Source organism: Podarcis cretensis, assembly GCF_951804945.1.
Source record: "Podarcis cretensis genome assembly, chromosome: 3".
NCBI lineage: Eukaryota > Metazoa > Chordata > Lepidosauria > Squamata > Lacertidae > Podarcis > Podarcis cretensis.
In genome coordinates this window covers 115,995,734-116,284,091 of record NC_137172.1, presented here as the reverse complement: position 1 = coordinate 116,284,091, position 288,358 = coordinate 115,995,734, and the positions used below count along the sequence as shown (strand labels likewise).

Below are 288,358 nucleotides of genomic sequence, written 5' to 3'. Positions count from 1 at the left end.
CTATACCTTAGGGGAAATGGCCAGGCTGCAATTGAGGGCGGGCTATGCGCTTACAGTGGCAGCCTAGAAGAGGAGGGTTCTATGGACTGCTTTTGGGGGGGGGGGGGGTCAGTCCTAACACTGCAGTTTCAGGCCATGCAGGATGGCACCCGGTTTGTTATTTGCCATCCAGTATCTAGTAATTCAGAAGCATAAAATGCATGTCCGCCTGCTCAGTGCTTTTAGAGAAATAACAAGTTGCAGCATCGCAAATTATAGAGGACAAACAACCAGAGATGGGCGAGAAAGTGTTTGGCAGAACATTGAAAGCTTGGCATTTGACAGAGAATAAATCACAGTTCCTTCTCAAGGGGAAGGAAACTTCAGATTCCCAAACTTCCATGCTGGCTTTCAGTGGGTGGCATTGTAATTAGTGGAACATATTAACAAATACACACACATATGCAGACATATATCTGCCAAAAAAATAAATAAATCACCATTAAGATGTCCGCAAAACAACAACCAAGTTCATTTCTTTGTGATTCTGCTGTTTAAAAAATGAGTCAAGATTACCCACTGCCTTGTGGGACATCTTCAGGAGAAGAAAAGGCCAATGAGTAAACCCTACATAAGTCTGGAGTGGAGTTCCTAAGATGGTTGGATGGCGTCTTGTACACCTCCTTCCGGCAACTCCTGCAGCCAAGCTGGTGCCAAATGTATTGCTCTGCTTCCCTTTGGACCGCATTAGTGAGACCAAGAGGAGGGTCTTGTCTTCTGGGCAGGGCAGGACCGCCATACACACTGCCCAGACTTGTGCCCCAGAGAGGTCACTTTGGGGCTGCTAACACAGCAAAAACAATGCAGGAGGCAATCGTTATGAGTTATGGACCTCTGCTGCCACAGCAGGTGCTGTGATTCTTCAGCAGTTTGACTTCACCCCCTGAAGCACATTCCATTGTCTCTCGAGGCAGATGGATGCTGCCACAGAATAGAGGGGTGTTGGGAGGCATCATAGAATCATAGAGCTGGAAGAGACCACAAGGGCCATCGAGTCCAACCCCCTGCCAAGCAGGAAACACCATCACAGCACTCCTGACATATGGTTGTCAAGCCTCTGCTTAAAGACCTCCAAAGAAGGAGACTCCACCACACTCCTTGGCAGTAAATTCCACTGTCGAACAGCTCTTACTGTCAGGAAGTTCTTCCTAATGTTTAGGTGGAATCTTCTTTCTTGTAGTTTGGAACCATTGCTCCGTGTCCGCTTCTCTGGAGCAGCAGAAAACAACCTTTCTCCCTCTTCTATGTGACATCCTTTTATATATTTGAACATGGCTATCATATCCCCCCTTAACCTCCTCTTCTCCAGGCTAAACATGCCCAGCTCCCTTAGCCGTTCCTCATAAGGCATCGTTTCCAGGCCTTGAGGGTTCAGCTGGCGAACCCTCAAGGGAAAGAGGTTCAGAGCCAGGGGATTGGTGGTGCAATGACAATGAGTGGTCAAAGGGAGAAGAGGAAGCAGACTGGAAGGAGAAGGTGTAAGAAGTTGAAGAAGTAACAGGGTTTATTGAGCAGGAAGAGGCTGTGGCAGAGAGCAGCCCAGAATCAGAGACAGCAGTGGAGGCTGGAGAGGAGTGGGGCCAAGAGGCAGAGATGAGGCAGGCTGCTGAAGAATCCAGGGAGTCTTCCTGTGCTCCGGGGGGGGGGGGGGTTACCGTGAGGCGTGGTCAAAGTCCGGTCCTGGGCCGAGGGTCTGGAGACTGTCCACCAAGGGGGAAGCGGGGTCCAAAGCAAGAAGCCGGGCGTGGTCAGGAACTCCAGAAAAACAGGTCTGGGTGCTGGCAGAAACAGGTTTCCAACGTCGTTGCTCCCGCAACCTGGGACTGGGCTGACTGGCCTTTATCTCCTCTGGGGCCTAGGGCGGTCCTGGCCCACAGGTGACTCGCCTCTCCTGGCTTGGAGGTGAGCACTCCTCCTGCGGGCACTTAGTTCCCTCCACCTCTCTGCCCTGAGCCTCTGCAGCTTAGGAGAGGATGGAGGGTTACTGGACCCAGAGGCAGCCTCACCTCCTGACAGAGCTGGGAGAGGAGCACCTGCAGGCAATGGGTCCTCAATCACCTCTGGAGCCAGAGTGGATTCATCTGGTGTCTGCTCCTGAGGATCCAGCCCTTCAGATTCAAGACCCTGCCCCGGCTCAGCCGGCCCTGGAGGCTGGGATTCCTGTGCAGGCTGGGACTCCTCTGGTTCAGCCTCTGAATCGGATTCCCAGGCCATTACACTTCCTCTCCTGCGGTGACCAGCCCCCACTCCAGTCTCCCAGAACCCACAGAGGTATGAAGAGGGTGGAGCAAAGACAGACAAGGTGACAAAATCTCAGGTTGCTTTGGAAGGACCAGTGGGATGAGAAGACTTACAGAGCCATGGACCTTTAGTCCTCACAGCTGTTTCATTGGGGAAGAGTTGCTGTGCTCACTAGGCCGGAGTTATTTTGTTCCTCTGCATAAAGAGTTAATTTCACCAACACCTTGTTAGTTATTGCTGAGCAGCATTCAACTCCCGCCTTGACAGATGCCAACAACAGAGGGGAAAGGTGCAGAGCAGTGTGTGACTTTTAAGTAAAAGGTAAAGGTACCCCTGACCATTAGGTCCAGTCGCGGACGACTCTGGGATTGCGCATTCATCTCACTCTATAGGCTGGGGGAGCCGCCGTTTGTCCCCAGACAGCTTCTGGGTCATGTGGCCAGCATGACTAAGCCGCTTCTGGTGAACCAGAGCAGCGCACGGAAACACCGAGAGCAGCGCACGGAAACACCGTTTACCTTCCCGCCGGAGCGGTACCTATTTATCTACTTGCACTTTGACGTGCTTTTGAACTGCTAGGTGGGCAGGAGCTGGGACCGAACAATGGGAGCTCACCCCATCGCGGGGATTCAAACCGCCGATCTTCTGATTGGCAAGCCCTAGGCTCTGTGGTTTAGACCACAGCGCCACCCGCGTCCCTGACTTTTAAGTAGGAGTGGGGATAACTCCAGTCTGAAATGCAGTAGATGTTGATAGTAAAGAGCTGTATGGACCAATGCACTGACTCAGTATGAGTCAACTTCATGTTGTGGCGCTGACGAGTCTGATATTCCTTGAGATACATGGAGAAAGATGTGGTTTTTGTCTTAGCTCTATAACATCACAGATCTAGCAGCATAAATCCCTAGCTCCATATAGCAGCCATATAAAGTGGAGATGAGGAACCTGTTGCCCTCCAGTTGTTGACGGACTACAACTCCTATCATCCCGGATCACTAGTCATGCTAGCTGTGATGGACTGGAATTGTTGCTCAACAACATCTGAAAGGCAACGGGTTCCCCCAACCATAGCATTAGGCAATGTTGTAGGTCACCTGTGTGCCTGATGTGTCTGATGCCTAACAAATTATACATTTGTTAGATAGACAGCAGAAGGATAGGGATGGAGCTTGTGTATCTGACATGGGTTCACATTGCAGACAGATGCATGGATTTGCTGTATCGATGGTTTTAGAGAATGAGAATTCAGTCTGTGGAACATATAGTCAATTCAGCATAAAGTCTGTACACAATGGGATTAATTACAGCTCTTGCTGATGAGGAAGAACAGGGGAAATGGCATTCAAACAATCACAATGCAGCTTTATTTTCTTTCTTTTTAAAACCTTTCTTCCTCCCCCCCCCCCCCCCGTCCCACAGTTTATAAATATTTTGAAATCTTTCCAGAAAACAAAAAAGGAAACAGCAAGATACGTCTTGGTAATTCAAGCCTGTGTTATTCTGTTTGGTAATAAAGAAGGAAATCAAATAATTACTGGCATTAATAAAGAATAATCCCTTCGCTGATTAGAGTGGAGGGAAGGAAAGAGATACAAATATTCCACTTTAAACAAATTGGATATAATAACATTGCTGCTGGTAGCCAGCCACGCTGAGATGTGTCAGAAAGTCTTAATTATAAGCAGCTCAGAAAAACCCAAGGAGAAGAAGAATTTACAACACAAAAGAAATAAATTATATCTTGGCTGCCATATACATATTTAATCACTGGGCTTCAGCTAAAGAAGAATGCTTGATGTCATCTGCCGACAATAAAGCCTCATTTGCACAAAGCTTTCTATTCGGATTGCGTGCCCAGACACTTTGTGGGACTTGAAACTATAGTTAAGAACTGAGTGATGAACTAGGACATTGGTTTGTGTGTGAGGAGCAGGTCTAAAGGAGAGGCAAGGCTGCAGCGAAGTCAGTGGATATGGGCACTCCTTTGAAGCAACTGATAAGTAGAATATTCAGCTGCTAGATCCAGGGTGCCATGCTGCTAGATCTGTCGCGCTATAGATCTAAGGCAGCAACCATATTTTTCTATGGATAATGAAAGGAATGTCAGACTCATCACCTCTATCACATGATGACCCCGGGGCATTTGAGGTGCCAGTTTTCAAAGCGTGTACTTGTAGCTGCTGTTGTGAGCTGCTTTAAGGGCCCCAAGAACTAAAGTGTTGAGAACAGAAGAAAAAATCAATGGCATCCCTCAGACCACCTTGTTGACTTCACAGGTTCCTCAAATGAGCTGCATTCTGATCACCACGTCAGTCGGAAGTTTGCAGATCAGGTATGTTCATTGAGGAGCTCTGACCCATAAATCCCACCAACTGCCAGTGGCGTATCATGGGTTGCCAGTGCCCGGGGCCTTGGGAAGGGGGGTGGGAGGGGGAAGGAAAGAAACTGATGGAGCACACATGCACATTCAACTGTCTAATGGTGTCCACATCACCCAGGAGTTCACAGCCACAGAGATAAGTAAAGAAGAGTTGTTCCATTGTTTGGAAAGGTCATTTCCTGGTTCACAAGGAGAAGCCGTTTTCAGTGAAGTCCAACAATGGAAGCATGCAGCTGTATTAAGGCAGCACTGGGTGTTGAAATTTTGTGCCCCTAACAATTTTGCACCCAGGGCAACCGCCCCGGTGCCCTCCCAACGCTACGCCACTGCCACCACCACCCCTACTGAGTGACACCATTGCAACGCTACTTCGGTGTTCCAGCAGCTTCAGAAACAATAGACTCCTCTCCCGGTTGAGTAGCATTCAGTCCCCAGCTAGCAGGACAGAAATCAGTGGCTGTCTGGAGCTGCTAGCACTTGACTGGGAAAGCCACTTCCAAGCTAGGGAGGAGGTGGGGTTGTGGGCTTCACGCCCCTCCCCACTCTCACGGGGGCTGGCTTCAGCCCCTGCGATACCAGGGAATCCTCGGACACGTCATACCCCGAGCCAGCCAATTGGCTGGCTCGGGGGGTGTGGCCTCACCTACTTAGGTCTGGCACGGCCAAGGGTCTCCCTCTTCCCAGCGCCGCAGCTGACCTGGTTTTCCCTTCCCTCCCTCCGACCCGCTAGGCTAGGCTCTCTGACATTACTATGGACTTTGGTTGGTCGCCGTCAAGAGGCCTGGTAGGAATTTTCCCAATTGGCAGATTGGCACCAGCCACTTGGTTTTTGCCTACCTCGTAGCAAACCGTCACAACTCCACGGTTTTGGCGGTTAGGCATTGGTGGGGTACTGTAGTATTGTTATGCAGATGAAGGGGGGAGGTAGCGCCATCACCTTCCCCCAAAGCAAAGGGTAGTCCGTTAAAGGATTCCAGGGGGGGCGTGGCCTTGTCCTAAGCCTATGGAGCTGTGGGCCCACGGCACGCACCTGCGCAGTGACCCCAGGGGGAAGTCCTAGTTGACGTGCCTCAGCAGGATTCCACCTACAGGCTGAAGCCGGTTAGTTGTTAGGACCAATACCTAAGCCAATACTGCTCAATTCCTGTAATCAATAAAGTTGTGGCCTAATTTGACCCATTAACTTGAATTCTTGTGTCTCGTGTCTTTATTTCCAAGGGGGGAGGTGGGAACTCGCCACGCAAACTTTTGATGCTACATGCAGCCGACCCATGAGATGAGTTTTTGGAACGTCCTCCCTGGCAGTAAAGGCTATAGATGGGCCACACCTACCCAGGTTGCCTATTGGAACCAGCAGACAGGAAAGGCTGTAAAGGCTTTCTGATTGGACTGAGAAGCAAGGCTGTCCTGGCTTTCTCAAGTGAGTCTCTGTTTTTTTGTCATGTGACCAATACACATGGGTATCCTGTTGTAGCCCCCTTTGCTCCCGTTCCCACTAATCAGAGATAAGAACAGCTAGGGGAGGGGACCAGTTTCCACTGCAAGAATACCACGGGGGGGGGGGACATAGGTAATATCAAGGGGGGCAAGGTATCCCAATGCAAATAGCTTGTCTAAAACCCTACTCCCATGTTTAGGATGGAAAAAAATTATTCAGCAGCACTGCTCTGAGTCACTTGGAGACTCCACAACTCCTATCACATATTTTTTTTAATATGTCAGACGATCTGATCATGGATTTCCCATGCTTCCTTTCTGACATCTTTGCTTCAGGGGGTTCAAGGCAGCATCAATGCTTCTTCCCTTTGATCCTCACAACAACCTTCTGAGGTAGGTTAGGCTGATTTAAGGTCTGTGTGAGCTTCATGATAGAGTAGGGCTTTGAATCTGGTTTTCCTCTGTCCTATTCCAGCACCCTGGGACGCGGGTTGCACTGTGGGTTAAACCACAGAGCCTAGGACTTGCCGATCGGAAGGTCGGTGGTTCGAATCCCTGCAACAGGGTGAGCTCCCGTTGCTCAGTCCCTGCTCCTGCCAACCTAGCAGTTCGAAAGCACATCAAAGTGCAAGTAGATAAGTAGGTACCGCTCTGGCGGGAAGGTAAACGGCGTTTCCGTGTGCTGCTCTGGCTCGCGAGAAGCAGCTTAGTCATGCTGGCCACATGACCTGGAAGCTGTACGCCGGCTCCCTCGGCCACTAAAGCGAGATGAGCGCAGCAACCCCAGAGTCGGTCACAACTGGACCTAATGGTCAGGGGTCCCTTTACCTTTATTCCAGCACCCTAGCCCAGAGATGGGCAACCTGTAGCCCTCCAGATGTTGTTCAGTATCATCTTCCATCAGCACCAGCCGCAGTGGCCAAAGATCAGGTGTTCTGGAATCTGTCATCCAACAGCATGCGGAGCTCCACAGGTTCTCCTTCCCTGATCCAACCACTACACCACGATGGTGCTCCTTCCTTCTCTCATGGCTTACTACACCATATCCATTTCAGGTCCCATTCATTTGGGGCCTACCAATTAAGCCTTCACCAAGGTCACTTGAAAGGCAGTACATTTCCTTAATATGGATGGCTCTTTCAGGCGTGCGAACAGCTTGCGGATTGTCATGTGTAAGGCGTAGCAATCAGCACATACCTCTATTCCTCAGCTTGTACGTGCACCAGGAAACTGCAGTGCCAGCCGCTTCCCGGTGAGTGTTTTTTTCTAGCTTTCAAGGGCAATGACTCTCTCTCTCTCCCTCTCTCTCTCTCATGCTTGCCAAAGGAGGTTTTGTTTTCTGTAGCTGGAAATTTTGGAAAGCTCAGTAGAATGATAAAGAATGCTGGGGAAATGGCTGATTCATTGTTTTGTACAGGCTGCTCTCTTTGTCCCACCGTCACTCCCTTTCACGGGATCATGCTTGGTTTTTCACCTTCAGGTTTTTGTTGCTTAGTTCTTTGGGACTGTGGCCTCTTTCTTATTGAGGTGTCATGGTGTGTTTGGGTTGTACTACAGTCAAATCTTGGTTGTCGAACGTAATCCGTTCAAGTTCTGAAACATTCAACAACCAAAAACTGAAAGCGGAAGCCTCAATACAATAAGGAAACTCAAAATGGAAGCCGCGTAGCACATTCAGCTTCCAAAAATCATGCAAAAACCGGAGCAGTTACTTCTGGTTTTTTTGGCGTTTGGGAGCCAAAACGTTCCAAAACAGAGGCGTTCGGAAACTGAGGTTTGACTGTACTTCATACTGCAGGTAGGGCCTAGCAAGATGGAGTTTTCCTCTAGGCCATGAAAGAAAGAAAGAAAGAAAGAAAGAAAGAAAGAAAGAAAGAAAGAAAGAAAGAAAGAAAGAAAGAAAGAAAAGAAATGACTCCTGTATGTGGAAAACTGGATTGCAGGGAGAAAAATTCTTCCTTTTTTATTTTTTTTATTCAAAATTATAACAAGACATATTATCCAAAGACATATCATCCTTGTCCCCCCCCCCCCATTTTTCCTCCCTCCCACACAAAACTCACCCACCCCCCCCGACTTCCCTCAGTTCCAGTCTTTGGTTTCTCTAAGAATGCTGTTTTCTGCATGTTACAAAGTTGTATAGATCCTCAAACTATTTAGCTGATTATTTTAAAATAAAAAGTTTGTGAATGTTTATTCAAAACCTGCCAAGGAGTCCAGTTTGCTTTTTTGCGTCTCCAGATACTTTGTAAAGGGTTCCCATTCACCCTTAAAGTCACAGTTATCCTTCTCCCGTAGCTTATATGTCAGTTTTGCCAGTTCTGCATAGTCCATCAATTTTTCTTGCTGTGATTCTTTAGTTGGGGTTTCTTCAGTCTTCCATCCTTGTGCTACCAGAACTCTCACGGCCGTTGTCACATACATGAAGATGTTTTTCAACTTTTTTGGCAGGCCTTTCCCTACAATCCCAGGCAGGGAGAAAAATTCTAACCTAGAAACGTTCCCCCTGATATGTTAGTTTTCTATGTTAGGGGACTTGTTTTCCTCTTATTTTACAGTCAGTTACCCAAACCACAGGTGGGCAAGCATTGGCACAGCCCCTTTAAGGATTCTGCCTGCAGGCGAGGGAGAAGTTCAGCATCTGGACTGGGCAGCTGCAGCTGGGCACTGAACTCTAGATACTTGTAGGAGCAACATTTGAACCTGATGTATGCTTGGAGTCAGCTGGGGGCTTTGCCAAGGTCCTGCTCCCTTAGTGAAATTCCTTCTTTGGGTCCATGGTCCTACCGCTTGGTTTGTATTCCCGTCTTGTTCTTCCAGACCTTTCCACAATCTCCCCCTGGAAAAGGATACCTATTGGGGAATTTGAGGGGAGGGGGAGAAACAGAGGGGTAAAAACACTGTCTTAATAGATTGCCAGTTTCATTACTCCAGGAAATAAGGCCCAAGCTGCATCTTAAGGACTTCTGCTGCTGCTGCTGCTGCCCAGGAATTCCAGCTGAGAGCCTGAAGGGCCCTGCTCTCGCCTCTGTCCACCTGGCTTGGGGCCTGACAGGCTTCACAAGGACTGTGGCTGCTGCTCAGCAGAGAGGGCCCCTCTTTTAAATTGTCATCAATTGTCTGTTGTTTTAAATGAGACCATCTTGGCTGTGAGCCCTGGAAGACCTGCACCCTGCCTCACTGGCCTTTTCCCATCTGGCCTGGGAGAGTGGAGTGCGGACTGACTCCAGCTACAAAAGCTCAGGCTGTTGAACAGATCCTTAGCTGGAGTATTTTTTACAGGGGTGTTGGGAGAGGTTGTTGCTGTTATCAATATTATTATTGTTATCTTTAGTTTTAGATCTTATTATTTACGTGGGAATTGTTTCCCTTTGGTTGCGCACTTTTTGATGTGTTTTATTTATTGTTTATGACTTTTGCTATGCCTGTGATTGTGTAAATCTTGTCGTGTTATAAGCCACCTTGAGAAACCAGAGGCCTTTCTCCTGGACATGGTCGGCCAATTGGTGCCAAAGAAGGACAGAACTTTCTTTATGTATGCAACAACAGCAGCAAGAATACTCATCGCGAAGTATTGGAAGACACAAGATTTACCCACCCGGGAAGAATGGCAGATGAAGTTGATGGACTATATGGAATTGGCGGAAATGACTGGTAGAATCCGAGACCAGGGAGAAGAGTCGGTGGAAGAAGATTGGAAAAAATTTAAAGATTATTTACAGAAATATTGTAAAATTAATGAGCTATAGAAAAATGGTAGAATGAAGTTATATGGCTTTGGCAGAAATGTTATAAGGAACTAGGTACAGATAGATTGTTAATGTATTAAAGGGAAAAAACAAGGTTAGAATATGTTAAGATTAATTACAGGACAGAAAATAGATGAAGATGGAAAGGAATTGCTGAAACAGTTAATTGAAGTGGAATACAAAAAGGGAGGCGTGAGGAAGTCAATGAAACAAGTGAATGAAAGTTAAGATTGAAAATATTGGAAGTGTTTTTAATTGTTTTTGTTTTGTTTATTCAATGTTTTATGTAGTGTTTTTGTTTCTGTTTTTGTATTTTATTATATTGATTTGTTTAATCCTTTTTCTTTCTTTTTGTAATCTTTAAACTCTTAATAAATAATACTTTTTTTAAAAAAATAAGCCACCTTGAGCATGGTTTCAGCTATGGAAAGGCGGCATACAAATGATGATGATGATGTTACACTCAAATTTGTGTAACAACAGTAGTAGAAGAAGAAGAGTTTGGATTTGATATCCTGCTTTATCACTACCCGAAGGAGTCTCACAGCGGCTAACAATCTCCTTTCCCTTCCTCCCCCACAACAAACACTCTGTGAGGTGAGTGGGGCTGAGAGACTTCAGAGAAGTGTGACTGGCCCAAGGTCACCCAGCAGCTGCATGTAGAGGAGCGGGGAATCGAACCCGGTTCACCAGATTACGAGTCTACCTCTCCTAACCACTACACCACACTGGCTGTACACCACAGTGCCATTAAATGTTGGCACGTTGCTTCTCATTGTGGGGTAGGGGTGACTGATACATAGTACAGTCATACCTCGAGTTACAGACGCTTGAGGTTGTGTTTTTTCAGGTTATGGACTGCCGAAACCCGGAAGTACCGGAACGGGTTACTTCCGGGTTTCGGTGGTCGCACATGCACAGAAGCGTTGAATCGCTTCTGTGCATCATATACTAGTTTTAATGGAAAATAAGATTAAAAATATGTTAAGACATTTATATGACAGAAAATAGAGAAAGAGGGAAAGGAATTGCTGAAACAACTAATAGAAATGGAATACAAAAAGGGAGGTGAGAGGAGGTCGAGGAAACAGGGGAATGAAAGATAGAATATGGAAAAGGTATGATGTATGCTTTTAAATTGTTTTTGTATTGTTTTGTTTAGTTTATTGTGTTTAGTTTAATGTGTTAAGGTTGTGTTTTGTATAGTTTATATATTGTATTGTATTGTTTTTTCTCTTTTTTGTTCTTTTTTCTCTCTTTTGTCTTCTTTCTTCTTTTTCTTTATTGTAAGTTTTAAAAGTAATAAATATTATTTAAAAAAACAACAGAAGCGTTGAATCGCAACCCATGTGTCTGCAGACGCGCCGCTGTGGGTTGCGAACGCTGCGGGTTGCAAACGTGCACAGATCATGTTCGCAACCCGAGCATCCACTGTACAGAGGTGGCAAGCATGTGTGCTTAACCCTTTCCCTCTCCCAATCTCCACCACCACATGAAGGTGGCTTTTTCCCATTCAGGGTCTTCCTTCAAAACTTTTTCAAGGCAGAGAAACACATGTAGTTTGGACTTGATATATGTGATGTCAGGAGAACTACATGGTGGTTAGAGAAAGGGCCATACTCCATGGCCCACTAATACCCGTGGCTTGTGTTTTAGTATTCCTGGGATACTAAACAGGAGCCCTTGGCAAATGGTGCTCTGTGGGTTTTCTGAACTGTCGTACTGACTGATGTCAGCTTCCTCCCATAGATGCTGCCAGGCAGAGAATGCTGCCAAGCCATGAAAGTTATCTTTTGGCTGTAAGTGGAGCAGGAAGGGGAGAGAGAAAAAAAAAGCAATGAGCCAGCTATGAGGAAGCAACACTTCCAGAAGGCAGGGTGATGGATCAAAATGTGCATCAAATATCAATCAAATATTCTGTATTTCTGGAGAGCTGGTTACTCATTTCCGCTGCAGTTTTCATGAGGTATATTAGCCAGGGTGAAAAATTAATTGGCACAGCTGTGTGCAGATTCAACATCTCTTTTCCCTTCCTGTGTTCCTTCACACCCATCGGCAGGTCCATTGTAGAAGAGCGGCAGGAATTCAAGGTAGACTGGGAAAGGAAGGACATACAAGATGGAAGCAGGGATACAGGAGGACTTTGATTCAGTTCTCATTTAAAGTGGAAGCTATCTAATTCACACTTTCCGAAACCATGTGCAAACAGAATCACAGACATTCTTCAAAATGGGCACTTCCCTGAGTTTTGCAAAGAAGTTAACTGGGAAAGTACAGTGGTACCTCAGGTTAAGTACTTAATTCGTTCCAGAGGTCCGTTCTTAACCTGAAACTGTTCTTAACCTGAAGCACCACTTTAGCTAATGGGGCCTCCTGCTGCCACTGCGCCGCCAGAGCACGATTTCTGTTCTCAACCTGAAGCAGAGTTCTTAACCTGAGGTATTTCTGGGTTAGTGGCGTCTGTAACCTGAAGCGTATGTAATGTGAGGTACCACTGTAATGTGTACAAATAAGCATATCCTAGGACCACATGCATTGAAATGCATATGTTAGTGAAAAGAACATACAAAAAGGCATTAAATTGGGGGGCGTATTGCTTTGCAACACTGTGTCTATTAGGAGAAATTTGCGACCAAATTGTCAAAAGGACTTAAAAAAACCCACAACTGCAAACTAATATGGAAATGTGAATGACTGAACTTGGGAATAATGAGCATTTAAGAGAAGCTAGAGATCTGCCCATCTCTAGTTGGAAGGTGGTGGTCATTTAATCCACCACCACTTCTGGAGTGGCCTTTTCAGAGACATCAAGTTGGCTACTGTTAGTATTTTTTTTTAAAAAAATATTAAAGATTTCTTGGTTTGCAAAAGTACCGTATTTTTCGCCCTATAGGACGCACCGTCCCATAAGGCGCACCTAGTTTTTTGGGGGGGAAATAAAGGGGGGGGAATTATTTTTTCCCCCGGGCGTAGGGCTGGGGCGGGGGAGGCCCGCCCGAGCTTCCCCCGACCCCAGCCCCCAAACAGGCAGCTCTCTGCAAGCCGTGGGAGCCCAGCGCTGGCTCCCGCTGCTTGCTGAGAGGTCCACGAAGCCTGGACGCACTGAGCTCAGCGCGCGCAGGCTTCGGCATGCAGGCAACTCTCCGCAAGCAGCGGGAGCACTCCCGCTGCTTGCAGAGAGGTCCGCTAAGCCTGGAGAGCGAGAGGGGTTGGTGTGCACCGACCCCTCTCGCTCTCCAGGCTTCACTGAAAGCCTGCATTCGCCCCATAGGACGCACACACATTTCCCCTTCATTTTTGGAGGGGAAAAAGTGCGTCCTATAGGGCGAAAAATACGGTATGTGCAATGTCTCTTTTTTTCAAGTTACATTTTCTACAGATCACTTTCATTTGTTGAGACATTAGTGTTACATTAGGAAGAAAAGAGGGAAAGAGGTGGAAGTGGGAATGATGAGTGGGGTGGGGTCGGGTGGCAATGCTTCTATTCTACTTAGTGTATGTGTGGGGTTTTGTGTCAGCGTCAGTTGTGTGGGTTCTCTTTACTATTCGGTTGTATTTCTTTGGTGGTGAGAGAGGTTGGGGGTGGCCTAGGGTGTGGTTGGTTGTCTTTGATTGGGTGTGGTGAAATTTGTTTTCATGTGCGAGTGGTGTGTGTGTGTGTGTGTGTTTGGATCAGGTTAACTAGATTGATTCGTATGCTGGTGGTGGGTTCTTGTCATTGTTTTGTTGGGCTGTGTATGTGATAAAGGGTAACCATACTGGGGTGAAGGTGTCTTCTTCTATTTGTCCCCGTGTCTGTTTCAGTTAGCTGGTTAGTTTTTCTAATAAGGCTGTTTCCCATACTATTTGATACCATTGGTCCATGCTTACTCCTGACAGGTCTCTCCAGTGTCTGGCTATGATGCTTCTGGCTACTCAGAGTATGTGGGTTATGAGCTCTTTGTGTGGGCATTATTGTCTTGAAAGATGTTTAGTAATAATAATAATAATAATAATAATAATAATAATAATAATTTATTATTTATACCCTGCCCATCTGGCTGGGCTTCCCCAGCCACTCTGGGCAACTTCCCAAAAAATACTAAAACACTGCAATACGTCAAACATTAAAAGCTTCCCTAAACAGGGCTGCCTTCAGAAGTCTCTAAACTTCTGGTAGTTGTTGTTCTCTTTTGACATCTGATGGGAGGGCATTCCACAGGGAGGGGCGCCACTACCGAGAAGGCCCTCTGCCTGGTTCCCTGTAACTTGGCTTCTTGCAGTGAGGGAACAGCCAGAAGGCCCTCGGAGCTGGACCTCAGGGTCCGAGCAGAACGATGGGGGAGGAGACGCTCCTTCAGATATACTGGACTGAAGCCGTTTAGGGCTTTAAAGGTCAGCACCAACACTTTGAATTGTGTAGGTCTTTCAAGACCGGTGTTATATGGTCTCGGCGACCGCTTCCAGTCACCAGTCTGGCTGCTGCGTTCTGGATTAGTTGTAGTTTCCGGGTCACCTTCAAAGGTAGCCCCATGTAGAGCGCATTGCAGTAGTCCAAGCGGGAGATGCACCACTCTGGCAAGACAGTCCGCAGGCAGATAGGGTCTCAGCCTGTGTACCAGATGGAGCTGGTAAACAGCTGCCCTGGACACAGATTTGACCTGTGCCTCCATGGACAGCTGTGAGTCCAAAATGACTCCCAGGCTGCGCACCTGGTCCTTCAGGGGCACAGTTACCCCATTCAGGACCAGTAGAGCCAGGTCTGGGGTGATTTCTAATACTTGCTTAGTTATTTTGCATATTTCTTGTACAATTGATGTCCTGAAGAGTTGGATTTTAGGACATTCCCAGCACATGTGGAGGTGCATCCTTTCCAGCATTTTGGGGAGGTTCTGTCAGGAATGAGCCAGCTCAAAGAGAAGGTTTGCAGCCAACTGCAGATAGCAGCCAAGAACAGGGAGGCTTTGATGTTTGTCAGGTAGGAGAGAGCCAGCAGCTGGAGACTTTGGCTCTTCCTGACCTTGACGAGCAGGATGATAAGGCAATAGGTGAGATCAGGCTGGAACACAGCCAAAAATTGCCAGAAGCGCAATCAGGCACAAACAAACCCCTTCCATGGGCGAATGGGGGTGTTGTTAGATCGGAAGCAAAACAAGAGACGTCAGGGTCGTAAGTTCAATATCTGCTGGAGACGCCAGAAGGAGTCTTCAGAAGGGTCATCTTGAGTAATGGTGCCAGAGGCTTCATTAGAGCTGTCCAGAGCTATCTGTTTGTTTTTGCAATAAATCCTCCTTTTTAATTATCTACACTTACTGTGTTATCAAGCTGGAAACCCAGAAACCTGACAGGTTTGCTACTGTTAGTATTTGAATGGTATTTATATTGTAATTGTATTTCACAAAGAATAAATGGCATTGCGGAAAGGAGTTGACAGTTGGTTATTCCTGTCTTCGATTCATTCTGACTGGGAACATGGGAGTGTGAAGATTTCAAGCAGTCGCTGTCCAGTGACGCTTGTGAGGACAGGCAAGTTATGGACTAATTACTTAAGTACTACTACAAAGGAGTTTTGAAAGGAAAAGGACTAAACCCTCTCTTGGGCTCAAGGGAGAGAAGCACATTGCATTGGACTTAATATATATGAATGCAATGAGTTGAAAAAAAATGTTAAAAATAAAATTTTCTAAGAAACCAGAAGCTTTTCTTTTAGGAATTCTAGGTGCCAAAATTCTAACTGACCAGAAGAGACTATTTATGTACAGCTGCCCAGACTTCGTTAGCCCAGAGATGGAAAGAAAACACAGTCCTTACCAAGGAAGAATGGCAGATAAAACTGATGGATTATGCTGAAATGATAAAACTGACCAGAAGAATTAGGAACCAGGAAGATTTAAATTTTAATAAGGACCGGGGAAAGTATATATTGTATCAAAAAAAACCTATTGTAAACAATTAAAATCATTAGTAGGATTGATATAACTAACACCTGTAGGTGAAAGTTTAATTATGGATTATTTAAAGATTTGAAAAAATTGGAGAAATAGAAGATATGCAGGAGAAAATGCTAGCACAAGGATCCACAAAAGGGGGGGGGGGAGGAAGTCAAAGAGGATTCAGTGATTATATTTAAATTGTTTTCTTTATTGTTTGTAAACCTGAAAATGCAAAAACAAATTAATAATAAAGAAATACTACTACTACTAATATATGAATAATATATGTTAAACTATTGCCAACCTCATAAGTAAAGATTCATCTTCAAGTCTTGTGTCTACTTTATCACAAAGGTTTGAGGGTGAAACTGATGTATCCCTCTGAATAACTCATAATAAATAGCTAACAACTGCATTGGATGGGCCTTTGTTCTGATCCAGCAGGTGGTTTTCATGTTCTTATGAGTCATTTCTCTTCAAAAGATCTCACATGTACCATTTCCGTTGGGCCTCACCCTCACTATTTGTGTGTAAACATGAAAGGCAGCAGTGCAGCTTTAAATGCATTTGTGGCATCAGATTTTTAAATCAAATGATGACCATACAGGACAGTGGATTGGCAAGCTCGTTCCAGTCTTCCAACATCGTTTTGGGTCTCCTTTGAACAGATATGAAGCCTACATTGACATCAATGTGCACTCTTTTGTCCATAGAATGTCCATATGCTAAAGTAAACTGTGGTTTGCCATTACGTCCAAAGTGAGCTTGCATATGTCACGTGATTGTAGCAAGTGTTCTCCGATGGGTGGCCCAGTTTCATCCCGTGTTATATAAGCATGTGAAACTTTCATCTATCAGTTAAATGGCAATCTCTTAGGGTAGGGGACACAGGTGGCGCTGTGGGTTAAACCACAGAGCCTAGGACTTGCTGATCAGAAGGTCGGTGGTTCGAATCCCAGCAACGGGGTGAGCTCCCGTTGCTCAGTCCCTGCTCCTGCCAACCTAGCAGTTCGAAAGCACGTCAAAATGCAACTAGATAAATAGGTACCGCTCCGGCGGGAAGGTAAACGGCGTTTCCGTGCGCTGCTCTGGTTCGCCAGAAGTGGCTTAGTCATGCTGGCCACATGACCCGGAAGCTGTCTGCGGACAAACGCTGGCTCCCTCAGCCAATAAAGCGAGATGAGCGCCGCAACCCCAGAGTCGGCCACGACTGGACCAAATGGTCAGGGGTCCCTTTACCTTTACCTTTACCTTTATATATAGGGTGCTTACATTCTGCTATTTGTAATTATTAGTAGTTTGCATCATATATTTACACCTATTATTCGCCGAAGAATTGATGCTTTTGAATTATGGTGCTGGAGGAGACTCTTGAGAGTCCCATGGACTGCAAGAAGATCAAACCTCTCCATTCTGAAGGAAATCAGCCCTGAGTGCTCACTGGAAGGACAGATTGTGAAGCTGAGGCTCCAGTACTTTGGCCACCTCATGAGAAGCGAAGACTCCCTGGAGAAGACCCTGATGTTGGGAAAGATGGAGGGCACAAGGAGAAGGGGGCGACAGAGGACGAGATGGTTGGATAGTGTTTTCGAGGTTACCAGCATGAGTCTGACCAAGCTGCGGGGGGCAGTGGAGGACAGGAGTGCCTGGCGTTCTCTGGTCCATGGGGTCACGAAGAGTCGGACACGACTAAACGACTAAACAACAAAAGCAGCATTTGACAAGTTGGAGTGTTATTGTCACAGAGATTTAGGTCTTACAAATTCTTACCTAATAGCACTGCAGCTTGTTTTCATATTAATGTCATAAGAACTTTTGAAAGGCTTGTTGTATGCTTTAATCAGATTTAAATGGTGGCCTTATTAGTAATGTGTTTGGGGTTTTTTCTAATGTAGACATATTGTTGAATTTTAACTGATCTGTCTGCTGCTATATTTGGCTAAATGGAGAGGGTATTCTTGCGAGAACAGGAACATCTATTGTTATAGGGATCAGGTGTACAAACTGCTCTGGTGCATCATGAATAAGATATTTTTTACATGGGCTAAGTGAATTAGTTATCTTTAGAGCTATTTTGTACTGTGACTCAGCTTTGTTTTCTAACACCCAGACCTTTAATGTTTTTGACCCATTTAGATCTGTTCTTCAGGGCTGATGAGTGACTTTCTAGTTTTGCTATTCTGTCATCTCATTTGTGTTCCTGAACCATACTTTTAAATTTTAGCATTTATAAGCTTGTCACAGACCCTCTAAGTGTCCCTATTTTCCAGAGACAGTCCCAGATTCATAGAAACCATCCCAGTTTCTGATTTGACCCTGGAATCTCCTAGGGACATCCCTATTTTCATCAGAGAAATGTGGGAGGGTATGGAATTATGCAACCCCCGAGCCAAGGAGATAAGTAACTATACAATCTTTAGAAGACATCTGAAGGCAGCCTTGTATAGGGAAGTTCTTTTAAATGTTTAAAAGTTTTATATATGCTGGAAGCCAACCAGAGTGGCTGCGGTGACTCAGTCAGATCGGTGGGATATAAATAATAAAATGATTATTATTCTTATGGAATAGGACATCCCTATTTTAATTGGAAGGGACGCGGGTGGTGCTGTGGGTTAAACCATAGAGCCTAGGACTTGCCGATCAGAAGGTCAGGGGTTCGAATCCCTGCAACGGGGTGAGCTCCTGTTGCTCAGACCCTGCTCCTGCCAACCTAGCAGTTCGAAAGCACGTCAAAGTGAAAGTAGATAAATAAGTACTGCTCCGGCGGGAAGGTAAACGGCGTTTCCGTGCACTGCTCTGGTTCGCCAGAAGTGTCTTAGTCATGCTGGCCACATGACCCGGAAGCTGTATGCCAGCTCCCTCGGCCAATAAAGCAAGATGAGCGCCGCAACCCCAGAGTTGGTCACGACTGGACCTAATGGTCAGGGGTCCCTTTACCTTTACCTATTTTAATTGGAGAAATGTTGGGGGGGGGTTAAATACAGCGCTTGTCTTGCCTTTGCATTTCTCCTTTACAACATTATTTTGCTAATTTTTAACTTTGGGGGACATTTCCTTCTTCAGCAACAATAGCATTTTATTATACATTGTATCACTTATTCTATGGGTCTTTCCTGTTTCTGTTAGATGACCATCCAGACTTGCAAGAAATCCCATTGATATCAATAGACTGCGATGAAGCTTGGGTTCCCTAAATCTGGGGTTTGCAATAGTGTGCCTTATAATTTCAAATTGCCTCTGTGCCCTAGAAAGGTGAGAAAGCCCTGCTATAAAGGTTTCTGAATCACAGGACAATGCCAAACACGGTGTGACTCTATGGTGGGCCTTTGGATTATGCTATTAACACAGTTAAAGCTATGGTTTTCCCAGTAGTGATGTATGGAAGTGAGAGCTGGACCATAAAGAAGGCTGATCACCAAAGAATTGATGCTTTCGAATTATGGTGCTGGAGGAGACTCTTGAGAGTCCCATGGACTGCAAGAAGATCAAACCTATCCATTCTGAAGGAAATCAGCCCTGAGTGCTCACTGGAAGGACAGATCCTGAAGCTGAGGCTCCAATACTTTGGCCACCTCATGAGAAGAGAAGACTCCCTGGAAAAGACCCTGATGTTGGGAAAGATGGAGGGCACAAGGAGAAGCGGATGACAGAGGACGAGATGGTTGGACAGTGTTCTCGAAGCTACGAACATGAGTTTGACTAAACTGCGGGAGGCAGTGGAAGACAGGAGTGCCTGGCGTGCTCTGGTCCATGGGGTCACGAAGAGTCGGACACGACTAAACGACTAAACAACAACATTAACACAGAGGTCCTTAATGGTTAAAGTGTGGGAGATCAAGCCTGCCTAACGCTTGCCCTGGAGATTAGACACACAACGACTCGGTTCATAAGCCGTGTGAGGGCTGGAGTGTCTTTGCGTTAAATGGTCCAATGTTGTCAAAGCCTGTTTCTGAACAATCAGTAAATAGGAGAGCGGAGTCTGAAGTGGAATCAATTGCTTGCCACAAATAGCTCTTTTTAGGACCACGGGGGCCATCTGGAGATGGCAGTAATCTGTTCTCAGTCTTTGAGAACCTAGCAGAAGCGGCTGTCTGCCATTTCCCTAGGGCTGCATTCACTCCTGTGGCAATTTTGTTCAGCTCTTTCAGCTGCAGACAGATGCTGTTCTTGCTACGGCTCTGCTCCCATTCCAAGCTGTTTCCTGTAGTTCTTCCATCACCACTACCCCCCAAGTTTCGGGGCAGTCGCAAACTGCCTTAGCCCAATGTGAGCTAAAGGTGGTCAGTAAAGCTCATGACTGCTGCTACCTAATAAAAAGGTAAAGGACCCCGACAGTTAAGTCCAGTCACGAACGACTCTGGGGTTGCGGTGCTCATCTCGCTCTATACGCCGAGGGAGGCAACGTTTGTCCGCAGACAGTTTTTCCGGGTCATGTGGCCAGCATGACTAAGCCACTTCTGGCGAACCAGAGCAGCGCACGGAAACGCTGTTTACCTTCCCACTGGAGTGGTACCTATTTATCTACTTGCACTTTGACATGCTTTCGAACTGCTAGGTTGGCAGGAGCAGGGACTGAGCAACGGGAGCTCACCCCGTCACGGAGATTCGAACCTCCAACCTTCTGATCGGCAAGTCCTAGGCTCTGTGGTTTAGACCACAGCGCCACCCGCGTCCCTTGCTACCTAATAGGAGGGTTTAAAAAACGGACGTAAGTGCTTATGTATTAGAAATTCTCACACAGTCAGTACAATACTGTTGTCTACAGTAGGGAGCGGGAAGAAATTTCTTTGGCTGGCATTTTAACTTGAACCTGCCTGATCTGGAATTCCTGGACCAATACCCAGGAACTGAAATGCATTTATCCCTTGGAATTTGCACTTCTCCAAATCAGTTCTCCAGCCAAACAAAGGCATACTAAGCATGAATATATTAGGGGAAAGTACATGGCTCCCAAATGTGGATGACAGTGGAAATAATGTACAAAAATGCATTTTTATTAGGGGGAACCACTTGCAAAAAATGTATATGCATTAGCTAAAATTGCATATCAACTGCGGATATTGGGAGAAATGTGCCTGTAAATGCACATATTTTTTGCCATATATTGTTGTTGTTTAGTCGTTTAGTCATGTCCGACTCTTCGTGACCCCATGGACCAGAGCACGCCAGGTACTTCTGTCTTCCACTGCCTCCCACAGTTTGGTCAAACTCATGCTGGTAGCTTTGAGAACACTGTCCAGCCATCTCATCCTCTGTCGTCCCCTTCTCCTTGTGCCCTCCATCTATCCCAACATCAGGGTCTTTTCCAGGGAGTCTTCTCTTCTCATTAGGTGGCCAAAGTATTGGAGCCTCAGCTTCAGGATCTGTCCTTCCAGTGAGCACTCAGGGCTGATTTCCTTCAGAATGGATAGGTTTGATCTTCTTGCAGTCCATGGGACTCTCAAGAGTCTCCTCCAGCACCATAATTTGAAAGCATCAATTCTTCGGCAATCAGCCTTTTTTATGGTCCAGCTCTTACTTCCATACATCGCTACTGGGAAAACCATAGCTTTAACTATATAGACCTTTGTCGTGCCTGTTGTTTTGGTCCATGGAGTTTTCTTGGCAGGGATACTGGAGTGGCTTGCTGGTTCCTCCTCCAGGTGGATCATGTTTAGTCAAAACTCTCCACTATGACCTGTCCGTCTTGGGTGGCCCTGCACAACATAGCTCATAGCTTCTCTGAGTTACTCAGTCCTCTTCGCCATGACAAGGCAGTGATTCATGAAGGCTATATATTGCCAAATAAATGCAAAAGTGTTGGCTTTTAAGAAATGAAATCATGAAAGAATACAACATTGCGAACTTAAAACTTGAAAAATGTGGAACTGAGGAAAACCTCAAATCAACAGATTTGCCTATCACTAAACTGCAGGCAGTAAACACTTTGTGTTGAGAGTCTACTCTCAGTGGCTGCAGTAAAGCATCTGCCAAGGTGATTCAACAGCCAGGGCTAGGATGACAAAGGGTGGGTCTCCCTTCTCCTTAAGGCCAGGAACACATGCTCTGAAAGCATCAGACTCTATTTACTCTGGCAAAGGTGAAGGGGCAGAAGTAGGTCCCCTTTGGACTGTTTTACACAGTGATGGGGGACCTGTGACCCTCTAGATATTGCTGGACTACAACTCCCATCATTCTTGACCATTGGTCATGCTGACTGAGGCTGATGTGAGTTGGAGTGCAGTGACATCTGTAGAGCTATGGGTTCCTCCATCCCTGGTCAGGTTGCAGGGGAAGAGCTGTGTTTGTGAAAAATGTACAAGAACTCCTGATCTCTTGTTTGAGAGTAGTTGGGACAGGGTGCTTAAAAAGCAATCTCTCTCTCTCTCTCTGTCTCTCTCTCTCTCTCTCTCTCTCTTCCGCCCCTCAATCCATTGCACAAAACTAGCTTTTGAAAAATAAATAAGGGTGTCAAAAGAGATACTTATGAAGGAAAACCCTTCCTTTGTTCTACTTCACAGAATCATGTTCCTCTCCTCTCCTGCCCCATTTTTGCTTTGTCTTAAATGATAAATTGTCGGATTGTTTTCCCGCATGACTTGATACTGATCCATTTTGAGAGCTGGCAGGCCACAGTGGAATTGCTCTTCCCATTGCATGTAGCTCCACCACGAGATCTAGACGGAGCAAAGCTATGGGGATTGCAAGCTAAAAGAGAGGAAGAGGTTGGGGAAGTAGCAATTTGTGTGTGGCTGAGTTGCAGCTGTCAAACTACCAAACTACTAAAGCCCTTGCTAATATCACCCAGGAGAAGATATGCAACACTGACTGTTGACTAACATCCCAGGATGTGCTAAGTGGGTGATCTTGATGCCCTCGAAAGATGTATTTACCAGACTTTTCCTAACCCAAAATGCAACTGAAAGGTTGTCTTTGAGTTGTTTTTCCAGGTCAAGCCTTTAGGGACCTTAGGGAAAGAGCACAAGGTGTTGAGAGGATGGATGAAATGTTGTGAGTTGTGTGTATCCCCCAAAAAGCACCCACAGTGGAGAACAAGAAATGCAATTCTTTGACAACCAATATAATATTCTGCAGGACTGGAGAACCTTTACAGCCTGAGGGCTGCAATCTCTTATGCACAACCCTCTGGGAGTCTGGGACCATGTACCGGTAGTGAGTGGTGTGAGAGGCAAAAAGCAGGCAGAGCAATAGTTGTGGTTCTTACCTGTGTGCAATAGGCTGCATTCCAGCAGCATGAAAACCAGAGGTTTCTACATGCAAACCCCCCTCACAAACAGACCCCACTGCGGGCAAGCAAAAGGCCAATGCCAGGAGCAAGCCCAGCAGTAAATCACACCTAGTAGGTCAAGTTATTTCTTTATTAGAAAAAAACAGGATCTGCATAGGCATTTCAGGCCTAATGAGCACAGCGACTCTTCAGTAGGTCTTGACCCCTATGAGACAGTTGTGGAAACTGAAGGTCCCCACCTTCCCACAGCTGCCTAAGTCTCGTCCTCTCCAGGGATTTCCCCCAAGCAATCTGAGACTACGCCGGCGTGCCTGCCTTAACTCCTCCTGCTTCATGCCTCTCCTCGTCCTGGGAGACCAGAGAGGAGGGGAGCTTGCACATCAGGAGGGGGAGACACCCTTGTTTCATCACCAGCCTGCCTCATCTCTGTCTCTTGGCCTCCCTCATCCTACTCTCCTGCTTCTGCTTCTAGACTTCCCTCTGCCACAGGCTCTCCCTTCTCACCAAGCCCTGTGTCAGGAGTGTGTGCAGGAGCCAGGCCCTGTGACTGGTAGGGCCTCGCAGGACTGGGGCCTTCCTGAGTTTGACCTAGAAGGGCAAGGCATGGCTACACAGGTAAGGCTTGACAGAAGACTCGTAGCACCTGGTGGCAAGGGCTGGGAGGGGTATATAGGACCAGCATTTCCCTCTGGCTCTTTGCCACAACAACACACTGCCCACCTAGCTGTGCTTTGGCTTCCTGACTCCTGGTTTCCTGACTCTTGGGCCCTTGGCTTCCTGACTCCTGGTTTCCTGACCCTCAGACTCTTGGCTTCTGAGAATCCTCCGGAAAAACAATCTCTCAAAGGACCTGTTGATGGCATTTTACCATTGTACTGTGGAGAGCGTATTAACTTATGGTCTGTGTGTGTGGTTTGGGAGCTGCACGGCCAGGGAAAAAACAATGCTGTCCAGGGTTGTAAAGACTGCGGAGAGAATAATTAGGTGCACTCTTCCCACCTTGGATCAAATCTATGCTGCCAGGTGCCATAAGAAAGCGGCAGAGATAGCACAGGATAGTGCGCACCCCGGAAATGATCTCTTTCAGCTTCTGCCTTCTGGAAGAAGGTACAGGGTTATAAAGACTAGGACTAGCCGCCTGAGAAACAGTTTCTATCCAAATGCGATTTTGGTTTTAAATGCAGTGTAAGGAGTCTCTATGGGAGTATATTGTATGGGGTATCAGAGTTTTTAGGGGGCTAACCAGGTTGGGATAGCTGGGATAGCAGGCTTGTTGGTTTCTGAATGTCTGGTGTAGATTTTTTCAATTTTGTTTTTCTGTATGGGACAATGACAATAAAGATTATCTTATCGTATCATATCATTCCTGACTCTTGGCTTCCTGGCCCCTGGACTTCTGATTCCTGCTTCCCGACCTCTACCCCGGTCCCGACGTACCAAGCAGGGACTCCAACTGCCTGTAACCTGGACCGTAACACCCTGTGGCCTCTTCAGCTTCTGACACCTCCTCCTCCCCCCCCAGTCTCCTCGCTCTGACCACTCAGCATCGTCCCACCAGCAATCCCTGGGCTCTGAGCCTTCTTCCCTTAGGAGGTTCCCAAGCTGGTGCCTCCACCATTCTTCTGTGTCTGTGACACCCAAGAGCACATTTCAGCCAGGCAAGAGCACTCAAGGGAGACATGGAGCAGAGTCAATGAGAGGTGTGGCCTGGGGAGGGATGAGAGTCTTTAGTCTCAATCTCACCCTTGTAGAATGGAACATAGACGTGGATGGGGGGCAAATTGGTTGGCTCCACTTGTCGCTGCTGACCTCCCTACCTTCCACCCCACAAGTCCTAACGGACACCAGTCACCGAGGCTTGTTAAAGTGAAGTCACGCTTTCCCTTTATTTTTAATTTTTTTGAAAGTGCTTTTCCTCTGTAAAAGAAAACCTAAATGAGATCATGAGGCACAACATGGATTGGAAATGCAGCAGAGGCATTTTATAAAATCAGGGGCCAGGGCAGGACATAGTTCTGATGTTAATCATTCTGAAAGAGGTCGCCATGTCTGCCATGGTTGCGCCCTCTCAGAGCTTCCCGCTCCCACAGGGAATGCTCTTCAATAGTTTGGCCAGACAGAACGTTTATACCGAGAATCCCAATCGCCCTAATGCATTTTGGATGAAAACCACAACATAATCAGGAGATGGCAGAGAGCTGGAAACCTGATGGTCTCGCTATACTTTCTTGCAGTGCACCATGCCAGTTTAAGGGGAGAAGCTTTTATTTATGCAATGATGCAGCCTATGTATCTGAATGACAAACCTAGACAGCATCTTATAGAGACATCACCTTGCCAACAAAGGTCTGTATAGTTAAAGCTATGGTTTTCCCAGTAGTGATGTATGGAAGTGAGAGCTGGACCATAAAGAAGGCCGATTGCCAAAGAATTGATGCTTTTGAATTATGGTGCTGGAGGAGACTCTTGAGAGTCCCATGGACTGCAAGAAGATCAAACCTATCCATTCTGAAGGCAATCAGTCCTGAGTGCTCACTGGAAGGACAGATCCTGAAGCTGAGGCTCCAATACTTTGGCCACTTCATGAGAAGAGAAGACTCCCTGGAAAAGACCCTGATGTTGGGAAAGATGGAGGGCACAAGGAGAAGGGGATGACAGAGGACGAGATGGTTGGACAGTGTTCTCGAAGCTACCAGCATGAGTCTGACCAAACTGCAGGAGGCAGTGGAAGACAGGAGTGCCTGGCGTGCTCTGGTCCATTGTCATTGCTTTTCTCCCAAGAAGCAGGAGTCTTTTAATTTCCAGCTATACTTTTGAATAAATAAGGTATAATATTCATTGTGTCAAATTGTAGATTTCAACGGAAGTCTCATAAAGTTCAACGAAAAAAGCAGAAGACCCAGTGAGTCAGTTCATGCATAAGGTCCATACATGTATAAGTATCTATTCCACCTATCTGTTCATAGAGTCCAATAATCCACATGACAGGTTGTTACGGTTCCACAGAATCCTTTCACAGAGTCTAAGACAAGGATTTCCGGAATATTGGCCTTGTTTCGCCATCCTTTGAATGTCAAAGATGAGCAGCTTCTTTGCCAGCTCACTAGACCAAGTGAGGCATTCATCTTTCATCTTTCTTCTTTCTTTCTTTCTTTCCTTCTTTCTTTCTTTCTTTCTTTCCTTCTTTCTTCTTTCCCTGGCCTAGCCCACCTTTCCCTGCAGTACCTCATATTGCCTTCCCCATCAACAGTGAACCTGATACAATTACCTGAAGAAAACTGCCGAACAGAGGATGACAATTGTAGCAATCAGATCATAATACTTACCTTGTCAATACGTAAGTATTGTTGTTGGTGCTTTGATTATGAAGCTGGTAGAGGAACAACTAATATTATTTGGCTTTATTTCAAAGCCTCGCAATTGTTCCTTAGAAATGGCTACTCCTAGAAAAGCAACAGATCATGGCCTGGAATTGTCGTCATTCCTTTTTCGATTCCCCTACCCCACCTGGCCTCTTCCTCACACAGTTTTAGTAGGTTTGCTTTGCTGTGGTGAGTAGCTTACGGTCAGAAGAAAATTATATCATGAGGGAGAAAGCAAAAGCCTCTTTTGCAAGAGAATAAATCTTTTGAGAATTGGAGGACCAGTTTTGGCACAGCAAAGTTATATGTACAGTCAAACCTCAGATCCTGAACGCCAAAAACTAGGAAGTAAATGCTCCGGTTTTCAAACGTTCAGCTTCCGCTTGAGTGCAAGAAGCTCCTGCAACTAATCGGAAGCTGTGCCTCGGTTGTTGAACATTTTGGAAGCTAAATGGGCTTCCAGAACACATTATGTTTGACAACCAAGGTTTGACTGTATATAAAATAAGACCACTTGCAACAATAGTTTGTCACAGAACAAGTTCCCTATAAACTGAACACCTGTTGTGGGAGAGAACTCCCAAAAGACTAAAATGGCTGTCCCCCCCTAAAACAGGGTTTCCCAAACTTGAATCTCCAGCCGTTTTTGGACTACAACTCCCATCATTCCTAGCTAGCAGAACCATGATGGGTGTTGTAGTCCAAAAATAGCTGGATTTTGTTGGAAAGCATACATTGGATTCACCCTCGTTAAGTGTTTGCTCATAACAACACTGTAGGTGTACCTTTCAAGGGAATGCAATGTATGGTGTTCAGTTGCCTCAGAACTGAGCAAGAACTAAACCTCACCAAAGCATGACACGTATAATAATAATAATAATAATAATAATAATAATAATAATAATAATTTATTTATATCCCACCCTCCCCAGCCGAAGCTGGGCTCAGAGCGGCTAACAACAGTAAAATAATACAGCATTCTAAAATCAATTCAATATAAAATCAGTTCAAATCAAATTGATGGCAACCATTGGGCTAGAGTTCTGTGAAGAATTAACAAAAGCCTTGGCCAAAGGTGGAACAGCTCTGCCTTGTAGGCCCTGCAGAAAGATGTCAAGTCCCACAGGGACCTAGTCTCTTGTGACAGAGCATTCCACCAGATCAGAGCCACAGCCCAAAAAGCCCTAGCTCTGGTTGAGGCCAGCCTAACCTCTCTGTGGCCCGGGACCTCCAAGATGTTTTTGTTTGAAGATGCATCTCAAGTGAGATGCGGAAGTAATCCTGGGAGAGAACACGTTGAGGAAGAGTTTCTCTCTCTGAGAAGAAAGAGAACAGGAGAAGGGTGAGTGGAAAACAGAACTCCTAAGCCAAATTTTACCGTGTGTTTGAAGTGCTATGATGCCACATTAAACAGTCATGGCTTTCCCCAAAGAATTCTGGGAGCCATGAGTTCTTAAGGGTGCTGAGAGTTGTTGGGAAGCATGGATTCTCACAGAACTACAATTCCCAGAGTTCCCTGGGAGGAGGGATAGATTTTCCCTTGCAGGGAAGCCATGACTGTTTAAAGTAGTGCTTTAAATGCATGCTGTGAATGTGGTGGTCCTATTCATGTGGGAATGTTCAGGGATGCAGGAGAGGATATATTGTCTGATTATATCCTTTTCCAACTTGTGTTAACAAGTTCACAATGTAGCAGAGTAACATTCCCCTTTTTAAACTTGCAGCGGATGCGTTTGCTCAGGCTCACTAAACTCTCTATAATAACCGTCCTGGTATTTTCCCCTTATTCCCTTATAAAAGATAAGACACGACACAGTCTTCTATAAAAGTATAAAAAGGTTTACTCACGCATCATTCTGTTCACAATAGGATCCCAGAAGGCAGACTTAGCTTAGAAAAGTAACATACACCTAGAAACTATCTCATAAGAAGACAGTCCCTTTGTCCTCCCTTGGTTGGAGCCAAGAGAGCATCTTTGGCTAAGCAGATGTTGCTTCTTCAATGCATGTAGTCAAAAGAGAGAGATGGCTGCCCTGTCCTGTGCTTTTGTCATTACCTGCACAGGTGAGCCCACGCCCACTTCTAGTCACATGCAGAGGAAGTCTGTCCCAGCCCAGAAGGAAACAGGAAGTTTACCTGCTGGCTAGACAAACATTCCTCCCCATGTGTAAACATGTTCACTCTAGGAATGTTGTACTTGACTGGTCTTGTGTTTCACATCCCACAATTCAAGCGTTCAGGTTTGTGCTGTCTAGAATTTGCTGGGTTAACGCAACCCACTCAACAATGACATGCTTGCCAGTCATGCCCCCCCAGCCAACGCATGAGCTGTCTTAGATTGGAAAGGAACCAAAACGAGAGGATTGATTCCCTGACTCATAACCGGCTACTGGTAAATGTAGGAAGCCAATGTCTAGATGGGCACAGTGCATTTCTTTAATGTACCTACGCTGTACCATTTAGACTGTACCAAAATTAGATCTATTGCTTACAGCCAATAGAATATAGCACAATGGCTAAATGGTCTTATGCGGCTTTGCAGCATTTTAGTACACAGAGTGCGATTTCACATAAATTGGTTCTGAGCTCTAGCTGTGCTGGCTTAATATGTCTTTAAGCTCTTAGTTACCGCACAGCAATAGAATGTAAAGATGTTGTGGCCCAAAGCCTGGAAATCTAAGGTGAGAGCAATGGTTACAAAACCTGCATCCTAAATAGCTTGCCAAACACGTTTCAACTTTGAGAAGTCTTCATCAGTAGTATCTATTTCAACGGCTTCCCCCTGTGCATGGACAAAAAAAGTCAATGCTTCAAAAATGTGTGGGAGGGGAGATACTTTTTAATAACGTAAAACACGAATCTCCAGAATTCCAATTATACTTTAATAAAACCTCCATAAAAACTTGTATCATATAGGGCTGTTGCAGGTTCCAAAGTTTGAAAAGAATAATATAATTTATTCTGCAATGCAGCAATATGCAAGCTCCGGTGAAAATATTCACTCTACATTATTATAATCCAACTTATTAAAAAGCAAAAAAAAAGGGAAAGAATATCTGCTTATTCATAACATTTTACTCACTGACGAGCTCTCAGGCTTCACTCTTATCATGCGTATACACTCCTGCTGTTCTGAGTCCATGCTCCAAGACTCGCCTATTTATAACCCTTATAATAATTCTGCACCTGGCCTAAGAAATGATAACGTGCTTTGTCATTCAAATCTGATGCAGTAAAATGAAAAAGAAAGAAATTCATTTGCTGGTACTTTGTACCCAGTGATATAACTTGTGTGGCCCAACCACTGGGTCAGATTCTCCCACCTGCTCCTCATAAATCAATGTAGTTGACTTAGATTCCCAAGCACTCATGGTCACTGGTTTGAAGAACATAAATAAGGAGGCCAAAATGTTGCTGAACTACAGCTTTGGTCAACCCTGAAAATTGGCCATGCTAATTGGGGGTTGGAGTCCACGAATATCTGGAGGGCCATTGCTTCCCCATTCCTGATCTGAAGGAAAGCTACTGTAAATGAAGCACCCATGATCACTTGTGAAAACCCTCAAGTGTGGTTGGATAAAAGAACAGACTCCGAACGACCATATTTCTATGAGTACAGTATATAGGGAAGATTGATTCTGAGGTAGTCAACAGATATGTTGACTGCTGTTCAAAATGATAGTTGTGTTGGCCCTGAAGCACTATTGCTTCTTGTTGAGTATCTATTTTAACGGCTCACTCTTACACCTTCTTGAGTAGGATTACCAGCGTCTTTGTCCCTGAGACTTGGGTTGGGCAGTAGGTTTTCTGGACAGGAAGTTGAATATCAAGGCCCTCAAATTACCTCTGAATTTTCGGCTTGGGAGTTTTGCTTCAATGTCTTCTTCATTGTTTTCATCATAAAAATAGTCATGAAGGAGGACAACACAGCAGACCTGAAGCGTTGGGATCTCTCTGCCATAGTGACACAAGACCCTGAGATGAATTGTCTCATTGGCGGACAACCTTGCGGAAAGGGTGCTGGAGTTGGAAATTGAACTTTTTATGGGACGTAAGGTAAAGGGACCACTGACTGTTAGGTCCAGTCGCAGACGACTCTGGGGTTGCGGCGCTCATCTCGCTTTGTTGGCCGAGGGAGCTGGCGTACAGTTTCCGGGTCATGTGGCCAGCATGACTAAGCCACTTCTGGCGAACCAGAGCAGCGCATGGAAATGCTGTTTACCTTCCCGCCAGAGTGGTACCTATTTATCTACTTGCACTTTGACATGCTTTCGAACTGCTAGGTTGGCAGGAGCAGGGACCGAGCAACGGGAGCTCACCCCGTTGTGGAGATTCGAACTGCTGACCTTCTGATCGGCAAGCCCTAGGCTCTGTGGTTTAACCCACAGCGCCACCCGCATCCCTTTTTATGGGACGTATCCTATGTTAAATGTAAATCTGCTCACTTTTTCTGGTGGGCAGTGTTGCAGCCAGGCATCCAGGTCCCTGCAGTGATTCAGCAGGGGGTGAAAATTAATGCCCCCCTCATTACCATCCAGTCCATGTTACCGGCACTGAGTGGGGCCCTGCCCAGGGGTGGCCCCACTGTCCAATCAGTACCGGCGGGAGGTGTGGCTGTCGGGAACTGCGGGTCATGGGGCCTTCACACACAAATACAGTGGTGCCCCGCAAGACGAACGCCTCACAAGACGGAAAACCCGCTAGACGAAAGGGTTTTCCGTTTTGGAGGCGCTTCGCAAAACGAATTTCCCTATGGGCTTGCTTTGCAAGACGAAAATGTCTTGCGAGTTCCTGCGGGTTTTTTCCCCCCCTTTTCCTAAGCCGCTAAGCCGCTTATCAGCTGATCCGCTGATAAGCTGCTTAACAGCTGATCACTAAAAGCCGCTAAACTGCTAATAGCGCTAATCCACTAAGCTGTCAATGGGCTTGCTTCGCAAGACAAAAGAACTGCTATACGAAGAGCCTCACAGAACGGATTAATTTCGTCTTGCGAGGCACCACTGTATCAGAACCAGTGTCAACAGCCTTCACCAGGCAAATGCAGGTAATGGATGACTCCATAATGGTCACAGGTGCTGCTGCGGCATCTGAAATCCAAAAAGCCACGAAAGGGAAAGGTTGGGGGTGAGGAGTCCACTGATGCAAAATGGCTGCAAACGGTCTGTGCGCATCAGCCAAAAGCATTTGGGTGCTCTGGGAATGATGCCTGAAATTCAATGTTAGAAGTGTGCATGTACGTGTTTTAAAAATGATCATCCTGGCCATTAGTTGTTGCCCTGGGAGATGCCATACTGCTTAATGATAAACTGAACATGCTCCATAATAAAGTGTGGCAGGTTACAGGAATCTGATCGGCAAGTCCTAGGCTCTGTTGTTTTAACCCACAGCACCACTCGCGTCCCTAATAAAACCTGTAAAAGACAGGTCGGAGTCCTGCCTGGTTACTCACAAGCAACCACCATCAGCATCTGCCAGCCTGCTTTCCTGTGAACCACGTCACTGAGGCCGAGGGGGTGGGTCTTGTTATCTGGACAGCTCAGGACCTCCATACATACTCCCCAGGCTTGTGCCCCAAGTAGGTCACTTTAGTGCTGCTCACACAGGGGTTTGGCTTCTCCCCTAGAGGCACACTCCATTGTCTCTTGAGTCAGGCAGATGCCCACTAAAACAATACAAATCTTATAGGCTTGCAAGCAGATTCCAGGCTTGCAAACAGCTTTTTTTTCTGCATGCAAATAATGTGGAAATTGGTGCTAAAATATAATATGCAAATTAACAGCTAGGGAAACATCAGTAAATTGCTGTCTGAATGCAGTCCAGGTAACAGTGGTTAAAGGTTTTTTTTCCCCTCGCCATTTTACATCTAGTCAATTTTTAAAAGAATTTGTATTCAATTTGGCTAATGCACAAAGCAAAGGCAATCATTATTTGCACATTTGTCTGGTCCCTCTACAGCTTCACATTTGCCACAATAAACATTTTCCCCCCATCCTTTTCTAACATACCCTCTGGAATAAAGAACTGCTTTACTAACCATTCCACCAGAGTGCATATCAGATTGTTTCAACTTTTCTTAAAAGCAGAGTATTCTGCTACCTCTAGCAAAAAAGTAATAGTGCTATGACATGTTTGCTCATTCTTTGTTCTCTCTCCCCCACTCTCTAAAAACACTGCCTTTCCAATTAAAAACTGTTTCCAGTTTCATTTTATAGAAATGCTCTCCCCTACAAGATCAACCAAACGATTTTGTGCATCTCAGCCAGTTGACTGAACACACAGCTCTTCAGCAAAACAGACAGGGGTTCGTAAGTGATGCTGGCATGCATTTTGAAAACCAAAGTTTCTGGAGAAACAAGTCCATTTAAACAAGAAACGTTTGCTTGTCTGTTTTAGATTGCGAGCCCCTCGGGGTAAGTCCTGTCAAACCCGCTCTTTGTAAAAACCCATGTCCATGGTTGGGAGGAAGAACGGGAGGAGATGGGACCGGGGATGCTTTCTCTATGGAGCTAGCCAGTCTTTGTTAAGGTGAGCAGGAACACATGTGTTTTCTTTGTAAGGCAAATGCAGTTGTAGGGGAGAATTGGCAGGGAGGTCCGGTAGTATTTAAGGCTTCTTTCACCAGCTGAGTCTCCTCTGCAAATGCCTTCTAGTCTGCTGTTAATAGTTTCCCCTTCAGAAGCAGCAACTAAGCACAGCTGGGCAATGGGGGCATCCTGGGAATCACAGAGTTGGAAGGGACCCCAGGGGTCATCTAGTCCAACCCCCAGCATGCATGGATCTCAACACGCTTTCCCCCATCCAATTTGAAACCATACTGGATCCTGCTTAGCTTTGCAAATGTGATGGCCTGGGATTCGGACTCGGATTCTGAACCTGAGGCATCCCAGCCTACACAGGATTCCCCACCTCCAGAACCAGCTGAGCCGGGGCTGGGGCTTGAGCCTGAAGGGTCCTCACCTGTGCCGGATCCTCAGGTGCAGGCACCAGCTGAGTCTGCTCTGGCTCCTGAGGTGATGGAGGACCCATGGCCTGCAGGTGCTCCTCTCCCAGCCCTGTCAGGGGAAGCTGAGGTTGCCTCTGGGTCCAGTAACCCTCCAGCCTCTCCTGAGCTGCAGAGGCTCAGGGCAGAGAGGCGGAGGGAACTAAGTTCCCGCAGGAGGAGTGCTCGCCTCCATGCCAGGAGAGGCAAGACACCAGAGGATCAGGGCCGCCCTATGCCTCACGGCAGATAAAAGCCAGTCAGCCCCAGTCGCAAGTTGTGTATCTCCAGGCACTGCGATCGTCTGCAATTATCCAGGCACTATGGTTATCTGTTGTTATTTATACTTAATCCCTCCCACAAGGGCTGGTTTCCACAGCACATCCAATGGTAGAGCAATAAAACTGGTGCTGTCATGTTGTCAGGCTTCAGGGAACCCCATCCTTGCCCCGTTGGCAGCCAAGGAACAGATAAACACGAGGAGTTTTTACCAAGTAATTAATTCCATAATTCACAGAGACACATGAAGGAATGCAGTCTCCCTAAAATAATGGTTTGCTCCGAGTAAAGTCCAACCCACTCAATCTCTCTTATTCTACGTCACCCTTGCACCAGCTAATCTGGGCTTTCCGCCCCTGAGCCTTCTGTTCTTCTACCCTCTGGTCCTGGGAGAGGGGAGGTCAGGAATGCTTTCCAAGGACACTGAGTCTGTCAGCTGTCTCCCCCCCTGGTGTTTCTTCTTCCTGCTGTTTCTCTCCCAATATCTCCCAGCTTCTGCCCTCTGCAGCCTCTGAACTATGCCCTTCTGCAAACCACTGTTCTAAATCTATACTGTCCTCATGTTTCCAGGAAGGGGAGGGGGCACCATTCCTCCTCAGTCCAGCCACTGACACATGTTGCTGTGCTGGTCCGTGGGTTACCCGAGAGGCGAGGTCCAAGTCTGGTCCGTGATCAAAGGTGCAACATGGAGGCAGTCCGTAGTAGCCGAAGCTGGGTGCAGGGCAGGGAGTTGGGTGAAGTCAGGAAGAGGCTTGCAAGCAGGGAGCCAGGGCGGGTCAGGCAGAAAAGCAGGACAGGGTTCAGGCAGGAACTAGCAAACAACAATGTTGCTTCCACAACTTGGGACTGGGGCTGGCCGGCTTTTATCTGCCGCGAGGGGACGACGCTATAGATAAGTCTGACATTAAATCGTTATAACAAAAGGAAAAAACACTGTGGAAAATTGCAGCAACAAAAAATGCTCTCCAGTGCCATCTGGCGTTGCATGTTTATAACGCATTCAAAACGCTGGTTTTTTTTTACTAATGTAGCCAAGTCCTAAGTCCCACTGAGTTCAGTTGGCCTTGGTAAAGGTAAAGGTACTGCTGACCATTAGGTCCAGTCATGGACGACTCTGGGGTTGCGAGTTCATCTCGCTTTATAGGCCAAGGGAGCCGGCGTTTGTCCGCAGACAGCTTCCAGGTCATGTGGCCAGGAGGACTAAGCCGCTTCTGGCAAACCAGAGCAGCGTACGGAAATGCCGTTTACCTTCCCGCTGGAGTGGTACCTATTTATCTACTTGCACTTTGACGTGCTTTCAAAATGCTAGGTTGGCAGGAGCAGGGACCGAGCAACAGGAGCTCACCCCGTTGGGGGGATTTGAACCGCCGACCTTCTGATCGGCAAGCCCTAGGCTCTGTGGTTTAGGCCCGCGTCCCTTTCAGTTGGCCTTACTCCCAGGTAAATGGATCCAGGCTTGGACTTCACCACCCTTTATGTTTTGGTGGTTGGGGGCTGGGCTGAATAGGGGCATTCCTCTGCTCTCTCCTGCCAGTTAGCCAAACAGAAGCCAAGTTTGCAGGTAGGCAGGAGGGCTGCTTGTGGCATCACCTCCAGCCAAAAGCCCCCAAATAGATGGTTCCCCATCCTGTACTCAGCTCTCACCTGTGGCTCCTGGAAGCTGTCAGCATGCGGCAGCAGCCACACCCCAGAAACAGATTTGACTAAACCAGGTGAGGGTCACTGATGAGTCCCAAACCCTTGGTGAGTTAGGGACTTCCCTTGCATATGAAGACAGGCGCCGGCAGTTTGAGCAGAGGAGACCAATAGTGGGTTCAAAGGACAAGAAAGTGGTTTCTGCATGTGCTGGAGAGGGATGTGGGGGGCAGGTGGGGCTTGTCAACCTGGCAAGGTAGCCCGTCCAGGAGAAGGAAAACTGGTCCTTAAAAGGCTAAGGGGTAAATCCTACACAAATCCAGAATGGAGTCCTTAAGGTGGTTGGATGGCACCTTGTACTCCTCCTTCTGGCAACTCCTGAAGCCGAGTTGGTGCCAAACATATTGGTCTGTGTCAGGGGGCTGCCATTGGAACAGGGGAGGGGATACAGGAAGCCTCAGAAAATCCTGAGGAGCAGCTCCAGTGGAGAAGAGAGGGAAGGGGCCGGCCAAGCAAGTGAGGAAAGGGCTCAAGGACGCTGCTGAGAGCCCCAGCACCTCACCTCGCCAGGTTGCCCAGGAGGGACGCACGCCACTTTGTGCAGAGGTGTGAAACGCAAGGAGGGGAGGAGGCGGCTAGGGGTTGCCGAAGTTCTTATGTTGGGGGAGAAGCTGAAAGGGGCCACTCCCAGATTCTTTTTTTTTTTTAAGAATATTTATTAAGATTTTACAAAATCATAAGTAGAAAAATACACAGTAAAACAAAAAAAGGGAAAAAACTCTCAAACAAAAATACAAGGTACAAAAAACAATAGAAATAAAACAATAGAAAAGAAGAAAGTTAAAAACAAATCCATTTTTTATAACTTTAAACTCATTAGCTTATTTCTTTGACTTCCTCACACCTCCCCTTTTTGTATTCCCATTAAAGTATTCGAATCAGCAAATCCTTACCCTCTTTCATTTATCTTAACTCTAAATCTTAACATATTATAACTCTATATTTTCACCCATTTTCAATTCATTTTTACATACTCTTTTTAACTTTGTTGCTAATGCCATTTATATTCAATCCAACATCATTTTAACATTCACTATTTTCACAGTGTTTCTGCAAGTAATCTTTGAATTTCTTCCAATCTTCTTCCACCAACTCTTCTCCTAGGTCTCGGATTCTGCCAGTCATTTCCGCTAATTCCATATAGTCCATCACCTTCATCTGCCACTCTTCCAGGGTGGGTAGATCTTGTGTCTTCCAGTACTTTGCAATAAGTATTCTTGCTGCCGTTGTTGCATACATAAAAAGAGTTCTATCCTTTTTTGGCACCAATTGGCCGACCATGCCCAAGAGAAAGGCCTCTGGTTTCTTCAAGAAGGTATACTTAAATACATTTTTCATTTCATTATAAATCATCTCCCAGAAAGCCTTAATCTTTGGGCACGTCCACCAAAGGTGAAAGAATGTACCTCACTCCCAGATTCTTTAAGTGACTAAGACAGACATGAAACTTTTAGATCTGCACTGTAAATAGTTTACACAATAAATAGAACCTTCCAAGGGTGATGAGGGGGGCAGAGCTTAGCAGCATCCGCTGGATCCTAAGACCCATCTCACAGGCAGCACTGGCCAGCACTGGGTCGAATCTCCAGCCTCACCACCTGTGTCTGGGCTACAGATACAGCAGTGACTGTGAGAAGGTAGGGTGGCATCCTCGGTGTGTTTTATGCTAGCTGCCTTGAGCCTCGGGGGGGGGGGGGATGAGATTGAAATGTTTCCAAACAAATATCCACCTTGGCTCCAAGTTCACAGATCAATTATGTGCTTGTTGTTGACCATCTGCAAGTGCCTTTGCACATTATGAAAAATGGGTTCTGTTGCTTTTGGTGGGGGCCAACCTCTGCATTCTGGATGTAGGTACAACTCACTCTGTGCTCATGAGAGAAGACAGCGGTGAGCTTCAAGGAGTGTGTGGGCACTCTCATCCAGGCCAAAGCCCCAGGATCAGGGGTGCCAACTTGAATAAAACATTGGTGGGGCAGGAAAGCCCTGCCCCCACATAATCAATCACATGACATGGCAAAAACACACCATTTGAATGCCAATCCTCATCAACTTGGGGATGGGTCTCCTCGAATATTTTATTGGGGAGGCCAAAGGGACCTTGGCCCCTAGGAGTTGACTCCTGTGCCCCCGATGCAGGAGGAGGGTCCATGAAAAATGGAAAAGATTCTCGTTCCTTTCCATTAGGGCAAATGGGACCCTGCCCCACCAATCTCATTTTGCTCTCTGCCAGGCCCAGCCCGCCCAATTTCGTCCTTACAACAAGTCCAGGAAGCAGCCTCGGCCGTCACCTTCCTCCTCCTTAGTCTTGCCCCTTTTAGAACTTAGCAGGGAGGTGAATGGGGGACAAAACTGGAATTAGTTGTCTCTGCCTGTTATCGGCTCTGGCTCCATCTACTGTTGGCCGCCTGCTTTACATCCTATCAGCTCTAATGGATACCAGCCACCTCTCGGAAGGGAAGGGGTGGGTCCTAGTGGAAGCAGGAGCCTCCTAGTGCGAAGCCCTGCTGGAGTAGCCCAAGACATCACCTTTCATCTGGAGTGAGGTCCTAGTTGTGAGTAAGGCAAGGAAGGCAGGAATTGATCGTGGCTGGAGGGAAAGGTGGAGGCCCAGAAGAAAGGAATCTGGTGGCTCTTCATGGTCAGTGATGGAGCTTCAGAGAAGACAGAACTGGGTGACAATAGCCCCCTTCCTTTAATTTGACACCAAAGAGATATGCCCCTCTCCTTTCTTCAAACAGGAAATGGTTTCCTTCCATAGTAAAGGTAAAGGGACCCCTGACAATTAGGGCCAGTCGCAGACGACTCTGGGGTTGCGGCGCTCATCTCGCTTTATTGGCTGAGGGAGCCGGTGTACAGCTTCCAGGTCATGTGGTCAGCATGACTAAGCCGCTTCTGGCTAACCAGAGCTGCTCACGGAAACGCTGTTTACCTTCCCACTCGAGTGGTACCTCTTTATCTACTTGCATTTTGACGTGCTTTCAAACTGCTAGGTTGGCAGGAGCAGGGACCAAGCAACGGGAGCTCACCCCATTGCAGGGATTCGAACCGCCGACCTTCTGATCAGCAAGCCCTAGGCTCTGTGGTTTAACCCACAGCGCCACCCACGTCTTCCTTCCATAGGAGTGACATTCTAATTTTTTTTTTCTTCAAATCGCAAGGGACTTCAGTTCCATATATTTTGAATCAACGATTCTCTGCGACGTTTGCTGAAGCATCACCCGAGCTGCTGTTACACCATGCCTCCTGTGCTGACATCCACATCTCATTAAAAACAAAACAAAAGAGGCAGGCATGCAACTGATGTGTACAGCTTCTCTTGAATATGCCTGTCCTTGTGCCCATCTGTTCAGGTGGCACCATGCCCACTGGGGTACGATGCCAGCTTCTAACATCGCCTAGGTGCCAACAAATGGAAGCACCTAGGCTATGCGAGAGGGGAACAAACTGTACGACATAGAGGGATGGCATCGCTCTTGCCAGAAGATCCTCCTGTTTGCAAACAGAGCCAACTTCGGATGACATGCTTCGTTACGCAGGAATCCATCTGTAGCAACTTGCGAGCGAACAACAACACCCGGGCCTGTTCTCCCTTGGCCGCAAAACATCCGTCCTTTTCAAATTCAGCTTGCCAAATGGGGGCTGCAGGAGAACGGAGTTCATTTTCTTTTCCCGGTCCAAGGCCAATCTAGTAAATCATCTGCAGCAAAGTTCTTTGTTCTCTGAAAGTAGCTGGCAGGTTTTGCAGCACTGACCCCTTCTCCTTCATTTCCAGTTGTTCAGTGTAGACAGAAACAAGGCTGGACCTACCATTAGGTAAGCCGAAGCAAGTGCCTCAGGTGGCAGATACTGGGCAGAGGTGGCAGAAGCACTCTGGCTGTTGCTCTAAAGGACCACAGGCCATTCCCCTCTGCTGGAAGACAGTGTTGTGTGTGCTGCACAGCATGGGTTGGAGTGAAAAAATGGTGGTCATCAGGCCAGGAAGACCATTATCTGTTCTGTCTTCTAACAGATTCTTTTCTGTTTAAATGGAAATTGTTATACCATATTTTTCGCTCTATATTTTTCACACCAGACACCTAGTTTTTGGAGGAGGAAAACAAGAAAAAATATATTCTGAATTCCAGAAGCTAGAACAGCAAGAGGGATCGCTGCGCAGCGAAAGCAGCAATCCCTCTTGCTGTTCTGGCTTCTGGGATAGCTGCACAGAGTGCATTCGCTCCAGAAGATGCACACACATTTCCCCTTCTTTTTAGGAGGGAAAAAGTGAGTCTTATAGAGCCAAAAATACGGTATATTTTGCTTTTTCGCAACCCTGCTGAGGATTTTTTACAAAATTCAAGTTTTCACTTATCTGGATGATTTCTTCGCTCTTGATCTCATATTGCTTTTCATTATGGTAGTTCTAGAAGCAATCAGGCTAGACCTTGGTACAAAAGGGAATCTAACTGAAGAAGAGGCTCAGACTTGTGATCACTGCGGGCAGCATAATTGAGCCAGTGTGGTGTAGTGGTTAGGAGCGGTAGACTCGTAATCTGGGGAACCGGGTTCGCGTCTCCGCTCCTCCACATGCAGCTGCTGGGTGACCTTGGGCCAGTCACACTTCTTTGAAGTCTCTCAGCCCCACTCACCTCACAGAGTGTTTGTTGTGGGGGAGGAAGGGAAAGGAGAATGTTAGCCGCTTTGAGACTCCTTAAAGGGAGTGAAAGGCGGGATATCAAATCCAAACTCCTCTTCTTCTTCTTCTTCCTGTCCGTCCACTTCCTTGTGGGGCAAATTTACATCCTATGAGCAGAATGTTATTTTTAATGTTGTACTGCTTGTGACAGGTGGACTTGAAGGAATCCTGTAAATCATAGCCATTGCTGAATTCGTCAGCTAACTCATGAGGCTACCTGAAATATCAAAAAGATGTGTGAAAGGAGAAAGATCTTTTAAAGACCAAATCCAGTGACTTCAAGACAAATTCAATTCATACGACCTTTGGGAAGGTGAATACCAAGGTGAACGTCTGGGAACTGCAATATTTAATGGCTTGAGTTCTAATTAGCAGCCTCTGCAAATGGAAGAGCTCCTTCCATTTGTGGCCAACAGCATTTTTGACCAGTTGCCCCCTTCTCTTTGCACTGCTTCTCATGCTGCCCTGACCCTCCTGAGTGGACTTTCAAAGGCTCAGCATGTGGGAACTTGCCAGCAGAACCTTCTTTCAAATCTAAGAAAAGATATTTTTATTTAGTATAGCCCCTTTATGTATAAACATCCCATGTGGTTTCTCCCTCACCAGATCTATGTTCTTCAATGTATCTTAGAATTGTGTTTTCAACAAGATGGCATTTGGTAGTGTGTTAAATATTACAATATTTTTAAATTTGTATTTATAGACAGTATATATTTCTATTTCTCTATCAACGTGTTTAAGAATAAACAGACTGCAAGTCGAACATATTTAACAGATGCTAATTGAGCTGGTGGGTATGGCTATTCTGATGGACACTCCAAAGTTGTGTTTTTTGTTTTTGTTTTCACTAAGACACCCTCCAAAATATGGGGAACCAGGCAGAGGGCCTTCTTGGTAGTGGCGCCTGCCCTATGGAATGCCCTTCCATCAGATGTCAAGGAAATAATCAACTATCTGACTTTTAGAAGACATCTGAAGGCAGCCATGTTTAGAGAAGTTTTTAATGTTTGATGTTTTATCGCGTTTTTAATATTCTGTTGGGAGCCGCCCAGAGTGGCTGGGGAAACCCAGCCAGATGGGTGGAGTATAAATAAATTATTATTATTATTATTATTATTATTATTATTATTACTGTGGTGCCTCAGGTTACATTTGCTTCAGGTTGCATACGCTTCAGGTTACAGACTCCGCTAACCCAGAAATAGTACCTCGGGTTAAGAACTTTGCTTCAGGATGAGAACAGAAATTGTGCTCCGGCGGCGTGGCAGCAGCAGGAGGGCCCATTAGCTAAAGTGGTGCTTCAGGTTAAGAACGGACCTCTGGATCGAATTAAGTTCTTAACCAGAGGTACAACTGTTTAGCTTAGTCAGTAGAGCATGAGATGCTTAATCTCAGGGTTGTGGGTTCAAGATCCACATTGGACTATTAGAAGACCATCATGGTCCCTTCCAACTCTGCAAGTCTATGATTCTATGACCTAGATTCCAATTCAGGCTCAGGGGCATTGACAGGCAGGCATGTTTCCTTATCAGGAGTGGGTTTATGTGTGAGGAGCTTCTTGACACTCGCATATCTGGGTGTGCTGCATGCTGCTACAAGAAGAAGAATAGTTTGGACTTGATATCCCGCTTTATCACTACCCTAAGGAGTCTCAAAGCGGCTAACAATCTCCTTTCCCTTCCTCCCCCACAACAAACACCCTGTGAGGTGAGTGGGGCTGAGAGACTTCAGAGAAGTGTGACTGGCCCAAGGTCACCCAGCAGCTGCATGTGGAGGAGCGGGGAAGCGAACCCAGTTCACCAGATTACAAGACTACCGCTCTTAACCACTACACCACACTGGCTCTCACAAGGAGCTGCAACCTTGTATGGCTTGACACAGCACAGACCATATGGGAATTGTCCTGTACCAAAGCATCAACCTACACTGCCAATGAGCTCCACCAGCTATTGTCAACACAAAGCCCTTAGATTTCCTCTGTCATCTCCCTTCAGTTCCTCGAATCAAAAGCATGTCAAGCCCACAGCTCAGCACACACACAATCCTCAGCTCTCTGGCAGGCAACACGCTCCATGGACACATCAACACTCGGAGATCAATTAATTGCTTTGGGTGTCAAAAATTGCTTCCCTCGTTGTCACACCTGCCAGCCCCTCCAAAATCCCCGTGTTCTTTATAGTCCTTCGGCAGGAGCCGGTGCCTGTAATGGGGAAATCAATCCAGGCGAGAGATGAGATAAAAGCCGTGTTCTTTTTTTTTTTTTTTTAAGAGTCCCTCCTATAGTGGCAGGCACTGGTGGAATTTTAATGTGTTGATTTAACAGACCTGGCCATCTTAGCAGGAAGCTCAAGACGCGCTGTCTTGTGTTTGCTTGGAAATGTGGAGAGCATTCGGTCAAGCCGCTTCATGCAAAGCCAGGTGAGTTTCTGCAGGCAAAGGGGCTTCTTCAAAGCTTTGGGAAGGCTAATGCACAGCGCTGTTGCTAGTCATTTGCACTGGAAGGGGTGCATTCTGTTTAGAGCTGCTTAAGGCATTTGTTCCATAAAGAAGGCTGATCGCCGAAGAATTGATGCTTTCGAATTATGGTGCTGAAGGAGACTCTTCAGAGTCCCATGGACTGCAAGAAGATCAAACCTCTCCATTCTGAAGGAAATCAGCCCTGAGTGCTCACTGGAAGGACAGATCCTGAAGCTGAGGCTCCAATACTTTGGCCACCTCATGAGAAGAGAAGACTCCCTGGAAAAGACCCTGATGCTGGGAAAGATGGAGGGCACAAGGAGAAGGGGACGACAGAGGACGAGATGGTTGGACAGTGTTCTCGAAGCTACGAACATGAGCTTGACCAAACTGCGGGAGGCAGTGAAAGAAAGGAGTGCCTGGCGTGCTCTGGTCCATGGGGTCACAAAGAGTCGGACACTACTAAACGACTAAACAACAACAACAAGGCATTTGTTCTTTGCGAATTCCAAGATGAACTGACCTGATCCACAGCTCCAGGGCTGTCTAGAGCAGGCACAGGCAAACTCGGCCCTCTGGATGTTTTGGGACTACAGTTCCCATCTTCCCTGACCACTGGTCCTGTTAACTAGGGATGATGGGAGTTGTGGTTCCAAAACATACGGAGGACTGAGTTTGCCTATGCCTGCACTAGAGGATTTTGCCTTTCTTTGAATTTTGCAATGGAGTAATCGGCTTTTTAAAAGAAATTAAATACCAAAATGTGCTCACAAATGTGGATTTCTGGGTAAAATGTATTTTTAAATGAGAAATGTGTGCCCCACTCAAAAGTATTTCAAAACACATATTTAGATGTGAATTTAGATATGAATTTTCGTGCCAATTAAAAAAAATAAAGATTATGAAATGGGATGGAACAAACTCATGCAAAATACAAACCAGTAATGGACTGAGACATTTGTATCTATTTCTCTTTGTTTCTTTCCCATTTGTTCTCTTTCTACATTTATTTTAAATATATGTGTACAAGAGGGATCTGCAAAAAACATTGCGGTATGGAGTGTTTCTGCTCAGGATTCTAGCTGGTGAACCATATATTTCAGGATATTCTCTCCCCTCCTGCTACCTTCTTGGCTTTCCATTACCATCACCTCCCCCAATAGTCAGGTGAAATATACTCGGAATCGAGAGTGGATTTCATGCTCTTTATTCAGCTCATAGTGGTGAGGAGGAATGGAAGTTCCCCCGAAATGTCTGCTTTATATACATTATTTACACAATAGGCCCCACGTGACTGGCTAATTCTGTAAGCCAATCAGGTTGTGGATTCACTTCCACCTGGAGTTGGATTGGGTGGCTCCTGCGGACCAATCAGACTGCTGCATTCTGAATCCTATTGTTCTAGGACCAATCAGACTACTGCATTCTGAATCCTATTGTTCTAGGACCAATCAGACTGCTGCAATTTGGATCCTATTCAACTCAGTACATAACAGTCAGCTAGCATTCTGTGGCTACTGAGCATGCTCAGTTTTCAGACTCCCTTCCTGTGATATTCAGTTCAGGCATAGCTATCAGCTCTACCCACAGTTGAGGGCAGCCACACGGATTTCATTCAGCTTCTTTGCAATCTCCTTTTCCTCCTCCAGTATCATGGTATCCATGGTGTCTAATGGTCCTATCTCCATAGCCAGTAGCTGGTAGGAAACCCAACCTCAGAGTGCCAAGACTAATGCATTTCTCCACACAACATGAAAATTTGCTTCACAAAATGGATGGCATCAGTACACTGAACCTGATGAAAGAGCTCAAGGTAAAGAGGGATTTTTGAAACACTTGACATGAACTCACACACTCATACTTTTGCCAGGTCACCTTTTAAATTATTTCCTTGTGGCTTGTTTTCTTGATAACTCTCACATTAAGGCAGAGTTAGAGGAGGATGGAAGGCCGTGAATTCGGAGAATTCTACAGTTTATGATTTTATTTTATGTTTGAATGTAAATTTGAATTGTAAAACTAATAAAAAAAACCAAAAAAAAATACATTGAGAGAGGGGGGAAAACATACAATAAAGTGTTAGCAACAGATGAATTATGCCATTCTATACTCAACTTTTTTTATATACTCAACTTGCCACTTCATATGCTTCTGAGACTCATTCTGAACTGCTGATGACAGCTTGGAGAACAATTATATTTTTTCTAATATGCATTTATAGTGGTACCTCGGGTTAAGTACTTAATTCGTTCCGGAGGTCCGTACTTAACCTGAAACTGTTCTTAACCTGAAGCACCACTTTAGCTAATGGGGCCTCCTGCTGCCGCCGCACTGCAGCTGCGCAATTTCTGTTCTCATCCTGAAGCAAAGTTCTTAACCCGGGGTAATATTTCTGGTTTAGTGGAGTCTGTAACCTGAAGCGTATGTAACCCAAGATACCACTGTATATGAAACACTGCTGCAGCAGAGAGCAGAGAGAACACATCTGTCAGCATCAAGAGATGGGCTGGTGGGAGGCTTGGACAGTAATCCTTGGTATAAGAATTGGGGGATTATATGGGATATTCATCAGTGAAATGCAGGAGGGTATGGAGGTTGAGTGATACGACTGCAAGTGCTGAACAGCCCGGCCCAGAGTGATGGAGCTGGTTGCAAACAATGTGTCTTGGCAGCTTGAAAAACAAATTTCTCAACAATCATGGCCTTACCTTGGTTATTTGAAGGCTCATTTCCTGATGCTATGGATCATCTAGGGATCGATGCACCTGGAACTACCCAGATCCACCTGAAACGGGAGCAGAAGGCATGCTGCTTACAAAGGCAGGTGGGCCCCATATGGAACTAGATAATGAACTGGTGGCCCAGTCTAGATGGCGCTGGTCAGAGCTACTTCAGGATTAAAAAGTTCCTAGAAGAAGGAGATAAGTGGTGTAAGTGGTTAAGGCACCAGACTAGAATCTGGGACACCTGAACTGAAGTTCCCACTCAGTCATGGTCACCATCTCTCAGTGTAAATTCCCTCATGTGGCGTCAGGTGTGCGTGTAGGAGCCAGTCCCTGTGACCAGTAGGACTTTGCAGGGCTGTGGCCTTCCTAAGTTTGTTCTGAAGAGGCAAGGCGTGGCCACACAAGTGAGGCCGATCGGTAACTCACAGCACCTGGTGGCAAGAGCCAGGAAGGGATATAAGGTCAGCATTTCCCTTCAGCTCTTTGCCACAGCAATACACTTCCTGCCTTGCTGTGTTTGGCTTCTTGCTTCCTGATCCTTGAACCTCGAACCTCGGCTTCTTGACTCCCTGCTTCTTGATCCTCGGACCTTTGACTTCATGACTCCTCTTCTTGATTCTTGGACCCTTGACTTAGTCACTCCTTGCTTCCTGACCCTCAGACTCCTGACTTCTTGACTCCTTGCTTCTTGATCCTCCGCCCCTTGGCTTCTTGACTCCCAGCTCTCTGACCCTCGGACCCTTGGCTTCCTGACTCCTGGCTTCTGCCCCCCCCCCCCCCCGTTCCTGCTCCCACCCCACCGTCTTGCCCCCGGTCCTGACGTCCCCTGCCGGGACTTTGATCACCCGTGAACCAGACCGTGACATGTGGTGGTTGTGATGAAGGAACCATGAATGAGTTCCTTGTTAGGAAAGGGTGGCAATACAGATGAAATAATAAATAATGATGACAGTGAAGAATGTCAGAAGTCTCCTTCTGGATCTGACCATAAGCCCATCTAATCTGGCAACCAGTTCTCACCATCCACATACCAATGTGTCAGAGGCTGGACTGAGGAGGAATGGTGGGAGCTGTTGGTTTCTGTTTCCCTCACTGAGCAGCAAACGCAGTCACAAGGCTTTGTTTTGCATTCCACAGTCAGAGTACTGTTGGGTTCCCACGGGAATGGGATACTGGATGTGACGTTCACTGGTTTCCTGTTTTTCACTGTTTCTCTCGGTGTTCTTTGTTTCCGAGAGGAGTTGTTTCTCTGCTCTCGCAGAGGCAAGATGCATGTTTGTATTCTCTCAGCATAGAAGTGTAAATAAAGTTAAGAATGTGGCACATACTGCTCATCCTTCCGCTGTGTGGACTACCCTGTTTGGGCTCCAGATAAGGGGCCTGTATCAGCTTCAGATGGGCAGAAGCTTGTCAAAAAAACCTCACACACACCCCATTCTCCTGAACCTTCCCAAGGGCAGGAGAACAGTATTGATTTACAGCAGTAGTTTGCAGAGGGGCATCATCCAGAGGGGAGAAGCTGGGAAATACAGGGTGAGGAACAGCTGGAAGAGGGCATACCAGGAGAGAGGCAGCTGGCAGATTCGGTGTCCCTGGACAGCATTCCTGACTCCTCCTCGCCTAGGACTGGATGGGCTCTGAGAGTGATAGAACAGAAAGCACATAGGCAACAAGCTCAGATTACCCAGTTTAGGAGTGATGTAGATTAACGGGGATGGAGGGGGTAAATATTAACTGGGAGCAACATCATTTTTAGATGGTTGTGCATTCCTTTGTCTCTCACTGTGATTAATAACAATAACAATAACAATAACAATAATAATAATAATTTATTATTTGTACCCCGCCCATCTGGCTGGGTTTCCCCAGCCACTCTGGGCGGCTTCCAACAAAGATGAAAAATACACTAAAATGTCACATATTAAAAACTTCCCTGAACAGAGCTGCCTTCAGATGTCTTCTGAATGTCAGGTAGTTGTTTATCGCTTTGACATCTGATGGGAGGGCGTTCCACAGGGCGGGCGCCACTACTGAGAAGGCCCCCTGCCTGGTTCCCTGTAACTTGGCCTCTCGCAGTGAGGGAACCGCCAGAAGGCCCTCGGTGCTGGACCTCAGTGTCCGGGCAGAACGATGGGGGAGGAGACGCTCCTTCAGATATACTGGACCGAGGCCATTTAGGGCTTTAAAGAAACTCTGGTAAGAACGCTCCTTTTGTTTGATCTTCTTAATCCAGGCATAGGCAAACTCCAGCCCTCCAGGTGTTTGGGACTACAATTCCCATCATACCTAGCTAACAAGACCAGTGGTTAGGGATGATGGGAATTGTAGTCCCAAACGTCTGGAGGGCCGGAGCTTGCCTATGCCTGTCTTAATCACTGCCCCCGGGGGAGGGATCCGCTTCCTTGAAGCCTGACACAATGAGAGGTCCACAGGCAAGACCATCCTTTTTTCGTTCAGAACTAGCCAATGTGTGTTTCTAGAATTATTGATTTATATGCCGCTTAATACCAATGTAGGGGTCTAAGTGGTTTACAAATATAAAACCTAGTGTTGTGAACCGAGCCCACGTTCGGATCCCGAACCAAAATTTGGCTTGATTCAAAGGGGGATGTGGAAGCAGACCCCAGCGTGATAAGATGGTAAGTGGAAGTTTCAATCCTGCTGGCTGCAGGGGTCTGCTTCACCAGGTAACAGCACCCAGCAGGATTGACCCGACTGCTCTTGCAATGCAGTCGGGGTGAGTAGAGAGGCAGTGTCTCCTTCTCCATCCCCCTCCTGACCACACATTCAAATAGGATTTTAAAAACCCTGATTAAACCTTAGCCCCATCCCTCAACCAGGGGAGCTGCGCGCAGCCCTAATAGATACCAGTTACACAAAAATTAAAATATAAATATCCACCACTAAAATGTGCAATAAAACAATACCGTTAAAGCAACACAGCCATTAAAACAGGAGAGCTGGTTGGGTGATTGAGGGACTGCCTGCATTAACAGATGCCTAACCAAAAGCACATACGGTAGATGCATTATGCACACATGTGCATGAATTTATTTATGAAGGCTGATGCACTAGAGAACAAAGAGGAAGGGACGCTCTGACCTGCTGCCCCCAGATTACTCAGCTAGTAAATACTTCCACTCCAGAGATGCAACAGCCAAGAGAACGGAGGAGCAGAGAATGTATATTATGAGTCATGGACTAGTTGCCTGGGGGTGGCATTTTCCGTCAATCAGCCTCAGGTCAGTGTGTTGCCGTGGAAGACCAGCAAGAGCCAGTGGCGGGAATCAGCAACCCCAAGAACACCAAAGGCCCAGGGGTGCCAACCTGAACAAAATGTGCTGGTCCCGTGGCTTACCCGAGAGACAAGGCCCAAGTCATAGAATCATAGAATCATAGAGTTGGAAGAGACCACAAGGGCCATCGAGTCCAACCCCCTGCCAAGCAGGAAACACCATCAGAGCACTCCTGACATATGGTTGTCAAGCCTCTGCTTAAAGACCTCTAAAGAAGGAGACTCCACCACACTCCTTGGCAGCAAATTCCACTGTCAAACAGCTCTTACTGTCAGGAAGTTCTTCCTAATGTTTAGGTGGAATCTTCTTTCTTGTAGTTTGGATCCATTGCTCCGTGTCCGCTTCTCTGGAGCAGCAGAAAACAACCTTTCTCCCTCCTCTATGTGACATCCTTTTATATATTTGAACATGGCTATCATATCACCCCTTAACCTCCTCTTCTCCAGGCTAAACATGCCCAGCTCCCTTAGCCGTTCCTCATAAGGCATCGTTTCCAGGCCTTTGACCATTTTGGTTGCCCTCCTCTGGACACGTTCCAGTTTGTCAGTGTCCTTCTTGAACTGTGGTGCCCAGAACTGGACACAGTACTCCAGGTGAGGTCTGACCAGAGCAGAATACAGTGGCACTATTACTTCCCTTGATCTAGATGCAATACTCCTATTGATGCAGCCCAGAATTGCATTGGCTTTTTTAGCTGCCGCGTCACACTGTTGGCTCATGTCAAGTTTGTGGTCAACCAAGACTCCTAGATCCTTTTCACATGTACTGCTCTCAAGCCAGGTGTCACCCATCTTGTATTTGTGCCTCTCATTTTTTTTGTCCAAGTGCAATACTTTACATTTCTCCCTATTAAAATTCATCTTGTTTGTTTTGGCCCAGTTCTCTAATCTGTCAAGGTCGTTTTGAAGTGTGATCCTGTCCTCTGGGGTGTTAGCCACCCCTCCCAGTTTGGTGTCATCTGCAAATTTGATCAGGATGCCCTTGAGTCCATCATCCAAGTCGTTGATAAAGATGTTGAATAAGACCGGGCCCAAGACAGAACCCTGTGGCACCCCACTAGTCACTCTTCTCCAGGATGAAGAGGAACCATTGATGAGCACCCTTTGGGTTCGGTCAGTCAGCCAGTTACAAATCCACTGAGTGGTAGCATAGTCAAGACCTCATTTTACCAGCTTCTTTACAAGAATATCATGGGGCACCTTGTCAAATGCCTTGCTGAAATCAAGGTAGGCTACATCCACTGCGTTCCCTTCATCTACCAGGCTTGTAATTCTGTCAAAAAACGAGATCAGGTTAGTCTGACACGACTTATTTTTCAGAAATCCATGCTGACTATTGGTGATCACAGTATTCCTTTCTAGGTGTTCACAAACTGTTTGCTTAATGATCTGCTCCAGAATCTTCCCTGGTATTGATGTCAGACTGACTGTCCGGTCTGTGGTCAAAGGTGCAACGTGGAGGCAGTCTGTAGTAGCTGAAGCTGGGTGCAGGGCAGGGAGCTGGGTGAAGTCAGTAACAGGCTTGCAAGCAGGGAGCCAGGGCAGGTCAGGAGCTCAGGCAGGAAAGCAGGACAGGGTTCATGCAGGAACTAGCAACCAACAATGTTGCTCAACTTGGGACTGAGGCTGGCCGGCTTTTATCTGCCCCGAGACATAGGGCGGCCCCGATCCTCTGGTGACTCACCTCTCCTGGCCTGGAGGCGAGCACTCCTCCTGCGAGAACTTAGCTCCCTCCACCTCTCTGCCCTGAGCCTCTGCAGCTCAGGAGAGGCTGGAGGGTTACTGGACCCAGAGGCAACCTCAGCATCCTCTGACAGGGCTGAGAGTGGAGCACCTGCAGGCAATGGGCCCTCCATCACCTCAGGAGCCAGAGCAGACTCAGCTGGTGCCTGCACCTGAGGATCCAGCACAGGTGAGGACCCTTCAGGCTCATGCCCCAGCCCCGGCTCAGCTGGTTCTGGAGGCGGGGACTCCTGTGCAGGCTGGGATTCCTCAGGTTCAGCATCTGCGTCTGAATCCCAGGCCATCATACAAAATATTGTGGAGGCCTAGATAAGCCCTGCCCTGCATCACATGACGCAGTGCACACACACCATTTGAATGGGAATGCCCATCAACTTAGTGGGGGCCCGGCCCCCTCAAATGTTTTATGGTGGGGGCTGAAGCCCCCATGGCCCCTACAAGTTGGCTCCCATGCCAAGGCCCACCCTGAGATAACACAAATATCCAGGAACAGTGGTTTTTTTGTGGGTACCCTTTTGGGTTGGGTCAAGAGCAAGGGAAACACTTCTTTGTGTGAGAACCATGGTGGGCGAGGGTTGGGCACTGGGGTGGGCTCTGTTTCTTTGTCCTGAAATAGTGTGAAATATACTCAGAGTCGGGTGTGAATTTCATGCTCTTTATTCAGCTCATAGTAGCAATGAATGAATCTTTCCCCAAAATGTCTAGCTATACAGTGGTACCTCTGGTTACGTACTTAATTCATTCTGGAGGTCCGTTCTTAACCTGAAACTGTTCTTCACCTGAAGACCACTTTAGCTAATGGGGCCTCCTGCTGCTGCCGCGCTGCCAGAGCACGATTTCTGTTCTTTTTTATATATATAAGATATTTATTAAAGTTTTCAGAAATAATACATTGTAAAACAGAAAAAAACAGAAAAAACAGAAAATACAAAAATACAAAAATAACGAAATAAAAACAATTTAAAAACACAAAGAGTTTCCATTTACTTATTTTCTTTTAACTTATTTTCCAGACCTCCTCATACCTCCCTTTCTTATATTCTAATTCAATTTGTTTGTTTAGCAAATCCTCACCACTGATTCTTTTAATTATTTCACCTTGTTTTCCATCTCTTTTATACATTACAGCTGAAAACCACTTAATTTCTATCCAATATCATTCTAACATTCCTTAATTTTACAATATTTCTGCAAATGGTCTTTAAACTTCTTCCAGTCTTCTTCCGCCGACTCTTTTCCCTGGTCTCGGATTCTGCCAGTCATTTCTGCCAGTCCCATATAGTCGATCATCTTCATCTGCCATTCTTCCAGAGTGGGTAGATCTTGTGTCTTCCAATATTCACGATTTCTGTTCTTAACCCAAGGTACTATTTCTGGGTTAGCAGAGTCTGTAACCTGTGGAGTCTGTAACATGAAGTGTCCGTAACCCAAGGTACCACTGTATATACATTATTTAAACAATGGGCCCATGTGATTGGCTAATTCCAGGCTGCTCCTGCAGGCCAATCAGGTCGCTGATTCACTTCCACCTGGAGCTGGATTGGGTGGCTCCTGCAGACCAATCAGACTGCTGCATTCTGGATCCTATTGTTCTAGAATTCTAGAATTGTTGCAGGATTCAGCTCAGTACATAACATAGTGAGAAGTGAATGGTGACTATTAGGATAAGGCAACTGATTTATGTTATGCTGTAGTGCATGCTTTGAATATTTTGAAAGATTGTTATACATAGGCAATTGACAAAGAATCAGAAGCCCCTGTTTCATTCTTTTCTTTTCCTGTCTCTCTTACTTAGTCATGCTGCTTTTATTCTGTAGCTCTTAAAGGTAAAGGTAAAGGGACCCCTGACCATTAGGTCCAGTCGTGGCCGACTCTGGGGTTGCGGCGCTCATCTCGCTTTATTGGCTGAGGGAGCCGGCGTACAGCTTCCGAGTCATGTGGCCAGCATGACTAAGCCGCTTCTGGCAAACCAGAGCAGCGCACGGAAACGCCGTTTACCTTCCCGCCGGAGTGGTACCTATTTATCTACTTGCACTTTGACGTGCTTTCAAACTGCTAGGTTGGCAGGAGAAGGGACTGAGCAACGGGAGCTCACCCCGTCGTGGGGATTCGAACCGCCGACCTTCTGATCAGCAAGCCCTAGGCTCTGTGGTTTAACCCACAGCGCGATCGTAGATGAGGGGATCTGTCTGAGAGGCAGGGCAGAAAGCATCTCCCAGGGCAGGAGGCCGGGGCCCAGGTGAGAACTGGGAAGGTCTACTTTTCTGTGCACGGAAAAGGTGATTCGACATAATTCTGATAGAGGGCTTTTTTAATTTCATTTTTCACTTTTCTCATTTTCTCCTGCCTCTCTATTTTTTTAAAAAAAATGTTTTTCTTTGTTTTTCTTTTCTTTAGATTAGTTTGGCTTTTATTGTATTCTATGTTGAAAACTTTCAACAAAAACATTTAATACATTTTGAGAGGCACCTGATGCTTAACGCTATTGCTGATTGACAATCTGTCTTTTAAAATTCCTGCTCTCCCCCCCACCCCCACTGATGTGTACTTTTTTGCAATTTTATGTTGTGCTCTGTGAACAGAAGAGCAGACTATGATTGACTGAATAACCAATGAACTGGCACTGGATGTGAAAATGCTAATGTTTCCATCACAGTGCCATCCCGTGCAGGTCTACTCAGAAGTAAGCTTCAATGGGACTTGATTCCAGGTACGTGTGCACAGGACTGCAAGTTAAATCCATTCATCCCTTAATGAAACGTTTCAAAGGCTAAGAGCGACTTCGCTGAATGAGCCAAGGCATGTCACCGAAAATATTTAAAACACACAAACTCAGGCAAGATGGGGGCAAGAATCCACAGATGTCAGCGCCGATTCCAGCATGGTTCCATTCAAACCTACGAAAACAAAATAAAAAATCCCCCAAGAATTGTTGCCAGGAAGAATACAGCAAAACAGATCATTAGAAATCCACACGGAAGCAAACGCAGAGGAGGAAAAGAGCAAATAGAATAATAAGATGCCTCCAGCAAAAACAAGCGGTTGTCAGTTGTCAGAGGTAAATGGGCATCAAACCCTGTGGTGAAAGTCATAACGCAGGAAATAAGCGCGGGGGGGGGGGGGGGAATGAAATGATAAACATGGTTCTCTTTGAAGAGAAACTCAACACTAATGAGACCATGAATAAAACCATCTCAAGGATGCGAGATGCAAAGCATCAAGAATGAAATATAGTGATAATGGAAGGGGAAAGGGGGACATCGGGGTAGGAGGAGCAGTTCCAGTCTCTGTGGAATTGCTCTGCTGAATTTCACCCGTTTTATTGCCTCCTCCACCGCAGGGTTGCTCAGTCCCTGCCTGCCCCACACCTGAGGGGCTGTTTAGAGGAGCAGTCAGCTCCATTCCACCTCACTTTGCCTTAGGAGGAGCCCACAGAATCAGGCCAATGTAGGCCAGAATCCTGTTCTCACAGTGGCCAAGCAGGTGCCTATGGGACTCCCACAAGCAGAAGCTGAGCGAAACAGGTCTCTCTGCCCTCTTGCGATTCCCAGAAACTTGCATTCAGAGACATACTGCCTCTGTCCAGGGGAGATGGAACTCATTGATTGTGGGTTGTGGCTGCCGACAGCCTTAGCATCCACAAATTTGTCTCAATTTGTCTTTTACAGCGCTCAAAGTTGGTGGACATCATTATTCAGTGCTTTTTTTTTCTTCCTAAAAAAAGTTTAGGGGTACTCTCATTATGACTCATGAAAATCAACATTTTATAGTTCAAATCGGGGAAAACAAATACAGTAAATACAGCAAAATGGACCAATCAGTGTGCTAGATTCCAATTCCTACTTCACACATTAAACGCTCGCTTCCGTCTGAGACTCAGGAAACATGACAGGAAATAAGGCCACCATCAGGGGTAGCAGCGGAACTGACGATTTAGCATGCTAGAGAAGAAGCTACGATTTTAATTTTTTTTAGTTTCTTCTCCCGTTCACAAAATATTTAGGGGTATGCTTACCCCTGCATCCCCCCCAGAAAAAAGCACTGTCATTTATTGTAGGAGTGCATTCCATAGGTGCCATCTGGGGGAATTGGGGTGACCAAGGCTCCCCATCAAATTTTCAAGTGGGGGATAGGCCACAAATACAAAAATTCAGCAACCATGTGTGCACACCGCATGACGTGCTCACCTTAATCATGCAGCCCATGTGGCATGCCCATGTTACCTGTGCACACCCCGGAGCATGGCATGTAACATCAACGCATGGTGCAGGAGGTGTGTGCGTGACATTAAAGAGGTCTCAATGGGTGTCCCTGTCCAGAAGCCAGCATGGTGTCAGGAATGAGCCAGCTCCTAGTGGAACTTTACAGCCGGCTGCAGAACAGAGAGGGTTAGATCTGACGCAGGCTGAACAGTGGTCAGAGGAGGCTTCCCTGCCCCTGGGAATGCTGGTTGCCAAGGGAACAACTGAGAGCAGTCTGGAAGACAGCCAAAGCTCTCAGGCAGCTCAAAAAGACACAAGAGAGAATCTCTCAGAAAAGGAAGAGGCTGGAGATGATCCAATAAGGCCAAGGAGTTGGCGAATGGGAGGGCTGCTAGACAGGAAGCAATACAAGAAATGTAAGGGGCGTTGGTTCAATATATTCTGTAGACACTGGAAGGGGTCTTCAGAAGGGTCATCTTGAGTGATAATGCCAGCGGCTGCGTTAGAGCCATCCAGAGCTATCTGTTTGTTTTTGCAATAAATCCTCCCTTTTAATTACCTACGCTTACTGTGTTATCAAGCCGGGAACCTGGACTCCTGACAAATGAGGCAGATGGGCCATAGGGCTTCCTGCAGTGACTTTAGGATGGCCACCTCAGTAGATTAACGTCTTGAGGAGGCCATAATCCTCAGCACAACCCTGAAGCGGTTTTAGGCCTCTGGCGGATACAGAAGATGCTCTCACAGGCAGCCAACAAAAGATATAAGGGCAGTCCCCCAACCTCTTGGATGACAGCTGTAAAGAAGATGACTTTGAGAGAATGGCAGAGTAAGAAAGGAAGTTGAGAAACCTCAACTTCTATTTTTATGGGGTGCAAAGGCTTTGGGCCTTTATCGTGAAAGTTGTTGGCAAAGCATGGGCACAGAGGCTGGTTCCTCTCTCTCCTTCAAGTGAGCATCATTATCATGCGGTCACAGACGCCAGTGTCTCTCCCTCAGGCAGGCAGTATCATCATGGCCTCTCTCTCCTTCAGGTGGGTTGGTACATTGGCCAGTTTCTCTCTTCCTGGGAAGAACATCTGAATGGGGACACATGGATTAGTCAGTATCCTGGCACCAGCATGTGGTCACAATGGCCAATCTCCTTTTACAGGTGACATCAGCATGTGGTCACAGTGGCCAGTCCCTCTCCTTCAGGTGAACAGCATCAGCATGAAGTCACAATGGCTGGTGCCTTTTTCAAGCAAGCAGCATCAACAGGAGGTCACATTGGCCAGTTCTGTCTTGGAGGCCAGTGGTATCATCATGTGGGGAGTACATTGGTCAACCTTCATCGGAGCAAGTAAAGGTAAAGGTAAAGGTACCCCTGCCCGTATGGGCCATTCATGTCCAACTCGAAGTTTGTGCGCCCATCTCACTTAAGAGGCCGGGGGCCAGCACTGTCCGGAGACACTTCCGGGTCACGTGGCCAGCGTGACGAAGCTGCTCTGGCAAGCCAGCACCAGCGCAGCACACGGAAACACCGTTTACCTTCCCGCTATAAAGCGGTCCCTATTTATCTACTTGCACTTAGGGGTGCTTTCGAACTGCTAGTTGGGCAGGAGCAGGGACCGAAAGACGGGAGCTCACCCCGCCACGGGGATTCGAACCGCCGACCATGCGATCGGCAAATCCTAGGCGCTGAGGTTTTACCCACAGCGCCACCCGCGTCCCAGAGCAAGTAATAGGGGACAAATGGCGCTACTCATGAAGGCAGGCAGAAGCAGGACTGTATGGCTGCTGTATGTTATGGTTTTAGAGAAAATTATATGAAAATGATATATCGTTGGTATCTAACACTGAGTAAACTGGCAAAAGTGGCAGTGACTCACCTGGATTTCTTCCAGTTCAACCAGAAAATCGCATGATGTACCTTTTGCCTTTGGGAACAAACTTGGAGCAGTTCCAAGCTAGCCGATGCTCAGAGGAATTCCATGCTGCTGTTCTGTATGAATAGATCTCTAATCCCTGATGTGCTTGCTTGAGCCACCAGTCAGCTTCATGTGGCTGGATAAAGTGTGTGTGTGTCAATTCACTGCTGGCCTTTAGAGCAACTGTTGTCAAATTTTGAGCTCAAATACTGTAGTTTGATACATTGTCTGTTAAAAAGTAAAACTAGCAGATACTGAAGTTTTTAAATTGCATAACAGAAAACGAGGAAGGGATGCAAAAGGAGCAAATTAGAATCCTGGAATAGAAATGTACAGGGAAATACTTTATGCAAACACTATTTTTATTTTTACTGTTATTGTTATTAGAATTTATATACCAGGGATCTCAGGGTGGTTCACAGAGTAAAATCAAGATATAAAACCACAAAATACATTTAACAAATACACACATTTTAAAAGGGCATAGGATGTCAATCGGATCAACCAAAGGCCTTGTTAAAAAGGAACATTTTTGCCTGGCAGCTAAAAGTGAAGGTGCCAGGTGAACTTCCGTGGGGAGAGTACTTCACAGACAGGGAGTCACTACGGAGAAGGCCAGTTCTCGTGTTGCCATCCTCCAGACCTCTTGAGGAGAAGGCACACGAAGAAGGGCCTCAGAAGATTATCTCAAGGTCCAGGTAGGTTCATATGGAAAGAGGCAGTCCTTGAGGTAATATGGTCCTGGACCATTTAAAGCTTTATAGGTCAAAACCAGAACTTTCAATTGGGCCCAGAAGGGTCATCTTGAGTGATAATGCCAGCGGCTGCGTTAGAGCCATTCAGAGCTATCTGTTTGTTTTTGCAATAAATCCTCCCTTTTAATTACCTACACTTACTGTGTTATCAAGCTGGGAACCTGGACTACTGACACATGAGGCTGATGGGCCATAGGGCTTCCTGCGGTGGCTTTAGGATGGCCACATTGGTAGATTAACATCTTGGGGAGGCCATAATCCTCAGCACAACCCTGAAGCAGTTCCAGGCCTCCGACGGATTCAGAACAGAAGATGCTCTCACAGGCAGCCAACAAAAGATAGAAGGGCAGTCCCCCAACCTCTTGGATGACAGCTGTAAAGAAGATGACTCTTGCCTTTGAGGGAATGGCAGAGTAAGAAAGGAAGTTGAGAGACCTCAACTTCTACTTTTATCAAGTACAAGGGCTTTGGGCACCTTTATCGTGAAAGTTGTTGGCAAAGCATGGGCACAGAGGCTTGCCCTTCTCTCTCCTTCAAGTAGGCATAATTATCATGAGGCCACAGTCACCAGTTGTGGTGATCACACAGGGTCCCCGGACGTTTCACCATCTATTGATCCCTGTGCCACCTCTTTATTTCTCGCTGCCACCACCCAGGCCCTACTTGGTACAATACTGAGTCCAGTTAGGGTTAAATTGGAATATAAACTTCTGTTTATTTATTGCAATTTAACAAGCATGTGGTTTCATAAACGGTATCGGTCAATTACAGTCATGGGGTACCTATCCAGACCTATAACTTCCGCTACCTGCTCTCACTCACTAAACCAGCTCTCAGATATTTACTTGTCTTCCTAGCTGCTAACGGTTCCTGACTCGGCTTATTTCACTACACTAACTCAACCTACTCACAGACTCTATCCCAATTCACTCCCACTCCAACCAACCACCCAGCTCCCAACAAACTGCCCCTCCCAGAACTGGTTTTATAGTCCCTCTGACTCCACCCCCTGGGTTCTGATTGGGTAACCTGTTTAACTATTTCACCTCCAGCACTCTCATATGTTAACGTCACACCAGTGTCTCTCCCTCAGGCAGGCAGTATCATCATGGCCTCTCTCTCCTTCAGGTGGGTTGGTACATTGGCCAGTTTCTCTCTTCCTGGGAAGGACATCTGAATGGGGACACATGGATTAGTCAGTATCCTGGCACCAGCATGTGGTCACAATGACCAATATCCTTCAAGCAGGTGACATCAGCATGTGGTCACATTGGCCAGTCCCTCGCCTTCAGGTGAGCAGCATCAGCATGAAGTCACAATGGCTGGTGCCTTTTTCAAGCAAGCAGCATCAACATGAGGTCAGAGTGGCCAGTTTCTGTCTTAGGGGCCAGTGGTATCATCATGTGGGGAGTACATTGGTCAACCTTCATCGGAGCAGGTATAGTGGACACATTGCCCTACTCATGAAGGCAGGCAGAAGCAGGACTGTGTGGCTGGTGTAAATTTTATATCATGTTATGGTTTAAGAGAAGATTATATGAAAATGATATATCGTTGGTAACTAACAGCAAGTGAACTGGCAAAAATGTATTAATCTAAACCAAACAAGTGTTGGAAATGTAAAGAGAAAGAAGGTTCTTTTTATCATATGTGGTGGTCTTGTATAAGGTTAAAGCTTACAGGGAAATGATATACAATAAATTGAAAAGGATGGCCTCTCTCTCCTTCAGGTGGGTTGGTACATTGGCCAGTTTCTCTCTTCCTGGGAAGGACATCTGAATGGGGACACATGGATTAGTCATTATCCTGGCACCAGCATGTGGTCACAATGGCCAATCTCCTTCTACAGGTGACATCAGCATGTGGTCACAGGGGCCAGTCCCTCGCCTTCAGGTGAGCAGCATCAGCATGAAGTCACAATGGCCAGTCTCTGACTGTTAACTCCTATCAGCCAAAATATTCTGAAGTGCCTCAGTTCTATCATGGGTGTTCATTCTATGTGCTCTTAAAATTCCTTATGGTTTGCCTTATTTTTCTGTTCTTCTCCCTGCCTGGTCCCAGGTGGGAAGAAGGAGAAGCAGATAGTCTCTGCTTTGCAGGAATATTTCCCACAGAGCTAGACCCCAGCATGACTGCTCCTTCCCACCGAGTCTGCCCTTTAAAAAAGCATGGGATGTATGGATTGACAGACAAGTGTAATTGCAAATAAACCTTATATCACATAAATGCTATTAGCCTCCAGTAACCTTAATTCCAAGGCAATGGAACTTATGGTATATGCCAAGACTCCTGGAACTTCTCAGCACTCTGAGAGAAGTATTTTGTCATCAAAAGAGTGTGCACACAGTTCTTTGTTTTTTTCACAAAACTGGTGTCTGGCTTGAGGAATCCTCTCCCTTCCCCCAATGGCACCAAGAAGCAGGGAGGAAACAAGAAAGTTCATACGTATGATTTATTCAGTCATCACGGTAAATGACAAAGAATTCCGGTCATTCCTCCGTGATGGAGTTGCTCACACTGAGCTCCTCCCCCTTCCCTCTCTAGCAACAACGGCTTTTGCCTGGCACCTAAAGGTGTATAATGAAGGTGCCAAGTGAACTTCCCTGGAGAGTACCGTATTTTTTGCTCTATAAGACGCACCAGACCACAAGACGCACGTAGTTTTTGGAGGAGGAAAACAAGAAAAAAAATATTCTGAATCTCAGAAGCCAGAACAGCAAGAGGGATTGCTGCACAGTGAAAGCAGCAATCCCTCTTGCTGTTCTGGCTTCTGGGATAGCTGCGCAGCCTGCATTCGCTCCATAAGACGCACACACATTTCCCCTTACTTTTTACGAGGGAAAAAGGGAGTCTTATAGAGCAAAAAATACAGTATTTCACAGACAAGGAGTTACTGTGGAGAAGGCCAGTTGTGTGGCGAGTTCCCGCCCCCTCCCCCCAGTGGAAATAAAGACATGTGACACAATTCTTTAAGGTTAATGGGTTAAATAGGGCCACAACTTTTTTGTTTACAGGTGATGAGCAGTATTGGCTTAGGCATTGGTCCTAACTGACTATCCAGCTTCAGCCCTTCTGCTTGAAGTCTGGGAAGGGTTAACCACCAGTAGGGGGAGTCCTGCTGATGCACATCAACTAGGAACTCCCCTGGGGTCACCAATAGGGGGAGTGCCTTAGGCCCTCACCTCCCTAGACTTCGTACAGGGCCACGCCCCCCAGAATCCTTTATTGGACTACCCTTCAATATGCAGGGGACGTGATGGTCTCCTCCCCCCCCAACACATCTACATAACAATAACAATACCAATACCAATGCCTAACCGCCAATACCAAGGAGGTTGTGACGATTTGCTACGAGGTAGGTGAGAAACCAAGTGGCTGGTGCCAATTTGCCAAGTGGAAAAAATTCCTACCAGGCCCCTTAACAGTGACCAACTGATGTCCATAGCAAGGTCACAAACGAAACCTTAAAGAGTGGGTGGGTGGGTGGGAAACCGGAGCAGCTGGAGGCGGCAAAGAGGGAGATCCCCGGCTGCGTTAAATTGGACAGGCCACACACCCCGAGCCAGCCGATTGGCTGTCCGGGGGATGATGCGGCCGGGGATTCCCTCAATCATGCGGAGGCTGAGAGCCAGCCATCGCGCGCATGGTGGAAGCATGCAGCCCGCAAACCCACCTCCTCTGAAGTGGCTTTCTCGTGTTGCCACCCTCCAGACCTCTTGAGGAGGAGGCACATGAAGAAGGGCCTCAGAAGATGATCTCAGGGTCCAGGTAGGTTCATATGGAAAGAGGCAGTCCTTGAGGTATTGCGGCCCTGAGCCATTTAAGGCTTTATAGGTCAAAACCAACACTTGAATTGGTCCCAGAAACTAATTCATAGCCAGTGCAGTCGGACCAGGATAGGTGCCATTTGCTCAAACTGTCTTGCTCCAGTGAGCAACCTGGCCACTGAATTCTACACTAGCTGAAGTTTCCAAACTGTCTTCAGAGGGAGCCCTATGTATAACGCATTGCAGTAATCTAATCTGAGGTTACAATGCCCTTAATGTGTTCAAGGGTGCAGGCTGCATGTCAGAGAATCTGCTAAGGCTGCAATGTTGCGTAAATTTACATCAGAGTAAGCTCCATCGAAAACCTTGGGGTGTCCAAGTAAACAAGCACAGTGTTAGTCAAATTTGTATAGACAGTCTTCATAAATCAGTCCTTGGAAGTTATTTTTTTCCCTTCCAGAACCCAAAAGCTGCAAAACCAGAAGTAGGTATTCTGGTTTTCAAACTTTTTTTTGGAAGCCAAACGTGCTCTGTTTTGAATCCCCCTGTGTTTCCTGTTGCGCTCCTAATTTACATCACCCCGCCCCCATTGTAATTCAAGCATTCCGTTTCCGATTGCAGTGTTCTCAGGTGATATTTGGAGCTTATATTTGGTGCTTTTGTTTTTGCTATTTATTTTGAGTTTTTTGTTTTGAGGCTTTTTCAGTTAATTTGTTTTTGTGACTGTGTGGATCCCAGTTCAGCTCCTGATTGATTGATTGACTGCAGAAATGGATAAAAGCCCCCCATCCAAATAATGACTATCATCAGTGCAGGTAAGAAAAATATTTAATTTTAATCATCTATAATACTGTTTTATTTATTTCATAGTACAGTACATTAATTATTGCTTTCATTTTATGGGTCAATGGTCTCAAAAGATAGTAAAAATGCTATTTTTAGGGGTTGTTTTTAAAAGTCTGGACCAGATTAATCCATTTTGCATTACTTTCTATGGGAAAGCACACCTTGGTTTTGGAACGCTTTGGTTTTGGAACAGACTTCTGGAACGCATTAAGTTTGAGAACCAAGGTATCACTGTACTTTCATGCCATCTGTTCCAACTACAACAACAGAAATGACAGAGAGCTTGATGGATACCAACATTAGATGTCAACTAGCTTCCGTTGGAGATAGAATCACAGACCTGCCATTCTTCTTCAGCCTGCGGCCATTTCAGGCATGGTGGGTGGTTTGCTGGCATCTCAGCAGGCTTGCATCTGAGACAGCTAGTGCAATGCAGTTTACCAAATGGAATGCATCCCTTTCCTTCCAAAGGTTGCCCATTTGCATATGTATAATTAGGCCCATTTAGCAAAATAAGGAAGAACATCGAAAGGGAATTAACAATTAAGCCCTACGAGCTCTGCTTCGAGTCTCACAGCAGCCCGCTTTGGCTAGCGATTTGTTTTTGAGGAAATCAATCATACGTCCTCACCATGACGGAAAGCAACAAGACATTCCATTGTTTAGCCTCCCAATGACCGTGTCACTAAGCAACCTACAAGAAGGCTTTGTGGCAGCTTCATTCTTGAGCCTATCAAGAGCTGCTATTCACTCCCCGTAAATCATAGCAGAGCTGCCGGTTTCATGAAATTGGTAAGGAGTTCCCTCTCCCCATGGGGACGCGGGTGGCGCTGTGGTTTAAACCACAGAGCCTAGGACTTGCCGGTCAGAAGGTTGGCGGTTCGAATCCCCGTCACGGAGTCAGCTCCCGTTGTTTGGTCCCTGCTCCTGCCAACCTAGCAGTTCGAAAGCAAGTCAAAGTGCAAGTAGATAAATAGGTACCACTCTTGTGAGAAGGCAAATGGCGTTTCCGTGCACTGCTCTGGTTCGCCAGAAGTGGCTTAGTCATGCTGGCCACATGACCCAGGAGCTATATGCCGGCTCCCTCGGCCAATAAAGCAAGATGAGCGCTGCAACCCCAGAGTCGGCCATGACTGGACCTAATGGTCAGGGGTCCCTTTACCTTTACCTCCCCCACCCTATAACAATGGTGACAGATGGGATAAAGTGTGGTTCCCCCTGTTCACAGACCCTTCAAGTGTCCCTATTTTCCAGGAACAGTCCTGGATTTACAGAAGCCATCCCAGTTTCTGATTTGATCCCGAAATGTCCCACTTTTCTTTAGGATGTCCATATTTTCAACGGAGAAATGTTGATGGGTATGGTAGGACGTCCCATTTCCCTGGAGAAATGTGGGAGGGTATGGAGTTATACGATCCCCGAGGCAAGGAGATAAGCACTTACACAAGCTTTAGAATGCCTCTAAAGGCAGCCCTGTATGGGGATTTTTTTAAAAAATGTAATGTTATATTACAGGGATGTCCAACAGGTTGATCGCGATCTACTGGTAGATTCCTGGTAGGTTTTGGTAGATCACGGTTGATCTCTGGGTCCCTTTCCTTAATGTAGGTAAAATAGAATCCAGTTTCTCTAGAGATGTGTTGGTAAGTGGCAGTCACCCTTTCTTCCTCGAGGTTAGGCTTGAATTCTCAAAAATCGGAGCTTTCCTCCTCCCTAAAACTTTACAGGGCTTTCCTTCCTTAAAAAACAGGGGGTAGATCACTCCCAGTTTTTAATTCTGTGAGTAGATCGCAGTGTCTTGGGAGCTGGCCACCCCTGTTATATTATGTTTTTCTATATAAGTTGGAAGCCACCCATAGTGGTTGGGGAAACCTAGTCAGATGGGTGGGGAATAAATAATAAAATTATGATGATGTGATGGAATAGGATGTCCCTATTTTCATCAGAGAAATGTTGAGGGGTATGTGATTGTGACTTGAGGTGAGCTGCTAAACCGGAATATCCAGAGTAGCAACAGAATGTCAGAGCAACCCAAAGCCACTGAGTGGGGCACCTGTTGACAGAGACCATGCTGGTATTACAGGAGATAATCCACATTGTTGTCCCAAGTCAGAGCAAGGGAGGTGCATAGCAAGCCATATTCCAAAGGCATGTCAAAAACAGGGTCAGGCCAAGATATTTTGCTGCCCGAGGCAAAGGACAAGATGGCACCCACTCAGTTGAATCCTACTTCTACATGGCAACAAGATAGCATCCTCCAGTGCACATGGGGCAGGGTGATAATTTGGGGTGGCTAGGAGAAAGCACGGGGACGCGGGTGGCACTGTGGTGTAAACCATTGAGCCATGGGCTTGCCGACCAGAAGGTCAGCGGTTCGAATCCCCGCAATGGGGTGAGCTCCCGTTGTTCAGTCCCTGCTCCTGCCAACCTAGCAGTTCGAAAGCATGTCAAAGTGCAAGTAGATAAATAGGTACTGCTCCGGCAGGAAGGTAAATGGTGTTTCCGTGCACTGCTCTGGTTTCGCCAGAAGCGGCTTAGTCATGCTGGCCACATGACCCAGAAAAACTATCTGCAGACAAACGCCGGCTCCCTCAGCCAGTAAAGCGAGATGAGCACCGAAACCCCAGAGTCGTTCGTGACTGGACTTAACGGTCAGGGGTCCTTTACCTTTAGAAGCAAACACAACTCTGTCCTCCAATGAAGGGAAATGGCCAAGGGGCTTAGGAGACAAAGTCAGCCGCCCCATCACCCAGCATCTGCCATCTGAGGTGGTCGTCTTACTTTACCTAATGGTAGGACTGCCTCTGGGAGAAAAGCAATGACAAACCTAGACAACATCTTAAAAAGCAGAGCCATCACCTTGCCAACAAAGGTCCGTATAGTTAAAGCTATGGTTTTCCCAGTAGTGATGTATGGAAGTGAGAGCTGGACCATAAAGAAGGCTGATCGCTGAAGAACTGACGCTTTTGAATTACGGTGCTGGAGGAGACTGCAAGAAGATCAAACCTCTCCATTCTGAAGGAAATCAGCCCTGAGTGCTCCCTGGAAGGACAGATCCTGAAGCTGAGGCTCCAATACTTTGGCCACCTCATGAGAAGAGAAGACTCCCTGGAAAGGACCCTGATGCTGGGAAAGATTGAGGGCACAAGGAGGAGGGGACGACAGAGGACGAGATGGTTGGACAGTCTTCTCGAAGCTACGAACATGAGTTTGACCAGACTGCAGGAGGCAGTGGAAGACAGGAGTGCCTGGTGTGTTCTGGTCCATGGGGTCACGAAGAGTCGGACACGACTTAACGACTAAACAACAACAACAGGACTGGCTCTGACAGAAAAGCAGGACATGACATTAAGGTGAGAACATGTGTTATGGCTTGGAAGAGCCAGAATCCAGATATAAACCTCTTCTCTTTCTTCTTAACCAAACTAAACAACTGAGCAACCAAAACAGATGAAGGAGTAAAGCAGATGATTGGGCAAAATTGAACGAACATTTAAGAATGTTTAATGTTATCACATGGTCTATTTATTTATTTGAGGTATTTTCAGGACCAAGCAAGCACTCACCAATTGCCCTGCATCATATAAACATAAAATAAAAGTTCACAACATTTATTAAAAGACTGAATCACCATAAAACATTTTTTTAAAAAAAACCCGGCAGCGGGACTCAGCAGCAATGAAAACGACAGTAGATCAGCCATAACAATAAATTATAGCATTCATTCCAATGTAATATCATTAAAACAGATGAAATAATGCAGCCCTAGATAAAACAGCCGCAGAATATACTTTGGGGGTGCTGGGAAACTTTAATGCCTGTTTGAAGGCTTGTAATCATGGGGCCGGGACGCAGGTGGCGCTGTGGGTTAAAGCCTCAGCGCCTAGGGCTTGCCGATCGAAAGGTCGGCGGTTCGAATCCCTGCGGCGGGGTGCGCTCCCGCTGCTCGGTCCCAGCGCCTGCCAACCTAGCAGTTCGAAAGCACCTCTGGGTGCAAGTAGATAAATAGGGACCGCTTACCAGCGGGAAGGTAAACGGCGTTTCCGTGTGCGGCTCTGGCTCGCCAGAGCAGCGATGTCACGCTGGCCACGTGACCCGGAAGTGTCTCCGGACAGCGCTGGCCCCTGGCCTCTTAAGTGAGATGGGCGCACAACCCCAGAGTCTGTCAAGACTGGCCCGTACGGGCAGGGGTACCTTTACCTTTACCTTTACCTTTAATCATGGGGCCACCTGGCTTGCAAGTGTGGGGCTACTGCTGAGAAGGCCTTCTCACCACGGATGAGGGCGATATTTGACCCAGTTCGTATTTAATAGTGAACCTACCTAATTTACACAGCCACCCTTCAGGGTTAGAATGTCTCTGGATTTTACAGTGCAGTCCTCCAGCCCAATAATAATACTAATAATAATAATAATAATAATAATAATTTATTATTTATACCCCGCCCATCTGGCTGGGCTTCCCCAGCCACTCTGGGCGGCTTCCAAAAAAATATTAAAATACTGTAATACATCAAACATTAAAATCTTCCCTAAACAGGGCTGCCTTCAGATGTCTTCTAAAAGTCTGGTAGTTGTTGTTCTCTTTGACATCTGGTGGGAGGGCGTTCCACAGGGCGGGTGCCACTACCAAGAAGGCCCTCTGCCTGGTTCCCTGTAACTTGGCTTCTCGCAGTGAGGGAACCGCCAGAAGGCCCTTGGCGCTAGACCTCAGTGTCCGGGCAGAACGATGGGGGTGGAGATGCTCCTTCAGGTATACTGGACCGAGGCCGTTTAGGGCTTTAAAGGTCAGCACCAACACTTTGAATTGTGCTCGGAAACGTACTGGGAGCCAACGTACTGGTCTTTCAAGACTGGTGTTATATGGTCTCGGCGGCCGCTCCCAGTCACCAGTCTATTTTAGGGGCAGGGACACATTTGGAAACATAAGAAACTATTGGGGCCACCCAAAATACCTACTTCACAAGAGAAAAACCGATGGTTCCCATAGCAACCCCTCCAAAACAAACACAACACTCACACAGGCAGAAAATATTGGGAGGGGCAGAAGTTACCAAATTGGGGGCCCCAGATATATAGGATTGAATTCCAAATGGATGCATTATGGGAGTGAATGTTATAAACTAGCAGCTATATTTTAGCGACATGGGAAACTGAGCCTGTCAGTGTTTTGTTTTGTTGCTAACCATCAAAAAGCCTGTGACCCTGGTGAAGTCTGAACTGTTTCCTGCACCCAAATCTAAAAATCTGTCTTGTGGATCAAATATGTTCTCCTTGAAGCTCCACGCTGAGAATAATGAATGAAGAATTAAATAACATGGGAGAAATTTCAAAAGCTATTGAAGTGCCATATTAAAAGTTAAAGTGAATATGATCTTTTTGCTTTTCTCAACTCTTCATAAAAATCTCCCCCCTTTATAAAACCATTTTGTAGAAACTGCCAGAGGCTTCAGAATCACAGGAGATGCTGAACAGTCGTGGTGATCGGGCCATCGAAAACCAAACAAAAAGAAAATACCTTTAGGCCACAGTCAACTATCCATTGGGGAAAGATATAGGGCCGCTTTCTCTAACCTCTAGAACTACAACTCCCATCATTCCTCATCACTGGCCATACTGGCTGGGGCTAAGAGGCGTTGGAGACCAAAACACCTGGAGGGCACAGGTTCGGGAAGGCTGTACTACGCCGTTGCTTTTAGAACAGCTTTCTGGTAAAAGAAAGATGAAATGCTATAGCACCCATAATCTAGTCTTATTACATGCATGCATGAATACATGCATATATGAATATTGATTCATACCAGCCTGTTTTAATAGAAAGTAGTAGTATTATGCAGGTGGGACGCAGGTGGCGCTGTGGGTTAAAGCCTCAGCGCCTAGGGCTTGCCGATCGAAAGGTCGGCGGTTCGAATCCCTGCGGCGGGGTGCGCTCCCGCTGCTCGGTCCCAGCGCCTGCCAACCTAGCAGTTCGAAAGCACCTCCGGGTGCAAGTAGATAAATAGGGACCGCTTACCAGCGGGAAGGTAAATGGCGTTTCCGTGTGCGGCTCTGGCTCTGGCTCTGGCTCTGGCCAGAGCAGCGATGTCACGCTGGCCACGTGACCCGGAAGTGTCTCCGGACAGCGCTGGCCCCTGGCCTCTTAAGTGAGATGGGCGCACAACCCCAGAGTCTGTCAAGACTGGCCCGTACGGGCAGGGGTACCTTTACCTTTACCTTTACCTTTACCTTTAGTAGTATTATGCAGAACTGGGACAGGTACTGTGGCTAAAACGAAACTGAAATACTGGGCTATTCCAGATTTCCAAAGCTTGACAGATGCGTGTCAAAAGAGAGAGAAGAAACTGTAATGCCTTGTGGTTATATCATATGCATAGTCGTAAGTGCAGAGAGATGCTGTGCACATGCTCAAAACTAACATAACTATGTGCTGGTGGCGGGGCTGGTCAATATCTGGTTATCAACAGCTAAGCATCACGATATAGCAATATATCAGAATGTCTGAAAGAAGGATGGAGCTATGTAGATTCATTGGCTGGCTTTACAGTTTTCCCCACATTGTGATTTTTGCATAGCGTTCATGCACACGCAAACACACACACACACACACAAATCATGATTCACAATATATTGTCTGGTCAAGAATTATGAAACCAATACAGTGGTGCCTCGCAAGACGAAATTAATCCATTCCGTGAGGCTCTTCGTATAGCGGTTTTTTCGTCTTGCGAAGCAAGCCCATTGACAGTTTAGCAGATTAGCGCTATTAGCGGTTTAGCGGCTTTTAGCGGATCAGCTGATAAGCGGCTTATCAGCGGATCAGCTGATAAGTGGCTTAGGGCTTAGGAAAAGGGGGGGAAAGGGGGGGAAAACCCCACAGGAACTCGCAAGACATTTTCGTCTTGCGAAGCAAGCCCATAGGGAAATTCGTTTTGCGAAGCGCCTCCAAAACGGAAAACCCTTTCGTCTAGCGGGTTTTCCGTCTTGCGAGGCGTTCGTCTTGCGGTGCACCTCTGTATCATGATACAGACTTGAAACCGGTTTTGGATGATATATCGCCTAGCCCAAACTTGCATCATGATTTGTGATATATTGCTAGGTCAAGAACCATGAAACCAATATCACAAGATGGACTTCAAACTCGTTTTGGATGCTGGTGGCATCTGTAGCTTTTCATGTACATAGGAGAGTTCAGGCCACCTAAGATTCAGGCTAGGCACCCTGGCATAAGGACCAGCAACTAGAGGTCCCTGGCCATATCTGGCCTCTTGACAAGTATCAGCAGATAGTTCACCACCAATGACCCAAACAAATCACCAGTGCTTGGCAAACCCTTCCTTTTTAAACAATCAAACACAGGGCTAGCACTTTCCAGAAAACCACATGATCTATGGCTTGCAATGGCTGCTCCAACTGAGTCCCTCTGGTACCTGCTTCAATGGTGGTGGCTTGTAAAGTGGATACAGGAAACCTGTGGCCCTCCAAATTTTACTGAACTACAACTTCCATCACCTTTGACCCATGGCCATATGATGGCTAGGGTTGAACAGTATGGGAGTCCAGCAATGTACGGAAGACCATAGGTTGCCCTTCCCTGTTATAGAGGAATGTACCAGTTACCTAGGGACACGGGTGGTGCTGTGGGTTAAACCACAGAGCCTAGGACTTGCCGATCAGAAGGTCGGCGGTTCGAATCCCTGTGACGGGGTGAGCTCCCATTGCTCGGTCCCTGCTCCTGCCAACCTAGCAGTTCGAAAGCACATCAAAGTGCAAGTAGATAAATAGGTACTGCTCCAGCAGGAAGGTAAACGGCATTTCCGTGCGCTGCTCTGGTTCGCCAGAAGTGGCTTAGTCATGCTGGCCACATGACCCAGAAGCTGTACGCCAGCTACCTCAGCCAATAAAGCAAGATGAGCACCGCAACCCCAGAGTCAGCCACAACTCGACCTAATGGTCAGAGGTCCCATTTACCAGTTACCTAGGCAGGCCTGCTGAGCCTCATGAGTTCTCAAAATGAGCAGACAAGCAACAGCAGTCCTTGGTTCCCCTGCAGGTGTCTCAGTAGAGAATGGCTGCAGACTGAACTTCCAGTAGAAATGTGCAACTGGAGGAAAGGAGAAGACAACAGGGTGGTGGACTTCTTTACTTCAGCCTGTTCCTTCTGTTAAACATGTACAATAGCGTAAAAACAGGACCGTCACCAAAATGCTGGAGAGATTGCACCTCTACAGGCACATACATGTGGTGGGATTCCCCCCAAATTCAACCCTTTTAGACATCAGTCCTACACTGGAGGGACCTATCAGGAGTGAAAGCCACTTCCGACATAAGGAGGAGGTGGTGTTGCTGCGGGCTTCATGCCCCCAACACGCGCGCGGGGGCTGACTGTCAGCCCCGCGCGATTAAGGGAATCCTCGGGCCGTGTCATCCCCTGAGCCAGCCAATTGGCTGGCTCGGGGTGTGTGGCTTGCCTCATCTAAGGCAAGTGCGGCCCCGGGATCTCCTTCTTTGGTCCGTGCAGCTGATGTGGTTTCCCACCCACCCTCTAAGGTTCCCCTTCTGACCTTGCTATGGACTTTGGTTGGTCGCCGTTAAGGGGCCTGGTAGGAATTTTTTCCACTTGGCAAATTGGCGCTGGCCATTTGGTTTTCCGCCTACCTTGTAGCAAATCGTCACAACTCTTTTGGTTTTGGCGGTTAGGCATTGGTCGAGGTATTGTTATGTAGATGTGTTGGGGGGGAGGAGCGCCATCACCTCCCCAAAATTTTGAAGGGTAGTCCGGTAAAGGATTCCGGGGGGGCGTTGCCTCGTCCAAAGCCTATGGAGGCCAGGGCCTAAAGCGCCCCCCCAAGCGGTGACCCCGGGGGAGTCCCTAGTTGATGTGCATCAGCAGGGCTCCCCCTGCTGGTGTTAACCCTTCCCGGTTTTCAAGCAAACAGGCTGAAGCCGGATAGTTTGATAGGACCAATGCCTAAGCCAATACCGCCCTTACCTGTAACCAATAAAGTTGTGGCCAATTTTAGTCCATTAACCTAAAATATGGTGTCCTGTGCCTTTATTCCTACTGGGGGGAGGCGGGAACTTGCCACGCACCGTAGACCACTGGTACGAAACTGTATGGGAAATAGCCCTACTAGAAAAAGCAAACCAACAAACTGAACACAGAGACAAACAAAAGAGAATGTCTTCACTCCAGTGTGGCTCCCCTTTGTTACATACAAAGCCCAACAAGGCAGCAACAAAGACCCACAGACAGCATACAAATCGATATGGCTAACTTGACCCAACAACGTCTCTTCCACACACACGCAAACAAAAGTCACGGCAGTCAACTGAAGGCAACCAACCATGCCCTGCCCCATGTCTCTTACCACCAATGAAAACTAATAAATGAATAGAAAAAGAAAAAATACAAAAAGGCCTACCCACTAGTTGCTGGCACAAAAACCTTGCACACACACTATGTAAAAGAATGAAAATTTACTAATCTCCTCCTCTGCTCTCTCTTCTCCCCCATTATGCTGTCTATAACATTAGTCATTAGTGTCTCACGTCGAATATAACTGATCTGTAGAAAGAACTCCATGAGCCGAAAGCAGAGAGGCTGTGTGTACTTTTGTAACTCAAGAAAATCTTTAATAAATAAAACAACAAAAGAAGGTAAAAACTGGCAGTCCCTGTGAGCCATCTGTACCAATTGGCTGAGATGCTGTGATGTAATGCAATTCCAATGAATATTCATATGTATACCCCACCACCACTTCCCTAACCTCCAGGAGCATCACTGATCATACACTAAAAGCTATTCTTCCTTTCTTTCCACCACTCAATCAAGCGTTCTCTGCTGACATGTTTTCTCAATTGTAACAATGGAAAGCCGGAGAAGTTTATCTACTTACAATTTTTCATATGCTGCCTTTCAGTCATGTTCTCCCCAGGGCAGTTTACAACAAAAAACAAAACGATGTAACGTGTAGATATAAAAGAATAAAACTAAGCTAAAAGCAACAACAACAACAACAACAAAAGCTGCATTAAACAGTTCAGGAAGAATAAAACTGCATCTAAAAATCTGAGGAAAATATAAAAGGCATTTGCCTGGTGCTGAAAGAAGAATAAGGGGGGCGTTGTCAGCTCTCTGACGCAGCTGGGGTGCCACCACAGAGAAGTCTCTCTCTGCCACTCCACACCTCTCATCAACAACATGAAAGTTAATTTAGTGAAGGATTAAAGGTAAAGGGACCCCTGACCATTAGGTCCAGTCATGACCGACTCTGGGGTTGCGGCGCTCATCTCACTTTATTGGCCAAGGGAGCCGGCGTACAGCTTCCGAGTCATGTGGCCAGCATGACCAAGCCGCTTCTGGTGAACCAGAGCAGCGCACGGAAACGCCGTTTACCTTCCCGCCGGAGCGGTACCTATTTATCTACTTGCACTTTGACGTGCTTTCGAACTGCTAGGTTGGCAGGAGCAGGGACTGAGCAACCGGAGCTCACCCCGTTGCGGGGGATTTGAACCGCCGACCTTCTGATCGGCAAGTCCTAGGCTCTGTGGTTTAACCCACAGCACCACAATGCCATAATTGACCTTTATGAGGAAAGATCGGCTGCCAGAAAAACCCAGGTTGTAAAGGCAGGCAAGGTTCTCTCGAAAGCAGTGGCCGAAGCTCATTTTTGACAGGGTGTTTTGTCTCATTGCTCAGTGTTTTCTCTTCATCAGTATGGTGTTTATTGTGGTCAACGGACCAGAAATAAGCCATGCAGTATTCCACCACCTTATACACAAGGACAAAAGAGTTTGCATAGGTGCACCAGCTCAGTCATATAAAAAACAACAACGAACAATTTAGGTCACCTTACAACTTCAGGAGGTTCATTGCCTTCCCATCCTCACTGCCACCAACAGAAATTTGGCCGCTATCAATGACACCCGCTGAAATTGATCTCTCAGCAAAAGATTGACATAGAATTTCCTTCCGTAGCATTCATTGTTCAAGGTGAGATTGCATTTTGCATCCCTGGGTACAGCAGATGTTTCTTTGGCTACAGACGTGTTTCTAGTAACATGATCATGCCATGACATGCTTAAGGGCCAGTGTGGAGTAGTGGTTCAGAGCGGTGGGCTCGTAATCTGGTGAACCGGGTTCGATTCCCTGCTCCTCCACATGCAGCTGCTGGGTGACCTTGGGCCAGTCACACTTCTCTGAAGTCTCTCAGCCTCACTCACCTCATAGAGTGTTTGTTGTTGGGGAGGAAGGGAAAGGAAATTGTTAGCTGCTTTGGGACTCCTTCGGGTAGTGATAAAGCGGGATATCAAATCCAAAAAAAAGGGTAAACTGTTTATGAAGCAAAATAAGAGAAGATATACTCACATTTTTTAAAGGAGAACGCAGAAGGAGATGTGAGATGGCTCCTCAGTTTGGTAGCCTCTAGATTGCTACTGCATTCCAGCCCTTTTGAAAGGCCTGGAGGACCAAATATTGTCAAGCGGCTTATATACACGAGGAACGTCTTTCTTGGCTTTATGGAAATATTGTGTTATATTTGTCGGACTTGCGTTCGACCAAGCTACTCCTCCAGTCAAGTCCTCTGACAGTGATTAACGACCTGAGCCTTTGATGAAGCTCCAGGCACGTTCCCTCATCACACAGAGTATCCAAGCAGCAGCAAAGGACGAGAAATATGAGCTACATTGCTAAGAGTTTTATTTCTAACTACGCAGACAGAAAAGAAATATACATCTTCTCTCTGTGAAAGCAGAGAGGCAGAGAGGCAGAGAGGAACAGGAAACCAGTAATATCAACATCCGTCTCCCGTCTCCCGTGAGACTTCCAGCAGTCTGGAATCTCTGCAATGTAAACAGAGTCTTGTGACTCCAAGCACTGCACAGTGGCACAAACAGAAACCTAACAATATTATGTAGCTGGCATATTACTCCTGGATTAGCTTGCAGAAGTTACCGTATTTTTCGCCCTATAGGACGCACTTTTTCCCCTCCAAAAATGAAGGGGAAATGTGTGTGCGTCCTCTGGGGCGAATGCAGGCTTTCGCTGAAGCCTGGAGAGCGAGAGGGGTCGGTGCACACCGACCCCTCTCACTCTCCAGGCTTCAGGAAGCTATCCGCAAGCCTGCGGAGCCCGGCAGGAACTCCCGCAGGCTTCGAAGGCTTGTGGATAGCTGCCTGCAGCCCGAAGTCCAGGGAGCGTGGCACTGTGCACCCTGGAATTAGGGCAGCTATCCGCAAGACTGCGGCGCCTGGTGGGAGTTCCCCCGCCCCCAGCCCGGCAAGCTCCGGGAGCGATGGCGAGGTTGAGCGCAACCTCGCCATCGCTCCCTGACCCGTTCTGGGGGCTGGGGTCGGGGGAAGATCAGGCTTCCCCCGCCCCCAGCCCCGGGAGCGATGGCGAGGTTGCGCAACCTCGCCATCACTCCCGGACCCCCAGCCCTGAGGCTAAAAACGAAGCCAGGACAGCTAGCGGGATCCATCCCTCTCGCTGTCATGGCTTCTTTGCTCTTTTTTTTTTTTTTTTTATAATAATTTTTATTAATTTTCCACACATAAAATAAAGAACAATGTAACACATTATAACTTCATACTCATCGGTTCATAGCCTTTTTTCTTTGACTTCCCCATACCTCCCCATCTCTGCATCCTTGTTTAATAATTCTTTAGCAACCCTTAAGTCCATTGTCTTAGTTCCTTTTCATAAATATTTCTTAAGTTTTTTTTTTTGTTTACTGCTGCAATTCTTTACTTCTTATCCCCTGACATCTTAACATTCCTCAATTTTACAATTATTTTTAAGATATATTTTGAAATTCTTCCAGTCCTCTTCCACTGTCTCTTTCCCCTGGTCCCGGATTCTGCCCGTCATCTCAGCCAGTCCCATAAAGTCGATCACCTTTGTTTGCCATTCTTCCAGAGTAGGTAGTTCTTGCGTCTTCCAATACTTTGCCAGTAGAATTCTTGCTGCTGTAGTGGCATACATAAAGAAAGTCCTATCCTTCCTTAACACCACTTGGCCCACCATACCCAAGAGGAAAGCCTCTGGTTTCTTAGGAAAAGTCCACTTAAGGACCTTCTTAATTTCATTATAGATCATTTCCCAGAAAGCTTTAACCTTTGGGCAGGTCCACCAAAGATGGTAGAAAGTGCCTTCAGTCTCATTACATTTCCAACACTTATTATTAGGCAAATGATAAATTTTTGCTAGCTTGACTGGGGTCATGTACCACCGGTAGATCATTTTCATAATATTTTCTTTTAAAGCATTACATGCAGTAAATTTGATACCGGTGGTCCATAACTGTTCCCAGTCAGCAAACATAATATCATGACCTATATCTTGTGCCCATTTAATCATAACTGATTTCACCGTTTCATCCTGTGTATTCCATTTTAACAGCAAGTTATACATTCTTGATAAATTCTTAGTATTGGGTTCCAACAATTCTGTTTCTAATTTTGACTTCTCTTTCTGAAATCCTATTTTCCTGTCCTGTTTAAACGTCTCATTTATCTGATGGTAATGCAACCAATCTCGAACCTTAGGTTTTAGTTTCTCATAACTCTGAAGTTTCACCCTTTCACCATCGTAATCTATGATCTCATGATATTTTGGCCATTTAGAATCCATATTAAGCTTTTTTACTTCCCTAGCTTCCATTGGTGACACCCACCTAGGGGTTTTACTTTCCAACAAATCTTTGTATCTAATCCAAACGTTGTACAATGCTTTCCTTACAATATGGTTTTTAAAACTTTTATACACCTTTACCTTGTCATACCATAAATATGCATGCCAACCAAAACTATTGTCATACCCTTCCAGATCCAAAATGTCAGTATTCTCAAGAAGTAGCCAGTGTTTCAACCAGCAGAAAGCTGCTGATTCATAATAAAGTCTTAAGTCCGGCAGGGCAAACCCCCCTCTATCCTTTGCATCAGTTAAAATCTTAAATTTAATTCTGGGCTTTTTGCCCTGCCAGACAAATTTTGATATGTCTTTCTGCCACTTCTTGAAACAGTCCATCTTGTCCACAATCTGCAACGTCTGGAATAAAAACAGCATTCTAGGCAATACATTCATCTTAATAGTAGCGATTCGGCCTAACAAGGAAAGTTTCAGCCTTGACCATATTTCCAGATCCTTTTTAACTTCTGACCAACATTTTTCATAATTATCCTTAAATAAGTTCACATTCTTGGATGTTAAGTTTACCCCCAGGTATTTTACCCTTTTTGTAATTTCCAAACCTGTTTCATTCTGAAAACTCTCTCTTTCTTCCATTGTTAAATTTTTTTCCAACACTTTCGTTTTTTGTCTATTCAATTTAAAACCTGCTACTCGACCAAATGTTTCAATTAGTTCTAAAACTCTTTTAGTACTAGTGTCTGGCTGTTGCAAAGTCAATACTAGGTCATCTGCAAATGCTCTTAATTTATAATGTCTAACTCCGACCTGAACTCCTTTAACCAACTGGTCCTTTCTAATCATGTTTAACAAAACCTCCAGGACCGATATAAAAAGCAAAGGGGATATTGGGCAGCCCTGTCGTGTACCTTTTTCTATAGGTATTTCTTCTGTTACCACGTTATTTACAATTAATTTGGCCTTTTGTTGAGAGTATATTGCACCTATACCGTTTTCAAAACCTTGTCCTACCCCCATCCCTTGGAGATTCTTTTTCATAAAAGTCCAACAAATGTTGTCAAAGGCTTTCTCCGCGTCCACAAAAATCAGAACTGCTTTCCTATTAATGTCAACGTCCAGCAGCTCCAAAATGTCTATAATGTTCCTCACATTGTCTGACATATGTCTACCTGGGAGAAAGCCTGTTTGGTCCTTATGAATCTCATCTGCCAACACTCTTTTCAATCTTTTTGCCAAAATGTCTGCAAAAATTTTGTAATCCACATTGAGTAAAGATATAGGGCGGTAGTTTTTAACTTGGTTCTTCTCAGTCTCTGTTTTCGGTATAAGTGAGATGAAAGCCTCTTTCCACGATTCAGGTGCCTTTTTCCCCTTCAAAATTTCATTGCAAACTTCCTTCAATGGTTGTATCAGCCATTCTTTCAGCATTTTGTAGTATTTGGCCGTCAGGCCATCTGGTCCTGGTGATTTTCCCAATTTCATATTTTGAATGGCACCCTCTATTTCTTGTTCTGTTATTTCCTCGTTTAAGATCCTTTTACTTTGTTCTGAGATTTTTGGTAAACCGTATTTTCTGATGAATTCTTCTATTTCTTGCTCGTTGGTTGGCCCTTGTGCATACAATTTCTTAAAAAAGCTTTGAAAACAATTGTTGATCTCGTTGGGTTTGTGGATAATCTTTCCATCCATTTCTAAACTTGTTACCGTATTCATTTTCTGCCTTTTTTTCAATTGCCATGACAGAAGTTTCCCACATTTATCCGCTGATTCAAAAGTTTTTTGTCTCATTTGCTTTATCTTCCATTCTATTTGTTGGTTCATGAGTTCCATGTATTGCATCTGATGAAACTTTATTTCTCTCAAAATCTCATGAGACTTTGGTTTGGACCTCAACTTCTTCTCTCCTTCTTTTATTTTTTCTAAAAATTTTTCCTTCTTTTCATTTTGTTGCTTCTTCTTAATAGAATTTTGTTGAATTAGGAAACCTCGCATCACGGCTTTGCTTGCGTCCCAAATTATTCTTTTTTCCACATCTGTTTTCCTGTTGATCTCAAAATAATCTTTTAATGTTTTAAGGGCCTTCTTATGGATCTCTTCGTCCTTAAATAGGGTGTCATTCATTCTCCATCTAAAGGAACCAGTTGTTGTTAATTTCATCTCCATCTTGACCGCATTATGGTCGGAGCACGTTTTTGGGCAGATTTCTACTTTTTTTGTTCTTGACGCCAGACTACTAGAAATCCAAATTTGGTCTATTCTTGTCCATGTCATTTTTGCTTCAGAGAAGAAAGTTCCCTCCCTCTCTAGAGGATTCTTTGTTCTCCAAATATCAATCAAGTCCATTGTTTCAGTCATTTCGAAAAAGATCTTTGGTAGTCTCCCTTCTTTTGAAATCACTTGTCTCTGTGCTTTGTCCATGTTTGTTGAGACAACTCCATTCATATCTCCCATCATTAGGATTTTATAATCTAAAAAGTCAACTAATGTCTCATGCAACTTCCTAAAAAATTCAGCCTTCCCTTCATTTGGGGCATAAACTCCCACAATTAATATCTTTTCTCCTTGAATTTGTATTTCAATTGCCAGGTATCTTCCTTGTTCATCTTTAAATATTAATTTTGGAGCCAACTTTTCCTTTGCATAGATCACCACACCTCTTTTCTTTACTTTGTCTGATGAGATGAATTCTTGACCGAGTCTCTTATTTATTAATAATTTCCTGTGGATCCTGGCAATATGGGTTTCCATGGCTTCTTTGCTCTTTGGGGCTCGGGGAGGGGAAATATATATATTTTTCTTTATTCCCCCCCCCCAAAAAAAAAAAAAAAAAATTAGTGTGCAATATGGGCTGGTGCGCCCTATAGGGCGAAAAATACGGTATATGGTGTTTTATGTTTCATACTGGTGATGTTGCTGCTCTGGTATTGATGCTAACCTGTGATGGGTCCTTCTCGGCGGTGGCTTCCTGTCTGTGGAATGCCTTTCTAGGAGAAGTGCATCCATCTCTCTCATTATTAACATTCAGAAGGAATTATTAAGCGTTCCTGACATTTGATGGCTCTTGAAATTACTAGCTGGAAGGATATGTGACTGTCTTTCAATGTTTTCTGGTGTTCTTAATGTTTTTAAATGTTGCATTCATTTTTATTTTATTTCAAATCGTATCGTTTTGCTGCTTTGTTCTTCATCACCCTGGGCTCCTTTGAGGAGGAATGCCAGGAAATGGGATAGATAAATAAATAAATAAGGTTGTGTTTTGAATTCCTGTTATGTAAGCGGCCTTTAAAGGGTTGTACTCAGAGAAGCATCCTATCAATATTAATAGACCAACAAACAAACACAGGGATTATACAGGAGGCCTTCGGTTTGTCTGCTTTTCAATTGAAGTTTGAAGAAAAGGGGCAAACAAGGATGAGAGAGGTCACGTGTCCGTCGCAAAAAGGAAAAACAGGCCTCAGATTTAAAAGGCAAACTCATGCAATCATTCGTAAATAAATAAATTGCTGAAAATTATCAAGATTCAAACATGCTGCTCTGTGTTAGGCAAAATTCATAGAATCATATAATCATAGAATCATAGAGCTGGAAGAGACCACAAGGGCCATCGAGTCCAACCCCCTGCCAAGCAGGAAACACCATCAGAGCACTCCTGACATATGGTTGTCAAGCCTCTGCTTAAAGACCTCCAAAGAAGGAGACTCCACCACACTCCTTGGCAGCAAATTCCACTGTCGAACAGCTCTTACTGTCAGGAAGTTCTTCCTAATGTTTAGGTGGAATCTTTTTTCTTGTAGTTTGGAACCATTGCTCCGTGTCCGCTTCTCTGGAGCAGCAGAAAACAACCTTTCTCCCTCCTCTATGTGACATCCTTTTATATATTTGAACATGGCTATCATATCACCCCTTAACCTCCTCTTCTCCAGGCTAAACATGCCCAGCTCCCTTAGCCGTTCTTCATAAGGCATCGTTTCCAGGCCTTTGACCATTTTGGTTGCCCTCCTCTGGACACGTTCCAGTTTGTCAGTGTCCTTCTTGAACTGTGGTGCCCAGAACTGGACACAGTACTCCAGGTGAGGTCTGACCAGAGCAGAATGCAGTGGCACTATTACTTCCCTTGATCTAGATGCTATACTCCTATTGATGCAGCCCTATTGATGTAAGTTTGGGAACAGGAAGAACCACATGTCAGCAAGAAGACTGAACTTTTGGCAACTGGAGCAAAAGTTTCTACATCTACGAGTAAGTCATGGTCTGTTCTTATGGATAGACCCCTATGGCAGCAGTGTTAACCCCCAGCCTTATCCAGCCCTCAAAGAAAATGTTTCCGGCACTCCACACTAATTTTGTCGGCAGTCACAAAAAAGAATTAAAGCAAGACTTACAGAAGAACAGAATGAGTTTTGATCTGGGGCTATCCTTGCTCAGCCAGCACTCAGCTGGTTCCATGCTGTAGCAAGTGCCTATGCCAGCGCAGCCAGTAGAACTTAAATTGGCATGATTTATACAGAGCCTAGGACCTGCTGATCAGAAGATCAGCAGTTCGAATCCCCGCAATGGCGTGAGCTCCCGTTGCTCGGTCCCTGCTCCTGCCAACCTAACAGTCCGAAAGCACGTCAAAGTGCAAGTAGATAAATATGTACCGCTCCAGCGGGAAGGTAAACGGTGTTTCCATGCGCTGCTCTGGTTCACCAGAAGCGGCTTAGTCATGCTGGCCACATGACCCGGAAGCTATACGCCGGCTCCCTTGGCCAATAAAGCGAGATGAGCGCCGCAACCCCAGAGTCGGTCACGACTAGACCTAATGGTCAGGGGTCCCTTTACCTTTACCTTTAAGTCCTCCAAAAGGGGGTGAAACACACGTATTCCAACCACTTTTCACCTTGGTCATGTGACCGACGGTCCAGTCCTCAAAACCTGGGTCCATACTCACCTACCAGCCCAAATAGCAGTAGTCTGTTCTGAATGGAGTTTGGACTGTGGTAACTTGAACTGGCATTAGTTCTGCTGGCCTAAGTGATGCTGGCTTTGTATTGTTTGAATTGCTCTGTCAGTGTTCCGTTAAGAGTTTGGGTGTAATCCAAGGCGACATTTTTCCATCTTCTCCACATCAAACAGTTGGTCCCTTACCTTTACTGCCCCGACCTGGCCACAGTGATCCATGCGACGGTCATCTCCAGGCTTGACTACTGTAATTCGCTCTACGCAGGGCTGCCCTTGAAGCTGTCCCAGAAACTCCAGCGGGTGCAGAATGCTGCAGTGAGGCTCCTCACCGGGTCTCTGCCATGGGAGCATATTCACCCAGTGCTTTTCTAGCTGCACTGGCTCCCGGTGAAGTACAGGGTCAGATTTAAGGTGCTGCTTTTGACCTTTAAAGCCCTTCACGGCCTAGGACCCTCGTACCTACGGGACCGCCTCTCCCGGTATGCCTCACGGAGGATCTTAAGGTCCATAAATAGCAACACCCTAGAGGTCCCAAGCCTTAAGGAAGTTAGATTAGCCTCAACCAGAGCCAGGGCCTTTTCAACACTGGCCCCGGCCTGGTGGAACGCTTTGTCTCATGAGACCAGGGCCCTGCAGGATCTGATTTCTTTCCGCAGGGCCTGTAAGACAGAATTGTTCCACCTGGCCTTTGGCTTGGAGTCAATTTGATTCCCTCCCCCTCTTTCTTTTCTCCTTTCTCCTCCTGTGATGAGGCTGCATTTTAGTGTTTTAATGTTGTATTTAACCTTGTTTTTAAGTTGTATTTCAGTCAACTTGTTTTAGTTATTGGTTGTTAGCTGCCTTGAGCCCGGCCTTGGCTGGGGAGGGTGGGGTATAAATAAAATTTTATTATTATTATTATTATTAATCCAGCCTGAGTCCCTGATGGGGATGCAAATCACGCCTTTCTTCCAGGCATCAGATGAGTCATTGGTTGGGTACAGAGGGGTTGGTTGGGGGGTGGGAGTCTAGCTACCCCCAACGCTAGCAATGCAGGCCAGAAAAGGTTAGCCATCGCCAACTTACCGTATTTTTTGCTCTATGAGACTCACTTTTTCCCTCCTAGAAAGTAAGGGGAAATGTGTGTGCGTCTTATGGAGCGAATGCAGGCTGTGCAGCTATCCCAGAAGCCAGAACAGCAAGAGGGATCACTGCTTTCGCTGCACAGCAATCCCTCTTGCTGTTCTGGCTTCTGGGATTCAGAATATTTTTTTTTCTTGTTTTCCTCCTCTAAAAACTAGGTGCGTCTTATGGTCTGGTGCGTCTTATAGAGCGAAAAATACGGTAACTGAATTCATCACATTTTTATGCTGGAAAGTATTTGGGCAAGAGCATAATTAAGGCTTATTTGGACTCGATTAACTTTCCTGAACTGTCCAGAGAAGACATAGCAAGGATTAATGCTCCAACCCCCAGATATAAGAAGTTAGGTGATGTTATTATTAAACAGCTTAAAAATGGCAAATCTCCCAGAGCTGATGGCATGCTGGCTGTATTTTTATAAATCTTTTAGAGAGCAATTAACTCCTTGGCTGGTTATCTTGTTTAATGGAGAAGACAAATTCCACCATCCTGGGAAGAAACATCTGTTTTATAAAATAAAAAATTGAGGGGGCCAAAAGAGTGAGGAAATTCCTCTTGCATCTCTCCTGAAGGAAGCAAGTTATCCTACGTACCCACCTAGAAAATCTTCTGCAGTCCAGCACAGCAGGAGTTTGGGAAAGTGGCGACATTATTAATGCTTTCCTTTTTTATCTCACACCTGTAATTGACTCCTGGAAAAGAAGAGAAAGTGTTTCATTTGGGGGTTTAAAACACAAAATTGGTATGTTTAAAAATGCTATTTAACAACTATGAAAAGTTGCTACCTAAAATCAAGATGGAGAAATACCCTCCCCTTCTATTTCCTCATAATTGTGGCTTATTTGGGGGGCCCTTTCTACAGAGATCAGAGACACCCTATAGAATTAAATATCCAGCTGAGACCTGATGGAATTGGCTGGAATGACTGAACATCTGAAATGTCTCTTGCTGAGATCATCAAAGCACTGGACAAGTCATTGGAGAAAGATGTAGGTAAGGGCATTAGAAAGGTTCGGTTGGATCAGGTCAAAGGCCCAGCTAATTCAGCAAGATATAAGAGGATGGAGAACAGGGTAGAAGTTTGCCAAAAGATTGTTTATTACTCTGTGCCTTGTTCAAAGAAGATGCCTACAGAAGTGCAAGTGGCTGGACTGGCACCTTCATACAATGAGAGGATATGTGGAGCCAGACCCTCCAATTGTCCCTATTTCCCGGGGACAGAAGCTCTCCTGGTTTCTCATTTGATCCTGGAATGCCCCACTTTCCCTTAAGATGTCTCTATTTTCATTGGAGAAATGTTGGTGGGTATGGAGTTATGCCTGTTGTTTTTGTCCATGGAGTTTTCTTGGCAGGGATACTGGAGTGGCTTGCCGGTTCCTGCTCCAGGTGGATCATGTTTAGTCAAAACTCTCCACTATGACCTGTCCATCTTGGGTGGCCCTGCATGGCATAGCTCATAGCTTCTCTGAGTTATTCAAGCCCCTTGTGATCCGAAGAATTGATGCTTTTGAATTATGGTGCTGGAGGAGACTCTTGAGAGTCCCATGGACTGCAAGAAGATCAAACCTCTCCATTCTGAAGGAAATCAGCCCTGAGTGCTCACTGGAAGGACAGATCCTGAAGCTGAGGCTCCAATACTTTGGCCACCTAATGAGAAGAGAAGACTCCCTGGAAAAGACCCTGATGTTGGGATAGATGGAGGGCACAAGGAGAAGGGGACGACAGAGGATGAGATGGTTGGACAGTGTTCTTGAAGCTACCAGCATGAGTTTGACCAAACTGCGGGAGGCAGTGGAAGACAGGAGTGCCTGGCGTGCTCTGGTCCATGGGGTCACGAAGAGACAGACACGACTAAATGACCAAACAACAACAACATGGAGTTATGCATACCCCCAAACTAAGGAGACAAGTAACTACAAAACCTTTAGAAGACATCTGAAGACAGCCCTTTATAGGGAAGGTTTTTTCATTTAAAAATATTTAATGTTTTATTATATTTTTATATATGTTGGATGCCACCCAGGGTGGAGCTACACCCAGGGGGAAAAAACACTATAAATAAATCAGAAATTAATTCATTACAACAACAACAACAACAACAACAACAACAACTATGGGAAATTGCATAGATTTTATTTTATTTCTTTACTCTCCAGCACCATCTGGTGTTGCATGTTTATAACGCACAGTAGTATGGAATAGGATGTCCCTATTTCCATCGGAGAAATGTTGGAAGATATGTGGAGGTGAGATGGGATGTGTTGGTGAAAGGGGAATACTGGAGCATGTTTGGTGCTCCTGTCCTTTAGAGTTTGGAGAACCAATAAGAATCAGTAAATATCAGATGAGCTTTTCACTCAGCCCTGGCTGAGGGATCCCTGGGCGGTTAAGTCCAGTCAAAGGCAACTATGGGGTTGCGGCGCTCATCTCTCTTTCAGGCCGAGGGAGCCGGAGTTTGTCCACCGACAGCTTTCCAGGTCATGTGGCCAGCATGAGAATACCGCTTCGGGCACAACAGGACACTGTGACGGAAACCAGAGTGCACAGAAACACTGTTTACCTTCCTGCCACAGTGGTACCTATTTATCTACCGTATTTTTCCTTCTATAACACGCAGATTTTTTCTCCTAAAAAGGAAGGGGAAATGTCTGTGCGTGTTATTGAGCGAATGTGTGGTCCCTGGAGCCAAATAGTGCAAGGGGAGGCAAAAAAAAGCAGGCAAAAATCAAACCGCGTGTCTCCTAGAAGGGAAACTGCCGGCTGCTTTCCGGCATTCTGCCTCAGGGTCTTACTGCCCACCCACCTCTGTTTCCTTGCTGTGTTTGCTCAAACGAACAAAGAGCAGGGAAAGCCCCTCCCCTCCAGGCAAGCAGAGGGGAAAGCAGAGTGAAAACATGCAGGAGGGAGAGAGAGAGAGAGAGCGCGAGCTGGCTGGCTTGGGTGGGTAGGTGAGGGAAAGCTTTTGCCTTCCTTTCCTCCCTACCCCTCTCCTGCATTCTTAGCCAGCTGCTTCTCTGCACACCCCTCTCCTGCTCCTTGTCCCTTCTGTGTTTTTCCTTCCCTCCCCACTTAAAATGTGGTTAAAAAGCATGGATCCACATGGATCCTCAGGATCTTTGCATTGGGTCAGCCCAAATTCACCATCAGATCACATAGCATGTCCATGGCTACAGCCTGCCCCCCAAAAATCACGCACCCACTGTTGCCTGGGGCTGCAATGGTGCAAAAACGTGGTTAAAAAGCATGGATCTACATGGATCCTCAGGATCTTTGCATTGGGTCAGCCCAAATTCACCATCAGATCACATAACATGTCCATGGCTACAGCCTGCCCCCCAAAAACCACACACCCACTGTTGCCTGGGGCTGCAGTGGTGCAAAAACGTGGTTACAAAACATGGATCCACATGGATCCTCAAGATCTTTGCATTGGGTCAGCCCAAATTCACCATCAGAGCACATAGCATGTCCATGGCTACAGCCTGCCCCCCCAAAATCACGCACCCACTGTTGCCTGGGGCTGCAATGGTGCAAAAACGTGGTTACAAAACATGGATCCACATGGATCCTCAGGATCTTTGCATTGGGTCAGCCCAAATTCACCATCAGAGCACATAGCATGTCCATGGCTACAGCCTGCCCCCAAAAAATCACGCACCCACTGTTGCCTGGGGCTGCAATGGTGCAAAAACGTGGTTACAAAGCATGGATCCACAGGGATTCTCAGGATTTTTGCATTGGGTCACCCCAAATTCACCATCAGATCACATGTCTGTGGCCACAGCATGAAGCACAAAAATGATACATCCACTGTTTCATTCAGAATGTTTTTTCCCTTGTTTTCCTCCTCTAAAAACGATGTGCGTGTTATGGTCAGGTGCGTGTTATAGAGCGAAAAATACGGTACTTGCACTGGCATGCTTTTGAACTCCTAGGTTGGCAGGAGCTGGGACAGAGCAACGGGAGCTCACCCCATCGTGGGGATTCGAACCGCCAATCTTCTGATCGGCAAGCCCAAGAGGCTTAGTGGTATAGATTACAGCACCACCTGCGTCCTGGCTAATACTGCAATCTGGGCTCAATTGCTACATGAGCTGGAGGCTGCCTTAGGCTTCCGTCTCCCTCCCCTCCATCATAATGCACCAAATTGCTAAGATAGGGAACAGTCAAACCTGCCGCCACCCCCCCCCCACTACAGAACAGTGCTGTGCAAGAAAAGCTTCACCACTTGATTCTGCAAAATGTAGAGCCTGGTCTTCAGTGTTCTCCACACAGAGCTCTGAAGCACGCTGAGAAAGGGGCCGAAGTACATTATTTCTTTCAAAAGATAGCGCCATCATTCATTTCTCAGATGCAGGGATTATTTTACAGTAAGAATCGGGCCAATTGAGTCGATTGGCCGAAAGCTGCAAGGACACAAATGGTAAGACCACTGACCAGGCAATCTCTACAATTCTATGATTCTTTGAGAAACCTAGTGAGCGTTTTTTGTCTTTCTTACATGAGTCGGAAAAACCTAAGTCTGTGAAAGATCATGTTGACACTGCTCCCTCTGCTGGGCTGTTCCTAAAGGTTAGGTTCTGCAGATGTCTCTCATTTTGGCTTGCCAAAATTTATATCAGAGGAAAACAACCTAAGACAAGGGGGAAAGAAGGAGAATTTATTCACATCATAAAACAGTGACATGGCCAATGCGTGAGAGTTTATTGATCTTGCTTGCGTTATCCAGAGCCCGGACCATAAAGTAAAACAGAGGAATAAAGCAAGTTGGTTGGTTGTATACATTGTGAGAAATGTTGGTCTTTTACGAGCTACACTAGGCGCGTTCCATTTGATGCTGCTGGAATTATGCCTCTGTAGACAAGGTTATTCGGGGAGAGCAGGGAGGTGCTGGTCAATCAGGAGGGAATCAAATTTTCTTTTCATTTTATTTATCTTTAATTAACAATATGATAGACCTGGAGGTGAAAATTGCATTTGTTTTACTAGGAAAGCCCATTAAATGTTCCTCTTGTTTCGATTGTTAAGCACAGCGTTGCCAGAGCTCATAAACAGCTGAACTTCAGAGGAAGCGCAAAGTAAATCCCTTCCCATTCACCCTATCAGGCAGAAAGTAAATTGGGATCAACTGGGAAATCGTGGGGTGGTTTGCAGTAGATTGGCGAAGTTCTCTGATTCCTAACTGTTTAACAACAGCAGAGTCAAAATAACTTTGGTTTTCCTCTTTGGTTGGTCTGCTGAAATGAAGGAAACTAACTTGGAGTGGGCTTTTGTGTGAAAGGACTGTGAGCTCAGTTCACTTCTAGTACTGAAAACAAATCCCTAAGCTCAATCTTTAATTCTAACTGTATGTAAGTATCCCTGGGATAGCTCCTCAGTGTCACACCCCCACGATCCAGGGTTTAAGTTGTTCTCTTCTGTGTCCTACCTGGGGGGCTCTTGGACTTGCGACTCCCACCACTTTTCAACAAGTTTGGGTGACACCCCCATGGTGTTGAAAGAATTTGTTGTTGTTGTTTAGTCGTTTAGTCGTGTCCGACTCTTTGTGACCCCATGCACCAGAGCATGCCAGGCACTCCTGTCTTCCACTGCCTCCCGCAGTTTAGTCAAACTCATGCTGGTAGCTTCGAGAACACTGTCCAACCATCTCGTCCTTTGTCGTCCCCTTCTCCTTGTGCCCTCCATTTTCCCCAACATCAGGGTCTTTTCCAGGGAGTCTTCTCTTCTCATGAGGTGGCCAAAGTATTGGAGCCTCTGCTTCAGGATCATGTCCTTCCAGTGAGCACTCAGGGCTGATTTCCTTCAGAATGGATTGGTTTGATCTTCTTGCAGTCCATGGGACTCTCAAGAGTCTCCTCCAGCACCATAATTCAAAAGCATCAATTCTTCGGCAATCAGCCTTCTTTATGGTCCAGCTCTCACTTCCATACATCACTACTGGGAAAACCATAGCTTTAACTATAAGGACCTTTGTCGGCAAGGTGATGTCTCTGCTTTTTTGAAAGAATTAGGATTAAGCATATTTCACCAGTTTTCCTATCTATTTAACCTTTGGGTTTATTGTCTTGTGTACCCTGCTTTGAGAAGATTCTTCTTCTTGCTCTAGTGGTATAGAAATGTATGTATAAATAAATAATCTGTGTTTGGTTTCCAGGTGCCAGTTTAAAAGGTTTCTGTGTACACAAGTTTCCCCTGCCACGTGACCCAGTTTTATGTTCTCTGCATCTTTGCCTTTCTATGTGCTTATCTTTTATTTTATGTTGATTTTATGTGTACTGCTTTGAGAATACTGTATATATATATTTAGACCCCGACTGAACAGCAGACAAACATCTGTATCAATAAAGAAATAAATACCGCTTTAAAACATTATAATGGGATACTGTAATGTGTGTTGTATCCATTTTCCATATAATTTAAAACTATAATTGCGTATAATCTTTTATATGTAGAAATTAATAAAACATAGTTATCGCGGTCTTCATAATTTCCAAGGAAATGATTCGGTTTCCCTGCCCTTTCAGCTGCCTCGGTGGTGGAAACTGCTTGCTCCGCAAAACCACTGAGGTCCTCCAGATACGTTTCAATTAATTCATTTGCCATTTTTGTCAAATCATGTGTTGGAAACAGATGGGGTTGCTGTCTCTTATGCGACCAGCTCCAGCTGTTTAACTCTGTCTTCAAGGGCAGCTAATTTATCCTTGAAGGCTTTCCTCTGACTTGTAAAGCTGCTATAGTTCTGCCAGACTGGAGATCCCCTTTACACACTGATCACCAAGGCACTCTTTTTTAAATACCAGGCAATTAGCACAAAACGAACCATACCCAACTGCCGTCATGGACTGTTTGGGAGCAGAGGAGTGGTGAGAGGAACCAGCTGGGGAACCAACAAGGGAAGAAGGCTCAGAGCCTGGGGAATGGTGGTGGGACGACGATGAGTGGTCAGAAGGAGAAGATGGAGAAGAGGAAGTGTCAGAAGCTGAAAGGGTAACAGGGCTTAGTGAGCAGGGAGAGTCTGTGGCAGACAGAAGTTCAGAATCAGAGGCAGAAGCTGAAGCAGGAGAATGGGAAGAGGAAAGGCAGCCAAGAGACAGAGATGTTCCAAGCAAGCTGGTGAAAAGTCACAGGTGTCTCCTCCTTCTGCTGAGATAGGTTCTCCTCCCCGCTTTGTCTCCCAGAACCAGAAGAGGGATGAAAAGGGTAGAGGAGAGGGTGGATGCAGGCAGGCTCAGTCTCTGATTTCTTGGGGAAAGCCCTGGAGAGGAGTGGACTTAGACAGCTATGAGGCAACTAATTCATGGGGCAAAACCTACTAGGGATGAGTGTCTGTGTCAGGGACTGGGCAGAAGAGGAATGGCGGAGACCGGTTCCCCATCCTGACCCTTCCAGGGAGGAGGAAGAGGAAGACAGTAGAGATTTGTACAACAGGGGTTTGAGGGAGTTTGGAGCTCAGAGGCAGATGAGGGGGAAAGCTGGGAAATCACGGGAGGGCCAGGACAACACCCAGCTGACACGTTGTCATTAGAAAGCATTCCAGGCCCTACATCTTCCAGAATAATAATCATAATAATAAATTTTATTTGTACCCCGCCCTCCCCAGCTGAAGCCAGGCTCAGAGCAGCTAACGTCATACAAATAACACAGTATACATAAAAACAGGCATCAATTAATAAAAATACATCTTAAAATTAATTCCGACAAATTAAAATCTGGACAAATGGCAGTTATCGGTTAAGACTGAGAGCGGTTAATGCTTGCCAGGACCAACTGTTTTCACTGATCATATAAGGACCTGTGAACAGGATGGGAGGCCTCCTTCATGCTTGTTCTTATACAAAGGAAAATAGATCAGACTGCCCCCTGGCCAAAGGCCTGGTGGAACAGCTCTGTCTTGCAGGCCCTGTGGAAAGATGTCAAATCCTGCAGGGCCCTAGTCTCTTGTGGGAGAGGGTTCCACCAGGCTGGGGCCATGGCCGAAAAGGCCCTGGCTCTGGTTGAGGCCAGTTTAATTTCCCTGGGGCCCAGGGTCTTCAGAGTATTGTTGTTTGCTGTTATGTACTGAGTTGAATAGAATCCAAAATGCAGCAGTCTGATTGGTCCTAAAACAATAGGATTCAGAATGCAGCAGTCTGATTGGTCCTAGAACAATGCAGCAGTATGATTGGTCTGCAGGAGCCACCCAATCTGGCTCCAGATGGAAGTGAATCCACAACCTGATTGGCCTACAGGAGAATTCCGGAATTAGCCAATCACATGCAGCCCATTGTGTAAATAATGTATATAAAGAAGATACTTTGAGGGGACTTTCATTCCTCCTCACCACCAGCTGAATAAAGAGCATGAAATCCACTCTCGACTCTGAGTATATTTCATTTGCAGACCCCGGCGAGCCTTAAAAGTAGGAGAGCAAAGCGCTTGAAGACAGAGGGCATGTAGCAGCACCCGTAGAGGAGACAATGAGAATGAAAAATGAGGACATGGGAGAGATGAGGGGTGGAGATTCACTTGGGACAATGCCATTATCTAAGAGGCTGAGTTCTATTGCCTCTCTCTGTAAAGATTGAAATAAAAAAGGACACTAAGAAACTTTTCCTTATCTTTATACTTTCCTGGGCAACCAGCTGGGAGCCGCTGACACCATCCTGACAGTCTGTGCTCATTAGTCCGGACACTCAGCCAAGTCTGTGGAGAGCGTGTTTTTGCTAATAAAGAGTTAACTCCAACTCGGAAAGGTGTGATTTACTGCCGGCTCACTCTTTGACAACTGCCAATTATCCTTCCAGGCCCCTGCTACTTGTTCTCCACTTCCTGTAGGAAATAGAAGCCCCTTCCTGCATTTCACCATTGGATTATTCAGAGCCACTTTTCCTACAGAAGTGTGGCAAAGGTAGAGGGAACCTTGTTCAGCCAGTGGGACATATTACTTGCAGGCAACATAAAGGTAAAGGTAAAGGTAAAGGGACCCCTGATCATTAGGATGACTCTGGGGTTGCGGCGCTCATCTCCCTTTACTGGCTGAGGGAGCTGCTTCCGGGTCATGTGGCCAGCATGACTAAGCCGCTTCTGGCGAACCAGAGCAGCACACAGAAACGCCGTATACCTTCCCACTGGAGTGGTACCTATTTATCTACTTGCACTTTGATGTGCTTTCGAACTGCTAGGTTGGCAGTAGCAGGGACTGAGCAATGGGAGCTCACCCCGTCGCGGGGATTCGAACCGCCGACCTTCTGATCGGCAAGTCCTAGGCTCTGTGGTTTAACCCACAGCACCAACATACTGGGGGCCAAATGGCAGTGATGGGTGGTACCAGGGGCAACGGCAATTGATTTGTCTTGCTACCTTCATTTGGTAGGTTATGCGCAAAAGTTCAAGGTTGCTGCACCCACCCACACACCATTTATCTCCAACCAGGCAAGAAAGAGGCATTGTTAGAAATTCAAAGACTCTTTCTGTTGCTAGGGAGACTGTGCAATAGTCCAGGGTGCTCAGGATAAAATTTCCTTAACAGGAGCTAATGGCTGAAGATATAGAGAGGCAACTGGGACCTCGAGCAAAACTTTGCATTGTAGAGTGCTCCTCTGCAGTCATCCTTGCCCTTTCTTAGGATACTCCATTTCATTCACCTCCCACCACAAGTTTTCCATTTCCTCCTTGAGTCATTCTGCATCCACTGAGCATGCTCAGTCTTCTTTAGGCTGTTGGGGGCTGGGGCCCCTCCCCACCACTGTAAAGTATTTTTGTTTGTCCACAAATCTTGAGGGTCTCTGAAGCTTGCTGATACCTTCATCCCCTCTTATGTGTGGGTGGTGCTATTTTGGCTATGTAAGCATCCATACCTGCAGGATGTGTTTGCTATTAAGCCTACAGGATTGGATTTATTGCTCTAGGAAGGGGAATGTGTCCTTAATCAGAACTCTGAGTTGGGAGATAGACAGAGGTTATCTCTGGAATTGCCGAAATGTGAAATATGTTATTTCTGAGGTGACCTACACACATTCAAAGGGACGCGGGTGGTGCTGTGGGTTAAACCACAGAGCCTAGGACTTGTCGACCAGAAGGTCAGCGGTTCGAATCCCCGTGACGTGTGAGCTCCCGTTGCTCGGTCCCTACTCCTGCCAACCTAGCAGTCAGTTCGAAAGCACTCCAAAGTGCAAGTAGATAAATAGGTACCCCTCTGACGGGAAGGTAAACGGCGTTTCAGTGCGCTGCTCTGGTTCACCAGAAGCGGCTTAGTCATGCTGGCCACGTGACCCAGAAGCTGTACACCAGCTTTCTCAGCCAATAAAGCGAGATGAGCACCTCAACCCCAGAGTCAGTCACGACTGGACCTAATGGTCAGCGATCCCTTTAACTTTACACACATTCAAACACTACTCGGGTGGGGTGGGGGTATCAGGAAACTCAAAAGTAAAGTAACTGCATCCTAGACACTTTTTGTTGGAGAGACCCATGCTCCCACCAAAACAATGTGTTCGGAATGAATTAGCTCAGTTGAGCAAAGTTCACGGAACTATTTCGTTCCTAGAATTGTTAGGTGGACTAAAGGTAAATGAAGTTCATTTTGGGGTAGAACTTTGAATGAATGAATCTTCACATTCATTTCCTCCTCTACCCCTGCAGGAGGCCTGGATGCCTTGCACTCATTTTTTCTATATTAAAAAAAGGTCCATCAGATATCTGTGAAGAAAGTTATAAAACAAAGTGTGGCAGCACCATTCTAAGGCTTATGACCCAGATGCAGAGGTGCTGCTTTTGATAAATACACTTAGTCACTGTTCCTTCAGAAGGACGGAAAGTGAGGCAATTCCTGTATCTTCCCTGCTGAAGAAATTCACTCTCTTCCAACAGGAGCAGCTTGCAATGAGAAGTACCAGAGCAGAAACAAAGCAAATTACTCATTGTGTCTTTAGCAGCTGTGTGATCAGCACAAATTAAACAAGGTAAGCATTTTCTAGAATGGAAATACAATTATGGGGGAAACTTCACCTGTTGACATTCTGTCTGTTATTGCATGTATGTGGCCCCTGATATACTTTTGAACTCTATACAGCAGCTTGTAACTTTCGGAATGCTGGGGGAGCGGAATGCTGAGGATGAACTTTTTGTGAACTAAACAATTCATTTGGAAAGAACTTGGACAGCACATGTTTTATAAAACAATGAGCTTGATCTAGTTCCATTTTTGGACAGGATTAACCTGAACTAGAACTACGGTAGTTCCTTTCATAAATTAACTTTCCAAGCATTGGTATAATGTTCTGCTCTGTGGTCAAAGCTCTACTGTGGCGTATGAAAAAAATGCACAAAGAAGTTATTACTTTCTGCACTAGATGTGTTTGTGTGTGTAAGAAGGATGCCAATAATTCTCTTTTGTCTCCTAGCATTGCCATCCCAGGGTTCCAGATTTGCTTGCATGGAGGCTCTGTGCTTTTGTCTTCCTGTCAATCAACCGTTTCTCCCCACACTTTTTAGTGTGCCTCGCCCTCACTTCCCAGCCACAAAAAGGCTGTTGTTCTTGTTGCTTTAAGTGGGTTTGTTGCACCAGAACACTTCAATCCACTTCAACTGAGCAAACTTAAATTCCCAGCAGGTGACTGCGTCCCTCCTTGTAAACTGCTAACAGTCTGGTGGCAACCCCTCTCCGTTCTCCTTGAGAAAGACCATCTGGTATTTTTCCATCGCTAGTCAACATCTTTCCAAATTCTGTTGTCTCCCTGGAGGGAACATGGATAATTGTGCTGATACTGCACTACAATGCTCCTAAGGCCTTCCGTACCATTTGTCCCTTGCTGCTACGAAAACCTGGACAATAAAGTGCTCGTTGCAATAAAGGAAAGGATGTCAGGCCACTGGGTTTGGACTAGAGATGGAAGTTGGGGGAATTAATCGCTGGCACGCATAAATTTCCCTCTGCAGCCTTGTACAAGGCAAGCACTTTTAAAGCAGCTCCAGGGAATATGTTGACTTTCAGTGGAAGATAAAGTCCGTAAGCTGTCAGTCCCTTTTAAAGTTAAACTCCTTCTGCTTCCTTCATTTCTTAGGGCCTTCCTGAATGGTCTCTGAAAAGTGTGCCATGATATCATTTGAGTCATTGTGCAATATCCTTGCTGGTGGCTTGTTAGTGACAATGTCCCTTCTGCACATAGCAGATGGGGAACAGACTGTCTCTTCTAGGCAGTGAAGATGCTCTTTTCTTTATGAAGAAGAGGGGAGAGGGATGTGTGTGGCCCCAGGAATCCCTGCACAGCAACTGTCAGCCTACACTCGAGTAGGACCCTGGCAGAGACACATGCCCGACTGGCATGTTCCTTCCCTCCTGGTCAATCATTCAGGAGCTTCAAAAGCTTTCTTCTTTCAATAAACGTTCACAAACTTTTTATTGATAATAATCAGCTAAATAGTTTGAGGGTCTATACAACTTTGTAACATGCAGAAAACAGCATTCTTAGAGAAACCAAAGACTGGAACTGAGGGAAGTCGGAGGGGGTTGTGTGGGAGGAGGGAGGAAGGAAAAAGGGGGGGACAAGGATGATATGTTTTTGGATAATATGTCTTGTTATAATTTTGAATATTAAAAAAAAAAAAAGCTTTCTTCAGCCCAAACATGAGTTTGCACACCTCATGCGTGACAGACCTCAGCAACTCAGCATTTTGGCTAATCTACTTTATTTACATATAAACGCACATGGAGCACTGCAACATGGCTCCCTCTCTCTCTAGCATCAGATAGCAAAGAGAAAGAACTAAGGACAATAGTCCCACTTCACGGAACACAGTAATACAAACATCCTGTCTCCGTCACTTCCCACTCTGTGGAGTCAAAACATATACCGTCATTGGTACCAAATAGTATGGGAAACAGCCCTACTGGAAAAATTAACTAATAAACTGAAACTGACACGGGGACAAACAGAAGAAGACACCTTCACCCCGATATGGCTCCCCTTTATCACATACACAGCCCAACAAGACAATGACAATAATCCACCAACAGCATACAAATCAATATGGCTAACCTGATCCAAAACACCCAACCACCCCACTCACACACGAAAACAAAGATCACCACAGCCAATCACAAACAAACAATCACACCCTAGGCCAACCCCAAACTCTCTCACCACCAAAGGAACACAAGTGAACAACACAAACAACGCTGACACCAAACTCTACATACATTAAGCATAATAGAAACACCACCACCTGACCCCACCCCCATCCATCTTCCCTCCCTCCACCCCCTTTCTTTTTCCTTTTTTTTTCCTCTTCTCCCCCTAATGCCTCAACAAATGAAACGGATTTGTAAAAATGTTACATGGGGGGGGGGGGGAATACGAGGCATCACACTTCTGTAAAACAAGAAAATCCTAAATAAAATATTTTTTTAAAAAAAACATATACTGAAATATACTCAGAGTCGCAAAGTGATTTCATGCTCTTTATTCAGCTCATAGTGGTGAGGAGGGATGAAAGTCCCCTCAAGGTATCTGCTTTATATACATTATTTACACAATGGGCTGCACATGATTGGCTAATTCCGGAATTCTACTGTAAGCCAATCAGGTTGTGGATTCACTTCTATCTGGAGCATGATTGGGTAGTTCCTGCCAACCAATCATACTGCTGCATTGTTCTAGGACCAATCAGACTGCTGCATTCTGAATCCTATTGTTCTAGGACCAATCAGGCTGCTGCCTTTTGGATCCTATTGTTCTAGGGCCAATCAGACTGCTGCAGTTTGGATCCTATTCAACCCAGTACATAACACCCCTCCCCTCTAAGTTCCAGTCCTGCCCGGGAGGTCGCATTCATAGTCCTCGAGGTACGCCGGCGGCCTACGTGTGCGTTGCGGCCTGGGGTGTTCCCTGGTCCGGGGTTCAGGTTCTGGCTCGTGTTCCAAGGATACTGGCTGTGATGGGGCTGTTTGGTCTGGCGCAACTGGCTCACTCAGTCGTGGTTCTGGTTCCAGTGTCCTTTCGGCCTCGCAGGTCCTCTCTGTATTTACTGATTCTGCCTCTCCTGCTGGCCCCTCGTGCTCTATGGGCCTCACTGCCCCTCTGTTCCCTTGGGACTCCTCTGCCCTTTCCTCCTCCTGGTTTTCTCCTGGGAATCGTCGCCGTATCTGGTCGCAGTGGCGGCGCCAGCATTGCCCCCCATCCGTTAGCACCTCATACGACACGGGGCCAGTGACCCTGGTGACTGTGGCGGGTACCCATGCTGGGCCTGCCCCAAAATTCTTTGCGTACACTGGGTCCTGAGCCTCGAAGGTCCGGGGGTTCTTGCCTTCCCCCACCACTGCCTCATCCTGAGCTCTATCGGGGTGAAGGCGGTCCAATCTGATTGCAAGGCGCCGACCCATTAGTAGTTCAGCGGGGCTCCGGCCAGTCGTTGAGCTGGGGGTGCTGTGCTGTGCTAGAAGGAATGTGGCAAGGCGGTACTCCCAATCCCCTTGTGTCATACGGCGAAGGGTGTCCTTGGTGGTCCGCACCATGCGTTCTGCTTGGCCATTGGTGGCAGGGTGGAATGGCGCCGAACGGATGTGGCGGATGGCGTTCTGCATTGTGAAGGTTTGGAATTCTCCTGACGTAAATGCAGTCCCGTTGTCTGAGACGAGAGTGTCAGGGAGCCCGTGGGTTGCAAACAGCCTGCGTAGTACCCGGATGGCTGCGGACGTAGAAGTGGACGGTACCAGTGCGACTTCCAGCCATTTGGTGTAGGAGTTCACCACTATGAAGAATGTTTTCCCCTGAAAGGGGCCAGCGAAGTCCACATGCAGGCGTGACCATGGTGCTCGGGCGGACTCCCAGGACTGGACTGGGGCCCTTGGGGGATCTGGGCGGGATTCTTGGCAGGCCTGGCAGTGTTTGACCCAGGCCTCTATCTCTCCGTCGATCCCTGGCCACCACACATAACTCCTGGCAAGGGCCTTCATTCTTACTACTCCTGGGTGTGTCTCGTGTAGGGCTGTGAGGACCCTTTTGCGGAGGGGCTGGGGAACAACGACCCTGCTTCCCCATAACAGGCACCCCTTGTGGGCTGACAGTTCATGTTTGCGGGTTGTGTAGCCGGCGAATTCTGGCCCGGGGCTGCTGCTGGGCCATCCCCTCCACACCCAGTCCAGGACCCGGGAGATGACCCTATCTTTCTTGGAATGGTGTGCAACTTCTTGTGCCTGAATGGGGCGGTCAGGAAGCAGCTCCAGGCTCATAACCTCTTGTGCAGGTGCTGGGTCGGGGCCTGTTTCCGGTAGTGGTAGCCTGCTGAGGGCGTCCGCATGGCCCATCGCCTTCCCCGGACGGTGAATCAGTGCATACTGGTAGCTGGCAAGGAAAATTGACCACCTGAGGACGCGAGGAGACAGCACTTGGGGGGTCTGCTTTTCAGGGGCAAACAAGCCAAGCAACGGCTTGTGGTCAGTCACCACGGTGAAGGGCCGCCCGTACAAGAAATCATGGAATTTTTTTACTCCCTTCACGATTGCCAGACCCTCCTTGTCGATTTGCGAGTAGTTCCGCTCGGTTGCGTTGAGTGTCTGGGAAAAGTATGCCACTGGTACCTCTCTTCCATCCGGGAGTTGGTGTCCCAGGACAGCGCCAATTCCATAGGGCGAGGCGTCGCATGCTAGCACCACCGGCAGCCTCTCGTCGAAGTGTGCCAAGACCGAGTTTGAGACAAGCAAGTCCTTGACTGCCTGGAATGCGGCCTCCTGGCGCTGGCCCCACACCCAAGGGGCCCGCTTGTCCAGGAGTCTGTGTAGGGGCTCCGCTACCGCCGCCTTGTGGGGAAGGAAGGAATGGTAAAAGTTCAATAGTCCCAAGAAGGCCTGAAGTTCAGTCTTGTTCTTGGGCGCTGGGGCATCACAAATGGCCCGTACCTTGTCCCCAGTCGGGTGGACCCCTTCTGCGTCCACCATAAATCCCAGAAAGTCCACCTGAGGCACTCCTAGAAGACATTTTTCCCGCTTCACCTTGAGACCCGCCATCTGGAAACGGTGCAGAACGGTGCGGAGGCGGTCCTCAAACTCCTCTGGTGTGGGCCCGGCAATCAACACATCATCGAAGAAGGGGGTGACGCCAGGAATCCCTTTAAGTAGAGAGTCCATTAGATTCTGGAATATGCCTGGTGCCACGCTGATACCGAATTGCAGCCGCTTTACCCTGAATGCTCCTCTGTGCGTCACAATCGTCTGTGCCTCTGCTGTGGCCTCATCTACTGGCAGCTGTTGATATGCTTGGGCCAAGTCCAGCTTGCCAAAAATTTTCGACCCAGCCAGGGTGGCAAGAACATGGCTGACCACTGGCACTGGGTATGCATGGGCCGTAAGGGCCTTGTTTATGGTACATTTGTAGTCTGCGCAGATGCGGACCGAACCATTAGGCTTGACGGGTGTGACAATTGGGGTTTCCCAGGGGGCATTAGGCACCGGCTCCAGCACTCCTTGCTCCACAAGCCGGTCCAATTCCTCGTCTATACGGGGTTTCAGGGCGAACGGGACCCGGCGGGCCTTGAGCCTGACCGGTCGTACTGCGGGGTCAAGCTGTAGAGCAATGGGGGGCCCCGTATACTGTCCCAATTTCCCATCAAAACCCCCCGGAAATTCCTTGCATATGGCGTCCACGTCCACTTGTAAGCTAGTGTGGTTCACCCCGGTGACGGCTAGCCCCAGTGGTCCAAACCATGCCAATCCCAGTAAGCTAATGTAGGGGCCCTTGACCACCAGCAATTCCAGTTGCCGCGTCCGCCCTCGGTATTGCACCCTGAAGGTCCCCACCCCCATTGTGGGGACCTTACGTTTCTGGAAGTCCCGGAGGGTGAATGGGGCCGGCCTGAGTTTGGGACCCCCAGTAGGACACAGTTTCCTTAAGGTCATTGCCGAGATTATGGATAGAGTTGAACCCGTGTCAAGCTCCATGCGGCATGGGGCCCCCTCTATCTGTACGTCAACATAAATTTTCTCTACGTTGGGGTGGGGCAACTGGTATACCTGGAAGTCCGTGAGCTCAGTCGAGTTGCCTTGGTGCGTTGGGCCCCGGGACCTGGGGCTCTTGGATTGGTCATCTGATGCCTGGCGTTGGGTGGGCCGAGCCCGACACACCCGGGCGATGTGTCCCGATTTTCTGCACTGCCTGCACTCTGCGTTGCGGAAACGGCAGGTCCTCCTCTCGTGACTTTCTCCGCAGCTTGCGCAGTTCCCTCCTTCTCGTCGAGGCAGCTGTGGTATGTGGGCTGCTTGAGTGCGCTGCTGTACTCGGTGCACCTCCTCCCTGTTGGATCCTGAGTCGTCGGTGAGGTCTTCATGGTGGACCCTCGGTTGGGATGGCTGGCTCGGCCGTGCCTCTTGCGTCGACCTCTCGGCAGCTTCCGTTGCCAGGGCCTCCTCCAGAGCGACCTGGAACGTTAGGTCCTTCTTAGCGTAGAGGCGTCGTTGCAGCTTCTCATCCCTCAGGCCACCGACGAGGCGGTCACGAAGCATGTTCTCCAGCTCTGAGAAGTTGCAGAACCGGGCGGCTTGGCGGAGAGAGGTCACAAACCTAGTTATGGTTTCCCCAGGGGCTTGCCGCTTTGCGTAGAAGGCATTTCGACGAGCCACCACTGAGGGCTGCGGCGAAAAGTGCCCCTTCAGCTGTTCCATTATTGTTTTGTATGGAACAGTAGCGACGTCTTCAGGCGCAAGGAGAGCCCGGGCGATTTCAAACGTCTCCTCTCCGCAGACACTGAAGAATATTGCCCTCTTCTTGGCGTCTTCTTCATCAGTGACCCCTTTGGCTTCTAGGAGGAAGGTGAAACGGGAGGCGTATGCTTCCCAGTCTCCAGATGCTGGGTTGAACGGTGAAAAGCTGCTGTTGGTTGCCATTCTGAGTTCCTTGTGTCCCGGAGCTGAAGCCTGGATACACGGTGCGAGGCAGCGATGCGGCAGGTGGCGGTGCTGCGGTGCTGTGTGTGGCAGTCAGCTCAGCGGGATCCCACCTTCGTCGCCAGTGAAATATACTCAGAGTCGCAAAGTGATTTCATGCTCTTTATTCAGCTCATAGTGGTGAGGAGGGATGAAAGTCCCCTCAAGGTATCTGCTTTATATACATTATTTACACAATGGGCTGCACATGATTGGCTAATTCCGGAATTCTACTGTAAGCCAATCAGGTTGTGGATTCACTTCTATCTGGAGCATGATTGGGTAGTTCCTGCCAACCAATCATACTGCTGCATTGTTCTAGGACCAATCAGACTGCTGCATTCTGAATCCTATTGTTCTAGGACCAATCAGGCTGCTGCCTTTTGGATCCTATTGTTCTAGGGCCAATCAGACTGCTGCAGTTTGGATCCTATTCAACCCAGTACATAACATATACCGTCATGTGACAGACAAAAATCCCATGACTGCAATCATGGAGCAGGAATTCTAACAGCAACCATGCAACTGGGGGAGGAAACAGCCGACAAATAAACCCAAACCTTGTTGTTGTTGTTGTTGTTGTTGTTGTTGTTGTTGTTGGCATCAGTCTAACTGATACAGGTTTCTGGCTCCATGCAGCATACATGATCAGAAAGCAGTGTAGCCATAGAGGGGAGCTTAGTCTTTTATCAGTATTTCCATGATTTCTTTAAAATGCATATACTTTTTCTTTCAAGGCAAATAACACCGTCAACAAAAGCCAACATAGATGCCTGAGGCATTCTCACAAGCCTATTCTGTACAACAGCTCAAATGCAGAGCCAGAGAGGACTCATAGAATTGTGGAGTTGGAAGGGACCAGAAGGATAAGTTTAACAGATTTTTTTTTCAGTGAGTCCAGGGACACTTTTCAGTTTCTGTTAAATGCGTTCTACGTGGGGCTACCTTTGAAGGTGACCTGGAAACTGCAATTAATCCACAATGCGGCAGCTAGACTGGTAACTGGGAGTGGCGGCAGGGACCACATAACACCGGTCCTGAGAGATCTGCATTGGCTCCCAGTACATTTCCGATCACAGTTCAAAGTGTTGGTGCTGACCTTTAAAGCCCTAAACGGCCTCGGTCCTGTATACCTGAAGAAGCGTCTTCACCCCCATCGTTCAGCCCGGACACTGAGGTCCAGCGCTGAGGGCCTTCTGGTGGTTTCCTCATTGCGAGAAGGGATGTTACAGGGAACCAGACAGAGGGCCAGACAGAGGGTTACAGGGAACCAGACAGAGGGCCTTTTCATTAGTGGCGCCCACACTGTGGAACACACACATACACATTACAGCATGGTGGTTTGCAGCAGTGGCATGCAGACAGTGGACTAGAAAATATAAAGGTAAATCACCCCATGATGATTAGATCCAGTCAAACGTGACTATGGGATGGCAGCACTCATCTTGCTTCAGGCCGAGGGAGCCGGCGTTGTCCACAGACAGCTTTCCGGATCCTGTGCCAGCATGACTAAACCGCTTCTGGCATAATAGAACACTGTGACAGAAACCAGAGTGCACGGAAACGCTGTTTACCTTCCCGCCACAGTGGTACATACTTATCTACTTGCACTGGTGTGCTTTTGAACTGCTAGGTTGGCAGGAGCTGGGACAGAGCAACGGGAGCTCACCTCATTGGGCAGATTTGAACTGCCGACCTTCCGATCAGCAAGCCCAAGAGGCTCAGTGGTTTAGACCACAGCACCACCCATGTCCCTAGTGAATTAGCAGGACAAGGCTAGTCCCCTAAATGTTCAGGGTAGAATAGAGTATTAAAGTATTAGAGCCTGGCGCCTCCTTCCCAAAGCCCAGGAAGCTTCTGCACAGCTTAGGGAGGGAGGCATGATGCTCAGGTGTGTGACATCAGGACATTACTGCCCCCATCTCCCTTGCAAGCTGGCGCCTCTGGCCCTAACTGTTCCCCTTTGAAAAATTTCACTGCACACCACTAGATTATCAGTTTTGATTGCAGCCAATACACTACTACGTGAAACATATGCAGTAGGTGAAAAATAGAGGACAATTCTTTTTCACGCAGAGGCAAAATATTGTGGGGGAACTCTTTGCATTGTATTGTATTGTATTGTATTGTATTGTATTGTATTGTATTGTATTGTATTGTATTGTATTGTATTGTATTGCCTTGTATTGTGGGCTGCTAACATTTCCAAGCAGTAAGAAATGTTGTAAACAAAATGTCTCAGAATATAAAAGAAGCAACTCAGGAAGTAATATGGGATGTGGAGTCCCTACACACTCAGATGCCTTATCTGTGATATTGACAGCCATAGTCATAATATTGTTTTGGATTTGCAGTAGGCAAGGATCCCCTCAAATTCCTGGGTGCCAGGTGTTCCCTATGATTTCTGAAAATAGTAAATGTGGGGTTTGAAGTCAAGCCAGCTTCCTCTGGAGCTGGGCACAGAGAGGTGCCATTCAAGAATAAAGACAAGTGATTTGTTGTTGTTGTTTAGTCGTTTAGTTATGTCCGACTCTTTGTGACCCCATGGACCAGAGCACACCAGGCACTCATGTCTTCCACTGCCTCCCACAGTTTGGTCAAACTCATGTTGGTAGCTTCAAGAACACTGTCCAACCATCTCATCCTCTGTCGTCCCCTTCTCCTTGTGCCTTCAATCTTTCCCAACATTAGGGTCTTTTCCAGGCAGTCTTCTCTTCTCATGAGGTGGCCAAAGTCTTGGAGCCTCAGCTTCAGGATCTGTCCTTCCAGTGAGCACTCAGGGCTGATTTCCTTCAGAATGGAGAGGTTTGATCTTCTTGCAGTCCATGGGACTCTCAAGAGTCTCTTCCAGCACCATAATTCAAAAGCATCGATTCTTCGGCGATCATCTTCTCCTGGAGCAGGAACCGGCAAGCCACTCCAGTATCCCTGCCAAGAAAACTCCATGGACAACTCAGGTGTAAATACGTGTAATTAAATCATATTTCCTAAACACACTACAGCCTCTGATGCCTCTTGATTTTCAATGGGAACACAACCCTGGGTGAGTGCCTGGAACCCCCTGGAATCTTGTATACCACTCGGCCGAGATCAGGGTGGTGCGCAACCTTTGTAACAATATATTTCTGTGAGTTCTTTGGGTATGCTGCATCAATGCATCCCATTTTTGTCTTCCTTCACTATTAAAAGGGTCAGTAAGAGAGGGACGCGGGTGGCGCTGTGGGTTAAACCACAGAGCCTAGGACTTGCCGATCAGAAGGTCGGCGGTTCGAATCCCCGTGACGGGATGAGCTCCCGTTGCTCGGTCCCAGCTCCTGCCAACCTAGCAGTTTGAAAGCACATCAAAGTGCAAGTAGATAAATAGGTACCACTCCGGTGGGAAGGTGAACGGCATTTCTGTGCACTGCTCTGGTTCGCCAGAAGTGGCATAGTCCACATTGAGGAGATTTCACCCCTGCCATTCCAAGAATCTGCAGATGTTCTCTGCTGATTCTCCAGACAGGAGGGGGGCAGTTTCTGCTCACTACTTATTCCGCTCCAGCCTCACATCAAAGAGAGAGACTGAGTGTTAGAGAGAGAGTTATCTCTGTATAGATAAGGTTGCTGCTAAGAGCAGCTGCAGACACTCAGTGCAGTTCAGCTTCTCCATTTAGCTCTGTATATAGTTTGTATGATAATTGTAGATAGAATAAAAGCAGTTATTCTACAGAGCTGTTCTCCGAGTGGTTTATGCTCTGCTATACTCTGCTGTGCAACGACTGTCTTCGGGAGTGAATCTGGTGCTCACAAGTCCACAGCACTTTGACCTGTTCCTGTGCAGAAGGTGGTCTCTACCCACCTTCTGTGCAGAAGGTAAAGTCGGGCTGAAGTGGATGAGTCCAGTCGGTGGCACTGGCTCAAGGGCGATGTGACACACATGACCCGAAAGCTGTACGCCGGCTCCCTTGGCCAGTAAAGCGAGATGAGCACCGCAACCCCAGAGTCGGCCACGACTGGACCTAATGGTCAGGGGTCCCTTTACCTTTACCTTTAAGATAGAGCACAGAGAACTGGTATCCTAATAGCTGCTAGAATGATATATGCAAAATATGGGAGGCAGGTGGGCATCCCTAATATCAAGGAATGGTATGAGAAGGTTTGGGAATTTACTATAATGGCAAAAAAAAAAAAACCCTCAGAAACAATAATCAACAAGACAACTTTGGTACGAAATGGATAAACTTTGTTCAACGTAAGAGAGAGAGAGAGAGAGAGAGAGAGTATCTCAAACACAAGAACACAAGTTATGAATTTGTGGTTATTATAGTTGCTACTATTAATGAGAGTGCCCTGGCAGATTATAGATAATGAAATAATGATAGCTGGCTGGTCTGCTCCTGTTATATATTCATGTCAATTTCTTGTAGATATTAATTTTAAAAAGTTTCCATTAAAGAAACATATCTTTTACCGTCTTATTTTATTTATATACATAGTTTATCTCCCACACACCTTCTTTTTATTATTTGTCATAAATATATGTACACGCTAACATATTACCATGTCAAAAATAACATATCCATACTCAGGGCATATTCAATAGAGAAAATAAATTGTAGAGATGCAGTTACATATAGCAAAAGATTTGAGATGAGTCTGCATAACACACACACACACCCATTGTTCAGTGTATAAGCTGGCCTATAACAATAGTTGCCTAGACAGCACACAAGGGAAAACCTTGACATAGTAAAATAATGATAATAATAATCACAATAATCACAACTGCAAGTCCAATAAGCAGCAAAAAACGTAACATCAAGACAAATCAGAGCAAGAGGATAAAACACTGCAGTGCCAAATAATTAAAAGATGGAGCAAAGAAATAAAACACAAAAGATGGTAATGCAGGAATTTGAACTAAAGCATCCATGACAGATGGTCATCTAACTTCTGCTTAAACACTTCCAGTGAAGGAAGCCTGCTCCACTATTGAACAGCATGTATGTCAGAAAGTGAGGGTCTAAACCACTGAGCCTAGGGCTTGCCGATCGGAAGGTCAGCAGTTTGAATGCCCGCAACAGGGTGTTATCCCATTGCTCAGTCCCAGCTCCTGCCAACCTAGCAGTTCGAAAGCATGTCAAAGTGCAAGTAGATAAATAGGTACTGCTAAGGCGGGAAGGTAAACGGTGTTTCCATGCGCTGCTCTGGTTCACCAGAAGCGGCTTAGTCATGCTGGCCACATGACCTGGAAGCTGTACGCCGGCTCCCTCGGCCAATAAAGCGAGATGAGCGCCGCAACCCCAGAGTCGTCTGCAACAGGACCTAACGGTCAGGGGTCCCTTTACCTTTTTTATGTCAGAAGGTACTTCCTAATGTTTGGTCAGAATTTCCTTTCTTGTAACTTGAAGCCATTGGTTCAGATACTCCCCTCCGGAGCAGGAGAAAACAAGCTTGTTCCCTCTTCCATGTGACACCCTTGAGATATTTGAAGATAACTATCATATCTCCTTTCGGTTTTCTCTTCTCCAAGCTAAACATACCCAGTTCCCTTAACCATTCTTCATTAGGATTCATTTCCAGACTCTTCATCATCTTGGTCACCCTCTTCTGAACATGTTCCAGCTTGTCAATATTCTTAAATTATGGCGCCCAGAACTGGACACAGTACACCAGGTCTGACCCAGGCAGAATACAGTGGTACCTCGGGTTACATACGCTTCAGGTTACATACGCTTCAGGTTACAGACTCTGCTAACCCAGAAATAGTGCTTCAGGTTAAGAACTTAGCTTCAGGATGAGAACAGAAATCGTGCTCTGGCGGCGCAGCAGCAGCAGCAGCAGCAGCAGCAGCAGCAGCAGCAGGCCCCATTAGCTAAAGTGCTTCAGGTTAAGAACAGTTTCAGGTTAAGTACGGACCTCCGGAACGAATTAAGTACTTAACCCGAGGTACCACTGTAGTGATACTATTCTTTCCTTTGCCTGGACAGTAGACTTCTGTTGATGCAGCCTAGAATACCACTGGCCTTTTTTGTTGTTGCATCGCACTGTTGACTCATTTTAAGCTTGTGGTCCACTCAGCGGCGTAGCGTGGGTTGTCAGCACCCGGGGCAAGGCAAGTAATTTGCGCCCCCTAACCTGGGGCAACCTCAGCGCCTAGGACTTGCCGATCGAAAGGTCGGCGGTTCGAATCCCTGCGGCGGGGTGCGCTCCCGCTGCTCGGTCCCAGCGCCTGCCAACCTAGCAGTTTGAAAGCACCTCCGGGTGCAAGTAGATAAATAGGGACCGCTTACCAGCGGGAAGGTAAACGGCGTTTCCGTGTGCGGCTCTGGCTCGCCAGATGCAGCTTTGTCACGCTGGCCACGTGACCCGGAAGTGTCTCCGGACAGCGCTGGCCCCTGGCCTCTTAAGTGAGATGGGCGCACAACCCCAGAGTCTGTCAAGACTGGCCCATACGGGCAGGGGTACCTTTACCTTTACCTTTAACCTGGGGCAAGGCAAGTAATTTGCGCCCCTAACCCCTAACCTGCCGCCGCTGCCAGCTTCTTCTTGCTGCTGCCTGGGCTGGTCTGGTGTGGTTCTCTCCCGTACTCAGCGCTGCACTGGGTGGCCACTGCACTGTCCCTCCCCCAGATAGTCCCTCACTCACTCTCTCTCCGCTCCGCACCGCACCGCACGCCTGGCACCCTCCCCCTCCACAGTGGGCGGCGACCCGGCAGCTCGGATCGGATTCGCACAGCCAGCACTGCAGTGAGAGAGAGTGAGTAAGCCAGGTAGGGGCAGAGAGCTGCGAGTGCGAGCGCGAGCGCGCGCCCCCCCCAAATGTTGCGCCCGGTGCGGCTGGCCCCCCCTGCACCCCCCACGCTACACCACTGGGTCCACTAAGACCCCTAGATCCTTTTCACATGCACTACTGGCAACCCAAGTTTCTCCCATCTCGTATGTGTGCAGCTGTCTATTCCTGCCATGTCGAAGGGGCCTTGAAGATGCCTATCGATAGTTGGACCTTGGCAGCAGACTGAGAAGTCACCTGGTTGTAGTCTTCCTAACCAGGGCAAGATGTCTTGTGTTTCAAATTACACCAGACTCATTCTTTCTCCATTTGCCTCCATGCACATGAATCAGCACATGCAACTCATTTCTGATGATACGTAAAGCTGGGAGAAAGGTGATGGCAAACCTAGACAGCATCTTAAAAAGCAGAGACATCACCTTACCAACAAAGGTTCGTATAGTTAAAGCCATGGTTTTCCCAGTAGTGATGTATGGAAGTGAGAGCTGGACCATAAAGAAGGCTGATCGCCGAAGAAATGATGCTTTTGAATTCTGGTGCTGGAGGAGACTCTTGAGAGTCCCATGGACTGCAAGAAGATCAAACCTATCCATTCTGAAGGAAATCAGCCCTGAGTGCTCACTGGAAGGACAGATCCTGAAGCTGAGGCTCCAATGCTTTGGCCACCTCATGAGAAGAGAAGACTCCCTGGAAAAGACCCTGATGTTGGGAAAGATGGAGGGCACAAGGAGAAGGGGATTACAGGGGACGAGATGGTTGGACAGTGTTCTCGAAGCTACCAGCATGAGTTTGACCAAACTGCGGGAGGCAGTGGAAGACAGGAGTGCCTGGTGTGCTCTGGTTCATGGGGTCACGGAGAGTCGGACACGACTAAACGACTAAACAACAACAGCAACAAAAGCTGCCACCCTTTGGGACCTGAGCAACCTCCCTGATAGGCATCCAAAGTTAGCTTGTCAATTTCTAGGACAAGAACTAGGCATAGGAAATGAAAGAGAAGAAGTGAGCAGAGGAGAAAGATGGGTGTGATTTATTCTCTGTTCAACCATGACTAGTGCTTGTCACTTGGCATAACTCAAAAAAAAAAAGAAATAAAGAATAAACGCACATTTGCATAAAAGTACAATAAAAGCATCACATTTGATTTGGAGAAAAATGAAATAAATTCTCCGCTGAAGCTCTCAGTGGCCCAAGATGAATAGATAATGATTAAAGAGCAAACAAGGGACGCGGGTGGTGCTGTGGGTTAAACCACAGAGCCTAGGACTTACTGATCAGAAGGTCGGCGGTTCGAATCCCCACGACAGGGTGAGCTCCCGTTGCTCGGTCCCTGCTCCTGCCAACCTAGCAGTTTGAAAGCACAAAGTGCAAGTAGATAAATAGGTACCACTCCGGCAGGAAGGTAAACGGCGTTTCCGTGTGCTGCTCTTGTTCGCCAGAAGCGGCTTAGTCATGCTGGCCACATGACCCGGAAGCTGTACACCGGCTCCCTCGACCAGTAAAGCGAGATGAGCGCCGCAACCCCAGAGTCGGTCACGACTGGACCTAATGGTCAGGGGTCCCTTTACCTTTACCTTAAAGAGAAAACAAGGAACCCCACAACCCAATCCACTGGTTAGAAGTTGGGCTTTCGAACCCAGCAATATCTCAGGTACGGCGTTCCTATTTTGAAGTCATCGCATCAGAACATTTAAATGATCTGTAAAGGGTAAGCCGTAAACCTCATTTGTCAGTGTCTTCTGTAGCAACATTAAAGGCTGGTCCTATGACATCTCAGTGTGGGGAGTTGGGGGTGGTGGTGGAGGGGAACTCATTTCCATAATTTCTTAGAACTCATTTCCATAATGATTCTAAAGAAGCCATGCAAATGAGCACCGGTTGTTTATTCCTGTCAGGGATGGCTTAGCTGATTACTCCCATCCAGCTCTCTGGCTCCCCCTCCCCTTTTATAGGTTTGTCAAAGTTACAGGTTACCCTATAAATCTGTAATCTGTTCCCATGATTTCACAGCAACCTCCAAGCTTGCTCAGCAAAGTACCGTATTTTTCGCTCTATAAGACGCACCAGACCACAAGACACACCTAGTTTTTGGAGGAGGAAATCAAGAAAAAAAACCTGAATCTCAGAAGCCAGAACAGCAAGAGGGATTGCTAAGCAGTGAAAGCAGCAATCCCTCTTGCTGTTCTGGCTTCTGGGATAGCTGCACAGCCTGCCTTCACTCCATTAGACGCACACACATTTCCCCTTACTTTTTAGGAGGGGGAAAGTGAGTCTTATAGAGCAAAAAATACGGTACATAGCACAAGCGTTTAGCTTGTGGAACTTCCCCTGGGGATTCGGCCCCCACCCTGCAGGGTTCCCAAGGTGATCTTGAGAACGTTTCACTTCATCTGACTTTCGGTCTTTATACCTCAGGTTCAGAATGCCCCTGAAAGCCAGCTGCTGGTCTTAGCTATGCCTCAGAGCTGGCCTAAGACAAGGGTCGCCAGCCACATACCTGTGGGCAGCAGTCCATTGCTGAGGCAAGACGGTCGTCCGTTCTATGGTGCTCATGAAATGTCTCAGTAAAGATCCCCTCAAAAATTCACAGTGCACAAGGGACCGTCGGACCCTCCAAGCTTCCCTGTATTTTACAGGGACAGTCCCGGATTTACAGAAGCCATCCTAGTTTCTGATTCAACCCTGGAATCTTCCTTAGGGACGTCCCTATTTTGATCAGAGACATATTGGAGGGGATGGTAGGATGTCCCTGTTTTCACTGGACAAATGTTGGTGGGTATGGAGTTATGCAGCCTCTGAACCACCTGGAGGCAACCCTGTATAGGGTAGGGTTTTTTGATGTTTAATGTTTGATGTTTTAATGGCTCCTGCCAACATAGCAGTTCGAAAGCACACCAGTGCAAGTAGATAAATAGATACCTTTTACAATGCATTTAACTGAAACACTTCTTTGATGTGTTTAGATCCAGCCTTGGTATCTAGAATGTCCAGGTAGATTTCTTTGGGGTGTGTGTGTGTGTGTGTGTGTGTGTACAACCTTGAAGTTCTTCCAAAAGGACAGGTAGCAACCTTTCCCTAAATTATAGATTCATCTGCAGCTTTCCAGAATGGTTTATTTCAGTTTCTCAAAACCCAGTGAGCCTCTTAACTTCCAACTGCTTAAGCATTCCTCGCTGCCTCTGAAACACCAGCTTTCTACCCTAAATGCCACATTAAAATTACTTCTGTGACTTCAGATGTCTATTTTATTTCCCAGCTTAGAGTAGTCTGAAAGTTTCGGATGTTACCAACTCAGATGTCTTTAAAAATTGTTCATTTGTGGAAACCAATCTTCTTATAAAAGTAATAAATGGGGAGCTTCAGTGGGAGAGGGGAGAAAGGAACCAGAACAGAAGGATTGTTTAAAGCCTTATCAAAGTGTTACAGATGGGCAAATATAAGCTCAGACAAAAGGAAGAACAAAATGAATTCTTGGTGATATGAAATTAAAATAAGAAGGAAGAGAAGGCTTGTGCTTTTTAAAAAAATAAAAGTTTTGAGGCAGTTGAAGGTTGGTGGAGATACATTTCCTATGCCTTCATATATTATACCACCTAAATAGTTAATTTTACAGCTCATTTCTAAGAGTGCAGATTGTAAGTCCCACTGAGCTGAGTGGAACTTACACCTAAGTAAACATGCATAGGCTGGTGCTGTCAGTTCCCATGTGCCTGCTTGAGAAGACTGTTACGATTGCTCCAAAATCACATGAACCAGATGAGATTATCCTTCTCAAATTATCATTTTCCATAAAAGCTAGATCCCTGCAATTTAAGAATAGCATGCTGCATATCTGAGCCAGCGGCTGTCTTGCTTTGTTCCTACAGAACTAAGCATTGTTGGAGAATAAATGTAATGCACAGCATCTACAATAACCAAGTATTGTAAGCCCTGATCAGGGCAGTGCTGAGCAAGAATATACAATATATGCTTCATCTTTGTTTTGATCCAGCACCCTCACAAATTCTTCCTGGGTCATTCTGGCTACAATTTTGCTGCTTATTCCTAAAGCTCTACAGTGGTACCTTGGTTTGCATACGTCTTGGTTTGCATATGTTTTGGATTACAAACTCGTCAAAGCCAGAAATGTGTGTCCCGGTTTGCAACCATTTTTGGGATTACAACCTTTTTTATTTTCTTTTTTTGAATTACAAGCAAAAAAATTTTGGAGGCCCCCATTGGCAAAAGTGTGCCTTGGGTTACAACCTGTTTTGGTTTACAAACGGACCTCCGGAACGGATTATGATTGTAAACCAAGGTACTACTGTATTGTTTGAGGTATGTTATGCTCAAGGTATGTTATGCTCAAGGCTCCACTCAGCAGAATGAAGAGGGGCCCGAAACCTAACAGAACTGGTTTATTTTAAAATAAGAGCTCCTCCAGATGACCCAGTTATTCAGCAGTTGTCCTGATTTGCTTACAGAAAGCTTACACAGGAGTTAGACTGGACCTGGGGTTTTTTTTATGAAGCATTCATTCTGGTTTGTTTACAAGCTGGTTATAAACCAGTGAGCATAGATCCTATCGGTTTGCAGGATATTTACCACATTCTCGCCCCACACATTTTGATACATTTCCCTGTTACTTTCCAAACTCCAAAAGAACCAATTAAAATGTGGTTTTGTTATGCTAGAGCTCAGAGCACATTAGTCCTCTTTAAATGCACAAACCTGAAGTTCCAGCAAGCATTTGAGGCAGGGGTCAGCTAACTTTTTCAGCAGGGGGCCGGTCTACTGTCCCTCAGACCCTGTGGGGGGCCGGACTATATTTTGAAAAAAAAATATGAACAAATTCCTATGCCCCACAAATAACCCAGAGATGCATTTGAAATAAAAGGACACATTCTACTCATGTAACACGCTGATTCCCGGACTGTCCGCAGGCCGGATTTAGAAGGCGATTGGGCCGGATCCGCCCCCCGGGCCTTAGTTTGCCTACCCATGGTCTATGTGATGTAACACATTATTTTCTTAAGGGATGTGTGTGGCCCATAAGGCAATTTTGCCCAAGATCTAAAATGACTGATCAACTACTCGTTGTCTTGGTTTCTTTTCTTCTTCTAAACCACAGTGTTTCCTCCCCTTCATGCAAAAATAAATGTGTTTTCTGGGAAACCATTTTTATTTCAGCTGAGTGAAACACTGAAATGCGAACAATGATTTATTTATTCCTTTTATCACTGCTTACCTTTGAACTGACGCCATTCCTTCTGAACTGAAACATGAGTTCATGTCTATTATGTAGCTTAAAAGAAATGCAGTGAAAGCTTTGTATTCCATCTCAAAGGGTCAACAACTTTAAACCTATTTTTCTGAAATGCCTGAATTTTTTTCCCTCGTGGCGCTGCTTTAGAGTTTATCAGCTGGAAGAGCAAATCTTTCCCCACGTTTAGGACAAGAAACGCTATGAATTTGTTAAATATGATCCAGGCATTTTCAGCTTCGGGCAAAATAATTTGTTCAATTACTTTCATATTTTCCATTTACAATGTGTGATTTCCTTGTATTTGCCCATTCAAAAATATCATGAGTCAGAATCATTTTCTAGCAGCTTCTTGCAAGTGTTTTCTATTCAATATTGGACATTCCCAGCTGTTTTGATTGCTATTTCTGTTTTCTGAATGACGCTACTGGCACTAATATGCTCAGCTATGCATTCAGAGGCCATTGCCTGTACATATTTTCGCAATTTGCTCTTGGAACTGATTCCTTGGCGGTTCAATTCCTCCCCCCTTCCCCAATTAGAATAATAGTAATAACACTAAACACAGCTTCCTCGTCATCAGTGCTGCCGGACACCCTAAACATGCTTTTTAATGGTATTTATGCATGACTAATTGTTTGCACCAGAAGGTAGATAGAGATGCACAGAAATGTAGGAAGCTTACATTATGCTGAGTGAGACCAACAGGAGAATTCAGTACATGATTAAAAGTGTTTAACTTTCATCAGAGTGCGCGTCTCATTCGTTTTCATTATACCTGTGGGGTGTTTTCATTGCCCTGCCGCTGCAGAGGCAAAGGCACTGGGAGGAGGAATATGTTTTCTGCCCATTTTAACAAAAGGTCAGGAGAATGGCAACACAATAATGGCATTTTCTACAGTGGCTCCCCGTTTGTGGAATGCTCTCTCCAGGCAGGTTTGCCTGGCGCCTTCATTATACAGTGGTACCTCAGGTTAAGTACTTAATTCGTTCCGGAGGTCTGTACTTAACCTGAAACTGTTCTTAACCTGAAGGACCACTTTAGCTAATGGGGCCTCCTGCTGCTGCCGCGCCGCCGGAGCACAATTTCTGTTCTCATCCTGAAGCAAAGTGCTTAACCTGAAGCACTATTTCTGGGTTAGCAGAGTCTGTAACCTGAAGCGTATGTAACCTGAAGCGTATGTAACCCGAGGTACCACTGTACATCTTTAGGCTCAAGGCAAAAATGTTCCTCTTTAGCAAGGCCTTTGGTTGATTTGATTGACATCCTATGCCCTTTTAAAATGTGGGTGGGATATTGGGTTGTTGTTTTTATTTTGCAGTTTTATTTTCAGACATTATTCAGTGAACCACCCTGAGAACTGCAGGGATAGGGTGGTATATAAACTCAATAAATAACAGAATCATCATCATCATCATCCCAATGGCTCCAATCTTACAGATTAAGGTAAAGGTAAAGGCGCTGTGGGTTAAACCACAGAGCCTAGGGCTTGCTGATCAGAAGGTCGTCGGTTCGAATCCCTGTGATGGTGTGAGCTCCCGTTGCTCGGTTCCTGCTCTTGCCAACGTAGCAGTTCAAAAGCACAAAGTGCAAGTAGATAAATAGGTACTGCTCCGGCGGGAAGGCAAACGGCATTTCCGTGCACTGCTCTGGTTCACCAAAAGTGGCTTAGTCATGCTGGCCACATGACCTGGAAGCTGTATGCCGGCTCCCTCAGCCAATAAAGCGAGATGAGCGCCACAACCCCAGAGTCGGCCACGACTGGACCTAATGGTCAGGGGTCCCTTTACCTTTAATATTCTGTTGGGAGCCTCCCAGAGTGTGTGGGGTATAAATAAATTAATGGTCAGGGGTCCCTTTACCTTTACCTATAAAGGTTAACACCTTAACCTATAAAGGTTAAGTCCAGTCAAAGGCAACTATGGGGTTCCGGTGCTCGTCTCATTTTCAGTCCGAGGGAGCCAGCGATTGTCCACAGACAGCTTTCCAGGTCATGTGGCCAGCAGGACTAAACCACTTCTGACGCAGCGGAACACCGTGATGGAAACCGAAGCGCACGGAAACACCATTTACCTTCCATTTATCTATTTGCACTGCCATGCAACTAGGGACACCAGTGGTGCTGTGGTCTAAACCACTGAGCCCCTTGGGCTTGCCAATCAGAAGGTCGGTGGTTTGGATCCCCATGACGGGGTGAGCTCCTGTTGCTCTGTCCCATCTCCTGCCAACCTAGCAGTTCGAAAGCACGCCAGTACAAGTAGATAAATTTGTACTGCTGCAGTGGGAAGGTAAACGGCATTTCTGTGTCATCAGGTTTCCATCACAGTGTTCTGTGCGCTCTGGTTTCCATCGCGGTGTGCTGTTGTGCCAGGAGCAAAGGGTATACCAGCTCCATGACTTTATGATAAGCTCAAAACGGAGCTTCCCGCATTCCTATAGCAGCTTTGAAGCTCCAGGGAAAAATTTACAAATGTGGGGTCCCAGGAAGGATTTCTTCGAAGAAGAGAAAGGGCAGTGTTGGTGCTGACCTTTAAACCCCTAAATGGCCTCGACCTAGTACAGTCGTACCTTGGAAGTCAAATGGAATCGGTTCCAGAAATCTGTTCGACTTCTAAAAGATTTGGAAACCAAAGTGCGGCTTCCGACTGGCTTTGCAAAGTAGAACACTCACTTCCGGGTTTGTGACGTTCGGGAGCGGAAACGTTCAACATGCAAGGCATTCGGGATCTAAGGTACGACTGTAGACCTAAAGGAGCATCTCCACCTCCATCGTTCAGCCGGACACTGAGGTCCAGCACTGAGGGCCTTCTGGCGGTTCCCTCACTGTGAGAAGTGAGGTTACAGGAAACCAGGCAGAGGGCCTTCTCGGTAGTGGCACCCGCCCTGTAGAATGCCCTCCCATCAGATGTCAAGGAAATGAACAGCTATCTGACTTTTAGAAGACATCTGAAGACAGCCCTGTTTAGGAAAGTTTTTAATGTTTGATGTTTTATTGTGTTTTTAATATTCTGTTAGGGACCTGGGTGGCGCTGTGGGTTAAACCACAGAGCCTAGGGCTTGCTGATCAGAAGGTCAGCGGTTCGAATCCCCGCAACGGGGTGAGCTCCCGTTGCTCGTTCCCTGCTCCTGCCAACGTAGCAGTTTGAAAGCACGTCAAAGTGCAAGTAGATAAATAGGTACCGCTCCGGCGGGAAGGTAAACGGCATTTCCGTGCGCTGCTCTGGTTCGCCAGAAGCGGCTTAGTCATGCTGGCCACATGACCCGGAAGCTGTACGCCAGCTCCCTCGGCCAATAAAGCGAGATGAGCGCCACAACCCCAGAGTCGGCCACGACTGGACCTAATGGTCAGGGGTCCCTTTACCTTTAATATTCTGTTGGGAGCCTCCCAGAGTGTGTGGGGTATAAATAAATTATTATTATTATTATTATTATTATTATTATTATTATTATTATTATTTGTGAGTGAACAACAGCAAAGTCTTCTGCTGTTATCAGCTATGGTCCATGGCCATACTTGCTGTAGAGTAGACCCTAGAGGCACAAAGGGGGTGTGGATTTCCTGCACCACCCAACCAATGAACTTCAGAGACCTCCGACTGAATCCACATTTGTTACACCCTCCACACATAGTGCACGGTTCAACCTACCAGGGTGCTGTCACAACCAACAGGGTAGACAACATGGTACCCTCCTGATAATGTTGGACTACAGCTCCCATCATCCTTCACTACTGACCACCTTGGCTGGTGCAGATGGCAGCTGAAGACCAAACACGTCTGAAGGGCAGCGGATTGCCTTAGAACAATGACCGTTCAAGGAGGCAGCAAAATCCTTTTGGAGCCATGAAACCTTTAATTAATGTCAGTGATATATAAAGTATGTAAAAAAAAAAAAAAGTCCTTCACATCACCTGCCTCAAGATTTATTGAGATACCCAAATCATATTAGCAGAGAATTACAAGGTTCGTTTTATCACAAATTTACAGACTTTATATGTGTTTGGTAATGTATTTTTCCAATGGAGCCTAGAAATTGGGGGGCAGTGAATTCATTAGTTACGGATGATTCTCTGGGTCAGAGGACTTGCTCAGGAGAGGAGAGAGAGATGTGGGAACTCTTAATGAAAATGCATATTTGTATAAGCAATCATCAAGGATCATGTTTGCGTGTTAAGGAAGCACCTTGAAATTGATCTGCCTTAGAGATCCAAGCGCTTGTAGTCTACTTTAGCATGAATGATTTATGGCGCTCATGAAACTGGCAACTACATCAGGTTTTCTCTCTCCAGAAGCTAGCATTCAACACTACCTGCATATTAAGTGGAGATTTATGGGGTGGGTGTGTAGACACACACACACACACACACATATATACATATACACACACACACACACACACACACCCCATATCGTTGATGGGAGTTGTGGTCTAAACAGTTTTTCCCAAACTTGGATCTCTAGTTGTTTTTGGACTACAACTCCTATCATTCCTAGCTAAAAAGACCAGTAAAAGGTAAAGGTAAAGGGACCCCTGACCATTAAGTCCAGTCGTGGCCGACTCTGGGGTTGCGGCGCTCATCTCGCTTTATTGGCCGAGGGAACCAGCGTACAGCTTCCAGGTCATGTGGCCAGCATGACTAAGCCACTTCTGGCGAACCAGAGCAGTGCACAGAAACACCGTTTACCTTCCCATTGGAGCTGTACCTATTTATCTACTTGCACTTTGACGTGCCTTCAAACTGCTAGGTTGGCAGGAGCAGGGACCGAGCAATGGGAGCTCACCCCATTGCGGGGATTCGAACTGCCGACCTTCTGATCGGCAAGCCCTAGGCTCTGTGGTTTAACCCACAGCGCCACCCGCGTCCCTTCAAGAAAGACCAGTAGTCAGGTGAGTCAAGTGTGGATTTCATGCTCCTTATTCAGCTCATAGTAGTGAGGAATGAAAGTTCCCCCAAAATATCTGCTTTATATACATTATTTACACAATGGGTCACACGTGATTGGCTAATTCTGGGATTCTCCTGTAGCCCAATCAGGTTGCGGATTCACTTCCACCTGGAGCTGGATTGGGTGGCTCCTGAGGGCCAATCATACTGCTGCATTGTTCTAAGACCAATCAGACTGCTGCATTCTGGATCCAATTGTTCTAGGACCAATCAGACTGCTGCATTCTGGATCCAATTGTTCTAGGACCAATCAGACTGCTGCATTCTGGACCCTATTGTTCTAGGACCAATCAGACTGCTGCATTCTGGACCCTATTATTCTAGGACCAATCAGACTGCTGCTTTTTGGATCCTATTCAACTCAGTACGTAACATCAGGGATGGTGGGAATTGCAGTCCAAAAACAGATTTGGGAAACAGTGTTCTAACAGAATCTAGGGGTCACTGTGTTGGCTATCCCTGATAACTACAACTAACTTTTTGTAATAAATGACCTATTTCTTCCACTCCAGATATGGAAGAAAGTGTGGTGTACAGTGGTACCTCAGGTTAAGTACTTAATTCATTCCGGAGTTCCGTTCTTAACCTGAAAATGTTCTTAACCTGAAGTACCAGTTTAGCTAATGGGGCCTCCTGCTGCCGCCATGCCACTGGAGCACGATTTCTGTTGTCATCCTGAAGCAAAGTTCTTAACCTCAAGCACTATTTCTGGGTTAGCGGAGTCTGTAACCTGAAGCGTATGTAACCTGAAGCGTATGTAACCTGAGGTACCACTGTAGTTGTTAGAGTGTTGGACCTAGGAGAACCAGGGTTCAAATTCTCACTCAGCAATGAAGCTCACTGGGTTACCTTGGGCCAGTCAGTCTCTCAGCCTACCCCAAAGGGATGTTGTGAGAATAAGGGGGGGAGACTACACATGCTGCCTTGGGATCCTTGGAGGAAAGGTGGGAAATAATAATAATAATAATAATAATAATAATAATAATAATAATAATAATTTGTTGTTGTTTAGTCGTTTAGTCGTGACCGACTCTTCGTGACCCCATGGACCAGAGCACGCCAGGCACTCCTGTCTTCCACTGCCTCCCACAATTTAGTCAAACTCATGCTGGTAGCTTCGAGAACACTGTCCAACCATCTCGTAGTAGGATGTTGGACGCCTTCCGACCTGATGGGCTCATCTTCCAGTGTCATAACTTTTATATGCCTGTTGTCTTTGTCCATGGAGTTTTCTTGGCAGGGATATTGGAGTGGCTTGCCGGTTCCTCCTCCAGGTGGATCACATTTGGTCAAATCTCTCCACTATGACCTGTTCATCTTGGGTGCCCTGCTCGGCATAGTTCAAAGCTTCTGTGAGTTATTCAAGCCCCTTCGCCAGTGATCCATGAAGGGGAATAATAATAATGGATTTCCTTAATTCTGATTCCTTAATTCCAGCAACAAACCTCCTGGATCTCTGGCCACCTGTAAGCTCTGCCTTCTGCCAGGCAAGATGAAACACCGGAAAAACTAAAAGAACAGAACAGGCAAATGGGAAAAGACTGCCAAGGTTAACACAGTAAATGAACCTGCCAAGGTTAACACAACAAACAGAAGGACGCTAGAGTCAGTCCCTGTTTGCAAGCTCTCTGAACTGACAGCATTCTAAGTGACTTCTGAAAAACAATAAGAACCGTGTCAGTCTAAATTTCTCATTACCCACTTAGGTTTGGTTCCCCTCTATTGGTATCAGAGGTCATAGAACATGTGGCTGGGCTACAGAGGACGTTTATACAACCTCCTCAACGAAGTGCTGAAGTTTAGAGCATGAATAACTTCCCGGTCAAAGCCAGCCCTACCATTAGGCAGAATGAGGTAACTGCCTCAGGTAGCAGATGATGGAGGGAAGCAGCAACAGTGCCCCAGCTGTCTCACCTGAGCCCCCTGGGCATTCTCCTCTGTTAGAAACCAGAGTTGTGTGCACCACAGACCTGTCATTTACCCTCTACTGGAGCACACTATCCCATGCTCATTCAACAGTCAGTTCATTGCGTCTGCACATTGAATGGGGAGCGCCATTTTGTCCTGAGCCTCTGGCTTGGGCAAGCCCTGCCTTTGATGTTCCCAAACCAAGATATAGAACCACTATATTGTCCTGACCTAGATAAATCACAGGGGAACTGTTATGTACTGAAGTTCTCACCCTGGGCCAGCAGGGGGATACTGTAGATAGTTTTCACTCAGGTCCGCATATGCAAATAAGGAATTGAAAGAGACATTCGGTGATTGGATAGTTACAGAAAGTTGTTACTGTTGCTTTGTAGTTGAGCTCTATATAAGCAGGTTGGCTGGACCCTTCAGTTCAGTTCTGTTCTGGCCTGTGAATAAACAAGAGCTGTCTGAAGAATCGCTGTGTCATCTGATATGTTCACTCACAACTTAAAAGGAACTTCCATTGAAGGCCTGATTCTATGTAGGAAAGACAGCTCAGACACAATACTGGTAGAAAAACATAATCCCAGTGAAATATACTCAGAGTCGCAAAGTGATTTCATGCTCTTTATTCAGCTCATAGTGGTGAGGAGGAATGAATGAATGTCCCCTCAAAGTATCTGCTTTATATACATTATTTACACAATGGGCTGCACATGATTGGCTAATTCCGGAATTCTACTGTAAGCCAATCAGGTTGTGGATTCACTTCAATCTGGAGCATGATTGGGTGGTTCCTGCCAACCAATCATACTGCTGCATTGTTCTAGGACCAATCAGACTGCTGCAGTTTGGATCCTATTCAACTCAGTACATAACAGGGCAGGTGTTCCACGTGCCATTCGCGTTGCCGTTCCTCACCTCTTGTTTAGATCATAGGAATGCCCATACACTTTAATGTGATGGTTTGACCCCTGGGAGCCAGTGTGGTGTAGTGGTTAAGAGCAGTAGACTCGTAATCTGGTGGACCGGGTTCGCGTCTCCGCTCCGCCACATGCAGCTGCTGGGTGACCTTGGGCCTGTCACACTTCTCTGAAGTCTCTCAGCCCCACTCACCGCACAGAGTGTTTGTTGTGGGGGAGGAAGGGAAAGGGGAATGTTAGCCGCTTTGAGACTCCTTCGGGTAGTGATAAAGCGGGATATCAAATCCAAACTCTTCTTCTTGCTCTAGACTGGGCTGTACTTTGGAGCCATTGCTCAGTTAATTCACTCATGCCCTCCGATGAAAACTTGGACCTCCACCCATACTCTCTAACATTTCTCCAATAAAAATAGGGACATCTTAAGGAAAAGTGGGGCATTCCAGGGTGGCTTCTGTAACTCTGGGATTGTCCCTGAAAAATAGGGACATTGGAGGGTCTGTTCACTGTGCCCCAAAAAGACAACATTGGGCTCCTCCCAGCAACTGTTTATAGAGCATTCATCTTGATTTGCCTGCGCAAAACTCACACAGAGGTCAGACTACATCCAGTCTTTATTGAACGTTTATCCTGATTTGGTTGCTGGAAGGTGAACATTTATCCTGGATCCGCCTTCATTTGTTTGCAATGTATTCATACGGCTTTGTGAGAAACATGCATTCATCCCACCTTTTCAGTTGTTGTAAATAAAAATTGCCCTTTTCCCTTATGGGGTATCCAAGAGCCCATATAGCATCCTTACATAGGTTCCCTATTGGTAGGAGAGAATAACAGAGGCCAACCAGAAAATATTGAGAAGCAAAGCAGCTAGTAAGCCTGATCTTTATTGAACTGTTGCAACAGGGTGTTCCCCTCGCCTGCAGGAGAGGAGGAGGGATCTAGAAAAATGACGTGCAAGACTTTTGAAATTGCCACCCTGTAGATCAAGACCACCCCCCAGAAACACCATACATACATCACAGAAGGGGTGTAACCTAAGACCACCCCTCACCTACATCACAGAAAAGACGGTCTAAAACAGAAATTTGAATATTGTTTTTCTCCTGTTGTTGTTTATCTCCTGTCTGGCAGGTTACTTGATTGGATTGCCTAGGGAGCCTGGCCAGTCTTTTGTAGTGATAAATACTTAGTTCCTGGGCCAGGTCACAGGCTCACACCCGATTCATATCTTAAATGTGCCCTCAAGACAGGATTTGTGAGGAAAGAGACAATGGGGAGGTTTCCCACTTTGACCTTGCAGAGAAAACATTTGGTCAGTTTAGGAATCAAAATGGTTCCAGCTTGGCCTTCCTGTGCTGATCTATGTACGTGCTTGGTTGGTACATTTATGAACATTACCATATATCTAAGACCATAAAATTCCTATCACACAGTGCATTTCAGCACTGCTTCCTAACTGTAGAAGCCTGCTTCTAGTTTAAAAGTGGACTTGTTGCGTTAGGCTGGCAGAGGGCTTTAATCCATATTAAATGCACAAACCTAAATTTCCTGGTGTGCTCTTGAATCTGTCCCCCAAAATGGTCTGGAGGCACCCAGAGTTTTTGCAGCAAAGGTTATCATGGCTGCTCTTCAAGATTGCATTCTAGGATACAAGATATGAAGCAGAAGATCAGAAGGACAGCTTGGTATTCGGAATTCAGCCTTGGCTGAGTCCAGCTATTTGCAGAAGGGAAGGGTAAACCATATCTTCTTCCTCTTCTTCTTCTTCTTCTTCTTCTTCTTCTTCTTCTTCTTCTTCTTCTCCTCCTCCTCCTCCTCCTCCTTCTGTCTTAACAGCCCCTCTTAAGAGCATAGAAATGGATTTCCCCCTGCTGCTCTGTTGATAGCAATCTTTGCTGTTAGTGTGACTGAGCCAAGAATTAAAGCCTCGTTTTCTGAAAGATTTGACATCTATTCTTTTCTAGCACTGACTCCGTAAGTGGAGTGACAACAAAGGGGAGTTGTTATAAACAAAGCTTTGGGATCGCTTCCCCCTTGAGCATGCTTTTGCTTTAATTACAGTCTGCCAAATATATGCATGCCATTTGTCAGCGATTTGAATTGAGCTGTCTTTCTTGCCCTGCTCATTATTCACAAGAGCAGTCTGAAGGAAAGAAAGGAAATAAAAGTGGGACGGCTTGTTGCTGCCCCCCTCTGGTGCAAGAGCATTTCGGTTTTCATGTGTGAGCAGCATCCATCTCAGGACAGAATCCTGCACCACAAATTGCTTTTGAGGGATTGGGGTTTTTTTTTGGGGGAGAGGGGTATCCCTGTGGTCATCCAGGTGTTTTTGGGACTCGAATCCCCATCATCCCTGGTTCCCCGTCCCTAATTTAATTGTATTTATGCAAGTAATGGCTCATGAAAGGGACTTAACAGATGAGGAGGAAATTGAAGCAAGCAACACCCCATGAATAAGGAAACCTGCTCACAAACACAGTTATTGAGCATGTGTGGAGGTCCGCAGAGTAGAGTAACTGCCGCCATCTTTAAGCCAGTGCTGTTGCAAGCCAGTCAGGCCAGCCAAGAGGAGGTCAAGGACGGGGCAGCTGCTCCCACCAGGCCATAATGAAGGAATCTTGGGATTCATAAGCTTAAATAGTCCTTACTGGAGGAAGAAAGTGGAGAACAGAGGCTAGAACAAGTGTGGGGAACAGACCAATATGTTTGGCACCAACTCGGCTTCAGGAGTTGCCAGAAGGAGGAGTACAAGGTGCCACCCAACCACCGTAGGAACTCCATTCTGGATTTGTGTAGGATTTACCCCTTAGCCTTTGAAGGACCAGTTTTCCTTCTCCTGGATGGGCTACCTTGCCAGGTTGACAAGCCCCACCTGCCCCCCACATCCCTCTCCAGCACATGCAGAAACCACTTTCTTGTCCGTTGAACCCACTATTGGTCTCCCCTGCTCAAACTGCCAGCGCCTGTCTTCATATGCAAGGGAAGTCCCTAACTCACCAAGGGTATGGGACTCATCAGTGACCCTCACCTGGTTTAGTCAAATCTGTTTCTGGGGTGTGGCTCCTGGAAGCTGACAGCTTCCAGGAGCCACAGGTGAGAGCTGAGTGCAGGATGGGGAACCAAACTGCCCCAGAAGGAGCACAACCTGTCACCTACCAGATGTACTGCCCCTTCCCTAACACTCCACACACCCCTATAAGAAGCAAAACTAACACAATAAGCCCCACGTGTGGATGCAGCCCTCCTGTGTAAGTAGCCAGAAGGGCTAACTAGAGACTTCCAAGATACTAGTCACAATTCAAAGTGTTGGTGCTGACCTTTAAAGCCCCAAACGGCCTTGACCCTGTATACCTGAAGGAGCGTCTCCACCCCCATCGTTCAGACTAGACACTGAGGTCCAGCTTCGAGGGCCTTCTGGTGATTCCCTCACTGCGAGAATCGAAGTTACAGGGAACCAGGCAGAGGGCCTTCTCGGTAGTGGCGCCCGCCCTGTGGAACGCCCTCCCAGCAGATGTCAAGGAAATAAACAACTATCTGACTTTTAGAAGACATCTGAAGGCAGCCCTGTTCAGGGAAGCATTTAATGTTTGATGTATTACAGTCTTTTAATATTTTGTTGAAGCCGCCCAGAGTGGCTGGGGAAGCCCAGCCAGATGGGCGGGGTATAAATAATAAATTATTATTATTATCTGTAAAGAGGCTATTGTGGTGCCATGGGCTACACAAGCTGGCCAGGCTTAGCGGTGCTGAACTGAACTTTTAGTGTCTACAGCAGATGCCCTTGGAGAGGACCTGGGCACTGAGAGAGACAAGCCAGAACATGCCGAGGAGTTGCTATTGCTCTAACAGCTTTGAGGAGAAGGAATGTGCAGCTGGAGACCTGGGCCTGGACCTGGACCAAGAGCCAAAGCTTCAATGAATTTGGATTTGCTGCACATTAACTGTGTTAGGTTGTGGGCGAACATATCAGACAACACAGCGATTCTTCAACAGCTCTTGTTTATTCAGAGGCCAGAACAGAACAGAACTGAAGAGCTCAGTCAGCCTGCTTATATAGAGCTCCAGTACAACGTAACTGTAACAATTTTCTAAAACTATCCAATCACTGAACGTCACTTTCGATCCTTATTTGCATACAAACTATCCAATCACTGAACGTCACTTTCGATCCTTCATTTGCATACAAACTATCCAATCACTGAACGTCACTTTCGATCCTTCATTTGCATAACTATCTACAGTATCCCCCTGCTGGCCCAGGGTGAGAACTTCAGTACATAACAAACTGTCTGGGCCTCAGTTAGTGTCATGTCTGAGTGTACCCCACCCCAAAACCCACGGAGCACAGGGCATTCGGGGGGGGGAGTACCACTCCCCCAGGGCAGCCATACAAAGCGTATATGAATTCCTTCTTGCACAGTTCAGTTCAATTGAGTGGATGTGTGACATGACAAGTCAGCCAATTTATTTGTTTTGCTCATTGGCAGAGAACATGATTTGTGTACAGAAGGTGACAAGTTTAGTCCTTGGATTTCTAGTTAAAACAGCTAGGAAGGTCCTTCTACTTAAGGTCTTGGAGAGCAGTGGTCTTCTGTAATGATAAATACTTAGTTCCTGGACCAGGTCACAGGCTCACACCCTATTCAAACACAGACATACCCTTAAGACAAGATTTGTGAAGGAAAATACAGTGGGGAGGCTTTTCCATTTTCCTGGACCTTGCAGAGAAAACATTTGGTCAGTTTGGGACAGTTTGGGAATCAAAATGGTTTCAGGTCGGTCTTCCTGTGCTGATCTATGTACGTACTTGGTTGGTACACTTATGAACATTTAACATATATCTAAGTCCTCAAAGGGATGCGGGTGGCGCTGTGGGTTAAACCACAGAGCCTAGGACTTGCCGATCAGAAGGTCGGCGGTTCGAATTCCCACGATGGGGTGAGCTCCCGTTGCTTGGTCCCTGCTCCTGCCAACCTAGCAGTTCGAAGCACGTCAAAAGTGCAAGTAGATAAATAGGTACTGCTCCGGCGGGAAGGTAAACGGCGTTTCCATGCGCTGCTCTGGTTCGCCAGAAGCGGCTTAGTCATGCTGGCCACATGACCCAGAAGCTGTACGCCAGCTCCCTCGGCCAGTAAAGCGAGATGAGCGCCGCAACCCCAGAGTCGGTCACGACTGGACCTAATGGTTAGGGGTCCCTTTACCTTTACAAGACCTCAAAATTCCTATCACAGTATGTTTTATGTTATGAAAATAAGGCGGTACGTTGTGTATGTGTAAATGTATATGTTTTATAGGTTAATAAAATTTAAATAAAATTTATAATAAAAAATAAGTATTTGGGGTTGGGGCAAGAGAGTGGGGTCCTAAGCTATAGTGAGGCATCTAATCATAAGCCTGCATTTTTATTAAACCTTATATGTTTAATCAGGGCTTGTATTTTAAAATGAGCTTAAAGATTTTCAAATGTTCATGCCAGGCAGAAGAGCAGCTGCCTAAGAACCTTGGCAAAATGTTTTTCTCCTAGACAAGGGGGCCCCCTGATTTATAGCAGAAAACAATTCTCAAAGTCGTAAAAAGGGAATTACAGGCTGAGAGCCAAGGTTACACTGACCCTACAAATTAAGGGTGGATAAATAGTAAAATGAGCCATATCTTCTTCCTAAGGTTAAAAAGGTCAAGAGCAGTGAAAAAGCAACTGGTCTGGCTGGCAGAAAGAGAACATTTTTGGGAAGTCTTTTCTAAAGCTGTTTCTTTCTTAAACTAAGATCCTTTTAAGATTTCTTTTCCTTTTAAAAGGTTATTTATGTATTAAATATATTAGTTTAAATATAATTATGTAAAGGATTTAAGAAATGCTAGATTCTTATTTCATATAGTTGTAAGAGTTGTAACTATCCTGAAATTAAGTCAGCCACCAGCCCAACCTCCTGCCAGACAGGAGACGCCATCGAGCACTCCTGATATATGGTTGTCAGGCCTTTTGTTTAGAAACCTTCAAATGAAGGAGATCTCTCAATGTTGATGTGAACTCAAAATCCTTGACATATGCTTAAGATAAAAATTCAAGATTAATCATCTGTTTTGGAAGGCAATAGGGCAAGGAGGGCAAGAGGTGAGCTGGTAATTAAGATTCCTTGTTGAGACACATGTAAGATATATTACTACTTATTTGTCATTTATAGATAGAAGAATATATAGCTTTTTGATTTCCAAAAAAGGGCAAGAAGGAAATGGGTGTATCTTTTGTGATTGGTTCTAGCAAACAGCCAATAGGAATTTTAACCAGGCTGATTGGACAGAGGCAGCCACAGGAGGAGCAAGGGGGCTGGATTAAGGAAATATAAGTGCTGGCCAGAATGGCAGGAGGCCAGGCCAGAGCTTGGTAACCATATACCACTGTGCCTCATATTTATTTGTCTGACAAATAAATTATTATTTTAATTTCTCTATTGCTGCGTTGAATATTTCATTCCAGCTAAGTGTTAACCACAAGCAGGGTGCTACAATAGCTTGTTTAGCTTATACGTAAAACCGGCACTGGTTCGTCAAATGTACATTTAAAAGGGACTTTTGGGGGATGCAAATTTTAAAAAGCCATGCCCCCCCCAGGAGAATTTCATCACTTCCTCTGCTCTCGACCTCGCAGAGGCGAACTCTTGCAGACCAGTCCTAACTCTGCACATTTAGCACATCCCATTGGGTCAAGCCGCGCGCGTAGCATTGCAGCCCGTTTCGTCAGGCGCTTGCGAACTGCGCACGCGCGCCTGGAAATCCCCGAGCAACAACGCGCGCCCTCTTTCCCCTGCGAAAAAGCCTGCTTCCGGTCCCGCCTCTCTCTCTCTCTCCCCCCCCCTCCCGTCGTGCGTCAATCAAGCAATCTTTGACCTTGAGGCGTTGCGCGGCGGCTGCCTCCACGCAAGGGCCCATTCACGAAGCTGTCCTAGGAAAATGCCTGATGCGGCACTTTTCTTTGAGGGATAATTAAAAAACAACAACAACAAAAAACCTCTTACAAAAAGAAACTGGTGCCTTTCAAAGCGGTACCGGTGTGTGTGTGTGTGTGTGTGTGTGTGTGTTTTCCTGACACGGGCGTTTCTCCCCCCCCCCCCGGCGCTTTGCTAAGACGGCCGCGAGAAGGCGGAAGGCCCCCTCCCTCGTACGACGCGTGCGCGCGAGCGAGCGAGGGCTTGGGCCACGCCCCCTCGCCTCCCTCACGTGGGCCAGAGGCTTCGAGAAAGCACCCGCAAGCGGCCGCGCGCAGCTCTCTCCGCTTCTCCTCAGGCCTCCGACGCCACCATGTTGACTGCCGCCCGCTTGCTGGTTCTTCGCCGCGGAGGGGCCGCCGCAGGGCCTGCTCAGGTGAGGCGCGACGGACGGACGAGCGGCAAGGGCGTCGGGAGCCCCCTCAGAAAAAGGAAGGGCCCCGTTCCCTGCCCTTCAGGCGGGGTGGGGGTGGGGTTGGAGCTCGGGAACGCGGTTCCCGCGAGCTTTCCGCGGCTCACGTGTGTCGCGCAGGACACGTGTGTCAAGGCAGACACGTGCTTCGTGAAATCTGACCGGCTTTTTAATTTTTTATTTTTTTATTTTTCCTCGTGTGAGGGGGAGGGTCGGGGGGGTAAAGAAAATTGAGTTTTCTTTTGCCGCTGGGTGTCAGATCCTTGCCTGGCTCGAGGGCCTGAGGGGTTCAGGCATCCAGTGAGGAGAGCACGTGTGTTAAAGCGGGTAGAGGGGGGGGCGGGGAGCATCTCCATTAAAGAATTTATGTAACGCGCCGAATAATTTATGTAACGGTTCTGCACCGTTTCCTGATTATTTTGGTTGGCCTAATAACGCGGGTGGCACTGTGGGTTAAACCAGTGTTTCCCAACCTTGGGCCTCCAGCTGTTTTTGAACTACAGCTCCCATCATCCCTGACTAACAAGACCAGTGGTCAGGGATGATGGGAATTGTAGTTCAAAAACAGCTGGAGGCACAAGGTTGGGAAATACTGGGTTAAACCACAGAGCCTAGGACTTGCCGATCAGAAGGTCAGCGGTTCGAATCCCCGCAACGGGGTGAGCTCCCGTTGCTCAGTCCCAGCTCCTGCCCACCTAGCAGTTTGAAAGCACACCAGTGCAAGTAGATAAATAGGTACTGCTCTGGCGGGAAGGTAAACGGCATTTCCGTGCGCTGCTCTGGTTCGCCAGAAGCGGCTTAGTCATGCTGGCCACATGACCCGGAAGCTGTACGCCGGCTCCCTCGGCCAATAAAGCGAGATGAGCGCCGCAACCCCAGAGTCGGTCACGACTGGACCTAATGGTCAGGGGTCCCTTTACCTTGACCTAATAAAAAGTATTGCTGCAAGGCTGGATTTTGGAACTTTTTTTTATTTTAAAGGGAGTAGCACAGCTGCCCCCTTTCTTTCTGAGCTTTCTGCCCTTTAGTTCAGGGGTCAGCAAACTTGTTTTCCAGCAGGGGGCTGGTCCACTGTCCCTCAGACCTTGTTGGAGGCTGAACTATATATTTTAGGGGAAAAATATGAACCAATTCCTATGCCCCACAAATCACCCAGAGATGCATTTTAAATAAAAGCACACATTCTCCTCATGTAAAAACACCAGGCAGGCCCCACAAATAACACAGAGGTGCATTTTAAATAAAAGGACATGTTCTACTCATGTAAAAGCACGCTGATTCCCTGACCGTCCACAGGCTGGATTTAGAAGGCGATTGGGCCAGATCTGGCCCCACGGTGTTGGTTTGCCTACCCATGCTTTAGTTAGTAGGTACAGTGATTATTTAGCACGGTAGATAAGAATCCGAAAGGGTATGTTAAAAATCAAGTTTTTTCAGGACGTGGGGAGCAGCAAAATTAGCCTTGGTGGATTAGAATGATTGGGACCTGCATGTATCATGACCAAACTAGCTTCTGTTGAAGTAGTAATTGGTAAGGTGGGAGGTGCTTGGGAACTGAGAAGCAGTATGATTGAGATTACATCTTAGTAAGGAATTGCCCCTGGAAAGCAAGCTTGCTCGGGTGTGTTTGATATAGCTCATGAGGCTGAATTTCTGTGTGGGCTTGTTTAGGAGTAAGTTCCATCCAGCTCAGTGGGACCTCTTAGTTAACATGCATAGGATCAGAATGTAAATGAGCTGTAGCAGGTAGGGCAATAAAAACTACAGAAGTCGGGAGGTTTGCCAAGCTGAAGCCATCATCAAGCTTTTAACTGGTGCAGTCTTCTCGTAGGAAGACAAGTTTTTGAGTTTTAAGAGCAGTAAGAGTGGTGGCAGAAGGTGGTTTATTTTCATTGATATATAGTAGCTGTTTATGAATACATCTCATTAGCTTCATTTGTTTTATAGGTTTTCTGGAATGGCGTAAGTCAAGATATCCTCAGATCTGTAACAAGCAGGCAATATGCGTAAGTAACATAGCTGAACAAGCTAGCATTATTTGTCTTGTTGAAATGACAGTGTGAACTGAAAGTGCAAAAGCAAATTTTTACTTCAGTATTAAAAGGAGCATCACAAAGATGGCAACTCGTTCCTCAGATTGTAGGCATTCAAAGCTTTTGCTTTTGGGAAAGCTATAGTCCTATCAAGAACCCATGGGTGGTGTGAAGACCAAACATTTCTTGAGCGCTCTTTCTCCAAAAGTAGAGGGAAGAAAGACAATAACTAAAAAAAAATGGCAGGTGACAGAACTGGAAATTTATGGTGAGACTGGGAGCACGTATGCCAAACAAGTATTAACCTTCGTACTGTTTCTTTTTGGTAAAAAAAAAAGGTAATTGTTGGGAAATTCAGTCTCACTCTCAAGAAAAAAAAAATCTGAGAATTTCAGTTTGTGTAGATCACTGGTTTTCTGAAATCTGTTAATACTGACATGAAAATTTAGCGGTTTGCTTGGGCATGGGTTCTGGTTGGAGAAAAAACTTAAATTCTAGTGTCTTCCATAATTCTTTCTTTAATATATCACCATCTACAAAACGCAGGAGGATGGACCCCAGCGCCAAGGGATTTCAAGGGGGAAATGAACAGGAAACTAATAGTGTAATTATTCCAGGGCAAGGAAAGTAGGAAATTATGCCAAAATCTTCAGTGCAAAGGTTGGCTTTAAGAAGGGATTTATACAAAGAAAGAGAGCTGTCGTCATGCAGCATTTGAATATTGAGGCTCCATTTATCTGTCAGGTTAATGGCAATTGATAGACCCAACCTCTATGGTTCATCTACCTTGGTTCTAAAAGCTCTTCAGGCAGTATTGTCCCAGAGAGGTTTAAAGTCAGAATTTCTATGTATATCTTTGAAGAGTGTATCTTCCCTCTATAATTCACAGATCTATAATTCATGGTGGGTGATAGCTTTGTGCTGTCAGGGTGCAGGGCACTGCTGTAAGCAACCTGGGTCAATCCTGAATTTTCTCTGGCTAGTGATGAGGGAGGACAATTGCCTTACCAGTTGTCTCTCAGCATACTGCTGTGTGAAACAGCAGCAGTTGAAAGGGTCATAGGATCTAGTGTGAAGCCCCCATTGTAAAGCTCTTCTGTTTTTTCTGAGTAGTGATGGCCAAAACCATAACTTTGCCTTTGAAAAGCTGGAATCAATTAAACTGTAGTTAAATATGTGAGTTTGTTAAATATGCTGAAGTGCGTGCTTGGCATAGATTAGGGACAAGATAAAGTATGGCCTTGATCTTTTTGTTGTACTGCTTATAATGCAGTCACTATTCTAACTATGGCAGCTGGAAGAACAGTAGTAGACTTGCTGCTTTTGTGGTACGATGGAAGGTAGACATTTCCTTGCTTAAAATACATTTAAATTTATCTTTTCAGATCAGAAGCAATCAAAGGTGCTGTCATTGGCATTGATCTCGGCACGACCAACTCTTGTGTGGCAGTCATGGAAGGGAAGCAAGCGAAGGTGAGTTAGAAATAATTGTTTATCCACTTCATTGTTTCTTAAAATGTACATCCCATTTTTCTAGGAACCGACTCCACAAAGGAGCTTATAGTCTTAAATAGAAACCAACCCTTCCTGATGATAAAATAGAAAAACCCAGTTTCTGCTGCTTCGACTACAGTCACTGTTGCATATTCTTTTATCTTGCATAGGTGCTGGAAAACGCGGAAGGTGCCAGGACGACCCCTTCTGTTGTAGCCTTTACAAGCGATGGTGAGAGATTGGTTGGCATGCCAGCTAAAAGACAGGCCGTCACGAATCCCCCCAATACATTCTATGCAACAAAACGACTAATTGGGCGGCGATATGATGATTCGGAAGTGCAGAAGGATATGTAAGGAAGTTATATTTTCTGTTAATGCAAACTGTGCTGCAAACCTAAACATATTTGCACTTTGTAAGCTCCAAATGTAGTTGTGGATGATCAGAATAAAACAGTTGAAAGAAAGTGGCCTTCACTGGCCAATTTTCCAGACCAAGATTGGACTTTGGACTAGAGGGTCTCTGTCGTATAATAGTCCAGAGATGGTTTTATAGAAATGCAACATTTGTTCTTTTAAAGATGTCCTTTTGCCTGCTTTGTTGCTTCATTAAAGAACAATGCCGGTGGAGTGATGGTGATGATGCATGATTGATTTGTTGACACAGGCTCTGTAACCTTTTAAAAATACTTGTACTTCCAGCAAAAACGTTCCTTTTAAAATTGTCCGTGCTTCTAATGGTGATGCCTGGGTAGAAGCTCATGGAAAGCTGTATTCCCCAAGCCAGATTGGTGCCTTCATATTGATGAAGATGAAGGAGACAGCAGGTTTGTACAGTAGAGTATCTGAGCTGGGAGTGTGGGAAGTAGAGGGACCCAGCATCCCCACACCAACGAGGTGCCCATGACCCATGGATTATTTACCAGATTGTAGTGGGTTTCCCAGCTAAATTTCCACAGTGTACACTGGTCCAGTACTAGCTCATCTTGCCCTCTTGCTTTCTGTTAATTTGAAGCATTTTGCTTGACTTAAGAACTGTGGGCAGCATGGAAGGAGCTCTCTCCCTTTGGTGGTAGAGAATCCAGTCAAGACCTGGGTTCAAATGAAATAAGTTTATTAAGGATTATAATAGAAAGAGGAGAAAGGCAATGAGTATGCACAAGGGGGGGGAATAGTATGCATTTCATAAACCTGTACTTGGCAGTCACGCATAGTCTCGCCCAGCCACTTTGGGTGGCTTACAGCATACAGTGGTACCTCAGGTTACAGACTGTTAACCCAGAAATAGTACCTCGGGTTAAGAACTTTGCTTCAGGGTGAGAACAGAAATCGCGCAGCAGCGGCAGGAGGCCCCATTAGCTAAAGTGGTACCTCAGGTTAAGAACAGACCTGCAGAACAAATTAAGTTCTTAACCCAAGGTACCACTGTATATAAAACATAGTAAAACATTAAGCATCAACAACATCCTGATGAGGAAAGGGGTAACACACAGGAAAATATTCCATGTTTTATCTCTACTTAACAGAGCTACTGTAGGTGATTTGCTAGTGTGTCAGATTGTAACCAAAGGGACCTGGATTCAAATTTAATCCAAATATTAGGAGCGCGGTCAGAAACTCTGTGTAACCTACCCTGAGGGTGGTTACGAGGAGGAAATGGGACTGTTTCTTGTATGCCACCCTGAACTCATTGGAGGAAGGTCAAAATACAAATAGTTTAAAAAGCAAACCCACCCCCAATCTTTCATAGAGTCTAAATCATTTCATTAGCTGGAAGCCATCCAGATTGGAACCTCTGCTTTGACATGTCTATATATGAACCTATTTTAAATGATGCTTTTTACTTACTAGAAAATTACCTGGGGCATCCGGCAAAAAATGCTGTCATCACGGTCCCTGCTTATTTCAATGATTCTCAGAGGCAGGTAAGGTTGCTGAAATCTGAATTTGCTTCATCTGTGTGGCTGTTTCCAATATCTTGTCTTCTGCTGCAGTAGTATACATGAACACTTTTCCATATATATTTCTCCATGGATATGTTAATGCCTGAAGTCCAAAATGCATGTGACTCCATTAAGAACCTAGGAAGCAAGTATTGTCTACACTGACTTGGCAGCAGCTTCTAGGATTTCAGAAAAGGGGCAGTCTCAGTTCCACTAAGTGAAGCTTGGGGCTGGATATGGAACCTGCATGCAAAGGAGATGCTCTAGCCACTGAATTTATACCACTTCCCCATTATAGTTGCTTTACAAGAGTTCTCTCAAAAGCTGTTTTGCAGAGGAAACATAGGCCTTTTTTGTAATCAAGCAATGTTTTAACATGCCATTATTTTCTTCCAAGGCTACTAAAGATGCCGGGCAGATTGCGGGATTGAATGTTTTGAGGGTGATAAATGAGCCAACAGCTGCAGCACTAGCTTATGGCTTGGATAAGTCTGAAGACAAAGTGTAAGTATATAAAACCCTGCTTCCTGTCTTCTGAAAATTTGAGCTCCATTGCTTTCATGTTTCTTAGGTCAGATAAATGAATTGCCAGCTTCCGAGCAGCTTCCTCCAGTTTTTAGGCAAACAATGGAACTGACTTTAGAGCATACTTTCATATGTAGTCCTCTGTGCTCAGTATAGCAAAATATTATGTTCCTGTAAGCAGAGATGCAGGGCAACCTCTGAAATTGGTGGCATTCTCTCTTCCATGCAACTAAGCAGAGTACAGTGGCTTTCATGCCAAGAAGGAGATAAACCAATTAATTCCTGATACCTGCCTTCACAAGCTTCTGTTTCAACAAGTTGCTTGTTGGATTAAAATTAAATAGACAGTGCGGCAAAAATTGGACATCCTCTGAAATCTTAAGATTCCAAGTAATGAAATGAAGCAACTTGCAACAGCCTCACGCCTTTAACATGTTAGCCGTTGATTAAAAAGAGGAAACTGATAGTCCCCCCAGGACTGAAGGTGATAATGCATTTATCTCTCCCGCCCCCTTTAGTATTGCAGTCTACGACTTGGGTGGTGGCACATTCGATATTTCTGTCTTGGAAATTCAGAAGGGAGTCTTTGAGGTCAAGTCCACCAATGGTGACACGTTCTTGGGCGGTGAAGATTTTGACCAGGCCTTGTTGCAGCATATTGTGAAAGACTTCAAAAGAGAGGTAAGTCACTTGTATTTCATGGTCTGGAGATGAAGGAACCAGCAGAGAGCTCTTTCAAGGGAGACCTGCATGGATCTAACTTTATTAGAAGAGCCACACTGGTTTCCAAGGCAATAAAGCTGTGCACTCTCTGCTCCTTTGCCACTGGCCTTATTGAAATCCCCTTGTAGTTCGCTTTTAAACACGTCTTCACCTCTTGAACATAAGCAGGGGGGAGGCATGTGATGTGTGTGTTTAGTACATTTTAACTCAGTGGCACTGTGGAGGGACGCGGGTGGCTCTGTGGTTTAGGGCTTGCCAATCAGAAGGTTGGCGGTTCGAAACCCCGCAACGGGGTGAGCTCCCGTTGCTCAGTCCCTGCTCCTGCCAATGTAGCAGTTCGAAAGCACGTCAAAGTGCAAGTAGATAAATAGGTGCCACTCCAGTGGGAAGGTAAACTGCGTTTCCATGCGCTGCTCTGGTTCGCCATAAGCGGCTTAGTCATGCTGGCCACATGACCCGGAAGCTGTACGCCGGCTTCCTTGGCCAGTAAAGCGAGATGAGCGCCAGAACCCCAGAGTCATCCACGACTGGACCTAACAGTCATGGGTCCCTTTACCTAACTCTCTGAAGGCCAGTACACATTTTACAGTGGTGGACATGTTTGCTGCATTTCCCTCACAAAAAGTATGAAGCTGGGGTAGACATGTATCTGAATGCTTGCAGGGGGAGGGGCACAAGGTCCATGTGTGCTGTAGTGCTGTGTTTGGCTATGGCTCCCTGACACATGTTGCCTGCATGGTCATGAGCCATGGATCTCCATGCCATATAATGGCAGCTATACTTTCCATCCTTGCACGGCTGTTTGAGGCTGGAGTGGATGTAGAAGAAAAAGCCTCTCCCAGAGCACACAGTTTCAGTGCAGTGCCTTTCTTTATGGATGCAACTAAAATTTGGTTAACTGTCAGTCTCGTTTTGTTAGTTGTGTCAGATAAAGTTTAGTGAACAGCCAATCCAAATTCATTGAAGTAAATTGATGGTGCTATGTAGAAAAGGCTTGGGTGCTCGCTGAGTGGATTATATAATGTTGACATTAATAGGCAATTCAGCACTGCCAGATTTAGTTAGCATCCAGTACCGTTTAGCATTCATTTTCTGGCAGTCGAAGGTTTACCTTTTCCCCTTAAACGTAGCTCGGGCAGGAATGATGTGTACCTGAGAAGCAGAACATAACTGGGACTGGAAATGACCGCTTGGCAACTGAGAGGGCACTTGTGTACAGTGGTGCCTCGCAAGACGAAAAGAATCCGTTCCGCGATTCTCTTTGTCTAGCGGTTTAGTTCTAATGTTAATTAAAAAGAATGAAGGAAAGAGAATTCCCAGCCTCGCTGTTTAAGGATCCGTTAACACAATGAAAATTAGTAAATTGGCTCAAGTCAGGTAAATCTCTGATGTGTTACATCATATACACTGCAAAGCCTTTTAAGTTGTTGGTAATATAGTTATACCTTGGATCCCAAACACCTTGATAATCCGACGTTTTGGCTCCCAAACGCCACAAACCCGGAAGTGAGTTTTCTGGTTTGCGAACGTTCTTAGGAACCCAAACGTCCAACGGGGCTTCCGATTGGCTGCAGGAGCTTCCTGCAGCCAATCAGAAGCTGCGCTTTGGTTTCCAGACGTTTTGGAAGTCCTAGGGGCTTCTGGAATGTATTCTGTTCAACTTCATGGTATGACTGTACTGTGCTGTTTATGTGGTAGCATGTGCAATTAATACTGTCAGTGCTATAAAGCACATGTGATTTTCAAGAGCCACTTCAAATATTGAACGTGTAAGAGAATGGGGATTTTGTAATGCTGTGCTATGTCACAATAAAATACTATGAGCATGTTGTTTGTCCTTTTCCAGACAGGTGTTGATCTAACTAAAGATAACATGGCTCTACAGAGGGTGAGGGAAGCCGCAGAAAAAGCAAAGTGTGAACTCTCTTCTTCAGTCCAGGTGAGTAAATGAATTATTTCACTCCAAGCAAAAGCACTATCAATGGGTGGGGCGTATTCCCCAGTAGTGGAAGTATTGCAGTCCTGGATAAATGTGATAATACTCTAATGGAAGTGTTGCTTTGGGGGAAATTCCTAGAGCCTAGCCAGATGTGTAAACTACTAATCATGTACAATACAGTGACTGGAGAAGCCCCAAATGTTGGTGACTGGTGGGTTTGCCTTTTTCAGTGCTCCGAGGGAATTAGTTATTACTGAGAAAAAATAAATAGCTTTTCTTTCTGGCCAGAGTAATAGATAAGTGCCATATCCTATAAATGTAGCTCATGTAGTGAGCTGTAGCTTGTTCTAGTGATCTTAACTATGTGACAAGTACATTTTTTATTCAAGCTTTGCAGTCAAGCATTGCTGTTTGGCCAGAGATCTTCTCTGTAACAACAAAGGATTTGTTTTAACTAAACATTTGTTGTAAATTTTGAGTTGGTGTGTTAAAAATTTGGTTTGAAAGAAGTCCTTGATAAATACGAACAACAATTTGGTTACCTTTACAGACTTGAGGAAAGAGTCAGATCAGAAAGGGTGCTGTTTGATTTTTATTTATCTCTGATGGCTGATCATTCTTTGCATTTCAGACAGACATCAACTTGCCATATCTTACAATGGATGCTTCAGGACCAAAGCATTTGAATATGAAGCTGACTCGTTCTCAGTTTGAGGGGATTGTGGCCGATCTGATCAGAAGGACAATAGCACCTTGCCAGAAAGCCATGCAGGACGCTGAAGTCAGCAAGAGCGACATTGGTGAAGTTATATTAGTTGGTGGCATGACCAGGATGCCTAAGGTATAATAGATTTCCTGTGACTTAATATACTTGGGACCCCCATATCATCAGTAGTGCCCTTTGGACTTTGCTTAACTCTTAAGACAGCAAAAGTGACTGGAGTGAGTAGCAACTCAGCAGATGGTGTTGGCATGAAATGAACATTACCTTTCTGTTGCCTATGCCACTCGTGACTTTGCCTGTTAAAGTTTAACTGTGGCTAAAACCTTGGTAGCTTGAATTTAAAGTCTGTTTTGCAGGGGGAGTTGCTTGTGTTTTTGTTTTTTGAGGTCTTTGCTTTTGGGCTTCCTTCCCAGCTCACCAGCGTATCTCTCTTAAGTTATAAATGAGGCAGTGTGTGCCCAGAGGCTTATGCATGATGGTTGAAGGCTCCAGAAAGCCCTCGCTGAGGCACTGAAGGGTCAGGAGAAGAACAGTGTCCCCTGTCTTTCAAGCCTCTGTCCTCCTGTTTTCAGATTATTCTGTTGGTTTGCTGCTGTGCCTTTTGTTTGTGGACAAAAGCCTGACTATTGTATTCGCTCTATGCGGGGCTGCCCTTGAAGCTGTCCCAGAAACTCCAGCGGGTGCAGAATGCTGCAGCGAGGCTCCTCACGGAGTCTCTGCCATGGAAGCATATTCACCCAGTGCTTTTCCAGCTGCACTGGCTCCCGGTGGAGTACAGGGTCAGATTTAAGGTTCTGGTTTTGACCTTTAAAGCCCTTCACGGCCTAGGACCCTCGTACCTACAGGACCGCCTCTCCCAGTATGCCTCATGGAGAGCCTCAAGGTCCATAAATAGCAACACCCTAGAGGTCCCGGGCCCTAAGGAAGTTAGATTAGCTTCAACCAGAGCCCAGGGCCTTCTCAACACTGGCTCTGGCCTGGTGGAATGCTCTGCCTCATGAGACCAGGGCCCTGCAGGATCTGATTTCTTTCCGCAGGGCCTGTAAGACAGAGTTGTTCCGCCTGGCCTTTGGCTTGGAGCCAATTTGATTCCCTCCCCCTCTTTCTTTTTCCTTTCTCCTCCTGTGACGAGGCTGCATTTTAATGTTTCAATATTTTAATGTTGTATTTTAATCTTGTTTTTAAGCTGTATTCATTCAACTTGTTTTTATTATTGCTTGTTAACTGCCCTGAGCCTGGCCTTGGCTGGGGAGGGCAGGGTATAAATAAAAATTATTATTATTATATATCTGTCGTTTGAAGGCACAGCACTTGGCCCTATCCAAGTCTTGTGTTCTGTCCCATGTTAATCACATAGAGTGTGAATAAACGCACTCAGCCTGCCTCTCCTATCATATGCCCAGTTCATCCTTCACATGTTAGAGGGTGACTGTGTGCAGTGGGGAGCCTGCTCTGTTCTTGTAGGTTGCCTACTAGAGACGCTAGCCCTCCAACTTACGGAGGATGTCCTGGAGGCTGGGGCAAGTCCATCGTCTGGAGGGGGGGGGGGAATAACTGAATAGGGCTGATCGTTATATAAAAGAATGCTGTGGGTCCAGAAGGCAAGCGTTTTATAATTTTATTTCTCTTGGCATATGAGAAGGCTGTATTTGTCTCCTGTAAGTTAATGGTGGTGGTTTTCTGCAGATATGTGCAATGATGTACAGTGGTGCCTCGGGTTAAGTACTTAATTCGTTCCGGAGGTCCGAACTTAACCTGCAACTGTTCTTAACCTGAAAGACCACTTTAGCTAATGGGGGCCTCCTGCTGCTGCCGCACCACCGGCGCCCAATTTCTCTTCTCATCCTGAAGCAAAGTTCTTAACCTGAAGCACTATTTCTGGGTTAGCAGAGTCTGTAACCTGAAGCATATGTAACCCGAGGTACCACTGTATATAAACCTCAAAGCTTCTGTTTCTTATTCAGAGTGGGCTGCATGTTGTTCCTAGAATTAGAGGGAAACTGAGAATGTGTCTACTGTAGAGTCACCTGCAGATTCAGTGGGCTTTTTTGCCATTTTTAAACCCCTGCCCCCCCCCAAAAAAAAAAAACCTTAACAGGCTTGCATGTCTTATGTATCCATTCAGGTACAGCAGACTGTCCAAGACTTGTTTGGCCGGGCTCCTAGCAAAGCAGTTAATCCCGATGAAGCTGTTGCTATTGGTGCTGCCATCCAGGGAGGCGTGCTGGCTGGTGATGTCACTGATGTGCTGCTGCTGGATGTGACTCCTCTTTCCCTTGGTATTGAGACGCTAGGAGGAGTTTTCACTAAGCTCATCAACAGGAACACGACTATTCCAACCAAGAAGAGCCAGGTAGGAGAGAGTGTGTGTGTATGGGAGACAGTGTTCTGCGTATTGCTTTATGTGAAATGGTACTGTGTGTTCTTCTATGGTTTATGCTATGTCCCTGCCCCTAAAGCATTCCTTCCTATTCCTCTTGGTCTTTTGGAGGTCATCATTCTCTTGCTGTTTGCGCTCAAAGGTTTAGACAGTATAGGAAAAAATGAAGATTTTCGTAAGCTGTTCCTCCACTATGGCAGTGGCTATGATTCTTAAGAAGGGTGTAACTGTTGTATGCTGCCCAGTCATGTAAGAATCCTAGAATTGTAGAGTTGGTAGGGACCATCTAGTCCAACCCCCCTGAAATGCAGGAACCTTTTGCCCAGTGTGGGGCTCACACCCACAACCCTGAGATTAATTGTCTCTGGCTCTACCAACTGAGCTATCCCAAAGAACCTAACAATACAGTGGTGCCTCGCCAGAAGAAAATAATCCGTTCCGCGAGTCTCTTCATCTAGCGGTTTTTTCGTCTTGCGAAGCATGCGGATTAGCGCTATTAGCGGCTTAGCGCCTTAGAAAAAGGGGGAAAGACTCGCAAGACGTTTTCATCTTGCGAAGCAAGCCCATAGGGAAATTCGTCTTGCGAAGCGCCTCGAAAAACGGAAAACCCTCTCATCTAGCGGGTTTTTCGTCTTGCGATGCATTCGTCTTGCGGGGCACCACTGTAGCTATGTAGACAGGTTGCTGGGAAGGGTGGGGGAAGTAGGAGATACATTGGGAGCACTGCTTTGTCTTACAACTCTAAGGCATAAGATACTTTTCCCCCAGAACTTCAGTCATTTGCTAGTACATATTATACTTTCCAGTAGCTAAGAAGTTAAAGGCTGTGATAGTTGTAGTACTATCGGCCCAGTATACCTGAAGGAGCGTCTCCAACCCCATCATTCTGCCCGGACGCTGAGGTCCAGTGCCGAAGGCATTCTGGCGGTTCCCTCACTGCGAGAAGCAAAGCTACAGGGAACCAGGCAGAGGGCCTTCGTGGTAGTGGCGCCCGCCCTGTGGAACGCCCTTCCATCAGATGTCAAAGAGATAAACAATTACCTGACATTCAGAAGACATCTTAAGGCAGCCCTGTTCAGGGAAGTTTTTAATGTGTGACATTTTGATGTATTTTTACTGTTTTGTTGGAAGCCGCCCAGAGTGGCTGGGGAAACCCAGCCAGATGGGTGGGGTACAAATAATAAATTATTATTATTTATTTGGAAGAAATTACATTGTCTCTTATTGGTTTGGCTACCTTCTATTCTTCTTGCTTTCCCCTCAGCTGCAATTTTTAATTGCACAACTGCTGTGTAACCCTGCTGATACCAAATGTGTTTCATTTTGACAGGTGTTCTCTACAGCTGCTGATGGACAGACTCAGGTGGAGATCAAAGTGCATCAGGGTGAGAGAGAAATGGCTGGTGACAATAAGCTGCTTGGCCAATTTACTTTGGTAAGTTTGTTTTCATCTGCAGTGATGGTATGAAAATTATAGGAAGTAGTTTCATTCTGCCCACTAGTGTTGAAAGACATTGCTGCACAGGAACAAACCTTTTCTGCAGCAAAAAAACAACAACCCCAGAACATGTTAGAAGAGTTCATTATTTTTTCAGCCTAGCTAAGTTATTAGCACCTTCTTTTAACAATACTTGGAAAAAATGAACTGTAGCGTTAATTTTGCCATTGTCATGTGCAGATTTTCTGTACAAGATTTGCTGTACTAAATCATAGCCAGGGTAGACCCATTGAAATAAGTGGGTCTACCTGGAGTTTGAGTGACATTGGGTATTTCTCTACATTTCTATGAATGGGTGTAAGTGTGTAGTCATAGCATAGAAAAGTAGCATAAGAACACAGGGAACTGTGTTTGTTCATCTAGCTAAGTACTGTTTACACTGGCTGCAACTCTTAGACGTCTTTCAACCCTGCGTACAGATGCCAGAAATTGAACCTTGAACCTTTTGCATGCAAAGCATGTGCTCATTGAGTGAAAATCCTCCTTCAAATAAGCATTAACCTGCAAGTGGGTTTTCAGCAAAACCAGATGCCTTCATCTACCCCACCTGCAATAAAGCATGTTTTTCCTGTATTAGTCTCTACAGCCACAGCAGGCGCTGTAACGCTCCAGCATTTTGACTTTACTACCAAAGGTGCACTCTTGCATTGTCTTCCAAGGCAGATGGATGCCAACTACAAGGAGTTGTGGAAATCATCATAATCTTGTTATTTATATGCCACCCTTCCAACTGGGTTGCCCCAGCCACTCTGGGCAACTCCCAACAAAATATTAAAAACACAATAAAACATTAAAAAGTTCCCTGAACAGGGCTGCCTTCAGATGTCTTCTAAAAGTCAAATAGTTGTTCATCTGTTTGACATCTGATCAGGGATCAATATTAGATTGTACAGTACTACTTCAGTGTTAGTTTGTTTCACTGCATAGCAAGTAGAATCAGCAATTGATCTCAAATACTTACTATTTATTGCATAATTAATAAGGAAGTGCAAATCTTATTAGTAATTGTACCCTCTTGGTTATCAACAATGCACCTTGTGATTTTAGGTTGGGATTCCGCCAGCTCCACGGGGAGTCCCCCAGATTGAGGTCACTTTTGACATTGATGCCAATGGAATTGTTCATGTTTCTGCAAAAGATAAAGGCACAGGACGGGAGCAACAGAGTGAGTGTGCTGGATAGTTGCTTCTTTGGAGGGGAGGGGGAATGTGAACAGATGGAATCGTTATGGCAGTCAGGCACAGTAAAGGACTATCATGAAAGCTAGGGAAGGAAGGAAAAATAGAAGAAAGGAGACACTAGTGTGCAACTTCTGTCAAGCTATAAAACGTGGCCATTGTTTAGTTTGCAGTTCCCACCTGAGCTTAATTTCTTTTCTAGAAGCTTTTGGTAAGATCTCTGAGCTTTGCTCATGGCCAGAAACAATCAAGTGTGTGCAGTGATGCTATTATCAACACATCATTCTGAAAACGTGTGGAAGATTTCTAACTGAGCACAACACAACTGAGAAGCTTGTCTCTCCTGGCTTTGAGATCTGTTACATAAGCACTCTTGTTCTTAAAAATGACAGTACTACATCAGATAGTAGAAAATGTCAAATAATATAGGAGGCCTATAGCTCTTGAAAAAGCAAGAGAACAAACTAATTGAAGATATGGATTGCAGAAAGTCAGCTTTGGCAATTTTTATACAAATGTGAGGTGTAAATACCATTTCATTTTTCTGTAGTTGTGATCCAGTCTTCTGGTGGTCTTAGCAAAGACGATATTGAGAATATGGTGAAAAATGCAGAAAAATATGCAGAAGAAGATAGACGAAGAAAGGTAACTTTGCAGTGATGACTTTAGACTGAAATATTGATTCCCAATGCAGTTATGTCTTTGGAGAACTTTTGAGCAGATGTCTAGGTCCTCAAACTAAAATAGATGCTACACTCGTTTTTCAAAATCCTTGAGTTGATAGAATTTGAGCAATTTTTGCTTACAGATCAGTGAATGATTGAGCACCCGAAGAGATACAGTTGGGTGAAATATATTTAGATGCCTAATTCTGTGTCAGCTTCATGATCCTCATTGATATGGGAGTGTTAGGGGCACAAATGGTGTATTTCACCAAAGTTGTTGTTTTATACAGGAACGTGTTGAAGCTGTAAACATGGCAGAAGGAATAATCCACGATACAGAATCTAAAATGGAAGAGTTCAAAGATCAGCTACCTGCTGATGAGGTAGGTGTTCTGCCTTGCGCTAAATGAATTGTTTTCCTTTGTCTCAGTCTAAAATTAATTGTGTATGGATTTGACACGCTGCCTGGGCATGTACTGAATTTGCTTCCTCTTTTTGTCAGAATGTGCAAAACTAATGCTCTCTAAATTGTATAATCCTTCATACAGCAATTTCCTGGCTGTGCTAATTTATCACCGGAGAAACTAAGCAGCCTATGATAATGAGAAAAGGCTTTTAAAACAATTCATGATCTTTAATTTTAATTCCAGAAAGCCTTTGGCAGAGATAATAAATGCAGACTTCTCCCAAGAAATTAAAAAGAGAAAATCTTGTAAGCTTTGTTATATTGGGGTAGTGTCCCCTGTGTGAGAAAGGTTGCTGGAAAAGCCATGAAGGGGCCAAGTCAACTTGGGGGAAGGGAATTCTTAGGAGAATCAAATGCTGTTCTGTTCTCTTTAATAACTAGTGGTGATGCTAAATTCATGATTCATCCATTAGAGTAACAAAATTTGTTGATTTTGTGTGGTGGTCTTGTGCAAAGCAAACATTACAGTCCCTGATTGCTTCTCCCACCTACTGATTTTTCTGCTGCTTTGCCAGTGAAGGTGAGGCAGCTATGCAGCGATGTTCATGGTTTAAGCTGTAATCATGCATGACAACATTTCAGGCAATAAATCACATGGTGTCCATGAACATGACTCTATTCAGGGAAACTAGGTCGACTCAGGAGACTATAGTGAGCATAGCAACTTGTCCTGATAGATCTTGCCCCAATGAGGCAGTTGTGAGGACTTAAGGTTCCCACCTTTCCCAAAGCTGCTATCTCTCCCAAGTCCTTCCCAAGCAATCTGAGACTACGCCAATGTTTCTTTCTCTGTTCCGCCCTCATCATACTACGTCTGGTTCTAGGAGACCAGTGGGGAGGGAAGCTGATCACAACAGCAGCATCTACACCAGGCTTCCTCAACTTTGGCCCTCCAGATGTTTTGAGACTACAATTCCCATCATCCCTGACCACTGGTCCTACTAGCTAGGGATCATGGGAGCTGTAGGCCAAAAACATCTGGAGGGCCGAGGTTGAGGAAGCCTGATCGACACGTTTTCATTATTTTTGTGAATTTCAGTACATTTTACCTTTTCACTGTGCCCGCAAGCCATGAACTCGCTGGAATAAATAACTGATTTTTAAATATGATAGAGAGCTGACCTTGATGCTTATGGCAGTCTGTGCATGTCTGAGAGCTCGTGTAGTGCAGTGTTTCCCAACCTTGGGCCTCCAGCTGTTTTTGGACTACAACTCCCATCATCCCTAGCTAGCAAGACCAGTGGTCAGGGATGATGGGAATTGTAGTCCAAAAACAGCTGGAGGCCCAAGGTTGGGAAACACTGGTGTAGTGGTTAGAGTGTTGGGCTAGGACTGGGGAGACCACGGTTCAGATCCCCACTTGGCCATGAAGCTCACTGGGTGACCCTGGACAACCACTCAGTGTCTCTCAGCCTAACTTACCTCACAGGGTCGTTGTGAGGATCAGTGGGGGAGAGCCATGTATGTCACCTTGAGCTCCCTGGAGAAAAGGTAGGATAGAAATCGAATAAATAGACTTTAAACTTTAATCACCTGCAGCAAGACCTAGGAGAACAAAAACTTATTAGGCAAGTGATTTATTTTTATTTTTTAACTAACGGGGTAAGGGCAGGCAGATTGGTTTCCATGGCCTCCCCCTTGCTGAAGGTATCCATAAAATACCTTCCACCCTGGCAGCTGATGGCACCTTCTAATTACTGGAGACTGTGTGGCTTTATTGAGGTCAAGATCCGCTTTGATAAACGCCGAAAGGGTTATGGACATGTGTTTCTCTGCAATTGCTTTACAGTGCAACAAACTGAGAGAAGAAATTGCGAAAATGCGAGAACTGCTAGCTCGTAAAGATAGCGAAACCGGCGAGAACATCAGGCAGGCAGCATCCACCTTACAGCAAGCATCCCTGAAACTCTTTGAAATGGCCTATAAAAAGGTAGGAGGGCCGTGTGCTGGAGTGTATTGGGGGGGGGGCTCAGTTAATTTCATTGTACACAAGTTGTACATTGACAATAAATGTATTATTATTATTATTATTTATTAGGGTGGGCAAGAGCAGCTGGTTTGGAATTTCCAGTTGTATGTATGTTTCTGGTCTTAGCAAGTGAAAGACCAGCTGGGTAAACGAAAAGTAAGCAAAAACCACTTGGTCAAACCATGAGAGAGATTGCTAGACATTGCCAGTACTAGCTGATCGTAGCTGACCTTAGGAATGGGAGGTGATTGGAAGAAAAAAAATGTAGCACAAGTTTTGAATGCTTGCATCTTGAGATCTGGTGATTAAGGGAGACGATTGCAGGCTCCTCAGCTCAGCTGATTGGACTAGCAGATAAAGATGTCAAATTTCCATAATTTATTTGAGCACTTGGCAAAAGTAAATATATATATTTTTTGCCAGTCGACACTCTTCCTTGTGGCTCAGCTTGCCAGCAAGAAATAAGAAGGAGCCCTGTTCTTACACCCTCCTGTTAGTCGGTGCCCTGCTGAGCTAACACTGCTTTTCCCCCCCTCTTCAGATGGCATCCGAGCGGGAGAGTTCTGAGAGTTCAGGAAGCTCTTCAAGCTCTGGGGATCAGAAGGAAGAAAAGCAATAATTCCTCTGTCTCGCATGGACTGGAGCAGGAAGAGGACAATGTTCCGAAGCTTGGGAGCCAATGGACCTTCCTGAGCAGCTGTGGGCAGATTTATGTCTTACTGTGTTTTTGCAGTATACTATACATAATTTCCTGAATGTATAAATTTAGTGATGGCGTCCTACTAGTGAAATTATCACCTGATCAAAAATTTATTTCGGAACAACTCCTCGGGGGTCAGTGACATTTTCAAGTGCATCCTGAGGATTAATGGAGCTCTTATTGAATAGGGGGGGGGGTAAGTACAGCAGTGATTTCTGAAGGTTTAGAAACCATGTCTCGCAGCTTGAGGGTGGCACGATGAGGCCCATGGGGTGCCTGAACTGTGTATATTCCACCCTTAATTATGGATCCTCCTTTTGGGAACAGATTTCTGCTTTAGCATGAAGGGATTTCAATAGGGCCTGGGTTGGGCAGAGGCAGGGCTTACCTGCTTTGGCAGAGAAAACACAGAACTGCACCTTAGCGTAGTATCCTTGTCTGAAAGGAAATGGGTTGTTTTTAATGTAGCTGTTACTATATAAATAAGGCTACTCTGAAGTTCCATGCACTGCTTGTCTAGGCTTTCTGCTCTGCCCAGTGTCTCTTCTTGCAGAAAAACAGCTTCCCTATTAATAAAAATGTTCTTATTTGATCAATCCTGTGTGTTTTTAAAAATCACAGCTGTCTTCTGTTTCAAACACCCCCCCCCCAGCCTGATATTTGCTACCTGCTACTACCGATATAAGATGTCAAATGTACTAGAGATTTTAAACAGGTGTTTTGAAACATCCTTTCACAGGAGTAAAGCTCACAAGTGTACCTTTTTTCTTCCCTCTTGAGTGCATCACTTAATACAGGTTTGCTCCTGAGGAATCCAGAATCCATTCTCCATTATTAGTGTCTACTGGCATTTCATAGAATTGAGTGTGCTGTGGGGCATCTGACCCTACATACAATTCCAAGTAATGTATCCAGTGAGCCAAATAAAACAATAATGATTAAAGGGTTGTTAAAGTATTGACCGTAAGAGAAGTTTCATTTCTGCCATGAAGGCCATCCATAGCTCACCTTGAGGTTTGAAGCAACTTCCCACACTGCAAAGCACAATTAAGCCGTCGCCAACTACTGTATTTTTCTGTGTATAAGACAATTTTTTTGCTTCATTTTTAGTTCGAAATTGGGGGTCATCTTATATTCAGTGCACAGGTGTTAAAAAAAACATAAGCAAATAATCTTCCCTTGGCTGCTGCGAAGAAGCTGCTGGAACTGCCCATCTCCCACAAAAAGCTTAGTAACTCTTGGTGATCCGATCTTCCCCCAAAAAGCTCAATATAGAAGAAGAAGAAGAGTTTGGATTTGATATCCCGCCTTTCACTCCCTTTAAGGAGTCTCAAAGCGGCTAACATTCTCCTTTCCCTTCCTCCCCCACAACAAACACTCTGTGAGGTGAGTGGGGCTGAGAGACTTCAGAGAAGTGTGACTAGCCCAAGGTCACCCAGCAGCTGCATGTGGAGGAGCGGGGAAGCGAAGCCGGTTCACCAGATTACGAGACTACCGCTCTTAACCACTACACCACACTGGTGCTGAGGAGGTGGAGACCAAAGGGGTTGGTCTGTCGCTCACTTGCTTGGGGCCGCCAGGAAAGAGGAGCTGAGGCACATTCAGAGAGCCCATGGCCCGGAGATGAGGCGAGCGAGAAAGAGGCCCCCACCTCAGCAGTGGGGCAGCAGGAGGTAACACTATGACCCAGGGGTCAGCAGAAGTTTTCAGCAGAGAGCCGGTCCACTGTCCCTCAGACCTTGTGGGGGGCACGACTATATTTTGGAAAGGAAAAATAGGAACGAATTCCCATGCCCCACAAATCACCCAGAGATGCATTTTAAATAAAAGCACACATTCTACTCATGTAAAAACATGCTGATTCCCGGACCGTCTGCAGGCTGGATTTCTAAGGCGATTTGGCCAGATCCAGCCCCCGGACCTTAGTTTGCCTACTGATTCTGGTTCGTTTCCAAGACAATGGAATCTCTCCCTTAACTTCATTAAAGAGTTTTCAAGCAGTACAAAACCGGAAATCTTTTTGATTGAAAGATCGATTGATTGGTTTAATTTTTGGTTCAAAAAAATAGAGCTCGTCTTATTCATGGATGTACATAGGTGCGGGCAACTGAAACTGAAACTCGTTTGATTAGCAGACTTAGAGTTTTAATTCTGTGATACCCTAATATTCATCAAACACAGCACAAGGGGCAAAATAAGATTCTGTTAGATGTGGGGGAATTACTGTCCCACTTAGGAAATAAATCTCCCAGGCTTTTCAGCATTTGTACCTTCATCTCAAAGTAACGGTAAAAGGGAGGAACATAAGGCGGTATAGTTACAAATACTGTTTTCTTTTTTTTATTATTATTATTTTTAAAAAATAATATTTATTAAATTTTTAACAAAGTTACAAAATAACACACACAAAAAAATACAAAAACCAAAATTAAACATAAAAAGAAGAAAAAAATATAAAATCTAAAAAATCCCTCTTTTATAATATCTTACATTCATTTACTTATTTTTGTGACTTCCTCACACCTCCCTTTTTTGTATTCCATTTAAAGATTTATTCAGCAAATTCATAACCTCATATTTTACCCTTAATTATTTATCATCACATATTTTAACTTCAAATTTTCATCCAAAATCCGTCCCTTCTTGCCTATTCTTACTTTACCCTATTACTAGAACCACTTCATTTCATTCCAACGTCATTAACATTCAATAATTTTGCAGTGTTTCTGTAAGTAGATTTTGAATTTCTTCCAATCTTCTTTCACCGACTCTTCTCCCTGGTCTCGGATTCTGCCAGTCATTTCAGCCAATTCCATATAGTCCAACAAATACTGTTTTCTTACCAAGGAAGCGGCACAGGGTTACAGTGGTCCTGTAGTTATTCAGCCTGATCCCATGCATGTTTTACTGAGGTCACTGGAATTTACACCTGCTGTGGGGGCAATCCTATGCCTCTAACTATGCCTACCTCTGCCGGTTTATAAGTAGCATGTCTCAGCTTTGTCTGCTTTGGAAACGAGCAAAACGGGTGACTGAAATGACTGGAGAAAATTCAAATGGCATAGAAACCATTGGAAGCATTTTAATAGGCTAAAGGCAAAAAGTCACGCTGGTTCCAGCTGCAAAAGCAAAGGCATAAGACAGTTTTGTCTTACAGTGGTACCTTTGCTTACAACCATAATCCGTTCCGGAGGTGCGTTTGTAAACCAAAACAGGTTGTAACCCAAGGCTCGCTTTCGCCAATGGGGCCTCCCCAAAAAAACTGTTCGTAATCCAAAAAAAAGGTTGCAAACTGGGACACGCACTTCCAGGTTTGACGTGTTTGTAATTCAAGGTACCACTGTATTTCCAATTATGCTTACTATTTTGTGTAGCCACTGGTTCCACTAAATACCGCAGTGTAAACTAGAAGTGTGGCTGGTAACTTCTCTACTGCTTCCAAGGAGCTTAAAGCACCATTTCAGCTTCACAATATTTCTGGGCGGAAAATACAGATGGTTTGACCAAGAGGAACAAGGTTGTGTTTCATGCTGGAAGTTGGTTTGGAGTTTCCTGCATCCCTTCCAACAGTCTACTTGCTGCACCATATTGGTTCATAAGGAGAAACTTGCTATGTATCAAGCATGACTTAAGCCACTTCTGGCGAACCAGAGCAGTGCACGGAAGCGCCGTTTGCCTTCCCGCCAGAGTGGTACCTATTTATCTACTTGTACTTCGACGTGCTTTCAAACTGCTAGGTTGGCAGGAGCAGGGACTGAGCAATGGGAGCTCACCCCGTCACGGTGATTCGAACCGCCGACCTTCTAATCGGCAAGTCCTAGGCTCTGTGGTTTAACCCACAGCGCCACCCGCGTCCCCTAAGTAAGTGGTAGTGCACACTATATTCCTAAGGGGCTCTTGTGACATGTTTTTTTAAACATCAGTTAAGTGCTTTTACCAGTAGCAATGCAGGTTCTGGGAGTGCCACTCCTCTGGGAAACTTCCATGCGGCCACCAGCATTTGTGTGTTGGCCTTTGAAAATATTGCAGGAGAGCTGCAGGATGAGCTCAGAGAAAAATGCCCCACTAGGTGACCTGAGTCAGTTTAGAATGCTGTTCTAAATGGAGGAATATGACAAATCAAGTAGTGGGTTAGACAAATTCGCGGACAAAAGAAAGATGAGGTCAAAGTCTCAGCTAGACCACAAGCTGTTCTCACATTAGATGCTCTTGGGAAGCCCACAAGTTAGGATATGAGCACTATAGCACTCTCTGCTAGCATTCCCTAGTCCTAAGAGCATGAGTAGGCAAACTAAGGCTCAGGGGCCGGATCTGGCCCAATCGCCTTCTAAATCTGGCCCAAGGACGGTCCAGGAATCAGCATGTTCTTGCATGAATAGAATGTGTGCTTTTATTTAAAATGCAGCTCTGGGTTATTTGTGGGGTATAGGAATTCGTTCTTCTTTTCAAAATATAGTCCGGCCCCCCACAAGGTCTGAGGGACAGTGGACTGGCCCCCTGCTGAAAAGGTTTGTTGACCCCTGCCTTAGAGGCAGCATATTGCCTCAGATACTGCAGGTAGTACACAGCCATAAGGAATGCTAGACATTGAGACTTGTCTTCTATGAATGTGTCTAGTCCCCAGTTTAATGGTGTCTGCATTTTATTTATTATATTGCATTTATATACCACTTTCTCCAAGGCACACGTTGGCAGCTGTTACTTTCTGCACCCGCTAGTTATAAGAACTAGATGGAACTTCCACATATGGAGGCAGTATAGGTTAAATAATAGGTTAAAAAGGTAAAGGAACTCTGGACCATTAGGTCCAGTCGCGGCCGACTCTGGGGTTGCGGCACTCATTTCGCTTTACTGGCCGAGGGAGCCGGCGTACAGCTTCCGGGTCATGTGGCCAGCATGACTAAGCCGCTTCTGGCAAACCAGAGCAGTGCACGGAAACACCGTTTACCTCCCCGCTAGAGCGGTACCTATTTATCTACTTGCACTTTGAGGTGCTTTCAAACTGCTAGGTTGGCAGGAGCAGGGACCGAGCAATGGAAGCTCACCCTGTCATGTGGATTCGAACCGCCAACCTTCTGATCGGCAAGTCCTAGGCTCTGTGGTTTAACCCACAGCGCCATCCGCGTCTAATAGGTTAACGAGGGCCAAAAAATGAAGGAAGGCTATTTTCATGCCCCACTTGTCTACTTTTTTTTTTTTTGGAAATACCGGTTTTCCAGCATTGAAAACAGAATGCTGGACTAATTTGATCTTTTTAGTCTGACCCAGCAGGACTGTTCATGGGTTGTTGTTGTTGTTTTTTTTTTTTTTTTTTTTTTTAAGACTTATATAGATTCATGGCATATGAATTAACCTTCAGAGCTAGATAGTCTATCCAGTTTCTATGTTGGCTCAACTCCAAGCATTCTGGGATTACACGGATTGTCTGTACCCATTTCAGTCTGGCTTTTAGCCTGGTTTTGGGACTGAAACACAACTGTTGATTCTAGTAGAGGACCTACACCAGGGGTAGAAAATAGCAGGAATGCAATACTGTTGCTTCTCTTGAGACAAAATTAAAATAACAGCAGACTTAGCAGCTTTGGATACCAACTGCTGTGATAACCCTCTAAAGTGGAAATGCGAGTTAAATCCTCCATGGCACAATTGACACATTATGGAGTACAGCCAGGCTCTTATTTTCTTCAACGTGCTTTAATTTATTATTATTAAATTTCTATACTGCCCTTCATCCAAGGACCACAGGACAGTCCGTTCCATCTACATGAAACTGCTGGGCGAGGTTGTTTGCGGATGTCTTTATGTGTGCGTAAATTGCTTTAATGTGCCCTGATACAGTATGTGTTTCTGCATTATTTGTAAATTGTAATGTAAGCTGCCTTGAAAGATATAAAGCTGTAGGATGAAAATATTTTAACAAATAAAAACACCCTTCCTGGACAGAGACTGTACATCTGAGTAGCAGATGTTGCAGATAAACTCAAGGGATAACCATCTCCATGTTACCCTGTTTATGGGCTTCTTAGAAGTCATGGCTGTACTAGATGGGGACTTGGCCTGATGTCAATCTTATGGCAAGACTTATCAGTATAGATGCTTCAGACATTCTACAGGCTTTACTACCACTGTGTTGTCCTGCATGTAGGTTTCCTAGATGCAAATGGCTTGCTGTGCATAGGAAACAGGATCTCAAAATGGATGGGTCTTTGGTGTTGTAAACAAAAATCTGCCCTTTTCCCTTATGGGGCATCCAAGAGCCCATATAGAGTCCTTACATAGGTTCCCTATTGGTAGGAGAGAATAACAGAGGCCAACAGAGAATATTGAGAAGCAAAGCAGCTAGTAAGCCTGATCTTTATTAATCTGTTGCAACAGGGTGCTCCCCTCACACGCAGGAAAGGAGGAGCAACCCAGAACAAAGGTGTGCCTGCCCTTATATAGAAATTTTAAATCCCTGCCCTGAAGCTCAAGACCACCCCTCCATACATCATACATACATCACAGAAAAGGCCGTCTACAGCAGAAATTTTAAAAAAGCATCTTAAAAAGCAGACATCACCTTGCCAACAAAGGTTCGTATAGTTAAAGCTATGGTTTTCCCAGTAGTGATGTATGGAAGTGAGAGCTGGACCATAAAGAAGGCTGATCGCCGAAGAATTGATGCTTTTGAATTATGGTGCTGGAGGAGACTCTTGAGAGTCCCATGGACTGCAAGAAGATCAAACCTATCCATTCTGAAGGAAATCAGCCCTGAGTGCTCACTGGAAGGACAGATCCTGAAGCTGAGGCTCCAATACTTTGGCCACCTCATGAGAAGAGAAGACTCCCTGGAAAAGACCCTGATGTTGGGAAAGATGGAGGGCACAAGGAGAAGGGGACGACAGAGGGCGAGATGGCTGGACAGTGTTCTCGAAGCTGCTAACATGAGTTTGACTGAACTGCGGGAGGCAGTGGAAGACAGAAGTGCCTGGCGTGCTCTGGTCCGTGGGGTCACGAAGAGTCAGACACGACTAAACGACTAAACAACAACAGCAGCAGAAATCTGAGTGTGTTATCTAGTCTGACAGGTTACCTGTTAATGCTTACTTGATTGGATACCCTGGGGAGCCTGGCCAGTCTTTTGTAATGATAAATACTTAGTTCCTGAGCCAGGTCACAGGCTCACCCTATTCATACACAGACATACCCTTAAGACAGGATTTGTGAAGGAAATGACAATGGGGAGGATTTTCCATTTTCCTTTGATCTTGCAGAGAAAACATTTGGTCAGTTTGGGAGCCAAAAATGGTTTCAGGTCGGTCTTCCTGTGCTGATCTTTGTCCATGCTTGGTTGATACATTTATGAACATTTAACATATATCTAAGACTTTAAAATTCTTATCACATTGGGTCTCACTGAGGCATCTAATCATAGCCTGCATTTTTATTGAGGCTTGATCAGGGCCTGTATTTTAAAATGAGCTTAAAGATTTTCAAATGTTCATGCCAGGCAGAAGACCAGCTGCCTAAGAACCTTGGCAAGATGTTTATTCTCCTGGATAAGGGGGCCCCCTGATTTATAGCAGAAAACAATTCTCAAAGTCAAAGGGAATTACAGGCTGACAGCCAAGGTTACACTGGCCCTACATATTACAGAAGATAAAAAAAAGAGATAAACATAATTAAGAGTGGGTAAATAGTAAAATGGGACGCAGGTGGCGCTGTGGGTTAAAGCCTCAGCGCCTAGGGCTTGCCGATCGAAAGGTCGGCGGTTCGAATCCCTGCAGCGGGGTGCGCTCCCGCTGCTCGGTCCCAGCGCCTGCCAACCTAGCAGTTCGAAAGCACCTCCGGGTGCAAGTAGATAAATAGGGACCGCTTACCAGCGGGAAGGTAAACGGCGTTTCCGTGTGCGGCTCTGGCTCGCCAGAGCAGCGATGTCACGCTGGCCACGTGACCCGGAAGTGTCTCCGGACAGCGCTGGCCCCTGGCCTCTTAAGTGAGATGGGTGCACAACCCCAGAGTCTGTCAAGACTGGCCCGTACGGGCAGGGGTACCTTTACCTTTACCTTTAAATAGTAAAATAAAACCATGTGCCTCCCATTAAACTTGAGCCATATTTTCCTAAGGTTGAAAGGTCAAGAGCAGTGAAAAAGGCAACTGGCTTGGCTGGAGAAGAGGTTTTCTTTCTATCTTATTTTGAGGCTGGAAACTGTTCCTTCCTTTTTACTTTGAAAAGGTTTATTCTTCTAAAAAGCTATCTATGTTATGTATTAAATATATCGGCTTAAATGTAATTATGCAAAGGAATTAGAAGCTAAGAAATGTTAAATCCTTATGCTAGATTCTTATTTCATATAGTTGGAAGAGATCACAGGGGCCATCAGCCACCAGCCCAGCCCCCCCTGCCAAGCAGGAAACATCATTAGAGCACACATATGGTTGTCAGGCCTTTGTTTAAAAGACCTTCAAGAGAAGGAGATCTTTCAATGATTTTGTGAATTCAAGATCCTTGACATCTGTTTAAGATAAAAATTTGAGATTAAACCATTTGTTTTGGAGGGCAATAGGGCGAGGTGAGCTGGTAATTAAGGTTCCTTGTTGAGACACATGTAAGATATATTACTACTTATTTGTCATTTATAGATAGAAGAATATATATCTTTTTGTTTCCCATAAAAGGGCATGAGGAAATGGGTGTATCTTTTGTGATTGGTTCTAGCAAACAGCCAATAGGAATTTCAACCAGGCTGATTGGACAGAGGCAGCCACAGGAGGAGCAAGGGGGCTGGATTAAGGAAATATAAGTGCTGGCCAGAAGTAGAGAAGTAGAGACATCACCTTGCCAACAAAGGTCCGTATAGTTAAAGCTATGGTTTTCCCAGTAGTGATGTGTGGAAGTGAGAGCTGGACCTTAAAGAAGGCTGATCGCCGAAGAATTGATGCTTTTGAATTATGGTGCTGGAGGAGACTCTTGAGAGTCCCATGGACTGCAAGAAGATCAAACCTCTCCATTCTGAAGGAAATCAGCCCTGAGTGCTCACTGGAAGGACAGATCCTGAAGCTGAGGCTCCAGTACTTTGGCCACCTCATGAGAAGAGAAGACTCCCTGGAGAAGACCCTCATGTTGGGAAAGATGGAGGGCACAAGGAGAAGGGGGCGACAGAGGACGAGATGGTTGGATAGTGTTTTCGAGGTTACCAGCATGAGTTTGACCAAGCTGCGGGGGGCAGTGGAGGACAGGAGTGCCTGGCGTTCTCTGGTCCATGGGGTCACGAAGAGGCGGACACGACTAAACGACTAAACAACAAGAAGTGCTGGCCAGAATGGCAGGAGGCCAGGCCAGAGCTTGGTAACCATATACCACTGTGCCTCTCATTTATTTGTCTGACAAATAAATTATTATTTTAATTTCTCTATTGCTGCGTTGAATATTTCATTCCAGCTAAGCGTTAACCACAAGCAGGGTGCTACATCACCAAGTGTGGTTCTAGATGGCCCTCGTGATCCCTTCCAATCCTATGATTTTATGCATGTCTAGGGAAAATTTCAAAGGTATGTCTACCCCTGGCTCCATTGAATTCCTTTTTTAAATTTATTTTTTTAATTTTATTTCTATTAAGTACAAATTAGAAAAACATACATATTTACAACAAAAGGAAATACAAAAGAAAAAGAAAATACATATAACCAAGGAAAATATTAAGAGAATATTTTGTCTCTTTTCATATTTACAGTTATTTATACCTCTATAATATGCTATTCACAATAAAGAAGTGAAATGAAAAGTAAGATATCTGAAAAAAAACAAAGAAAATAAAGAAGTAGAAGAAAATAAAAAGTGAAATTTTTTAAAAGTCGGTAAGTATTCACTATACACAGCCATTTCCAATCTATATTTATATTCGAATATATAATTTCATCTTGTCTTTATCTACCTTAGGTAAAAACATTTTTTTAAGACTTCCACGCGTTTTTAATAGTCCATTGAATTCCATGGGAGCCAGTCTTAATCAATGGAAGCAATTACTATTAATTGGGCTCCCTGGCTTAGCAACAGAAACTTTGGGGAGGGTCTCCTTCCAGCTTCTTCCGCACGTCGACGTAGCAGATGCTCTTGGTCCACCCCGCCCTGCGGAACTCGTGGACGCGGCTCCACACGTTCCCCCCAAAACGCGTGCGCGTCTCCTTTAAAGGAAACGCACCCTGACGCGAACAAACGTCGCTGACACGGACAACGCGAGACCCCGCATCCGCCCTGCGCGACCTACCCCCCCCCCCCCGTGGCAGCAAACTACGCCTCCCGGCATGCCGCGCGCTGCGAAAGGCGTGACAGAGCTGGTGGGGGGGGCGGTGCCTTCTCGGAGAGGAAGCTAGGCAACCAATGAGAGGAGGAGAAGTGGCGGAGAGCTCTCTCTCTCTCTCTCTCTCTCTCTCTCTCTCTCTCCTCCGCCTGGCGCATGCGCGTTCTCCATCCTTTCCCCCCCCGCTTTTTCCCGCTGCGTGCGTGCGTGCGTACGTGCGGGGACCGGAACTGACGTCAGGAGCCCCATGTGAGGCGATTGCAACACATGCAGCGCGGAGGAGAGGAGGAGGAGGAGGGAGGGGGCGCGAGCGAGCGAGCGAGGGAGGCGGAAAGGAAAGGAAGGAAGAAGCCGGTCAGCGACGTCACAGGCGCCGTCGCGAGGAGCCCTTCGCTGCCGTCCGGAGAAGGAAGGGAAGGGAGGCGGCGGCGAGGCCTGAGGTAAAAAAGGCGCGCGCTCGCCCGCCCGTTCTTTCGCCTCAGAGGAGCGCTTGGCTGGGCTTGTGGTGGCCGCACTCCGCGGTGACGGGAGACCGGGGCGGGCCTAGCCTAGAGACGGGAGACCGGGGCGGCTTTTACTTTTACCTCAGACGAGGCTCCGTTCTCATTTTTTTTTCTCTCTCTCTCTTCCCCCCCCCCCCTCTTCTCTTCGTGCGGCGGCCTTGGCGGTTGACTCGAACAGCCGCAGGAGGGGCGGTGGAGGAGGAGGAGGAGGAGGAGGAGGGAGAAGATGGCGGACGATCCCAGCGCTGCCGACAGGAACGTGGAGATCTGGAAGATCAAGAAGCTCATCAAGAGCCTCGAGGCGGCTCGCGGGTGAGGGCGGGGAAGGGCCTGGGTGGAAGAAACCTTCCTTTTCATGGTTATAAAAAGGGGGGGGGGAGGTGGTTGGAACAGGAGTCGCTTCGCCTCCCCTCCCCCCCCCAAAAATAATAATCGCCTCTGTATAGAAAGCTTAAAATTTCAGGAAGAAAGCCAGGCTGAAGTATTTTCTCCCCCCCCCCTTTTCAAAACTGGGTTGGTTCGCTCCTCTATGGAGAACTATTCAGTCATGTGGATGTCACCTGTGTGGAAACCTTTTCAGACAGCTATAAAGGGAATCAGTCCAGACATATGGGTGGCCCCCCAAGAGAGAGTTAGCCCCCCCCCAGAGAGAGTTAGCCCCCCCCCAGAGAGAGTTAGGCCTTTTCTTCCTGTTGCCTCTGTTTTTGGGAGGCCAAGGTCCATATGGAGCTACAGGTGCATAAAAGGCAAGGGGAAGCTTTCTGGGCTTGCAAAAAACTATTCAGTCATGTGGATGTCCCCTGTGTGGAAACCTTCAACTCCCCCCTTTTTTTTCCAGACAGCTATAAAGCGATTTGGTCCAGACATATGGGTTGGGTCCCCTCCCCAAAGAGAGAGTTATCCCCCCCCTCCAAGAGAGAGTTAGGCCTTTTCTTCCTGTTGCCTCTGTTTTTGGGAGGCCAAGGTCCATATGGAGCTACAGGTGCATAGAAGGCAAAGGGAAGGATTGTGGGCACCTAAGAAGAGAAAGGTGAATGTTTTGAGTGCCCAGGTCCCAACCTTGAATCCCCAAACAAGGAATGTGAAGCATGTGGGTTCGTGTGACTTGGGCCCTGCTTCAAAGGCTGTATTTAGCTTTGTCTCTTGGTATCAAGAGTCATCTCACCCCCACCCCATTCCCTGCATTTCGTCATCTGGAGTGGAGACATTCCACTACTCTTGGGTTTCTTTAAATTTTTCCATTCTTCGTAGAGGTGTATATAGGTGAGGTGCAGTTCTCCGCCTTGTGTTTTCTTCGGCTACATTTTTCCACTTCCACTGAATTACTTGCTTGGTAGTCACACTCACCTGTGAAGGAGGAGTGACTTAAAAAAACCCCCACACTAGCGTCTTTGTTTATACAGAGATTAATTTGGGGCCAAAAGTGCAGCCTCTTGATTATAAAGCTATATTTCCTTTTGCAGTTTTCCTTCCATTCTCACTGTGTTGTACACATTTGGAGGACTATTTTTTTTGTGTGTTTAGTTTTTCCTAATAAAGGACCGTAGTAGGGAATGAAGGCCTGCAAATGAGATTACCAGGGGGTCACCAGGTAATAGTAGCCTTTGTGGCAGTTGTTTTTATTTCAGAGCTCTGAAGTTCTCCATGCACTGAAGAGAGTGTGAGAGTCTCACTTTATACTGGTTGGGAAGAACAGGCCATGCCTATTTCCTCCTCTCTACATACATGGATGACTTGGGAGAGGGGAGGTGCTGTGCTTTGGTGACTCAATTGTCTCAGAAGCCTATCATGAAGTGAGAATGATGCCTTTCTTCTCCTGAATTATCTGTGTGCCAGAGGACTTGGGAGTGGTGTGAATTTGGTGGGGATCACAAATAGTGGCTCACTATAAAAGCCAGCCAGAATTGGTTGGCCCTTCAGGAGGGAAACTACTTAGCTGTAAATTCCATGCATGCGACCTGCCTATTCCTACATTACAGGGGGTTGGACTAGATGAGCTTTCAGATCCTTTTCAACTCTATAATTGTATGATCCTATGATTCATCAGCTGCCAAAGAAAAGCATAGCCAGACCAATTACCCTCCTAGATTCACATGGGAACTTTACATTTGCCACTTTGCTGTGTGTTTTGTGGTGGAGTTAAATCAATCCCCCCCCCCCCAAAAAAAGTTTTTGCCCATGTAGGTTTTTATGTACTGAGCTGAAAGCATGTAATATGACAGACAGCCTGGTTTTGGGAAAAGGCACATGGTACCACACTTAAGTGCTCTGTTCATTAAACTCTTGCTCTCGTTTTATAATTAAACGAAGTTAGTATTTGCTGTGTGACTGGACAGGTTGCTAGACATTAAACTTCAGAACTGATATGCTCTAGTGGAAACTAGTGCAGATTATGCCTGTATATCATTAGTACATTCTCAGAAACATTTTTGTTGATACCTTACTTTGTGTATGCCCAGCCTCATAGCTCCGAATCCAAGTAGAATATTTGCTAAAGGAGCTGGACACTTTAGCTCTTCATTATGGATTTATTGTACCTTGTTTGGAGTCTATAGTTAAATCCCAGTGGTATAGCTGATCTAGTAGTCTGATTCAATGGCAACTGCTTATGTCTAACGAGAAATTACTGGCTTTTTTCAGCATATTAGCAATTATTCCTCACACAGAGAGCGCAAGCATTAATTTTATATGCAACCTTACATTTCCCATGTTGGAGGATTATGTGAAACATGGAACCCACATGACAGAGACATGCTTCTGATTTCTGCTGGCACTTAATGTGCTGCCACTGAAAAGAAGTGTTCACTATTGAACATGTGTCAGGAAGACAAGGAATACAAATTGTTTACAAGCTCCAAGTGTTTGTGGCAGCCTGGGAAGTGAGGTGGAAATTCTCTTAGACTGTAGTGGCCAACGTCAAGATACAAAGTGCCACAGACAGTGTCTTGCACAAGGAAACTCCCTCCTTCTGGTGACAGACATCTAAAAAGCCTTTCTGAAGTTTGAAGTGCTCTGTGCATGTATACTGGGTTGCCTGGATCCCACCCACTGGTTAATTGTTGATAATGAGAATTTCTGTGTTGGTAGTTGATTGGATACTCTTTCCAGGTAGTAAACTTTGATAGCAGTCAAAAAGCAACATGAGAAGGTCTGCTTATCATTACTAATGCTTGTTGTACTGAATTTTCGGTTGCTGAGGCTTCAGGTTGACATTTCTGGAGTATGGTGTTAACAGTCTCACAAGCAAATAATAAGGGCAATAGGAATGTGTGGTGTGTTTTAAAAATAAAAACCGAACTGTGAAAACTTAAACGTCAAGAAGGAATGATCCAGGATGGTCTTTCAGTGTGTGGAATGTGCAACACAGCAGTGAGACTTTAGAAATGATTGTGCATATCTGAAGTAGGAGCAGCTTCCAAAACGCCACATGTGGGATAGTCTGTCTATGAATCCCATCCGTTTTGTGTGTGTGTGTGGCATTGCATACTCCATATGGCCTCATTGCCATGTATCAAAATTTTAATAAACATTACATTCCAGTAACACGCCTCATTAGATTTTGCTGGCAATTTGGGGGAAAGGCTGGAGGACTTTTGATGTTGAGGCTCTGAGTTTTGAATACTGTGTAGTAAATACTAAGGTTGCACAGTCCTTACAGCTATGCCCTCACCTTCAAGTATAAATGAACTGTCCCAAATTTTTGGCAAGCTTAAAAAGAATAGTATCAGAATCATAACTAGTGTTAGAAACTGAGATATGAAAGCTAGGAGCTGGATGGCACTTTAACTTAGGTTACAGGCGCAACAACGGAATGTCTAGGCACTTTTTTGTATCAAGAATACAAAGCTGAAAGTGAATGAACTGCAGCTAAAATATTATGTTCATTTTTCACATGTCCTTCCCCTGCCCACCTGCCTAATATTCTTGAGAGGGTCTCTTCTCCAGTCTTCAGAGAGTAGCTGGAAGTGGGGAGGCAGAAAAAGGTCTTCCTTTCCTTCCACTCTGCAGTTTTAATCTAAAATCTTAAACACAGTACTGTGCCCAGAGTTCAGAATCTGTTTGCGCTAATGAAATTCCCTGTCGCAAAATGCACCTAGAACAATGGGAGTTTTGAACACTGATCATAACCTTTCAGTAAGTATTACACCTGGTATTTTTATAAAAAGAAAAAGCCATGACCCTAAGAAGTCTCGAGACAGATCCTAATGTTAATTTTTCAAACTCTGGCTTTTAAAAAGACATGTGTATATATAGCTGAGGATAATTGCATAACCTTTTGCATGCTGCTGTGAGTCCTGCTTTGAGGAATTTGACTTATTGTTTGTGGTGAACTTGCTGAACTTGTACCCTGCTAAATGCATGTTAGGATTAAGATTATTGTTGAATGTGCTGTGTCTTGTGGGAAAAGCCTTTCTTGTGTCTCTTTACTTTACAATTTTCTAATGCCTAGCAACTGGTGTTAGGGTACAGATTACTGCAGGAGCGAAATGGTCTCTCAGTTTACTGCATTCCAAAATGTGGAGGTTTAGATTAAATAGGAAACTTAAAACTTTTTTGGCAAGTGGAGATTCTTGATTAATCTGCTTTATGCAGTCATCCACCCCAGGCAGCCCAAAGCATCTCTGGGCTCTGTATGCAGCATTGGTTAATTATCATACCATGCTGATTATTTTGACTTCAATCAGCTGTTGGCAACGTGGAAGAACATTGCAGGTTTTCTTTGAAATTTTTTAACAAAAATACAAGTGTGTTTGGGGGGGGCCAAGTGTAGAAAAGATTGAATGAATTCATGGGTTTAGAATCTGAAGGTGATTAGCCATTGTACTGCTTTGCTTCTCCCCTCTTGCCTGTGGTAGAATGAATGTTTATTATTACTGCCAAACAGCCAGCATACACATGTGGTATAAACAATCCGTAATCCCCGGTTTAGAGTTGCATTCAATCCAGAAATTGTAGTTCGTTTCACTCCAAATAAACCACAATAATTGATTCAGTCATAAGGCCAAACCAGGGGTCTTGATTTGTTTCTCCTGTGTGGTGGATGGTCTGGAGCAAAGCTGGCGAGACAAGCAAAGTCCATGCCCCAACAATTAAGATCAAACAGTAATCCTATACTAAATTTCTGTTATTGCACACTACTGCTAGATAGGCAGTATATTACATCCTGCTTACTTTAATCATTACATTCATCATTGAGACTATTACCAAAGGAACTATAAAACCACAACAAATAATATTTACTGCTTGGATTTAACAGTACAATTGTTTCAAATCTTATACAATCCTCTGTTCTATTAAGTGGTCCAATAAACAATAGCCTTTCTCAGGAGTACAAATACTGGACTTTTTCAATTGAGCAGTTTGAAGAAGCTCCAACAATGACTGAACAGTAATCCAAGTATAAAATTGGTCATCCACTTTCAATACAATCCACTACCACCTTCAGTACATTTTTGTGTAAGTATTAAGAAATCACATGGAAATTTTATTAGCTGGCCAGCTGAATTTGGAGTGGGACTGTGATAGACATAGAAGGATGGGCCGCCGTACAAAGCACTGTAGTCCTGACTCTTGTGATCCTTTTTTATTCTTTCCACACATATTCATATATCTGAAGTACAGGGAATGTTTTAAAGTTTATCCAGAACAAAAGAAAAATGTATCTCCTCTTGTTGGGAACTGCCTGATTGCCAGGTTGCACTCTTTATTTCCAAGATGACTTTGGAAGATAGCAGTTGGACTTGGGAGTTAACCTATGGGGAATTGCAGAGTTTCAAATTCGCTCCTATGTTCAGTATCTATATAAAGCTACTGAGAAGGACTGTCTGGAGGTTTGGAGTGTGGTATCGTTGAAGTACTAAAGACACCCAGCTCTACTATTCTCCTGTGACCCAGAAGCAACAGTGGTATGTCTGATGAGAGTAAATAAGCTTGAATCCAGACAAACACATTCTTAAGCCTTCTGTGGGACCTGTGTGCATGCATTGTGGTGGGGGGTGTTTTCTTTTGAATGGAGCTGCGTTCTACTTGAAGCCATAGGTACTGTTCTGGACCAGATTTAGTTCTGGATGCCCAGGTTATATCTTGGGCCTTGTTGCCTTTTTGCAGGTTAAACTATGCTCACACCTAGAGAAGCAAGATCTAGGAAGTTTAATATACTCTTCTTGATTCGAGATGGTTGGAATTAAGTGGCATATAAATAGTTGAAATAAATTAGCATATTGAAACTTGACATGGAATTTATTCCAAAAACTGTTTGGAAGATATAATGAATACGGAAGTGGGTACTGGGTTTTTAACTAAGATTACCGTATTTTTCGCCCTATAGGACGCACTTTTTCCCCTCCAAAAATGAAGAGGAAATGCGTGTGCGTCCTATGGGGCGAATGCAGGCTTTCGCTGAAGCCTGGAGAGCGAGAGGGGTTGGTGCGCACCGACCCCTCTCGCTCTCCAGGCTTCAGGAGAGCCGCAGCGCCAGTCCCGCAAGCTCTGGGGACAGTTGGGAGGCGCAGCGCGTCCTCCCGCTGTCCCCGGACCTGGTCTGCAGGCAGGCGGCGGGGAGAAGAGCGCTTCTCCCCGCTGCCGGCCCCACAAGCGCCTGGGGGGGAAATAATTTTTTCTTTATTTCCCCCCCAAAAAACTTGGTGCGTCCTATGGGCAGGTGCGTCCTATGGGGCGAAAAATACGGTACTTAGGGAGGGCCCACAACTTTGCTGAGGAAGCTCCACTTCTTGCAGATTCACTTCAGGATGCAACCCAGCATGGCTTTTAAGTGGTGAGGGGGAAAGCATCCTACATTTTTTCAAGGCTTTTCTTTGGCACAGGCAACTCACAATTTAAGTGGGGGTTATGTTCCAAGGCACTGTGCATTTAAGTGAAATTGTGTTTATTTGAAACACCTTTGCAAAAGCCTGAAGACACCCTGTGCTGCTGCTTTTTGTGATGTTTTTCTGTCATTTCCAGGTTCAGCGCATGAGCATAGTCGTGCACATATTGGATGCGTCTAAAACTTTCGTTGCCTGTACTCTTGAGTTGCCCAGCACTAGGATTTTTTCTTTTCTTTTTTTTTTTGCCATGTGATTGCTTTGATTAGAAGCTTGCAAGATGGTTGTGCCATTCTGGTTGTGCTTATTTGAGCAGAAACCACATTAAGGTGCATCCTGATAACCTAGCAGATCAAAGCTTTGGACTCTTATAAGGCTTGGAGACGGGGAGTTGAAATTCAGATATTTAGAAGAGAAAGCCATAAACATAAGATGGGGAGGCATGCTGAAAATCTGTTTGTCCATAACAGCCTTGGCCAACCTGGTGCCCAACTTGTATCATCACCAGCATGGCTGTGCTGTCACATGAAGCCTCATCTGGAGAAGACGTGTGTTCTCTTCACTTGAAGTGCCACTTATTTTTAGTATGAATACAGACTGCTCTTTTGTCTGTCTTCAGAGAGTCTGGTCTCACTGGCTGATGTATTTGCTTCCTTACTCTTCCATAGAGGAGCTGCATTACCTAATGTTTTTTCCTGTTTAGTGCTGATGGCAGGAATTATCTAGCATGACGTTAGGAACGCTTTCAGAATGCAACTTCCAAAATGACCCTTCTCAACCAATTGCCTACACTTTCCTTCATATTTATTTAAATATGAATCACCTGTAATTATATATCTCTAAGTGAGTATATACTCACCTCCATTCTTCATTGTCCTTTTTTTTTTTTAAAAAAAAATATTTTACACAAGCAATAGGTTGGCTAGAAAACCTAAAAGCTTAGGTTTTGGTATTAGTGTGCTTAACTTGCACATTTTGGGGTGTCAGGAAAGTAGGCCTCGTTTTTGTGAGGAGCTTAATGAGAAAGTTACATCAGAGACAGATCCTGGGTTTTTGTCTTTAAATAGTGATTTCCATTTGTGCATGAGCAGTTTTGTAAATAAAATGTTCTGCCTTGATCTATGTTTCCCAGAATTATTTTGCCAGTGCCTTCTGTTTATATCATATCTAAGGGTATCCAACAAAGTCCCGTTAGCACAATAATTTATGTCTATGCAATGGGACTTTCTATCACTGTGCTTGCCCTGTGCTTCCTCCCAGATCTACCCTGGAGGGTGGGTTGGGAAGAAGCCCTGAACGAATTAGAGAGGAAGAAGTAGGCCTGCTACAGAGGTGGAAGTCTTTGAGTTAACAGGATGGCTTTGTTGGAGACAACTCAGTTGTGCACTTAGATTGCACTCAGACTATGACTTCACCGTGTGCCTGCTCTTGCGTCTGTTGCTTAACCTTTTCATTATCACATTATTCCACATTTCACTTCAGACCATCTTAGCATTTCATGAATCTGCACCCCTTTCTGTGTCTTCATAGTGCATGTTGAGGTGGGGAGCTTCAGTGTGCAGTCCTCTGGGCCCAGGATCCACCAGTTATTGTCGCATTACATATCCCTAAGGTGGAGGTAGAAAAGGTATTAAATAAAAATACATTGCATGTAAAGCAGTGGGTTGTTTGGGATTTTTTAATGGTATGCTAGGTCTCCACTGCTGGGACGCAGGTGGTGCTGTGGGTTAAAGCCTCAGCGCCTAGGAACTGCCGATCGAAAGGTCGGCGGTTCGAATCCCTGCGGCGGGGTGTGCTCCCGCTGCTCGGTCCCAGCGCCTGCCAACCTAGCAGTTCGAAAGCACCTCCGGGTGCAAGTAGATAAATAGGGACCGCTTACCAGCGGGAAGGTAAACCGCGTTTCCGTGTGCGGCTCTGGCTCTGGCTCTGGCTCTGGCCAGAGCAGCGATGTCACGCTGGCCACGTGACCCGGAAGTGTCTCCGGACAGCGCTGGCCCCCGGCCTCTTGAGTGAGATGGGCGCACAACCCCAGAGTCTGTCAAGACTGGCCCATACGGGCAGGGGTACCTTTACCTTTACCTATAGGTCTCCACTGACTTAGACCAGGAAAACTTTAAGACTTAGAACATGCTCAGATGCTTTTCGTTTAGTTGCCCAGAACCATGGGCTGGTAGTTGCATAATGGAAACTTATTTCATGAAATAGTTCAGGGGCGCAGAGCCTTGCAGAAATGCTCCCAGTCCATCAGATTTTTTTATTGGCCTGTGTAGCCCTAGGCTCCTACCTCTTCTGTAAGATGGCCTGAATTATGCTGTCCACCATGACTTCCAATAGGTTTTAAGGAATATTTACAGTTAAGAACCACTTTACTAAAAAAAAAAAAAAAAGAAGCTGTGTAAATTCTAATCTACATCACCACTCTGCATCCATATACAAGAACACATATTTGTAAGTAATTATGTCCATTAGCATGTGCACACCACTTTTGTGAAACCCTTGCTGCTAGATTATTATTTTATCTAATACAAAGTACCTGAACTTTTCAAAGCACCATACAGATATTAAAACATAGGACAGTTCCTGCCTACAGCCTCAGATTCTAGTAGACAGTATACAAAGTGGGAGGAGGATGGGGTTAGGAAAGAAAGCAGTGGATGAGTTGCGCATTCTGGCTGACATTAACCTTATTCTAGAACCTGAGCAGTTCCTGTTGCAGAATATGCTACCTGCCCTCAGAGAGCAGAGAGTAGCCCCAAAGAAAAAGAAACCATTTGTCATTGCTCTATAGATTTATTCCTTAGCACCCACAACAGGCTTTGCCTAGGGTGGAGTCAAAACACCAGTGTGTGTGATTTCAGCAGCTAGGCAACTGCTATAGTGGCCTAGTAACCAAAGTGGGATTGGAGTGTTGCTGCATCAGCTGTTTATACAAGCTTCCTGTTTGGCTAGTAAATTGGCACTCACTTTGTCTCTCTAATGATAATCCATATCCTAGCATGCGTAAGTTGTGAGAGCAGTCATTTGCTCTAGTAACTGTACTGCTCTGATGCGCAAGAGAACTCCCAGATGTGTGCACTGTGTTGAAATATTACCCATATGCTCTTGTGAAAGTGTTGAACTTGGACGTAAGCGACATAGGTTTAAATTACTATTTGTGAAGCTCCTTGGGTGGTTGTGGGGAACCCCTCAGTTGTGGAGCAGTAAGAAGTGTGGTTTTGTACTATAAAGTGTTTTGAAGCCGCATTTTGGTAATCCATATAATGACCTCATGAGCTGTTACTTAGTCATTTGTTTCATAATTTAATTATTAAATAATAAGCAGTGCTAATTGCATTTGTATGACTGCCCAATAGCAAATGTTCTCTTGTTGGCTCATAATTTTTTAAAGAAATGCGGTATTGAAAAAGCATAAATGAATTCTGGCGGAAAAAGTAGAAGAACAATTAACATAAATACGCAATAGAACACAAATTATAAATGGGGATGCCCAGATCATTAGCATATGTTGTTTAAAAGAGCTGAGTGGCTAAAAAAATGTGCGAAAAATACCACAAGAATGATGCTGGGCACATTTCTCTGGAGAGGGTCTTCCTTAACTGAGATGAGGTATGCTCTTCTGGTTTTTCACTTGTGACACACACGAGAGAGAACGAATGAACAATTTTGGTCCTAGAAAGGCAGGACATTATTTGTGGTAGTTTCTAAAGATATTTTACCATTAGCCTGTGTTGTAATTGTATAAATTTTCTTCTATCTTAGCATGATAATACCCAGATAGCCTGAGTTCTAGTTAATCAACACACAGTGTTTGATTACTGAAGCCAACTGAGGATTCCAAATCGTCTGAATAATTGACAGTATTCAGGGATCAGTTTCTAGAGCACTAAAACTACGGTATGCTGAAAGTTAATCTGAATCTTGATTAAGACAGCACAGATCTGTTATCATTCCTCTTGATCACAGTTTGTTCTGATAAGATATTTAACCAGCAGATGGCAGCAGTGTATTCCATGAGGTGGCAATTGGTATCCTTTTTTAAAATGACATAAGGAAGTGAAAAAACCTTACTGTCATTGAAGTGATTTTACATTGCATCGAGTAGTTAGATGTAGAAATTGGCTTGTACTGTGAGTGGAAATTAAGATAAGATAAAAGGTCTCCCCCGCAACTGAAGTATATACTGATAGATTTGGAAATTTTTTGAAAAGTTAAAGAAACTTGACCCAACTGTAGAAAAATATGGTATGGTACAGTACAAACTTTTAAAATGGCTACTCTAACAATTAGTATCTTGAAGTCACTGAAACTGCTTTCATGGCGTTTCAGATCTAATTAGCTATAGCAGTAAGACTTCCATGTAGTTTTAATACTGTCTGCACCTTGTCCGAACTACAAAACACATTTTAACACCCTGCAGTATAGGTCCAGTATGTGGATGATTTCATACAACTTTTTATATAAGATGTAAATTTATATAGATAAAGTATCATAAATGGCCTTGCCTCTTGCCTTAAAAAAACCCCATCTAACCTGACACAGCTAAATCATTTACTGTACTTGTCTCACGGTATAGGTGCTGTAAAGTGCACTACAGTGAAAATCCACATATCTGAATGAAAAGGAGTAGGTCTGGCGACTTCCTCTGTCCATCATAGCCAATGTTAGAAAATGGGATAGAAAAGCTAGGAGCCCAAGCATGAACTAATACACAATTCACATAAGTGACACATTTTTAATACCACATTTTTAACAGAAATTGTTAATACATGTTTAATTTGGTGTTTACAGTAAAAAATATTGGTAGCATACTTCAGTTTCCAAAACACTCTACTCTTTATTGTTAAACTCCTTAACATATTGTCCATCCTTAACATATACTTTGAGGCTTCAAAGCACATACATTTCAGTAATCCTTGAGTGTCAGCCAGGCACAACAAATGGCACCCATACGTTTTAAGATGCTCTCAAATGGAGAATCTTTAGGTGCAAAATGTGCCTGGTGCCCTGCTAGTTTTGAACCCTGATTGTAGCTGTGATGGTTGGGAGAGCAAAGACATAAAAGAAAGGAGTGTTACCTTAGTGCTTGTAACTGACATATTGAAAGCTTGTGTTTTGTAAGCATGGTTAAATTTTTAGCTGCTACATTTTTAGTGTACTAGAAATTTTCTCTTCCCCAATAGGAGAGTGATCTGTGTGGGTTAGTTGACAAGGAGGAAGTGGAGATTTTTTGGGGGTGGAATGGGGGTTGTGCTCCTTGTTTAAACAATTCAGTAAACTAAAAAAAATGAAAATTACTGAAGCATGTGGTAGGCTTGTCCCATTGTTAGATTTGCATTCCTGGCTGCCGTTGTGAGTCTGTCTTGTGGGTTTCCCTTCCATAAAAATGTGGAACTGTGGAACTCCCATATGCCAGTACATTCTATCCTACCATTGTAGGCTTGCTCTCTTATTGAGTACAGGCTACTTGTTACGAGTCAGACTTCTTGTCTTAAATTCAGGGTGAGGAGAAGTAAATATTGTATATTCAATTTGATCTAATATTTGGGGTGCTTGAACTATGCATCTTGTTTTGACTTTGTTGTACAGCTTTCCTAGCAATCTTGCGAGCCCTAGCAAACAGAATAAGTTGCAGTACAAATCTTTTGCCAGGCTTTTAAATGTCAGGTTAAGACTTTTATTTACTAAAGCATTTTTAAAAATTTCTATACTTTGGCATGTTTTGTGGTTTGTCTCTTGGGCTACATTTTATTGTATTGTGAAAGATATGACTCACTGCTGTGACATCTGATCCAGTGAAGGGAGGTATAGAAATGTGTTAAAGCACATAAAACTCCCCTCTGTGTGCATTTGGAAGCTTGCTACTACCTAAGACATAATATTTTTCAGAAAATAGCACTAATACTGTAGAAGTAGGCAGTCTCCAAAGGCTATTTGAGTTGCCCATTCTCTTCTGGCCCTTACATTGGAAGGAACCAGCTAGGAAGTTAAGGCATTAATTCCTCATAAAGCACATAGACTTCAGGGATGAAAATACCTGAAGAAAGATTTGGTATTTCTCAAGATGCAGTAGCCTCAAAGTTTCCTTTACCTTCTGGGTTGGTCAGTTCAGTTCAGATAAGGCAAATTTAAAGGTTTAAGAACTATCTCTGTTTGGAGAAAAGGTATAGATTGTTGGCTCAAAACAAATCAGAATAAAAATGTGCTTCTCATAAACATTCAGAAGTTGTGATGAAACTTTTAAATATTCTTATCATAAATATTAGGAACTCCCTAATAACTGGTGGAATTTCCTTTATACAAAGATGAGAAGCACAAAGAAAGCTGTGGGAGCTAACTTTGTCATCGAGTCTTTATAACAGCTAAACTAGTAGGTTCTAAGAGGTAGCCTGTTTTAAATTGTGGGGTGGCAAGCTTCAGTCCACAGCTTGATTCTGGGACTGCAGATCAGGTGAGTTTGACCCAGAAGGCATGCCTGCTATTTCACTGTATATAACATTACCAACTTGGTGTGTACATAGGCTCATAGTAGTCCTGTGGTCAGTATAAGCAACTGGCCTGCATGGAAGGCCTTATTTCCAAAAGGATGTTGCAAATAATAGAAAGTCTTGAACTTCTGAGATTAGTTTTGGGCATGCTTTCTTCCAGGCTTGAAGTCACACAACTTGTGTTAACATAGTTTCTTTTCCTTCTTCCCCAGCAATGGCACCAGCATGATATCATTGATCATTCCCCCCAAAGACCAGATTTCACGAGTAGCAAAGATGTTAGCGGATGAGTTTGGTACAGCATCAAACATTAAATCTCGAGTGAATCGCCTTTCAGTCCTCGGCGCCATTACATCTGTACAGCAACGGCTAAAACTTTATAACAAAGGTAAAAAGTTCTTCTGCTTACTTTATGAATAACTTTGCGCTCGCTTTGGCATCATCTAAGGTTGCACCCTGTGCTTTTTACAGTACCTCCAAATGGTCTTGTTGTATACTGTGGAACAATTGTGACAGAAGAAGGAAAGGAGAAGAAAGTGAACATTGATTTTGAACCTTTCAAACCAATAAATACATCGTTGTATTTGTGCGATAATAAATTCCATACAGAGGTAAGTGTCATTTTGCATTTCTAGCCAGATTGTAAATTTGGCTCATGATAACTTTGCTCAGTTTGCAGTATGCTCATGAATAGTTATCGTATACAATGCGTCGGTTACTAGATGTTAATTATAGCAACCTATTTCTGAATTCAACATACACTTGTGTATTTTACTTCAAAACATGATTTCCTGTTTCTTTTCACATACAAAGATACTAAGCAAGGTTGTTTACTTATACACCCAGCGTCCAGACCTTTCCAGAAACAAAGGCTGATAGCCATCACAAATGTTGGGATCCAAAGGTTCATTTTTGTCTGGAAGGTTGTAAATGTAATTGTGAGCTGAGCAAATTGCAGACATAAAATGCCAGATTATGCAAGTGATTTCAGTGGACTGTTACAATGAGATACAGGGATTTTTTCCCCTGGAGTTGAACACTGTGATTTACTAGGCCTTACCTTCCACTTCAAACACATAATTATAGATAAACTGTGTGATAGCTATTGTGTTATTTCTTAGTCCAGAAACAATTCTGATTCATTGGCTAATTTTTCCAGGTAACCATTGGATATCTGGTTTATTCAGAATTGTTGTGCAGCAAGGGGACACCATTTCTTGATCGGCCTGTGAACTTGCCATGTCGGTGATGCCCAGATCAATTAATATTGGTGTACTGTGTTATGCTCAGTGTTGGAAACTGAGATAAAGAAAGCTAGGAGCTAAATGGCACATTAAACCTAGGTTATGGGCACAACAATGGAATATCTAGGCGTGCTTTTTGTATAACAAGAATACAAAGCTGAAAATGAATGAACTGCAGCTAAAATATTATGTTCATTTTTCACATGTCCTTCCCCTGCCCACCCCCCTAATATTCTTGAGAGGGTCTCTTCTCCAGTCTTCAGAGAATTTCTGGAAGTGGGGAGGCAGAAAAGGGTCCTCCTTTCCTTACATCTTAGGCACAGTACTGTGCCCAGAGCTCAGAAGCTGCTCTTGGTAATGAAATTCCCTGTCGCAAAATGTGCCTAGAACAATGGGAGTTTCAAAAACACTGGTTATGCTCCCACTTTCTGGGAGAGACACTGCATTAGCAATTGTTGTGGGGAAGATGCAAAAACAGTTCCCACTTCTCACATATTGGGAGAAATTCAACATTTTTCTGATCATTCCTTCAGCATAAACATTTTGACTTTCCAGACCAAAAAATCCCACCCTCTCCTTCCCCTTCATTCTGTTCCAGAGATTCTCCTGACGCGCGCACACACAAACACCCGAGCCATTTTTTTGGGGGGGGGCAGAAGCCCTGTTGAGCAAGTAGAAGGCTTTGCTCAGGGCTTCGATTGATGGGACTCATTAGTTGAACCTTGCTCAATGTCTCCAATGTGTGCAGCAAATATCATTGGAAAAGGTCTGGTATTCATGCGACACCAGTTCTGACTGAAAGACTTGAACTTCCTTTTTCTATATTGGTCTATGCTTATGGTTCCTTTTTAATATACATTTCGGGCAGGTTTTTGCCAGTGTTACAGCCACCTGCATCTCAGAACCTATTCGTAACGTCCAGTTCTTTCATGTGGTGTGCCAGTCGATGGAGTTGTGAAAGGCTTTTAATAGCTTAAATTGTTGCACACCCCTAACACTGTTTCTAGTCAGAAATGCTAAGTTGGCCACTTTGGGCTGGCCATTCCAGCCGAGTCATATTGCACCTGTGCGTGTTGCTGTCATGGTTCTTGAGCTTTGATGTTCCTGTTTGACGCTCACTTACTCAAACAATTGCTGATTGCCTTAGGGGAGCAATTAATTGCAGGGATGGCACAAAATGCAAGCTTCAGACTTTTATTGTGTATAACTAATACATTCTCCATCAAGCCTTTTCTCCATGAGCCTTTTCTCTTCTGGTGCTTGCTTTTCTTTTCCCTTTCATAAAATAATGCATGTTTTTTGTGTAAAAGTGTTTTTATTGGGTTGCCCATTTGCTACTTACTCAAGCTGGCTTCTGATTATTTCCCCTTACTTAGCACATCATCACAATCAGCTTGCACATCATCATAATCAGAAATAACTTGCTAACAGTTCTCTCTAGCAAGCTTAAAGGGATGCTGCACAGTGAGCAGTGACATTCCTAAATTCAAAAAGGCCCTAGATGAACATAATTAACTTGTTTTTTTACACGAGTTTGAAGCGAGTCAAGATAGATTCTCAGAGTCTAAAAGGGATAAAGGCGAACAGGAGAACATTCCTCCTCCTAGATTGATCGTATTGATACAGACTTTCCGTAGTAACTATTGAATATCGTAAGTATAGCACTGACATCTGCTGCATTGATTTTCAGGCCCTTACAGCACTACTGTCAGACGACAGCAAGTTTGGTTTTATTGTAATAGATGGTAGTGGTGCACTCTTCGGAACTCTTCAAGGAAACACCAGAGAGGTGCTGCACAAGTTCACAGTCGACCTCCCAAAGAAGCATGGTAATGTGTAAAAATAGCTCCAAGAATTATTAATAGTAGATAGGACAAAACATGGTTTATCAAGGAAAGAGAAGATGATTGGGAACATTTGTAAGTGGCTCTGTCATGTCATTTGGAAGGAGGGATATTGAATACCTAAATTATTGTTTTCTATGCTATTTGGGTAACTTGAATGTAGTACCGTATTTTTTGCTCTATAACTCACTTTTTCCCTCCTAAAAAGTAAGGAGAAATGTGTGTGTGTCTTATGGCATGAATGCAGGCTGCGCAGCTATCCCAGAAGCCAGAACAGTAAGAGGGATCGCTGCTTTCAGTGCGTAGCGATCCCTCTTGCTGTTCTGGCTTCTGAGATTCAGAATATTTTTTTTCTTGTTTTCCTCTTCCAAAAACTAGGTGCGTCTTATGGTCTGGTGCGTCTTATAGAGCGAAAAATACGGTAATACTGCAGATAGATACAGACCAGCATCCTGTTGCTTAAAGGCTTTGTGATTTTGCAGAAAGCTGCCATTGCACTAATAAAGCAGTCAATCGACACAGCCAGTAATAGTGCTTTGTGCAGCAAGTATGATCACTAAATAGGCTTGGCTTCATGTGATGAGCACCATCCACGATGTCCTCACACAATAATGCTGTTGTGGTAATTGCAGCTGAGTCATAATTTATAATAATCTGCCTTGAAACAAGTGTGTGTGAACATTAATATAGACATGTATTTTGTGTGAACTTGGTTATATGCTTTGACAAACATGTGGTCCAAGCACTTCAAAGTACATGAAAGAATTCTAAAACATTTGGCTTTTTTAAAAAAATGGGGGTTGGGGGGGGAGAAACCTGGGGATGGAAACAACTTTCATTATTGCTGTGCTTTTACCTCTGTCTCTCAAAGGAAGAGGAGGTCAGTCTGCCTTGCGTTTTGCTCGTTTGAGAATGGAGAAGCGGCACAACTATGTAAGGAAAGTAGCAGAAACGGCTGTACAGCTGTTCATTTCTGGCGACAAGGTGAACGTGGCTGGTCTCGTTTTAGCTGGGTCAGCTGACTTCAAAACTGAACTAAGTCAGTCAGACATGTTTGATCAGGTAAATGGGGATTTTGGCTGATGGAGAATTGCCCGTTTGTAATGAGGGACTGCTTTCTGCTGTTGACTTGATACAGATTTTAGTACTGCTTCTAATATGATATTGGGCTTTACAGTTTTAATGATTATTCTAATTACAGTGGTAATTAGATAATTAGATAATTCTAATTACAGTGGTACCTCAGGTTACAAACGCTTCAGGTTACAGACTCCGCTAACCCAGAAATAGTACCTCGGGTTAAGAACTTTGCTTCAGGATGAGAACATAAATCGTGCTCCGATGGCATGGCGGCAGCGGGAGGCCCCATTAGCTAAAGTGGTGCTTCAGGTAAAGAACAGTTTCAGGTTAAGAACGGACCTCTGGAACGAATTAAGTACTTAACCCGAGGTACCACTGTATATATGAAAACTTCTCTGAGGTTATTGACAAAGAATAGTATAGAGATTTATTCAGTGAATACATAAAATAAAAAGAGGCGCCATTAACTCTGAGAAGAAGCTTGAAAGAGATGTGCAGGCACTAACGTTCTATCATGTGACCATTGGAATCATTCAGATTATTCGTCTAGATCTGGGTGTTCACCAAATGCTACCCGTGTATTTGCATTCTTTGCAGAGGGTTTGCAAATTTCCTCTTGAAATGATAACACGAGTTATTTGCTACCCTTTTTTGAGGGTGGGATTTCACTGCCTTCAAGGTGAAAGCCTGATATTAGTTACCCAGTTTCTCCTGATTTTAGTATTGATAAAGTATGAGGCAACCTCATTTGCAACCAGAGGTTGTGTTAACTCCACAGTGTAAAACTATAGGCTTCTAATTTACTTTGGTGAGCAGCTTTCAAGCATTGGCCTGATTTCAAAAGCCCTTTGCAGGCTATTAGTTCAATTTGTGCTCTTCCCTCTCCCCCAGCAGTCCATTGGGCCAGAGGTAAAAAGAGAAGGGGACAACCACAGCTACTGGTTTTGACCCCAACAGCTGCTGGCTGCTGGCCCCCAACATATCACCCCCCCCCAAGGGAATGCTGCCTTCATTCAACAGACATAATGGTTGCTCATGCCTGATGCAATGTGTCTTCTAACACCACATCTTTTTATTTATAGCGATTGCAGTCCAAAGTACTAAAGCTAGTTGACATCTCATATGGTGGTGAAAATGGATTCAATCAAGCAATTGAATTGTCCACTGAGGTCCTATCTAATGTGAAATTCATTCAAGAAAAGAAACTAATAGGTATGAATAAAATACTATAATTAATCGGTTATCATAAGCTGACACTCAAGGTGTTGGTAAAGCACAATTTTGGGAAGGGTGTATTGTCTAGTGGGTAGAGCAAGGGGCAGGCAATAGGTTCTTTAGGATCCCAGCGGATGGAAGACTGGCAGACTGTTAGATAAAAAAAGAAAGTGGTTTATTGGTTAGCAAAGATTACAATACTACAAGACGGCACCTAATAAACAAAAGAATCCATCTAGCAGTTATATATCATACTCACTAACCAGTTGCACTTAAGATACCAAGCCAGAAGTGCAAGAACAAAAGGATATTGGGGGAAATAACTGCAAAGGCGAAGTTTGTGGTTCATCTCATTTGCTGCGAAGCCCCAGGTGCAGCAGATCCTTCGCTCAGTTGGTGAGACCAACACTGACCATTCACCGGTAGAACTCTGTGCAAAGGCTTGCCAAGCCTCTGAAGTCAAGACGCTTAAATAGAGGCTTGCAAGCATAATCTCATAGCAGGTCCTCTCTTATCTGTTGCAGTTGGCACAGTGCCCATCCTCCCTCTGTTCCCAGTGATGAATCAGAATTAATTGTCTGTTGTTGTTGTTCGAATTTATATACTGCCCTATACCCGGAGGTCTCAGGGCAGTTCCATGGCTGGGCCAACTACATGACCGCTAGTTGGCTCCTCCTCTCCTCAGGCCAGCTGTCAAGTCCTCTGATGTATAGCACATCTGATGCCTAATTCTCATGAAATAATGAAGTGAGGGACAAGTTCCTTATCTATCTGATGCATAGACCTAATTATATTGACAGATAACGACGTCTAGTGTCAATTCCTCATCATATAACTATTGTTATTCTAAACAAGCCAGCTTCATAAACCACTGTTTGAAATTGGCATGTTTCAAATAAACCATAGTTAAGACCAGTGTTTCCCAACCTTTGGTCTCCAGCTGTTTTGGACTACAATTCCCATCATCCCTGACCTTTGGTCTTGCTAGCTAGGGATGATGGGAGTTGTAGTCCAAAAACAGCTGGAGACCAAAGGTTGGGAAACACTGGTTAAGACTAACCACAGTCATTCAGGTTTGAACAACCCAGCAAGGTGTTGGATTCCTCCTTGTAGCATTGCTAAAAGGGGCGGGAAGCAAGTGAGATTGAAACTTACCAAGACCCATTCTTGTCATGCTAAGCTATGGTTTAGCGTGACTTCTGAACCAGGCCACAGGGTACATAACCTGGTAACTATGAAAGTGTCAGTGAGTCAACTGTCCGTGTACCGCCAAAGTAATTATCTTCCACCTTTCTGAACGTAATCAACATTGTCTCCCTAATGTCACAGCAGTGTGGTGATCTTCGTGAAATTTAGTTGCTCTTGTGTTCCAGTCTGCACTGATTAAAAATATGTATGACATGTTCATTTCCATCTCTCTTGTATTCTTTAAATGTAGGCCGATACTTTGATGAGATCAGTCAGGACACAGGAAAATACTGTTTTGGTGTTGAAGACACTCTAAAAGCCTTAGAAATGGGAGCAGTAGAGATCCTGATAGTTTATGAGAACCTGGATATAATGAGATATGTTCTCCATTGCCAAGGCACAGAAGGTACGTAGCTCCTATCTACACAAATATTGGGATCTAGGGGAATAGGAATTGTATGTTAACATGGGTAGATCACAATGTAAAGCAGTTTGGCTCTTAGATGTGCTCACACTGATGGCATTTAACGACACATCGAACATATACATTCTCTCCTTGAAGAATATAGGTGGTCCCGGCTTCTAGCCAGTAGCTTTCTCACGCATCCCCCAATATTTTTTGGCCCAGCTTGCATTCTAGTTGCACCTTTTCTCCATAATGTTCCAAGTATGGTGACTGGGCTAAAAATGCCTCTCCACAAAAATTGATGTTCTAGTTCCCTGAGCTTAATAACATTTGGCTTTTCATTTGTCAGGTGCGTGTGCAATCTGATTGTCTTGGGGAATTTTTACTAATATGCCTCTTAAACTTCTCTCTCTCTCTCTCTCTCTCTCTCTCTCTCTCTCTCTCTCTCTTTCCCCTTACAGAGGAGAAGATTCTCTATCTGACACCAGAACAAGAAAAAGATAAATCTCACTTCACAGATAAAGAGGTATTTATGCAAAGCCGCATCTTTTTCGTACGTTAGCTACGAAGCAACCTAAGACAGTTGGCATATTAGCTATTGATGGAAGTACAGGAAATAGATTTGCTTAGCAATTCTCTTCCATTTTCATCTTTAGACTGGACAGGAACACGAGCTGATAGAAAGCATGCCTCTGCTTGAGTGGTTTGCTAACAACTACAAGAAGTTTGGAGCCACGTTGGAGATCGTGACAGATAAGTCACAGGAAGGATCCCAGTTTGTGAAAGGATTTGGAGGAATTGGAGGTAATTGGAAAGGGGAAATGGCAGAGTGGTGTGTTTCTTGTAACCCACAATTGCAGCACCCTACATTACTTTAGTGAATTCTTACAACTGTTAAATATAATAATAATAATAATAATTATTACTATCCCGGCCAGGGCCGGGCTCAGGGCAGCTAACACCAAATATAAACTACAATAAAATGTAATAGGGGAAAAACCAGTTAATTAAAATATGGCTTAAAATACAGCTTAAAAATGTAGCCTCATTTTAGTAAAGGTAAAGGTACCCCTGCCCGTACGGGCCAGTCTTGACAGACTCTGGGGTTGTGCGCCCATCTCACTTAAGAGGCCAGGGGCCAGCCCATAAATCAAGACCATAAAGGGAGGAAACATCAGATATTCACCCGAGCCAGCTATCCATGCTGGTCCTACATGGGCCAGCAAAAAAAACAAACCATGGGAAAATTTATATACCAAATCCCATATAAGGGGTCAGAGTGAGTCTAAGCCGAAGGCCAGGTGGAACACCTCCGCCTTGAAGGCCCTGCAGAAAGATGTCAAATCCCCCAGGGCCCTAGTCTCTTGTGGCAGAGCGTTCCACCAAGTTGGGACCATTCTGAAAAGGCCCTGGCCCTAGTTGAGACCAATCTAACCACCCTGAGGCTCGGGACCTCCGAAGTGTTGTTATTTATGGACCTTAAGGTCCTCCACGGGGCATACCAGGAGAGGCAGTACCATAGGTATGAGGGTCCTAGGCCGCATATAAGTATCTATGATTGAGGCAGTTGTGGTTCATGCTGCTTTGTGATATCTCAAAGTGATAATAGAATAATGAGATTTCATATTCATAAAAACAAATTCAGATTCAGTACAGATCTGCTGTATCTTTATGTCCACCTTCTCTAATGGATGCTTCCCATGGTCCTATCTTTCATTCCCAAGTCTGTTAACAAGCTTTTCAGGGTAATCTTGGAGGAATTGCATCATAGAGAGGGACTTATGTCCCCATAAGGGGACACAACCTGTAACCAGGAAAGGGGTATGGTTTTCCTTGGGGCAGTACATCCTGTATGCTCCACCCAGAGCAGAAACCGTACATTCTACCGAGCACAGAGGGAATCGGTTTACAAGTAACTCATCTTACAGAGAGAGAGAGAGACCCCAATAGTGCATACACGGACACATCTCTGTCAATATTTTATAACTGATGGAGAATAACTTAATGTGATAATTTCTGTTTGTTGGCTACTGGTCAAGATGACAGGAATTTAAAGGCTGGGTTTTTTTTGTTTGTTTTGTTTTAGTTATATTGCAGATACATACGAATCAGAACTTTTAAACATGAAAAAAGGGGGGGAAAGATTAATAAAGGTTACAAAAAAGAAAAAAGGGGGACTTCTTCATTTGCACATACAGTATAGGCTCGTTCGATGTTGGCTTCTCTCACTACAGATAACAGGCCTTTTACTTCTCAGAATTGAATCCCAAATTTCAACTGCAGTTGGGTCAGACTGTGAGTGCTTGCTTGTTCAGGCTGGAATAATTCTTTACCACCTCCTCTGAATTTAGATTGGTCTTGCCAGTCAAATGCCTCACTTGAAGAATTCACCTGCCAGCTTAGGCACAGGTCTCTTCCCGCCTTGCAGCTTTACACAGGTCTTTCCGAGAAATTGAATCAATACAGGTGGAAAGGAAACGTGTACAGTCTTCTTCTTTCGACTCCGGGGTACAAAGTGTTTGTAACATCTTCCTTCTAACGTTTATTTCCCAAAGGTATCTTGCGGTACCGAGTGGACTTCCAGGGAATGGAATACCAAGGAGGAGACGATGAATTTTTTGACCTTGATGACTACTAGGTAGTCGACCTGGGTCTGGCAAAACGTGCCTCGCCCCTCCAGCATCATACCCAAGGAGAAAGCTTGCGATGGAATACAAAACAGATCCCTGCCTTAGAATTGGAGTTTTTCCAGAACTTTATCCAGAACACCGGGTTTAAAAGAAGAAGAAAGAAGCAAACCCTACTGATTTGTCATAGTGTCAGTACAGCAGCAATCTACTAAGTTTCTATAATGCCATTTTGGACTAATTTAAAAAAAAAAAAAATCCCAGTTTTTACTTTTACTTAATGGTGAAATTGGTTGCTCTTGTATTTTATGAAAATGATTTTTTTAACCTTCATGCTACATTAACTGCTGTAAAACCTTCATTTGAAAAATTAATAGATTATACTGGTTTGTTTCTTAAATTGATTGGAGGCAATTAAGTCGCTGCGTTTTGCAGTGAGACGACCCATTTACATGGCGTTCTTGGCTTAGACTGCGGAAGAAGAACCTTAGGAGGTGCAACCATTGCTCTTGGTCTACAGTGGTGGAAGTAAAAGAAATTGAACCCTTTTGGCATGCCAGCTTTCAAAGGTGCGATGTGTAAATTCAGACAGTCTGGGAGCTCCACCCATTTTAATCTTTGACTGCAAAAGCTCTGCTTGTTTCAATCAAGAAGTATGTTTCATTTGTGGCAATCAAAATGCCAGGGTCTCGGCAGGCTTGATTGGGATTATGAGTCGTGTGGCCTTCCCTCTTCCCTCTTGTCAGTCAATAAACAGTTTCCACAAGCAAGCTAATGCTTCTTATGCTTGGTTCTATTCTTTACTAGGGTTTGGGAGGTGTATTTTTAGTTTTGCTTTGGGACTGCATAAGCTGCCTTGGTGTGAGTTAACATCAAAATTTCACAAACTGCTTTAAATGCAAGTAGCTAGCAAAATGTGACTGATGTCAACCTTGGCACTGGGGGCTGTGAAGCAGCTGTAGAAATTAGCAAGTTCTCTCTTTTTTTTTAGAAGCTTGGCGCCAAAGGTTCACTTTAAACACTGTGGGATCGCTCACGCAAGGCAGTTAGCTCACTTTCCCGAATCCCCCTGGGACTGTCTGGTTTTCTAAAGGATACTCTTGATATTTTAGTGCCTAGCTGTGTTCACATTTTCCTCTTGTCCTTCATGTATTGGTAAAACTCCCCAGCTGGCAAACTTTGCATATCGTTCCAATAATCCTGTCTCACTTGAACTGGAGGGCGGGTTTGTCTTAACGTAAACCTCCTCACAGTGTATTCTTAAAAAGAGGTCCAAAATGACTTTCTGTCAATGTGAGCAATAGAATTTGTATCTTTTTATAACTCCGCAAGCAGGCAGTGTGTGTGATTGTCCACGAGAAGTGTTCACGTAGGGTGAAGTCTCTTCCAGAAAGCAGTACACTTGGATTTTGCCATTGTAAATGGGTCTGCTGTGACATGACAAGAGCAGAAAAAATTGGGTGTAAATTTACATTTTTGAATATACTGCTTGTTTCACATTTAGGGTATGCAGCTCCTTTTTTTGTAGTTTTATTTTTACTATTTAAGTTTGGAAATGATGCCAAATTTTTGTATCTCTTTAATCAATGTGTTATATCTGGTGATATATATTGCATTATATATTGATGTGTATATCAATATATACCGATATGTATTACACTTACACAAACACATTAAAAGGGTGAGAATCCTAGCCTTTTGCATACTACATAGCCTCTTCAGAGAGCTCCCAAGCAGTGATATCTTGGTGTTGTGATGTACAGAATGGAGAAGAGTATTAAACCATATTTAAGAATATACCCTGGATTCCTGATTTTATTTGACTCGGGGAAGGATTGCAATAGTGAGTTACTATGAACCAAACAGTAAGATTGGCTAGTGCCTGATACTGAACAATTGCACCAGCGTATCTGGCAATAGGTGAGTGGTGCCTTTAGCACAGTATTTCCCAAATTTGGGTCTCATACTGTTTTTTGGACAACAATTCCCATCATCCCTGACCACTAGCTAGGGATGATGGGAGTTGTAGTCCAAAAACAGCCGTAGGCCCAAGTTTGGAAAACACTGCTTTAACACACCAGCATATTGTTGCTACCTAAGTAAGGGTAAAGGGACCCCTGACCATTAGGTCCAGTCGTGACCAACTCTGGGGTTGGGGCGCTCATCTCGCTTTATTGGCCGAGGGAGCCGGTGTACAGCTTCCGGGTCATGTGGCCAGCATGACTAAGCCACTTCTGGCGAACCAGAGCAGCGCACGGAAACTCTGTTTACCTTCCCGCCGGAGCAGTACCTATTTATCTACTTGCACTTTGACGTGCTTTCAAACTGCTAGGTTGGCAGGAGCAGGGACCGAGCAACGGGAGCTCACCCTGTTGCGGGGATTCGAACCGCCGACCTTCTGATCAGCAAGTCCTAGGCTCTGTGGTTTAACCCACAGCGCCACCCACGTACCTACCTACCTACCTACCCTACCTGAGTGAGTTTAAACATATATTGGCTGGTTGGTCTTCCAAACCAAACTACTGCCTCAGAATACGTTGATGCCAAAATGGGCTCTGACCCAGAAAAGCTATATATTTGTTATCCTTTAAGGTGCCATAAGCAACTTCCAAGATTTTGCAGCTATTGGCTGGCACACAACAACTCCTTTTGGCATTCGTCTCAGATGTGTCTGTAGCTGTCACTGCAATGCCTCGCACTAGCTCTTTTACTCAGTACTGTTCTGTTTTCTAGGTCATGTTGACACATTCCTCTCGGATGCCCTGCTTGATAGCCGTTTGGTACAGAATTGCCGCAGTATTCGTCCAGCAGCATGAGAATTAAGACATAATTTAGCTTGATACACAAACACAATCTGGCTTGACATTTTTCTATGGCTGTAAGGTCCCTACCAGGCACACTTGACAAGCAGTAATTGCTAGGGGACCCTGACTGGGATCATATAAATACAGTGGTACCTCAGGTTACAGATGCTTCAGGTTACAGACTCCGCTAACCCAGAAATAGTACTTTGGGTTAAGATCTTCACTTCAGGATGAGAACAGAAATCGAGTGGCGGAGGCGGGAGGCCCCATTAGCTAAAGTGGTGCTTCAGGTTAAGAACAGTTTCAGGTTAAGAACGGGCCTCCAGAACAAATTTAGTTCTTAACCCAAGGTACCACTGTAGTCCCAAGTCCCTCAGGATCTTGTGTTTCTTGGCCTAAAGTGCAATGACCTCCACCAAGCACCCAGCAAAGAAGTCTCAATTTAGAACGGGGATGGCTGATCTTCAGATATTGCCACTGTTCCTTGCCATTGGCCATGCGTGTTGGGGTGCCGACGAGCCACAGAGTAGCTACCCCTGAGCCCTCCTTGAGCTATGAATAGCTGTTTACTGGCAGAGGAAGCCGAGTAAGATCCAAGGCCAGTTGGATAGCTCCCTGGATAGCTCAGTTGGTTAGAGCACGGTGCTGATAACGCCAAAGTTGCAGGATTGGTCCCCAACAGCTGTATATACCTGCATTGCAAGGGGTTTGGATTAGATGTTCCTCAGGGACTCTTACAATTCTATGACTCTACGACATGGGTAGGCAAACTAAGGCCCGGGGGCCGGATCTGGCCCAATTGCCTTCTAAATCCGGTCTGGCAATCACAATGTTTTTATGTGAGTAGAATGTGTCCTTTTATTTGATACGCATCTCTGGGTTATTTGTGGGGCATAGGAATTGGTTCATTTCCCCCTCAAAATAATAGTCCGGCCCCCCACAAGGTCTGAGGGACAGTGGTCTGGCCCCCCCTGCTGAAAAAGTTTGCTGACCCCTGCTCTACGACTTTGCAAAGTCAGAAGCCCTAAATGATGTGCTAGCTCAAACTTCACAAAACCACTAGGTGGCACAAGGAGATGAGGGAAACCCAAGCCACATAGCACAGGATAATACAAAAGTTTTGGTTGGGATCTTATCTTACCTGATCTGACAGGGATTCAGGAATGATCTGGGCTAGGATATGGAAGGGGATGTTGGCAGAAAGCACCTCCCTTTCCGTGAACAGAAGAGCAAACAGATCTGAGGTTATAATAGCCATCATGATGAGCAGCCTCTTGCAGCAAGGGCACTTTTTAACAAGACTGAACACCTCCGCCATGTTATTCTGCAGTCGGTGTCCTCCATTCATGTAATTGGGCTGAAATAAGGTGGCTCTTTTTCCTTCTGCCTTTGTCACCACCTTCAGTTTAGGCCAGGCATGTCCAAAGTCCGTTTTGGGGGCCTAATCCGGCTCACTGGTCGATCTAATCCAGCCCCTGTGACGGTATATGTCCCGGGTTAAAATCCTTCAAAAAGCTCAACAGCTCTGGGCTTAAATCTTTTTTTAAAAAGCTCAATTTCAATCCTAAAAAAAGCTCGACAACTTCGGTTAGCCCTCATGCATGTCGACTTCATCAAATCTGGCCCTCTTTGGAAAAAATTTGGGCACCCCTGGTTTAGGCTGATTGGAAGAGCATGCAACCTTTTGAATTTCACAGAATAGAAATTTCAGGTGGAATGGGAAGGGAGCCAAATCTTTGGCCTTTCAAAGCTGATCTAAAAAATAATAATCAAAAAATCATTTCTGATAACAACCTGTTTATTTTGCATGTGGTGAATATTGTCACTCCTAGGCTGGGTCCAGGCCACCAGTTTTGCTAGCTGCAAGTTGCGAAAGAGTAAATGGATGGCTATGTGGTGCAGGTGTATGTCTGTACACCAAAGGAAGAATGCAGCTCTCCCCACATTAGGCTGGTTTTTCCCCATGGAAAAAGAGCGTTCCTGCATGCATGTTGTTGGCATCCATCTGTCTTGAGAGACAGTGGCGTCCGCCTCCGGGGGTGAAGTCAAACTGCTGCCTTAGCAACACCAAAGTGACCTCCCCAGGGTGCAAGCCTGGGCAGTGTGTATGGAGGACCTGGCCTGCCCAGACGATCAGACTGCCCTCAGCCTCACTGCTGTGGTCCAAAGGGAAGCAGACCAAGACATTTGGCACCAGCTTAGCTGCAGGAGTTGTTTGGCAGGAGGAGTACAGGCTGCCATCCAATTGTCTTCAGGACTCCACTCTGGAGTTTGTGTAGGGTTTACTCCTTAACCTTTTCTTCTCCTGAAGATATCCCCCAAAGCAGTGGAGGTTTAGGATCAGAGTTTTCCTTCTCCTAGATAGGCTACCTTTCCAGGTTGTCAAGCCCTATCTGCCCCTCACTTCCCTCTACAGTGGGTACAAAAACTGCCTTCTTAACCGTAGGACCCACAAAATTGGTCTCACGGGCTCAAACCACCAGAGCCTGTCTTCGCATGCCGGGGAAGTCCCCAACTCACCGAGGGTTTTTTTTTTTTAATGGAATATTTATTAAAATTTTCAGAAATAATACAATATAAAAGAAAAAGAAAAAATAACAAAAATACAAAAATACAGACAATTAAAAACACATAGAATTTCCATTACTTATTTTCTTTTAACTTATTTCCCAGACCTCCTCATACCTCCCTTTTTTTTTGTATTCCAATTCAGATTGTTGGTTCAGCAAATCCTCACCATTAGTTTTTACTTATTTCTAAACCTTTTTTTTTCATATTCTCTTAAGCATTAGAGCTGGAAATCACTTAATATCTATCCAACATCATTCTAACATTCATTAAGCCAACTCACCGAGGGTTTGAGACCCATCGGCCACCCTCACCCAGTTTATCTTTCCAGTCGGAGCCATTTCCTGGGCTGTGGCCACTGTTGCATGCCGACAGCTTCTAAGAGCCACAGGTGGGTCGGCGCCATCGCCGAATGGCGGACTCCCTCCGAGCTCCGGAGGGAGTCGGCTGGGTAGGGGTCGGGTCCTGCCGTGCCGGCGACGCGGGGACCCTCAAAAACCATGGGCGGAGATGCCCATGGACTTGGTGACTCGGCGGGCACCGTTTGCGCCCCCCGACCCGCGAAGGAGCCTTTTTAAAGGCTGCGGAGCGGGTGACGGGGGGGGTGTGTGGTGCTGTGAGTCCAATGCTTCCCCTGCCCAGCGAAGCCGCATGCCATTCGACGGAGAGCAACGACTTCTTCTTTGAAAATTTCGGATTTGGACTAAAAGGAACAACCCGTGAGTAAATTGATTGGACTTAAAAGGGAAATTTGATCTTTGAATTTGGAGCGAGCGGGGGGAGTGCAAAAAGGAAGTCCGCCCCCCCCCCCTGTTGTAGATGGCTCAACGCAAGGATTTGACAACTAAGATCGAGAGATGAACTTGTTTACCTGAAAAAAATTTTTAACTTCACGAAGGGAAATTACAATAATTGTGCTGGAGGAGAAGACTGATTTGTGGGAACTAAAATGCAACCCCCCCGGGAACCGGGAACGATCCGCTATGAGAGACTGGTGAAGAGACACAGAAACTTTGACAGCTGTCAAAGTAGCTGTCAAAGCAGGAAAATAAAAGAGAACTTTGTTACGATGGCTTTGCTGGTTAGATTTGTTACAATTTGGACATAAATTATTGGAAATAAAGGCAACAAGTTATTTGACTTTTGGGTCTGATTTTGAAAGAAATTAAGTTACCATATTCCCTCTAGAGGGAGGCTGGGACATTGCAACAGTAGCAGCAAGTGGAAAAATACTATGAATTTGAGCAGGATCTGTTATCTCTTGGGAAAGCTGCAAAAACGAAGCATTATTTTGTCTACAGAGGTTTCTATACTAAAGGAGACAATGAATTTATCTATTGAAGAAAGGAAGGGACTTGACGCAAGTTATGTTCCTGAATAACAAAAGCCTCTGTGGAGAACAAGAAGTTTCTGAATTAGAAGGTTTCTGCAGCAGAACAGGAAAAAGCAGCCTGAGGAATAAGAGCTGGACCAAATTTGAAGCTGGAGTATTTGGAACATCCAGACTTTAAAAGGACCAAGAAATAGAATTTAAGTTAGACTCTTAAACATAGAGGTCTGGATGGAAGAACAATGACTTTTTCTGAGAGTTTTTTCGAGACTGGACTTTCTGAAATTAAAAGCTATCAAAAGACGGCAAAGTGGAGTTGAGATATAGACGTGGATACACCAGGCTGGCAGTAGACAATGGATGAACTTTGGGGATTGGAACTGGGGAATGGGGGGGGGGGGAGATTTGGAATCCAAAGGCTGTAAAATTATATATTATTTCTTTCTTTTCTTTTTTCATGTCTGTTGTTTGAAAATAGGGGAATTCGTGGAAGGGAAATGGGGTCGATCTTAGGGAATTATATAAAATATAAGGAGAAATGGTTCATTAAGATAAATAAGATAAATTAATTTGGAATAAATGGGTTATTTAAAATTACAAATAAGGTTTTAAAATTTGGGGTAAGAATCTGTGGAATCAATTTAAGGGAAATGGAATACAAGAGGGGGAGGGGGGGAAGTCCAGGAAAGATGCCACTGAAACCAAGTGTAAATCATATCTGTTTTTTCTTTCTTTCTTGCTATCTTTCCTTTTTATTCTGGAAAATTTTTAATAAATATTATTTTAAAAAAATAAAAATAATAAGAGCCACAGGTGAGAGCTGAGTGCAAAGTACCCCAGGGGGAGCATGATGTGTCCCCCACCAGAGGTACTACCTCTCCTCTAACACGCACCCCTCCTGCATGCATACAAATAAATACAGTGGTACCTCAGGTTAAGTACTTAATTCGTTCTGGAGGTCCGTACTTAACCTGAAACTGTTCTTAACCTGAAGCAACACTTTCGCTAATGGGGCCTCCTGTTGCTGCTGTGCAGCTGGAGCACGATTTCTGTTCTCATCCTGAAGCAAAGTTCTGAACCTGAAGCATTATTTCTGGGTTAGCGGAGTCTGTAACCTGAAGAGTATGCAACCCAAGATACCACTGAATGCACACTAGATATAAATAAGTCTGTCATTTCCAGTGTGAGAGATTTTTTATTTCTTTTGGCAACCTGTGAGACGGCAGGGCTGAGCAACTTCAGGTGGGTTAACAACTTGATGTTCAACACCCAGCTGTTTGCCTATCCCTTCCATTTATTTTATTTTTTTTCTATTTATTTTTTTCTATTTTTTTTACTGAATTTCCAAATTTGTGACAAACATATAAAAAACAAAATCAAAAACAAAAACAAGCAAACATAAATCCTAACTGTAATAATTCCATTTTTGTTAACATTGTTGGGTGACTTCCTCAAATCCCCCTGGCTGAATTTTCATATATATCATTGTAGCAGTTTTCCAAAACTAATTAAACCTAAAATTTACATTGTCAATTAACCTCTTTCTTTCTTTTCATTTTAACTTTAAACATATTATCACATATTTAAATCCTAGGCCAATTTGATACTTGCAAGTAATTTTATTTAAGTTATCTTAACATATTTAGCTAAATAGTCTTTAAATTTCTTCCATTCCTCTTGCTATTCCTCCTCCTTCTGGTCGTGGACTCTTCCGGTTGGGTTGGCTAGCTCCCAAAAGTCCATCATCTTCATCTGCCATTCCTCCACTGTTGGGACTTCTTGTAATTTCCAGTTTTGGCCAACAAAATTCTAGCTGCAGTTGTGGCGTACAAAAACAATCTAACATCCTTCTTGGGCAATTCCAAACCTGTTTTTCCCGGTAGAAAGGCTTCTGGTTTCTTAATAAATGTATATTTCAACATCTTTTTCAATTCATTATAAATCTTTTCCCAGAAGTCTTTCACCTTGGGACAGGTCCACCACATATGATAGAATGTATTTTTTTTCTCTTTGCATTCCCAACATAAATTATCACTCTTATGGTAAATCTTTTCTAGTTTTACAGGGGTTAAGTACCATCTATACATCATTTTCATAACATTTTCCTTTAACACCGTACATGCAGTGAACCTGACCCCTTTCTTCCACAACCTTTCCCAATCTTCAAACATTGTTATGTCTGACATCTCTTGCCCAATCTATCATCACAGATTTCACTTGTTCATCCTTTCTGTGCCACTCCAACAATATCCCTTCCATTCTAGGCAAAATTTGAAAGCAAAACTCGCATCTGACTCCATTCTTCCCCTCCAAGTCTGGTGATGTCATAGTGGAGGGTTTATGATGGAAGGCAACCTATCCTCTTGCTCGGTGATTCAGAGCGCTTTCTGAAGGAAGGGGCCGGGTTGCTGCACTAAGCCTGGGTATGTCTTTCTGGGGTAAGGACTCGGCGGGTTGGGCTTGGATGGTGTTTGAATCAGTTTTCAGAAAGGCATGGTTTGCCCTCGGTTTCTGACACTAGCCGCTGAATCAAAAATAAGGAGCCATGTAAGAAATAGTTTCCCCAAGATCTGATACAAGAATCAATAACTTCTTTAAAGCTACCAGATTTTTCACTCCATAAGATGCACCCGACTATAAGACGCACCTAGTTTTTAGAGGAAAACAAGGGGAAAAATACAGTGGTACCTTGGGTTACACACGCTTCAGGTTACATACGCTTCAGGTTACAGACTCCGCTAACCCAGAAATAGTGCTTCAGGATGAGAACAGAAATTGCACGGTGGCAGCAGGAGGCCCCATTTGCTAAAGTGGTGTCTCAGGTTAAGAACAGTTTCAGGTTAAGAACGGACCTCTGGAACGAATTAAGTACATTGGTTATGTACTTAATTCGTTCCAGAGGTCCGTTCTTAACCTGAAACTGTTCTTAACCTGAGGTACCCCTGTATTCTGAATGAAACAGTGGATGTATGATTTTTGTGGTTCATGCTGTGGTCACAGACATGTGATTTGACAGTGAGTTTGGGGTAGCCCAATGCAAAAATCCTGATAATCCATGTGGATCCGTGCTTTGTAACCATGTTTCTGCGCCATTGCATCTTATGGAGGTAAAAATACGGTAAGTCTGCTAGAAGGTATAATTGGGTTGGTTGGTTGGAGGCCTTAAATCTGAAGTGTACCATAATTCTGGTGGGGTTATCGTCCACAATTGTGCGGCTGTATGTTCAGACTTTTCTAGGAAAGAGCTTCGGGGTTCTTGAGCGGTGATTGCTGCGTTGCACTAGATGACCCTTTAGGTCCCTTCCAACTTTACAATTCTATGACCTGCATGATGATTTTCTTCTTCTTCGTTAAATGATAGCAATGCAGTTCTTTGGGCATTATGCAAGTCCACAAGGCGGGCTCTTCTATAACCGTTCCACCTGCTTGTCCTTTATTTCTATGGTAGTTTCCAAAAGAGCATTGCTAGTTTCCCCCATTCTAGTTTTCAGAGGCTGTAGCTGATTGATACACAAAGTTCGCATGCAAGCTTAAAAAAATCACCACCACTGTTGTTTTAGGTTCAAAATCAGGAAATTGGGCTACCATCCTATTATCCACATATCTGGGAGTAAGCCCTGTTGAGTTCAGTGAGTTGATATATGCAAAGGACTGCCCGGCTGGTTTTCTGAAGGTTTATATGATGCTTGCTTTTGTACCAAACTTAGCTGCTGAAATGTGTTGTTGTTGTCTGAAGTCGACCCATTCCTCAGGCAAAATAGATGACACAAAATAGAAGAGAGTGAAGTTGACAACTAAGCCTGGTTTTTTTAGGACACAAAGTAGCTCTGAGATCGTAGACAAATTTCCCAGAGGAAAGAGCAAGATGTGTTTCGATTCATCCAGCTTACTTACTGGAAAAAAGGCTGAAAGGGTCAAATTTAGACAAATTTCAGAATATTTACTTGGTTTTTCATTTCTTTCTCATTACCCAGATATGGATAAATAGTGCCCGAATAGTTTGGGGTCGGGCTATGCCAACTATTAGGTAGAGACGGGCAGCAAGCGATACTGAGGGGACAGGAAATGGTTGTGAGAGAGCTGTGAGTGTGTCATGTTTGTGCCCCTAAAGCCAACTGGCTGCCCTCAGATGGTGGATGCATCATTTTTCTCCCATCTTATCCTTACAACAACTCTGTGAGGCAGACCAGACTGATAGCGACTTGCCCTAAGGTTGGCCCATGATCCTCATCCTTTAAAGGTAAAGGTAAAGGTACCCCTGCCCGTACGGGCCAGTCTTGACAGACTCTGGGGTTGTGCGCCCATCTCACTCAAGAGGCCGGGGGCCAGCGCTGTCCGGAGACACTTCCGGGTCATGTGGCCAGCGTGACAAAGCTGCATCTGGCGAGCCAGCGCAGCACACGGAAACGCCGTTTACCTTCCCGCTAGTAAGCGGTCCCTATTTATCTACTTGCACCCGAGGGTGCTTTCGAACTGCTAGGTTGGCAGGCGCTGGGACCGAACGACGGGAGCGCACCCCGCCGCAGGGATTCGAACTGCCGACCTTTCGATCGGTAAGCCCTAGGCGCTGAGGCTTTTACCCACAGCACCACCCGCGTCCCGCGTCCTCATCCTTTAGCGGTGACTAAAAACTACTTTAATAATAATAATAATAATAATAATAATAATAATAATAATTTGTTTATACCCCACCCATCTGGCTGAGTTTCCCCAGCCACTCTGGGCGGCTCCCAATCGAGTTTTAAAAACAATACAGCATTAAATATTAAAAACTTCCCTAAACAGGGCTGCCTTCAGATGTCTTTTAAAGATAGGATAGCTGCTTATTTCCTTCACATCTGATGGAGAGCGTTCCACAGGGTGGGCGCCACTACCAAGAAGGCCCTCTGTCTGGTTCCCGGTAACCTCACTTCTCGCAATGAGGGAACCGCCAGAAGGCCCTCGGCGCTGGACCTCAGTGTCTGGGTTGAACAATGGGGGTGGAGACGCTCCTTCAGGTATACAGGACCGAGGCCGTTTAGGACTTTAAAGGTCAGCACCAACACTTTGAATTGTGCTCAGAAACGTACTGGGAGCCAATGCTGATCTCTCAGGACCGGTGTTATGTGGTCCCGGTGGCCTCTCCCAGTCACCAGTCTAGCTGCTGCATTTAAAAGAAGTGCTTCGCAAGTGTCTGTCCCCAGGTGCTAGCTCAGAGCAATATGTGCCGGCGATCGGCGATCTCTGGCAATTCTTGAGGCCATCAGCACTTGCTATGTCGACGGCATCACATTTCCTCCCGAGTGACCTTGGCCGTTCATCGTAGCACCTGAACTTTTAATTGCCATCAGCATCTCTCCCTATGCTTACGAATGCACCATCCATCCAACAGCTTCTCTCTCACTGCCAGGGCCCATCGGAGAGCAAGTTCAAGCTGTCAGCCTACATCACACTGATGGAACGGATAAAGGATCATGACTAGCTGGCTGGGAGCAGGAGCCGACAGCTATGTTAGCTGACGGGCATTTGGGAAAACAAGTCTCTGCTAACAATGCACTTGGCAGCTTTCGAGATTGGATGGGGCCCGCCTGCCACAACCCTGCTCTCAATCTGTGTGTCAGAATTTCCTGGTGAGTGTGCTTTGTTCAATGGGTCCCTTCCTCTTTCATCCGGGAGCATTCAATTGATACTTAACCAAGATGAAAAGATCCCTACAAAACTCTCAGCACCAGGGGAAGCAAGTTTCTGGTGTCCTTGACATGGGCTTTCATTAGCAAAATGAGGTGTTAGAATGGACTGTCCCACTTAAACTGTCGGGCTCTGGAGGACAGGAATGGGATAATCTGTCATTTTCAGTTTCTCCAAGGTTCTAATTTTTCCAGCCAAAGTCAGTTCTCCATAATCCTTTGTGATATATTTTTTTTAAACACCCTCATAAACCTCTTAGTGTGAATTCCTACTAATATACACGTTTTTGTCTGCAGTTTTGCCTTTTGCAAACCAATCCATGAAGCATGTTTTGTATGTTGCTTTCCCTAACGTGTTTCACTAGTATGTTACTTTCACAAGCCATTGTGACGTAATGGTGAGAATGTTGGACTAGGACCTGGAAGCGCAGAGTTCAAATCCCCACTCAGTCATGAAGTCCACTGGGAGTAACTGTCAGTCACTGTCTCTTAGCCTAACCTACCTCACAGGGTTGTTGTGAGGATGAAATGGGGAAGAGAAGAACCATGTGCATCACCTTCAGCTCCTTGGAAGATAAGGGTAGTATATAAATGTCAATTATTATTATAATTTGGGACGCGGGTGGTGCTGTGGGTTAATGCATAGTGGCACAGTCCATGGTACAGGCCCCTCAAATTTCTACCGCCTAATTATAGACCAGGTCTAAGCCAGGGGTAGGGACGCGAGTGGTGCTGTGGGTTAAACCACAGACCCTAGGGCTTGCCGATCAGAAGGTCAGAGGTTCGAATCCCGTTGAGCTCCCGTTGCTCAGTCCCTGCTCCTGCCAACCTAGCAGTTCGAAAGCATGTCAAAGTGCAAGTAGATAAATAGGTACAGCTCTGGTGGGAAGGTAAACGGTGTTCGCTGCTCTGGTTCGCCAGAAGCGGCTTAGTCATGCTGGCCACATGACCCGGAAGCTGTACGCTGGCTCCCTTGGCCAATAAAGTGAGATGAGCGCTGCAACCCCAGAGTCGGTCACGACTGGACCTAATGGTCAGGGGTTCCTTTACCTTTACGCTAGGGGTATTTAAAACCACTGGTCTGAATTGTCCTGGGGAATCCCATTCCTTTACCAACTCTGTGGGAGAGGGTAGCTCAGAAGAGTCACCAACAATCATATTGAGAGACTGGCAAGTGGTCTCTCTACTCTACAATGGAGATGTTGAAGAGTTGGTTGGCAACCCTGCCTACAAGCTCAGTGGTGAAAACCCCCCATTTTCATTCAAACATTGGCCAAGCATGGAGACCAGATATATAGGATGGATGAGTGTGCTGTGTAAATTCACTGCAGTTATTATTATCTGCACAATATTTTAAACATACTGACAGATGGAACATCACTGAACGTAAAGGTTAATGTTGCTAAAGTTATAACCACCAGTGGAATCTCTTTTAAACAAAATGATTATCGGTGCAGAATTCAGACACTGAGAAAACAGAAAAGCATACAAAACAAAGCAAAACTTTGCCTGGGCACTGATGGCAGTCAGTGCACAGGCAAGCTGCAGAGACCTTTAGTTGCTTTCGTAAAAGCATTCAAATCAAACAATTTAGTAAGAATTAGCTCTCCCCAGACAGACTCTCTGACCTACAAATTCAAAATGGACACCTGGGATCAGAGAAATTCTAGACTAGTCCAAAGCAAATTAAAAAACAGAAAACAAAACAGATCAAAGCCCAAAGTCATGGGACAAACTTGAAAGAAAGAAAAAGATTAAATAAGGGAGGGGTGACATAATTTTTAGCTAACTCCAGACCTCAGTTCTCAGGGAGCCCCAGTGTTACTTGATCGTCTAAGATGTAAAGCAATTTCTTGAACAATGAAGAGCCTTGTGGTACCTTAAAGACTAATGAATTTATTGTGGCATAAGCTATTGTCTGGTGCATCTGAAGGGGTCTCTGGTCCATGAAAGCTTATGGCACCATAATAATTTTTTAGTCTTTAAGGTAGCACAAGACTCTTTTATTTCTGCTATAACAGACTAACATGGCTACGCCTCTGGAAGTAATTTCCTGCAGGAACTTCATAGGTAATAGGATTACATCTCTAACAAAGAAATAAGCAGGAACACTCTGGGTGGCAGGTTTAGCTACCAAGACTTACACAAAGGAAGGGCTCCGAATTTGATGGGCCATTGATTTGGGCAAAGGAGTCATTGTAATAACCAGGAAGAACCATTTACACTTGGCAAAAATCATAAAAGGATGTTAATTAAATTCTAACCTACATTTTTTTTCTATAGAAAGCGCTCCCCTCCCCCTGTTCTGAACCAGATACATCAGATCGCAGCAGCTGTGATGCTCATGGTATATTAGCCAACAATAGACTACAACTGTAGAATAATATTCTGTAGACAATAATATTCCACAGAGTACAACTAGAATTCCTTCATAACATGAAATATTTTTATGACGTGGAGCTTAATCTCCTCTTTCGATTGCGCCATTCTATGCATGTCTTCTCAGAAGCAGGCTATATTGAATTAAGTGGTATTTACTCCAACCTAAGTGTGCACTGAAGGGACGCAGGTGGCGCTGTGGGTTAAAGCCTCAGCGCCTAGGGCTTGCCGATCGAAAGGTCGGCGGTTCGAATCCCTGCGGCGGAGTGCGCTCCCGCTGCTCGGTCCCAGCGCCTGCCAACCTAGCAGTTCGAAAGCACCTCCGGGTGCAAGTAGATAAATAGGGACCGCTTACCAGCGGGAAGGTAAACGGCGTTTCCGTGTGCGGCTCTGGCTCGCCAGAGCAGCGATGTCACGCTGGCCACGTGACCCGGAAGTGTCTCCGGACAGCGCTGGCCCCTGGCCTCTTAAGTGAGATGGGCGCACAACCCCAGAGTCTGTCAAGACTGGCCCGTACGGGCAGGGGTACCTTTACCTTTACCTTTAAGTGTGCACTGGCAAATTGGGGGTAGTTCAGCCATTCATCATGTCAGGGAACAAAAATTAATGTAACATTTTAGGGATTTAGTGCAACTAAGAATAGCAGTGGATATCTGAAAATGTTTTAGTTTAGATTAAATGTGAAGTTTAAAAACAGGTGAATAATTTCAAATAGTCATTGAATATGGATCCAAAACGGTCCATAGTAATTTCAATTGCCAGAGTAGGTATGGAAAAAGGTTCTTTTTTAAAAGCAAACTTACTGTTACTCTTTGTTGCCTCAGGGGTTGTTGCTTTTTCCTTTGGAAAAAGCACATTCTTTTGAAGGGAGAACTGATTTAAGTTTACTCAATCATGTGATTCTGTCTTAAAATACCAACGAACTCCGTCCATAATGCAATTTTCTCCTTATTGTGTGCAGATGCCCAGAAACATAAATATTCTATATATAAACGATGAACAAGCTATAACCATATTAATCACAGTGTCTGGAAAAGAATCATGTGAACAGGGCCTAAAAGTTAGGAGCGGGGCTTTTGTTCAGCCGGAACTCAGCAGAACGCAGTTCTGGCACCTCTCAAGTGTGCGCCATTGCCATTCTAAGAGAAAAATGGAGGCGTTCACGGTGGGTTTGGTTTTTCTAGAAAAATAGCACTGGTAGGCTGCTTTGCTCTTCCCAGCTCATTCTGCTTCTGTTCTGTACTGAACCAAGACATAGTTTTGCTTGAGTGTCATCTGAATGTGGGCTCATGGTTTAGCTCTCTCTGCACAAATCACAAGCTGTAACCAAGGCTTGTCCTATGGTTTACACTGGCAGGGGTTGGCAAAGTTTTTGTGGCTTGGGCCGGTTCACGGTCCTGCAGACGCCGCGGTGGGCCGGAGTGGGCATGCATACACACACACACACACACACACACACACACACACACTCTATTTCTGGAGCTTCCTGCAGCCAATGGGAAGCTGGCTAGCATCACTGAAGGCGGTTCCTGCTCTGCTCCGTGCCAGTTTAGTGCGGCACACGGGAGCCGTCTGAGTGCGCGGTGGGGGTCCATGGGCCGGTTAAACAATCCCCATGGGCTGCTTGTGGCCCACGGGCCTTAGGTTGCTGACCCGGTTTACAGTCTGGGAGTTGTCTAGTAGAGCTAAGCATGAGCCTGGGTTTGAATGACACACTAAGCCAAACCATAGCTTAGCTCAGTACTGTGCAGCAGCAAAATGATCTGGAGAGGAGCAAAGGAACCTCAATTGCCTCTTTGGGAGACATAGGTTGGCACAGAGCGACATGCAGACTGGGCCAGAGTTTGTGCAGAGACAAACAAACACCTTCCATCAGATCTTAGGATACAGGCAGGATATGGGAAATGTGGCCACCCAGGTTTAAATTCCAGCTCTGTTATGGACCGATGATGCTGGGAACTGCCTCCCTGTAAGGTGGTTCTGTTGTTTTTGCAAACTAAGGATGAGTCAGACATGGTAGTTTTAGTTTCAGTGACCGTTTCGAGAAAAACTTGCAACTGAGATGTGGCTCTCACTTGTGGGTGGATCCATGTCCTAGAATCCACGTGGACCAACATTTTAGCAATCCATGTGGACCAACATTTTAGCAGTCTAGAGTTTGATATTCAGTGGAAGACAAGAGTGCCTGGAGTGCTCTGGTCCATGGGGTCACGAAGAGTTTTAGACAACTAAACAACAAAAACAAAGCTTGATATTATTAATGCAGAAGCACAAGTGAAGGACAAGTTTCGTGTATGGTAGTAGATGACAATACTCTTTTCTTGATTCATTTCAAGTGTGTATGTGTATCATAATTGGACCAGGTAACATAAGACTACTTAATATGTGAGACTCCTCCCCTTGCTCCTTTATAGTGCGAAGGAAAGACCTTTTTGGTGTGGCATCTCTGAAGTTCCTCCTGCCAAAGACCTTAAGAAGCATGCCAGTCACCTTCAATCTTTTCAGACCCTGGACCTGACGTTTAGCACAAATATTGAGACCCTTCTCTTATTTTTTTTACCATACATTTGATGGCGATAGGGCTGCTTTTGCACTCCATGTTAGAGGACAACACAGTCCAGTTCACTTCCTTCTTCTTTTGATAAATCCACCTTCACCAGGAGAGGGCTAGGCCGAATTTTCTTCTTCTTCTTTCCAATATGGAGATTTCCGCAGCATTTTTCTTGTCACACTAAAGTCAACGCAAATTGACTGGTTACAGTGCACTCGGCCAGCCTGGTGAATGGTTCAGATTCCAGAGTTCTCTTAAACACACCATTAGAAATTTGGGCAAAACTGGGTGTTCACGAAATCTGAGAAAATAATGAGTTGAAAAAATTATGCTTCGTTGCAGATACAGCTCTGAAAAAATGTTAAAAAATAATTTTCAGAGCTATATTGATTGCCACTTCAGCCAGTTTTTCAGAACAGGTATTTTCAGACCCAGAAGTCACTTTTAACCCAAACAGGTATTTGGAGACACATTTATTAATCTTCTACCATTTGGTAGTGGTCTGGTCACGACCCATTTTGGATCAGGGCACACACACCCAGTTGAAAACCAGCGTTTTAGCAGACGTACTTCCTTCTTTTTGTTGCCTGGCATGACTCCAGGTAAACGCTGCCTAGGGATCGCTGTGCCAATCTCAGTTGTGACGTCTTTTCCTTTTAAGAATTTTTTGTAAGCTATGCAGAGAGACTCTGGCTGGCTGCTCCTGAGAATATGATGCTGGAATGTGGCCTGATCCGCTGGAGCTCTTCTTGTTCTTTTGGGGCCTTTAAAACAGGATTGGAATTGCTGTTGTTTCACGTTCCATATTTTCATCAGAGGGTAAAGCAAATAATTTAGACGGTGCCTATATATCGAGCAACAGAATAATCTGGCCACAATAAGGAAATTTTGTCCATGGCATGATTATTTTCCACCTGGTCATTTTGACACTTTGGCACCCTGTTTGAAAAACACAGATGCGCTTTCATTTCGCAAGATTGAGGCTGAACTTGAGGGTCGATTTCAAAAAATTCCACTGGAAAACGGTTACGTCCATGTGGAGATGGCAGTATTGAGTCAGTGGCTCATTTGCTTCTGGCTTGCACTCTTTATAGATTTGAGGAGTGAAGTTATTACCTCTCTACTATTGTCCATGATGGGTTGCTCAACCATTGCTACTGTGTCCTTTCTTTTAGCAGATCAAGATGATCAGGTGACAGCAAAAACTGCAAACTGGGGGCGATTAGAATAAGAGCTATTATTTTATTATTGATGTAAACCCCCAAAATGTACTTTCTATAGTTTTTACCTCTATTTTCAGTTTTGTATTTTATTTTCTTGCTACGGCTAGTGGCTGATGCAAATAAAAGATTCTTCTGCTATCAGAGGATATGCAGTTTTGCGACCCTTGAGTCAAGGAGATAAGGGACTATATTAGATGTTTAATGGCAGCCCTGCGTAGGGAATTTTTAAAGAAATTTTTAAAGAAAGAAATTTTTAAAGAATGTTTTGTTCTGTTTTTTATATAAAGAATGTTTTGTTCTGTTTTTTATATGTGTTGGAAGCTACCCAGAGTGGCTGTGGCAACCTAGTCAGATGGGCAGGGTATAAGTAATAAAATTATGATGATGGAATAGACACCCCTATTTTCATGGGAGAATACCTGTAGCACAACATATATAAAAAAGCATAATAAAGCATTAAAAATATGTTATGCTTTATATATGCTGGAAGCTGCCCAGAGTGGCTGGGGCAACCCAGTGGAATGGGTGGGGTATAAATAATGCAATTATTCGTATTATTATGGAACAGGATGTCCCCATTTTCATGGGAGAGTAACTATCCCCACAGGCTTATCCTGTGAGGACGAATATAAATGAAGTGAACCGATAAACATACATTGAGAACCGGTAAATTACGGAAGGTGGGCGGTATGCCAATGTAACACACAATAATAGCAATAATATTAAAGGGAATAGCCGCCCCCACCCTCTAGCGCTGCCATAACCAACGTGGGGCCCTCGGCGCCCTCACGCCTGAGGTAAAGGCTCCCACGACAGAGCCTTTTGTGAGGAAACCGCGGCCTGAGGCGCCATGAGGCAGCTCCACTGCGCCTGCGTTCTGGGCGCCTGCGGCCTAGGCCTGCTTTCCCCCCCGTCGCCGGCAGCACCCCCAAAAAGGGCCTCGCCCCGGGCAGCTGGGAAGAAGCAAAGGCGCAGCACGTTCCTTCGAGCCAGTTCTTAAAAAAAAATTAAAACAATCCGCCGTTGGGGGGCAAAAAACCCTCTCCTCGCCACCGCTTTGCATGCCGGGAAACGTAGTCCTTTTCGCCCCTCAGCCGCGAGGAGCGCGAAGCACTCCCCACCTCGGCGCTATGCATGCCGGGCCTTGTGGTTCTTTTTCCCGCCGGCCGGCGCAAAGCCTGTCGGGAGCCGGAGTGCCTCTCCTCCTCCTCCTCCCCCCCCCCTTGGTCGCGACGGCGGTTCCGACGCGGCTGCTGAGGGGGAAACGGTCGCCGCCGTTGCTAACGTTCGCCTGCCCGCCCGCGCGCCGCGTCGGCCTGCTGCGTCACTTCCTCTTCCGGGCGCGCGGCCGAGGAGGAGGCGGCGGCGGGTCAGTCGGTCGGTCTATCGGCAGCCGGCCTCCTCCTCTGAGGGAAAAGGAAAAGGTGGTGGTGGTGGGGGGTCGTCGATACGGGCTTTTCTCTCCTCAGCCGCCGAGGAGGAGCCGCTGCCGCCGCCATTCCCGCCGCCGCCGCCGCCGCCATGGAGCCGGAGTCGGTGATCGAGGACAAGACCATCGAGTTGATGGTGAGTATGAGGGGGCCGAAACCGACGCCGGAGCCCTTTTCTTGCCGCCGCCTTCCCTCAGGGCCCCAGAGGCGCGTTCGAGGCCTCGCGAGGAGAGGACAAGCGGGCGGGGGGAGGGGGGGGCGAGGTGGGAACCGGGCGAGAGAGAGAAAAGAGAAGCAACGGGAAGGCGCCGGCGCGGTGGGAGCTGGTCTTTGAAGGCCTCGGGTTTCGCCTGCGCATCCTCCGCTCCCTCCTTCCTTTTCTTCCGTCCCCGCAGTGGGGGGAGGGGGCGGGCCTCTCGCACTTCCAGACCAGGTTTCTTTCTCTCCTGCTCTTTCATTCGCCAAAGGGATCCTCGGAAAGCCGCCTTTCGACGCTGCCCGTTATGTGTCAGCTGGGAAAGATGGGGTGGGGGTGGGGAGAGATCGGCCCCTTTTGGCCCCCCTTCTTTCCCCCACCACCCCGACCTCTACACCCCCAGGGTGTTTCGCCTCCCTCCTCCCCTGTTGTAAGCCACCCAGAGTGGTTGGGGGCAACCCAGTCCGTTGGACGGGGGTACAAATAATAAAAATTATTATTATTATTATTATTACTGTCCCAAGCAACCAGGACAAAAGCCACACAAGGTGTCGGGCATCTACGCAGGTGAAAGGCCTCTGGGTACATGTGTCGCTCCTCACCTCCCCCCAAAAGAGAGAGAGAATATGCTGAAGGTGACATTTGCAATCCAAGTTGTCTCTCGCAGCGTAAGAGCCCAGTTTCACAAAGCAAGGGGCATGGTTTGGAGGGGCGATGTGCTTGGGCTGTTGCTGTGTGTACATTCCGGCTTCCAGGCTCCTTAGGACTGCAAAGCTTTGATCAATCAATCAGGGTGATTGAACAGCTAGAGGGTTAGATTCGGCCCCATCTCTCACCCCTCCGAAAAAGATCATTGTTGGAGTGGATGACAGGCAAAGACGTTGGGCCTCAGGACTTCTGTGTGGCCTACTTGCCATGCAGAGAGGCTTGCACAGATGTGCTGGTTAAAGATGGTGGGTGTCCCTCCCCCCCTCCCCTTGCAGTGTGGTAACTTAAGATTTCATAATCATAAGTGACCATCTTCCAGAGATGCTGACCTCTTTCTTTAGAGTACCTTTATTGAATGTTGTTGATTGTGTGCACTTTCAATTGTAATTGGGTAATTAAAATTGGTCATCATATAAACATTAAGATGGTGATGCTGAATTGATTTTAAATCCTTTGTATCAGTTGGTAGCCTTAGTTCTCTTTGGGTACATTTGTCTTGGATGACTACTGAACTATGCTCTACCACCGTAGAAAGATAGAAAGCTAGTGTTCTTCTTGCTTACGTACTTATTTATTTTGGTACTTTGAGTTTTGTTTGTTTGTTTGTTTTTTAATGCAAAAGATTCTTTAGCAAGCAACACTTTGACACTTTTAGCCAAAAAGGGGAAATGTCTGTCATGGGATATTGTGGAGCTGTGTTGTATATGCGCAATATGCAGTGATCTGAAATGTGGCGTGCTCAACATATTATGGAGCACGCTCCCAGCCCTCGTGCAACATTTCTATGTCCAGAGGCGGACACAGAAGGTGGTTAGTTTTGCTCTGATCCTTGTAAATATGTGTCCTTAATGTCAGCTATACACCTTCTGAACATTGAAGAAGTTTGAGGTTTTCTGTTAGTTTTGTTTTACAATTAACATAATAATGAAAGGGCTTTAAAAGAAATCTGTTTTGAGTGGAATAATGTTTATACAAAACAATGAAATTTGTTATCTTACAAATCTGCCTTTGCTGATGGTGATTCCCTAGAGATCAGTTCGGGTTTTGTGAGTTCAAGTATGGATCACAACCAAAGAAGTCCTTAGTTGCAGTCATTCTTTGTCAGGGAAAGGTGTATAAAGAAACTTTCCAGTTGTCTCTGTGATGGGGACAACCCTTCACATATGTTCTGGAGCTATTAAACTGGGGCCAGTACCTGATTATTACATTTTTAGTCACTTTCCTGTTGTCTTATATACAAACATAGTTGATAATGTGAAGAATGTGCTTATTTGTTTATTTTTTCTTGGAAATTTTGTTTCCTTTTGCGTGTCAATACTAAAGCAGAAGCTCCTTTTATGGACTTCAGAAAGTGTGCAGAATAAATGTAGAATGTTAAATTTGTTTATCTTCATTTTACATTAATGTGCTGAATTTTCCTCAGTCGAACCATTCGTTTTACAGAAGCAGTATAATTTAGTGAAGTGCAAGGGCAAGACTGCTCAATTCTACATTGTTGGAAAAGCACATAGCAGATAAAATGGCCACAGGGAAAATGAAGAGGGTAACATTGCTGTAACAAACCCAAAGGCCCAATAGTAAAATTTGGTTAAGTAGAAGCATTTTTTAAAAATAAGAATGGGGTGAAGTGATTTGGCAATGATCAGGAGAGTGCTATGAATTATATGTATATTTTATGTAGCCTTCTCTATAATGAACATTAACATTTTACTGAGTTGTTGACACTAAACACTGCATTTTGCTACAGTTGGGTTTTGGCAGCAGTTGGGATTTATTTAAGCTGACAAGCAAACTGCTAGTTTTAGGAAACATGTAAACTCTGTCTTAAGAATTCTAATCATGGCCAAACATTACAGTAATATTATGGTTGTGTGTTCTTGTATTTCTTAATCCATTAGTGCTGGTCACTATGCTATAGTAGCAGTAGAGCATTTGCTTTGCACCCACAGAGTACCAGATTCGGTATCTGGCATCATTATTAAAACGATTTTAGGACTAGGAAAGATCTGTATCTTAATACTTTGGAGAGCTGCTCTTAAACTATGCCCTCTGATGTGACTTGAGTGAAGCAAGCTAGCACCTTTCCCTTCCAGAAGGCTGTGGCAAGGTGGGTGGGAGGGACTGAATCCTAATACAGGTGACTTTTTTTATCCTGGCCTTTCTCACCCATTGGGATCAGTGTACTAGTACAACAACTTGCAGTGGTTACCTTATAAGGTTCAGTCTGTTTTCTGGACAGCAACCCTCCCACCTGAGCAGCCTGGAAACCAATTGGACAAACTGGGTTCCATTGCTGGGTAATAGCTTTTTTTCCACTCCCAAGAAATTCTGTACTGGCGCAACCCCCACCCCATCCAGATATGCTATTAAATGTTAGGAGAATGAGGAAATCCCAGTAAGTGAGTCATGCCAGTGCCATAGGGAGGAGGAAGTTCTCTGTCCTGCTCTGAAAACCTTAATAGTCCTTTCAGCACGTTATATCCAGGAAGTCATAGCTGTTTGACAACTCAAAGAAAAAAAATGTGTAAAATAAGTACTGACAAACAGCATTGCAGATTCAAAATAAGTGAACTGAATTATAGGGTAGTATGTTGAATTTTAGGGTAGTATGTTGTAGTGCGGATCAAACTTACACTACATAGATATTGCCTCTAAGCACAGCCACATTTTTGTGGTGTTCTTGGAGCAGATTTTCCCCACTTGCTTCTTTTGGGTATGATTTCTTTCAACTCTTGACTGGATATTTGGTGTGGGAGTTCAAAATCAGAACGATGAAAGAAAACATTAAGATAGGTAAGGTACTCAAACAGACTCTGCATTTGTCTTGGACAGCAATTCGAAAGCTCTTTTTGTAATATGAAATATGACACTGGATCAAGGCATTTTTTTTTTCAGTCTTCAGTGAGTTTGTCAGATGGCTGCAGCATTTACTTTCAGTAATTGAATCATCAATATGAAGAATAATTTGTTGAAGTGTTTGAACTTTGACAGTGTGGTGTTGTTGTTGACTGCTGCTCTTCAGTTTTGATAACATAGCAGTACTTTTTCTAAAAAGCGCCTCTGTGAAAACGTATACTGTAAAACTAGCGTAGACAGGTATGATGAATCAAGTAGCCAATTCCAGGTGGCTTAATTTTGCCATTATTAATCTTAAGCATTCAAGTTATTACAGTGGTACCTCTGTGTGCAAACGGGATCCATTCCGGAGCCCCGTTTGCATCCTGAGTAAAACGCAAGACACGACCGCGTGTGCAAGTTGTGTTTTGCCGCTTCCGTGCATGTGCGTGACGTCATTTTGAGCGTCTGCGCATGCATGAGCGGTGAAACCCGGAAGTAATGTGCTCCATTACTTGCGGGTCGCCGTGGAGCGTAACTCGAAAATGCTCAACCTGAAGCACATCTAACCCGAGGTATGACTGTATTCTAATAGTGCCAAAAATTATAGGCTTGTGGTGATCTCCAATATTTTCATGCTTGGAGTAAATGCGTTGAAATTGATGAACATAATCTGAAGTCCGTTAATTTCAGTGGCCCTATTCTGTGACTAACGTTAGATACCATCCATTGTTTTACTGTCTTTGGATTTTAGAAAGGTGAAAAGCAAGCGTTTTGAACCTGATGTTCAGACATGATTTGTTTTTATACCAGCTTATTTATGGTACATTTGCTTGTTGTCTGTTGACTTTAAGGTGAAAGCTTTTTTTTGGAGAGAGGGGGATGACTTGATTAATTACTTTTACAGATGTTTATAATTAAAATCAACATTATTTTTGTTCTTAAGCTTACTTTCGAGCAAAGCAAAGGAAGGAAATCTCTGAGGGTTTTTTTTTAGATTAATGGTTTTTAGAGTTTTTAAAACATTTATTATATATGAGAGGCATAATGCAAATATACATGGAAATTCCATCTGACCTGCAAAATCAAGCATACGAACTACCTAGGTAGATCACCAAACATTAATGTTTTCAACTGTGGCTGGTCTTGTGCATGCAGCTTCCCTTTCGCCTGCCCTCCTTGTCTACCCATAAACAGCAGAAGAATTGCTTAAACATTAATCTTGCTTTCTCCCCCTCTCTTTCATAGAACTGCATTTCTGTAGTGTTCTTATCCAAGTGAATCCCATTCACTGCCTAGAGCCCCTCCAGTTAGAAAATGTGAGCTGGGTGAGTGAGTTTTGCTCCTCTGTCACCTGGTGCCCTTCCTATCAAAAAGAGTTTGTCCTAGAGATCCCCACAATGATGCTTGGGCTATTTCCCATTTCCTGATCTTGCACTCCTTATAATCCCAGCAGAGGCACTGTGATCTGTTGCTACCCAGCCCATCAGGAAATAAAGAATGCTTGGTTATCAACTTGAGTGCCTGCTGTATTTGCTTAGGTAGAGAGAGTGAGCAAGAAACTTTCAAATGTGCAGGACTGTCTCAAAGGTCAGCAGATTTCTGAGGTGAAGGGCAGTCCAATTATATGTGGCCAGTATTTTGATTGAGCTAAATACTAAACTAAACTAAGTTGTATCTAAAATAAAATCTAGACACTGAGAACGCTCAGCTCCCAGTGGATGCGTACACAGAAACAACACAGCATAAGCATTGTTTTGTAATGTAGAGCATACAAAAATGAGTCAAAATGGGAAAAGACAGTAATAATCAGTATATTTAGGAAAATAATAACTGTAGCTCAACACAATTCACAATTCACTGTAAACTTTGCTACTGCTCATTATCCAGGGCCTAGATTCATTTCCCTAACACTCCCATCAAGCTGATTGTGTTGGTCATGTGCATGATGAGAATTGATATGTAGAATTCATGTGGCAGTGATTACTGGAGACCTAGGTAAAAGATTTTTGTACCATATTGTGCCACTCTTATTATATATGAGACCTTTCCCGGATGATGATCTCCACATGGTAGTGTGTTTTTGCATGCAGATGGCCCTTAGTGTATTGGGCTGCCATACAAGAGCAACTATGAATCAAAGTGGCCCCAAGCTTGATAGAGGACTCCAGGCAGGTCCCCATTTGCACAGGGATTGTGTTCTTGGTCATTGCGTGCATCAGCAGGGTAGGCATAAGCCCGCCTCACCTTGTTCCGGGGCCCAAAACGGCGCATGTGTCAGGGGTCATGCATGTCTTCAGTGCGTGCAAAGTGGGATTTGTCTGTACTTAAAATAAGTACAGCGACTATTTTTCCCCATATGTTTGATGAACTGAGTAGTTGATGTTATGACGTTGGTCTTGATTTCTGCTAAGCATTCTTTTTCATTTTGATAATTTTCTTGTTTCCAGATCTTTAATCAATGGCTGGACCATATTCCGTTTTTGTTGTCATTCAGCAAATCCTATGCAATATTGTTTTTCACTTGTATATTTGCCATAGCTTGCAGTAGCCTATATATTTCCATTAATTTTAAATTTTCCTCCATATTCTGTTAGGTTGCAATTCTGCATGAAGGCACTCTAACTGTAGCAAGAAAATGTACTGGTTTTTACCCATTGTGTGTGCATAAGCAGAACAAAGTTGCAATTTCTATGTGGGATGTCGTCCCTCTGAAGCCTTCTCTCTATACCCCCAAAATCTGCTCTGAATGGTCCCCCAGCCCTCTGGAGCAGATCTGAAGGAGATGTGGGGATTGCAGGATGGGGGAGAGGAAAGAAAAGTCCCATTGCGTGCACAGAAGTGCACTAATTTGCATTAATATATACTTTAGCAATACGCGGAAATGAACAGACTGTAGCAGAGCATATTTCCGTTTTCTCAGGACTGAAATTCAACAGAATTCGATGACAGTAATATTATGACCTTAGTTTTTCTATATGTTTCACAAGTCTTTGCCATCTTGAACATCTTGCTATCTGTATGAAATAAGGTTGGGGAGAAGGAGAGCTTTGGGAATATATTTAAAATGAACATTATATGAAGTTCTTACTTCTCTGCGTGTCTCTAAATCAGTTGAAGGTTGTTGCCCAGCAAGAGTGTAATTAACAAATGCTTAAACAAATGAAAAACCACAACTGAAATGCCTTCTTCCATGTACCAGTCTCCATCCTCCTCCTATCTTTCTGTCTGTTCAGCATTGGCGAGAAAATTGTTTTGCCAGTAACTAGAAAGGAGTTACTTTCAAAGACTAAACCTACGTAATACTTTGTTCTTGTACATTGTATGTCAGTGAATAGCAGCCTAGTTAAAACTATCAGAAAGAGCTGATAGTTGCAAAAAACAATTTACGGCTAGTCTGCCATTTTGTGGGTTTTTGAAATTCTGGGAAAAGTGTTGCCTTTTTACAACGTGCTAGCAAAAAGCTGGCTACAGCATTCTGTACCAAATTTTTAATGATTGGCTGTTAACAGCTAATCCTATGTGGGGTTTGCAGGTAGTCTAGTATAAAGATAATTGATGTTAATCATGATATGTGCCTGACAGGACCTTCTTTTATTGCTATCTCTATTCTGGATAAGTAGATGTGACAAGCTATTACTTGAATTTCTAGACAAAACAATGTTGCGAAGTCTCCATCAGTGGCTTAATTTTCTTGGTCTCTGTTAAAATTTAAGTGAAGGTGGCGGTGATAAATTTCCACGTCCTAGTAAGTTCTAATTCAGGTTTTGTATTACAGCAAAATTTAACCACACCTATGATGACTACATTTAAAGTTATGTGATATGGCAACTTAGTCCATGTTTCATTTTTTTTTTTTTGTTACAATTAAAAATTCAGCTTAACTCTTGCTCAGACATAAAACAACTTAAGTTGGAGTAATATACATTAGTATGAGCCAATGAAAGTGAGACTTAATGAGACTCATTCAGGACCTATGGATGCTGCAATAGACAGGACAGCCTGATATAGAAATTCAAAGTATCACAGAAATCTATGGGGGAAAGTGATGTAATTTTGACGCTAACCATGCATGCCATGGAGTGAGATAAATTAAAAAATGCACTGTACAGAAATACTTTTGCTTTTAAAATTATGACTGGATTGCTCAAGCAAAGCTGTTATTCTGTGTATTAGGCACCTGTGGTTTATAGTAGTACCTGGTGGTTGCTGTTTTTTTAGTAATCACTGCAGATATGATGGGCAAAATAGTCTCACTGTTATATTTATCGGAGATGGAAATTATACCGTTAATTTTTATATCTCAAACAGAAGTGCCATTCTGGATCAGGCCACAGATCAGTCTCCTTTGAGGGAGTCCTTGAGGAGGCATGAGGGTGACTGCTTCTGTTTGTTCCCTGCCTCTAGTGCTTAGGTGTATACTGTCACTGTTTTGGATGTTCTGATTAGTTTTATCAGCTAGTAGCACAATGGCTATCCTCCATGATTTGGATTTTTAAGTTGTCTATCAGTGCAATCCTCACTGCATCCACTCAGAAGCAAGTCGCAGGTAAGTGGAATTATGATTGCAGCCTAGTTGCACTTGGTGTTAGTGAGTTCTGAAAGTTAAATTTGAAGAAATGTCACTTGTCTGTCCTGAGCCTACTTGCCAGTCAACTTCACGGTGTTTGGCATTTCTCTGCTGAAACACTTTCCCTGCTTAAACAAGTAGCAACATGGTTACTTGTTACGTTGCAAATTATAGATGCTGCACTTCCTTGCACCTCGGCAGACTCCTTGTTGCAAATGGTTGGTGGAGCTATGGAGGTGAGTATGAGTTCAGGTCAGCCTACAATCATAGGCATGATTACTGAAAGTATGTTTCAGTGAAATCAGTGAGATGCTTGGTCATAACCAGTGAAGTGGGAATGAAAGTTTTCTGCTGCACTTGCTTCTCCGCTGAAATTTTACCATTTATAGATATGTATGGATTCATGAAATTAATTAGTAAAATTATGAATGTGTACAATACCAATAATATTTGGTGATCTACAATCAAAGCTTTTAACTTTTTCCAGGTGACTATCCCTAGGAAGTAGTTTCTTTATACATTTGGCTCTTAAAGATTCAGTGCCTCACATTATTTACAGTTTAAAAAGTTTACATTATTTACAGTTTAAGAAGTAGAACAAAGTAAGGGAACTGATGGGAGTTGTAGTCCAAATATTCTGGAAGGCACTGGGTTGGGGATGGCTGTCTTACAAAATTGTGCATCGTGTGGAAAAAGAGGACAGAGAATTTCTCTCCTTGTTCGTAACACAGAAATTTGGGATCAGCCAATGAGATTAATTGATAGTAGATTCAGGATTGGAAAAAGCAAGTGCTTCACAGAATGAATAATTAGCTTTACAAAATTTCCTGTTACAAAATGTGATGAGTGCCATGAGCTTTAGTCACATTAAAAACAGCTTAGACAGGTTAATAACTGCTATTTAGCATTGTAACACCATTTTTTTTTAAAAAATGATTTGGGTATTTAGAGACTGGTTAGCTTAACATTTGTTCCAGGAAAACTTGTGGAAATCATTATTAAAGTTAAGATTACCAAGCATACAGAAGAACAAGTCTTGCTGAAGAAGAAGGAGTGTGGGTTCCACAAAGGTAAGTTGTATCTAAATTTTTATTGGAGAGTGTCAAGAACATGTGAATAATTAGTGGACATTGTGTACTTGGACTTCCAAAAAGCTTTTGGTAAAGTTCTTCTCCAGAAACTCTTGACTAAGTTTAGCAATCATTCTACAGACCCTCTCAGGAAGGTCTCTTAAAAAACCAAGATGCAGAGAGGAGGTATAAACAGAATGTTCTCACAATGGAATGATGTAAGAAGGGAGATCTCTCAAGGATTTGTAGTGTGACTGGTGCCTTCTAGGTGTTTAAAATGAAAAAGGGCTGTGAGCTGCTCCAAAAGGACTTATTCATACTGGGTGAGTGGGCATTAAAATGGCAAATATGGTTCAGTGTAAGGAAGTATAATGTGATGCTCATTGGATCAAAAAGTTCTAACTTCACATGTATGCCAGTGGAGTCTGAACTGGCAATGACTGACCAGGGAAGAGATATTGGCGCCATGGTGGATAGTTTAATGAAAATGTGGACTTATTATATGGCAGCTGTGAAAAGGGTGAATTAGAAAAGAGATTGAAAATGATTTTGCCAATATAATAATATACAAATCTGTGATGCAGCCACACTTTGAATACTCTGTACAGATGTCACCACCATATCTCAATAAGGTTATAGTAGAGCCAGAAAAGATTCATAAGAAGGTAACCAAAATGATCAAGGGGTGGAGCAGTTTCTTCATAATGGAAGGCTGTCTGCATCATTTAGGGCTTTTTTTAAAAAAAGGTGTAGCAGGAAAGAGTGTGATAGAGGTATATAAAATTCAGCCCAGAGTAGAGAAGGTTGATATGAAGATGTTTCCCTCTTACTTTCAAAATATTCGAACCCAGGGTTAACCGATGAAGCTGAATGTTGGAAAATTCAGGACAGATAAAAGGAAGTTCTTCACACAGCACAAAGTTAAACTATAGAATTTGCATCCACAAGATGCCGTGATGGCCATAAACTTGGACAGCTTTAAAAGGGGATTAGACAAGTTCATGAAGTTTAAGACTATTCATTGCTGCTAATCATGATGTCTGTATACTACATCCAGTATCGGAGGCATTGAGTGAATGAGTTGGCATCCATCTGTCTCTGGAGACAATGGAAGAGTGCCGATGAAGAGTTTTAGCACAGTTGTGACTGTAGAGACCAATTGAGGCAGATGAATGTGTTTTGGTTTACCTGCTACAAGTGCACCATGGCGTTCCTTCTGTCTGTGCTCCTTCCGGTGGTCATTCCTCCTTTGGTCACTGCTGTGGATACCCGACCTGACTGACGGTCTCCAGGCACTGCAATCATCAGCAAGGGATTCCCACATGGCGACGTTAATGTTGCCAGCCTTCATGTCAAGTTTGCAAACATCTTTATAGGAGTTGGTCTGCCATAGGCCTAGTGACGGAAGCCAGCTCCCTGTAGAGCATGTCCTTGGGGATCCTGCCATCTTCCATTCTGTGTACTTGACCAAACCAGCGTAGATGTCACTGGGACAGAAGTGCGAACATGCAAGAAATGTGTGCTTGGGAGAGCATATCTTTGTTTTTTTAAAAAAATATTTATTACTTTTCCAACAATTTAAACACTACAAAAAACAAGAACAATACAATACAATCCACAAACACTACATAACGCTAACACATTAAACTACCAACACAAAACAAAAACAATTTAAAGCACATCAAATAATTTCAATATCTTATTTCCACGACCTCCTCACACCTCCCTTTTTGTATTCCACTTCTGTTAATTGTTTCAGCAATTCCTTTCCATTTTCCTCTATTTTCTATCCTGTAATTATCTTATCTAAGGGAGAGCATATCTTTGTTTGAGACTCTGTCCTGCCATGTGATGACCAAATCTTCCTGACATAGCACATATGAAAGGCATCATAGGCGTATATCTCTGAATACCAGTTGCTAGAAATGGGGAGAGTGCTATTGCACTCAGGTCCTAATGGGCCTTTGGCTTGATCCAGCAGGGTTGTTCTTATTTGCCAAGAATTGAAAATGAAACCAGTCGCTAAGAGGCAACAGCAGGGGAGACTTGCTGCTTTCAGGCCCTACTGATAGGTGACCTGTGTAAGAAAAAGGATGACAGGATGTAGACCAGTGGTCTGATTCAGCAGTGCTGTACTTTTGCAGACACTGCATATTTTGACTTGATAGGGTTTGCGGAGAATCTGAAGCAGACTTGAATGAATATCTCTTCTTAAGTGTGTCACGAGATGCCTTCCAGCAAGGCTTATTTATTGGACAAAAGGTTACAAAATGTGGAAGTTTCAATTGCAGTATCCTTATAAAGGTAACTACGTGTCTTTCTAAGCACACAGATGGGAATACTTCACGTAACTGAGAAATTGGGGAATATATATAAAAACCATGTGTTTCCATTCTCCTTTCTTAGCAGAGGTATGGGAGTGGATGGGATGCCGTTCTTTCCATACCTTCATACTTAATGTGCTTTTTCCCTCTCCATGAATGGGATTCAACGAAGCTTTTGACCCTCTGCAGTTTATAGTGGGAAGAAGAAAACAAAGACATAACATGTTTCCTAACTGTATTTAATTTTGACAATAAATGTATCATGTGGTTAAACAGATCCTCTGGTGACCCAACATCCATGCAGTCTTGTGTGTTAGCTTTACCTGCTCTGTCTTAATCTTACTAGTGACTTAAATCAACCCACATATATTGGCTAGTTGTGCAAATGCATCTGCAATGATACTTCTGTTGTAAATATCCATTCCAAGTGTTCTCTTGTTAAAAGAGGCTTCAGAATGTAAAAACCAGGCTTTTGTCCTAATCGCTAAGGAGTATCTAAAATAATTGATTATGCACAGAGTGCAATGAGTGGCAGCTGCTATTTTTCAATGTTTTTCCTTTATCCTGAGTTGATGTGTCTGACAAAGGAGTTTCCATGAGGCTTCATTTGTCATCTTCATGGGCAGCACACTAACAAGCATTTGGTGAACATTTATATCTGGATAATCTAAGCAGCATCCGACAAGGGAGCTAAATCTGATACAGTTGTCAAGGACCTGTGCTGTCAAGGACCTAGTTCACTGAGAGCTGTTGACCCTACATTGTGTTGAAATGTAGCCTTGAAGTGTGTGTGTGTTTCAGTTAAACCAGGTTTGGAGAACCTTTGGCCTTCCAGAAATTGCCAAACTACAACTTCCATTATCCCATGCCATTTGTCCTGCTTGCTGTGGCTAATGGCAGTTGTAGATCAGCAATATCTGGAGGGTCAGAGTTTCCCCACACCTGATCAAAAGCGAGGTTTGTGTTGGCAGTAAGAAAAAATAGGCACCAGAAGGCTTGTCAAGGACAGGTAGCAAGGCCTAGCTGGTTGCATGCAAACTGGGAAAAGATATAATTAAAGTTTATAGGTTAAACAGTTTAACCTATAAGTTAAGTTTGTCTGAGTCAACAGTTTAACCTATAAGTTAAGTTTGTCTGAGTCAATAAATAAAATAGGACTACTTCCTTCATTATTACCATGTATAACAGTGTATAATGATTGCATTCTCTATTGAAGGTGCCATTTTGTTCCCTTTTTAAATTTCCAGAGATAAGTGTTGCCACTTTTACTTAAGCTGATTTTAGATGTAGGGTCAAATCATTGGGCACAATGTCTTAATGCAGTCTTAGGCGTTATTGGTTAATACAAGCACCATGGGTACATACATGACATTGTGATAAGGAAGATGTAATTTGCTATGATCCAAAGAACATAGAAACTAGTTCCATGAGCCCAAGGGAGCTTTGGGCTGGCGTATCTTGAACAGTAGCTCCCATCTTCTGCAATCCTATATAGAATGCCTATTGGGAAATAGAAGGGAATTTCAGGAGTTGTTTGTGATTTGGCATGGAGGAATGCCCTTTCAAAGAAGAAAAAATAAAAAATCATACTTGTCACACTTGTCCATAACCACACTCAGGTTAACTCTTTTATTCCTGGCTATAGTTTGTGGGTCTGGCATAGATAATCTATAGGTACTTTGTATTTTAAGGAGAAATAGCATTTTTTTATCCTATTGAAATTGAAGTTAATGCTTTCCTTAGGCCTGTACTGTTGTTTGAGATGTCATAGCAGCATGCATAGTGCATAACCAAGGTCATTTACTCTGGATCAGTTGTCTCAGATATGAGGAAGTACAATTTCTTGTCTTTAATGTAGTTTCTTGTCTTAGATCCACCAATCCGGTGACCCATCTGATTTAATGGCTACCGGAACCCTGATAGCTGTACAGGTTTCCTTGTCTTTCTAACAACATTAGGAGTGCATATTGGGATTTCGTTCAAGAAAAGAAGTAGATACACCAAGCTGAAGATGATTGGCTGCTCTCTTTTGACAGACAAGTGTGAAAAGGCAACCCCATTCGAATTTCCATTCATTCTGGATTGGTGGATCTGAAGCACAGAAACAGAGTTTCAGGTAAGAAATTCCCTGTACTCAATAGTGTTACAAATGCAGAGTTTGGTTAACCAAAACTGACTGCATAGAGTTTATAAAAGCATTTAAGCCTTATATCATGGCAGGTCTGTTCAGTGTATTTATTTCACTATACCGCTTTCCTCATGGATAAGATTCCTAAATCATTTATCTCCAATGAAATGTCATTGGTAGATCTGAGTAAAATATGTGATTCTCTTAAATAAATAAGGAAAGTCTGTTGAGGTCTAGTTTATGACTTTGTAGTCTGAGGGCTTGATTTTACTATCATTTTAATTTGAACAGCTGGTTGTAAAGTGTTCATAAGCTTGGTAGTTCATGGCGTACAAAAACAACTTTTAGCCAAATGAAAGCAGCTTGATTTTTAAGTACAGTGGTATGACATGTTTTGTCTTACCTTCAGAGAGTTGGAAACAACTTTGACACGCTTACGGTCACCAACAGTGTAATCCTATGCATGTTTGCTCAGAAGTAAGCCTATCTCTCTAAAGTGGAATTTACTTCCCAGTAAGTGTATTTAGGATTGCATCTCTATTTTTAAAGCTGTTTAGACAAAGCTCTGTACAAGGCTAACTTGTGTACCCCTTGTTTTCTGGTAGCAGTGACCAAGTTTTCATTTTGGAAACATTTTTTAAACTTCGAATTTAGCGTTGCATGATTCTCTAGCCTGGGCTGAAGAAAGTGAGCAAATGTTTAAAGATTTAGCATTGCAGATCCACAAAAATTGCTAGTTCACCATTTTTAAAAACTACCGGGTACTCAGTTGTAGTGAAACATTTTCCCAGGCCTTTTATTAGTTTTTTATGTGCTCCCACCGGTGTTTGAAATTTGGTCCTATTTATGCAAAAATGCATGTGGTAAAATCTGTTGCACTCAGGTTTGAGTTCATTTACCACTACAATAAGTCAGTTGCACGCTATAAAGTCTAAAACAATAGTGTGGCAACTTGAAACGATTTGTTTTCACTTCCAGCGGTTACTACTCTGGAAGTTGTTTCATACAAAATCATTCTCCTGCCTCCAGGCCAATCCTTACTACTGGTACTGAAAGAGGTCTAAGAAAGAACAGTTCTTGATAACACTCCTCCCCCCCCCCCCCGCCAGCCATTTATTGTTATTTGAGAAAATTACTGTATTTTTCGCACCATAGGACGCACCGGACAATAGGACGCACCTTGTTTTAGAGCGGGGAGAACAAGAAAAAAAAAATCTCCCCCTCTTTGCCCAGCGCCCCTTCAGCGAAGCGGTAGGAGGTGCTGCACAGAGAGGGGGAGAATTTCCCCCCTCTTGTTTTCCCGCTCTAAAACAAGGTGCCGTTTAAGGTGCATTCAGGCAGTGCACCGACCCCTCTCGCTCTCCAGGCTTCAGGTTCCTTTCGACCTGCTCTTTGGGGCTGGTGGGGGGAAGCCCACTACCAGCCCCAAAGAGCAGGTCAGGGAGCAGTGGAAAGGCGCAGTGGAGAGGCTGCTGCCATAGTCGCGCATCACTTCTCCAGCTGGGAGAGGGTCGCGGGGGGCTGCTTTAGCCCCGCACGCGCTCTCCCGGCTGGAGAGGTGACGCGCGGCTATAGAGGCTCCTGCCATAGCCGTGCGTCACCTCTCCAGCCGGGAGAGGGTCGCGGGGCTATGGCGTCTTCGCTCCATAGGACGCACACACATTTCCCCTTCATTTTTGAAGGGGAAAAAGTGCGTCCTATAGAGCGAAAAATACGGTATTTCTGGCTTACAATACCATCGTTCTGATCTCCTGCTTTCTGAGCCTCATATTCTTTCTCCACTGGTCTCTGTTTGACACTGATCCTCATATATGTAAGTAACTCCATTTGATAAGGGGATGAATTGAGTGAACAGCCACTCTAAAACACAGAAAAGCTTGATTCAGATGCCAAGCCAAACAAAGTGTTTGGAAAATGGACCTGTGCTGGCACTTTTAAGTACCTGGTGATTGCATCTAGGTGAGTTTTGAAATACCTTTTGCAGTTTGAAAGGCAACCCCCCCCCTGGGGGGGGAGAGAAGAGAGCAAATTGCATAATGTATTTTGGGGTGAAGCCTCTAAAGGCTACTCTGCAAAAGAAATTGAAAAATCCAATAGGGGTTGCAGAAATCTATTCTATATAGTTACTTTAAAAGCTATTTGGCATTTGACTCTTAATTTTCAAAGGGAACAGTATTTTGGAAACATCTGCCCCATTCCCATTTTTGAGCATGATAGGCTTTTGCCTAAGGTTATTCTTAGATGCATGTTCTTACATTGGGTGAGGAATCTCCTGATCCCAAGTGCTTCACACTTTTCTGCTTTTCTCTTTTGCTGTGACAGCTGGATCTGTTGCTGGACAAAATTGCTGATTCACTGATTTCCTCATCCCTCTTCCTTCTATAGCATGAATCACGAGGCTGCATAAAAACTGCTGCTTACTAGCTGTGTTTTTGTAGACTCTAAACTCTTGGCTGTGCTATGAGTTTTGTTCCTACTACAACTTGTTCAGATTCCTTCTCTTGAGGAATCTCTTGATAGACATTTTACTATGTTTTGATATGTGTTGGAAGCTGCCCATAGTGGGCATCATCATCATCAGGTTCGATCGCCATATGGGACAGCTGCATATTTGGGTTGGACTAGATGATCCTCAGGGTCCCTTCCAACTCCACGATTCTATGAAACTATTATCATTGAGGAATCACTGTTTATCTGTAGTACTCCTTGTCCATTTCCCATCTGAATGGTCCGTGTTTACAGCAGCATTTTTTTGCAGTTGTGTTAGCCTTGAACAATGCTAAAGTCGCTACTGGCCTTGAATGTATTCAAGTGCTTGAAACCACCCCTTTCTGATTTTTTTTCCCTAGACAGGACTGGGGAACTCATGGCCCTCCAGGTGTTGTTGCACTAGAACTCCCATCAGCCTCAGCCAACATGGCCAGTGGTCTGGGATGATGGGAGTTGTAGTCAGCAACATCTGGAGAGCCAAAGGTTTTCCATACCTGTTTTGGACACTCTTATTTCTAAGATTGTCATTTACTTAGTACATCCCAAGCTTTTCCAGAATCAAATCCAGTCAAGTTGTTGTCTAAAATGGCAGCTTACCAGTACTCTAGATCAGAGTTTCCCAAACTTGGTTCTGTTTTTGGATTACAACTCCCATCATCCCCAAACTAATTTCAGAAGTGGAGGAAGCGATACTTCTTAGATAAGCATGCTTTTGCATGAAGGTCTAGCAGGAGTGGGAACATTTTTCAGCCTCAGAGCTTCATTGCCTTCTGGGCAAGCTTTCATGGCACACTTGAGAGAGTGGGATCAGAGGCAAATGTGAGCAGAGCAATGTGTATAAATTTTACCTTTGTACAATAGGCTAGTTTCTACACACAGACTCACACTCCTCTTTATCCTCCATCAAGGCAAGCAAGGGTCAATTGAAAGCACACATTCTTAACCAGGCAAAAACACTTTGGTAGGATGTGAAGCAGGGAGGAGCTATGAGTGAGGGGTGTGGCCTTGGAAGAGCATGTGCAGTTGGAGAAACTCAAGAGGGCCAGATAGAGACTCCAGGAGGACCATATTCTGTCCCCAGGCCTGAGGTTCCCAACCTTGATCTCTAAATTTCCAAGGTTTATTTAACCCAGATCTTCACTTTGCAACCTGTGGAACTAGCTTTTTCTTGATGAAGAAAATTTTCTTGCATGCTTGAAGAAAAAACACTTAGTTGATTCACTGGGGAAAATAAATTTACATATAATTTATAGATACAAGGATCTGTATATTGAGGCGGCTCCCTCCATCTGTCCCACTCCTGGCAGTATGGGAGTAATGACAGTGGCTTATCTTACAGAATTATTGTCATGATTATAGCAGCATGTATGTTACATAAATGCCTGTATTGTTGTTAGAGCCTGCATCTGATGGCTCAGGGTTAATTGTTTGTACGTTCAGTTTAGATTTTAAGTTTTATGGTAACACATACATGCCAATTAGACAGGATTAAACAAGTCAGGTGTTTGTGTTTTTTTTTTAATCTGACAATCACTGAAACATTCTAACACAGAACCATCAAATTAAGTGAAATACAGCTGTGGGCAAAATAGATTCCTTGACAATTATACACCACATTTCTTGTAACATTGTACAATCACAAAGAATGTCTATTTACTTGTACATGCTGAATCATTTTTCATATTGCAGAACACTAAAGTAGAAGTAAAACATCAGAGGCTGCTCTTAAGTTGGTCACATGCAGTCTGGGGATGGATGGAGTGTCTCTTGTGTCTTTGGGAGCGATTTGCCAGGTGTGGGTTTACACTGTCCAGCTGTGCATGCTTGCACACGCACAAACACACACATACAGTACAGTGACAGCAGGAGACAGACATGGGCAAGAATGCACTGATGAGTCTGGGCTTGGGGCCAAACTAGACATGATGGTGACAGGCCTATGACTTACCTCTCTGCAATCTGTCTCTCTTGGGTACTCTTCAGTGTCAGAGCTTGGCTGAAAATCAGCGAGCTCAGCTAGGAGGAAAGCATTTGAGAGGAGAGGGTATGGAGAGATGATTGACTGTTCCTCACCTGCTTGCCCCCATTTTCCTTTGAAATGCTCTGTAGGGGTGTGGCCTGCATTTAAACAAATGAATCAGCTACTATTGTGTGTGCCATTTGACCTGTAAGGGAGCCCTGGGAGCTTGGTTTTGGAGACTGTACGACAGAAATGAACAATCCATTCAGTTGTTGCAAGTGAGAGGAGCAAACCACCAACACTGGCTTAGCACTATGTTCACACCTGAGATCACGGTTTGCATTGTTCCAAACAAGCCAAGGTTTGCTCTTTGCTTCCTGATCATGTTTTGTTTGATCAAACTAAACCAGAATTATTGGTTCAGATAAAGCAAGTAAAGCAATTACTGGTTTCACTTGCACTAGAGTAGGAGCAAGGTGGGAATGACATTAGTATTCATGATAAAGCATATGATTAGCATATGATTTCATGTGATGTAAAAACTGGGTTACTAGCCATGCTTAAGAGCTAGTGATTAAAGGGTTTAGGGGTCACCAGTGCCTTTCTCAGCTTGCTCTAGTTTTTCCATACTACAGAGTGTTGAGCTGAATCAAGGAAAGAAATGTACCCGTTGTTGTTTGAGCTGTTCCTAGATTTTGGTAGCGTAACTCCTGACTGATAGCTTCTGGAGGCAATATGCCTCCTGCTGCTGGTCCCTTATTGCTTACAATCCTTTGCAAATAACATGTTTTTATATCAGTTTTAACTTTGAAACGTTACTGCGTTAGGTGATTTGCAAAGTTAAAGTTTTAATGCAAATATTTTATCAACTCAGACAATCTTACAGTTTCCATTCTTCTTACATACACATAGGTTTTGTTTCTTTGTTGCCTTGTATTTGCGAATGAAACTAGAACCCAAGTAGGCAACATGGTGGACTCCATATGTTATTGGACTCAAGCTCCCATCAGCTCTAGCAAGGATGGCCAGTAGTCAAGGATTATGGGAGTTTTAGTCCACGGCATCGGAGGCAACCACACTGCCTATCCTCAATTTAGAAGGAACACTTTGAAAACAATGAAATTAGTACCTTGCTGTCAGTTTGTACCTTCCTGTGTTGAATAGCTAATAATAGAAACATCCTTAGTAATAGCGCTCTAGAAAGACAAAAACATGTGCCTTGAAGCTGATGAACATAGTTGACCTTGAACATCAGCTATTATTTTGGGGTTGCTGGCATATTGCTGCTAAGAACATCACTTCTTGACTTTTTATTGACTTAAGACTAATCTTGAAATGTAGTTCTTGAAATACCTACTTGAATAAATAGTCTAAAACCTTTCATATTGAATTGCTTAGAGCAGCAGGTATAAACTGATTCTTGTGAAGTTTCTCTGCACTTTAGAGGGAAAGCAAATAATAGCTTAACAGAGATTTTTGACTGCAGGGTCTCATATTCTGTAATGGTATTTTGGTATTCTAGGTGGCTTGGAAATATACCAGGTCCATGTATGCATATCAAGGTAAATCCAGGATTCCTGGTTTATCCTGGCATACTGTGAATGAGCAACCTGCTGGTCTCTCATGCTTTGCTTTTCCCTTTGTGTGAGCAGCTTAGACTAACCAATAAGCCAGAGGTTTTCAACCTTTTGGTGTTCATGGCTCCCTTGACCAACTACATTCTTTCTGTGGCACCCCTTTAGGGCTCAGGAGCCCATTATGTCACCCCTTGCCTGCAGAGCCAGCAGCCCCTCACCCCTTTTTGAACACACTCCTTTGTGGAATGTTCCTTCGGCCTCCTCTCTTCTCCCCTCTTCTTCAGAGTCCTCTGGACAGCCACAGCTGCCACCCCTGGTCTCTGAGCTGTAGCCACCCCCCCACCCCAAAGAGAGGTGCCTTCTCACACCACCCAACAGAGGCCTGGGAAGCACCCCCTGGCCAACACCAGAGGCACCATTCGCCTGGGGAGCTTGTAGCCAGAGCTGCTGCAACAAACAGCTATGCAAGCCTTTGGGAGGCAGAGACCCAAGAGAGCATCAGGTGAGGGAGGGAAGGAAAGAAGGACAGAGGCCAGTGTTGCCTATGGCACCCCTGAACATCATTCAGGGAACCCCAGGGTGCCATGTCACACTGTTTGAAAACCACTGCAATAAGCGATGGCTTATCATAATGTGCAAGCTTAGCATCCTGGGTTGTTGCTTCCAAACAACTAAACCAGGGTTTAATGTGGGCTTTCAAATTCTAGTTTGTGTGGGAGCAAGATTACAAATTACTTATTTGCAATGTGTAATATCTGCAACTGGGTCTGGCTCATCCGTACATTAACTGCATGATCCCCTTGCATTGCAAGTGTGGCATGTGCCCACATGTATTTCCGTCAGGGCTCAACTGACAGGGAGTTCCAGCACAAAGGTCTTTGTTTTGTTAAAAAACCAGATTGTACAGAAGAAGGAAGTGTTGATCTCCTGTCCCATCAACAGGAGGGATAGGGTGGACTCGAAACCCAAGTAAACAAAATGAAAAACAGATAATTTCCCCTGCTATTGTGCCCCAATGAACACAACATAGGACCATTAGCTGAACTGACTGGTTCATTGTTGCATGAAAGGATTAATGAAGAAATACATATAGATGCTGAAGTTGAACTGACCCATATGCTGCAATCCTAGATCAACCTATCTGGGGGGCAAGCCCTATTGAACTCAGTGGGGCTTACCTCTGAGTAGATGTGCACAGGATTTCACTCAGTGTTAAATCACTATCCTGGATCCAGTGAAGTTGGCTGGAAGCTAAAGAGGAAAACCCAAGATGGTTCTGCTTACTTGCTGTAGTTTCCTGGTATTTGTCTCCTCAATGATGCTCATGTTGGAAGAAAACAACAGCCTCACTTTGAAGAACAAAACTGCCCTTTGTGACCTGAGAACAATGTGGCTAAGTACCATACTTAACCTTCTGCACTCTTGTGACTTGTCAACAAATGAAAATAGAATTGATGTAGTATGGCAGTAGTGTCAAGGAGCATATGCTTAGCATATATGCAAAATGAGTCTGGTACTTCTTTCCCAATGTTTCACACGTGACTTCTGGTGTGGCATTCCTTGGCCTTGAGTTGGGGGAGTGGAAGGGAGTCACTTTTATTGGGACAGTGGTGTGGGTTCCAGAAGCACGTAGACCAATGAAATAAAATTGCTGTTGCTAAATTGGGTTGTTTTATGTGTGTTTGTATTATTTTTTTACTGCTGGTTTTCCAAGGTTTTTGATGGTTTTTGTTTCTAATAGTTATGAACTGCCTCCAGTACAGGAGGTGGGATTAGAAATAAGCTCTCCCATGAGTGGTCAGCCCCCATAACAAGGTTGTCATCATTTAGCAGTCAAGGCTTCATAGTTGCAGTGCACATGCAGTCTAGATTACATACAAAATACCTACATTTGTATACAAAATCTACATCTTGACAAAAATTTCCTAGGGTCACCAGAGGCCTGTTAGAATTATTAGGGGACTGCATCTGCCTGTGGCCATCTCAGCTGTCAGGGGGAAAAACCCATACTGAACTTTAGTGACACTTCCAGGCATTTTGCCTTTGTGCATTTGCAGTCACAGAAGGGGAAGAATGGAGCTGAATTTGCTCCCTCGCCCTTGCCGTTCATGCATTGGGGGAGGTTGGGAGCAGGAGAGTCTGCTGCATACATGTAGGCTACCCACGCAATTTACTGCTCTGGTTTGCAGGATTAGAGATCGTAAAGGGACCCTGACAGTTAAATCCAGTCGCGAATGACTCTGGGGTTGTGGAACTCATCTCGCTTTACTGACCGAGGGAGCCGGCGTTTGTCCGCAGACAGTTTTTCTGGGTCATGTGGCCAGCATGACTAAGCCGCTTCTGGCAAAACCAGAGCAGCGCACGGAAACGCCGTTTACCTTCCCGCCGAAGCGGTACCTATTTATCTAATTGCACTTGGATGTGCTTTCAAACTGCTAGGTTGGCAGGAGCTGGGACCAAGCAATGGGAGCTCACCCCGCCGTGGGGATTTGAACCGCTGACCTGATCGGCAAGCCCTAGGCTCAGTGGTTTAGACCACAGCGCCATAAGGAAAGCCTATAAGTATACAGCAGGCTACTCACTTCAGACGTCCCTCCCTCCATCTGGATTATGGGAGTGGTGTCTGTGAGTACATGGCAGCAGGGGTAGCAAGTTCAGCCCTGCTCTCCCCTTCTCATTTGTAAACACATGGAAGGGAGAATGCCTGAAAAAGGCTATGGAGAGCAAGGCATGTAAATGTGTTACATCAGGGGTTCTATGCCCAGAAATGTATTGTCACCATCAGAAGTGATGGTGCTTTACACTGGGTTAGGCCTTTCTCAGTCTCTTCCCTGTAACATCTGTGTTGTAGCTGAAAGAGGCTCCTTGGGAAGCAGAGGTTATGGGCAGGGATCCAAGGAATTGTGGGATTAATTCCATGAGCCCAAGAGGGCTTTACACTTTTAACAGCAGCCTGCCGTTGTGCCTGGCAAACTGAGTTTTTGAAAACTATGAAGGATTTCAAAAGCACTTTGTCACATGATGTGGGGTGTGTGTGTGTGTCAGCTGTTTTCAAAGAAGAATGAGAAGCCTAAAGTTTCATGCAAGCCCATTCTGTGAGTCTAAGCAGCTCTTTAGATCTCAACCAGCAGCCCTGTTCCCTGCAGGATGCAGTCTGTTGCTGTTGCTACAGGACTGGTCCATATGAGCCAAGGGTTGAGACCTCTCAAATTGAATGGTGCTTTCTTAGTAGACTGGAAAAAAGGGTGCATATACTGTCACCTATAAAAGGAACCATAGGGACGCAGGTGGCGCTGTGGGTTAAAGCCTCAGCGCCTAGGGCTTGCCGATCGAAAGGTCGGCGGTTCGAATCCCTGCGGCGGGGTGCGCTCCCGCTGCTCGGTCCCAGCGCCTGCCAACCTAGCAGTTCGAAAGCACCTCCGGGTGCAAGTAGATAAATAGGGACCGCTTACCAGCGGGAAGGTAAACGGCGTTTCCGTGTGCGGCTCTGGCTCTGGCTCTGGCTCTGGCCAGAGCAGCGATGTCACGCTGGCCACGTGACCCGGAAGTGTCTCCGGACAGCGCTGGCCCCTGGCCTCTTAAGTGAGATGGGCGCACAACCCCAGAGTCTGTCAAGACTGGCCCGTACGGGCAGGGGTACCTTTACCTTTACCTTTATAAAAGGAACCAGCACTCCTTGCTGCTTAAGTCCTTGGTGATGTTTTAAGAAATATTTGATTTTTATATCTTGTAGGGTTTTTATAAAACTATTGATGATGCAGCCAACTTGCAGCCACATCTCTTACTGGCTCTCACTTTTAGAGCAATTTTCCTTCCTACCATGAAGCAATACATACAGTCCTTGTAAAATGGCCGTAATGATATGAACTCAGAAGTTGCCATTGATGTGACCAGCAGCGACCCATCATTTCTCTCCCCTCCCCCCCATTTTCAAGGTGAATTTTCTTTAGAGTTAAGGGGAGAGAAGTCTTCTTTCCGCTACTAGTTAAGGGAAACTTCATTTGACTGGGACACCGTGTGTGTGTGTGTGTGTGTGTGTAAAATGTGAATTGCCCACATGTAAAATATGTGTGTGAAATACGTATTGTCTTTGCTCATCCTCTTGCTGCTCCGCTGTGCATGGAACGTCCTTTCAGATTGCCTGTGTGGTGCCATCTCTTTTCCCTTCTTCAAATCCCTCCTCAAAACCCACTTCTCCTGTGAAGCTTCCAGCTTAATTTCTCTTCAGTCCTTATCCCCCAGTGGACAAGTGTGTGTATTTACATGCTGCATTCATACTGTTTGCATTCATCCCTTGTTCACAGCTGTCTCTCCTTGTTGCCTTCCTCAATGTCAAAAGTTAGGCGATTATGTCCTATGGGCAAAAATATGTCTCTTTTTGTTAGTTGTTCTGCAGAAGAGATGTACGCTAATGGTACTGTGTAAATGATGCAGTGCTGAGAGTGTGTTCCCTCCTAATAACACCACACTAATGAACCACTTGCAACTTCTGTCAACTAAAACTTAAAAGCCAAGCAGACAAAAGTCAGCCACGTAAGGCTAAACAAAACCTCCCTGGCCATTATCCTTAAAGGTTAAGATAAAGGGACCCCTGACCATTAGGTCCAGTCATGGCTGACTCTGGGGTTGCAGCGCTCATCTTGCTTTATTGGCCTAGGGAGCCGGCATACAGCTTCTGGGTCATGTGGCCAGCATGACTAAGCTGCTTCTGGCGAACCAGAGCAGCTCACGGAAACGCCGTTTACCTTCCCTCCGGAGTGGTACCTATTTATCTACTTGCACTTTGACGTGCTTTCGAACTGCTAGGTTGGCAGGAGCAAGGACCAAGCAACAGGAGCTCACCCCGTCGTGGGGATTCGAACTGCTGACCTTCTGATCGGCAAGTCCTAGGCTCTGTGGTTTAACCCACAGCGCCACCTGCCCCCTATTATCCTTAAGAAGGGTTAATTCTTTCTAGGTAAAAGGAGGCACCTCATCAAATGACCACAGGGTTCTTCTTGCTCAGCTGTTCATTTCTCCCTGCCCAAAGACTTTTTCCAGTCTCATCCTAGAGACAAATAGGGAGGGGATGGCATCAGACCAGAAGAATCTTAGCATATTGTTAAAGTTGTGAAGGAATGTAATGGCTTGATGAAACACACAGATGTTATGTTACTCGACTTCTATCAGAGCTGTGCAAGTTGTTAAATGCTTCCAATTCTTTGTTTTCAAATTTAAGGTTTGCGCTTTCTCCCTTCCTCCTTTTTTAAATTTTGCAAGAAGGGGGAGGGGACCCATTGCTCACTGATAGAGAACCTAGTTAGCACGTAGCTGGTGTCAGCTGCAGTGCCCAACATCTCCAGTTAGAGCAGGAAACCTGTGGCTTTCCACATGATAATGGACTTCAACTCCTGCCATCCCTGACCATTGCTCATGCTAGATGGGACTGAAGGGAATTAGGAGTCCATCTGTGAATTAAATTATCTTGGAGAGCAGAATATAGAAGGTTCCCTGAGGGGTTGGCCAACAGAGTTGCCAGTACTGGTCTTGATGGGCCAGTGATCTTCTTACCTTTAAGGCATCTTCAGATGTTCGTTTTTTACAGGAGCACTACTATTCAAAGCGTTTGCTGAGCTTAAATGGCAAAATGCTCTAGCTTGAACTAGTGTGTCTGCTGCCTACAAATGAACTGCCTATATTACAATGAAATAATCCTGTCAGTCTAAAAAGTTTCAGAAGGTTAGCGTTAGTAGCACACTAAAGTACGTTAATGTTTTAGAAAATGTCAGCCCATGAGTCGATTATTGGAAAGTAAAACCATTGCTCTGTGCCAGGGTTTTTTTAAAAAACGTTTTGACTTGATTTGAAGAAAGTTGCTGATCACATAGTCCAAAACAGGATGACCTGTACTGATAGGAATGCATTGGGTTGTGCATTGATCACCACTTGAAGCATGTCCAGTTTATGGCAATATGTTGTGATTGCAATAACAAATTCACTAAATTATGTAATCACATTTAGATCACTTTTCAGAAAGTTCACATGTTCCATAAATGTAGCATTAAATGATTGTGTTTAATGTTTACTGCTAAATTAGTTTAGTTTGCTTTCAAACTGTGTTACCTTTAACATGTTTGCTTCCTGCTGTTCAATGCAAAATTTACTGATAGTTGATCTACCCTATGTTTTTCCCCCTTACTGAAAGGACTGTAGTGATTAGACTTACTTAGCCAAGAATGCTGACCTGCACTTGAAGCACCAGTTCCCTATGCTGTAAAATATGGGGAGATGTATGCCAGTAATTAAATTAAATAAATAAGTGCTAGCTGGCCAGCATATGTTGTTCTGGGAAGACATGTTTTTCCAGGAAAGATTGACCAGCAATACTGATGGGTGGTGTGATGCCCGCTTTGCTTTCTTGTGCTATAGTGCTTGGTTTGATTTTATTGCATTGACATCTGTGCAAGAACCATCTTTGTCTTGTGGCCCACTGTGATCTGGACTAATTGGGGAAAGGATTGCCTGTTTTGAGTAGATAAGATAAGCCTTTGAACCCTTCCAAAGTTAATTCTCTTGCTCATTTAAAAACAGACCTGATAGCAACATCCCCCCCCACTTGCATGGGTTAGCACTTTTATTTAACGTATTTTTTGTACCATAACACTCACTTTTTTCCTCCTAGAAAGTAAGGGGAAATGTCTATGTGTGTTATGGAGGGAATGCCTACAGGTGGCGGGGGGGGAGGGGAGATCTGCTGCAGTCGTGAGCAGAGGATCCATGGTTCCCCTTCCTTCCCTCCTCTGTGGCTTGCTTTGAAACAGCAAAGTGGGAGAAGAGCCGCTGAGTGGGGAGGAGAGAGGGACAGAGAGCCTGCTTCTTTAAAGGAGCAAAGCAGGAGAGGAGAGGAGCTGCTTACACGAGTGTAAGCGGCAAGTGTAAGCGGCTCCTGTCCGGTTGGTTCCTTTAAAGCAAGCAGGCTCTCTGTCCCTCTCTCCTCCCCACTCAGCTCGCTAAATAGCAGCAAAGTTTTTCAGCTCACTAAGCCGGGGATGAGTGGGGAGGAGGGAGAAAAGCAGAGCCTGCTTGCTTTAAAGGAGAGGAGAGGAGCCTTCTCCCCTTATACCCCTCTTCTTCATTATTAGCAGCATCTTTCTCCACCCATCCCACGCATGCTCCTTGTCCCTTGAGTGCTTTTCCTTCCCTCCTCACTTAAAACGTGGTTACAAAGCACGGATCCACATGGATCCTCAGGATTTTTGCACTGGGTCACCCCAAATTCACCATCAGATCACATAGCATGTCCATGGCTACATCTTGCACCAAAAAAATCACGCACCCACTGTTGCCTGGGGCCACAGTGGTGCAAAAAACGTGGTTACAAAGCATGGATCCACATGGATCCTCAGGATATTTGCATTGGGCTGCTCCAAACTCACTGTCATCACATGTCTGTGGCCACAGCATGAACCCCAAAAATCATACACCCACTGTTTCGTTTAGAATATTTTTTTTCTTGTTTTCCTCCTCTAAAAACTACATGCGTGTTATGGTCGGGTGCGTGTTATAGAGCGAAAAATACGCTAATTAATAAGCAATTTACCAATTTACCAAAGTTGTGCAGGGACTTAAAAGCCGGACTTTTTGCCCTCTTATTCACTAGCATGAGAGGTAAATGGTAGTACCCTGATGACCTTCTTATGACCATATGACTTGTGGCCTTAAATTGAAATACAAGTACTTGATACGAGTCAGCAGTACTAATTTGCAGTATTTTAAAATGCAAGCATTCTTGTATAAAGCAGTAGCATTATTTGACCCATCCAGGGTGAAAAATTGACCAGTTTCACAGACACAGGAGCCACTCACACACAGTACATTTGTCTTACCAGGATTCAAGTTCAGCTTGTTTTTCCTCATCCATCTCAACATTGCTTCCAGGCACCAATCCAGGGACTGCATGTCTTCTCCCAATCCAGATGTAATTGAGAGATAGAGCTGAGTGTCATCAGCATACTGATGGCACCTTGCCTCAAAACTAATGACCACTCCCATCAACTTTAGATTTGCATTTCTCAAACTGCAGCCCCAGTTTCTTCCAGTGCAATAAACTGCTTTTGAAACTTGGGAGTTTCAAAAGCAGCTTATGGTATAGTGGTTTGTTCTTTGCAATGCATAGTTTTCTGTATTATAGCCTTAACTTTTACATATTTGCTGATGTCAGAGGTGGTGTAAAATCTATTTACTATAAGTAAATATGCCTGTTTAAATTAAAGCCAGGGCAGTCAATGCTCAGAGCTTCCCTGGTGTTTATTACTGGGGGGGGGGGGATGACTCGTTTTAGATTTATTTGAAAGCCTATGATCCATTTTGAAACTTTAAAGTCTTATGATTTTAAACTCACTTAGTTTATGACCAGGCTGAATTATCCTTAAGTTGCCTCTCTGTTAAGTATTTGTGACCTGGGTAGACTTACTTGGCCTGCCAAATTATGTAATCTGATGTTAAATTGTTTGGCTCATTAACAACTGATTGGGATTATGTGCTGTACAAGTTAATAAAATCTTAGTAGGGCTCAGTCCTCAACATCAACTTTGACAAACTTCTATTTTTCTTTAAACAGTAACACTTTCTGTCCACCATAACAGAAGAGCTATGTAATAGGCTCATCATAACTGCCTGCACTATTCAACTTACTTTCATTCCAAGTTAAGTATATGAGACTCGGAATGAATCATTAGAAATAGTTGCAGAGAAACTAATTGATTCAACGGCAAGTTACGCACAATAGATCAGCAAGCTTTTTCAAACACAGCAGTAAGAAACTTATGCGTAAACACTGAATCAAGTTCCTCACTTGTATCCCAGTGCCAGATTTGTGATTCTCTTTGTTTGGGTAGTGTATTGGGAGTGGCTTTGTACAAAAAGTGATTAACACTCGAGAGCACTCTGGGCTCCACTTTCAAGGGCTCTGTTCTCATTTATTTCCTTTCGGAGCTCATAAATGCTGAAGTGGTTAGACCAATGAAAGTTACTAGATAATTGCAGCACTAAGAATTGCTACTCTGCAAGCTCCATTTCATTGGGGCTGTTGAAAACTCCAGTAGATTGGCGGATAAAATTAGTTGCATTTTGGTCCCGTAAGAAATCAACTAGTTTTGACAAATTTAGGATCCGTTTACATCACTGAGATTCAAGAGCAACTAATTTGGGGCTTGTCAACACCAGTGTTTACTGTATTACCTTTTAATTTGCATAGTCCACATGCAATACCCTCAAACAACACCTGTCTCAATGCTTACCTGTTATGGAGATAATCTGAAAAACTGAGGGAAATTGGGTTCTAAACCACTCTCCTCAGGGTCACAGATGATTTTATTTGGGTGTTTTTGGCTGGGTGACTCAATTTTCACTTTCTTCCATTCCCCTGTCCATTCCCACTACTTCCTTGATGCTCTCATTTCTTTCTGCCTGTGCTCATAACTATTTCCTGTGAGCTCCTGAACGGAGGTTCTCCCCTCCACCCCGGTCCTTGATCCCCATGATTTGCAGAAAACCAGAAGACTGCACAAGCAAATTTACAGTTGCTTGACTTGCCCACTTCATAAGTGGGTTTTTGTTTTTGTTTTAAAGCTGCCTGTGCACATGCATTGGCATAAAACAGCGGTGGCCAACTCCCAAGAGACTGTGATCTACTTACAGAATTAAAAACTGGCAGTGATCTACCCCCATTGGGGGGGGGGCGGTTCAGGTCAAAGTTATTGAGATTTTTTTTAGGGAGGAGGAAAGCCCCGTTTTTAAGGGTTTTTTGGGGAAAAGAGGAACAGACACACACTAACAAATTGCTGGGGAAACAAATAGCCTCACTCTGTAAACACCATCTTCCATTCTGCAGATGGTGCAGCAATGGAGGGCGGGACAGGAATCAATTTTAGCATTGCTAAGGAAGGGGACCCTGCGATCGAACGCGATCTACCAAAACCTCCCAGGGATCTACCAGTAGATCGTGATTGATTTGTTCGACATCCCTGGCATAAAAGAATCAACAAATTAGACGGTAGGGACACATCCCAAAGGGAACACCTATTAGTTGTTTCCCATGCACAGATTCAAATATAGGCATTTGTGGACCACACTAGCCTAATGTGAATGGAGAAAAAGCACCGTATTTTTTGCTCTATAAGACACACCAGACCACAAGGCGCACCTAGTTTTTGGAGGAGGAAAACAAGAAAAAAAAACATTCTGAATCTCAGAAGCCAGAACAGCAAGAGGGATCTCTGCACAGTGAAAGCAGCAATCCCTCTTGCTGTTCTGGCTTCTGTGATAGCTGCGCAGCCCGCATTCGCTCCATAAGATGCACACACATTTCCCCTTTTTAGGAGGGAAAAAGTGAGTCTTATAGAGCAAAAAATACGGTAGATTAACAGCTAATTCATGCTCAAATGTGGACAATCTCTCGGTGTGAATTCAACCCAATTTATGCTTCAGATAGGGTAGGTTATTGTAGTGTTTGGTGGGTTCAGCCCTTGATTGATGATCTGGCCAAGCAGTTTGGAATGGGATTAGATGTTTTTGGTTGCTTGCCTTTGGTTATCCACTTTAACATACTAATAAGTTACCTGCGTTCAGTAACTTGTGGCATCTAACTGCTTCTTCTCTTCCTTCCTTTTTGTCATCCTGCAGTGTTCTGTGCCAAGGTCTTTGTGGCTAGGCTGCTCCAACCTGGTAGAGAGCATGTGCGCACTGAGATGCCTGCAGAGCATGCCCAGTGTCAGATGTCTCCAGGTGCCTTTCTTCTTTCTTGTTGTAAATGTGTTATGCTTATGCTGTGGTCATTGTTAAAATCTCGCTGGGTTCAATTTAAATATTATAGCCTTCTGAATGTTTTCTGTATGATCCTCTTCAGTTTTTTGTAGGAGCCCTCTCTGCATGATAAAACTCCTAATTTGAAAGTAGTACGCATTTTGCTCTACCTGTTGCCTCCAGTTGCGATGCAAATAAGGCTTGCATGCTGCCTGTTTTTGTTTGTGAGTTTCCACAGTAAAATCATTGGAATAATTGATGAAGGGTGGTGTGAAAATACAAAATAAACAAATAAATCTGCCAAGCAAATACAATGATACATCAGTTTAATTCCTTTCTCGACTGCATTGAATCCTCCATGTATACAGCAAATCTTCCTGAGAAAGTTTTTGTAATGTTCAAAGAGAAGAGATTTTTAGATGGAAGAAATCAGGGGCTCTCTTGTGCCAGTGTTAAAATTCTTACAATAGTGCTAGCATGGAACCCACTTAAATGGCTTGAGTTTCTTTCAAATGAATGAATTTATTTATTTTTAATTATGGAGCTTGAGAACATGTGTAAATAGCAAGATCACTAGCTCTGATTCTCTTCACAATGGTACATTTAGTTTTGTATAGGTATTGCTAAATAATAGCATATGGTAGTGCGTTTATTAATTTTTGAGGGCTTCGTTTGTGGACATAGCTGAACTAAGTATGGCAAATGATTAGTAATTTATTTGGGCCACTGGGATCATTTTAAATTGTCTCTAGTGGCCAAACTCAGTGGCTTACCCACCAGGACCTTTGTGCACTTCTCGCTCTGGGATTTCACTATGTGGGCTTAAATGGTCTTTCCCAAGTATGAGAAATAACTTTCACATAAGTTAGGCCACAGGCTATGCAGCAGGTGGATGGGACTTATATTTGTGCTTTGAGATTTGAGGCAGCCCTGTTCTCTCTCTCTGTCTCTCCCTCCCCAACCCCTGTACCTCAAAATGCACAAGGAGAATAACTAGTGTTTTTAGGTGTTTTTTTTCTGTTGACCCTAATAAATATCATAAATATGAGTTGCCCCAAGTCTTCTGAAACATGAATCCTCTATGCCCACAGAGAATAGTGGAATGTTGATCATAATGTAAATCGTAACTCTCTATGTTGGATGCAAATTGTATGTGACATACTGGATTTGACAAGGTGATTGGGTATGTTGTATGGAGGCTTTCCTGGGAATTTAAGGATACAGCCCTCCTTCTTCCATGAGTCATACAGTATAGTGAGATAAAGAAATCAAATAGGTTTCCAGTCTAAATTGCTAACCAGAGCACAACAAAACGCTAACATTTGTTTACTTTCTCTCTAGCTTATTTGCACCTAGATTGTTGATATGAGACTTTACTAAAAAACAACAACCAGACAATTGGTGTTTTTTGTGGATGCTTCCACCAGTGTCATGCCTTAGGACCCATATCTCAAACACCCTATATTATATGACCTTCCTGGATAGTGGCAGAACTAAAACCTTTAAAATACCGTGGTACCTTGGTTTACAACCATAATCCGTTCTGGAGCTCTGTTTGTAAACCAAAACAGGTGGTAACCCAAGGCGCACTTTCACTAATGGGGCCTCGGAAAAAAAATTGTTCGTAATAAAAAAAAGGGTTGTAATCCAAAAAAAGGTTGTAAACCGGGACACGCACTTCCGGGTTTGACGTGTTTGTAATCCGAAACGTATGCAAACCAAGACTTATGCAAACCAAGGTACCACTGTACAACTATTGACCCTTATACAGTGGTATCTCAGTTTACAAACTTAATCCATTCTGGAAGTCCATTCTTAAACCAAAACCGTTCTTAAACCAAGGTACGCTTTCCCTAATGAGGCCTCCCGCTGCCGGTGCCCTTCCACCATTCGGCTTCCGTTCTTAGACCAAGGTAAAGTTCGCAAACCGGGACACTAATTCCGGTTTTGTGAAGTTTGTAAACCGAATCGTTCGTAAACAGGGCTGTTCTTAAACCGAGGTACCACTGTATTTCATTTAGTTATCATATTCTATGTAAATAAAATAGATTTCCTTCTGTATATTCTCTCTTCAGATGGCTCCCTTCAGTAAGTTTATAGAAATGTTAAAGCAGACAGAAAGCTGTCCCCTTGTCATTCTTAACATCACTGGGATAGCTCAGATAGTAGATCATGAGACTTTTAATCTCGGGGCCATGAGTTTGAGCCCCGCATTGGGTAAATAGATTTCTGCATGCAGGGGGTTGGACTAGATGACCCTCGTTGTTCCTTCTAACTCTATGATTCCATTGCAAAAGTGCATATCAGCAGTTAAGTTATGTGTTAGAGAAATGCAAATATAATCCATTATTTGGTATCTTGATATGGTATAAATATAATACCACACTATCTCTTGAAAGTAAGTGTACAAGGTAATGTTTGAGTCTGCTTTGTAGCACTGGTAGCCTGCACTGAAAAGTATACCTTATGCAAAATGTGCACTATGTATAGAAAATAGTGGCAAAGGAGTAAACAACTGATGGTATATTTTTGAACTGACACCTTCTAGCTGTGTTAAACATCAGATAATAAACTTGTTACATATCAAGGGGGAAAAGATTCTCTATTTTCAGTTATTACAATGGAAATAGCAATCTAAATATCCATTTTGGGATTGACCAGCAGAACCTTTATCCATTGGATGGCCAAATCTTTGAAGACTTCTTCTGCTAATGTATGGGAGGCTTTCCTGACTACAATAAATCTAGCAAACCTCAAAAATTGAATTAATGCATACCAGGCAGTTACAGGGAACCAGGCAGAGGGCCTTCTCCATAGGGGCACCCTACCTGTGGAACATCCTCCCTTCAGATGTCAAGGAGATAAAGAATTACACAACTTTTAGAAGACATCTGAAGGCAGTCCTGTTTTGGGAGGTTTTGAATGCTTGAAGCTTTTATTATGTTTTTAGATATGCTGTAAGCCTCCCAGAGTGGCTGAGGAAACCCAGCCAGATGGGCAGGGTATAAATAATAAATAATAAATTTGTTGTTATTATAATAATAATATTATTATTGAATCTGATATGTGTTGGACTACACATGATAAATCCACCCTTGATCATTACCTGAAAATGCATGAGCCTGCCCTTGAAATATGTATGGCTGTGTTATTTGGTGGGAGTCTATTGCAAGCATGCTTCAGAGTTTGGGATGCTATGGATGACAATACAGGACTGCTTCGCAATGTGAGATTGTATGCATGAAAAGCAACCTTCTATTATCATTCTCTTTCTTTGTAAATGATTATATTTTTATTATAATTGCTTAGCTATGTATCTAAGCCTTAGCTCTCATCATCACTCTTATCTGTGAGCTTCTGTCATATTTGTGTATTAAATAAATTGATCTTTGTACATGATGCTCTGTACATAACAAGGAAGGTGTCATTTGACTGAGAGAAAACTACAGAACCAGAGTTTTTATGGTGTCATTCTCTGTGGTGTAACATGGAAGTGTTTTGAGACCTTTTCTGTGTGTTTTTTAAACACAAATCTGTAGAATGGAGTAAATTGTGAAGATGGCCAGCTATTCAGAATAGTAAAATTCAAAGATCATTCCCCTAAGGATCTTTCAGAATTGGGCAAGAGAATGCAAAATAAAATTCAGTGCTGATCATTAATAAATGGCATTTGGAACCATTATTCCTACACATCCACCTCCAAGTGCACACACAGATATCTTAATTGACTTTAACTATTTGATAAATACTTTGCAGTCATTTGAAAATGTCAACTGAGCAGTGTGAAAATGTCAACTTTGAGCAGTGTGATAATGAAGAAAGCAAATGTAATATAAAGAATTTAAGAACAGATAAAAAGCAAGCAATTGCCATCTTAGGTAAAGGTAAAGGTACCCCTGCCCATACGGGCCAGTCTTGACAGACTCTGGGGTTGTGCGCCCATCTCACTTAAGAGGCCAGGGGCCAGCGCTGTCCGGAGACACTTCCGGGTCACGTGGCCAGCGTGACAAAGCTGCATCTGGCGAACCAGAGCTGCACACGGAAACGCCGTTTACCTTCCCGCTGGTAAGCGGTCCCTATTTATCTACTTGCACCCGGAGGTGCTTTCGAACTGCTAGGTTGGCAGGCGCTGGGACCGAGCAGCGGGAGCGCACCCCGCCGCAGGGATTCGAACCGCCGACCTTTCGATCGGCAAGCCCTAGGCGCTGAGGCTTTAACCCACAGCGCCACCTGCGTCCCAATTGCCATCTTAGTTGTAGATTATTAGAATCGTAGGTACAATTTGGCTACATGTACTTGCATTTTGTTAACATTGCTTTACCTCAAACAGCATATCATTTAATTCGGAAAATTATGTTTAAGAAAGGCAAGTTAAAATGATAATCCATTTATTATGGAGAAAAACTTAAAAGGTGATAAATTTGCTTTTGAGGATGTGGTAGGTGCTTATAAAATTGAGTGGTGTGGCGAAAGTGAGTCGGGGGAAGCTGTTACCTCAAAATGCAAGGATCCAGCGTTATCCACAAGAGTTGTCTGACTGCAAGTTGAGCAGCAAAATGAAGTTCTTCAATGTCACAGGAAGCTATGGTAGATATTGGGATGAACAACTATAAAATGTTAGATCAATACATAGAAGTTATAAACTCTGTTAATCTGGAAGCAACCAGTTTCCTCCTTGCCCCTTCCCTTATTTGTTGTTGTTACATTCCTCCACTACCAGGCAGTCCCCATGGCTCTGTTTCTGTGGCTTTAGGTGTTGTTTTTTTAATTTTTTTAAAAATGCTAGCACTTGAATGTAGCCCTAAGAAAACTCTCAGTTCTGGTGTTCATTCTGTCAGAACCAACTGTCTCTGGCACAGTGGAGCAGCTTAGATTAACTACCTCTTAAACTCGTATTTTGCTGGGGGTCAAATACTAGGTTTTATTCTTTTGTTATGTAACAGTCCAGTCCAGTGGGGAGTCAGGAGGGGCATATCAACCACGCTTCCATTTTGTAAGAATTTGCCGCCATTGTAATAAGGAGGGGGGAATTGATTAGCCTAATCCTGGGGCCTCTGGGAAGTACAAAGGAGCTTTGCATCCCAAGCCACCATTGATCTGTCCCTGCCTCTCAAAACACTCTGTTTGAGGGTCGTTCCACAGGCATACCAGGGGCCTTTGCAGTGGGCATTGTCCACCCACTGGTGAAACTCCTGCCTGCTGGCAGAGATGCACCTTCTTCCACATATAGTGGTACCTCTAGTTGGGATCACGATCTGTTCTGGAGTGCCGTTTGCACCCCAAAAGGTCCGCAACTAGAGTGGTGCCTCTGTGCAAGCACGGATTGCGATAGAGCGCTTCTGTGCATGTGCACATGGCGAAACCCAGAAGTATACAAGCCGAAAAGACGCAACGTGACCCTAAGGCAACACGAGGCATGACTGTACTAACTTGCTCTGGCTATGTCAATTCTTTGGGGTGTTTTTAGTTCAGTTATTTGTTTGGTTTTCAGTTTTAGTGGGTATTTCTAAATTAGATCTATATTGTCTTGCTATAGGATGAGCTGCCTTGTGAAGGCTTGGACACTGAAGAGCAGGCTACAAATATTTAGATAAATAAAAAGTATGTGCCTATTTTTTCGGTTTATAGCATTCAACAGTCCTGTTGCAAGTCTTGATGGCTATTAATCTCTGTACTAGATTTGTTACTATGTCTGTGTTGTCTCTGAGCTCTTAGCCTTTAAATATAAGGCAGTCTTGCGAAGAAACTTTCCTCCCCCTCCAAAACAAATCAGTGGTCCGCCTGCCCTTGTCATAGGGCATAGCTTAAGGTGATCATTTTGGGTGGTACTTCACATCAGAAGCTAATTGCAGTGCTGTTTTCACACTCTTTGATCTGGACTATATAGTTACATTTATTTCCCATGCTGTAATGTGCCTGTGTGAAAGACAGAGATGCAATTTTAAATGCGTAGCTTTTTTAAAAAAAAAGGTTTTGGGCCATACTGGAAGATGGATATACAATTGCAGGCATTACCTGTAATGAATAGACAAGTTCTATCTCAAGCACATTTTTAGCCCACCCACCATTTCCCCACTTGCACTTTAAAAACTTTTATTGATGTATGGTTGGCAAACCTTGTCACTTGTCAGTTGCATCAGTTCCAGTTTCTTCTGCCACAGTTGAAGCTGCTTGGAAATGCAGGTGGATTTTGTTTTTCCTGTTCAAAAGGTCATGCACACTGCTGCTCAGCAATACTTTTAAAAAGAAAAAGAGAGAGAAGTCATTGGTGAATCTGATTTCAGCCGTTTCCGCTGAGCAGAAGTTGGACAATGAACTAAGGACTCAGCTAGATTGGTAAAATAAAAGTGTTTTATATGCGTTGTATGCGATATAACACCGTGACACCACATGGTGCTGTGAAACCCCGTCTTTCCCTACCAGATTTCCCTATATGAGTTAACAACATGTTTAACTGAATTGCTTCTTTGACGTCTCTGGATCCAGCCTAAATGGCAATGGGGCGCATTAGAAACATCTATGTGAGATTTCATCAGAATCCAGATTGGTTTTTACCAGGATAGGTAGGTGGGAAGGAGTGGCTTTATCTGCAACAGCTGAAAGAAATCTGTTTAAGCAGGGAAGATAGTAAGTTATGATCTGGCTCGTTTGCATTAACAGAAATGGTGAAAGATTCCTGAGTGATGATGAAAACAGTAAAAGGCATGAGTGATTTCAGCACTAGAAATACTTTTTTCTTTTCATAAAGACTTTCTGAAGCCACCATAGTTTTTCTCTACCAGCTAATACTCTCCAGCCTCTTCTAACTGAAGTTTGTCCAGTCTCCTTTTTGGTCCTGTTTCAGTTTTAGATCATATGCCTTCTGGGCAGCAATTATTTTAGTTTCATGGCTTTGCACACTGCCTGACACCTTAGTGCTAAATAAATATTTTAAAATAGTAAAGTGCTGTAAACAGCAAAGAAATACAGGAATTAAATCCAAAGCAAGTAGTTGTTTTTATCCTTGGTTTCGAGGTGTGTGTGAGTAAAGTTGGGAGGTGCTGAGTGATAACCTGGTATTCTACCTTGTAGCTTACTTGATGTTCTACTGACCTACATTTGCCTCAGCCGTTGCGTGACAAAACTAGGTCAACTTTAGTTTCAGTTCCTAGGTTTTGTCCCATTTGGGAAAGAGGTGTGTTGCTTTTCTTAAGTTTCAAATACTACAGAGAGGAAGATGACAGTAAGCACATGAATAGAAATCTCTGTGCACTGAAAAAGAAAAGAGTATTTTACAGGTGCTCAGGAAAGATATTTAGTCTTAATCTAAGTTTGCGTACATTGTGTCTGTAGAGTTTTGTGAGAATGTATTTCTTTTAACAGTGTTTTTCTTAAAAAACCGGGGTCAGACTTTGAATGGTAAGGTCCCATATTGTTCCCCAAAGTGGTGAAAAGTCTCTCACTTTAAATTATTGCAACAGTATCTGGACTGATCATATTATGCTGAACAAAACTGAACTGCTGTTATGTCTGCCCCATTTGGCTGACTGTTTGGGCAGGAAGCATGTTTTTATATGGCTCATTCATGCTTCTCGCTCGCTCATGCGAGACCCTGGATGAATGAATGTGCTTTCCCCACCCCAAAGGCTTTGATACCGAGGTGAGGGGCCCTTCAGCACAGTGTTGTTTAGGCTGACAATTCTCTTTGCACTTTGTGTTTCTGTATTTGTTTGGCGCTTGCTCCCCAAATTAAAATAGAAGGTTGAAGAAATGTAAAATTTAGGAAGATAAAATCAACTGTAGACTGATGATAAAGATTAGGAAAGAAGTAAATTGTTTTAGGGAGAAAAGGTCAGTTTTGTGCATAGCACCTTTTATTGCACTGGTTTTGGCCACTGTGATATAATGGGTAGTGTTGGACTTCGATTCAGGAAACATGGGGATGAAATCTCCACTAAGTCATTTCACTATTACCTTTCAGTCTGAAGATCAAATGAAAGAGCCCGGTATATGTTGCCCTGAAGTCATAAAAGCTTGGGTGTGATTCGGATGTAATGAACTGGATAATGGGATTGCAGTCGAAAATGTACTTTTATTGGATAACGTTAAGGGACTTTTAGACCTCTACCCCGTCCCCATTTCTCAACTACAAATATGACTACTACTTCTTTTTTCCGATAGTTTGCAAGCAAACATGATATATGCTGTATACAGAAAATTGGATCCATTTGTGTCCTCTTATCAGTTGTGAAAGAATTCTCTTTGAACCAACAGAGGCTTCAGTGAATGGAAAGCGGGCTGGGTACAGGCAATTTTCTCTGATCCCACCTTCCCTCTTGCAGCTCCCTTTGCCATGCCAATACGTTCCAGAGGATTGGGGGACCCTTTGGAACAGCAATGAGACGTGATGTGATGCAAGGGCCTGCAGGAGAAAAGGGGGAATTTGTGAACCCCCCCCTTTATTGCTCACAGGCGCCTCTAATTGATCAAAGAGCCTTCCATCAATGGTGTGACACAGTTGGATACAACCCAGAAAGCTTGAATTTAATTCTTTCTCTTCTACCTGCATTTGAAATCTCATGTCTGTCAATCCCCTCTTCTGTGTTCAAAAATAAAACTTTGTAAAGGCTTGAGGTTGCATTCTTCTGTACTTTGAAGACTGGTTAGGGTGTTAATATTTATAAATCCTATTTAACTATATCTGTTGGATTTAATATACCGTAAATGGCTAAAAGAGTTACTTATGCTTTTGGGATTCGTGTTGCTTTACTGAGTTAGTAATTATAATTCTCAAGAGACCCTTTATTCCTGTTTGCTAGGAAAGACTGCATGGAGTGAGTAAAACTTGCAGTTAGGCATTTCCACACCATTCTTTCTCTTATAATCATGCACCAGAAATTAAGATTATTCAGCACTTACATCACATTTTTAATTGCAGGGAATCTGGTTTTGAAAAGGTCATGACATCCTGGATTTTGTTTTTCCTGCATGTTGTAGGATTTTTTTTTAAACAGTAAGGTGCAGTTCTAAAAGGCGCATGTTTTTGCCCAAGCTTTCCCTGACCTATAAGATCAGCCCCTATTTTTGTCTATAAATTCCCTGAATTCTTGTTTGTGTTCTTATATGCTTTTATAATACTATTTTGCTGGTTTATGTTGTATATTGTTTTAATTATATTCTTTGCAGTTTTCTGTTGTACAGTATTGAGATATTTTTTAAAAATATTATAACCGTTTATAAATGTTTTAAATAAAAATAAATAATTTTTTTTCCTTCCCCTCTGTTGTTTTCACCTGGTGCCTAAAGATATGTAATGGAGACACCAGACAAGCCTCTACTGGGCTATCAAAGCAGTTTCTGTGCCAAAACCAGGCCTAAAGCCCCATTGACATGGAGCTATAAAATCAGTTGAGGAAAATAAGTTCTATCCCTTGCACTTCCAGTCTGCAAGATTTGTTACAGGTGTCTATGTGACAGCTAGTGCTGATGCCTGTAGTTCCAATGACTTGCAGCACAAAAAAATGAATTCTAGTGCACATGCTGTTTTGGAGAATAGGGCCATTGCCTGGAAGTTTTCCAACATTATGTTTCAATTGCACTTCACATATTAAAAGTATTTTGCAAGCCTTCGGGCAGGCACGGCCAAACTTGGCCCTCCAGGTGTTTTGGGACTACAATTCCCATCATCCCTGACCACTGGTCCTGTTAGCTAGGGATTATGGGAGTTGTAGTCCCAAAACAGCTGAATGGCCAAGTTTGGCCATGCCTGCCTTGGGCTTTAATCCAGTCTTGGGTTCAATTTTTCCACTTATTCAAACTTCATGCATTTGGGGAAAGTGCTTCCACGTCATACGCATAAGAGGCAGTGTCACCCTCAATTTCAGGGGGTCATCACCCTTGGGTCCCTTTGCCCAAGGAACCAGGTGGAGGTGTTTGGATTCCACCCATTATCTCTCTTGATGATAGCAGCTCTTCTGGTAAAAAGTGCCTTTGGAGACTAATTGCATAGATAGTAAGGAAGAGTTGCTACTCCGGTGAATAATAAATGTGTGTTTATAGGAAGCCTGGTGCATACAAAATGGCAGATTTCGTGTTTACTGTGAGCCAATGAATAGTGCTGGATAGTAGCCTTTGAAAACAGTTGTTTATTTTGCTTCAAAGCCTTAGGGAGCTATTGTGTACAAGAATTATGAGAAGGAATGAAATCAAAACACTGCATGGGAAAGTATATCATGTTCACAAATCGTTCAGATTTTTCAGGTCGTGGGGCCGAAACAAGCTGCTTAAACTTATTGATTAAGCATCATTGGCATACTTTGATCCATGTCTCCGCCCTATTGATGAAGATTGTAAGAAATTAGGATTTGCAGATCGCAGTGCCTGCCACTGAGGAAGAGAAGAATAAAGGAAAAGGAGATCAAGAACCAGAAGACAAGATAGCTGAATATAGATTAGCAACACAGCACATGTTTCAATATTTGGACTTGGAAACAAGGTGGTTCTTGCACTATATGTTTTAGGCAGTCTGCAGATCCTAATACTTGTTAGTGCAGCTTTGCAAATACCTATAGGATATGAGCCCACATATTCCTCAGTAGGAGGTTGTGGCCTAAAAGAAATAGAAGTTTTCCAGGTCCAAGACGATGTTTTGTTGCAGCAGTGACATCCCCCACAAAATCGAAACAACTACACTCTAAGAAGCTTAACAACTTTGGGTGATCTCTGCAGGAAAAGCTCAACAACTCAAGGGCAATCCCCCCCCCCAAAAAAAGCTTAAGAACTCAAGAAATATTGACTTTTTAATTTTTCCTTCAAAAAAAAATAAAAATAAGAATAGGGGTTGTCTTATACATGGAGGCATCTTATACACAGAAAAATATGGTAACTTTTGCAACAGTTACTGTATTTTTTGCTCTATAAGACTCACTTTTCCCCTCCTAAAAAGTAAGGGGAAATGTGTGTGCGTCTTATGGAGCGAATGCAGGCTGCGCATCTATCACAGAAGCCAGAACAGCAAGAGGGATTGCTGCTTTCACTGCGCAGCGATCCCTCTTGCTGTTCTGGCTTCTGAGATTCAGAATAATTTTTTTCTTGTTTTCCTCCTCCAAAAACTAGGTGCGTCTTGTGGTCTGGTGCGTCTTATAGAGCGAAAAATACGGTATGTGGCTGTTCTTTGAATACAGAGCCAGAGGTTTGGAGAGAAAAGGAAATTAATCTAGAACAAATTTAGATAGAAGACAAAGTGAGGGAAGATGTATTTTCTATTGAAAGTGCAGAGAAAACAAGAAATAGTGGGTACCGGTGGAGGGAGGAAAATAGAGTGCCTGAAAATTTTGAGAAGTATATTCTCAATTTAGTCTTAAGACGCACCATCTGAGGAGAGCCCTTGGCTGGTATGTAGACTCAGGATCCCAGCTCTTGTCTTTACAGGTAGACTAGTTTGGATGAGGTATGCTTATTGATACTTGAAAATGGTAGATCTTAACTAAGGCCTGGTTATTGATTTTGACATGTTAAATTTTAATCTATAATGTGGTTTTCGTGCTTAGTTGAGCCAGTTCTAGATTTGATGAGGTATTTGTGGATACCTTGCCACTCTTCAGTTGTATTCTTTATCATAAGATAGTACAATAACTGATGGTTTCTGTAGCTAGTCATATAAAACATTTAATAGAACAACATGCTTAAGATTCACAAATGTGTTAAATAGTTTTTTGCCTATACAGTTCTGTTGTTAACCACAAAATATGAATAGTTAGTACCGTTGGTTTGCTAAATGGGCTTCCCTTTTCTCACTTATGTATTTTTCATGGTAGTTTGACAGGGATCCTTCATTATTTTACTTTGCAGAGGCCTTCATGCCTTTTACTTCATGTTGTTAGATCAGATGGTGTTGGTGCTGTGCTGGCCACAGAAAGTAAGAATTCCGTAATTTCTTGTGGTATTTAATGGACTTACAAATGGCATCCGTCAGATCGCCTAGGGCAGGGGTGCACAAACTTTTTTCAAAGAGGGCCAGATTTGATGAAGTAAACATGCATGAGGGCTGACCAAAGTTGTTGAGGTTTTAGGATTAAACTGTCACAGGGGCCGGATAAAACCAGCCAGGGGGGGCACATTAGGACCCCAAAACGGACTTTGGACATGCCTGGCCTAGGGAGATTTAAAATTACATACTTGATGTACGGATAGATTCGTGTGCATGCAGTCTCCAGGCTGTTGCCCTTGTGTTTCCCCCCAAGTTGTGTTGTGCTTTCATGATTGATCATACAGATTTCTCCCTCCTTGCCTTAAAGGTAAAAGTAAAGGGGCCCCTGACCATTAGGTCCAGTCGTGGCCGACTCTGGGGTTGCGGTGCTCATCTCGCTTTATTGGCCGAGGGAGCCGGCGTACAGCTTCCGGGTCATGTGGCCAGTATGACTAAGCCGCTTCTGGCGAACCAGAGCAGCGCACGGAAACGCTGTTTACCTTCCCGCCGGAGCGGTACCTATTTATCTACTTGCACTGGTGTGCTTTCGAACTGCTAGGTTGGCAGGAGCTGGGCCTGAACAACGGGAGCTCACCCCGTGGCAGGGATTCAAACCGCCGACCTTCTGATCGGCAAGCCCTAGGCTCTGTGGTTTAACCCACACATCGCCACCCGTGCCCTTTTGCCTTAAAGGGCCATGCGCTAAAATGCTGAAGGGAGTCAGAAAGCCTCACAGTGGCAGCAATATGGTACCTGCCTTGGGATTTCTTCCTTCCAGTCGTGGAGCTTATATCTCTAAGTGTGGGGAATGTGTCTTGTTCCCATTTAGCAGGCACTCTTTGCGGAGCAGTATGGTCCATTTAGGGAAAGTAAACCTCTGCATTCATCCAGACCATGTACTGCCCTTGCGCTGGACATGTGCATGGTGGGATTGGTTACTTTCCTCATGGTGACTGGGAGCCAGAAGCTCCTCGTATCTTAGAAAGGGAGGTGTCAGCCATATTTGCAATCAGTATGGTGTCTTGTCCAATGTAGAAGCCCCATTCAGCAGAATTCATGTGGGGTGTGTGGGGCATTGAGTTTGGGGGTAGAGAAATGTACTTGGAAGTGGAGGAAAGGAGGCAAAGCTAGGGTCATTGGAGGAAGAGGGGCAGGCAGTCAAGGAATTCAGGGCTTACGGCTCCAAATAATTGCTTGCAAGACTGACATTTAAATTTGTACTTTATGCCTTAAAATACTGTACATAACAGAGCATGTTTGACATTTCAATTAATTACAGTATAAATGTGTGTGTGTGTGTGTGTGTGCGCGCGCGCTGCACTTCACTATTCCCAAGCTATTCCCAAGCTATTCTGCCATCCAAATGAGAAATAATATCTTGTACAGTCATACGTCGGGTTGAAGTAGCTTTGGGATGAATATTTTCGGGTTGTGCTCCACAGCTACCCGGAAGTAACGGAGCATGTTACTTCCGGGTTTCGCCGCTTGCGCATGCGCAGATGCTCAAAATGACGGCATGCGCAGAAGCGGCGAAACGCGACACGCACATACGTGCAGTCGCGTGTTACGTTCGCTTCAGGATGTGAATGGGGCTCCGGAACGGATCGCGTTCGCATCCAGGAGTAACACACTATTTCTGAGGGTGTTTTTTTTCAGCTTACTTCCAATTTCGTGTGATGCCTCCCTCCCTCCTATTTTTTCCTCTTTCCATCAGCTCCCTAACTGGTGCCACTACCTTAGTACAACCCTTTATTTTATTTGTTACATTTAGGTTTTTCATCTAGTCAACGTACTGTGGCCAAAAGCTCTCTACAGACTGTTTTCTTCTGCCACCTTCTCTCTTCTTTCGTGTGACCAGGTTCACAGTTCTGTATGAAAACAGAGAGATTTCTTTTTTTACAGTAGATCGTGTCCACATTAAAATAAATTTAGATTAATACAGTTTGAAAGTTGCACTAGTAGAACTATTCTGTGAACCTCTGATGTTCTTCAGTTATTAGCTGCTAATGTTATTACTTGACTATGACACTCTTCACAGCATTCAAAAATGTTCACTCTTCGCAAATGAATTGAAACTTAAATTTATTCTAGAGGCTGTTTTTAGGGAACATTGTATTTGCTTAGGTACATAGTAACACGTTTCCTCAGATACAGTGGAGCACGGATAATTATTTTTCCTAAAAATGAGTAACTAGATGAAATGGAGAGGTGCTCTCCAACCATATGATATGAATATCCTTAGACCTTAGCAGTTCCCCTCCCCACATCAGTTGTGTTCTTCGGAAAGGTGCTTCCTTTTGAATGAACAAACAGCTAGTTTTATAACCAATCTCATTTCCACTGTCTTCTGTGTTACTGTAATTGAACCTTCCTTGTTGTCCTTAAAAGCTTACCTAGTCCAGGCAAAGCCATGATTACAAACAAAACAGAGCAATCATGAATATCTCAGTAAAACATAAACTTGTATTTAGACAGTCTTTTAAATAAGCATAAATTAGTGCATTGTAGCCATAATTCTTTAGGCTGCGGAAATGTATAATTGCCTTATTTACTCTCAACATGGAATAAACGCCCAGTCTTTCTAACTGGTTTTGCCTGATTCTTTTATTCTCTCTAGCCTGCAGTCATACAGTATACCAGGGCAGCCCAACTTTTCATACCAAGTGGGCCGCAAGAGTACTTGGGACATGGAACTTGCAGGCCGCACACTGCCTTGTCTTGGGTGTGTGTGTGTGGAGGAGAGCAAGCTCAAAAATTGATGCCCATCCCCACTAAGCCCTCAGGCTGCCTTCCCAAAACTGGTTAAGCAAGGTGTTGGGCTTTCGGTAGGAGGCATGATGCTCCTGCAGGGTCCTAGAGCTTTCCCATCTCCTTCCCAAAGCTGGGAAAGCACCAGCTAGGCTTTGGGAAGGGTGTGGGAGACTCGTATGAGCCCTCCAGAACCCCCACACCTTTCTCAAAGCACAGAGCCTAACTTGCCTGGTTTTGGGAAGGCAATGCGAAGGCTGTGAGGGTGGGGTGGGTCAAATGTTACTGAGGGCTGCCAAAAAATGGCCTCAAGGGATGTGCGTTAGACCACTTTTCAGTATACTAAGTCGTGATATCTTAAAAAGCAGAGACATCACCTTGCCAACAAAGTTCTGTATAGTTAAAGCTATGGTTTTCCCAGTAGTGATGTATGGAAGTGAGAGCTCGACCATAAAGAAGGCTGATCGCCGAAGAATTGATGTTTTTGAATTATGGTGCTGGAGGAGACTCTTGAGAGTCCCGTGGACTGCAAGAAGATCAAACCTGTCCATTCTTAAGGAAATCAGCCCTGAGTGCTCGCTGGAAGGGCAGATCCTGAAGCTGAGGCTCCAATACTTTGGCCACCTCATAAGAAGAGAAGACTCCCAGATGTTGGAAAGATGGAGGGCACAAGGAGAAGGGGACGACAGAGGACGAGATGGTTGGACAGTGTTCTCGAAGCTACCAGCATGAGTTTGTCCAAACTGCGGGAGGCAGTGGAAGACAGAAGTGCCTGGCGTGCTCTGGTCCATGGGGTCACAAAGAGTCGGATATGACTAAACGACTAAACAACAACAAAAAGTCTTGATAATTCCATTATGAACACACAGAACTAGTCAGATAACTCAGTAAAGCACTGTGATCTTTGGCTGAAGGAACTCCTATGCCTCCCCATTCCTGCTGTTCATAGGAACACTGCAGAATGTCAGAGTAATGCCTAGCATCCATTAGTTCCAGGGCTTGGCTAGCACATTTTAATTGTTGCCTCTCAAAATCCTGATTTATTTATTTTTAATTTTCCTCCCATAGATAATCAACCCTCTCTTGAGCCAGAGGCTGCTGTGCTTCAAGCCAGTGGTTCTCAAAGGGTGTGGCAGGAGAGGATGGCAAGTGTGGTGGGAAGATTCAAGGAAAATCAGAGAAACTTTAAACATTTCAGTACAGTATGGTATAGTGTCAAATTAAAATTGTGTGTGTGTGTGTGTGTGTGTGTGTGTACATACACACAACCAGAAACAGTATCCATGCCTCTTCAAGATCATTGCTATAGTTCTCCATGACATATTGTTGTGAACACGGATTTTCAATTCTGACGAATATGAGATTACCTGACAAAAGCAAACTCACACCTCTCATTGAGTTTGTATACCTACTTAAGGTACATATGTAAGAGGCTCGTTTATAATTATATTTTTGGAACGATTTGTGTTCTTATATAGCTGCATTGTTTTATACTTTCTGGATGTTCCATGATCATATTATAAAGTAGTTGTGTTCTTTGTTATAAATCAAGCACTGCTAGGAGTTTTCTTTTTGTTTTCCAATGTATTTCTTATCAATAAAAAAATGAGGTGTGGTGCAAGCAAATTATTATTCTGAAAATGTGACCCATAGAATTTATTTATTTTTTGAGAACCACTGCTTTAAGCACACCTTGATCTCAACATATGGAAACAGAAGGGATCAAAGTAAAAGCCCTGATATGATGAAAAGTTCTTCCAAAGAATTGTGGAGTACTTTCATTTTGCTCTTAATTGATTTCGCTCAGGTATACGCTTCTGGAAAGTCTAGCAAATAAATAATGCACTCTTTTAATTTATTTATTTTATTAAATTTCTATTCCACCCTTCCTCCCAAAGGAAGGAACAGTGTCCTTTTAGATTGCAGTAATAAATGGATGGGTAAATAAAGAATAAAAGTTGCTTTATTTCCATGATTGAGCCGCCTCTTGCAGAATAATTTATTTCTTTTTTGACATAGCTATACACGTAAGCTATATTTGGGCAGACGGGTAAATTTTGAGTGGGTGCCTATAAAGCTGGTTTTCCTAAATAGGCCAATATTTCCCGCAGATTTCTGGTGTTGCAAGAACAGAGCCCACAACTGTTGACGAGAGGAAGAAATGTGTTGGGGAATCAACCACAACTCCATTTGGGACTGTGATTCTGGTTTGGCTTTAAGGAACCCTCTTATGGCCAAATTACTAAGATGCCAGTCTTGTTTCATCAAGCATGCTTAACCTAGTTGTTGTTATTTTGACGAAAAAGCAGCTACAGTGTTACCTTGGGTTAAGAACTTAATTTGTTCCGGAGGTCCGTTCTTAACCTGAAACTGTTCTTAACCTGAAGCACCACTTTAGCTAATGGGTCCTCCCGCTGCCGCCACGCGATTTCTGTTCTCACCCTGAAGCAAAGTTCTTAACCCAGGGTACTATTTCTGGGTTAGTAGAGTCTGTAACCTGAAGCATCTGTAACCTGAAGTGTCTGTAACCCAAGGTATAGGGTTCAAATTAGGCCTCTCACCAGTTTTCTGCTGAAGCCTCCGTCCTTCCTAACCCGACTTCTTTTTGCCCCGAAAGGTGTTGTTTTACATTAAACCATACTCTTAGGGAGCAAAAACAGCCAGGAAGGAGTGGTTTTCATTAGAAAACCAACAGGGGACCCCAGTCAGGAGCATGTTCTGGGTTGCAGCCCTGCGGCTGTTTTTTCTCCAGAAAGGTTAAAAGCATCTTTTCTGTCCAAGCTGAGAACCTTTATATTCAACTTGAGTGTTGTTGTTTTTTTTCAAATCTGAGTGTCCCAGTTTATGACTCATGTTTCATTGTACTGTATATCTGCCAGAAAGTACCAATTTTGATGCAGCTTTTGTTGTTTTGTATTTTCAATGTTGTGGTTTGTTTATTTTGTGAGTCATTCGAAGAACATGTGCTGTTGGGTCACTGTACAAATGTAGACAATAAATAATACCTACAATAAAAAATACCTACGGGACTGCCTCACCTGGTATGCTCCGCGGCGGACCTTAAGGTCCACAAATGACAACATTCTGGAGGTCCCAGGTCGCAAGGTGGTTAGATTGGTCTCAACTAGGGCCAGGGCCTTTTCAGTACTGGCCCCAACTTGGTGGAACACAAGAGACTAGGGCCCTTCGGGACTTGACATCTTTCCGCAGGGCCTGCAAGACAGAGCTGTTCCACCTGGCCTTTGGCTTGGACTCAGTCTACCCCTTATGTTTCCCTCCCCTTATGGTCTTCATTTATTGGCTATTTTAAACGAGGCTGCATTTTAAATTGCATTTTAACCTGTATTTTAAATAGTTTTTTTGTTCCCCTCCTCTCTTTCCCCCATATTATGTTTTTACTGTGATTTTATTGGTGTTAGCCACCCTGAGCCCGGCTCTGGCCGGGGAGGGCGGGGTATAAATAAAAATTATTATTATTATTAGCATGATTGTTTTAAGCACATGACTAACTTCACATGTAGTTTGACCCTTAAAGGTAAAGGTAAAGGGACCCCAGACCATTAGGTCCAGTCATGACCGACTCTGGGGTTGTGGCGCTCATCTCGCTTTATTGGCCGAGGGAGCCGGCGTACAGCTTCCGGGTCATGTGGCCAGCATGACTAAGCCGCTTCTGGCGAACCAGAGCAGTGCACGGAAATGCCGTTTACCTTCCCGCCGGAGTGGTACCTATTTATCTACTTGCACTTTGACGTGCTTTTGAACTGCTAGGTGGACAGGAGCTGGGTCCGAGCAACGGGAGCTCACCCCGTCGCGGGGATTCGAACCGCCGACCTTCTGATCGGCAAGTCCTAGGCTCTGTGGTTTAACCCACAGCGCCACCCACGTCCCACAGTTTGACCCTTAGCACCCTGCTATTTCCTCTCCATCATTGGTCTGCTGCTCTGCAATAATGCATTATGAGGTCTCATAGCCAATGGTTGGGAGGAGATCTTTGGCAAAGTAGTGCCTGGGAAGGAGATCTGGGAGAGAAGAATCTGGCTTTGGGACAGTGTTGTTATGCAAGGCACAACAGATTCCTGCCCACGCAGCAGGATTTCTACTTCTCCTCCTCTCCCCTACAGCCCCCGCTGCCACATGCCCCCAGAATCAGCTCCTTGAGAGAAGATGTGGGTGGTGGTGCAGATGGCTTCGCCGGTGAGGAGTAGATAGAGAAATCCTGCTTCATGAGTTAGAACTGCAGTTGTTGTCATCCATCTGTGGTGTAGTGTGGTGTAGTGGTTAAGAGTGGTAGTCTCGTAATCTGGGGAACCGGGTTCGCGTCTCCGCTCCTCCACATGCAGCTGCTGGGTGACCTTGGGCCAGTCACGCTTCTTTGAAGTCTCTCAGCCCCACTCACCTCACAGAGTGTTGTGGGGGAGGAAGGGAAAGGAGAATGTTAGCCGCTTTGAGACTCCTTAAAGGGAGTGAAAGGCGGGATATCAAATCCAAACTCTTCTTCTTCTTCTTCTTGAAATATAATGGAGTGCACCTCTGGGTGTGAAGTCAAAACCGCTCTGTTAGCAGCACCGGTGTATAGTGTTGGATGCAACTCACAGTTGCATTTATCTTCTTGCTTGAAATATGCATAGGTTGAAGAATCTGATATGTAGGAAGGAAGTAGTACTATATAGACAAAGGCTCAGAGTTCAATAACTTTATTATAGGTTCGAAGTTTTTTTAAAAGACCTTTGTTTTCCTACAAGGAAGTGTGTCGCTTAACATTTTTTTCATTATTCTCGGATGAGAAACTGATGTCTGAAATGGACTGTTTTCACTAAAAAACCAAATGAGTAGTGATCAAAGAAATTCCATTTCTCTTACTTTCTTACTCTTTACTAAAACACGAGGCCTGCAACTTATGTGGGGGTTCCATTTTGGGGGTTGCGCCTAAAGCCAAAACTGCATATTGTCAAAACACATTGGGATCTGTGGTGGGTGGGTTTGCCAAATTCATTTCCCCCGGAACCCCACCTCCTGTCTGGCCCCTTTTTAATTTTTGGCCACATGCAGATTGCTAAATGCACACAAATTAAATGTAAGTTGCAGACTTACTTTATATATCAGTACATGGCGAATCTACATAGCTGGGTATCAGTATGTAGAAACACAACTATTGCATGTATCTTATAACTATGAGTAGGATTGTATAGTGTTCTGATTTTGCTTTCTGAAATTGGTGTAAAATTTTCATAATAATGCAGAAGAAAATTCAGTTTAGATGTCTATTTAGTTTATATGTGTATTCTTTTCCTAGAACACATCAGTAATGGAGGATCAGAATGAAGATGAGTCTCCAAAGAAAAACACACTGTGGCAGGTAGGCCTCTCTACTTTTCTTTAAAATGCAGCAAATTGATGTCACCTTTCTCTTCTTTCTCTTTTATTATTGTTTTGGGATTATTACCTTTGGCATTTCCCCAGCCATAGTGTCTTCAGATGCTATTGGTATGCTTTTAAGTTTGGCATATGCAAGAGCTACCAGACAAAATTCAGGGCTATATCTCCATTCCAGGAATGCCTCATGTTGTGAACCACTCTGAGGTCTACAGGTATAGGGCGGTATACGAATATAACAACAACAGCAGCAGCAGCAACAACAACAACAACAACTTGAAGTTATGGCTTGGATATACCGTATTTTTCTGTCTATAAGACGCCCCCATGTATAAGACACCCCCTATTTTGGGGGACTCCGATTTAAGAAAATGGGGGGAGATGGCCCCCATGAATAAGACGCCCCCAAATTTTGGACATTATTTTTTCGGAGGGGGGGGGGCTAGTCTTATATACATAAAAATACGGTAATTCAACTTTTGGGTTTCTTGGTGGTCTACAACAGGGTGGCAGTTACAGAAACGCAGATGAATAATATAATTACTTTTAAGTTTCATCTTCACTTTTGGAAGGGTTTGCTCCTGGAGCTTTTAATAATCACAGCATCACTTCTCTGTTGGCCAAAATCCTTATTTTCTTTGCTTTGGGCTCCCTAATCTCAAATGGCACTTTACTCAGCTACAAATGCAGCCGTTTTGGAAGTGGGGTTCATTCAACATGCCACTGTCACTTGGCATTTATCATTGGGTGATCTTGAAGGGGTGTAGTGGTTGTGTGACTCTAGCTGTTCTGGCTATAAGATGGAAAGCGGAACAGCGCAGAACCTGCAGAGCTATAGCAACTACACTTTTAACACATCACCCTAACTCATTAAGGCTCAAAGGTCTTGGGTTGTATGCAACACCACACAAGCACTGTTCCCCTTGTGCAACAGACCTTTCCCTTCCTCCCCCTTTATGCAGATTTTGGAGTGTGCTCAGGGGGGTTCCAGAGGAGAAAGAAGTTCTGTTGTGCAGAACTGGAATGGTTGTGTTGGATACAACTCAGAGTTGCAAACTGATGGATTGTAGAATATTGCTGTGTGGTTATGGAAAAATGGCAGGCTCAGTTTGCCACTTGGTTATCCACGCATGCCCTGCATGTATATCAGGAACTGCTACTCATTCTAGGCAAATATAAATTGCAAGGATGTAATAATAAAAATAATAATAAAAATAAAAAAAATTATTTATATCCCGCCCTCCCCAGCCGAAGCCGGGCTCAGGGTGGCTAACAACAATAAAACAGTACAAATGTACAGCACAAACAACACTCTAAAATCATTCATTATAAAATTAATTAAATTCAAGCCACTGGCCACCATTGGGCCAGAGCTCTGCGAAGATTGCCAAGGGAGGGAGTCAGGCTGTGCCCTGGCCAAAGGCCTGGCGGAACAGCTCTGTCTTGCAGGCCCTGCGGAAAGATGTCAAGTCCCGCAGGGCCCTAGTCTCTTGTGAAAGAATGTTCCACCAGATCGGAGCCACAGCCGAAAAAGCCATGGCTCTAGTTGAGGCCAGCCTAACTTCTCTGTGGCCTGGGACCTTCAAGATGTTTTTATTATGTGTTTCTCCTAATAATAATACTTTTTTAACAACCCCTTAATAAGGGGTCAAGGAACAGTTGTAAGGTTCATATTTATAAGTTTTAAGAGGTTTTTTCTGAGCTCTGAGGTGGACTGTCACTGTTCTTGCTTGATGTCTGAGGCCCCTGTGGGCTATCGCCAAAGTTCAACAGTCAATGGGCTTTGTCTAGTGCCTTTCTGCATGGTACTGTGAATTAATCTTTTCCTCTGTGGATCATGAATTTCGGATTCCTCGTTCACAAATTCTGGGCGTCCGTTTTGCCTTTTGCAGTCACTAGGTGGTGCTGTGAGTGCAATGATTGAGATTCTCATCAGAGATTAGGAAATTAGCTGACATGCTTGCTTTTAGTAGCCTAGGATTAATAACTGTGGAAATTACCCTAACAGCTCTCCTGTCTTTGCTGAATCTTATTTTATTTTGTGGACAACTTGTAGAGATTAGAACATTTTTCACAGAATACAGTCTAGTTAGAATAGGTGCCTGGCTTGATGCAGTTTCCAGATGCACTCAGATATTTGATTTGGTAGCTGACCCAGTTTGTTCAGGTTGGCTTTACGTGAAACCACACTCGTTATGTCAGACTGCAGCTCTTGCAACAGTTTCAGCTTATGAAATTGGATCAAGCTGTTGTGAAAACTCTTGTGCCTTGTTCATGCTGTACATCTTAAAGGCAGCAAGCTTATCTGTATCTAGCCACTTAACTAGCTAGTTTGTCTTTATCACTGTGTATATGTACGTCAATCAAAAGTATTGTTTGTTCAAGAAACTGATCATAAACAACTGCTGGAATAATGTGCACAACTTATTCCTTTATGGGGCAGGGGGGAGATCAACGGACAGCAATTCAGATGCTGAAATCCATAATAGTACCCACATAGAAATGAAATGTCAAAAGAATGTACCAAATGTGTGCAGACTAATGTTTGATGGGAAAATTCTGGTCCAGAGTGCAAAAAAGGTGCTCCAGTAGCTATTTTGTTTTTGATTGATTGATTGATTGTTGTTGTTGTTGGTTATATCTAACCCTTTCCCCCAAACGTAGAATTTGAAATGCTGATATGGTTTAATTTTGTGTTCTTAAAAAACAGATAAGCAATGGAACTTCATCTGTGATAGTCTCAAGGAAACGACCATCTGAAGGAAACTACGAAAAGGAAAAAGACTTGTGTATTAAATATTTTGACCAGTGGTCTGAATCGGATCAGGTTGAATTTGTGGAACACCTTATTTCACGAATGTGTCATTATCAGCATGGACATATTAATTCTTACCTAAAGCCTATGTTGCAAAGGGATTTCATCACTGCTTTACCAGGTAAGCTGCATCACATTTAAAAGAAGGAATGTACAAAATGGGTGTGTGCTATGATCTAATATCATTTCTTCCTAATGGAGTCAGTACGGTGCATATTTAAAAAAACAGTCAGCTATGTCTGAATAATTGCAGTGGCCACTGGATGCCAGTATTGTTCCATCTAAACATAGAATATGCCTTGTTTGTCTTTAAATGGGATTTTATCTGCAGTGCAAACTGTATTTTAAACTTCTCAAACTTACATGCAAGACTTGTGCTGCATTTTTCAATGCTGTGTTTCCTAGCTACTGTTAGAAACTGTCTCAGAGGTAAAACAAGGTCCATACTTTTTCAACTAACCTAGTTATTTTGGTTTTTGTGTACCAGGTGCATTGTATTAAAACGAGCCTAGTAGCTTTTCTTTTTAAAAGTTTTGTTTCAAAACTGGATGGGTAGTTTAAGAAACTGATTCATACACTTTTTCGTTATGAGACTCAATATTATTGTGCTAGATGTAATACCTCATTGATCCTAGACAGATAAGTCCACTGAAGTTGTTGTGACTTCCTTTGACAGCCCTCAGGACTTGGATTGTAATTAGTTTTAGACTTATTTATGCTGATACGGGTCTTCCTATTCCCCAACATATTGATTAGATATATTCACTGTTTTGTGCCTAGTATAATATTGATATGGATGTCTTAGAATATTATAAAACCCTAGATAAATAGAGAGCAAGGAATGGACAGCTGCAGTAATGCCTGGCTTCCTTTTGTAAACCTGAAGACTTTTATGACCATTGTGCAATGAGTGCATTAAATTAACTTTCCTGCAGTTCTGGTATCTGAGCATACTGTCTGTTTCTATCCTTCTCAGGGAGCTCAAAGCAGTGTACTTAAGGTGCCCAGGCAATCCTCTCATCCCAGACATGGGCCAGAGGCACTCCTAAATGACATATGAGTAATGATTCCTGTGAGTTTTGCCCACACATCCCAGCTAGTTGGAAACTGTAATACAAAACAGGCATGAGAAACTGGCTGTGTATCTCACGGCCTTGACTCATGAGGAAGGACCCCGTAACCTAGAGGGATGCTATAGGACAGAGAGCTTTTTATGGAATGGGGAGAAGAGTGGGATTTGGGGAGATGTTACTGTTGCACCAAAAGCCTGAGGATCTGTCTTTGAACCTGTAATGGGTCGCAAAACTCTCTATGGCAGGCACGTCCAAAGTCTATTTTGGGGGTCTAGTCCAGCCCACTGGTCGGTTTAATCTGGCCCCAGTGGCAGTTATCCTAAAAAAACCTCAACAACTTCAATCCTCAAAAAAGGTCAACAACTTTGGTCAGCCCTCACGGCCCTTCACTTCATCAAATCTGGCCCTCTTTGAAAAAAGTTTGGACACCACTGCTCTATGGCATGGAATAAGTGAAAAGGATAAGTGCTGCATGGGCTGCTGTCTGAGAGTGGCAGGTTGATGCAGCAAGCAAGCAAGTTCTGAATCTAAAAACAAGCAGAAGGTCAAAGCTGTATAAATTGGTAAGCGGTTCGACTCATCAGTATTAGGCTCACCAGACAGGTAATTTTTTTCTTTTTAAAGGTAGCCTTATGGTTGGCAACGGGCTGGCATACTTTAGTTGAGTCTGCAGAAACTCTCTATGTGACCTTGAGGCTTTGCTTTGTTCACCCGAAACCTCTGCATGCCTTTCTCAAAATTGTAGGGGCTATTATTTACCTACAGAGATGTTGTAAAGAGAAAGAGCGAATATAAAAATGTTTCCTTATACAATGGCATGTGTCCTCCAGTGGCATCCTGAGAGATCTATTTCTAGTATATCTTTCTAAAGCATTTAGTCAAGCACAGGTCTGTAGGAGTGATAATGGGCTTACCTGAAGAAATGAATTTTTGGACCTTTCCTCCTTCTCTCTGCTATACATAAGGGTACCTGTTGTTAGCCTCCTTTGTCACTTTCCCCCACTCCTGATTCCATAGTTTTTTCCATGCTCTTTCCATAACCTGGATCTAGCTCGCACCCTAAGCCAGTGCGGTCCAACAAGCAGCCCAGTGGACACATGCGGCCCTCAAGGCCTTTTCTAGCTGCACTCGGCATTTGACACCCTCCCTCCACAGCCCTCATGCTGCCTTCCCAAAGCCAGGCAAGCGAGACCTGGGCTTTGAGAAGGAGGCAAGAGGGCTCTGACAGGGTCCTATAGCCCCCCCCCATCTCCTTCCCAAAGCCTAGTTGGCACTTTCCCAACTTTGGAAGAAGGTAAAAAAGGTAAAGGACCCCTGACAGTTAAGTCCAGTAGCAGATGACTCTGGGGTTGCGGTGTTCATCTCGCTTTCAGGCCGAGGGAGCCAGCGTTTGTCCGCAGACAGTTTTTCCAGGTCATGTGGCCAGCATGACTAAGCCGCTTCTGGCACAACGGAACACCAAAACCATGCCGTTTACCTTCCTGCCGGAGCGGTACCTATTTATCTACTTGCACTTTTTTAAAGCGTGCTTTCGAACTGCTAGGTTGGCAGGAGCTGGGACCGAGCAACGGGAGCTCAACCCGTCGTGGGGATTTGAACTGCCAACCTTCTGATTGGCAAGCCCAAGAGGCTCAGTGGTTTAGATCACAGCACCACCCACATCCCTTGGGAAGAAGGTGGGAGGGGCTTTTTGCAGGCTAATACGTCTGTGGGCTTATCTACAAAGCTGGCCTATGCCTGTTTCCTGGCTGGATGGGCCTTGCAGATATGGACCATGCCAATTTAGTAGTCCTGAAACCATACGCCTTTTTAAAGCCAGCTGTAATATTTGTTCTCCTTCTGCGCTGTTTTCCACAGTCTTTTGTATGCAAATTTTAGACCATCCATAGCAAAAGGCACTTGGAATTGCTGGAACACCATTGATCTCTGGCGATACTTTACCATCTGACATGTGCCAGCTTTGATTAAATATTAAATGTCTTGATTTCACATTGCAGTATCTAGAATCTTCAGTCATGTGCTTTAGAAAATTTCCATTGCCCATTTGGGGGAGGGAAGATACTAGAATTTAGGATCTTCTAACACCTGCCCATTGGCCTTTCAATATACTTTCTGTAAAGGTTTTGTTTGGTTTATCTTCACTGAGCAATGAAATGCCTGTCGTTTGGGCTGCATGAAACCTTGGTATGTGATACAAATTGTGCTTTCTGTATGAAGAGCAGTTTCCATTTCCTGTGACATGTTTGGTTAGTTTGCAATTGTAAGGATGGTGTTGTAATGCTAGCACTGTGAGCACGCACCAAGTGGCATTGAAAGATTTGTGTTCTGGGGCAATCTTAAAATCTTACAAATCAAGAGGGGGGAAAAGATGTTTGCATAATTTTGATTATGGCACACACATGGCCTTGGCCGATTATCCTGTCAGCTGTTCTGAATTAATCCCATAATTGGCTAATGCCACATTAAAATAAAATGTTCTGAAAAAGATAGTCTTGTATAAACTTAAATAGTGCTCAAGTTGCTCTCGCTTGCTACCATCCATTCTGGATTTTGCACCTGTCCGCATGCAGACAAGATGGAAAATAGTTGTGGTCTCTGGCTTCCTTTGAGTGGAAAAAGTGATAATTATGATATGAACTTTCAAAAAATGGTGGTAAAATGTTTAGTTTGCATAGTCTGTTCTTGTCAAGTTAGTTTGTGGTTAGCATTGAAGGCGTATGCTTCAAATGAAGCAAGATGTATTGTCATGCTGTGAATAAGATGTTGTTGAAATAGAGCCTGGAATTGACCCTGCAGGTGTTGTGTTTAGATAGCCTCAACTTTTCTTACTGCTGGGTTATATTTTCTTGAAAGTTTCGCTGCAGTGTACTTTTTCATAGAACATCAGACAGAAACAATGTCTTGTGGAGAAGGAGTGCTGCAGCCTGAATAACTGTACCATTTTGCATTTTTAGCTGTTCTCCACTGCTTAGTTTGTTCTATGAAAAGGCAGTTTGCAACAGTCTCTCTTAGCACCTAGCAGGCTTGGATTGGAAAGACCATTTTGTTCATTGAGTTAGCTCTTTGCCCTTGAGTCCCTGAGAAAGCATTATGTGACCCAAGTGTACCTTTTGTTGTACACCAGGGTGTAAGTTAATGGTTTGAGATATCTGCCACTAGGCAGTTCTTTCCTTTACCATAGTAGATGATTGTGTTGGACTCCAGATTCCCATTGGCCATAGCCAGCATTCCCAATGGGTAGGGGTAATGGAAGTTGGAGTCCCAACAACAGCTGGATGGCTATAGGTTACCCAACCCTCGCTTTATAACCAGAACGGTGTTAGAAATTCACCAGGCATATTTTGCACCTGGCTATCAACCACTTAAGGGACGCGGGTGGCGCTGTGGGTTAAACCACAGAGCCTAGGACTTGCCGATCAGAAGGTCGGCAGTTCGAATCCCCGCGGCGGGGTGAGCTCCCGTTGCTCAGTCCCAGCTCCTGCCAACCTAGCAGTTTGAAAGCACATCAAAGTGCAAGTAGATAAATAGGTACCACTCCGGCGGGAAGGTAAACGGCATTTCATTTGCTGCTCTGGTTCGCCAGAAGCGGCTTAGTCATGCTGGCCACATGACCCGGAAGCTGTACGCTGGCTCCCTCGGCCAATAAAGTGAGATGAGTGCCACAACCCCAGAGTCGGTCATGACTGGACGTAATGGTCAGGGGTCCCTTTACCTTTATCAACCACTTGTCATCAAGTGAAGATGTCTGCATGGTACCTGACGTCTCCACCATCTGGACATGCATGCCTGTGGATTCTTGGAGCTTGACTGTTTTCATACACTAGCATCACACCTTGTAGAATTCTGTCTGTGATATTTTATCTGCACGATCAGAATGAATTTGAGGAACCAAAAAGTCGTAGTGAAAAATATGACTCTAGAGCTCTCTGGCCCCAAAATGGCAACTAGACATTCTGTTTTTGATGACTGTAACCCTGGTTTAAGAAGCTATTTGGCACCTAGTTTCTAACACTGAACAAGAAGGATAAAAAAAATCCTTATGTTTAAGGAGCAAAACTGACCTGGGACTATATATAACCTGCAAGTTAACTTTGATGGCTTTCCAGTTATCCTGTTTAGCTTTTATCTGTTTTTGTATTGAGTAGCTTTCAAACAGTGATGGTCTTTTGTGGCCTTAGGAAAGAGTTATTGAGCATATAAGGTAAATCAAGAATTCTAATAAACTAAAGTTAAGTTATATTTTAAGGGGGAAAACCAGTAATTTTAGGTATGGAATACTGTTTTCTGTTTCTATATGTAATACTAAGTATAATATATTAAATATTGTCATAAGCCAGTCATGTCACCAGCAGTGTGTGTTCTTTTTTTAGTAGTACAGCAAACCAGGCACACACGTCTGTGAACACTAATTTCAGTAAAAATACATCCTTTAGTTCTGTTCCACATGGGATAAATCATCCCACTATATCAGTCATCAGGATTTATTTGTTCTGATTGGTTCTTTCCCACATGGGATTGTTCATTAACTTTGGTTTTAAAAACGATTCCCTTAAGATAAAACATGGAGAAGAAGGCAGGAAAGGATATAACTAAAATCTGATCAACAATACTTTATGTGGAGATTTTATAACCGGCTCTTCAATTTCCAAAAGTTCCCAGAGCAGGAGCATCCAAAAAATATCTGTGCAATACTGTGCAATCCAAACCAAACTGACATAATTAAAATCAATACAAATCAATACAAAATTGAAATCAATACAAATCAATACAAAATTGAAATCAATACAAATCAATACAAAATTGAAATCAATAAAAAGTGAGTGTAACCAGATATAAAGAAGATAATGGATAACTTACAAGTATGCTAACAAGGACCTTGCTCAAGTGTGTGTCAGATTAAAGAGAATTTCACCAGCGTGAGACCAATAGTCTGGCTGCTGAATTCTTGACCAATTGAAGTTTCCAAACTGTCTTCAGGAGCAGTCTTCAAGTAGTTTGGTCTCCCCTCCAAAGAAGTTACTGTGTTCTGGGGTCTGGACCACATGTTCCACCATTTCTGACTATTGTCCATGCTGGCTTCGTATGATGGGAGATGAAGTCCAACAATATCTGCAGAACCCAAGGTTGGGGAAAGCTGCCTTGAGCTGTCACTCAGCTTCTGAATACATCTGCATGGCTACACTACAGTGGATGAAACATAAACTGAGCATTCTAGCATTTTAATTAATGTTTATTATCTCATCCCTCAAGTCTGCTAGAGTCGGGAACTTAGCTCACTACCACTTTGATCAGTGGGATGCTTTTGATACAACTGTTCATGCAGGCTATAACATCTGTTGCAGTTTTACCTTCCTGTACGCAGAGAATTAACTGGTGATAAGGAATGCTCCTTAGTCTTTTTCTGTGAGGATTCTGGCAGGTCTGCCTCTTACTGGCCAGAATAGGTAGACTCCCATACATTATAACGCCTGGCCAATATCTATAGGAGGATAGATTGGTCTACCTTGAACTGTAGAAACTGAAGTGTTTAGCTTTTTAATTTGGGCTCTGATTACTCATAAACTGCAACCTCAGCCTATATAAGCAACCAAAGTGTCCAAAGGTTGAATGTTGCTATTGGAAAGTGAGCTGCTGCTAGCTTCCATTATAAAGTCTTAGTTTCATCCATTAACTTTGGATTATAGAATTGTTTTGACCTGCTGCACGCCAGTTTTGCTTTACCACAAGAGAGAGGATGCTTGTGAAGTCTGAAGGAAATTAAACTGTTTTTGAAATGCATAAGCTGTTAACATTTTTAAAATTTTTCTGTCATCTCTCAAAAGCTCATTGCCACTTCCGTCTTCCCATCTAATAAAGTCACCACGGTTAGATGCCGCTGGCGCACTTCAGTATGAATAGCTTTTGTGGTTGGTACTTTTGTTTTTGTCTTCCATCTGTGTTGAGGAGGAAGCTTTGCCCTTTGATTTCAGCTGCCCCTGAACTATATAACGCGCAAGAGCACAATAGTTTCCTCATCAGATGCCAAAATAGTGTTGACACAGGGTTGTGGGTACTCTGTGCATCAAGGAAAATTGACTGGCCAGGTATTGAACAGACATGGCTCATGCCATCCTCGCTTTATTCTGACACTTTAAAGCATGGAAAGGGTTATAGTTCTGAAGCCTCTTCACTGACCACTGCAAATCATACTTAGCTTCTTTTTCTGGCTTTCAACCGGGCATTAGCCACACTTTACCAAGCTTGTCTTTGCAGCCGTAACGGCTTGAAACTTCTTGAAAACATCAAAGCCGGGATTCTCAGGCTACTGAATTCTGCAGCCAATGCCAAATTATGTGGTGGTTTTCCTATGCTGGCATAGAAAGTGCATATTATTGGTTGCTAGGCTTGTACATGTTGAAACTTTAGAGCAGCGTGTCTAGTTCAGGATGGTAGCACCAGCTACTGAGCTGTTACTGCAAGGATGGCGTCCCCTGCTCCCAAAATCAGTTTCCTGCCAAGCAGTGCAAAGACAGAAGAAAATGCACCAAGAACCAATGCTCCAAAGAGCTCCGAATCTCTTTCAAGAGATCAAGAGAATACTTTCCCATTATATCCACCTCCACACTTTCTCAGTGTTACCCTAAAAATGTGTCAGGAATGAAAGACCATGACTGTCAATCACCTGCCTTCCCTAGTACTATGTTAAGTGGTTAATAAAATATCAATAACAGTTTAATCCTTTGGGACAATTGTCTCCTAATTCTAATGGAGAAGACCATGACATTTTCCTGACCCAAAGAATTTATCCCAGGACTTCTTGCTGGAACAGTGCTTGGGGGCTCCCCACCCCACAAAATAGTTATCTGTAGGATATGGGAGAACCTTGGGGCTCCCTAACCCCCCCAAAAAGAGGCTTGGGTCTCTGTTCTACAATTTGGGTGGCTTTTCAATTTGTTGGCCAACCAGCATTTCAGTGTTCTAACTAGTAAAATACTATGTTTTTTAGATAACCAGTAATGGAGTTTGAAAAGCCAAGAAAATAATAAGCTTGCCAAGTTCTATCCATAACTCACTAGGTTCCTGGGAAGAGGGTTGTTAAGAATCAAAACACAGGCAGTCCACGTGGTGGTTAATTCAACCATGTTGACTCTTCCAGGCAAATATACTAATGTGTTAGACTGAAGGTTTGACACGTAAGAAAAGACCAACAAGTATGTAATGTATGTGGATGTTATGTGTGTGGATGCACAGTTATTTTACTTTAGACAAATGCTCTGGAGAGAAAATGGCTTGAGACTTCTAGTTGAATGTAGATGCTAGTCTGATCCAGCCTCTGCTTGTGGGCATGCCTTTGATAAAATGTTTTTTTAGAAGCCTGGTAACCAATGTTACCATAAAGAATGAAGGCCAGGATCCAGAGCAGTATGGAGCTTTGAACTGGAATGGCAAGCTCCTAGCCATATGGCATGCCACTTTCAAAACAGTTTTTGGGGGGTGATGGGATCTGGTCTTAGGGGGGTGGATGTAAAAACTTCACTGGGAGGAAGTGAGCCTTTGGGTATGCTTAAAGTAGCTCTTTGTATCCCAGCCCAGGCATTTTTTTCAGATAACATCATTTGGATCCATAGGCACTTTGTCACATAAGCCCAAGAGCTCCTCAAAGTCTATCACAGTGCTCTGCAATTTGCTATATAGTCAGTGTTACATTGCATTTATCCAAAACTGTGCAGTAATAAATTGGATGTAAAGGTAAAGGGACCCCTGACTATTAGGTCCAGTCGTGGCCGACTCTGGGGTTGCGACGCTCATCTCGCTTTATTGGCCGAGGGAGCCGGCGTACAGCTCCTGGGTCATGTGGCCGCGTGACTAAGCCGCTTCTGGCGAACCAGAGCAGCGCACGGAAACGCCGTTTACCTTCCCGCTGGAGCGGTACCTATTTATCTACTTGCACTTTGACGTGCTTTCGAACCGCTAGGTTGGCAGGAGCAGGGACCAAACAATGGGAGCTCACCCCGTCGCGGGGATTCGAACCGCCGACCTTCTGATCGGCAAGTCCTAGGCTCTGTGGTTTAACCCACAGCGCCACCTGTGTCCCATAAATTGGATATAAATATGTGAAAAAAGGCTAAATCTGTTGTGTGTGACTTTCCCCCTGAGGCAGTACAGCCTCATAGCATCCACAGTACATTTGCAGGCAAGAGAGTCATTGGCTATGAAAAGACTGACAGTGATTTCTTTTTCTTTTCTCTCTTGCTAGAGCAAGGCTTAGATCACATAGCAGAAAATATCCTCTCCTACCTTGATGCCAGGTCACTCTGTGCAGCAGAGCTGGTGTGTAAGGAATGGCAGCGAGTTATTTCAGAAGGAATGCTATGGAAGAAGCTTATTGAAAGAATGGTACGAACTGATCCACTTTGGAAGGGGCTATCGGAAAGAAGGGGCTGGTAAGTATCAGTGCAAAATTTGCTCCTTTGCTTTAGAACAGAAACAGTTCCAAGACACACTGGGCACATCTGGTCAACTTAAACTCTTAGTAGAAAGATTACATGACAGTAAATGACTTCAAAAATTGCTACTTGTGTGCTCTTACTCCCCCTTTTTTGGTCTTCAGCCTTCTTGCTCCTTGACTGCCTTTGTGCTGTAAATAGCCATTATGCCAACCACCTTAAGTGTGCATTTCTATGAGGTGGTAGAATATGTTAAACTCCATATGAGCAATGTAACTTGTATGCAGCAGAAATGCTAGGAGTGGTCTCCCAGAATTACACCCATACCCGGGTATGCTCCCCTGCGCCATCAAGATATGGGAGGAGCCATGCAAGCCACAGATGCTCTAGGCCCCACAATTCTTTGGGTGGAATTTAACATTGTACTATTGCAAACATTCTGTCTGCACAAGCATATTAGCTTGCCAGGCAGACCGATCCTCTCCCCTTACCTTCCCCCACCTGATTTTTATGGATGCTCTCCTGACACAAATCCTGAGCCAATTTCAGGGGGGACACACGAGGGGGTGGGAAGGCCTGTTGTGCAACTGGAAGCCTTGACTCCTGCCCTTCGGTCTTGCTCAGGAAGTTGAGGTGGGTCCGGTTTCTCTGCTACTATAGGAAAAGCAAAAACAGGAGGCATGCAAGAGCTATGCAGGCCCATCCTTACCCATGTCACTGCAGTTGTACGTACTCTTACCCCCAGCTCAGGTTATGAGCAGGGTTGTGGGTTGGTGGGGCATAAGAAAAGACGGGCAAATATAACTGGACATCCTCTGCTCGTGGTTTGTTCTTGCCATAGCAACAGTTGACTTGTCAAGTAGGCAGCTTTAAGGACTATAGCTTTTACCCTTAGTGCATTTTGCAAGGCTTGTTGTTTCTAAACGCGAAATTTCACCTCTCTCTTCTTTATTATTATTATAGGGATCAGTACCTGTTTAAAAACAGACCCACAGATGGCCCTCCTAATTCATTTTACAGGTCACTGTACCCAAAGATAATACAAGATATAGAGGTATGTTTTCGAAAACCTTGTTTTAAACTGTACTGAGTTTGAAGCTGCGTTTTCATGAAACTTCATTCTTTTGCCATGCTTTTTAGAAATGTGTTTCAGTGTTATAAGGATCTTCGGTAGAAGTATTTAAAAAAGAATTATGAGAACGAGCAGCCGTGGATTTAAAGAATTGTGGATTTAAGAAGTGTTACCGTAAAGTAAGGAATTGAGAAATGTGAAAGTATCAAAGCAGAGTAAGTAAGTTGATGTGATAAACTCACAGTAACTTACTGAGTTGCAGGGGAAGAAGCTAATGTATTCTGACCCAGGTTTTCTGTGCACATGGAGCTGGTCTGCAGATGGTGGCCACTCCATTTATTACAGCAGAGGCAGAAGATCCATGTCTGCGTTCTTTTGTTCTCTCTGAGTTTGGTGTATACGTCAGCATTTCTGTGCCCAGAGGATCAGGACTCTTGGCCTTACCGAAAGCTGAACAGAGCAAAGCTTCCAATATTTGCAAATCTCTTTGCTCAGTTACAATTACTCAAATAGAGCACAGGAGAATTTAGCTTAGCCACTAATCCTGCCCTGTCACTAGAATAGGGCCAAGTAACTATTTCTGCTTTAAAATAATAAAAGTATTAGTAATATAAGTTTAGATCATCAAAATTCTCCTTAGGGGTTTCTTTCTAATAGCATATCGCAAGCCTGATGATAATTGGAGTACATAGGTCTCAAAAGCTTTATTATCATGAGAATTTCTATTCTATCTAACCTTTGTGCTTTGTGCTTTTCTGGTGGTGAAAGCAAGGGAGAGGGCAGTGGTTCAAAAACTGGGAGAGGAGGTTTATTCTTTTTCGCCCATTCCAAATGGGTGCTTAAATTGCAGGGGCGAGAGGGAAAAAATGATTGGCAACCTCTGCTCTTTGTTACTTACCTAGCTATAACAAACAAACAAACAAACAAACAAACAAACAAACAAACAAACAAATTTATATAGTATAAGTGAACATTACATTACAACTTTCAAATTAAATTAATTAAAGACAAGGTGCTGATAATGTTAGACTGGATAATGCAGCCTGCGACGTTTCAGCATGTTGTGCTCCCAGACTTTAGTAGAAAGAACATTTTTGTACCCTACCCATACTCAGAATAGTCATACAGTGGTACCTCGATTTTTGAACGTAATCTGTTCTGGGGGACCGTTTGATTTCCCTCCCCCTAAATTGATAAATTTAGAGGATTTTATTTCTTATTTGAAGGGAATGGTCTCTTCAGAGATCTTTGTTTATGAGTAAAAGGAGAGTATTTATAGCTTTTTAGTAGTCCTGGTAGATATATCGCTCAGGGCTGGTATGAGAAGCAGACCTCAATGTCGGCTTCACTCAGCAGTATATATCGCTGGTGAAACCGCCACCATTCTTGAGTCCCTTTGCCAGCAGCGTCCGCTGGAGGGAGTCAACAGTTCCTTCTTCCAGCAGGCAGTGCTAGCAGAGGGACTCAGGAGCGGCGGAGGTTTCAACTGCGATATATCGCTGAGTGCAACTGCCATCGCATACGAGGCAGAGGGAGAAACAAGCTGTATCAGCGAGGCGCTGATACATCTTGTGCCTCCCTGTGCATCTTGAAAAAGCTTAACGGAGGTGCGTGCAGCTGCCCTTGCCTCAGTTGAGCAACATAGCTGTCAACTTTCAGATTTGAAAATAAGGGATCAGCAGCCTCGAAAATAAAGGGATAAATAAGGGATAAATAAATAAATAAGGGATCAGCAGCCTCGAAAATAAGGGATCAGCAGCCTCACCTGTCCCAGGGACAGTCTATGGGATATCTAACAATCTGGGACAGCAGCGGGAAACGGCGCTGGAATAAGGGAATTTCCTGCAAAAAAAGGGAAGGTTGACAGCTATGTCGAGCAGTCGGCTGCTGGCTCCGGCAGGGTGAGGGCTCCCTGAAACTGCTCAGCTCAGGGGAGCGTGGTTGCCGCCCCCCGCAGCAAGCAGTTAAAGGAACCCCAATGTTTCGCCCGCTTGCATGAAATGCAGCAGGGCTGTCTCAGCTGGGGAGGGGGAACCTTCTTGATCCCCAGCTGAGCTGTGCAAAGAAGTTGCATCGTCCCAGCCTGCAAGCGCCTGGGTGAAACCCCCTCAGCTCTCAAGGTGAGAGCTGGGGCAGTTTCACCCGGTGTCTCACGAGCAGAGGCCAAGGCATCTTGTTTTTTCAACATTGCAGTAATAATAATAATAATAATAATAATAATAATAATAATAATAATAATAGATAGATAGATAGATTGAATTTATATACTGCCCTATAGCCAGGGGTCTCAGGGCAGTTCACAGAATAAAATCAAGATATAAAACCACAAAATAAAAATAAAAGCAACAACCTAATAGCCCCTCCCCAACAAAAAAAACCCCACATTTATATAGCCAAACCGCAATGTTTGGCTGGTGATACACCATGATGTTGAAAAGCTGGTATCGCCCAGCCCTACCGTTTAATGGTTACAGTAAAAAGATTGGCAGTAAGGTACAACGTAATACAAATAGTTTTATTAAATCTGTTATTTCCCAGCAGTCAATTTTTTTTATTTGTTTAAATTTGCAACCTGCACAGTTTCCAAAAGGTTGGGGCCGCTCATTCATTTTAAAAATGTTAATAGAAGTAAACCAGACATGAAAAATGCTAAGAACCTTTCCTAGCCTCTCCCCTCCTGCTGCTAGAAGCTAACAAAAAGAAAGTTTTTCAAAAGATGCTTAGGCTTGGACATCAACAGATCACCAAGGAGCAAAAATTACACTACCGTGGAGCAGCTATTTCTAGGGGGACACAGAGATCTGAGGCACATAATTTTTCTTGCTACTAATGTGAGCGGGAAACTGTTTAATTTATTGTGATTAGCTACATCAGTGCACTGATTCAGTTTAAAAGGAAACTGTTAAACTCTATGGCAGTGAGGAATTACCCATAGCAGAGTTGTAACCTGGCCTTTTTGACCCCTCTTTAAATTTGGGGCCAAAAATACATGCAGCTGCAAGGAGGAGTTGGCAAGTGACATTGTAGACTTGACATCAATGTGTGTTTAATCGCCAGCAAAAGTCTTATAAGAACACAGTGCTGTGCCTAAAACGCACAACATTCCGTTGTGTATGGGAGGGGGTGATTATTGGAAATAGGTAAATGGTTTCTCTCCTTCCACAGTGGCAGGCAGTTGAGGGCAATAGTTTTATGAAGAGGCTTTCTTGCCTTCAGGGTGGTCCAATAACTTCTGGTACTGCCTGGATCCATTGTGCTGACCTGCCAGATTTAACTGTTTTAGGAACTCCCTTAAAGGGAAGACTACTTTTGGGTTCTTCCCAGGAAATTTTATTTAGGTATGCAAAACTTGTTTTTGTGGAAATCTGACTTGGTTCAGTTAATCATGTGCTTGGACACAGTCCCAAAATATTGTAGTACAATTTGACTCTTATTAGCAGACTGTGTTAATAGGCAGATTGCCAGGTGTACTGTTGATCTCCCAATTCTAAATCCCTGGGCCTTTTCCATATTATCCATGATGCTGGGCCAAATTCTTCATTATTCCTTTCAAATTAGTACAGATATAATTTATTCCTCATGAGCAGTTACAAACACTATATTTTGCTCTCCTGTCTTGTGACATATGGAAGCTCCCTGTCTCTCCCCTCCCCTGCAAGATTTTGAAGTGGGGATGGAGAATGTGGCCAGACTATTAAAAAGATTCCACCTATTGGACTCAAGGAAGGGAGGGTTAATATATCCACCTACATTCCCTCCGTCCGTCGAGACAAGATAGAAAAATGGATATATATCCATCCAGAAGTGACCAAGATATTGAAGCATTATTCACTACAAGGACTTCTGGGCACATCTGTTGCTTGATTTTCACTATATTTCGAGCCATGCTGGAAAGATAACACCATGAGCGATATGGTTCCTCGGAATAAGTAGACTAAAATGGAATTGCAGCCCTGTGAACACTTGATTGGAGAATCTCTGCCCTACTTGCCCTCAGAGTTCCTCCTCCTTCCACCACCACCACCACCACCACCACAGACACTCTTATAGCAGCTATGGAGCTGTTTCAGGTGCTGTCTAGGGCAGGGAGCAAAAATGAAAGTTAAGAGCTGCACACATGCAGCCTCCTTAGTGCTGCCTTGCGTTATGGAGATTGTTATTCCTGCTCCTCTTGTTCTTCCTTCTAATCAAAGTGACAGTAACTATTAAGGCTTAGAACGAAGATTGAGAGCCACTCATGCAGTTTCTACGGCTGTATTCTCTTTATTCAGTATGGTGCTAGGAATGTTGCAGAAAGGCATCCTTTACTTCCAGGCTGATGTCAATATCTCTAAGGATTAGTTCTCCGCTCTGATGTAGTAGATCTGTTGTCCGGGTGACACCGCTCACCAACTGCAGGACAGGCACATATGACTTGACCATTTGTCCATACAAAAAACAAGCTCAGTGAAGAAAGTGAGAATATCAAGGAGAAGGTTGGGCTGGGTTTCTCTCTCGCTTAATATGCTTGTTTCTCTATCGAGGGTTTTGATTTGTTTTGTTGGTAAGAGCATTATGTCATATTAATCCTCAATTGCACTGCAACAGTATGGTCCAGACACCCAGACTTCCTAATTTAGTAAGAATTACATGCCTGGCTAGAAGCCTTTTTTAAAAAAAGAAAACCCACGTGTAATTCTCATAGTACAGCAGTACAGTACATAGTACAGCAGTGGCCCCAGGCTCCTGAAGGCAGTTGTAAATTACAAGGCTGATAAATTGGAAAGACCATCTAAGGGAAATGGTCGTTTTCCATAGCTGATGCTAGGACTGCCTGCACTCGATACTGAAATAAACAAAATAAGCAATCAGGCAGCTCAAATTCTGTACTAAGAAAAGCTGGATTCCATAACCCCTATAAAGTCTGCAGGCTTTGCATAATTTCCCTCCACAATTCTGCCATTTTCAATATGGAGGATGCTGAAATCTTAATGCACATCTTAACGAGAGGGGAAGACTCGTGTGGGAAAAGGTGGCCCCTAAGACCAATGCCATTTAGGTCTTCATAGATCGCATCCCATCGCCTTGGAATGAGACCAGAGCTTAGCCAGTTCAGCAAGAAGATGACTTAATACTCCCCACCTGAGCCCAACTCCTGCTAAAGCCCAGGCATCAGGATTCAGAAATGGAGTATCTATCTGTACAGTCTTCAAGGGCAACCTCAATTAGAGTATGTTGAAACAATCCATGAAGCATCACAAGGCATCAGTCACAAGTATGGCAAAATGAAAGTGCACCAGTGTTAGGTGCTCCTGGTTCTTGGTTTTGTGATTGGCCTGTTATGCCTACATCAGAGCTGCATATATTAGAAATATGTTTCATACCCACAGCCTCCAATGTGCCTGGTTACAGAGGGCTGCATTCAGCAGGGCCTTTTCCTGATGGTCCTCAAAGGGCCCACCCACTCAGCTATATTTAGTTCTCTCGAATCCTTCTGCTTTGTAGTCGCATATGTTTCTACTCCTGCCAATTTCTGTGCAGCTGTATACTTTTTGTGTATTGTGGCTACTTTCCCAGTATACTGGCAACTGACACGGCAAAGGGGATTTTACAAATTCTCAAAAATACAAAATATTTTCCCACAGTAGCAACACCACATTAATGTGTCTCTGAAATCACATCTACTCATAGAATTAAACTGTGCACCTGCATGGATCTTACTGATTCACAGCTCTCTCGCCCGAGGATGAATAACACGCTCCAGTTGCTTTGATTTGCAGCCCACATTTTCTTCTGGTAACTTTATAAAGGAGCTTTTTAAAAATCTGAAAATTGCACAAAATGGAAAGCATGTTTCTCCCTAAACCTCTTAGGTAGAATTGTTTTGACTGGTGTTTTATTTGGTGAACAGGCGCTTATGTGCAATACCTCAAGAATCAGTGGCATGCCAAAATATGTGACCGATTCAAGTGCCCACGTGGCCGGTGTGGAGAACTGTAAACAACTGAAGCACATATATATAACCATATGAATTAGCCAGTTAATACTAATCAACTGGGTTTCTGTGTTGAGTACAACCTGAGTCTTGCAGGGCTATTTTATGCCCATCCAATATAGACTGAATTTATTTTAAATCTATGTTTCAATCAGTTGTTTGAAGGGGAGAAAAGACAGGTTTATATGAAGTTCCCCATTTTATAATAAATGCATTTCCTGGGAGTGTTTATACTACTTAAGAGTACAGTCCAGAACTTGTGGTCGTGCAACTCCTGTGCCTTTTGTACAACCCATTTGTAGTGGTGTAGACAAAGAGGAACAACTGCGAAATTTACAGATTTCTCTTTGGCTTTGTGTTCACATGCAGAAAACAATGCAAGGTCACTTGTTTTAAGACAAAGTTAGGTGTGCACAATCTGGAATTATGGGTGATTAGCTACAGGGCAAAACAGTGTTTCCCCATGAGAGGGAAAGTAAATGTCCATGCTGTTTGGCTATTTGCCACACTAGTAAATATATAATTACTGCAGAGCTTTCCAAACTTTTCATGTTGGTGACACACTTTTTAGTCATGCATCATTTCATGACACAGTAATTCTGTTTTACCAGCAAGCCAGAAGTTAAACTAACCCCTTTCCAGCCCTGGGAGGAGCGCAGGGAGAATTCACAGGCACATCTATACACTGCAGTCGATGCACTAATGTTTGGACGCAGTCGACACACACAGTTTGGAAAGCTCTGACCTCTATTCCCTCTATTTGCAAAGTTTGGAGAGGAGTTAAAATCTTTTTTGTTGCCGAAACTGCACCACTTCTGCACCTGAGAGAGGTATAAGTAGGCTTGGGGGATACTGTAATGTTTACAAAACCCCTTTTTTGTGGGATGGAAAAGCTCTGTAGGGAGTTGCAAACCCCACAAAACAATCCAAGATACCGAACATTGAATTAGACGGAAAAGTAAAGCAGGTAATTGGGGGAGAGAGAGGAATTAGCGGTCTGGTGGAAAGTTACTGATGAAGAAGAAGAAGGTGTGGTCATGGCACAACAAAATGCTACTGATTACTTGGCAGGCAGAAAAGGCTAGTGAAGACTCAAGACAAGGGGTACAGGAGGCAGTTATTTCTCTATGCCTCTTCCTCCATTGAATTGTGCTCCATTATTCCCCTTCTCTTTCTCCCTCCCAGGGAATTGAGCAAAAGAGGATGACAAAAGAGGCACATAGATATAAAAAAGGTACAGAGAACCATTTCATAGTTCACACCTGGAATTATTTATGTGTCTGTGTGAACCTCCCAGCAAATTGGATGGGTGATGCATAAATAAATACTAAGGGTTGTGTGAAACACTGTGCAAGCAGAGTTCCACTTGTGCAGTGGGACTTCCCCTCTTCCCTGCCGCTCACACTCCCAAAATCTGCTCTGGAGCGTTCCCCAACACCGCCTTGACTTAAGAAGAAGAGCAAGTTTTGTTGGGTGCACAGATGTCTCTTGTGCAAGCCTAGCTGCAGTGTTGAATACAGCCCTAAATTATTTTAAAATGTCCCCAGGAATGGAAGTGAGAGTTGCCTATAGAAATTGGGGGAGAAATTCAAGATTTTAGCATAACCCAAGATTGGCCACCCTCCAAAATATCGCAGCAAAAAGAAGAGTTGTGCGCTTTCTCAGTTTTTATTTAAAACAGACACATTTAAAAAATAGTCCTGATTATGCAAATTCCTGAGAACATTCAGGGCACTGTCCCAGTATTTCAGGTTTGAAGAGACTCTTGCTGTGAGACAGTGACCAAGACAGCCCTATGATACCACACTGAATATTTCAGGGTAGGCTCTGAATGGTTTACAGCAGCCCTGTGGCATTGCCCAGAGGAATTAACCTTCAATAGAGGGTCTGCGTTTGGGCTGAGAGTTGCTTACGACGATCCTTCCATTAAATCCACTGCTTTTAATCCCCATGGTGGAAGTTGGGTTGAAAACGTAACATGCAGCAGCAGGGTAGTCCACTGTTAATATTGCAAGTTAGAGATTGGGCAAAAGCTGACCGGTTTGGATTCCCATTCTAAAAATCCCTCCTACCTCTCAGGTTGCTGTAACAGCCAATCTGTTCAAATTATCACATAAGTTCTCTTTCCAGGTTAATTCTGGCATTTAGGTGTCTCACACTACAGTGACTTGCATGTAGACGTGTGGTTTTCCTTTGGACAAACTGGGTTTGCAGACTGAATCGTCTTTTGCCGCAGAATGCTATGTTCATTAACTCAGATGCTGCTTTCTAACTGATATGACAACTCTGAGGGGGGGGGGGGGTTAAGGGAAGGCTTGGGATGTTAGAGAACAGTCCTCTTCATATCTACTCATAGACATGTCTACTCATGTTCCATTATGTTCAACGGTGCTTCCTTCCAGGTAAGTGGGTATGGAATTGCAACGTAGTGTTAAACATGTGTGATATGAAAACGTGTCGGGATTCTACATCACCCACCCCCTTTTTTGTGGTCTCTTTTAGACTATAGAGTCTAACTGGCGATGTGGAAGGCACAACTTGCAAAGAATTCAATGCCGTTCTGAAAACAGTAAAGGTGTTTACTGTTTACAGTATGATGACGAGAAGATTATCAGTGGCTTAAGGGACAACTCCATTAAGGTAAAAAGGCCTTTCTTGACTACTTTTCGTCTTGTTTCTGGTGAGATCATTTGTTCACGTCTGCCAACTCTACAATTCTATGATTCATTGCAGCACAAAAGTAGAATATTGCTTGGTTGAAGCTGAAGAAGTCTTGAGCCCTTACTAATAGTCTAGAATACAACATGCTGCCCATTGAATCTCTGCTACATTCTGCTTTTCGCAAGAAGAAGAAAGAGCAGATCTGAAAAAGCAGGATGTAATTCTTAAAATTTCTCTTTTGTTCCAGAGGTTTATGTATTTATTGTTGATTAAGCATGTATTAAGGGACGCGGGTGGCGCTGTGGGTTAAACCACAGAGCCTAGGACTTGCCGATCAGAAGGTTGGTGGTTTGAATCCCCGTGATGGGGTGAGCTCCCGTTGCTCAGTCCCTGCTCCTGCCAACCTAGCAGTTCGAAAGCACGTCAAAGTGCAAGTAGATAAATAGGAACGGCATTTTTGTGTGCTGCTCTGGTTCGCCAGAAGCGGCTTAGTCATGCTGGCCACATGACCTGGAAGCTGTACTCCAGCTCCCTCGGCCAATAAAGCGAGATGAGCTCCGCAATCTCAGAGTCAGCCACAACTGGACCTAATGGTCAGGGGTCCCTTTACCTTTAAGCATATATTAAACCCTGTTATTCAATTTAAAAGAGAATGCCCAAGGCAGCTATCACAGCATGAGAGCACGTCAGAGCATAACACAGATGAATACGATATATACCTTCTAAAAAATTTTTTTTTGAACACATGCAAAAAAACTGTGCTTGTAGTCTGCCTCATTTCCTTGAATTAAGCATTCCTCATCACAAGAGAGGAGAATGAGAACGTGCTCATTGGCACTGTCCCTTTCATCGTGTTCTGGCGGCCTGTCTCTGCAGCCCCTCGATGTGCTAAGGCTGAAACTCTACAGTGGGGAGGCTCGTATAGGCTCCCCATACTGTTCATTCAGGGTTCTAATCGACATGGGCACCCTATAGGGAGTATAGTGAATGTGTCCTTTCTGCGGATGTTGAGCCTCAACATGGGGAGGGTGGCATTGCCAAGCTGCTAGGAATGTGGCAGAAGATACAAGGCAAACAAGCATGCTCCCCATGCAGTTGGGAATGTGTGAACACGTGAACAGTGTTTGGGAAGGAGGAGAAAAGAAGTTTGGGGACTGGGGGCCATTAGAGGACTATAGATCTTAATTAAGTCACTTTTGCACCATCTTACCCAGTTCCACTTTCTGATGCTTCTGCAAAAACCACACGTGCATTCTCAAGCTTATTTGTAACCAGGGGAGCCAGAATATAATTTTTCTTTAAAATGTTGTAATGCTGGGGTATTAAGGAATAATGGCAGTCAGGATTCTGTGATCTTTTTTTTAAAAAAACAAACCTCCCTCTGCACAATGCTATAATTCAGATATTCAGGTGAATTATGTATTTCTGCGTTTCCAGAAAGGCATAGAAAGTATAGAAGAAACAAGTGGGGAAACCCATGTCCCCAAGGACTGTGGACTCATTTCAACATGGCTTTACAGATAGTGATTCTGCAGTCATATAATTCTCTTGGGTTTCTGTTCGGCAGATCTGGGATAAAACAGGATTGGAATGTTTGAAAGTATTAACAGGACATACTGGCTCCGTTCTCTGTCTGCAATATGATGAAAGAGTAATTGTAACTGGATCTTCTGACTCCACTGTGAGGTGAGCATTTTTGTAGCTGCGAAACTGGTGAGAAGGATGATGCAAAGGGAAGATTCACAGCCAGTGAAAGGTACAACCTTTCTTGAGAAAAGAGGGGTTGCCCACCTAAATCTGGAATTCTGTAGATTCTCCCATATTCCTGGTACTAGTCAGTCTTGGGTTTACAGGCCAATTAAGGACTTTTAGCTGTGCAGTGGAACATCCCTGCCCTCCTCCTCTCCTTGCATGACCCCGTAAATCTGTTTTGGAGGGTTAGGGAAAACCCCAGAACAGATTAATTAAATACTGTGAATTATGGCTTCTGTCGTTACGATTGCAGAAACACTTCAGTCTCTGTGTGACACCTAAAATGTTGTTGGATGGGGACAGTTGGCAGAGGATAATGGGTTGGCATGAGGAAAAAACATAACCTTCTTCTGCCAGCCACATTTCCCAAAAATACAGCCAATATGTTGAATTTGTGGGAGACCTTGGGAAGACAGTTACAGAAGCTCCATAGAGGAAGGGCTAAGCACCCTCTCCCACACACCACTGCTGCCTTACATCATCCCGATGGCTTATAGCAGTTTGAGAGCCAACATTGCTTTCAAGACCTGGGTCTGCCCCTAGTCGTGCGGTTTTGTCTCCTAGCAGCCCTATAAAAGTGACTTCAAACAACAAATGGGCCTTAACCACCCTCGCTTAACCAAGACTCCACTTCCTCAGGGTCTTGTGAAAGAACAATGTTAAACAACAATTGCTGACCTCCTTCTACTGGTCCACAATAGAAAGTGTCCTCTCATATTGTATCCCAGTGTGGTACGTTGGCTTAACAGCCACGGACAGAAAGTCTTTACAGAGGGTGGTGAACACAGCACATGATATCATGGGCTGTCCCCTGAGCCCGCTACACAACATCACAAGGGATCGTTGCCTTAGGAGAGCGAGGGAAATGCTCAGGGACGATTCACACCCCGGCCAGCTCCTCTTTAATCTTCTACCCTCGGGCAGGAGATATAGAAGTATAGTCAGTTGTACCAACAGGCTAAAAAACAGTTTCTATCCGTGGGCTGTTATGCTGCTGAACGGAAAATAATATAGTGCAACTGACTTTCGGGGTTGGTGTGTTGTGTGAAAAGCACACAGAGTGCAATGAGACTGAGTGTTAATTTCATTGTACACAGGTTGTACATTGACAATAAATGTATTATTATTATTATTATTATTATTATTATTACTACTACTACTACTACTACTACTACAGTGGTACCTCAGGTTAAGTACTTAATTCGTCCTGGAGGTCCATTCTTAACCTGAGACTGTTCTTAACTTGAAGCACCACTTTAGCTAATGGGGCCTCCTGCTGCCGCCGCGCCGCTGGAGCACGATTTCTGTTCTCATCCTGAAGCAAAGTTCTTAACCTGAAGCACTATTTCTGGGTTAGCGGAGTCTGTAACCTGAAACGTATGTAACCTGAGGTACCACTGTATTATTAACCGCTGAAAGTGGACAGGGCTTTCTGAGCTCTTGAACATGGAGATGGACGGTGGTGTGTCTTTGCAAGAATGATGCCCTGCTACTGATGATATTTAGCAGTTTGTGGTTTGAAACAATTAAAGGCTCACCAGTACCACCACCCATGAAACTAGCTTTTGATTGCATAGCATTTGATCCCAAATGATTTGATGTGTGTATATGTGCTTTTGCAGAGTTTGGGACGTGAACACAGGTGAAGTCCTCAACACACTGATTCATCACAACGAGGCTGTGCTCCACTTGCGTTTCAGCAATGGCTTAATGGTGACCTGTTCAAAGGACAGATCTATTGCTGTCTGGGATATGGCCTCACCGACTGACATCACTCTGCGCCGCGTATTAGTTGGCCATCGGGCGGCTGTTAACGTCGTTGACTTCGATGACAAGTATATTGTATCTGCTTCTGGTGATAGGACCATTAAAGTAAGTGGACAACCAGTTTCTCAAAATAGCAAATTCAGAAAGGAGTTATGGGAGAATAAGTTTGGTCTCTGACTGACGTGTTGCTGAAACATCCATTAAAGTAGTTTCTAAGGATAGTGGTTGTATGTCTGACATTCCCCATATGCAGCCTTTCTCAACCAGGGGCCCCTTGATCTTGTTAGATTACAACTCCCATCATCCTTAGCCAGCTTGGCCAGTAATGATGGGAGTTGTAGTTCAGGAACATCTGGGAACTCGCTGTTGAGAAAGGCTGCTTTAATGGCTTTAAGCTTTTTTTAGATATTTCCCTTTGTATCACACTGTTGTCATGAGGTTAAGTAGAGTAGAGTGGGGAAAACCTTATTCTTGCCCAGGGGCAGATTGTGACCTTCCAGCTCTCTCTGCCTAGCCCTTGAGATTCTCCCCAAGCACATCCTCTCCAGGACTTTTGCTTGGCTGGTGTGTGCCTAGATGAAGGATGGGGAGATGGCGGGCAAGGTGTGTAGAATTCTCTGACTTTTTGCATAGCTGAAATATAGCCCAATGTACTAAGATTGGAGTCACATCCATTACTTTGGCCTCTGACCACGCCCACCATTGGCATATGTGGCCCCCCTCCAATCATCCCGGGGGGGGGGGATGTGATCTATAGTCGGGGAAAAAGGGAAGGCTTTCGGAATGAAAACTGTATTTTGCCTTCATCTCTGTCTTTTAATGCAGAATTTCAAAATGTGCCAAATTGCCATTATATCTTTTGCAGTTAAATATTTATTTTCCTCTTAGGTCTGGAGCACAAGCACATGTGAATTTGTTCGCACTCTTAATGGGCACAAGCGAGGCATCGCCTGCCTTCAGTATAGGGATCGGCTTGTTGTGAGTGGATCATCAGACAATACCATTAGGTAAGGAATGGGTGGAATCTGTGAAGATAAATGGAAACAGTACTGTTTCATTGCAACCCCCTTTTCATTTGACTGCCCAAGCACCAGGTTCTAGTTTTTTGTCATCTTATCTTGCTGGATTTCATTTTTTTAAAGGTTTTGTTTTTTTATGTATAGCCTGTCCTGTCTTTCTTCCATTGTGGAATCTGGGTGATACACGTCTAGTTCCTAGGAAGGCACTGATCAGACCCAGGAATGCTTAGCTTAAACTAGGTGGCAGCCTCACCTGCCTTCAGACCACCTCCAAGGGATCTGTGTGCTTTTCTCGGCCATTCTTAGTTCGGTTAGCTGTTTGTCACAAATTTGATCCCCTGGTGCAAGTAGCAGTTGGCCGCAGGTGAGCTTCTAGAAGAGGAAGATGCCATTGCACATGTACAAAGCTGCTGGCCTGTTATGTATGGCCAGTGTTGCACAGAGTTTGGCCAAATAATAATGACAACAAATAATTTATTTATTTATACCCTTTCCAACTGGCTGGGTTTCCCCAGTAGCATCAGCTGAGAGGGGAGACAGTGCTAGGGTCAAAAGCAATTGGGACAGGCAAAGGCTGTATGGAAACTCACTTACCGTTTTGAAGAATGGTCTTAATGCAAGCTCTGCTTAGTACATTAAATTATTTTGAGCCAAGTAATCAAGCTTAACCACTGGTGCGAGAGGGAAGTAGTGAGCCCTACTCCAGGGAATCTGTCCAGCGTGGCCCCCAAGTGATTCAGCATCCACAACCAATATTGTGTTGAGTATAGCCTTTTCAGAAATAATCAGGTCAAGCTGTGATGGAAATTGCAAAAGATATATAAGAAGGAATACATGCGTTGTTGCTTTTATTTTTTTGAAAAAAGCTGTACATGTTCCTTTTTTCAGGCTTTGGGATATCGAATGTGGGGCCTGTTTAAGAGTGCTAGAAGGTCACGAAGAACTGGTTAGGTGCATCAGATTTGATAACAAGAGGATTGTAAGCGGAGCCTACGATGGGTATGTGCTTGAATGCAAAGTTCTGTTTTCACTTGGGAGGTTGGTTTTCTGTGGTTCTTAGTACTCGGAGGGTGTTGTAGTTTTCTCACTGCCTTTTCTCTCTTTGCTTCATAGCAAAATCAAAGTTTGGGACTTGCAAGCTGCTCTTGACCCCCGTGCCCCAGCAAGTACACTATGCTTACGTACATTGGTGGTATGTACATTAACTATACAGATATTATTGTACAACAGTAGTACATGTTGACGATACTTTTGTCTGCTTGTTTCTAAATCTACTACCTTGTAATGGAGTGGAAATTTGGTGTGTTTTTGCCAGAGGATGGCAACACTAGAACGGGCTTTTTCTGCGGTGGCTCTCTGTTTTTCTTAATTCCCTCTCCCGGGAGATTCACCTTGCACCTTCATTACATAGCTGTAGGCACCAGGTGAAAACGTTTCTCTTTAACCAGGCTTTTTGCTGATTAGCATTCTATTCCCTCTTAAACAGTTTTGTAGGCAGGCAATGGGGGTATTACTGGTGCGCCTTGTTTTTATTGTGCATTTTGTGTTCTCATTTTAGATCGTGAACTGCCCTGTGATCTTCACATGCAGGGTGGTACAAAAATTAAATAAACCAATTAAATGGATGCAGTAATTGTTGAAAGCAAATATTTGGCATGTTGTCTGTGTGAAATCCAGCTCTTCCTGATTAGTCTCTAAAATGTCCCAAGGTGTCACTATTGTGCTAAATTACTCCAGTCCCTTTGTCTTCTGAATGATAACCTACACGCTTCCTCCTTCCTTTAAGAAATCCTTTATCTCATGAGGCTCTTTCTGATGTTAGTCAAACCCAGAGTAGACCCATTGAAATTAATTGTAGAATTGGGACCCTACAGGTCACCTTGTCCAACCCCTGCAATGCAGAAATGAATGTGACTAACTTAACATTAAATTCAATGGGGCCTACTCTGAGTTTGACTAACATTTTATAAAACTCATGATTGTTGCATTCATATTTCCTTCCAGCTACAAGTAGAAATGAATATTTGAGTGCAAGTGTGAACACGGTAAACAGAGTCTTCTGCCCTCCTAACTGCAAACTCTTTTGCCATTTTTCAGGAACACTCAGGACGTGTGTTTAGACTCCAATTTGATGAATTTCAGATCATTAGTAGTTCCCATGATGATACCATTTTGATTTGGGATTTTTTAAATGTGCCCCCCAATGCACAAAATGAGACACGCTCTCCATCAAGAACATACACTTACATCTCCAGATAACAGTCTGCAATGTACTGCTCTCCAAGGTAAGCCTTGCTATCTTAAGGATGCCCTTTTTGTATCCACTATACCGCCAGCCCTGGCAGTGGGCCTGGCAAAAGTGAATTTTCATTCATGCTTTCAGTGAGATTTTTCAGTAGAACAAGTGCAAACCATCTTTAGATAAAAATTTTTTTGAAAAATTGTCCAGTAGCATTAGGTCCAGTTGTGGCCGACTCTGGGGTTGCGGCGCTCATCTCGCTTTATTGGCCGAGGGAGCTGGCGTACAGCTTTCGGGTCATGTGGCCAGCATGACTAAGCCGCTTCTGGCAAACCAGAGCAGTGCACGGAAACGCCGTTTACCTTCCCACCAGAGTGATACCTATTTATCTACTTGCACTTTGACGTGCTTTCAAACCTTAGAGACCAACTAAGTTTGTTCTGGGTATAAGCTTTCGTGTGCATGCACACTTCTTCAGATACACTGAAACAGAAGTCACCAGACCCTTATATATAGTGAGGGGGGGGAGGTTCTCAGGATGGTCGTAGGAGATGGGTGATTGACTCAATGGGTATGGTAAACCTGTTGACGACTTAACGACTGCAATTAGTCCTACAGGAAAAAGCAAGAGGTGGTATGCAGATGATTAACATATGTAATGAGACAGGACTCCAATATCTCTATTAAGACCAGGTATCTCCTGGACACGAAAGCTTATACCAAGAACAAACTTAGTTGGTCTCTAAGGTGCTACTGGACAAGGTGAATTATCACTAGGGTATGCTCAAAAACTTGTGAGTGATAAACACACCTCTCCTCCTCTCTACCCCGCTTTCCCCAAAGAAGTGTATATGCCTCAAATGAGAGGCATATACGTTCTACTCATGTAAAAATACCAGGCAGGCCCCACAAATAACCCAGAGATGCATTTTAAATAAAAGCACGCATTCTACTCATGTAAAAACACAGTGTTTCTCAGACTGTCCGTGGGCCGGATCGAGAAGGCGATTGGGCCGGATCCAGCCCCATGGGCTAGAGGCACATGTTGGAGGAGTGAGCAATCACCAGTGAAAGGATTTCACTCCCATGCTTTCCTATTGGGCATCAGTCATCTGAGAGGCATGATCTGCCATGGTTGTGGGGATCATGTACAACAGGAGATAATTGTGGATGGGGGTGGGGGGCAGTTGTAGGCAATACCACTTTGCTGTTACAGGCCTTGGGCAATTTCCAAACCCTGGCTTAGGCTTGAGTTGCCCTGGAAACATAAAGCCGTGTCTCCCTTAAGTAGAGAGAGAGGTAGGCAAGTCATTGAACAGCTGTCAGAAAAGTGCAAAACTCTGTAGCAAAACAATGTCCCCTGGAAGCTGGAGGTTTCAGTTTCTGACCTTGGCATCTTCAGATGTCAAACTGCAACTTTGGGTGCCAGGCAAAAACATTCTTCTTCTCCCAGGCTTTTGGCTAATTAAACAGTCTATGGTCTTTTAAACTGTTGAGGTGGGGGGCAATGTTTCTGCTTGTTAGTATGTTACCGACCGCATTTTTCGCTCCATAAGACACACCTGACCATTAGACGCACCTAGTTTTTGGAAGGGGAATGCAAGGGAAAAAATATTTTTAAAGGGAGCGCTGAGCAGAGCCTGTATGCATCCCAGGTTCTGCACAGCGCTCCCTTTCACGAGCCGCGTGGAGCGTGTGTGCGGCGCTTGCAGGCTTTTCCCCAGGAGGGAGAAGGTCAGCCCGTCACTGACACGCAGAAGCCGCACACCCTTTAAAGAGCGCACAGCTTTTGCATGCTTTTCTATGAGGAGGGAGAAGAGACTGACGCGGCCAGTCGGTCCCTTCTCCCTCCTCAGGGAAAAGCCCCCAAGAGCAGTGCACCCTTTAAAGAGCTTGTGGCTTTTGCGGGTCCCCCACTTCGTAGAAAAGCCCGCAGGAGTGGCACACCCTTTAAAGAGCGTGCGGCTCCTGCAGGCTTTTCTACAAGGAGGAAGAAGGGACTGAAGCAGCCAGTCAGTCCCTTCTCCCCCCTGGGGAAAAGCCCGCAAGAGTCGTGTGGAGCATGTGTGCGGCTCTTGGGAGCTTTTCCCGCCTGCCTCCCGCCTGCATTCGCTCCATAAGACGCACACACATTTCCCTTTACTTTTTAGGAGAGAAAAAGTGCGTCTTATGGAGCGAACAATACGGTACTTTTTGTGTTTTTATATTGTAAACTTCCCTGTGATCCTCAGATGAAGGGGTGTATAGAAAGAAATAAAAATAAACCATCCTTGCCTGCTGTCCATGCTAGCTGGCGTTGATGGATGTTAGAGTCCAAAAACATTTGGAGGGTCGCAGATTTCCCTGGAGGGAAGAGCCACTGCCAATCCAAGTGGATTGTGCCGGACTGCCAGTGATCCGGCTCTGTTTAAAACGGCTTCCTATTCTGCAGTGTTTCCCACATCACAGGGCAGAAATGTTGCTCCGTTTTATAAAGCTGTAAAATAACAAATATTACTAATGATAGAGGAGCCGTTTTATGTGCTCAGCTCAAGTAATGTAGGTTTCTAACTTTTTAACCAAATCCTGCACCTTTTCCCTTCTCGATGTCCCAAATGAATATGCCTTTTAAAGTTGATCATTTCTGACAACCCTGGCGCTCTTGGCCATAAGAGAATTTTATTGCCTTCTGTTGAATTCCTTTTTTATTGTAACAGGATCAAAATTGTTACCATATGATAATCTTAATATAATCCGCTATTTAAACACTTTAGTGGAAAATAATAATAAAAAAAGTTTTAGCCTATTAGCGGCGAAACTCCCATGTCCATAACTGAGCACCAAAGCTTGCCTCTCTTGGGAAAAAAAAAATATATAGAAGATTAGGTTTAATTACTTTGTGCTTAATTTCAGTAAGTTACATTAGTTTCAGGAGAGCCAATAAAACACTGCACTTGTATTACTGTAATATTGCAGAGAGAACTTAACTCTTGCCTGCATTAAAAGGTCTTCCTTTAAATCAGTTGAATCTTTCTTGATAATGCCCTAGATCCAGAGCTGTTTTGTGTGGACACAAAGACACTTTTATGCAAGATAGCCCTATAGATGTCCCCCTTCCACTGTAGCTTTTTGTTCCTCATAACACACCATTCCTGCTTTTGACGGGTTGGCTCTGCTCAGGAGCTGCCAAGGGAGCTGGTCCCTGCTAGGCTTGCAGAGGAAAAATTGGGGAAAAATGCAGCCACAGCTTTACCTTGCTTACACCTGACGTCATACGACGTCGGTTGCAGGTCAGGTGAGCATGGCTGGAAGATGGGGGAAGAAACCATCTCACCAGCCAAATATCAGCCACAGAATGTATTGGTTAGAAGTGGACAAAATGACAAATAACTAAATAAAGTACAGTGGTACCTCGGGTTACAGACACTTTAGATTACAGACTCCACTAACCCAGAAATAGTACCTCAAGTTAAGAACTTTGCTTCAGGATGAGAACAGAAATTGTGCGGTGGCAGCAGGAGGTCCCATTAGCTAAAGTGGTACCTCAGGTTAAGAACAGTTTCAGGCTAAGAATGGACCTCCAGAACAAATTAAGTTCTTAACCAGAGGTACCACTGTACCAAAAACAAGCCAGCCCTAGGGAATTTAAAAGTACTTGCCAGACAAACTATGTCTTTAAAGAGTGGTGAAATACCACTGAAAAAGCAGAACATCTGAAACAAAGAGTTCCCTAAATGACAACTGTGACCAATGGTGTTTGTGGATGTGTGCACCGTTGCCTAAAATCTGACAGTAAGCAACTATAGACTGTTGAAATTAATTCAGACTTCTTCTTTTTAGGATTCCACAGTCTTTGAACTACTGGACATTTGGCAATTACACACCTGAAGACATCAGCCACCGCTAAAGTCAGAAGTGGTTCTAGATGCTGTGTAGATGCAAAGCAGCACAAGTCTATATCTAAACTTACCTTTTCAAGTCCTCCTCCACTCAGTCTGGTCTCCTCTGAGAAATTGACTAGGAATTCACTGAGTCCAGCTAGAAGAAATTCAGTCTGTCCTTCACTGCAATGCAAGATCCAAAGCTATGTCATGAGTAAATTGCCCATATACACTGAACTGATGGCTTGTTTTTCCAGGAGTAAATCAGATGTCAAGGAAGGACTTGACCTAATTTATATTTGCTTTGCACTTTTATCTGACTCTGAAGAAGAAAAACATTCTCGGTGAAATGTGGGTGCCAAACATACCCAGAATGTACAGGGCTTTGCTCTCAAAGCCACCCTCCTCCTGTAGACTTTACGTTTCCCGACTGATGCGGATCCTCTTCTGTTGGCTAGGAGTATCAATTGGACTGATAGAGATATTTCTGGATGGATCAGTAATATTTTGGATGATTGTTTACTTATTTCTGCAACAGTAATTTGCTTTAATTTAACGATTGTAAATTGGGCTAGAGTATCTAAACTAGGTGTACAGCACTGTCCTTTCTTTTAATTGTGCTTTGTACTACAGCCGTCCTCCTCCTCCTCCTCTTCCTCCTCCTCCTCCTCCTCATGTTTGGTATAGTCGAATTCTTCATGTGTGCTTGCCTCATAATTTCCAATACCGTAACTGTATAAGCATGTAGATATATTGTACATAAACATTGTAACCTCCAAGTGCTGGGAGTCAGGGTCTCCTGATACTGTATGCAGATTTCAAGGAATAAGTTTTTAAGCATCAAGGTATTCTTACTACTGGCACCATAATGGGGTTGGGATGAATTGCTTTAGAAATATTTCTCTGTGAATAGGAGGATTTTGGTATCCATTGGGATTTTTAAAAAAAAGAAAAAGAAGAAGAAAAAATGAGGTGAAACATCTTAATGTTAAGCTTCAAGAACGTTTTTTTTTTTTTAATCTAAGAAAAAAAATTAAAGTTAAAAGTGGTTCTGATTTTTCCATGCTGCAATATTTGCAAACCATCTTAAGCCGTTGGCCAAAGTTGCATACCTGGAAACAACTTTTACAATCCATTCAGATAGTCCTTGATCTTACCATGCTTATGTGTTGAACTGAAGCAGAAACTGCAATTCCACTGTGATCTTGTAAGAGAGATGGTCTGTGTTCCTTAACAGTTCTGTTGAGAAACCTGGCGGATTATGGCAGCGCGTCATTGGAATGTCTTCTTTAAAAGTATGACTGGTGGTGGCAGTTAGTCATATGCTTCCCTGTACAAAAGCAAACTTCCTAGTCTCTCTCTCATCTTTTTAAGTTATTGCTGGGCAATATTGTTTAGTGGCTTCTTCTTAATGCTAGTTTTGAAAATTATTAACTAATAAAATATAATACTGGATGGTCTAAGAACTGTGTAGTTGGCATGGATATGGACACTGTCATTCCTTAGTCATATGGTTTTGTATTTGTTTTTCCTTTGCCGCCACTCCTGATTTCTCTTTTCTCTTTCCCTCTCCCTTTTTTCTTTTGGTTGAGGGGTCAAGGACTGTTGATAACCAATATAAAAAAAGACCAATGAATGAATATCGCTTATTTTAGTGGAACAGCTGCGGCTTTAGTGGAACTTGCACACCTGCCAGCTTGTCAGTCAAAAGAAAGCACACGTGAGATGTGAACAAAAGGCGCAACTTTTTGATCTGCTTCTGGTATTCCACTCTTTGCCTTCCTAGATGTTACAAATCAACTGCTTTTTGCATTCATGAATTTCCCCCCTCGGAGCACTGCTTCAAAGACTTAAGACATGGATATGATCAAATCCATCAGAGGATGCCTTTCCCATGTTCTCGGTTTTTAATATGGTTGACAGTCACACAACTGTCTTATGATAGCTGTAATATGAATGGACCCCCCCCCCCCATTGTCATTGAATGGCTGTCATGTGAAAGACTTTCTATTGCAGCCCCGAAGAAAAAGGTATTTATGGAAAACTATCCTTTTTTAATGCATGTGTAAGATGAAATTCATGTTTTTTTTCCATGGGAAATAATGGTATTTGAAGATGCAGCCTAAACTACTTTTGATTGTGCTTGGTGTAACATAGCTGTGGAGTTTGTGACTGGCACCCAGGGAGCTTGGCTCCTGGGATTTAATGATAGTGATCCTGGCTGTACTCTGGACTTTGTTTCGCTAATCATTACTGAGCAGCTGTATGTTACTGCTAGATTAATGTTTCAAAGCACTGGGATAGTCATATTCTAACTTGTAATTATGTTTGCCAGTTACCTGTTTGGAAAGTTTGTGTATGAACAGCTTATTGGACAACTGTTGAATTGTACAGATATTGTTCATGATATAAGGCTTTGTACTGTGGAATGTGCTTAATAAAAAAATTCTAAACACCTTTTTGTCCATATTACTAACCCAACATTATTATACTTCAATCAACTTCTAATTCTGAATGGCTGAAATTTGTGTTTCCTGTGTAGTTTTGAATGGGCTTCTGTCATCAATCCTACCATCTCCAATATACACAAATGATAGTAAAAGTAGAGTTATGTCTTGATAAAACATTGGTAGATCTGAGCCAAATGGCAGCTTCACAATCCCACATGAACTGAGGCATTGCTAAAACCTTAGACACCAACTAAGTTTGTTCTGGGTATAGGCTTTCGTGTGCATGCACACTTCTTCAGATACACTGAAACAAGTCACCAGACCTTTATATATAGTGGGAGGGTGGGGTTGCTTTTTTCTCAGAATGGTAGTAGGAGGTAGTAGGAGGTGGGTGATTGACTCAATGGGTATGGTAAATCTGTTGACGACTGTTAACGACTGCAATTAAGGGACGCAGGTGGCGCTGTGGGTTAAAGCCTCAGCGCCTAGGACTTGCGATTGGCGGTTCGAATCCCTGCGGCGGGGTGCGCTCCCGCTGCTCGGTCCCAGCGCCTGCCAACCTAGCAGTTCGAAAGCACCTCCGGGTGCAAGTAGATAAATAGGGACCGCTTACCAGCGGGAAGGTAAACGGCGTTTCCGTGTGCGGCTCTGGCTTGCCAGAGCAGCGATGTCACGCTGGCCACGTGACCCGGAAGTGTCTCCGGACAGCGCTGGCCCCTGGCCTCTTAAGTGAGATGGGCGCACAACCCCAGAGTCTGTCAAGACTGGCGCGTACGGGCAGGGGTACCTTTACCTTTACCTTTAACGACTGCAATTAGTCCTACAGGAAAAAGTAAGGGGTAGTATGCAGATGACAAAGAATAGCTTTAGCATATGTAATGAGACAAGAATCCAATCTCTATTCAGACCAGGTCTCTCCATAGTTTTCAGTTTAGTAAGACCATGGGTAGGCAAACTAAGGCCCAGGGGCCGGATCCAGCCCAGTTGCCTTCTCAGTCCAGCCCACGGATGGTCCGGGAATCAGCTTGTTTTTACATGAGCAGAATGTGTGCTTTATTTAAGATGCATCTCTGGGTTATTTGTGGGGCCTGCCTGGTGTTTTACATCAGTAGAATATGTGTTTTTATTTAAAATGCATGTCTGGGTTATTTGTGGGGAATAGGAATTCATTCATCCCCCCCGCCCCAGAATATAGCCTGGCCCCCCCACAAGGTCTGAGGGACAGTGGACCGGCCCCCTGCTGAAAAAGTTTGCTGACCCCAGAGTAAGACCATGATAGACACTGGACTTCCTGGTCCTCGGGTGGGGGGGATGAATGAGGGGCACTGTTTGGCTGGCTCTTCACGATGTGGTAAGCCAGCCCTGCTGCATTTGGGGGCCGTCCACCTCATTCTGAGTGGGTCCCCTGATGTTTGTCCCCAAAGTCTTGCCCTGATGGCACCACTGAGAACCTGGGTGCCAGGCGGGAGCTGAGATCTATGCTCAAATTCCCATTCAGCCAAAAAAATTTGATCGGGTGAGCTTGAGTCAATCACTATAGGCCAGGCATAGGCAAACACGGCCCTCCAGATGTTTTGAGACTACAATTCCCATCATCCCTGATCACTGGTCCTGTTACCTAGGGATCATGGGGGTTGTAGTCCCAAAACATCTGGAGGGCTGAGTTTGCCATGCCTGCTATAGACATGACCTAATCATCATCATCATCATCATAAATTTTTATTTATACCCCACCCTTCCCGGTTCGGAAGACCAGGCTCAGGGCAGCTAACAACAAATTTAAAACAATTGATGCAACAAAAAACAGCATAAAATACAGTATAAAACATGAATAACAGTAAATTCAGAAATCAAAAATCAAAAATCAAATTAAGGGTGGAAATCCATCCATTAAACATTAGAAGATCACCAGGGCTAGCTAGCTAAGTCCTTTTGGGCCAGCGAGGAGACCAGGGGAGAATTAACGGTGGGATCCCAGAGCAGGTAATCTTCATAAAAATGGGAGGGGGAGGGAAGGAAGGGGAATAAAAGATCATTCTAAGTTCAAATTGAAAGCCAGGCGGAATAGCTTCCTGTGGAAGGAAGTTAAATCCTGCAGGGCCCTGGTCTCATGGGACAGGATTCCACCAGGTTGGAGCCATCACTGAGAAGGCCCTGGCCCTGGTGGAGGATAATCTGACTTCTTTAGTGACCGGGACCTCTAAACTATGATTATTCATGGACCTTAAGGTCCTCTGCAGGGCATAAAGTGAGTACAGGAGAAGTGTGGCTTACTGGCAAAAGGGGCGGCGGCTATCAAGGTAATACAGGACAAGAGTTGGACTTGAGGAACCTCAAAACCTAAGAAACTTTGCGTTCATGTAATGCTCCCATAGCATCCTGTTGGTTCCTTCCACCAGCACCCACATAGTTTAATGATTCCTGCTCCAGTGACAAATGGACAGCCAGAAAGAAAAGAAAAGAAAAAGCGAGCCTCACATTTCGACTCCCTCCTGCCAAAAACCTTGTCGTTTGGCTCTGTCTTGGGGTGTTTCCCCTCCATCTGCACAAACAGAAATGGGCTAGCTTTGCACCTCAGGAATGAGAAGATAAAAAGGGAGATTATTTATTTTTCCACCAAAGTTAGAAATATTTTATAGAGTTTGCAAAAAGTTTTTTGTTTCAGGAAATTTCATCATGTCTCCAGGAAAAAGAACCCCTAATTGGCCTCAGATTTACTAACAACCTTTTCATTTTTGTAATCTGAGGAGTTGTAGGTCATCTCGAGGTGACTGTAGTTAGGGTTGGTTTAGTTCCTCTGTGAATACCTAGTCTCTGTAGCAGTTTCCCCACTTTAAAGAGAGAGAACCACTCTGGCCTGCTGTTCTAATAGCCAGTTTTTTTGGCAAAAGCTTGCATACCTTTAGCATATGGAAATATTTTCAAGAACACATACCAGGCTTTCAGTCTTAAAAAGGGAAACGCTCCAACAAATGAACAAATGCATATATAGGAGTTAAACAAAATGTTCACAATCCCCCCCCTCTTTCAATTTTGTTTTAAACTGTCCCAAAGATTTAGCCCTTTATAAGAAATTGTGGCCTTTTATAAAGTGTTAATATGCAAAAAATTAGTAAAAAGTCATGAATGAACTGAAAAACATAAGCAAAACCTTGCTAGATCAGACAAAGGGCCTATCTGGTCTCGTATCCTGTTTCCAGCACAGGTTAAAGGTAAAGGTAAAGGGACCCCTGACCATTAGGTCCAGTCGTGGCCAACTCTGGGGTTGTGGGGCTCATCTCGCTTTATTGGCCGAGGGAGCCGGCGTACAGCTTCCGGGTCATGTGGCCAGCATGACTAAGCCGCTTCTGGCGAACCAGAGAAGCGCATGGAAACGCCGTTTACCTTCCCACCGGAGCGGTACCTATTTATCTGCTTGCACTTTGATGTGCTTTCAAACTGCTAGGTTGGCAGGAGCTGGGACTGAGCAATGGGAGCTCACCCCATGGCGGGATTCAAACCGCTGACCTTCTGATCAGCAAGCCCTAGGCTCTGTGGTTTAACCCACAGCGCCACCCGTGTCCCAACATGGGTTAGTCAGATGTTTATAGGAATCGCACAAGTAGGATGTGCAGGCAATAGTGTTCTCCTGCTACCAGATATTCAGGCAGAACCAAGGTACTCTTGCATACTGAATCAGGAGCTCAGGGATTTGACTTAAGGCTCTAGTCAAATGCACATTTATGAAGAGCTCTGGGGAATCAGACCCAAGGCCGATCTAGTGCAAGATCCAAGTTCCCCCGCTGGTGTGCCAAATGGGGTTTCCACAAGGAGGACCTTTCATTGGTGGCTTCCTGCATATGGAACGCCTTCCCTACTGAGGTGTGTCTTCCAAGAACCACCACCTTCCCGACACCTTCTTGGGGCCCTCTTGGTAGTTCCCCTCTTCTCAGAACTCCAGAGTGCCAGTTCTAGGGTGACTCCAAGTACCTGTTTAGTTGTTTTGCTTATTTCTTGTAGGACTGCGGTGCAAAAGGGTTGGATGTGGGGGCATTCCCACCACATAGGGAGGTATGTGCCTGTAGAGGTACAGCCTCTCCAGCATTTAGGCAAGGTTCCTGGGTGTATCCTGGACTCTTGAGAGTCCCATGGACTGCAAGAAGATCAAGCCTATCCATTCTGAAGGAAATCAGCCCTGAGTGCTCAC

The 288,358-nt window shown here is 44.5% G+C and overlaps 3 protein-coding genes and 1 long non-coding RNA gene across 8 annotated transcripts; 3 read left to right on the top strand and 1 right to left on the bottom strand.

Moving 5' to 3' along the window:
* Nucleotides 1-52,927: 52,927 nt before the first annotated feature.
* LOC307212796 lies at nt 52,928-55,082 on the bottom strand. The gene is made up of 2 exons (XR_013837225.1): nt 54,388-55,082; nt 52,928-53,097 (listed from the first exon to the last, which is right to left on the bottom strand). It is a non-coding gene; the product is annotated as an uncharacterized lncRNA (long non-coding RNA).
* A 71,203-nt stretch (nt 55,083-126,285) lies between these two features.
* On the top strand, nt 126,286-145,305 carry HSPA9 (heat shock protein family A (Hsp70) member 9). The gene is made up of 17 exons (XM_079969851.1): nt 126,286-126,437; nt 128,421-128,479; nt 129,892-129,979; nt 130,171-130,352; nt 130,702-130,826; nt 131,851-131,924; nt 132,340-132,446; nt 132,986-133,148; nt 135,037-135,129; nt 135,761-135,970; nt 137,979-138,206; nt 139,564-139,668; nt 140,779-140,896; nt 141,460-141,554; nt 141,865-141,957; nt 143,830-143,970; nt 144,551-145,305. The coding sequence occupies exons 1-17, from the start codon at nt 126,375-126,377 to the stop codon at nt 144,626-144,628; spliced, it is 2,022 nt and encodes a 673-aa protein (XP_079825977.1). The 5' UTR covers nt 126,286-126,374; the 3' UTR covers nt 144,629-145,305.
* A 9,995-nt stretch (nt 145,306-155,300) lies between these two features.
* On the top strand, nt 155,301-180,202 carry ETF1 (eukaryotic translation termination factor 1). Its single transcript, XM_079969973.1, has 11 exons — nt 155,301-155,429; nt 155,671-155,804; nt 169,014-169,189; nt 169,273-169,412; nt 171,736-171,874; nt 172,761-172,951; nt 174,052-174,181; nt 175,623-175,778; nt 176,240-176,304; nt 176,435-176,582; nt 178,334-180,202. The coding sequence occupies exons 2-11, from the start codon at nt 155,719-155,721 to the stop codon at nt 178,414-178,416; spliced, it is 1,314 nt and encodes a 437-aa protein (XP_079826099.1). The 5' UTR covers nt 155,301-155,429; nt 155,671-155,718; the 3' UTR covers nt 178,417-180,202.
* Nucleotides 180,203-190,505: 10,303 nt separating this feature from the next.
* Nucleotides 190,506-284,177, top strand: FBXW11 (F-box and WD repeat domain containing 11). Of its 5 annotated transcripts, XM_079969893.1 has the most exons (15): nt 198,363-198,492; nt 212,096-212,175; nt 228,877-228,978; nt 248,985-249,047; nt 251,775-252,000; nt 261,189-261,375; nt 262,342-262,432; nt 270,927-271,064; nt 272,653-272,771; nt 274,460-274,709; nt 275,493-275,611; nt 276,512-276,622; nt 276,737-276,815; nt 277,721-277,908; nt 281,682-284,177. In XM_079969893.1, exons 3-14 carry the CDS (start codon nt 228,928-228,930, stop codon nt 277,880-277,882), a joined length of 1,596 nt encoding a protein of 531 aa, XP_079826019.1. In that variant the 5' UTR covers nt 198,363-198,492; nt 212,096-212,175; nt 228,877-228,927; the 3' UTR covers nt 277,883-277,908; nt 281,682-284,177. The 5 variants fall into 5 exon arrangements, with proteins under 5 accessions (XP_079826022.1, XP_079826018.1, XP_079826020.1 ...); XM_079969892.1 differs by lacking the exon at nt 212,096-212,175 and having other exon boundaries at nt 198,289-198,492; XM_079969895.1 differs by lacking the exon at nt 228,877-228,978.
* Nucleotides 284,178-288,358: the final 4,181 nt, after the last annotated feature.

What these genes read in the sequence shown, in the direction of transcription:
- HSPA9 (XM_079969851.1), top strand. Translation starts at nt 126,375, where the DNA reads ATGTTGACTGCCGCCCGCTTGCTGGTTCTTCGCCGCGGAGGGGCCGCC. An exon ending in CCGCCGCAGGGCCTGCTCAG is followed by an intron (nt 126,438 to 128,420) that starts GTGAGGCGCGAC and finishes TTTGTTTTATAG; the next exon opens with GTTTTCTGGAATGGCGTAAG. An exon ending in TGAAAGACTTCAAAAGAGAG is followed by an intron (nt 133,149 to 135,036) that starts GTAAGTCACTTG and finishes GTCCTTTTCCAG; the next exon opens with ACAGGTGTTGATCTAACTAA.
- ETF1 (XM_079969973.1), top strand. Translation starts at nt 155,719, where the DNA reads ATGGCGGACGATCCCAGCGCTGCCGACAGGAACGTGGAGATCTGGAAG. An exon ending in AGCCTCGAGGCGGCTCGCGG is followed by an intron (nt 155,805 to 169,013) that starts GTGAGGGCGGGG and finishes CTTCTTCCCCAG; the next exon opens with CAATGGCACCAGCATGATAT. An exon ending in CGACCTCCCAAAGAAGCATG is followed by an intron (nt 171,875 to 172,760) that starts GTAATGTGTAAA and finishes TGTCTCTCAAAG; the next exon opens with GAAGAGGAGGTCAGTCTGCC.
- FBXW11 (XM_079969892.1), top strand. Translation starts at nt 198,448, where the DNA reads ATGGAGCCGGAGTCGGTGATCGAGGACAAGACCATCGAGTTGATG. An exon ending in CTGGTGATAGGACCATTAAA is followed by an intron (nt 274,710 to 275,492) that starts GTAAGTGGACAA and finishes TTTTCCTCTTAG; the next exon opens with GTCTGGAGCACAAGCACATG. An exon ending in GTAAGCGGAGCCTACGATGG is followed by an intron (nt 276,623 to 276,736) that starts GTATGTGCTTGA and finishes TTTGCTTCATAG; the next exon opens with CAAAATCAAAGTTTGGGACT.